This window comes from Podarcis liolepis, assembly GCF_965112155.1.
Source record: "Podarcis liolepis genome assembly, chromosome: 9".
Taxonomy (NCBI): domain Eukaryota; kingdom Metazoa; phylum Chordata; class Lepidosauria; order Squamata; family Lacertidae; genus Podarcis; species Podarcis liolepis.
In genome coordinates this window covers 20590829-20799835 of record NC_139564.1, presented here as the reverse complement: position 1 = coordinate 20799835, position 209007 = coordinate 20590829, and the positions used below count along the sequence as shown (strand labels likewise).

Sequence of the window (209007 nt, the reverse complement as noted above, 5' to 3'; positions counted from 1 at the left end):
ACATAGAGAGAGCAGCAGGGATCATGTAAGTTGACCTTGGAAACATTATAAATCCCAGGATTCTTAATTACACAGTTTAGGGTAATTTTGTCCCAGGGGTGTCATCTTCCTTATGCCCAAATGCTCCCAAGGAGTTTCTCAGACGTGTGTGGCAAATATTTTAACTCGGGAGGAAAAATACTGGTGTCAGTTTAGTGCAGTGTGGGAAACAGTACAAGGGTTATGTGTGGTTGGTAAAGCTGCCTCTCCCCCCCCCCCCCCCGAGCGCACACACACACACAGGAAACCAAAACTGGCTGGACCAAAACTGGAGAAGATAATTTTCAATGTGAGATACTTGATCTCCTTTCAGAGACCGGGGAGAATGTTGTGCAGGCGGCGAGAGAACTGTAACCTCTTGCCTCTTAAGCACCACAAACCTGGCTAAGGAGCATGTGTTTGCTTTTGGAAGCAACACCAAGGGCTGCAACACCCGGAGATCTGTCGTCAGGTCTCCCAGTCTGCTTTTTCAGTTCAAAGCAGGTAGGAGGTGCAGCAGTGGTGCTGGGATGGAGGGTTGGCTTCACGTTGTCCCTTCCATCCCGTTTTCCAGATCTCTTACCACCACTCCCTGATGCAGCTGCTAACCATGCAGCTGGCGGGGCAGTGTAGAGAGAAAAAGCAAAGAGAAAAGTCTACTCTGATTTCTTCTTCATTATTTTTCTGCAGCAGATGGCAGGGAATTGGATTGGGAAAGAAACTGGGAAGGACCTCCAGGACCTCCACTTTTTCTGGAGGATCACCCCAAATAATTCACTACTGTGATTTTTTTAAATGATTTTTTATGCTACTGGTGCATGTGCCATTAAACTGCTTCAACAGAGCATGAGGCTCTTAATTTCAGGTTTGTGGGTTCGAGCCCCACATTGGGCTAAGTGACTCTTCAAACTCTACAATTTTATGGCTCTATGGCAAGTGAAGCAGGGCTCTTTGTGTTTCAGATTGAACGCAGGCTGGTTCTACATTGATCTTTTAAAAAAGCGAAGAAAAGAAATCCCGTTATATATGCAATTTTCCATTAACTGCTCTACAGCGCCACCTGGTCTCACATTTTTATAACGCATTTATAACATTATAACTCACTAGTGTAGATTAGTCCTGAGTGTCCTGCTCATGGTTAGCAATGGTATTTCTTGTCATCTTCTCAGAAGGTGCAGGGGATACCAACTTTCTTCTCAAACCAAAACACAAAGACATCATTGTCTTAAGTTGGGTGAAGAACCTTTTCTGAGACTGGGGGTTGCGTTCCCTTCACTGGCAAAATTCTGGCTGTATAACAGGCACATGTTGGGCAATTCAAAAGTGAGCAGGGCGTTGGATGTGACTTTATACATTAGGGCTGCGGTCGGGGTGGCAGTTTATTCTATTTTCATCACTTCTTCCTAACTGGTAAGTTACACATTTGAGCTTCCACATGACGCAAAAGCAATTTCTGGAATGGGATATAGTGTAAATTTGGTGCTCATTTTCATGTCCTTTGCTTCCCCCCCAAAAAAAATCTGTTTGCAAAGAAGATGAAAATGAATGCTAAACTTGAGCTGCATTCCACTATATTTCTGGAAGTGGCTTTTCCATTGCTCAAATACAGAAATCAACAGTTAGGGAAACGTCATAAAAATGGAATAGACATGAATGCAGGCTGTGTTATAGTCAAGCCATGCAAAGTCAGAGATTCACGTTCAGACAAACAAGGCATTGCAGTTTGAAGACACATTTCAACTCAGTAAAGGCACTCCAGGAGTGTTTTTTTTCTCTCTATGCCCTTGCCAACCATTGGCAGAGAATCATAACATTTAGAGTTTGAAGGTACCCCAAAGGTCACCTGCTCTTTCGTGCTCAATCGGAGCTAACAGGAATTTTGAGTTTTCCCCAGATTGCCATTTGTTCTGATAGATCGCAAAAGAGCAGGTTTTCCCTTGGAAAGAAGTGGGGCAAGGAGAAAACTCCTTGGACCCATGCTTAGAAAGTGTGGGTCAAGCAGGAAACTGCTAGGACTTGTGCTTTCTAAGCACAGTACATGAGCCCTGTATTTTATATATTTATAAATATATAACAGATCAATAACTGCAGTCACCTGTGAATGACAGCTATGTAAATTTTACAATTTTTTATGTGCTCTAAGCTGCCCAGAGTGTTTGGGGAAACCCAGCCAGATGGGCGGGGTATAAATATCATCATAATCTAGTCCAACCGTCTGCAATGCAGGAATCTCAACTAAAGCACGTGGACCCTGTAAGGTTGTGCAGAAGGGAATGAGGCCCTTGAAATCAAAAAAAGTCCCCTGCGCCTGGACAGCATCTGCTCCCCTTCAGCTCTGCGAGACTCTGGATGCTACACCTACAGCTCAGGAGCTGCATTTTTGGATCAGGCTGGCACTACCTCACAATAAAGTGAATGGCTGCAGGCCAAACCTTTTCTGCCCCCATCCAGGTGGCAAATGGAAAAGTGGTGGAACTCTTAAGACAGCAGGGGGAGTGTTTGCCAACAGAAGCTGTATATACTGATAAAATGCAAGCTGACTTGTCCAGATAGCACCGATGCACAGCTGTCTGCAGCTGTCATCTTTCCTGCAAACAGCACCCTCCTTTCTTTCTCTGGCAGCTGTTACTGGGAGGGAGTCCCCCCCCCAGCAGCTGTGGATGAGTTCCTGGAGAATTTTTTTGTTGAAAACAATAGCAAACAAATGGGGTGGAATGATGGGGAATTCATAACTTGTGGGTGATACTATATCCAATCTTGGCCCTACTTAAAGTAGACCCATTTAAATCCATGAACATGGCTAACTTTAGCCCATTAATTTAAGTGGGTTTTCCCTGAGTAGGACTAACAGTGGACACATTAATTAGCTTCCATTTGTTGAGTTAAATAGATTTGTTCATATCCTGATGATGGTATCTAGTGACTTTAGATAAAATATGAAGAATAGTATAGAAGGCACAATGGAACCCTCCATGCAGTTATTTGGTAGTAAGCCTTTCTAAATACAGTGAAACTTACTTGTGTGCAAACATGCAAAGGATTTGATGGTTCAGCTAGAATGCTAAGCATGCTTTTGACCGCAATTTTAAACATACTTTTTCTAGGGGAGAAAGACCCTTTGAACATAGTGCAAATTACTTCTGAGTAAACATGCAAGGTAAGGAGGGAACACTGAACTCAGTGGAACCTATTCTTCAAGTAGAGATGGGGGATTTGATTCAGTTCACATTTAAAAGCAAACCTTGTTTTTTGCCATATGGTTTGATTCTGTTTCTTATACAGTGGTGCCCCGTAAGACGAATGCCTCGCAAGACAGAAAACCCGCTAGACAAAAGGGTTTTCCGTTTTTGAGCTGCTTTGCAAGACGATTTTCCCTATGGGCTTGCTTTGCAAGACGAAAACGTCTTGCAAGTGTTCTGATTTTTTTTCGCTCCCCCCCTTTTTTCTAAGCCGCTAATAGCCTTTTAGCCGCTAATCCGCTAAGCCTTTAATAACCGCTAAGCCTTTAATAGCCGCTAAACCGCTAATAGCGCTAATCCGCTAAGCCACTAATAGGGTTGCTTCGCAAGACGAAAAAACCGCTAGACGAAGAGACTCGCGGAACGGATTAATTTCGTCTTGCGAGGCACCACTGTACAAACATAAAAACCCATGGATGCTCACAGTTTTATTAGTTATGCAAATGTTTTGAAATCCGTAGGTGTTACTCCGAGTTCTTGGTTCTAAAATGCATCTGTGAACAGATAAACAGGTGGTCATTTTCGTCGTTTTATTTTAAGAGACAGTTATCAAGTAGATTCAACACCTAATTTTATTTCCACTTTGCTGTACAATTGCCAGGTCTGACTCTCTATGTATTTATCTGCCTTCACTACTTGTGGCAACAAAAAAGAAGAAACTTTGTATTGTTTTATTTCTGGATATGTTTTGCTAAAGTATTTTTTTCTTACATATCTCTGTCAAAATAACTTTGAAAACTCAATAAAATACTGAGGGGAGGGAGTAAACCCTACTTAATTTGCACTTCCCAAAACAGTACACTTATCAAAATGCAGTGACCTTCAAAATTCACACTTCTCTAAATTTTGTCAATGCAGTTCTCCAGTTATGTGTACAAAAATGCATTATATACGGAGAAAGGTTGTAAAGTGTGCCTAGCAGGCAGGGTTGATAAATTTGCAGTAACATGCGAAAAAGATTTCTACAATGACTTTTCAAAAAGGTTAATCGATATGGAAACGTGGAAAAATGAGACACTGAAATGAGCAGATTCACCCATCCCTATTCCTGAGTCAACTTATGTAGGGGTGTGCAGATCAAGTGGTTAATTTTAGAGGGAACTGATGAGACATGGAGCAATGGTGTTCAGCACATGGCTAGCATAGCAATTACAGTGTTCTATAATTATTCCCGGAAGGGCGGGTGGGATTAGATGCAGCAGAATCTTACCTAAAATCTTCCCGGATGCACATCTTAGTAGTTTAAAAAGTGACAGAAAAACCAGTAGGCCTTGCAAGAACTTGGGCATGCACAAGCATGTCAAAGCAATATGAAACTGCCTCAGCAGACGCCAATCTGCCTCAGTTGCTTACTAGTAGCTGTTCTTAGCTCACGCTCAAGAGCTTTACACAGAAAACAATATTGCTCTTAATTCACAATGCCGTTGAAAAGATAATACATTTGCTGCTGTGCTCCTTATCTCCTGTCTTAGAAGAGAGACGTAATGCAACGCTTTCTTAGTTACGACAGCACCTTCTTCCTTGCGTCTGAGGTGATATTTCTGACAGAACAGGCTGTACTTGGGGACAGAGACTGCTTTGATAAAGCAGGGGAACAGCTGTTTGACAGTAGATACCATGAAAATGTGCTCCCCCCTCTCTAAAGGCTGAACGAGGGTTAATTTGCAAAAAGGTTCCCTTCTCAGGCTCCGGTTGGGGAAGCAAAATGATTCCACCATTTTGGCTAGGTCAGTGTGTTCTTCTCTGTTGAAAAGGTGCACACAGTGGGCTGCTCAGCTGGAGATAAGATCAGGGTGGTGTTTCTGCCAGATTCTACTGGAGGTAAAATTCAGGCAAAAGCTCACTGCTTATGCCTGGGCAGCCCCATCCATGTTGACATCCAAATGACTTCACTGTTACTCAAGCCAGTTCATGTGGCAGCCTATGAACCAGCCATCATGTGTTTTGAGAGGCCTTCTGGTGGGTGTAGCAGCAGCAGAAGCAACTGGTTTAATGGATAGTTAGAGGCACCCACGACGAATCTGCTCCCTCTATGCAGTGCAACTACCCACAGCCATGCTTCTGCTTGCTCCCGCATCCTCTGGCAGTGTCTGGAATTATACATAGAAATGTTCTTCTGAAGCATTACAAGCATGCAGCTAATCCAGAACACAGTGTCTGTGTTATTATGTTTTTATATACGCTGGAAGCCGCCCAGAGGGGCTGGGGCAACCCAGTCAGATGGGCGCGGTACAAATAATAAAATTATTATTATTATAAGCCCACAGGTAGGACATGAGGTCAACAGCTTTCCCCCCAATGTACCTCCCTTCAACAACTGAGGTAGCAGTGCAGTGTACTGTAGTGGTTAGAGTGTTGGACGAGGTCCTGGGAGACCAGGATTCAAAATCCACACATAGTCTAGGAACTGGTTGAGTGACCTTTAGCCAACCATCGTCTCTTAGCCTAACCTAACTCACAGAGTTATTGTGAGGATAAAATGGGGAGGGGAAAGGACCATATATGCTTCCTTGAGTACCGTATTTTTCGCTCTATGAGACGCACCCAACCGTAAGACGCACCTAGTTTTAGAGGGGAAGAACAAGAAAAAAAATATTCTCTCCCTCTCTGTGCAGCGCCTCTCCAGCAAAGCGGGAGGAGAAACGGAAGGGGCTCCATTTCTCCTCCTGCTTTGCTGAAGGGGCGCTGCGCAGAGAGGGAAAGCTGCGCAGCGCCTCTCCAGCGAAGCGAAGTCAGAACAGCAAGAGGGATCGGTGCGCACCAATCCCTCTCACTTTCCTGGCTTCAGCGAAAGCAACGGAAAGCCTCCAGAGGCAGTGGGAGGAGCAATCCCGCTGCGCTCTGGAGGCTTTCCGTGGCTATCCCTGAAGCCAGGAGAGCGAGAGGGATCGGTGCGCACCGATCCCTCTTGCTCTCCTGGCTTCAGGGATAGCTGCGCAGCCTGCATTTGCTCCATAAGACGCACACACATTTCCGCTTACTTTTTAGGAGGGGGAAAGTGCATCTTATAGAGCTAGCGTCTTATAGAGCGAAAAATACGGTATCTTGGAGAAAAGGTGAAATATAAATGTAATAAATAATAACAGATAATAACTGGTATCCAGGGGAATATGGCTTCTGAGCGGGGAGGGCCATGTAGCTAGCCATCATTCCCAATAGCCATGGATGGATCTCAATGCATTTTCTTCATCCCCTTTTAAAGCCTCCTGAACTCGCAGCCTTCAGCCCGCCACGTGAAAGCAGATGCCGTAACTGGTGATTACCGCCAACTTCGATAAGCTTTAATAGGGGATTAGCAGTGGTCTTTCAAAGGGAAGAGTGCTTTGCATCGCAGCCCCTTAGTAATGGCAGAGGATCCGGCAAGCTGCAAGAATCCACATATTAATTTCCTGTAAGGAAATCTGTGCTAATAATCATGTTGCAGCACAGACAGCTGAGTTAATACACTTCCCGAACATCTGGAAATGCTGAGTCTGGACTTGGGAGCGATACAGATTTGACTTGCATTAAACTATCAGTGAACTGGTTCATCTGAGGGCTGTCAACCAATGTTTCCTTCCTCTTCGCTGCTGGCAATATGAGCCATCTCTGATGTAACAGAAATAATCGTACACCTCTTCTCCTCCCCCAGGGGATGCTCACAAGATTTCTGGGTGATTTTTTTTTTAACTTGACGCCTAGCTAGCCTAAAAGATGGTATCACTGTCTATAATTAGCAGCTGGTCCATAATTAGTAGTCTGTGTGTCTCCTTTTTCTTGAGACCTTTGACTAGGTATACTTGTTTCCCACAAGCTTGCAGAAAATGTTGGCAAGTTCTCTAACAGCAGCCTCTTCAACCATGCTACAGGATCACACTTCTCACCCATATAAGCTTCCCATTGCCTCCTTTTTGGGGCCATAAAACCCAGGAACCTAGGATGCCACCTTATAATAATAATAACCATTTTGTATACTGCCCTTCATCTGTAGATCTCAGGGCAGTTGAGAGCATAAAAATACAAGTCCCTCTAGGTCAGCATTGTCTACACTGACTGACTCTTTCTCTCATACCCTCCTACTACATTTCCCATCATCCCTAGCTAGCAGGACCAGTGGTCAGGGTTATGGAAATTGTAGTCCAACAACAGCAAGAGACCCGAGCTTTAGAAACAATGAGTGTAGTGAACTATGCATAGGAATGAGCTGAGGGAAGACAGAGAACCCAGCTCAGAGGGTTATTGTGAGGATGACAGGTGAGGGCAGGGATTATGCCCACTGGAACTCTTTCACAAGTGAGTTGGATGAAAAATGTGATACCCAGTTAAAATGGGTTGGACCTGACATGCCCAATAGTTGTAGAAAACACAATAAGATGGAAACATACGTAAGCCAGCAAACTGTGGCAGCCCGTCTTAATATATGAAGAGCTCTGCAGGATCAGACGGCTGCAGAGCCCTATATGGCCCTATATATGCTAGCCCAATATGACCTAGGACCCTCGTACCTACAGGACCGCCTCTCCTGGTATGTCGCACGGAGGACCTTACGGTCTTCAAACAAAAATATCTTGGAGGTCCCGGGCCACAGGGAGGTTAGGCTGGCCTCAACCAGAGCCAGGTCTTTTTCGGCTGTGGCCCCAATCTGGTGGAACGCTCTGTCACAAGAGACTAGGGCCCTGCAGGACTTGACATCTTTCCGCAGGGCCTGCAAGACAGAGCTGTTCCACCAGGCCTTTGGCCAAGGCACAGTCTGACCCCCTTCTTTGGTAATCCTCATAGAACTCTAGCCCAATGGTTGCCATTAATTTGATTCTAAATTGATTTTAGAATGTATTTCAATTAATTGATTGTGATTTTATGTAAACTGTGTTACTTTCACTGTTGTTAGCCGCTCTGAGCCTGGCTTCGGCTGGGGAGGGCAGGATATAAATAAAATATTATTATTATTATTATTATTATTATTATTATTATTATTAGGCCATAGGCTATCTGATCCACCATCCTCTCCTCACAGCAGCCAACCAGATTCCTACGAAGAGAGCAGAAGCAAGACCTGAACACAACAGGCACAGCAACAGCTCTCCTCCCTCCCTTCCTCTCTCTCAAAAGCAGAACATTGGTTCGCAAAGCTGTATTGATAAGGCTGTGAGTGGTCCAAGAATGACAAAAACAGTCATTGCTGATGGTGGAAGTCCACAGGGAGAGTCGGGCCCCATTATGTCTAGGTGGTAGGATCACACTGTCAAAAGAGATGCAGGCAAACATCTACGCCTCTCAACTCAAGCCATTTTTTGAGTTGCAGCCTCTGCTGGCTCCATGCTGCTGGGGTGGTAATCTCCTTCTACAAACAGCTAGACTTAATGAAGCAGATAAGCTATCAAGCCACACACACAGAGAGAGAGAGCATATGCTTTTAAGCTTTCCCGCAGCCATGCCTCTCTCTGTCTCCTGCTTCTTAGCAGACATAGGATCTTAAGTTGCTGCAGCAGTAAATGAAAGCACCATTGCTACTTCTTTGGGCGGCTAAGTTTTACACAAAGTGTTGGGAATTCACCGGTCTGTTATCTGCTGGCGTTGGGTTCAGCTAAAACAAACACTGGAGCCAAGACAATACCCAAGACAGGACAAACTTAGCATTGGAGCCCATTCAGAAATAGTTAATTCACTCCGTCACCCCGACAAATTGTGGCAAGCTTTACAGCAAGATAACCTAGGCAAGGCTTCCACAGAAGATTCTCAAACCCTTTTCCTTGGGGTTTTAAAAAATGATTCATTAGGAACCTGAAAATTATGCACAAATTGACCCAAGCCAATTTCCTAAAGAGGATGAGGGAGATGACTCCCCGACCAAGACTCCCTGACTTAAGTGACTACTGACCAAGATCCAGAGTGCTGTAGTGGCTAAAGTGAAGAAACAGGACCTGAGAGACAAGGGTTCAAATCTCCACCCAGCCATGAAGCTCACTGAGCGAAGTTGGGGCAGTTGCCATCTCTCAGTCTAACCTACTTTGCAGCGTTGTTGTGAGATTAAAATTGAAAGAAGGGTACACCGCCTTGAACTCCTTTAGAGGAAGGGTGGGATATAAATGTAATAAATATAAATACTGTTGCACACCACACAGTGGCAGAGGAACCCTCTCTGGCACCCGGGGCGGGACACCGAGGCGCGGGGCGAACTGCCTGGCGGCGCATGTGCAACACCTATACAGACTGCACACGCATGGCAGCCCGTATGGTCACCATGCGAGAGGCAGCCCATACGGATGCCACACGAGCAGTGCCCATACTAACTGCGCACGCCCTTGGGTGCTCTACATCTGGGGAGGGCAGTGGGCCATCTTGTCACACCCCCCCCGAGTGGTGCCCATGGCGGACCGCCCCTCCACCCCCCTTCATACGCCCCTGACGCCACCCCAATCTCCGAGCGATGCAAGATTCTGGGTGCTCACCCAAGGTCCCTGTTTCCTTTTGGAAACGAGGCACAGCAGAAACTCTGGTGTCTTTATCATGTATGGTTTATCTACACCTATGTACAACCCGAGCCTACGATGGAGGGGTTCGCAGCATCAACACCCCAAAAGGTTCCTGCTTCTCCCATAGACACAGCCTTGGGTTCAAGCCTGAAGCTTTACTTATAGATCACATTACTTGTAGATCACATTACACAAACTCTTTACTCTAAACTCTGACTTTTGTCCTTCTCACTATGTAAGAGCTGCAGGAGGAGCCCCACCCATTTGTCATCTAGCACAGAACCCCCTTTCATTGGTCCTCTTAATGGTCTACTACCTTTCCTTTGTTCTCTCTTAATGGCCCATCATCACTCAGGCACCTGAAGCTAGTTTGGCTTATATTCTAACACTTGCTGGATCCAGGGATTAAAGAGGTCTGGCAACCACAAATTCATAACAATACCACCCTCAGTTATTTCGGTTTTCATGCTCAGTGTACAGAGGAGGGCATAAACTCAATGGAAGAAGATGCATGGGAAGAGTTGAGGCTACAGTTTCCAGCGCCCTTACCATACTACAGTTAACTCCTTTGGGAAAGCCATGAGTCGCGTCCAAGTGTTTTAAATCTGCGGTGTGAATGGGACCAAAGAGAAACCAAAATTGACAGATTTGCCCATCCCGCGCTAGGAATGAGATGACTTCCAAAACTTCTTAGAGGGGGCAAACCAGCGCCTTAACCAGAGGGGAAGTCTGTTTTCTGCTCTGTTCAGCTTCAAAAGAGATTCAGGGCCATGGAAGCAGTCTAATCCATCTGTTCATCATAGCAAAACAAACACTTCTGCTGCATCTCAGATGTGATGTTTGTGCACTTTCCCCCGATCCAGAGACCATCATGTTGCAGGCTAAACATCACGCATCAAGCGGCTGCAAAAACAGCTTGCTGTGGAAATCACACGTGTTTCAGCTGAGGGGGTGGGGTAGTGCTTCAGCACAACTGAGAAAATAGTGATTGGTTTTTTATTCAGTTTGCAAAAGAGGCCCTTGTAAGCACGGTGTGCAGGAACAGGTCACAGTGTGGTCCAGCTGGTGTCTTAAGGCAGCTCCTAACCTAAGATAGCAGGCTAAGCCATCAGATGCCATTGTTGTTTGCTCTGCACCTCAAGGACCTTATGCCTGCTGGGTCAATAGCCTTAGTACATAGGAGATGGACTGAGGCATGTTCCGCCACTGATCCTATGCATCATGCCATAGATTTCTATTGTGTCATCTCTTACTTGCCTTTTCTCTAAACTAAAAAGTCCCAAATGCTGCAACCTTCCTTCATATGGGAGGTCCTCTGTCCCCTGAATCATTTCGGTTGCCCTTTTCTGAAGCTTTTCCAATTCTTCAATGTCCTTTTTGCAAGGCAACCAGAACTGTACACAGTATCCCCAATGCAATGCAACCACAGATTTGTATAATGACCTTATGATATCGGCATCTGATTGCCATCACCCAGAACCGAGAACAGATCAATCCCATTTGCTGGTTCTCCTTTCTGCCTCCCATAATTCAGCCCTATGGCTTAGTGGGCAAATTAGTGGTAAATTATATAGGTGCCTGGGCGGTCTTTGGACAAGGCCTCTTTTACAAACCCAGAATATTATTCATTTTCCAGGAATCTGCTTAATTTGTTATAATAAATGGATGACAGCCCAGCTGGTGTGACCACAAGAAAAACCATAATATCAGAGGCACTCAGCGGCCAATTTGTTTTATGAAACTATTTCAGATACAAAAACCCAGGCATGCAGAGTTTGCCAGGAGTTCGCGACCGGCTGGGGTCAGGAGTACCACTGCTTCAGAGACCAGCAGACAGATCTGTGCTTAAAACTCTGACTGGGTATGTTAATTGAGGTCACGTCAAAGGAAAAAGAGCGGCATTTCTCTTCTGTTGTCAGTGGGTTTCAGCAACATAGCAATATAGGATAGAAACATGGTGAGGATCAAGTGTCACTGTGAGAGAAAGAAGGGAATTTATTGACAGGCCAGTTTCTCAGACACAGCCAGGACCATATCAGCCACACATGAGTTTATTCACAATCCGTTGTCTCAACATAACAGCTTCCTTAGCTGGTTGCCCTAGGCCTGAGGATCTCAGCATATCCCAGAAATTTTGACATTTTTATTGAATCCTCTTTATACACCACACCAGAGGTTTCAATATTTCCCTTTTGTTATTTTTAATTTACTGTGAACTTCAGTTATTTACTTCTATCAAACAGAAGCACCAATGAATAGACAGAAATCTGAACGAGAGAAAATACGCAACAACTGCAATGGCAAACAGCTGAGTTAATATAATTTTATTTCTCATTATGGGTCTAATTTAGAAGAAGATTGTTGCCATTATCATATTTGTCAGATAGAGGGACTTGCCTCATAAGCAAGACTGGTTGGTTGGCATCTTGTCTGTCTCAGGAAACGATGAAGCAGTGCACCTTTGGGGGTGAAACCGAATTGCTGGAAGGTTAGAGCCTGCTGCAGCTGTAGAGAGACATGTTTTGTTGCATCTGGGGCAGATGAAGGCGCCTGGTTGTAACTCATGATAATTCCCCAGACACATGACTCTTTTTCTTTTTCCATATTGTCACATGTTAGGCTGGATGTGTGTGCACTGTTAGTCTCATTAGTAAAAAAATAAATAAAACGACTCCGTTTTGCAAAAAAGGCATCTTGTTTCACTTGTCCCTTGATGACACAGATCTGATGCATAAGTGTCTCCACACTGGCAATTTCCCAAATCGGTTTTAGTAATATTATCTGGTTGACTTTGACATTGGTCAATCTCCCACCTGTTCTTCTGTGAGTGAATGCCTATTTATTTATTTACTGATTTATTTAGTATGGTTTTTTTATTATTATCTGCCCTTCACAAAATGAAACAACATGAGATGTAGAATACATAGTAGTACAGCATTAGGCCATCCCTGTGTTACCTAAATCTGTACAACATGGGTAGGCAAACTAAGGCCCGGGGGCCAGATCTGGCCCAATCGTCTTCTCAATCCGGCCTACAGACAGTCTGGGAATCAGCATATTTTTACATGAGTAGAATGTGTCCTTTTATTTAAAATGCATCTCTGGGTTATTTGTGGGGCACAGGAATTCATTCATTCCCCCCCTCCAAAATATAGTCCGCCCCGCCCCCACCCACAAGGTCTGAGGGACAGCTCCCTGCTGAAAAAGTTTGCTGACCCCTGCTGTACAATGTAGGCACTCGCCACACATCTGGAGGGAGGGAATTCCACACCTTGTGGGCCACTACCAAGAAGGCTCTTATATGCTATCACCCATGAAGCCTCATCCAGGTGATGGAATTGCTAACAGATAAACCTCCCCAGATAAACACAGCTCCTGTTTTAGTCTGTATGGGAAGAACTGATCTTTCAAATATGTAGGACCCATGCTTTAGGGTGTGCTATGTACTGAGTTGAATAGGATCCAAACTGAAGCAGTCTGATTGGTCCTAGAACAATAGGATCCAAATTGCAGCAGTCTGATTGGTCCTAGAACAATAGGATTCAGAATGCAGCAGTATGATTGGTTGGCAGGAACCACCCAATCATGCTCCAGATATAAGTGAATCCACAACCTGATTGGCTTACAGTAGAAGAACTCTGAGGGGTAGCTCAGTCGGTAGAGCATGAAACTCTTTATCTTAGGGTTGTGGGTTCGAGCCCCACACTGGGTGAAAGATTCTTGCGTTGGACCAGATGATCATCGTGGTCCCTTCCAACTCTACAATTCTATGATTCTATGAAAGACAAGACATTCACTTGTGTCATGAACTGGCAGGACAGCAGAGAGGAGGAAGAGGATCCTGGCGAGGGGTGTAGCCATGACTGGGACACACTGGGGCAAGCTGGAGATGGAGAAGGAGAGATTGGTGTAGAAAGGGTGGTGAGGGGTTGGAGGTCAGTGCGCAGGAACTAGAGCAGTAGGACGCATCACCAGAGCCAGAGTCTCTGGTCCCTGTCTCTCTGAACATGGTGGGCTCTGAGTCTTAAGGAGCAGCAGGATCAATGCTTTAGGAGACTGAGGCAGACAAGGGTGTGCCCTAGCTGGGATATCCTAGCTGGCCAGGTGGGGCTCACTAGTTCTGGGAGGAAGCCTGTGATTCCTCAGCTGGAGTAGGCTCAGGACAGGTGAGGGTCACATGCCTCATCAAGCTCAGATGCTGCAATCAGGGAAGCAGAGCTGAGGTGCTGGGTCTACTCAGTTGGTTGGATCAGGGAACTCATTAGGACTGTGCTTGTGCGGGACTGACCGCTAGGTGCCCTGTTTTCTGGATTGGTTGCAGGGGCAGGAACCTGGCCTGACTGGACTTCAGACTTGTTAGCCTGCCATACTATGGGTGAGCATATGCCGTGGAACTGTGTAGACCAGTGCTACTTGCTGCCAGGTACCCCATTGTTCAGGACAATTTGGGCCCGGAAGAGAACAGGTAAGCAGTGTAGTTCTCTCAGAACAGGTGTTACATGAGGCTTCCTAGTTGTGCTTAGCAGCCACCTTCTGCACTTGTTACAGCTACAAAAGTGCATTGTTATGAGTCTAGAATTCTTCTATGCATTTGGAATGGGCCCCCCTACACAGATATCATTGAATGTCCATTTCTAAATGTGGTGTTTTCAGTGTTTCTCAAACTCGGGTCCCATCATCCCTGACCACTGGTCCTGCTAGCTAGGGATGATGGGAATTGTAGTCCAACAACAGCTGGGGACCTAAGTTTGAGAAACGTTGTTCCTAAGACCTGTTGGGGAGGGCGGGGGTGGTGGTTCTGCCCTGAAACCTCTAGAGGGCCCCAGCTTGGGGGAAGGTTGCCACAGAGTTGTGCTTTGTTTGTTCTGAAACTGGAGGTGTATTTGTTGCCCTGGTCTCCAAACTGATGAATACATTAAATTTCACAGTTGCTAAGGGAACAGGCATTGCATTTTAAGAAATACAAGATGGCTGCTACCTGGCACCCATCTGAGCCACTTGGCTACCTTCTGTAAAGGCTGCTGCCATTGTGGGGGGAGCACTTCTGGGATGAGTCACTACAGTGGCAAAAGCTGGTGGTGGCAGTGAAAATAATGTTAGTTAAAGGCCCACAGGTGATGGAAATGGAGTAGGGGCCTACCAGCCTCCCATAGTTTTTCCAGTAAGGCAGTGCTGATGCCTGCTGATGGTCTTAAGGTTCCTCATGGCTTATTTGTCCTTCTCTGAGACTCTCAATCTATTATCTCTCTGGAAATGTTTGTTTGTTGCTTTCCCTTTTAAACAGGAGTCAAAATCGGGGCAGACCTCACTGGTAAGGAGATAGTCTGCTTCAGCATGGGTGTAGCCAAGTGGGGCAAGGGGCAGCTACACCCCCCCAATCAATACAAGTCTGAGGTTCTGCCCCCACTAACAAAAGCCTGCCCCCCCCCAAAAAAAATCCTGGCTAAGTCCATGTGTTTCAGGTAGTATATTCAGATTCTGGCATACTGTTAAAGGGAAGTAACTGATCAATTTATTTATTTATTTATTCTTACTGTATATTATCACTATATCGTTATATTGCTATCACCAATACAGCTCTGGATAGCATATCACAACCAATACTGGAAATAACCTTTCTTTCTGGTGCAATTTATGGGGAAGTTTTTTCTCCTTTCTCCTCTAAGGAGAAAATCCTAGTCAGCCTTCTATAGCATTTCTGGTGCTGACAATATGGAAAGTTTAAGAAAACCATACCGTCTGCCTTTTTGCCTCTTTTTCTTTCCGCTCTGGGGAAATTTACAGAACGTGTTGCATCTGAGTGAACTCTGCCACTAGATGGCTAGATGTTCTCCTGTTCATCTGTTTCTGGCTTAGCAAAATCTACACATTGTGGAATAAGGAACATGTTCTTGGCCCGTGTGTGTCTACAATTATTGTTCAGATCCCCTTCCCTCCCGCCTGCCCGCTATTTCAAAAATATGTTTTTATTTAACTGATCTTACAGAATTTAGCTTTTTATTGAAACTTGGCATTGTTCACAGGGAGTGCTAGTATCTGGACAAAATTTGGTAGAACTTCGCCAGTGTTTTTCCTTCTTCCAACTCCATAAATGAATCTTTTGCTGGCACCTAGTTCCTTAATCAGCTTTCGCATTAAGAAAAAACACACACACCCATTTGCAACTGGGAAAACAGGATTGTTGTGAAGGTTGACACCAACTTCAGGACTGTTGTCTTGTTATGCAGGCTGATAATAAGCTACAGCAAATATTTAGGGAACCAATTGCGGAGTATAGGGATATGTTTTCATTCTTACACTGGGACAAAGTGTATGTAAATTCTGTTGGGATTTATTACCTACAGTTTAACATACAATGACCATGATTTGGAGCATAAACTAGATCAGAAGAGCCCTTCTAGATCAGACCAAAGGCCCACACAGTCCAGCATCTTATTCTCACAGGTGCCTACTGAAAGTCTACATATACAGGTGAAACTCGGAAAATTAGAATATCGTGGAAAAGTTCATTTATTTCAGTAATTCAACTTAAAAGGTGAGATAGACTCATGACGTGCAAAGCGAGATATGTCAAGCATTTATTTGTTATAATTGTGATGATCATGGCATACAGCTGATGAAAACCCCAAATTAACAATCTCAGAAAATTAGAATATTAAATGAAATCAGCAAAGCAAGGATTGCAAATAGAGCAATAATGGACCTCTGAGAAGTAGAAGCATGCATATGTACTCGGTGCTTGGTTTGGGCCCCTTTTGCATCAATTACTGCCTCAATGCGGCATGGCATGGATGCTATCAGCCTGCGGCACTGCTGAGGTGTTATGGAAGACCAGGATGCTTCCATAGCAGCCTTCAGCTCTTCTGCATTGCTCGGTCTCATGTCTCTCATCTGTCTCTTGGCATTACCTCATAGATTCTCTATGGGGGTTCAGGTCAGGTGAGTTTGCTGGCCAATCAAGCACAATAATCCCATGGGCATTGACCCAGGTTTTGGTACTTTTGGCAGTGTGGGCAGGTGCCAAAGTCCTGCTGGAAAATGAAGTCAGCATCCCCATAAAGCTCATCTGCGGAAGGAAGCATGAAGTGCTCCAAAATCTCCTGGTAGATGGCTGCGTTGACCCTGGACTTAATGAAGCACAGTGGACCAACACCAGCTGATGACATGGCTCCCCAAATCTCTTTTCTGATGAGAGCAGCTTTTGCATCTCATTTGGAAACCAAGGACCCAGAGTCTGGAGGAAGAATGGGGAGGCACACAATGCCAGATGCTTGAAGTCCAGTGTGAAGTTTCCACAGTCTGTGTTGATTTGGGGAGCCATGTCATCAGCTGGTGTTGGTTCACTGTGCTTCATTGAGTCCAGGGTCAATGCAGCCCACAGCAGCCTTTTCCTCACTTGTGTATCCCAGCATTCAGAGGCCTTTTGCCTCAGAAACTAGAGACAGTACATAGTCATCATGTCTAATAGCCAATGACAGCCTTATCCCACATGAATTTGTCTAATCCCCTTTTAAAGTCATCCAAGTTGGTAGCCATCACTACATCTGTAGCAGCAAATTCCAATTATCTATGCACCGTGTGAAGAAAAACCTCCTTTTGCCTCTCCAGTGTTCAGCTTCTTTGGATGGCCTCAAGTTTCTAATACTATGAGGAAGGAATAACTTAATCTCTGTCCATTTTCTTCACCCCGTGAGTAATTTTATACACCTCCCCCCATTGCTAAACTTTTCCCCTGAATGAAGCAAGGCCACCATAGAAAGGGGGGCGGGGACATTTCAACTGACTTTCACAGACCTTGTAAGATGCGTGAAGTGCTATCTTAAATTGGGAAGAGTGATGAGATAGGAAAGGTTATCCTTGCTTAGGCAGCTGGAACAGGAAACTTTTGTAGCACTTTCTGTTGAGGGGGCCAATGGCCAGCCTGGGTGAGTCAATTCACTTCTCCAATTGGGATCCTTTCTAAGAAGATGCTCTACATGTCATTTGCCATATCTGCCTCATTTGATGTATTTATCTAGCTTCCTTTGGAGGGCAGGGGTACACATTTCATCAGGACAATAGTGTATGGGACAGGGTCAGTCCCATTCTACACATTTGACATTCCTAATCCTGATTGGGTCCTTCCTTAGCTGCTCTTCCCATTCCCCCCAACCCCCCCCCTTCAAGAGATATGTGAAATCCAATCACACATTTCTTGTATCATCCAGTTTGGCTCTAAAGGTAAAGGGACCCCTGACCATTAGGTCCAGTTGTGACCAACTCTGGGGTTGCGGCGCTCATCTCGCTTTATTGGCTGAGGGAGCCGGCGTACAGCTGGTCATATGGCCAGCATGACTAAGCCACTTCTGGCGAACCAGAGCAGCGCACGGAAACGCCGTTTACCTTCCTGCCAGAGTGGTACCTATTTATCTACTTGCACTTTGACGTGCTTTCGAACTGCTAGGTTGGCAGGGCCCTGTATGGTGTTAAAAAGTTATATGCAAACCAGTCCAAAGTTCCGTTTCCTCAGACTGTGGCTACTGTACTTGCTGTTGGCAGGCCTCTGTGTCTGTGTGACTGTATACAATGTGGGCAGGAAATTACAGTGAAAAGCTCATGTGTAGAGAGTAAAAAGTGACACAAATAGGACCAGCAAGCTGAACATTCCTGGGAGATCAAGATTTCAGAAGCAATTGTACCAGTGTCACACATAGCAAGAGCACTGGCAACTCTGAGTTTGCTGGCTTGCAGGAGGACGTCTGATGCTGTGCATACAGAAACACAGAGAGGACACAATCGGGAGGACTTGGAAAGGGTCCATAATTTACAGTTTTAAGTGCCGCCTGCCATTTCTGTTATCCTGCTTACTGCAAATCTCAACTAGGCATGTAGGAATAGACCACCATCCACTATACATTTCAGAAAGTGGTTTGTCTGCCTGTCCACCTGTTCTCTGTGGCTTTGATATCAGGTTCCAACACCAGGGTTTGTAGCTTTCTGACATCTAGTTATGAGTTTTTGTAACTACCAATGCTTAGCACCTGTACAGGGGTTTGTATGCTATACCATGGTTGTAGCAAACCATGGAAGGGAAGAGGAATTTCCATGGGAGTTGGAGTAGGTGCTCACAAGCCCATAGCATTCTCCCAATTCTTAAAAGAACAGGATATTGCATGTGCACAGGAACAAAGGGATCATTTAATAAATTGTGCCTTTGTGAGTATAGAAGTTTATTTACGATTTCTGTTTAGGGAATGCGACTTTAAATCACAAGAATGGACTGGGATAGTGGTATTTCTGATCTTGCAACGCAGCCTTGTGATTTCATTTTGCAAAGGTCATCTTTGCACCATGGCGCCGGATATGCTTAAGATGTCCCTGTGGACCATTGGCCAGATCCAGCAGGCTTAATCTTACATCCTTAAGATTTAACTGTGCACCAATTTAAGATACAACTCCAGATTTTAATTATGTTTACAGACTGGAGGTGTGCACTGTAGATCAGTGTCTAAATCTGCTGGCTCCTGTCTCTTCTAACTGGCTGTTGCAACTTTGCTGATATGCACTACGTTTGAAAGTTGTGAATATTTTAGTGTTCTGAAAAATGATATATTGGGAGGCTACAGAAATGTGTGCGTTCATGTCATCTAAAAGTGAAAATGTGCCTTCTGGGATGCAGGAAATACATATTTAAAAGATGAAATCTGGAGGATTGCTTGGCAGAATGCGCCATCGCCTTGTCACACCACACGGAAGCAGGTGGCTCATTTGACTTCATTATTATCGTAGCATAAGCTGCTTATGCACATAAAGGAAAATGAGTGTACCTATTTGCTTCCGTTAAGTATTGATTTTATTGTTCTGTTCTCTGTAATTAATTGCCATAAAAATAGCACAATTGTTTTGCCCTGTTAGAGACCTTCAAGGCATCTGTAAGATTTTTGTACACATGTGACCGTGATGTTCTAGGAATATCTGTACACCAGACTCAAACTTTATCGGGTTGCAATCCTGTACTGCCTTAAAATGGATTCAATGGAATATTTGTCAGAACATATGCCACATGTGCATATATATGCATATACCAAATCTTTCCGTTTATAAGACACCCCCTATTTTTGGGGACTCTGATTTAAGAAAATGGGGGGAGATCTATCCGTGCATAAGATGCCCCCAAATTTTGGACATTATTTTTTAGGGGGGAAACCTAGTCTTATACATGGAAAAATACGGTATTCTGGACATGTCCCAAAATTAGAAAATTTACTTACTTCTGAGTCAACTTATTCTCAGAATTTTTTGGGGGAAAGCATGACAGTTTAAAGCAGTATCACAATACTTTAAATGTATGGTGTGAATGTTGCCTTGAACTCCTAAAGAGGGGCTTCTCTGGGGTCCAATTTTGTCTGTAGCTCAGAAGGAAAGTGGCTACTTTCCTTCTGAGCCACTGCATTGCTGCCAGGGGAGACACATGGCTCGGTTGTGCTGCAGGCTCTGCGATAAGTGCCACCCCCTGGGTGAGTGGCGCCCAGTGCGTCCCCCCGCCCCTCCCTAGTTACGCTGCTGATCTGAGCCTAGATGTAGAGTGCAGAGCATTCACATTTACTCTGCAACAAGGATTGGGAACCTGTGGCTCTCCAAGGTTTCTTGAAATTCAAGCCCCATCAGTCCCAGCCGGCATATCCGGCAGCCAAGGATTCTGGAAGTTGCAGTCCAACATCTGGAAGGTTGCAGATTTCCCATGTAGGACTTTAGTGGGAATAATATTGAGTCCCGTCGTTAACAGGCAGTTTCCGGAGGGGTAACCATGTTAGCATGTTGCAGCAAAGACTAACAAATTTATGATGGCATAAGCTTTGTTGAACTATGAAAGCTTATGCCGTAATAAATTTGTGGGTTTTGAAGGTGCCGCAAGACTCGATGCAGTTGATGGGCAGCAGCCTTAGTGCCTTTGTTGATCCCTATTGGATCTCTTAAGTCAGATCTAGCGAGCACAAGCGTACTGTGACACATCTATCATGCTGTTCATTTTCCAGCATTCTGCAGAAGTCTTCATGGGCAATTTCAACTGTCTGTTCGTGGAAAACACCACCAGATGTTTGGATGTTGCATTTTACAGCTGTTTTATAACACACAAAAAAAAGTTTTGATATTTGTCCATTCCCTCTCTTGATGAGAAAAGAGAAAACCCTTATGTTCAGGAGGGAGATGTTTTTGAAACCAAAGGATTAAGAATCGTTCTTCGTGTACATCTTGTGTGGTTTGAACCACAAGGAATGAAGCCAGTGGAATGTAGTATGATCACCACACTTACCAAACATTACAATACATGGAGGGAGGGAATGCTTGCAAAAAAGAGGGAGAGCAATATATGTTATTCCCATACATTATTGTATAAATTGGTAGTGTTATTGTCCTAGTGCTTATGCAATTATGGCAGTCACTGCTGTTTGTCCTCCTTGTCTTCACCATTGACAGGGGAGCAGACTGCTTCTCTCTCTGTGCCCATTGAGGGGCAACTACTGCTTCTGCTCCTTGTTATTGCTGTGCCCAACCCCAGGGAGAAAGGGGCCCATAGCAGCAGCACTGAGCCGCCTTCTCTGCTGACCAAGCCTTCTGTGCCTGTTGGAGCATGTGTGTGAGGCTAAACAAAATGGCGGCCAATGGTAATTTCATTATCTACTAGCAGAAATTCAAGCCTGTAACGTCCTTGCACTGCTTCCTATGAACTCATTGACAAAGTTGTGTATATCGGGCAACAACATACAAGCTGTTAGTAGATTATATAAATCACAAGTATTATTTAATAGTTCTTTCGAAATCCAGTTTTCTGCAAAACCTTTTCTGAACCAACGTGAGCCTCGGCGTCCCTGTGGCTTTCTGCTGCAGACCTGGCTCTTCAAGCCCTGTTATTTCCCTTTGGTACTGACCCCATTGAAAATTACATTCTAAGACCTCATAGCAGGCAGGAACTGTGTCACTTCTGCGTACGCTGTGCTGAATAAAATGCTAAATAGTACTGATAGTTCCAGCAGCGGATCAAAGAAAACAAAGCGGAGGCTTCTCGTTAGAACAGGTTGTTCCGGTGCAAACCAGCAATTTGCAAAATTGTGGTGTTTTCCCTTGTAAGCTTCAGGAAGTTTAGTATTCTGTCTGATGCAAAAGGTGAGACCGGCTGGATAGCGACAGGAAACCGTATGGGGGTCAGTAAATAAAGTGATCATGCCACTGATACGAATGAACGGATTTATTACGGTCACAGACCTTAGATACAGAAAATATTGCTGGGCCTGAATAAACAAGTACCATTCGCTGAGAAAGGCTACACAATAAGATTGCAGTCAGATAGTAGCTAGGAAAATTGCAAGTGAATAGTTCATGGACTGCAGCACACTTTTTATTAAATGTCACAAGGCAATTGCTAAATGTAGATGCCATGAAACTCTTTTCTCCTGATCATGTTACAATTCTTGGAAAAATTTGCTAGAGAGTAATTGGGGAGGATTTACTTCTAAGAAAGCATATAAAAATGCAGGTCTTGAAAACAGTCCAGGATTATTTTACATGATAGGACTGCTGCATGAAGGGGAGGTATGCAAACATGGCAGGTGTTTCGCCAAGTGAGCAATTCATGTGATTCACTATATGGGTCACTGGGCACCTTTCCTTTTGAATAGGAAGGGTAAGGACCACGGTTCAGGGGCAGAGTATCTGCCTTGCTTGCAGAAGTTCCCAGGTTCAATTCCTGGAGAGCCACAGCCTGTTAGTGTAGGCCAGTGTTTCCCAAACTTGGGTCTCCAGCTGTTTTTGGACTACAACTCCCATCCTAGCTAGGGAGCTAGCAGGACCAGTGGTCAGGGATGATGGGAACTGTGGTCCAAAACAGTGGCGTAGCGTGGGGGGTGCAGGGGGGGCGGCCGCACCGGGCGCAACATCTGGGGGTTAGGGGGCGCAAATCCACGAGTTAGGGGGCGCAAATCCACGGGTTAGGGGGCGCAAATTACTTGCCTTGCCCCGGGTGCTGACAACCCACGCTACGCCACTGGTCCAAAAAAGAGTTGGCGACCCAATTTTGGGAAACACTAGAATACCTCGGTAGATAGACCAATGGTCTTACTCAGTATCGTAGTTTATTAGGATCGTATATTTACTGTGGGGAGCTGGAAAGTGTTGAACCCAAGAGGAAAATTGCTGCTTACCAAAGAAATTTATTTGAAGGGTGTGATATTCCCGTAACAAAAGCATGCACAATCATTTGATGTCTTTGTTTTTATTTTCATTAAGTATTCCATGTATATTGTAATTTTATGTTGTGAACCACTCTGAGATCTACCGGTATAGCTAGGGTGGTATACAAATTTAATAAATAAATGAAAAAAATCGTTTATAAATTTGTTCCCGCTTGTAATCTCCCTTTGGACGGTTGCCAAATGACATGGAACTGTTATTACCGATGGCGATTAGGAAGGCTGTTGCTGGATTTTTACCAGAATTTACCCCGATCTTGTTACTGCTGACGTTCATTTAGTAGAAGCCTCTTTTTGCGTGGGGCGGGGGCCGCTGCGACGCCGGAAGCGGCCCACGTTGGAACCCCGAACAAACCCGCACCTGTGCATTTGATGCAAATCTGCACGCCTCTTTTTCTTGGCGTTGCGCTGGTTGGTGCCCACCCCGCGGTGGGCCAGAGGTGGCGGCGGCGGCGAAGGTTTGCTGAGGCTGCTCATTAAAGCGCGCCTCTTTAAAAGAGAGCGAGAGCGAGCCAGGCCAAGCCTCCTCTCCGCACCCCAATCCTGAAGCCCGGCCTTGGGCAGCTCCCCGGGGTAGACAGGCAGAGAGTGGCTTTGCTGCTGCGAAGCGCTCCTCGGCAAGCGGCCCGCTGTCTCCGGATAGGAGCGCGCGCGCCTCTCTCTCCGTCTCGGCCTGCGAGCGCGCGGCGCCTCCCTTCTTTGCGGAGGGGGCGGGAGGAGGCTGCGCGCTGCTGCCGGAGCGAGGCGGGGGTGGGCCGAGGGAGGAGGAGGAGGAGCGGCAGCGGGGGAGCGAGCGAGCGAGCGAGGCGATCTGGTCGCGCGGCTCCTGCAGCGACCTGCCTGCGCCGGTGGCGGCGGTTGCAGCGGCAGCAGCGGCATCCCCCTCCGGGCAGCGCCGGCAACGTCTGCTCCGCGCTCGACGGCGGCGGCGGCGGCGGCTCGGCCTCCCGCTCCTCGATGTGCCTAAGCAGGAGGTGGCGGAGGAGGCAGCAGCAGCGGCGGCGGGGCTTGCACTCGCCCCACGGGGACTCGCCGCTTGCGCGCTCCGGGCAACCCTGAGCCCAAGCCTGCTGCCTCTCTCTTGCCTGCCGCTCCGGCTTCTGCATCTTTTATCTGCGGCGGCGGCGGCTCGCCCTCGCCCCCTTCTCCCCACCCCCTTTCCAATTTCCCCTCAACATCCCCCCATACCTTTTCTTCTCTCTCTCTCTCTCTCTCCCGCCCTCCTCTCTGTATCCCCAAACCGGGCTGCAAGCGCGAAGTGTCTTCATGAACCCCAAGGATGTCCGGGAAGCATTATAAGGGCCCTGAAGTCAGTTGTTGCATCAAATATTTCATATTCGGCTTCAATGTCATTTTCTGGGTAAGTGGAGTGGTTCGTTTTATGGGCCAAAGCTGTGTGGGGCTCGTGTGCATTTTCTAGCTGGGCGAGGATTTACCACCCTCCCCACCTCTTTCCAGAGAAATTGGAGGTGTGTGTGTGAGAAAGAGAGAGTGAAATAAGCCCAGCAGAAAATAAACACAAGGCACTTCAGCGTGAATGGGGTTTTTCATGAAGTAAATAACCTAGCAGGATACGTGTGTGTGTGTGTGTGTGTCTTCGTGTTGATGTTTTTTAGTGGGGTGATCTTTACAGGGAAACATTTTGGGTAGTATTTGACTTTTTCTGGCCATAGTCTTTCATGTTCCGTGGATAATAAAGGAACGGCTTGGTTTTTCCACCATCCCCACAGCAGATCCCCTTGCAAGGTGTGATTCTGTTTCTCCGCCGCCGCCACCCCCCACCTCCCTTTGCCCCTATTGTTGTGGTTTAAAAGGGACCGATAAGACTTCCATGGACTAGAGAAGGCATAATGCTGTGTTCCAAGTGTTCCTGGAAGGCTAAAGAGCTGTGTTGTTGGGAGAGGAGGGTTACACAACGACTGTAGGTAAGAAATGGGTCCGTTGTGGTGGGCTCCTGTTAATGCAGCAGAAACAAGAGTGTACAATACTTTGCCGCTGCAAAATAGAGCCCCTTTTTAATTAAAAGAAAAAAGAATATACATTGGGATTAGGATAAGCATTTGCTCGAAATTCTGCATGCATACAGATCACCTATTGAGTCACCCCCCCCAACCTTTTTAATTGTTTTGCTGCCCCTGCTTTGGTGGGATTGGAACTGTATGTTGGAATATTACATCACTATGCTCTTTCCACTGCTTCCTCCCAATTTGCTGTAGCTTTGAATGCTCTTCTCCTTTGATAAAAAGCCTTTTGCTGTCTCTGTGTATGTGTGTGTTTAAACACACACACACCACAATGCCATATGAGGTTTTACATTTTTGAATTATTGTTACATAATGTGAACCTTTGGGGATGTAGCAGGCTGTGTTCGTATGGATATTTCAGAAATGGGGATATTGACTGGGATAATGGATTCTGGAAACAATTGAATAAATAGCATTTGGTGTTCATTGCAGCGAAGTTGGGTCAATAGGAGAGCTCTCATGAACTAACCCTACTTGTGAGCAGGACATTACATAAAGGAAATTGATTCCCTGTTAATGGAGAGGGTGTGTGCGCATACACACAACACAGAGTGCAAGAGGAGCTCTGGATTTCAAGTTGAGAGACTGCAAAAGTAGGCTTGGCTGTAAGTCTGTGGCTAGTTTATATGGAAATACATTAAAAGCAATTCTGATCTGTTATTCCATATGGAAAGGAAGGAAGTGTCACCCATCCTCCTCCTCCTGCTTTCCTTGTTGCCAGGATAGAGCTTTGATTATTTCTGGCACTTGGGTTCAAAAGTTAATGGAGATGCGGCCAAAGGCCTGGAACCGAAACCAGGTGTTAATGTTGCTGTTGAACCTGCCAGTGGAGGAGGCTGCTTTGTACATATGGCGAATGGGCCCTGGTCCATGAACGCTTTCCCTGTGATAAATATGTGAAGCTTCAGTATCACAAGACTCTTGGTTGTATCTTGCTGCTAAGAAAGGCCCGTGTAAGGACATAGTTGTAGTGTTGCATTCTTAATAGCAAACTAGAAAATCCAGACTTGGATAAAGTGCTATTCAGGGGCTGTGCAGCCTAAAGAGATCTTTTAGTTGCTGCCTAGAACAACAATAGCTATGCTATTGACATTAAATTAAAATAGTGCTGCAGTTTTGGCATTAGGAGTAAGAGGAAGATATCTGAAGATGTTCTGATGTTCTAGATTGAAAACTGATTTTTAAAAGCTGATGCATATGACTCTCTCTACTCAAGCTTTCCTTTTCTGTTTTTTCACCTCTTGCTAGAGAAGGCAGGTAAAAATAAAACTAATCTTCTGCCTCACCTTTTAGATAACCCCCCCGCCTTCTTGTTCTGCCATGGAGCGCCAAAGCTCTATTGTTCCCTGCTTCTTCCTAATGTCATATTTGAATCCCATCTGTGCTGCTACAAATCTGGTGCAGTGTTTTTTTGCAGTGACTGTTCAGCTGTCCATAGTATTGGTTCTCGAAATGGGGAGGGGGAGGGGTGGACAGTGTGATGAATTCAGATGTTCCCCAGCTGACATAGAAGGCACAGTAGAATGAATCATGCAGCCTTCTTGGAGAGAGCATATTACAGGTTCTAGACTGTATGCTTATGAGAGTTAGGATCAGTACTGAAATGCACAATTTGGCATGCTGACAAAAAAAAAGAAGTTCCTCTCTAATTCATTGTTATGACCCTGTACTATAACTTTGGTGGTTCCCTGGCTCTAGTCTTATAAATGCTTGTATTCCAAGGAGAGTTGTGCAAAAGATGCTTTGGAGAAGATGCTTCTGATGCTTGAATCACCTGTCCAGTTATCACAGGTAGCGGAGTTGTTGAATTTCAACCTTTCTCCTATTAAGAGGTTGGAGATGTGTTAATGGGTGTTGGAATGACGTACTGAATGGTTTTCTAAACATTTCTAAATGTTTTCTAAATGTAGCAGGAATGAATGGAGTGGTGGTGTAATTATTTGCAGACTTCGAACCAGAGTTTTGAAATCCTCATGAATCCAGTTTTCAGTACCATTAGCCTGACTTTAAATTGCTTCTCCATTTTAGCTTTAGGCCTTGAGTACTAGGATGTTTTCAGACTAAATGTATTCTGTAGGGGGCTGGTTGTTGGCTAAAGAGACTTTCTATCTCCCAGACTCTTATACTTGATGAATATGTTGAATGAACATGGGCTGAAGGTGTCCTACATCATACAGTAGTGAGTGCCTGATCTGCTATGAGGTTACTATGAGCACGTATCTTCAACCTTTTCAGACTCAGGACCCGCTTTTAACCCAAATATGCACCTGGGGACCCATTTCTTAATCATTTACCATATATATGCATGGTGGTAATGCTCCTGTTGTGACCCACCTTGGATCAGGCTGTGATCCATTAGTGGGTCCCAACCCACCAGGTTAAAGATTAGTGACTTAGAGGCCAGAGTGTCACTTTGGTTTAGCCGCCATCATGACGACACAGAAGCAGGACAGTTTCAGGCTAGGTAGGTTTATTTTAGAACTGAAGTTGCTGAACACCTTTAGTAAGCATTGCCTACACACTGTGGTCTTCTTAATAGCACTGTGTTTCTGCAAATTGGCTGATTAGTTTGGGCGCCTTTTGACGAAGAGCCAATTGGCTGCCAAGTGGATCTTGTTGCTTAGTTTGGGGAGGTGGCCACAGGTGAGGATGAAGATAAGGTTGAAAAAATGTTTGAAGTGTGAAGTGCCTTCCAAAATGCTAGGCTTACATCTGCTTCCAATTCATGTTCAATGAATGTTCACTGTGAACATTTTAATAGAATGACCAGACCTTAGGCCGAAGACTGCTTCATACTTTACATTAAAGCTTGTTTTATGAGTATTTTCTTGTTCAACACTAGCATGTGAGTGAGCTGGTCACTCATGGATCCAACTCGCTGAGGTGTGAGTTGGCTCCTTGCATATTGCATTGTGTCCACGAAAATGGCATGGCATATCTTTACATGCATGCATATCCTTGTATCCGTAGCAGCATGAGCCAAATTTGAACAAGTACATAATTTAACTCAAAACTATGTTTTTGTGGCATGTACATTTTAGCTTAAAGCCAGTGTGAGCAAGTTCTCCTGAAGTTTTTGGAGATCTGATTCATGGACCACATTAATCTGTTGATATGATTATTCTCTGTTGTGTGGAAGGTATTTATGAATTTGGAGTGTGGTTGTGCACTTCCTGGACCTTGGTTCAGAAATGACTGACTGGCAAGCTGGTCCTGAACAGGCCATGCCACTAATTTTGCGTAGAGGAGCCATAATTGGATTCACACAGGGCACAGCTCTACTTGGGAGACAACAGAAGTGAACGAAGATTAACATGTAACTGTAAACCCGCTGCCTTGTACGGTTCCCAGTGTCATTTAAAAACCAGATTCCTGCACACTCAGAAATGTGTGGGTAATTCAGCTGTGGGTGAAAATTACAGGGAGAGACTTAAAGGTGATGTTAGTGGTATGTGTGAAAACTGAGCCTGTATTGTTTAGATGATTGCATTTATAATGTATACAGTAGTTTTGATTTAAAAGAGATTATGTGGGATGGGTCTAGGCTTGTGTTCAGCGAAGGTCTGCTTGTGCTGGAGGAAAGGGCGAAAGGTGATTTTTTTTTTTACTGATAGCTTCTTTACTTCTTCTTTGCCTCTTAATGTAGAGAGGGTCTTCTTGGTAGCTGCTCTTAGATTGTGGAACTCCCTTACACAAAAGGCATGGCTGTGCCTCTCTCTGCTTTCAAATCACCAACAGGCAAATGCTTTTTTTGTTTAAACAGGTATTTGGCCACTAGCTGGCTGTTGCAGCAAGGTCTTTTGAGCATGGGTGTTGCCTTTTTGTGTGCTTAAGTGTTTCAGTGCTGTTTTTTTTAGTTCGTTGTTTTGTCAAAGCTATATTTATTGTGTGTTTTTAGTTTAATCTGTTTGAATTTATGATGTGTGTCGCCTTGGGCCAGGCACTGGGAGAAAGGCGTGATAACAATATCTATGGTTTTTGTTTGTTATTGTGTTTGTATTTTTATATTGTAAACTACCCTCTGATCTCCGGAGGAGAGGCAGTATAGAACAGTAATAAATAATAACAATATGAATTAACATTTAAAAATACATTTGTTTATTTTTTACACTGCCTTTCTTCCATCATGGAACCCAAAACCCATGTGGTTTCCTAGAGTTCTCCAATCCAGACACCAACCAGACCTGGTGTGCTTTCAGACCATACCTTCTATAGAATGTTCTGGAGAACTGGGGGACCCTCAGGAAGGACATGAGAGTGGGGAAGAAGCCAGGAAGGGGGAATCTCCCCTTCTTCCAGTGAACTTCTGTTGCAACTTCGTTCCTTCCATGAATGGAAGTAGCTCTTCCATGCACGGAGGGCCAAGTTTATATCCAAGTAATAGACTTTGTGGTGTCCTTTCAGACATCTTCCTCTTTTCATCTTGTAAGGTTCAGTGCCTCTTCTGTGATGGTGCCTGCCTTTTCGTTTCTTCAGGAAAGTTCACAATGTGAGTTTATTTAGATCAGGTAGTCCTATGTGGATCACTATGTGTGAACTTGTGACGGAAGATTCCCCCCCCCCATTGTTATATTTGAAAATTACAGTTAATAACATTAAACTGTACAATTATTTGACTAAATTCTTTAAGTGGGCAACATCTCTGTGAAAACATTCTTTGCCTCTGACCTCACTGACAAAGACAAAGGTGGTGTGAATTGTGAAGCGCTAATACTGAGGTAAAAGATTTCACTTTATATCACACGGTGCCTTTAAGAGCTATGTCCCTCGAACACTTAAAACAAGAACTTAAAATCAGGGTACAGTAATTTTGTATTTGGGAACCTTTGGCCCCCAACGAGTTCAGATCTTGTTGAACTACAACTCCCACAATCCCTGGCGGCCGGCCATGCTTGCTGGTGCTGATAGTTGAGGAGTACCTGCAGGGCCACACCTGGTTGAGATGTTTTAATTTAGCATTTTGTCTTAGGCTGCCAATCCTTCCTGCTTCATGTGTTCCGAAATGTCCTTGTTTTGTAGGCTGACTTGTGCTGTACTCCCACAAGTTTATCTTGGCTACTGTGTCATCTAGGATTTTACCTCACAAACCAGGAACCTGTTTGGTCTCAGGATCTGGTCCAATGTATTCTAGGAAGAATATTCAGTAGTACATGAGTTCATAACATTTGCTGTGGGGGTTTTTTTGGGCAGAGCACGTGCTGGGCTTATTTTTGTGGTATTAGCCATATGGGAGGTTTTAAATTGTCTCCTGACTTGGAGATTGGCAGAAAGCAAGCTAAATCTGGTTATATAAGTGTTCTCTGGGGAAAAGCAGAGTGAAAGCCATGCTGTCCTCTGTTGGGCAACAGCTAACTTGACTGAAAATCATTAATAGCATCTTTTGAAAGGGGCGAATACTTTTCCATGGCAATGAGTTGCAGAGGCTTCGGGGGGGGGGGAATGGCCACTCTTCTAAATTACCCTGGGATTTATTTCATCTTCTCATGGTGCAAGAACTTTGTTATTTCTTTATATATATTGGAATTATAACTCTATGCCTTGTGGAAGGCCCAAACTCCATCATTTTGTTGCTGACCTAAAGGGCAAATTGGCTGTGGCAGCTGCACCATTCTGTAGGCTGATGCCCATGCTAACTTTCAGCCCTTTGGTTTCGACATCAAGTGGCAACTGATGTATTTATCTCTAGGTAGTAAAGTACAAGCTGGATTCAGATAGTGACTGGAGGCAATTCATTAGCGCTAAATGGGAATCTATGGTAACAGCAGCTTGCTTGGCAGCCACCCCAGCATGATGCTTGTGTACCCTGGATTAAGAGCTGGGGGAGAGTCATACCTGGTATCCAGAGACTTTCATACGCATGCCCAAATGGGCCTGCCAGTTCCTTTCCCATTGCAGATCCTTCTGCGTAGGACGATACCACCTTGGAGAGGGTCTTGACATTCAGGAGCAATTTTTAAAGCAACATAGGAAGCTGTGGTCTGAAGGGGAGAGCCCATGGAAAATGTTGGGAACATAAATTTATCTTGCCCAAGCCTCATTGAAACTCGCAGGGAGATGTGGATGCACAAGGTGTGTCTTTGCTGTGGGGTCATGCCCACACAATACCTTTGAAGCGCATCCCCCCTGTATCTGGTTAAGGTGCTGGGAGTGGTAGCTCAGCGAGGGGCAAACTATGTTTCCCAGGATTCTTTTGGGGGAAGCAGTGTGCTTTAAATATCTGGTGAGGATGTGAGCTGGCTATTCCTTGTGTGGCCCTTTTGGTTCGTTGCCTGAGGTTTTAGAGATGCTCAGTTTGGGAGACTGTCTTCAGGAACTCTCGCCCAGTAATTTGTAGGGAAAATGCAGGAAAGCCGCAAGTGAATAGTCTCCGCGTGTAGTCATCTCATATAGAGATCTATATGCAGGCTTTGCTTGCTTTCCTACAAATAATTGATCTCCATACAGGAGAAAAACATCTGAAGCATCCTTAGGTCATATGTTCAGTACAGGCATAGCATGTTCACTTCAAAACAGGTTTTTCAATTGGAACCAGATTTGAAAAGCTGCGCTACTCACAGGTGTAAATTCTGTTCTCCCATCCCCCCTCCTCTTTATGGCTTTCACATTGCATTAATTCATGTGGTGAAGATGAGAATCCTGGTTAATGTTAATTATAGTTTTTGAAACTAGGGTTTGAAATGGGCTTGCAAATTCCAGTTATATTTAAGGATGGCTAATGGAATACAGCTTCTGAATATTGTTTGCAGGCTAGACCTTAATCTTGTCTAGGTAGCACAGTAGTTAAGGAAGGGTTTTTCATCTGTAACCAGTGAAAGAGGATGCATAATCAAATTATGTAAAAGCCAATTATTTACCACTTTAGGCCTCATCCTTCAAATAGATTTCTACTGTCCATTCTTAACACCTGTCTATATAATCCAGTTGATTTCAAATGGGATTTCCCTGAAAGTTTGCATAAACATACATGAACCAAGATTTTACGTGCAGGTCCTTGATGAAAAAACTACCTAAATTGTAGCTAGGCACTGGGCCAATAAAGGTCTTTTTAGAAACCTGAAAAGAGCAGCAGGTGTGGAAATAAAATAGTGATATTCGCTGCTCTTATTTGAATGCTTTGCACTACCCTGGCTTTTCCTGCTTTCACAGTCTTCCTTTTAATTCCTCCCACCCCAGTCTAGCTTTGCTTTTGGTTTTCCAAGTAAAACATGTGCAGATTCTTTGAGCTGGGTGGGCCTGGACAAACGATTCGCTTCATTTATTAAATTTCTATCCTGCCCTTCATAGGATGGCAAACAACAAGGCAGCAGGTTTGTTTGTTATTAAGATTTATATACCACTTGATTGTAAAAACAACAACCTCAGAGCTGTTTCAGTATTTTTCAGCCCTCAAATGTGTGGTTTAAGCAACAATTTTTTTAAAAAAGTTTCTCCTGAACATTGACAATGAAGGAGGGAGATTCAATTTGCCAGAGCGGACATTCCACAGAAACGGAGCCACCACAAAGAAGGCCCTGCCAAGCATGATTACTGACTGGGCGGCACTAGCAAAAGGGCTTTAGAGTCTGGGTGGGGAACCTCAGACCCAGGGGCCAAAGACATCCTTTCCCGCCTTTCTGCCTGGCCCCAGGCTACACCCCTTGCTGGCCGTATTTCACACCCCAAGTGCTCCTTCCTATCTGGAATGTGTTCCTTGCGTGTTCCTTGCATTCTGACAAGGGCCCCTCGCTTGACTGGATGGTGGGTAAAGGTGTGTTGGTGTGTGTAGAAACTAGCTTAGTGTACAAATGTAAAATTGACACCAGCTACTTTGCCCCCCTTTTTGCCTCTGGCACCCCCCTGCCACTGACCTGCGACGCTCAGAGGGCAACCCTACATCAGCCCTGTATTTCTCTTTGTTCCCTGCTCCACTTCTCCAGCTGCTACCTGCTGTCTTTCCTAAGCCAGAAGGAAAACTGAGCTAGACAACATAAGTGTTGTCATTTCTGCCTTGGAAGCTACAGGTTGCAGGGATCTATTTTCCCATGTTGGCAGTCTTGGCTTTAAGTCACTGTGGTGGGCTTCTTGAATAGCTCACTGGTATGAGCAGGTAGGCAAAGTTACCTGCTCCCAAGGTCCAGTTGTCGCTTTCCAGTAGAGTTGCAAATTCTACTTTTACCTGACAACCTCCTTGTGCAAGCACAGGATAAGGATATGGTGGTATTAATCTCCTATGGATTCTCTACATCAGGAGCTGCAAACTATGGCTCACCAAGCCACATGTTGCCCTGACCATAGGTTTGGGTCACGCTTCCAAGAAAGCTTAGTATGTGAAATGACTGGAAACAAAGATTGTTGGCGCAGATTTATTTTTCAATGTAAAGCTTAAGAAGGAAGATCTGGCAGACTTCTCCCTCTCTTCCGCTCCAAATAATATTAGCTCTCAAGTAAGCGGTGTGCAGATCTGAAAGTGTGCTCTGTGCTTGGCTCCTGCGGCTTTTGCATGGCACAAAGGGAGTTTTCCAGCCTTCGTAACGTTTGGGGCCTCATTTGCGCAGCCTCTATTTACAAGTGGCTCCCATTGACTTTAATGGGAGCTGGCTTGGTTGCGACAGCTGCGTATTCAGAGCCTTTTGGTTTTCATCCAGTGCGGGGAAAAGATGTGAAAAGACTTCAAAAAGAGCCATGGCCATTATTTGCAATCTGCTTAAATAGCCGAAGAGCAAATGTGCAGGAGCAAAGCAGGTTGGGTGTAGCTGGGATGCAACCTCTGATAACAGGTTTGTGGAGGTTTTGCAAACACACCAGATGGATGTGCCTTTATTTGCTCACTTGTTAGAGAGGGTGATGATCGCTCATCTTCATGGCCTGATGCTTCTGATGTTGGGGGAAGCCTAAGAGACTAAAGTGGCAGTGGAGGAAAACAAATTAAACATGCACAATCCTATGGGCTGGTGGTAGGGGACCATTACCAACTCAGCTAGGAACTTACAGGTAGTCTTGATAAGACATCTTTAAGCCTCAGTTCTCTTTCCATAAAACAACAACTTGCTTTACAGGGTGGAAAGCAAGAAAGAACAAGGCCAGGATTGTGAAATGACTTGTATGCCAAGTAATCTATACATGATACTAATGGAATGCAGCAGTAAATAATGGCTCTTTTGTCTTGATGTGGCTATCAGTTGAGGAGAATGTCAGCATTTTAATCGGCCCTTGCTAGCGTTCTAGTGCTTCTGTGTCCTGTCTCTGTCAGCCACTCATACAAACCCAAGTCAGTAGCATAATGCCTTCTCTGACACTGGTCTTAAGTAATCGCTAGGAGGATTTTCTTGGACCAAATCTCTAGGAGATTTGTTGTATTCTCATTAGCAGACTCCTTTCTGCAACTGGGTCTTGCAGTTTCGTTTGATTTCTTCTAAATATTTATACTCGCACCTTTTGTAGGACTCTGTCCTCACGTGGCTGTTTCCAGAAGTAAGGTAGCCACAATTACAGTAGAAATAGAAAAAAAGAAATTAAAGCTAAGCACCGGGTTATAAACAGAGTGTAAGGCCCTCCTTGAACAGATTAAACCAGAGATCTTTACATGGCTGTGGGTGGGGGGAGAGGAATGTTCACTTTTAATATAGGTCTTGGGAACTGGCAGGCTATAAAGGTGGCTAGCAGCTCATCTGGCTGTGCAGTAGCCTTTTGGTTCAGTGATTGCATGGAGCAGTGGTGGGGAACCTCCAGTCCATGGGCTAAATTTTATAGAATTGTAGAGTTGCAAGGGACCCAAGGGTCATCTAGTCCAACCCCCTGCAATTCAAGAATCTCAGCTAGAGCATCCATGACAGGTGGCCTTCCAGCCTCTGCTTAAAAAAACTCCAAGAAAGGAGAAAAAACATCCAAGGAAATTTGGTCCACCTGACTGCCCATTTTGGCCCGTGAGGCAGTTTTTGGCTGCTAAGGCCCACCTGCCACTTGTCTCTGACATCCTATAACATAAGGTGTGTGGGACAGGTAAAGCTTTGGATGAAAGGAACACAATCGGGAGCCTTAAATCAGGGGGTCCAGAACTCTGATCTGTGGATCACCAGTGGTGCATGGGAGAAAATGTTTGGGGTGCATGCCCAATTGTTCCTTTGCAGCCATGACTTACATGCAGCACTGTTTCAAAGTGCTGCCGAATGCACACCTTTCAGATGGGGTGAGAGCCACCTGATGCCAAACAGCAGGTGATGGACAGGTGGGCAGTCCTGCTCACCCCTCACATGAGGCCTGCAGAGAGTTGGGTGCTTTTTGATCTGGCTTTCCAGATGAAGTGGTTCCTCACCCCAGCATAAAACTGTAAGGTGTGGCCTGCTACCTCCGACTTTTTGGTTGTAGCCTTGCTATGGGGTCAGTTTGGTTGTGGGCAGTTTAGGCTGCCACAAGTTCTAGGCATTTACAGGCTTTTATGAGAGGGCAAGTGTTTTGTGGTCTGGGCAGGTCCTAAATATGTTTAGTTTGCAATCCACATCCCGCTTGGACAGTCTAAGGTTACAGTCCATAACCGGTATTGATAAACTGAACATAATGGGTAATTTATATAAATAGATGTGGCAGAAAAGGCTTTGAGTAAGCAGTGAGGTTTCATTTTCTCTGGTCTGAGCTCCATTTAAGGTTTTTAAAAGTTCATTGCCGCTATCTAGCAGAATCATATGCTGTCAAAGTGGAAAGTGCTTTGCTGTATTTAGTAAAAACATATACATATACTGCCAAGACTATTCTTATCAGCCCTTAACAGGCACAGGAGTTACAGAATCATGGGCACATACCTGAAGTCTGCCCTAAGACAGGCTCCTTGTATACCTTTTCCATGATGGTTCATTCCAATCCTAAACACATTGACCTTGGAGCAAGCCCTCGTTAACACAGTGAGATTTGCTTTTGCGTGAACATGCATAGGATTGTGCCTTCATGTGGTGGTCTTTTTATTTAGAATTCTTGACTCTTCTTTAAAGCATCTAAGATAATTGCTGGGAATGTATTGTTGCCTGACCCCCTAAGAGCAGGAGTGACATCTGGGGGCGGGGGCAAAGGTTCCCCACTGCTGCTTCAGAGGATGTGAGCAAGCAAACCGAAAACCAGCATGATTTTGGCTTCTTTCTTCCCAAACGCCACCAGTTACTTAGTTGTGAAAGGTCACTGAAGTGCATGATATTTGAAAGCATATCTACATGATAGGAACATCTTATACCAAGTTGATCCACCTACCTCTGGCAGTGGCCATCTGGGATTTGGGACGGGTCTTTCACATACTTCCCTAAAGATAGTAGATAGGTAGCCGTGTTGGTCTGCCATAGTCAAAATAAAAAAATTCCTTCCAGTAGCACCTTAAAGACTTAGTTGGTCTTTAAGGTGCTACTGGAAGGAATTTTTTTATTTTCCCTAAAGATGCCAGGGATGGAACTGTTGGGCTTCTGTAGGCAAGGTATACACTATGCCACCACACTTCTTACCAATAGGCTTATTGATTTTGAAATGCTGGTTTGCATTTGGCCAAGTCATTCATGCTGCATAAATTCTTACTTGCGACAGTAATAGACCTTTGATAAGAGCTTTTCAGTAACAAGGCAGTAGTCATACTAAACGTTGACCCAGTTCTAGTTTAAGCCGTGCTACCCATCTTGTGAGCGGTGGTCTCTTGTGCAGAGATGCTCCTTCTTCTGACAAGTATAGTGAGTACATTATCCAGTGTGATACAATTTCACCATTTGCTGTTTGAAATCTCACGCCAAAAGTGAATCTGCTGGTCCAGGAGTTGGGAGTGCTAGCATCAGGCAACTTGGGCCCAAACCTTATCTTGGCCAAGGACTTGTTGGTAGTGTTGGTTAATTTGCCTCCGTTTCCCCATCTGTAGCATGGAGATTAGTGAGTCAGCATTTGGAGATGTAAGGCTTGATGTACTGTGCAAATGCTGTTCTCTTAGCTTTTCCAGAATCAACTGTTGGAACTAGACTGGTGAGACCTCCAGAAGTGAACTCTCTTGCTTCTCAACCAAGCGTGACCATCTTTCCATACTTGTGGGAAGCTGTTAAGCTCATACAAATGACATACCTGTGGCTTTAGCTATGGTACCTTGCTACTAAGCTGGAATAGCTTTTGGTGGTTGCTTGAACTGGGTTTGTGCAGTGATCGCTGAATAGATTTCCTTCGGATTCCACCCAAAGACCACAATGATACCACAAATTGAGAATGCTGCCAAACTCATTCTCCTGGCTGTGTGAACAAGGCGGGGCAGCAAAGGAAGGGAAGTACATGGGTGTGAGTCTTACCAGCTTGTGCATGTCAGATAAAACCATGCGCTATGTGGGCTGTGGTGCAGTTTCGTAACTGTGGTTCAGTTAAGTGCAGGAGGTCAATTTCAGGTTCCTATTCAGTGCAGTCTGCCTCTGCACTTGGTAGCTTGCTGCAGAAGGCTGTTTTCAACCTTGAACAAAAGCAAATGCACTCTGGAAAAAGATGGAATAGATGTAAAGCACAGCACAGGGTCTCAACACAGATGATAGGAACATTGGAGCACAGGAAGCTGCCTATACAGAGTCAGACCATTGGTCCATCAAGCTCAGTATTGTCTTCACTGACTGGTGACATCTCTCCAGGGCTTCAGGCAGGAGTCTCTCCCAGCCAGCCCTACCTGGAGAGATACTGGTGATTGAACCTGGGACCTTCATGCAGAACAGATGTTCTACCCCTGATCTACAGCTCTTCCCCAAAGTCTGTCGCTGTAGCAGTAGGGTAAGAACAGCCAGCATGTCTTGCATTGGTACCTTCCCATATTTTGTAAGCATAGGGTTCCTTTTCTTGGTGAATCTGCCATGGCGCTGTCAGGCAAAGAATGTCCAAAGTGAGCAGTTAACTTTATTGTCAAAAGTACACTTACAGGTTAGAAAATGGCATGTCCATCTGTCTTACACAGGGGTCAGCAAACTTTTTCACCAGGGGGCCGCTCCACTGTCCCTCAGACCTTGTGGGGGGCCGGACTATATTGTGTGTGTGGGGGGGGGGAATGAACAAATTCCTATCCCCCACAAATAACCCAGAGATGCATTTTAAATAAAAGCACACATTCTACTCATGTAAAAACACGTTGATTCCCAGACTGTCCACGGGCTGGATTTAGAAGGCGATTGGGCTGCATCCAGCCCCCGGGCCTTAGTTTGCCTACCCATGGTCTTACATCTCTCGGCTACCCCTAGGTGCCCATCTGATGAGGCAGTTGCCACAACTGTGCCCCTGACCTCAGCGTCAGGGGCGCCGACTTATAAAAAATATTGGGGGAGCCCGCAAAAGCTCATGAATAATAAATAAGCTCATGAATATGAAGATAAAGTGGCGCCGCCTCCTCGTGAGCGAATAGGGGAGAGCGTGCTGCGCCTATTAATCAGCTCCGAAGGAAATTGGGTGGAGCTTTTGCTCGGGAGGGAGGGCAGGAGGCATGCAGCCCGACCCTGTGCATTTTGGGCTGGGGGAGGGGCGGCGGTGGCGCTCTGCTGGAGGGGCGCCCGAGATTATTGGGGGGGCGGAGCCCCCCAAACGAATTTTTGAGGGGGCTCGGGCCCCCTCAGGCCCCATGGAGTCGGCGCCTATGCTCAGCGTATCTCCCCCCCCCCAAGCTGCATGCAAGCAGGCAAAGACTCCACCTGTGTGTAACCTTCTGCCCCTCTTTCAATCCTCTCATAGTCTTGGGAGACAGTGGAGCCGGAGAGATTAGAGGCAGGAGAATGATGTGTGGAAACCCTTTACACCAGCTTGACCTCTTCCTCCTCCTGTACCTGTTCCTCTCTCTCTAGTCCTGCAGCTTCTCCTGCCTCTTGACTCTTGTCTCCTGACTGTTTAAGACTCCCCCTGATCACGGATCCCTTCTTCCAAGTCAGTCTCCACCCCCCCCCCCAGCCGCCACTCCTCAGTGTACAGCCAGTCCCTGACACTATCCCACCCCCAGAACAAAGACGGCAGTATCAGTACGCCATTCTTAAAGAGCCAGAAATACTTTTTACCATTTCTCCATTTTTCCACCTTCTCTCCCCCCCTCCTCTTGTAGCAGGGGCTCTTCAAAGGCAGGTGGTCCCTTGAGAAGGCTGCAACACAGATGCCAGATCATACACGAGATAGCCCTAGGGCAATGGCGCTCTCAGTGTACAGCCATTCGAACAGAATATTTATTTTCTTTGTCACAACCCGCAAACGGTAAACTGAATCCATTCCGAAGGCAAACGGCAACGAAAATGCTCTTACCAGTATCTAATTTAGGTCACGGAAGCCCTTGTTCATATATATTTAAGGTCATGTTTTCTTTGAAAGGACAGAAAGGACAGTGTGCACTGGATTCCAAGAGATATCATTCATAAATAACATTCCTTAAAATTTGCCTTCAGTGTTTCAATACATTAAGAACTTGTGCTGATAATGGCCGCACTGTACTTTTTGGGTAAGAAGCACGTTAGTATTCTGTTTTCCACTGTTTGCGATTGTATCAAGTCTAACCCTCTCTGTCTTACTGTAAGTTGCCGACAGAGAGCTTTCCACAGCATCTTACTGCAACAGTTTGCAGAGAGGCAGCCATCTTGGGTCGCTCACAAAGTAGAGTCTTGTGGCAATTCAAACATGAAGGCTGTGTACACAATCCTGTTCACTCTGCATCCAGTGCTCTCGCACCCTTGTTTTGGGAAGTGGTGCACACCCCACATGGGTCACAGTCAATATCTATCCTGTCATTGTGTTGTCCCCCAAACCAGCATCGATCCGAATTGAGAAAAAGAACAACCTAGCTGCATTTAATCTGTTGCTATGGACCAGTTCAACACTGCAATCCTAAACCCAACTACCTGGGATTAAGTCCCATTGAATTCAATTGGACATATAGATAGTCAGGATTGTGCTGTAATAAGACATTTGTTAAGGTATACGTTTTGTGTACTTCAGTCCAGTACATATAAGTCTTTATGGCTCCACAATACTGTCGTCGTCCCCCCGCCCTCCAGATTCTAATTTTATTTTTGTTTTTCTTCCAAGTGAGGGTCACTTTTTTAAAAAAACAACGGCCCTCCTCTCACTTACCATAGGATTTACTATCCCCACTTGTAGCTGGTACAAAACCTTGGTACTGAAATTCAGCAAAACGGACTGCAAGCAACAAAGCGTCAAGGATAGCTAGATGTTGGGCTGGGTGGGAAACAATGTGGCTGGCTCTATCAAATAAGCTGAACACAAATTGAAATCTAAACAAAACAAATGCTACTTGAAAAGTTGAAACCACTTGATGTTTTTGTCCCATTGTTTGAAACTCCAATGAACTCTGTGCTTTAAATAGGTGCCCATTATTTTCAGGTTGAAAGAGATTGCTAGTCTTGTTTTTCTAAATTCCATGGAGCTATACACACATTTTAAAAAGCAGCAAAGCGACTAAACAAACAAAACCCCAATAGAGAAGTAATGCTCCCCCCCCCCCCCGTCCTGGGTAGGCTTCAAAATGCTGTTTAACTGTTTGTATCCCCACTGCACCTCGTATCTTGTGTTTTGAATTTTAAAAAAGCAACAGCCCTTCTGAGTATTTCAAGTTGCTTGCATTTGTTTGGTCTTAATACAGTAGTGTAGCCCCTATTGCTCTGCTTCTTCTGCAATGGTTGGACTCTTGTCTTGTCCGTGGTATGCATACCAAGGCCTGGCTATGGAAGGTCCAAATGTTTGGAAGATGAAGGTATAAAGCAAGGATATGCAGCCAGTTAGCACAGTGACACTGCCTGGTGCCTCTGCAGACTCTTTGTAGTATTCGCCATCTTCAAGGTGATCTTTCAAGCTAAAGGCAAAGAAGGAACTTTTTTCTTGCATATAGAGGGCTAAGTGTTATGATAGGAAGGGCTGTGGTTTTCAGCAGAACCACTCAAGCAGCAGCATCAAAATTGACGGGGTTGCGTAAGCTCTCAAAACCAGTATTCTGCAGATCTGAGGTGGCGAGTTGACAGCCCGTTGTCTGAATCTGGTCTGTGAGTAACTTTATCTGGCATCCAAAAGCCTTGCCGACGCTTAAGCGGATGTGGCAAAACCAGTAGAACTAAATTGGCTTAAAACCCAAGCACTCTTTTGCTTTTTTGTTTAATGAGATGGCAAGCCGGGTAGTAGATATATTGAGAGGTGGTTCTCCCCCCCCCCCCCAGGTTGTTTAGCCTAGTGCAGGCACGGTCAAACTTGGCCCTCCAGATGTTTTGGGACTACAACTCCCATCATCCCTAGCTAACAGGACCAGTGGTCAGGGATGATGGGAATTGTAGTCCCTAAACATCTGTAGGGCCAAGTTTGGTCGTGCCTGGCCTAGTGAATGCTCTCCTTGCAATATTTGAAGAACGGATGCATAGCACATGCTAAAATAGTCGCATGTGATTGCTGCATGCGCCTGAGCTTACACCTTTCCTCACAGATTCAATGAAACATAGGAGTGCTATTGCCATGTTGCTGCCTGCCTGAAGGTTGCCCATGCTTTTGATGTGGGAGCTCTGAAGATGACAAGCGGTTCCTCTCAGAACAAGGGTACTTTCAGACATGGGGAATATTGCATTAATTTCCTTGATTATAACACTAGCGCTTCTGCCCCTTTTTCTAATGTTACTTTCACACTGCAGTACCCGTTGTGTGGCTTTTTGACCAATATACTGGCATATCATGCTAAATTTCATTCACTACAATGGGCATGGTGTGACACAACAAGAAACAACATTGGACATTGTCACTACTGCCCTTTGCTGTCCACACATGTCTGCTTCTGTTCCCCCCACCCCATGATCCACCCATGAAAATGGCAGGAAACAACTGAATGCTAGTATAGTTCCCCAAATTTGTCATCTTTCTCCCACAATTTTCTGGGTTAATGGGGCTAGAAATCTTTTTTCCCCCCTGAAAGCAGGAAACCTGGAAATGAGCACTAAATTAGATTTTTGGATGTGGCTTTTATGTTGTACGAAAGTTCAAATATAATGCGGAAATTAAAAGAAAAATGTTGGGGAAATGGAATAAACTGTTGTGGGAAAGCAACCTAATGAACAACTTAATGAAGTGCATGGGACTTTCAGCAGAATCCTCTAATCTTTGTTTCTGAAACTTTGATCTGGTTTAAAACCCTGTGTCAAATAATTCCATCCTAGCTTATTGGGGTATTACAGGGATTTTGGAAACTTTTACTCAGCAAGTATAGAGTTTTACTCTGAGTGTAAGAAGGTGGCATGAATGTCCTGAATAGTACCCATCTGTCCTATGCCTCCTGTGCAAGAGATGCATTTGAAACAGTGGACCAATAAATGAGAAGGAGCTGCCTTGACAAGGCTGCAGAGCAGATGCCAGATCAGACCTCAGATAGCCCAAGGGCACTGTTGAATAGCAAATCTAGTAGAATGTATTTCTTTCTTTCCCTGTGCTAGCAGAAAGCTGGAGCCCTTGACTTTATTCCAAATGGCAGCAAAAATGCTGTCACTGGAACTTAACGTATTTGCTCCTAGGTCTTGTTAAAATGTATTGTGACAAAAAAAAGTTGGGGAGAGGCAAGATGTCCTGTTCTACAGCCATCCATGCGCATAGTCAGACTTATGGTTCTGTTCAAGGCCAGGTACCGTATGGCTCTCTCTCTCCCTGTCACCCCTCCCCATAATTGTCATAAAGGCTACCCACACAGTCCTATAAATCAGTCATTCCCAGGCTAGTGCCTCCCAGACTTTGCTGGACAGCCGTGGTCAGTGTCTTAGACCCTTGCTTACCAGGCTCTGGGAAGGCTGGGGGAGCATCCTAGGGCCTCCTGAGACTTTCCCAGAGCCTGGTAAGCAACCTTCCACCTTGGGGTCGGGAAGTTTAGGGGGTTCCTGACTTCACACAATTTTGCCTTTGGACCTCCAGAACCAAATCCTCATGTAAGTGGCGCGCCCACTGTATAAATTTCTTGCCTTAAAGCAATGTATAATCTTAGCTACTTAAGATCCCACCAGAGATGAGAGAAGCACAAACAGGCACAACATCATCGACCCCATGTGCCTTGAAACTTCACGAATCAAGTGCATGTGTGTGCTTGCAAATAGAGGGGCTGGTTAAGAACAATGATGTGCTTTGGTCAAACTTCGTCATGGAGCTGTGAGTGAAAGGGCCATTGTTCCCAACCTTCCAAGCCTTCCCCATAGGTTCAGCAGTGTTTATCTGTGCCTTGGTTGGGGTGGTGGATGTGTAGCTCCTGCTTTTGGGTTTTGATGGGCATCTGGTTTGTTACATAATAGTAATAATAATAATAATAATAATAATAATATGTAGTAATACACTGCCTCAGACACTTTGGGCAGCTTCCGGCAGAATATAAAAAAACACAGAACTTCAAACAGATGTCTCTTAAAGTCATATAATTGTTTATCACCTTGACATCTGATAGGAGGGTTTTCCACAGGGCAGGCGCCACTACTGAGAAGGCCCGGTGCCTGGTTCCCTATAACGTCACTTCACACAGTGAGGGAACCACTAGAAGGCCCTTGGAGCTGGACCTCAGTGGACAGTCCTCTGGGGACAGGATGACTGGACCAGATGGGCCTTTGGTCTGATCCGGCAGGGCACATGTTTTTACGTACACAGTGGTAGCCACACTTATCGTCGCTGGGTGAAATGGCGGGAAATTACTCCAGGCTTAGGAGGCCTGTGTTCGTGAGGCCTAATATTCTCTGATTATCTGGGAAGGTGCTTATGTAGCTTTGTTTCCAGGCAGAATCTGCAAGCCCTAATGAGGGGCCCCTGCTGTGGCAGTTGCCTTCTGCCGCCTTCGTCTTTGCCATGGCCGGGAAGAGGGCATGAGAGGCGCCCGATGACAGCAGTTCATTTTCCAGGTTTCCTGTGGCTGTAGCAGCTGCCGCCCCTTGCCCCCAACTAAAAGGGCATAAATCTAAAAGCATGCTGTTATTCCCCTGACGGCCATGTTTAGCAGACACGGCTTGTATTTTTATAATACTAGGAGTCCCCTTTGGAGGGAGGAGCTGGGGCTTTAAGTTATCAGGCTGTCAAAATGTTTTGATACAGCCAGATGATTTAATGGCTGTATACAAAGGCAATTAGCTTCATGTCACAAGTTGGCATCAATAGGAAATCTGGATTTCTTTTCAGTAATTGCCACGGGAGGAGCTGTATTATTATTATTTTTCGCCCTTGGCGCCTCTGTCTCTATTTAAAGGCTGAATAAATTATTGCTGCTTTTCAGGGATATTTTCCCCTTCGGTTTTGAAGCCCCTGGAGAGAAACTTTTTAAAAGAGCCGTCTTGTTCTGCAGCACGCAACATTTAAATATATCTAGCTAGATTTCTGTTCCTTCCAGCCTTGAGAGTCTTTTGTTTGTGAGGTCATAGACTCTGGTTAAACCAATGTGCTCACTGGGTGACTTTGGGCCTAAGGATATTTCTTGACTAACCTTCTAATAGGGTGGTTCTGAGGATAAAATGGGGGAAGAGGACCCTGCATTGTATGCCACCCTTTGATGCTTGGAATAAATCAATCGGTAGGAAGATAGAAATCAATAAACACAGCTATTTTACAGCATAGATTTCCTTTTAAAAGAATGATAACTGGAAGTCTAGCATGTCTTTGTAATATATTGATTCACAGCTGTATAGGCTGATCGAATATTATAAGGCCAGGAATGAGGAACCTCGGGCCAAGGTCCAGACGTGGCCCTTAGGAGCCCCTCTTTCTGGCCCCCAGCACACTCCCCAGGCACACACCCTCCTGAGCCTCTTGAGTGTTTTTGCCTCACTGGGATATGTCTTTGAACTCTGGCAACGCCTCTTGCTTGCCTGGATGGGAGGATAGAGGGAGTGTGTGGAGAAATGAGCCTGTTGTACAAAGATAAAACTCACATTGCCACTTTTTCCCTCTGTCCCCCCTTGGTGGCATGCGACACCTGGAAGATTGCAAAGAAGGGAATGTAGCCCTTGGGTTTAAAAGGATTCCCCATCCCAGTTGTATGTAATTGTAGAAGCCACCCAAGTGAGCAGCGGGGAATTCCAAGCAGGCCTGTGCAGAGAGGGACAGTCAGCCAGGTAAACCTGCCCTGGGTCTTGGAGGGCAATGTTGGTTGGGGTCCCCCGCTAGGGGCCTCCAAGACGTACACTGTCGTGCCAAGAACAATATTCCCACCCCAGGTCTCGGATGAGCTCTGCATAGGCTTGGTTCCAACACAGCCCCGTTCTTCTTTCCATCCCTGGTGTGGATTGGCTTTCTTACAGCCAGACCTGAAACTACTTAGCCTTCATTGCCCTCTTTGCATATACATGCTCAGGGACAGAACTGGCTTCACTCTCCACCCTGGCAAGAGTGCTTGGGTGGTTCTCTTTCCAAGTTTCTGGAAGAGTTACCTGACCCTTCTTGCCAATTGCTCCCTGTTAACGTAAACATCAGAAGCCCAATGCAGCAGAAACAGTTAAAATACAAAGCTGCAGCACATGCCTGCTTCTTAAAGTTGGCTGGTCTAAACGAAGAGCTATTGTGGCCTTTTCTGAAAAACTGTCCTTTGGGTTTCTTCCTTTACCTTTTTACCTAAAGGAGGCTCTTGGTGCACTGATGCAAGGGAATGAATTTGGTGGTGGTGCCAGTGACTTTGATCTCAGATATGTAGTATTCAAGTCCTTTAGTGCTTTATAAGTTACAACTGGCTGTGAACTGTGCCTAAAACAATGTAGAAAGCCAGTACAGATCCTGGCTAGTTTACAAATTCTAGCTAGTTTACCCTCAGCAGAAGGCATCCTTCCATATCATGGTTGTGTACACATGTGAAGAGATCCATGACTTGGAGCACGGAAGACAGATTGAGTGTCTGTGGGTAAAAATTGTAAGAGAGAAACAACATTGGCCTTACTGTGTGTGTCTGCTATAGATTGCCAGGCCAGACTGAAGACTTGGATGATGCCTTCCTAGAGCAAATTACCAAACATTCAAAAAGGAGAGAGAGTATAGTCACGGGAGACTTAACTACCCTAATATCTGTTGGCACTCAAGTAAGGTCCAACAGATTCCTCAATTGCCTTGCTGACAATTTCATCTCTGAACATCGCTCATTGGGTAGCCCTACATTGTACATCACAAAAGCCTTTCCTAGATCTTGCGAAAGTATGAATTACGACTTTTCAGGTGGGACTGAGTGTTCTGGGCTTTCATGTCAGATGGAATCAGTGGGAAAACTCAAATATATCAGCGGATCTAGGAGTGTTGCAAAGGTGAACAAGAATAAAATATTAGGAGGGGTTAGATCGCCCAACTATGACATTCCTAATGTCACCTGCCACCCTCTTCTCCCCAGTGCATCAATTCAACCAGATTGAGGAGGAAAGAGAGAGCACCTTTTGAGTAGACTTGTTACAGTACCCTGAAACAGGTTTTTCAACCTGGTGCCCTCCAGATGTTGGATTACAGTTTCCATCAGCGCTGATCATAGTCCCTGTTGGGTGGGGTTGTTGGGAGTTGAAGTCCAAAACATGGGGAGGGAACCACTTTGGTGAAAGCTTCTCTAAAAGTAGGACCAAATCTTTATTAAAAAGCTGCAGACTGTTTCTCCAAGCTGTGTGAAACTGCAGTTACATAGTCCTTCAAAAATAACAAGCATATTAGGATCTTGTACCTAAAAACTAGACTTGGCCTCTCTTGATTCTCTTTTCTTAATGAGGCTTGAAAACTGGCCAAAGGAGTCTTAGCTGTTTGGAATTTTTTTGACCTGACAGAAACCCTTAATTAACAGCACACACAGTCAAAAAGGGATTCCTTAACAAGAAATTCAGACCAATGCTAATGAATCCAGAGACACTTGAATCACTTGCAAGGGGGAGAGATCGTTGTTGGTTTGCCAGAAAATGAACTTCTGTCATTTATTTGAAGACCATTGGTCCCCAAAGGTTTCAGAAGCAATGAAGTTCTGCTTTAACAGCATTTCCAAAATTCTTCAGTGTGCTTAACTGTTCCAAGCTCGTCTAGTAAATGCAGTAGCTCACAACTTCTTCATTGTGGGAATGTTAGGACAATGCATTGCATTATGCAGATATCTGAAGAACTCTTCTTTGCTGATTTTGTACATGTGTGCAAATTTCACACAGCATTTCAGTTAATCCATGTTTTGTTCCTTACCTAGTCTTACTGTAAGGTGAATCATTATGACTAAACTTTATGGGTAAAAGGCGTTTGTGCCCTTCCATCCCTAGAAGATATTTAGGTCTAGCAGGTGCCTCTACTATTACTTATGGGGGGTGGGGGGTGGAGTACTTCGGAAAGTTAAGCCTTAGAAGGAGCTAGAGATGGCACAAAGCTTCTTTCATCTTGTTACTCCATTTGGTATTTGATTCTCCATTTGCTTTTGTTTAGCTTATTTTGTTGTTACCTGTGGTAGTGGAGCTGATTTTCATGGCTGCTCTTAGAGCTACCATTTTATTTCCAAGAGTGTCCTGGAACAACTTAACATCCCAGGAAAGTAAAAAGGCAATGTCTGGGAGTGGCCACTGATATTTCACTCTTGCACTACCACTAGAGATCAAGGCACCTTCCCCAAAGCATAGCAAACAGTAGCATTTGTTTTATAATCAGTGGAAGTAGAACCAAACGGGCCCTGTTCAGTTCAAATTTTGTTCTGCACCAAATCAAATTCATATTATATGCCTAGAAGGAGGATAGTAAAGAGACTGGGTTATTTACTGCAAGCAGTGGAGCTGTTTCTGTAATGTTGATAGGCAGAAAACGTTGAGCAAGAATCCTTTCCATTTTAATGCAGTGTTTTAATTGAATGGAGAAGAGTGTCTGGGACTGTTAGAATGGTTTCATCTTAAGAACAATAGCACAACTGGTTTTGACCTGGTTTCATATGCTCAAGGGTTAAACTGAGCTACAAGACAGCTGCAGCTCCAGACAATATCGGGGTCTCTTGAGTTCACTTTGCTGATTGTCAGGACAGATGAGCCTACACACAATAGCAGATTTTCCTCCTTTCATCCATTACACTTGCATCTTTCCCCTTCCAAGGACCTCAGGGTAGCTTATATATGATAGTCAGGCTGCGCTTGGGACCAGAGCTGCTTACAGCACAATGCATCATTCTGGTCTTTTGCCATTTTCATTGACCTCCAGTTTGTTTCCAGGCTGAATTCAAAATGCTTCTATTAACCTTTTAAAGTCCTAAATGGCCTCGGTGTAGGAAAGTTACAACGGCTGCATCCCCCAGTGTGAGCATGCCTGAGCCTAAATTTCATGTCCTTGCTTCCCTCTTAACATGAGGCAGATGGCTAAATGTGAGAGGGCCTTTATGGTGGTTGCCCACAGGCTCTAGAGTATGAATTTGTTAGGAATTCTGCCCACTATTGGAGGGTCAAGTCCCTCTTTCAGACAGCCTCAGTGTCATGGAAATACTAATTACCCAGTGTGTTGATGGTGTCATTATACAGCTTAGTCACTAGGTGGAACTGGACTTGTGGGTACCTGGGGTCAGGTATTTCCTGTTGCTGTTCTCTTGTCTGAGAGACAGTAAAGTTCTTGTCTGGCTTCCTGACTGGTGCATTCTTCCCGCCTTCCATAATGTTCACTTGTGAGTGCTGTTTTCAATTTCCCTTTACATTATGCTATAATTCTTGTTTTGACTGTTTCTGATTTTGATAGCTGCCATGGGAAGTAATATAGGAAGATGCAGTACAAATACACCCCCCCCCAATAATTTCAGTAGCAAAACTAATGTATGCCTTCACACATTCAAAGTTTGCATAAACCGGACCACCCTCAGATACCCTTTTAAATGTACATTAATGGTTATTTCTGCTCATTACGGTGCTGGGATGGATATACACGATCCAGTTTCATGGTGGACAATACTGCTCCATTTCCAGTCAGTGCATGTCCCATAACGTGCTGCAGAAACTCTGTAAATTTGTGTTCCATGAGCTTTCTGGGTCTTTTAAAAGTGCAATTCCAGGACCTGAATGAAACAGCACTCTCGTACCTGTGATTCCAAGTGACTTGTATTTCAATACATATTGTCTCTGGCAGTAGAGGTAGAGCATAGCTGTTGAAGCTAGCAGCCATTGATTGCCTCTTTCTATGTGAATTTGTCTAATTCTCTTTCAAAGCCATTCAGATTGGTGACTTAACACTACCTCTTGTTGGAGCGGATTCTATAAACCTTGCCATTTTAAAAAAGCCTTCCAGCTAGTGATCATCACACCTTTTGTGGCAAATTCTGCAAGTGCTCCCTGGTTGCCATTAGCATGCCGCAGGGCCATCTTGGTAGTGGTTCCCTCAATGAAATGCCCTCTCTGGTGAGATGTGGCTGTCTGCTTTGTTATTAACATTTGGGAAGAATTTAAAAACATTTCTGTTTTCCCAAGTGCTTTATGGTTCTGGCAACCATGAAATTAATTAGCTGTGAGGACATAATAACTTTGTAATTTTCTTAATGCTTTCAAATGTTTTTAATTTTATTTTTAATTGTATTGTTTTGCTGCTTTGGTGTTTGCCACATAGCCTCCTATGAAAGTTAATAAATGAATAATTTCATTGAACTGGAGATGCAAAATGGCATGTTATTGCATTATTATTATTATTATTATTATTATTATTATTATTTTACTTCTAATGCATGCTTTTGTTTGGGAAAGAGTGAAAGAATATAATACCACTAGAGATACGCACCTGTATTCTTTTTCCTTGTTTGTACTAATATGTCAGAATGCAATCAAACTTCTGCTTTGTCCAAAGTTCAAAAGCTTTCTGGAGCTACCAGCGAATATTAAAAATAGGAAGAACTTGGCAGGCACATGCTGTAAGCACCACAAAGCAATAAGAGCAAGATGTTTAAAGATCTGAGTGAAACTGTATTGCAACTTCCCATTGTGGCAGTGGTCTAATAGTCCTGGAAAAATTAATGCTTAACATATCAACCTGGGAGAGAAAGCAAGGAAGCTCATGAGTCATGGTATTGCATATGAAAGCTATACACTGAGCAAAATCTTTGCAAGAGGAGTCTTGCTGGGTCAGACCAAAGACCTGTGTAGTAGAGCACTCTGTTCTCAACCAGAGGCCTGTAGGAAACTGAAAAGCAGCCACATGGACTGATCTAATGTTTTAACTCCGTTAGAATCTCAGCAGTAGCCAATACCAGCTTAATATGTGCTTGCATTTTCTTCTAACAGATTTGCATGGCCATCTATATTGATGATGATGCAGTGTATGCTCTGTTTCTATGCTCTGTTTTCTAATGATACAGGTATCTGGAATGCCCTGGGCGGAAACTAAAAGCCTGGAAGTAGAGTCTTGCTTGAGCCCATAATAAGAGGTTACTTAACTGCAATCAGAGTCAGTTTTATTGCAGTTGTATTTTAGCAACCAGCCATTGTGCAATTTCAGTTAACTAGGTTCTCTGGTCATTCAGGTTCATACTGGACACTAATTTAGAAAATAAATGATACAGAATTATGAGGAGGAGTAAAAAAACAAACCAAATACATTGGCTTGGTTTAATTTATGCTTGATACAGTTAAATATAGTGCAGAAGGAAAAATCTAAGCTGGAAATTTCACAGGTACATCCGTTAGGACACTTTTCTAAAGCTGCTGCAGTAAATTTTGCTGATCTAAATGTGATATGCATGCAAATGCAGGACAGTGGACGCTTGGGTTGCGAACGTGATCCGTGCGGGAGGTACGTTCGCAACCTGCAATGCCGCATCTGCGCACGTGCGGGTCACAATTTGGCGCTTCTGCGCAAAGCACCGAAACCCGGAAGTAACCCATTCTGGTACTTCCGGGTTTTGGCGTGTCCGTAACCTGAAAACGTGTAACCTGAAGCGTCTGTAACCTGAGGTATGACTGTACTTTCCTGAGCCTGGTTCCCCCACCCCCCCGAATTTTCACAACAGTGCTTACATACATTTAGCTTGCAGTTCCATATACATATTGTACTTCAATAAAAAAGTAAGATCTTCTACCATTTGCCAGTTACAGACACCCACTAACACTTGGAATGATGTTTCTTATAGGTCCAGCATATGAGGTGTTGGTTGGGCTTCTAAGACAGTGGTCCAGTTTCCAAGTGACTTTAAACCACAGCTATGCTTAAGTATGGCTTAAAGGTGAATGTGTTGCATGCTGGTACATAGGGAGAAAATGGTGGGCATTTTGCTCTTCCCTTGCTGCTGTGCTATCAGGAGCTAAGCCATGGTTTGGCCTAATGTTATAGCCTGTAGCTGGACAGATGGTTGCCTCTCCTCAAACAAACCATGGGCTGTGAGCAAGTTTTGTTATTGGCAAATCACGAACTTTTTGGATGTAAACCTACCAACGGCTGTGCTCCTGGGAGTGCGGTGGGCGAGGACTGAAGTGGCCACAGTTTTCTCCCTGTGCATCAGCACACTGCATATTCAGCTTTAAAACAAAGCTAACTGGTTTAAAGGGGCATGTGAGCAAAGCCTTCCTCAGTCAAATGAATCAAGAAATAGTGCCAACCCTGGAAGGAAGGATAGTCCAGCAACAGAAAAAAAGCCAGTAACAGTCCCCAGAATACTACAAAACCAACCGCAGTAGCCTCTACTTCAGCACACAATTTAAGAAATGGAGGAACCTTCCCAAATCACCACTTGGCAAGCTGATGGTACGCATCCAGTGATTTAAAGGCAGAGCACAATTCAGCCTTGGCTTTTCCCTAGGTATGTAAATTGTCCATCAAGCCACTTCTTTCTGGTACGTAGAACAGGGTAGCTAATCTGTTGCTGAACTCTACAACTCCTGCCATCCCTGACCTGTGGCTATGTTGGCTGGGAAGTCTCTGGATTAGCCGCCCCTGATGTTGAAAGATCAGTTGTGAGCAACTGCCAATTGCATTGGCAATCGGCCAGGTTTTGAAGACACACCTATTTTACACAGGCATTCCTCTGCTGTCTTGACTGGAGTCTCTCAATTTTAATTTATGATGTAATTGCTGTGTTTTAATGGGATTGTTTTATTGCACATTTTAATAACTGTCATTTTATACTTTTATGTTTTAATAGGTCTGTTTTATTGTGTGTTTTAATTACAGTGCATGTGTGTTTTAACAAAGCTGTGCAGCAACTGGTTTTTATGTTTTGTATGAACTGCCTAGAAGCCACCGGGCATTGAACAATAACTAAATAAGGCATGCATGCTTCTGTGGTCAGTTAATCAACTGCTGGGCTTCAGAAGGAGCAGCTCTGAAGGGCACTGTGTCTATGACCTATATATAGCTATAATACTCAGTTTATAAAAGTGGATTTGAAAGGTTAGGCAAGGTAGACCATAGTGTAGCAACCAAATGAGCCACCTATAGTTGTCTCAAAAGACCAGAAGAGTAGGTTCCCAGTTCCCAAATACCAAAAGCATGATGGTAGCAGCATGCTATATATGTGTAAACTTACTTTATGCTGCTGGCAGCACGTAGGAACAAGAGCCCCAGGGTGAATGAAGAACTTTCTGAGCATGAGAGCCTGGGCCTTATCTTCTGCCAATTGCTATAGGTTTAAAAGAGATGTAAGAAGAGGAGATGGGAGTCTTGTGGTGGAGGAGGTGTCCTGTGGACAGTGATTGAGCCAGGGATGGAGGGCAAACCAGGAAGAACAGGAGGCATTGCAGGTGGGTAGGAGAGGCCAAGGGGGTTTGGTACTTTCCTCCCTCCCCCAATCCCTTGCAGCCCACTGCTTGCAAGACCCTATGTCTGCCAATTCAGAAACTAGATTATTTGTAAGGTTGAGAACATCTGTAGAAGTTGAAGGCAGTTTGACCTGATAAGAGGAACATTTGAAGCTAGGTACGACGGGTGGCGCTGTGGGTAAAACCTCAGCGCCTAGGACTTGCCGATCGCATGGTCGGCGGTTCGAATCCCCGCGGCGCGGTGCGCTCCCGTTGCTCGGTCCCAGCGCCTGCCAACCTAGCAGTTCGAAAGCACCCTCGGGTGCAAGTAGATAAATAGGGACGGCTTACTAGCGGGAAGGTAAACGTCGTTTCCGTGTGTGAGGCTCTGGCTCGCCAGAGCAGCTTCGTCACGCTGGCCACGTGACCCGGAAGTGTCTGCGGACAGCGCTGGCTCCCGGCCTCTAGAGTGAGATGAGCGCACAACCCTAGAGTCTGTCAAGACTGGCCCGTACGGGCAGGGGTACCTTTACCTTTACCTTACTGTGGAATATTAAACAGCTTTAATAATGAATATGTTTTTGCCTCTTACACTGGAATGTGGCTTCTGGGATGAAAAAAAAGTCCCCTACCCCTGCTTTAGAATCTCTGTTTGTGTTTTGCAGCCAGAGCTGCCTACAGAAGGTCAGAGCGAAAACAAGTGTCACCAAGGCTGCATGCAGCATATAACTCGTTGCTCATCTGGCAGTGGAAGTTTCGTTGCATAGCTGTGTCGGGTAAACTGGAGCCACTAAATAAACATTCTGTAGAGTAGTAGATGTCTTGAATTTATGCGTACTTCTTGTATTCAGATCCCAGTGCTTTTCTGTTAAGAGTTTCCCATAATTTTTATTGGTGAGGAAATTCAATACATAGTTTGCTGTGTTAGGCAGGCATATTCCCACTTGTTTGGCTTCCGTCCGTTTTTTAAAAAGGCAGCTGTGAAACAACAGCTGCTTGTGCGTATGATGACCGTGTTGAATCCTGGTAATTGGAGGGGCATCACTCAAGGGCAGTGTCTTTGCTTTACGTTTTCCCTCCTTCTGTTACAAGTTTTATCTTTCTAGCTGGGCTATCTATGCCTTGACTATACTGTGTGTTTTTTATCACCTGAGCCAGAGGGGCCCCTGACTCCATGAACATGGTGGGCTCTGAGGCATAGGGAGCAGCGGGAGTGGCACTCTAGGAGGCTGAGGCAGGTAAGGGCCCACGACCCAGCTCCCTAGCTGGCCAGGTGGGGCTCACTAGCTCTGAGGAAGGTGTGTGATTCCTCAGTTGGAGTAGGCTTGGAGCAGGTGTGGGTCACATGCCTCATCAAGTCCAAATGCTGCAGTCAGCATGCAAAGTATAAAGGGGAAGCAGAGCTGAGGTGCTGTGTCTGCTCAACTTCCCACATTGGTTGGACAATGGTTTGGATAGTCCAGAGAACTCTTCGGGACTTTGTGTGTGACTGATCTCCAGGTGCCTGGACCTCTGGATTGGCTGCAGAGGTGGGAACCTGGCCTGGCCGGACTTTGGACCTGTTAGCCTGCCAAGCTGCACACTAGCATCTGCCGTGGGATCGTGCACTCCAGCGGGGTTTTTGCCAGCAGGCACCCCTTGGCGCTGTGGATTAAACCACAGAGCCTAGGACTTGCCGATCAGAAGGTCGGTGGTTTGAATTCCCGCGACGGGGTGAGCTCCCATTGCTCGGTCCCTGCTCCTGCCAACCTAGCAGTTTGAAAACATGTCAAAAGTGCAAGTAGATAAATAGGTACCGCTCCGGCGGGAAGGTAAACAGCGTTTCCGTGTGCTGTTCTGGTTCACCAGAAGCAGCTTAGTCATGCTGGCCACATGACCCGGAAGCTGTACACTGGCTCCCTCGGCGAATAAAGCGAGATGAGCGCCGCAACCCCAGAGTTGGTCATGACTGGACCTAATGGTCAGGGGTCCCTTTACCTTTATCCCTTGGTTCAGGGCAATTGGGTAGAGAAGTGTGGTCCTATTTCACACCACAAGTGTTCTACACATGGGTAACTTGTGAACAGGTCTCTTGTTGTGAGACTAGAGCTGTTAAAAAGTGTGCCTCAGTTTTCATCAATCATATGTTGCACGATATGATATTGGGCCACAATGGCTATTTTCTTCCTCTGCTACCAGAAGCACTATTTCTCTGAGTTCCAGTTGCTGGGAATCACAAGTGGGAGGAGTGCTGTTGCAGCCGGGTTCTGTTTCTGGGCTTCCCATGGTTTGACACTGTTAAAACAGGATGCTGGACCAGATGGGCTACTGACCAACTCTGGTGGAGCTCATCTTACGTTATTTTGAGTTATCCATATAGTCCAGTCAGTTTTACAATGATCTTAGCGTTACGTGCTGAGGGTGGTGTGTGTGAATACTTTCTCTCTTTCACAAAGTTTTTGTGCATTTTTTTTAATAACTCCCAAATCCAGGATGAAACAGACCTATGAACTGAGCACACGCAAAGCTGAAATGGAGTAGAAATAGGCTGATTTGACCATCTCCGTGTGGTGTACAATTTGCCACTCGAGGCCCAAATCAAAATAATATGCTGCAGTGAAAACAGAGTGTGGACCTTTAATTCCAGCCAGTGAAAAATGTATGACTTGACCTAATTCATTTACATACTAATTGTGCCAGACATTTCTTTCTTTTTTTTTTAAAGCTGGTTTCCTAGGAAACCGGTGCCTTTATGCCAGTGCAGTAATTGTATGGAGGCTGCGGTGTGCCTGACGCATTGTTCATTTGTGGACAAAAGGCAGTGAAAGGGGGGGGGAAGGGGTGGACTCGTAACAAAATGGGCTGACATTTTTATTTTGCTAGCCCATTAGATGTCCTGTTTTCCCATGTGCTGCTAATAAAGATGTGTTTGTAAAGTAAACGGAACTAAAAGTAGAAGCCGTTTTGTTAAATAGACCTGATCGGGGCTACATTTTGGGGCACTACTTGACAAACACTGAATGAATCTTAAGTCAAATTGGACTGCTCCTGCCTGAAGGGAAAGCACAAAAAAAGTTAAAGTAGTGCTAAGATTTTTAATAGCTTGAAATCTCGAACTGAAACAGGTTCGCGTTTCTTTCAGCTGTCATGCCTTTTTTTTTTTTTTGGCGGGTGTATGTATATGTTTTAATTCTTGGCCATGACTGTCTTATAAATTGTGGCATTTATGAGAGTCAGTTTTATGCTGTGAGACCAAAAGGTGAGAGAATATGGCAAGTAGAGTTTGGAACTGGCCTCGGAAGCAAACAGCTTTTTAGTCTCTCTTGCTTACGTGTCATAGTTACCGTTTCAGGCTTTTAGGTGTCTAGAAAATGCATTTAAACTATGCAACCCTCATGGATTTCCACATACATGCAATATAGCCATGTACTATAGATTAATAGGAGGGAAGCAAATGTTACATCTGAAGACATTCATTTCTACCTTTCTCTGTTCCCCATCCCTGCAGAAGTTAAGAGACTCCCTGGAGCAGAATTTTTTTGGGGTAGATTCATGTGGAAGTCCTGTTTGCACAACTAGAAATCCTTTCCTTTCTTGCATAGAAAGCACTGGGTTGTAGCCCAAATGTGTGTGTGTGTGTGTGTGTGTGTGTGTGTGTGTGTGTGTGTTTGTTTTTCCCCAGTCGGGTACTTTAAAATGCTCTTGAGGTGTAATGTGGGAAAAGATACACAATGGTCTTTTTTTTAAAAAGGATTTTTCTCCTTTGTACGCTTAAACTATTTCCCACCTCCAAAACTGTATGCAGTTTAGTGAAAATGCTCTGTGCTTTTTTCTGATGGTACTCACTGATAGAGTATGATCATCTCTCCCCCCCACTTGCTGTCCATGTCAGCCATTTTGTGTTGGTACCCGTGGCATTTATTTTTTTAAAGATGTGAGTACTGGCACTTTACTTGTTTTTTTTAACCAAAAAAGTGTGCATTATACAAGGGCTGACCCAATACATTTTGGCACCTGAGAGAAACCACAAAATGGTGCCTCTCCCTGACCTCTAGCCAGGGGAAAATTAGATTAGCATGGATTAGCCTTAACGTTGGTCTTGTTTGTACATCATCATAAACTAAAGTGACTGGTTTACTTTCAGTGCATTAGCCTTCCCTGTCCTGATCCTTCCTATTGTGTTCAGGAGGAACAAGCAATGATCCCCGACTAAATGTTATGTATACACCAAGGAATTACAAACCATGATATGAAGCCATGGTTTGTTCTTGGCTTCCTGACCGTGGTTGCTTGGAATGAAACTAATAATGGCCCAGGTTTGGCGATACCACTAAGTCAGGGGCTGTGTCTCCGATGCACTGGGAGGTGGGTGATCAAATGGGCATGTTCACAGTAAATCCCTTCGCAATGGTTTACAGTGGTGCCCCGCAAGACGAATGCCTCGCAAGACGGAAAACTCGCTAGACGAAAGAGTTTTCCGTTTTGGAGGTGCTTCGCAAAACAAATTTCCTGTGGGCTTGCTTCGCAAGACAACAATGTCTTGCGAGTTCCTGCTGCTTTTTTCCCCCTCCCCCCCTTTTTCTAAGCCGCTAAGGCGCTTATCAGCTGATCCGATCAGCAGATAAACCGCTAAAAGCCACTAATAGCGCTAATCCGCTAATCCGTCAGTGGGCTTGCTTCGCAAGACGAAAAAACCGCTAGACAAAGAGAATCACAGAACGGATTCTTTTCGTCTTGCGAGGCACCACTGTACTGTGAAATGTGAACACCCTTTTTCTTTTCTTTCTAACTCCTCTTTCCAAAGCTTTGTGTCCAGAAACAACTAGTCATTGTCCCATTTCCTGGTAATTTTCATGAACATCACATTTTCAGTAGTTTGTGCCTCTCTTCTAAATTTTAAGGAACTCCCCGCCCCCAGCAGGATGTTTCTTTGGTGAGATGTTCTCAAGTGAACGGTAATGTTTTTGGAAATGTTTTCACAGGCAGTGTTTTTGGAAACGTTGAGTTTGTGTGTCTACTGACAATGCATTCCATAAGAATGATGGAACTGTTTGAAAGGGCAGGAAACATTACCGAGTTTTGTTTTGTTTTAAATTTATTTATTGATACTTACTCAAAGATACACAAAAATACATACCTATTACGAAGTATCTTTTTATAATATACTGAGATAAAACAGCTACTTAGTCTGTAAGAGAACAAAGTCAGGAGGAAGAAAAGACAAGGAAAGGAGAAACCTAAAGAATGGGAAAGCGAGAAAAAAGGAAAAGAAAGGAAAAACTAAAGAAGAAGAAGAAAAAGGACTTCCGGTTCTCTGTCCTGCAGCTACATATGATATTCATTCCTTAAAACTGAAACGTTGCCAAGTTTTTTTGCCTTACCCCTTTGCTTTCCTGCTGAACATGGAACCTTAGTCCATATGGATGAAACCAATTTTGACTTGGCTCTGTGCAGCTTAAAAAGCACCAGGAAACTTCAGGCGATGTAAAATGTTGGACAGGCTGGTCAGAGCATGTTGCTCTCCTGCTGTTTGATCTACACTGGTTGCTTTTTTGTCTCTTAAGTTCAACTTAGGGTGCTGGTAGTTGCCATCTTAAAGCCCTTGAGAGGCTTGGGAGCAATGAACCTAGTTGCCTTAAGGCCTATATTTTCCTTTGTTCTCTTCAACATGTTTAGCCACTGTTGTGTGTTCCTTCACACTCTGCGATATGCCAAGTGGGTCCAAGGAGCAAGAGCTCTTTAGGGGCACATACCTTCATGCTTCCTAGGTAGGCCTGCAAGACCCCGATGCTGAACGTTTTTTAGATGTCTGGTGAAAAACACAGCTTCTCAGAAAAGTCATTGTCATTGGCTAACAATGAATACTTTCTGTTGCTGTGCAGCTGTGGCCCTTCTACTGATCTGTTTGCTGGTTTTGTGACTTTATTTTTGATGGTTTTATCAACTGAAGAAATCTGTGTTGTGTTTTATTCGTTTATTGTTGTAGCTGCTTTCCTTCTCTGGAATGATAAAGCAGGATAGAGCTTAGAAATACGTTTAATCTCCCAAAAAGGCAAAAAAAAATTGGGATAAGTACAAGAAAATGAACAGTGGCAGTTCGAAAGTGTGCTACAACTGGATTTGTGCGTATGAAAAAATCTCCTCATGAGAGATAAGAGGGAAGAAAAAGCCCTCTGTTGTTCGCATTACAGACAGTACTTGCAAACTTTTGGAAAGCACAGTGTTGAGAACAATGAGTACTTTTGGGAGGGCAAAGAAAAGCAAAATGTCCGGGTCCATCTGTAGCCAGTTAATATCATGTCACTCCCTTTTGTACAGTGGGTGTTTAGTTTGTGAATGAGTGAGTTGTATCTGAAATGCCGGGCAAGGTCATTTCTCATCTTCCTCGCTGTGTCCCCAGCAACCACCTACCCAGAAGGAAGGGAAGAAGCTTCTCATATTTTTCCCTTGAAAGAAAAACATTGCAATATATAGTCAGCACCCACAGTGTTCTGCGTGAATTTAAACAGTACATGTGGCTAGGAACTGTAACATGGCAATTTACTCTAGATTAACTTTAATCAGCGTGAGCAGTGTGTCGAATGCAGAACTCTGTGGCATACCAACAGTAACTGTTATTACCGTACACAGCGCTTGGCATTTTTTGTTCTGCAGAACTTGAACCATTGTTTTCAGAAGGAAAGGGGGGCAGAAAATAAACAGAGGTGGTGGACCATCCCAAGTTTTACTTGGCACCAGAGTCATGGAAAGAACACAATCTGCCTTGGATCCTCATGTTAACTCTTCTTTCTTATATTTTAACACTATAATGCATGTGGTCAGAACGCTACTCCTAAAACTGTGGCATCTGCAAATTAGATAAACCACTAACTAGCCCACATACCAGTCGCATACAGGTATCCATGTAGAAATTTGAAAGTTTTTGTATGCACTTTTTTTCCATAATAAAATATATGGTTCCCCACATTTATTGAGGCTAATTTTTGCCTCTATGGAACAGCTGTTGCCAGCTGTTGTCTAGTATTTCTGCGTAGTGTTCAGTGTATTAACCTAGAGCAGTGGTTTTCAAACTTTCTGCTAGGGAACCCAGAAAAGTCTACCAAGTTCTATTCAGTGAGAAGATTAGTGTAACTCTGCTGAAAAGACTTGCTGATTACTACTACTTTATTTCATTTTTTACTTTGGAAAACTTATTCAGTCGTAGTAAGACCTCTAAGGGATGTACAATAAATGTGAAAATTATCAACAGTATTCCCTTTCCTGCATCATGTACCTACCAATATTCTAAGATCAACACCTGGGGCTTTCTGCAGAGTGAGGCTCAGCTCAAGGGAAAGGGTAATTTCAGTTGTGGGCTTCCACTTGCTCGACACTACTGTCTTTTGGCATCAACTCCCTTACTTCATGGTGGTATGTGAGGACTGATGATTAGTTGATGGTTTTTGATTGGAATTTTGATAATTGGCTATTGCTTCCTCCATGGTCAGAAGCCTGTCTATTCTAAAGAAGATAACCATCATATCCAGGGCTCTGCCTACTTTGCCTCTGGCCTTGCATATCTTTTCCCTCTTGGGCTTAAGAGGTCCCCTACCCTTGCCATAGTGTGTTTGCTTCAAGATCCCCATCTCTTGCCCGAAAGAATTGCCATATGCATTCCTCTTTTATGAAATGACTGTTAAACCAAATTAGACATATTATAAGAGAATGCCTATGGATCTCTTTTTGCACTGCTAGTTTCTTGTACGAGGGCTGTTAGCCAAGTGCAGGAATGCAATTTTAAAATGGGCTGGTTAGCAGCAGTCTATAATCTCATAGGAGACAGACTTGCGGATGTATGTAGAAAAAGCTCTCGCAGTTTAGTCCCAACTTCCTTATTCAGAACTAGGTTTAATCAGGCTCTCCGCTAAGTAAGCCTGCAGTCCTGTGCACACTTGAAAGCGTAGCTGTTGCCCAGACTCCCCCCAACGATTGGACTTTTCTTGTGGTGGAGGTGCAAAATTAAAAGATAGCCTACGTTTATGGGCCTTTGCAGCCTAATTTCCAATTATTCCCGAAAAGCGTTTAAAACTTTTTGCACTCGTGAACAGGCACCATCTCTCTCCTTGGTCTGTGGCATTGTGCTTGGAGGGACAAGGTTCATGAGAAAAATGTCTATAAGTGGCAGGTAGTAGGAATGTGATTTACGGGCCGTGAAAATCCATTCAGCAGTGGCTGAACATGCAGTTGCCTGTGTTGGCATAACAGGCCCATTGTATTGCTGGGTTCAAGGACAAAGTGCATCGATTGTTGGAGGAGATGGTGCTGGCTTGTCATTGTACTAGGCTTGCCCCCCTCCTAAAGACCACGGACAAAGGTGGAGTTGCTATTTTAGATGGCCACATTAAGAGCAGTGTGTGGTGGTGCTCCTTTAAAACACTGTGAATATATATATATATATATGAAATAGGCTTAAACACCTAGAGAATTAGGATTTAAAATAAAAAATAAAAATGGCCAAACAGCCCCAGAACATTTGATCTTGCCCTAGATGGGAATGAATTAAGTAGATTAGCAAAGTAGCAACTGTCTCTCTCTCTCCCCACCCCCCCTTCCTTTACAGATCTTCCATTCTGTAAAGAGAAAAGGGCTTTCAGCCTCAAGGGTAAGGAAGAAGACTATTCATTTGTAGGCGTGGGAGAAGGACGGAGGACATGACAAAATAATTTATGAGGACAGATTGTTAACTCATAGGCTCTCCGGAGTCTAATGGCTGCCCTTGCTCCTCATGAAAGATTTGTTACACTTGCCATCCTGAGACTGCCTTTGTCCATTCTCCTCTTGGCTGAAATGTGCAATTGCACAGGACGCTGTGTCTTTAACTTGCACACGCAAATGCAAACATTACTGGTGCCTTCCATATAGAAGATGAATAGGCGGGCTACCTACCCAACCCTTGTTCTTCGTGGCGGAGCAGTTCGGTGAAGTCATGTTAATGGGAATTTGGAGCTCTCCGCTTCCTATAAATTTCATTCTGGTCTCTGGGGATCTCTCTCCAAAGTACTAGGAAGCAATTCTGTGACCATTACTTCTAAGTAAGGAAGCTCTAACTCTCTTGAGATGAAGGGATCCTGGAAAAGAGGTGAAGAAGGCCCCACTCGAGTCATAGATCTCTGGCCTAATACATGTTAGAATGTCAAATTATTAGTGCAGATTAATTCAAAAGGATGAAGGTGGGCTCCCTCGAAGAACAGATGGTGCTCACTCTGGGTAGTTTCTGGCTTCGACATTTTAAAGATTTATTCTAGCGTTATGTATTCTCAGTGCAGGCACTGGATTCACCTGGAAATGTAACCAGAAACATCTCTAATGTAGGGGAACAAATTGACATAGTTGCCCTTTGCCTTTTGAGTATTGTGCATTGGTTTGCAAATGCAAAACATCAGCATAGGTAGGAAAAATACCTGTCATTTCCCATGAAAACAGAATCCCAGCATAACAGATGGATCCAATGGTTCAACTGTGGAGATTTGGGGGCATGCTAACTGAAACAGATCTTGCATCCGTGGTGCAGCTGTACCAGAGGATTTGTCTTGCTGTGTTCTTGAACATTGTTTGCAGTGTTTTCTAAAAAGAAAAAGAAAACCCCCTGAAATACTGGTGAATGAAATAAAAATTAAGCTTCCTATTATAAGGAACTAATCATTATGTGACTTGAAAGGAACCCTTTCTTGTAAAGGACTCCAGCCTCAGAAAAATAGGTTTTGGATCCTTTTCAGACATCCATGGCGGAGTCCGAAGAAGACTCCCATATCAAATTTTATTTCAGTCACAGATCAGCATATGAAGAAGACTTGAGTGAGGGTGGAGGAAGTCCTGAAGAGAGTGGAGGCACAGTGGGACTTTGTTAAGGCTGCTCAGCCTCCCCGCCTAGCAGCTGATGTGCGGGGTAGTGCAGCCTCCACTTTTCCAAACATCGTCCATCCTGCCTACAAAGCTTTAACTCTAGTTGAAGAGACAGTTATGTGTAGAGACAGCTGGCGAGGAAGAAAAAATGGGCGTTTAGAGGCCTTTTAGAGGGTGCGCCCCACTTATGTGATTTTCGCTTATGCTTTTGGGGACCCAGAACATAGCCCTGTGTTAAGGGAGGGGGTGTGGGATGCTTGTACACAACAAGCTTGCAACTTCTTGGTATGAGGTAGGGATTTGTAAGCAAGTCGTCCCTTTATGTGCTTCGAGGTGATGCAGCCAGTAGAGGACTGTACCACATGTCCCTATAATTCTGAAGTGGATGTTAACTCATTTGAATGGAAATAACCTTATGTATTAAACAATTGCTCTTAAACTGAACTTCGTATGTGAGAAAATTTAAAATTGGTTATGGAGAAAATGGTAGGTGGCAATTTCTGAAAATTATTGTTGACTAGTATTTTCATAGCAGCCTGGACTGAACCAGAAACCAGTAAAGTGGCTCTGTAAATTTATTGTTAGAATGCATTATTTTTAAAACATTGAAAAGGATATGATGATGTTGAATTGCGTTGGATAATAGATTTAATCAAAGAATTGCATTTTGCTTCCCATGTTGCAATCCAAAATGGTTCACAGTGAATGTATTCAGATTCCTGGAAAAAGTGATATATGTGGAAACAGAGCACTTTTTGATTCACATTAATTTTTTATCTGTTTTTTGTAACTGTGGAAGTTCATTGCAAATAGTGTCTGAGTTGCTTAAAGAAGCCTCATTTGTTAAAGGACACTAAATAGACTGGATGCCGTGACGCAGGGCACAGATGTAGGCTCAAGTCAAATAATACTTGGCAATATTATGGTCTATATTATGTTAAGTCAAACTATGACTTAAAGCTACTTGCGTGCTTTCATGTTGTCTACTTAAAACTCTCATCTTCTTTGAACAATGCAGGATGTTAGCCCTAACTTTGTATCTTAATCTACCCATCATGCCAAACCATAATTGGTGCAAATCATGATTTTGCAAATCCACTGAACCATGGTTATTGATTCTGGTTTGGCCATTTGTGATCCATGACTTTTCCATTCTGACAGTCCATTAAACCATAGACCTACTTAATCACGCTAATGAGAGTTGAGCCATATATCAGCTGGCCACAACAGAGGCTGCCCTCATCACCTTTCCTCATTATCCTGCATTCAGTTAGTAGCACTTTTTTTTTTGTTTTGATAAAGGCTAGAAATATCAGAAGCATTGCCTTGTGGCAGGCCTGAGCTGCTGGAGGGAGCACATCCAGAGATAAGATAAGGTTATCGGCTAAATACAGCTTTTTTTCTTCTCAGTTGAATGTGGTTTGAATGGTCAAGGTCACTCATGGTTAACAAAGAGATGCATTAAATGAATGGGATGTGTTCACAGAAGAGCAGTGATAGTCTGCAAAGCATGTAATAATGTATATCTATCAGGTTGTTCCCATCACTTTCTCTAGCTTCTTCTTGTGTTTTACCATCAGCTCTCTTGCTTGAGTTATATTACTATTATTTGCTAATTGAGAAATGCTTGCTTTGTGTAGTTATGTATCCATGTTGAAGGGAGAGGGTTTTTCGTTCAAAAGCCATTGCAACAATCTATATCACTATCAACCCAGCAAAGCACTGGAGGGATGACTTTGCAAATCATGGGTTTGTAAATCCACCGAAACCATGGTTATTGATTCTGTTTTGGCCACTTGTGATACACGGCTTTTCCATTGCGATATCATATTAAACCATCCCACCTACCCCTTTGCGAACAACCCTTCCCCAACACCTGATCCATCCCCCTCACTTTACACTTCCCCCCTCACCATAACTTGCTAATATGCTGTGTGAAGCACCTCGTCCCTCTGTTAAGCAGCTTGCCAGAGCCACCTGCCACCTGTGCTGCTTCTTCACTTGCCTGCCTGCTGTCCCTCATGCTGCAATTGGCATGCCACACCAATAAGCAGTCACACTAACCACAGCGTGATGACAGCATTAGGTTTTTATGTATATAGGAAGATAGTGTGTATCTCCACATAGGAAGATAGTGTGTATCTCCACACATACACATCCACCCACGTCCAAATAAATACACTTCGAAGCAGTGGTGGGCAGAGCCGTAGCTAGGTGATCTTGCGCCCTGGCAAGAACCGTCCAGATTGCACCCCCTAGTGAAAGACAAATTAGCTCTTCTTTCCGCTTCTCCTCCAACCCCTGGCAGGGGCCCACCTCGTCACCCCCTAGCTACGGCCCTGGTGGTGGGGAAGAGCTAAACACTTTGTGTGATTTATATGTCGTACCATCTATTACTTTTCTTTGTTTTTTCATATTTGTATATCATGTTTTTAGTATCCTCTGTCATTATGTTTCAAGCTGATTGATTTGTGACACCAAAACTTTTTTGCAGGTGGGAATACAGACACTACCCCTACCATTGTTCCATATTCCTCTCTGCAAACCACTTTTGTAATCTCCTCTCCAGCCAGGCCTCTTTCCTGTTCTCCCCACCCAATTCTAATTGTGTGTGACTTAGTGAGGAGAGACACAATTCCACTGAGTCATCTGAGGAGATGGGGTGGGACGGGATTTGTTCCCTGGTGTGATTTTTCTTGTCCTCCTTTGCTCTTTGCAAGGGTGGAGAAAGGCGGGGAATTTGCTTTTTCTACCAGGTGGAAAATAAAAGCAACTGGTGAGAGGGGAGTGGAACGCCTTATTGAGCACAAAGTATCTGGCTGGCTAGAACCCCATTAGGAAGTGAAAATATGCGGCAACGTTTTGTGGCAGGGTCTGACATGCCTTGTGTATCACCTACACAGGGTCAATTCATTTTATTCCTATAATAACACTGGGAAATTTGGTGGGGCAAACAGCAGTGAAACTTAATGGCTTGACTGGAATTTGAACCCAAGTCAAAATCCATCATACCATCTGGGACGCCACACCATAAGGTTGCACACTGAATTCTTATGCAGTGACTGGGCTAGGGCAGCAGTCTTCAGTCTTCTCAGACCTGGAACTCACCTTTAGTCCAAGCAAGCATTTTGGGGACCTACTTCTTATTTTTTTCACCATCGAGTTAGTTACACAGTGGTTTTGCTGTGGTAGATTGAGGTTCTTGCAAACCCGAGTTTTGTTTCTGCTTATCTTGTATCCCAAAGCATGCATGCACCTGAGGGGAAATGGTGTGCTTGCAGAAATACAGTGGTACCTCGGGTTAAGTACTTAATTCGTTCTGGAGGTCCGTACTTAACCTGAAACTGTTCTTAACCTGAAGCACCACTTTAGCTAATGGGGCCTCCTGCTGCTGCCGCGCCTCCAGAGCCTGATTTCTGTTCTCATCCTGAAGCAAAGTTCTTAACCCGAGGTAATATTTCTGGGTTAGCAGAGTCTGTAACCTGAAGCATATGTAACCCGAGGTACCACTGTACTCAATGCTGCAGAATCTGTTAACAAGTCCAGTTTTTATTTTTTTAAATAGTTTTATTGCTGTAAACAACTTTGATTTTTTTTTGATACTAGTATTTTTCTAAACAAATTAATGCACTGAGGTCTCTCTTATATCTGCTCATCTCTGTGCTTACAAATTTGCAATGGGTTCAATATACAATAACTTTATTATTATTATTATTAATTGCAATTTTCACTGTGTGCAGGTTAGAAAGTTAGATGCTGGAGTTCTTCGTTTTAGATTGTATATATATTGGTAGATTTTTCCAAGTCTTCATTTCTAAGGTGGAAAATTCCTAGTGTTTCTCTCCCCCCCCCCCCAATGTGTGTGGTTGTGTGTGGTTGAAAGAGAAGACATTTTATCTGTAAAGCAAAACTCTTGGTTGTGGTAGAGAGAATTAACTTACGTGCTGTTGTTGTTGTTGTTGTTGTTGTTGTTGTTGTTGTTGTTGTTGTTGTTGTTATAGCTGGCTTGTGTGGCCTCTCCTGTAAGCAAACCGTATAACCCCAGAGCCTTCTCAATTCAGCATGAGGGAGAAGATTAAGGCCGGCCAACTTCTAGCTTGCAGCCGTGCAGCAGACGGTCCTCAGCAAGGCTGCGTCCTGCTCGCTTTTGTAACTCCTCTTTCATCAAGCCATCTGCACTTACCACAGTGCCCATCTCCTTGTGGCTCAGAGAGATTTCCTAATGCTTTTTTTTCCTGACCAGTGTGTGCCAGCAGAAGGGATTAGCTGCTCATTCATTCATGGGTGGAAAAATACATTGGGAAGTTTTTTTTACTTGATTTTATTTATTTCAGATCTTTGTAAGTCTCTTTTCAAGACTTCCCAACCTAATTCACATTAATAACAAGCATGTCATTGCATTAAAGAACTAACATTAAAACATACAATTCGGATTGCAACAAAACAGCCCGTTTCAATATGCCTGATACAGTAAAGTTCAGTAAACTAATCCAGAATGCGGCAGCTAGACTGGTGACTGGGAGTCGCTGCCAGGACCATATAACAACAATCCTAAAGGATCTTTATTGCCTCCCAATTCATTTTGAAACACAATTCAAAGTGTTGGTGCTGACCTTTAAAGCCCTAAACGACCTTAGCCCAGTATACCTGAAGGAGCATCTATCTTGACCCCTATCGTTCAGCCTGGACACTGAGGTCCTCCTGCGAGGGTCTTCTGCTGGTTCCCTCGGTGCAAGAAGTGAAGTTACAGGGAACCAGGCAGAGGGCCTTCTTGGTAGTGGCACTGAGAACTGAAGGAACCCACTGTGCAGTATTTCTCTCAGAAGGGAATTGCATGGGGTTGGAGCCATTACCAAGAAGGCCCCATCTCTAGTTCTCATCAGCCCAATTGATCTTAAAAGTGGGCGCTTGAGTAAGGCCTGTGAAAAGGATCTTAAAACACAGGCACTTTAGTATAAGGCAAATTAAACAGGGCTGCAACAGTTAAAGAAATTTAAGGTAAATCAGACAGGGCTGCAACATTTAAAGAAATGTTAATCAGTAAATCATGTTTTAGTTGGTTGGTTTATTGACATCTATATGTATAGGTAAGAACAATCTTTCTTGGGCTAGATTCTATAGGATTGTATGTTGTCCTGCTGTTCCGCTTGAGCAACAGATTTCCACATGCACCACAGGAAACTCCCCTTCTCTTACAACCCTCGAAATCTCTCCAAAACATTGGAGGGACTCCTCTGGAGCAGCTTTAGGGGGACACGCAGGGAGAGGAAATTTCACAGAGTGCGGAAACACCACTCTTGCAGTGTTGAGTGCAACCCATACTTGGGTTTTTAGGTGTACATTTGTGGCAGCTAACACATTAATGATGCAACCTTCCTTTCACATGTTTATTCCCTGACACTTTGCTTCCCCACTCAATAGCGCTAATCATTTTGAAATTTATGAAGTTAAAAAAAAATGGAATAGTATCTGGGTTGTGACTAAACTGGATTGCTGTTTTTTTTTTAATTCAAAAAAAAAGTCAAAGTACAGTATCACAATAGAGCTTTTTCTTTTTTCGGTATTTATAGACTGCAATTTTTTCTTTAGCACACTTAATTTCTGTGCCCAGTTTTTAGAATTTACAGCACAAGCAAGCACACATTTTATTTAGAAAGGCTTTTCACACAACTTTAAAATATCTCCATTCTCTCAGTTTCTAATGTTAAGGTGTGTGACTATTGTTTACATAGCCAAAGCAGAAAGGAACCAAACAAGAAAAATGTTGGTAGATTCCCCACTCCCCCCTCATCTCGATACCTTTATCTCCATTGCACCTTGCACAACCATGCTAGTGTCAAGTGAGACCCCAGGTTATGTGCATGAAACTGCTGTTAAGTTAACATCTACACTATGGTCATGATCACACACTAGCTCCTCAGGAAATAAAACACTGAAAACTACTGCAGGGATGTTTTTCAAAAGCAGAAGGAACCACCATTTTGGGTTATGTATATCAAATTTCGACTTTCCATTTGGTTGCATCAAGCAAAAGTGAGACACAGTTCACCTGATAGTCTTTGCAGTTGCCCCATTAGCTAAAGTGGTGCTTCAGGTTAAGAACAGTTTCAGGTTAAGAACAGACCTCCAGAACGAAGAAAGTTCTTAACCTGAGGTGCCACTGTAGAGCTGGAGAAGATCTGCTCTATGCTTTTCAAAAGGGTCCATCAAGCAATAATTGCTATTAAAGTGGATTTGAATACTTGAGCTGTAGTACTGTGTCTAATATGACATCTGGGAATAGACTTAACATCTGGAAACTGCACCTCTAAACGAATGCTTTTTGTGATACGAATTCAGTCAAGTGGCAACCTTAATCGCTCACTGTACCTTAATTCACTAATATTTAGAATGCTTTCCTACTGGAAGCAGTTCGTGGAGAAAGAATCGGATTTCAGGCTAGCCAAATGCTTTATAGGTACATGTGATATTAGTTAGGAAGTATTATGAATTAAACAAATGCCATCATCAGCTTGCTTTTCCATGGTGGCTCCCTGTGATTAACCACCTTAAAAACACATCTAGGATTGTCTTGTGGTAAGGATAGAAAGGCTGTATGAGGGACGACAATCTTCCGGTGTCATGCAGACAAACGCCTGTTGCAGCATTAGCTTTTGTGGGCTAGAGTCCACATTGTCAGATGCGTAAAGTGGCTAGGTATGTATACCCTGTTGAAACAGCAGTAGCAAGTAAGGTCTGGGGAGTGGACATCTTCCACCATCCTCCTTCTCCCAAACCCTTGTAATTCCCTTTTCTTTTTCTTTTCTGATGTATCAATGTTCACTTACAGTCGGCGGCCTTGAAGACCTGTTGTGAGTCAGAAGTATATAAATATTTCAAATTAAATTTACAAACTGCGTTCGAGAGACACATGTATTTACAAAATTAGACCAAAAGGCTAATGACTGCTGTCTATAGCAGTGGATGTGTTACCCTCTCTGGCTTAGTTCAGATGTAACACTAAACATTGGCTTGGGGTTAAGAGAAGTGAGCCATAGTAAGCATCTGGCTTGTGTGCTCCCTCTTTCAGGAGATTGGAAACTTTCTGCTTGTGTCTTAGATTTGTGTTAAAATGTGGTTAACTGTCGTTTGAAAACAGGCCGGCTTCTTAACCTATGGTTTTAGCTTGTTTCAATAAACATTACTTAATAATAATCATAGTTTATCTGGATTCATATGTTATGATGCATGTGGTTAATCCAAAATGGAGCTGAAAGCTTCCAGGCTGCTTGTGGCTGCACAAAAAGAGTGTGTGCACGCATACACAAGTCTAAGACATGTTTGTCTTGTAATTCTGAACCATAGTTTAGTGTTCCACCATCCAAACAAGGCGCCTGTGTAGAGCACAAACAAAAACAAGATTCATTTAACTTTCTGTTCTTTGCCGCTGAGGTTGTGTTTGAAAAGGTTTAAATGCTTCCTCATTGGAAATGTTACACCCATACATTAACAATAAGGTATGATGAACTTTGAAAAATCGTTTTCCATAATCCTAAGTGCAACCTCTATTGCTAAAAACTTACTGTGAAAAAAGCTGGGCATATCCTTATGCTTATATGGGCCGGGAATTCCAAAATGGAGTCTGCATGCAATTTGTGTACTCCCAGTGTTTACAGACCTCCATATACACCAGTCTCCTTCATCATGCCTTCCAAGCCTTTGCACTCTTGTTGAGCAGTGCCAATTTGTCTCCTGAAAGGCTTATGTTGAATGCGGATTAGTTAACAAATGGAGGCTATTCTTTCAGTGCTTGCAGCTAACTGATTTGTACATTGCTGTCCCTTTAGGGGAGCTGCTTCTCCGAGGGGTTGGGTCCTATGCTGCCCTTGACGAAGAACTGGATGGGTTGGTCAAATGTGCCACCAGCCCTCACAGAAAGGGTATATTCTCAAGGCCATTATTTTGCTGAAGCTAAGCAGGTTTGGTTGGTACCAGGATGGGTGGCCACCTGGGAATCACTTGCACGCTCCTCAGGTTCCAAGGCAGAAGAAAGGAGAGACGTGAGCAGACCAAGTGATTTGTACATAACATGGCAAACTTTTATTTCATATGCCAATTAAAGAGACTCTTTCAGGTGGTTCGCAATTTAGCGGAACCACCCGCGACATCGGGGCCCAGTACGGGCCACAGGATCTCCTGCAATGACTTTGCAAAGTTTTTTTGCAGATAAAGTCGCTCAGATTCGGGAAGAGGTAGACTCCACCATGGGAGCAGGGCCGGGGCAGGAGAGTGCTAGAGTCCTGTCTAGTCAAGTTGTGTGGGATCAATTCCAATCTGTTACCCCCGAGGATGTGGACAGGCTGCTTGGACGAGTGAAACCAACCACTTGTCTCCTTGATCCTTGCCCATCCTGGCTTATAAAAGCTAGCAGGGAAGGACTGGGCGATGGGCTTCGTGGGGTGGTGAATGCTTCCCTCCGTGAGGGAGCCTTCCCAGACCCGCTGAAAGAGGCAGTTATTAAACCGCTTCTTAAAAAACCATCTTTAGATGCGGCCACGATAGCCAACTATCGCCCAGTCTCAAATCTTCCATTCTTGGGCAAGGTGATTGAGCGAGTGGTTGCTGAACTACTCCAGGAAGAAGCGGACCATTTGGATCCCTTCCAGTCGGGATTCAGGCCTCATCATGGGACTGAACCTGCCTTGGTCGCACTGGTTGATGATCTCCGGCGGGCTAGGGACAAAGGTGAGAGCTGTTTCCTAGTTCTGCTGGATCTCTCAGCAGCGTTTGATACCATCGACCATAACATCCTTCTGGACCGTCTTGAGGGGCTGGGAGCTGGGGGCACTGTTATACAGTGGTTTCGCTCCTTCCTCCTGGGCCGTGTTCAGAAGGTGGGGGGGGATGAGTGTTCAGACCCCTGGGCCCTCACTTGTGGGGTGCCTCAGGGTTCTGTCCTCTCCCCCATGCTTTTCAACATCTACATGAAGCCGCTGGGAGAGATCATCAGGGGATTTGGGCTGGGTGTTCATCAGTTTGCAGATGATACCCAGCTCTACCTCTCTTTCAAATCAGAACCAGTGAAGGCAGTGAAGGTCCTGTGTGAGTGCCTGGAGGCGGTTGGAGGTTGGATGGCGGCTAACAGATTGAGGTTGAATCCTGACAAGACAGAAGTACTGTTTCTGGGGGACAGGAGGCGGGCAGGTGTGGAGGATTCCCTGGTCCTGAATGGGGTAACTGTGCCCCTGAAGGACCAGGTGCGCAGCCTGGGAGTCATTTTGGACTCACAGCTGTCCATGGAGGCACAGGTCAAATCTGTGTCCAGGGCAGCTATTTACCAGCTCCATCTGGTACGTAGGCTGAGACCCTATCTGCCTGCGGACTGCCTCGCCAGAGTGGTGCATGCTCTGGTTATCTCCCGCTTGGATTACTGCAATGCGCTCTACGTGGGGCTACTTTTGAAGGTGACCCGGAAACTACAATTAATCCAGAACGCGGCAGCTAGACTGGTGACTGGGAGCGGCCGCAGAGACCACATAACACCGGTCTTGAAAGACCTACATTGGCTCCCAGTACGTTTCCGAGCACAATTCAAAGTGTTGGTGCTGACCTTTAAAGCCCTAAACGGCCTTGGTCCAGTATATCTGAAGGAGCGTCTCCACCCCCATCGTTCTACCTGAGGTCCAGCACCAAGGGCCTTCTGGCGGTTCCCTCACTGCGAGAAGCCAAGTTACAGGGAACCAGGCAGAGGGCCTTCTCGGTAGTGGCACCTTCCCTGTGGAACACCCTCCCACCAGATGTCAAAGAGAACAACAACTACCAGGCTTTTAGAAGTCATCTGAAGGCAGCCCTGTTTCGGGAAGCTTTTAATGTTTGATGTATTATAGTATTTTAATATTCTTTTGGAAGCCGCCCAGAGTGGCTGGGGAGGCCCAGCCAGATGGGCGGGGCATAAATAATAAATAATAAATTATTATTATTATTATTATTATTATTATTATTATTATTATTATATTGACTTGCAGCACCACCCATCTTCATCACCTTTGAAAATATGGATGTCATTCAAAAAAACATTCATGGAAGTATTTCTTTTGTCCATCCATGTAATATAAAGCCTTGCTTGACATTTGTTTGGCTTTCTACACAGGATGCCTGGAAATATATATATATATATATATATATATATATATATATATATATATGAATAAGATCAGGTTATTAATACTGTAACAAAGATGGTTTAAAAACGAATTAGAATTATATATATTTGTAAAACACACAGGAACTACAGATATTCGATCTTCATTATTTCTGGGTTTTTTTTTTGGTGTTTTGTATTTTCTTCTTACATATAAACAAAAAGATTCAAAAGAAAAAGAAAGCCATGCTATAAATAGAAGAAAATAAATAAGGGGTGATGCTGGCATGTGAGGTAAATGTATCTTTTGCCCATCTCATGATGTTTCCATATTTTATTTTATTTTATTTTATTTTATTTTATTTTATTTTATTTTATTTTATTTTATTTTATTTTATTTTATTTTTAAATAGCAATGTAGAATCCCATGTCTTGTGTGAGGCAAGGACTTATTTCCTCCCTACTTTTGGGGGCTGGTGGCAGATCTACGACGCATCCTGCTATAGTTTTCATTTCCATTTGTTATGGGACTAAGGACTGCCCGATTCACTTTATTCCTTCTCAGTCTCTGAGGTCTTCGGGGCGAGGGGGCTACTGTTGTCCACAGCTCAGATGCAAAGCTTGTGCGTTCAATATTATGGTCCCCAGATAGGCTCCCTTCTCTGGTTGAACTTCTGCAATCTTTTGATCACAATCTTTTATTGTATTGAGTTACTTGCACACTTCTTAGGGATGATTGTGATTAAGCGATATATACATTGTTGAAAAAATCAATAAATAGGTGGCTGATTTGTAAGCTGCTCAGAGTATATTTTGGAAGGGGTATCATACAACATTTAGAAGAGAACATTTAAAAAAAGAATGGAATATAGATGATGTCTTGTCTTGTCTTTGAAGTCTTGGATATAATTTAATAGATAATTGGCTTGTGTTATTATGTTATTACTGTTTATTTACTGCTTAATGTGGTATGAATTATATTGCTTTTTTAATTCTAGATGGAAAATAAAATTAAAGGAAGGGCTTCTGCACAGAACCTACATTAAAGCAGAAGCATTTTTATCTTGACCTTTTTAAAGTGATTTATCATTTGTACTTTGGAGAAAAAATTACTGAAATGAAGGTGGAGGGAAAAGAATCCAAAACTTTCTAGCTAATGTTGCTTGAAACATTTGAAAGGTTATGCTGAGGGCATTTGACTTTCTCTGTACTTACTGCCAAATACCTTTTATACTGACTACATTTAAAGCTTTTTCCATATATTATGGACAGCCTTTAAAATTATTTTTAAAATAATGTTGGCAGCTGCTGACCTTTTCAGGAGGTTAGTAGAGAATAAAATGTCAAGTGTACACAAAGTATTGATGAAACATCTTCAGAAATTTAGCTGATAGAGACAAAGCTTTAGATCTGACTCTCATTTTTAATTGAGTCATAGAAGAAAAGGACAGGTTTTTCCCTCTTAATTACAATCTCGTACACTTCTCTATACATTCTGTCAGCAATTTCCATCCATATATATTCTGAGCAAAGGCACAGCATGAACCACAAGGATTTATTAAAACCTTACAAAACTTAGCTATGATTACTAGAGATTTTCACAGTTGAACAATATCTTGGCTCTTTTTAATGCAATTTTGCACTATCCTCAGTGCTTTCAAACAGTAGGTGCCATATATTCCTGAAGTTAAGCCTGCCATGCACTGGTTATCATTTACAGCATCTTGTTCAGCCTGAGGGGTGCTTTCTCTTCTGGGGAAATGTAAAAAGGGCCCACTGGCAAGAGGCGAAATGGGCCAGAGGCAAATTGGGCAAGAATGTTCAATTTCACCTTTGGATATTAGGCTAGTTTCTACACACCTGTGTTTGTTAGGGAATCATTCTGCCAGAAACAAGTAGAAGTTTCTGGAAGGTTCCAGAGTTTTCCTTTATATACAGGAGTGGCACTCTGAGCTTAATTAGCATCAGCTGGAAGTGTCAATAAAAAGACCACTCTGCTTCGTTTTTGCAGACTTCTGTCCGAAGGGTACTGCCTGTAAAATCTGCTGCAGGACTGTTCCTGTAATTTACAACATGGGGGAGATAAGGGAGACTTTGATAGTGTGATGTTAATTGCTATTCATTTTAACAGTTGAAAAATACCTTTGCTACTATAATGCTTGTACCTGGACAGGGAATAAAATTTCTTGACCGAGACTTCACAGAGTTTGTGAGTCATCTTTAAAACAACGTCTGTTATTGTCCACTGCTTCTGAGAGAGAGAGAACGAAAACTCTGCTAAATTAGTTGAATGCAGTTTACCGAGGTCTCATCACACAAGTATCTGTGCAGCAAAAATGTGATGGGTGGTGACCTGCTCTAATCGTCTTCACACACTGCCCTCCATCTTGGGAAGCAAGAGACATTATCGGAGTTCAGTGACTTATTCCAACCAATCAAAAACATGTGGTGTGAAGCAGGGCAATTGAGAGTTGTGGCCAGCCCTACAGTGAGGTCTGGAGAACCACATTCGGCTCCATACCTCCACAGCAGAATATCCTGTTTGTGTTTAGTGTTTGCTCACCTGCCCATCAAGTCATCCCAGTTCCTCCAACTTTGGAAGCATCACCAATGTGAGTTATTGTGTCGACCTCTGAGGGAGTATCTTATTTTAATCCCGATGGGTGTGAATACTGTGGTTGGTGAGCAATGTCCCAGTTAGTCATGCAGCACAATCCTCATCCAGTTTCTTCAAAAGTCAGTCTTACTGGTTTAACTAGGACTAAGGGTATTAAGGATTATAGTTATAGATGTGGTTGGAATGACGTGCTAAGCCAAACCTTGGTTTAGTGAGACTGTGCTCTACATTTAAAGCAGTACCATGCCACTTTAAACAGTCAAACTCAGCCAAGGTTTGGCTTAGTGTGTCATCTGAACTAGGACTCATGTTTAAGCTCTTTCCTAAGCACCAGTTGTAACCAATAGTTTGTGGTTAGTGAGGAGAGAGCTTAACTACAAATCTCAGTTTGAACAACATACTGATTCAAACCAGGCAGCAGCAAAGCAGCTGTAAGCTCCTCTCTGGAAGCCTTAGCATCTTAGTTTAGCGTCTTGTCCAAACCAGTACATACTCCCATGAATAACTCTATTGGAGAGAATCCTTTATTAGAAGAAAATAATAATAATAATAATAATAATAATAATAATAATAATAATAATAATGAGTGGTACCTCAGGTTACATACGCTTTAGGTTACACACTCCACTAACCCAGAAATAGTGCTTCAGATTAAGAACTTTGCTTCAGGATAAGAACAGAAATTGGGCTCTGGTGGAGCGGCAGCAGCAGGAGACCCCATTAGCTAAGGTTGCGCTTCAGGTTAAGAACAGTTTCAGGTTAAGAACGGACCTCTGAAACGAATTAAGTACTCAACCTGAGGTACCACTGTAATAATAATTTATTATTTATTATTTATACCCCACCCATCTGGCCGGGCTTCCCCAGCCACTCTGGGCAGCTTCCAACAAAATATTAAAATACCGTAATGCATCAAACATTAAAAGCTTCCCTAAACAGGGCAGATCTTCTGGCAAGAAACCTGGCTTTGATTTATGTGTTGGACCTGTGAAGAGAAAGAGGAAGAGTTGTTGAACCTTTGGAACTTCATAGCTCATCTGATCCATGTTGCAGTATCTTGGGTTCACTCCCTTTACTAATAATCATGCTGTGTCAAACTGTTTTGTGTTGTGTGAGAGCAGGTCCAGCTATAGTTTGGAAGCCTTCTCTATTCTGTTCCTTTGTTCTCTTCCCACATCCTGCTGTGCACCAACTGGGAGAAGTAGTTTGCAGAACTACTTGTGTGTTTACTTGTGTGGACTTTGGAGATTTGATGTCACTCCAGTTTCTTACATCATTCTAACCCATTGCTTGCAATCAGCAGGCAAGCTGGAATTGGAAAAATGAGGTAGACAAGCAGTTTTACTTACCTGTTTTATGTTTTCAGAAGCTATAATCATGGTATAGAATCAAAAGTGTTGACCCAGTTGGAGTGCCTTTATAAGTTCATGCACTTGCCTCCTTTGGGCTCCTTCCCCCTCTTTCCTGAACTAGTGCAGCCACATAGTGGTTGCCAGTGTTTTCAGACCAGGGGGCACATTTTGGAGAGAGGGCTGGAAGCATTGGTTACAAGATGGCTGCCATGGGGATGTGATATAACCCAAGAGAGAGTACAATCATGGTGGAGCTTTTCTCATAATTGCATCTCCATTCGAGTAAACTTTTGAATTTCTGAAACCATGTTGTTGCAGCAGGTGGTACGGAGCTTGATTAACCAGTAGTCTGCATGTCCCAGGTAGAGAAGCATGGGAGTTCTTCTGTAGGTTTTTTAAATTAGAAACCACAGTCCTACTTTCAACCCATACTTTGGCAGCTAGCATCATGGATTTTGAACCAGGCTTGTCATTTCCTAGGCCACAGACGGGACCTAGTGTTTGGCCTTCCTCATGCTTGGTGGTGATGAAGTCTCTGTGAATCCATTTTTTTATTGTTCTTTGTGGTTTGGGTGTGGAGGATCATGTCTCCCATGTTTCATGGGTTTTGTTCTTGGGTTCTCTGTGATGAGAGCCCAATGGTGTTTGTCTCCGGAGTCATGCTACTTGCAGCTAAAGGTGTCCCAGAGGCGAGGTAGGTAGAGGAGAGTGTTAAAAAAGTGCATTTCGCTGTGACTTCTTCTTTTTGCCAACCTGCTTTTCAAACCACGGGGAATTTGGTCATGAACATGAACAGGTCTAGAAAAAAAGCATAAGTGCGGTGGGTATCAGTTGCTCATTTTAAAGAGCAGCTTCTGTTTCTAGTGACATCTGTATCTGTATATATTAATTTTCATGCATTTTTGGCCATTGCTGAACTCCGAAACAATACACTCAGTGTTGGCCTTGTGGAAATGTAGTTTGTTAATGGATATAGTAACTAAAATGAAATATATACTAAACATTACCTCAGAGTTTGAAGACACAGCTTAAGTGCTGTGCGGAAACAAGAGCCTTTGGCAAGGCTCCTGGAAAAGTTCATAACCCTGCGATTTGGCAAGCTTTCAGGATCCTACCTGGGCCAAATGGTTCGAGGAGAGCTACATGGAAAGCAGAAGCGTGTGTGTGTGTGTGTGTGTGTGTGTGTGTGTGTGTGTGTGTCACAAATTGTCTACAAATATTCTGAGTGTAACTCAGATTTGGGATGCTCTCGAAGCGGCTTGATTTTATAAAACTGATGAGGCTATGTTGTTACTAATTCAATAAATTTCTAGGAATGACACTAGGTTTTGGTAAAATGTTTTGTTTTGGGGTGGGAAGGGAGCCCTGACGTTTTCTGAGCAGAATAAATTGTTGCCACAACAATGAACAAGCTCACACAGTAACGTAACTTTGGACTTGGTTGCAGTCATGACCTTAGGATCATGACCTGCTGGGAGCCTGCTTCTCCCCACCTGGCCTGGGGTGGGGCCTGACAGGCCTCATAAGGACTGCTGCTGCTGCTGCTGCCCAGCAAGGACGGGGGTATTTTGGGGAAAAATTTGTCGGGAGTTTTTGCTGTTATTGATATTAATTTTTTGTATCTTTATTTTTATGTGAAAATTGTTCCGTTTGGTTATGTAGTTTTGATGTGTTTTATTTATTTTTATGACTACTTTGCTATGTTTGTAACTATGTAATTTTTTTCATATTGTAAGCTGTCTTGAGCGTTGTTTTAACTGTGGGAAGGCGGCATACAAATAGAATGATGATGATGATAAATTTCTCCAAGAGCAAATAGGGCTTTGAAGGTTGCCACTAAGGTAAATTGCAGCTTTGCTTTTGGTGATAAAACAGAATTTTTGAGGCAGAGGAAGCTGCCTTGTATTAAGTCAGATCATTAGTCCATCTATCTCAGCACTGTTGACGCTGCCTGATGGCGGGTTTCAGGCAGGGGTCTTTAGACATCAGAGGGTGGATGTTGGAGGTTCTACATGCAAAATGTGTAGTGCATGGGTAGGCAAACTAAGGCCTGGGGGCTGGATCTGGCCCAGTCGCCTTCTAAATCTGGCTCACGGACGGTCTGGGAATCAGCGTCTTTTTACATGAGTGTAATGTGTGCTTTTATTTAAAATGCATCTCTGGGTTATTTGTGGGGCATAGGAATTAGTTCATTTTTAAAATTCAAAAAATAGCCTTCCCCCCCACAAGGTCTGAGGGACGGTAGACTGGCCCCCTGCTGAAAATGTTTGCTGGCCCCTGATGTAGTGTATCGCTGAGCTACAACACAACCACACAGTTGTTTGTGAACTACTGTGGATGGAGCTACAGCAAATGGGTAAACTCTTGCAACTCAACACACCATTAATTTTATCTGTTTATCAAGGTGAGCTTGATTTGCTAGCTCCCAAATCTCCAGTTTTCAATAAGTTTGTGTTGATGTTTTCCCATTTCCAGGAACTATTCTGCCCAAGACTATCACTCTTTGATCTGGATGTTGAAAAATAGCAGTAAAAAAGAAATCATTGTTACTTTTTCAAGGCTGAGCAGGGTTTTTAATCTAATATTAAATAATCTGTCCATTTAGAAACCTTTTTTGGATTTTTTATGCTGCTGATTTCTGCCCAAATAGCCCACAAGTTTTCAATCAAATCTTTCATACGTCTGGCTGGAGGCAGGGTTGATTTTCAAATTTGGAGCTATGTAGAAATGTAATATAGAGTGATGCTTCAGTAATGTACTCCAAATATGGCCAACTGATGTGGTCAAGTCATAATTCAAAGCAACCTCTTGAAATGCTCTTACTTATGTATATATATATTTCCTTTTTCAGTTTCTGGGCATAGCATTTCTTGGAATTGGACTTTGGGCATGGAATGAAAAAGTAAGTATCACATAACAAATTGTTGAACCAATTTAAAGCTAAATCTCCTCCAACCCCAATGTTGAATGTACTGTCACCTTGCTTGGAAGGAAGTGTTGCCATCTTGTCTAGCAATAGCACACACATTGAACTATGGTCTGCAACTAGTCACAACCATATTTTCGCATCCTAGTTCAGTGGCCACCCGTAAGCGCCACCAGTCAGATAAGCAGGGCTTTTTTCAGGTGGATGCCATTGCCATTATAAGAGAACAAGGGAGGTGTTCATAGTGAGGTATGGCACCTCTTTTTCTAGAAAAACAGAACTGCAGATAAGGCTGGTTCACACATCATGAGAAACCGTGGTTTGGCATTTTCTTGAACTGTCTCATTGAAATGTTCATCACTAGGCAAAGAAGGCACTTCTGTTTCTGCCAGTGCCTCTATATCAAGTATTTGGGTGTATAAAGGATCGTAAGAAGAACTAAAATACCCAGATCCTATTAGCAAAAGCAAAAAGTCCCGTTACACCTTAAAGTAGCCTTTGCTAGCCTGATGGCTTCCAGACCAGGTACCATGTTGGTGAAGGTTGGCTTAAGACCAAGCAGGAGAAAATTGTACGGTATGGAAGCTGAATGGCAATGAATTGCAAAACATTAAAATAAAAAATAAAAAAATGCAGTCAATAAAGTGATAGAGCTTAGAGGTGTTCCTGTTTAGCATATACAGTTGACCCGTAACTTACACACATTTAACTCATGCACATTCAGCTTTACGTGCTTGGCAAAAATTAAAATTAAAAAGCTGGTGGCCATCGGGGGGGGGCAGGAATTGGCAAGCCCACCCCCCACTGCACCCAGTGTGTTTTGACTAGCCACAGTTTTGGCTTTATGCACTATCCCTGGAACGTAACCCCACTTAAGTTGCAGGTCTACTGTAGGTAACCTTTTAGAACAGCACATTGGTGATAATTGCTGCAATAACTGTGTGAACACCTGTATGGCAGCAGGGAACCATTCACAAGAAAACAACAAAAGCACAAATACCCTAGCCGGCTAATTAATGCACACAGTGTGATTAAAAGTCCTTTGCCCTGCTTTGACCTACAAGTGATGGCACTGAACTTCTTGGTGAGCTATTGTTCAGCTGTTTCATGTTGTAGTCTTCCTTTGAAGTTACTTTCTTCCAGAATGGCCACCTTAAGGTCAGTTACAGTGTGTTCTAGGAAGGCTGAAATGTTCTCCCGCTTGTTTATCTTACTAGATCTTATTAGGTTTGCCTTATATTGCAATTCAAGACACTTCCAAAGAGACTCCGTAGACTTGCTCTAGTGAGTAAAAAGCCTGTAACTTGATTTGTTAGATTAATTTACTATAGGGCAATCCCCAGGTAATCAAGCAACACATTTTTTGTTAACTTGTAAAAATGGCCAGCAGCATCTTAGAAGAGGCATTTCTTGCTGTGAAAAGACCGAAGGGGGAAACGACTGCTGTTGTGTCATCCAAAAAGTAGCATGTTATTTTTATTGTATGCAAATGTGCTTAATTAAAACTCTGTTGATTACCCAGGTTTCTGTAATTTGGTTGTCAGCCCTAGGAAAAATATTGGAAAAAATAAAATCTATGATGTTTCTGGGCCAAGGTGGCACACTAGATACTGGAAATAAGGTCGTATGCCAGCATTCTCCTTGAAGCTCTATATTTCTGTGTGCAAGGAGAGGCATTTTATGGTGGAATATTGAGCAATACAGTCTTGCACCTGCAGTCTGAATTGATTCAGTCTGCAAATATTGTTTTACCATGTGATGAGTTCATTTGCGGTAGACTCTTCAAAGGGTGTGATAAACGTGGCTTTCAGTGACTGATCAGTCTATATTTCTAAGAGTCTTATGTGCTACCCAGCTGTATTTATGCAATAAGCATGGTAAATTAAAGCTATTCTCACTTTTCCTGCTGTTTAAAGGCATTGTGTTGTGCACTGCATGCAGTATGAACAAAAACAGATTCTGCATTTCAGGGATGGGGAACCTGTGACCCCCCAGATACTTTCTGGACTACAACTGCCGTCATCCATGACTATTGCTAGGGTTGATGGGAGTTGGAGTTCACAACATCTGGAGAGCTACATCTCAGCCTCATTGTTGTTGATGTGTTAATTGCTGGTTGTAAACAGGCCAACTAACAAGCCAGCCACTGCAACCTGTTGGACACCTGTTTTCGGAAGCAGGATATTGGATTTTCCCTTATTTTTGCTCTGTGTTTGCTTGCTGATTGTAATTATGAAGAAGCTGCAGTACAGAAAGCTTGATCTCAATTGAAGTCCTTAAGAAAGCTGCATAATTCTACACCCTAAGAAGAACTGAGTGGCGATTTTAATGATGTTGAAGGGGGGAAATACTTGTTCAACCATTTTATTTTGAAGTATTTCCCCTCAAAAAAACTCTCAAAGCTTCCTTAACATCAAAATAAGTTTGAACTTTATTACCATTTTACTGTGCTGTTTTTCCTTTATTTAAGAATGTGGTTGCAAACATGCTGTCTTTTGGGGAGCCGGGGGGGGGAAGGGGGCTGACACTTATAAAGATACCTTTAATCTCTGTTCCAGGCTAAACTGCAAACAAGCATCCTGATGGAAATGCAATCCAATTAATTTTAATGGCTTAGAAAGGGAGGCTTCTCTCTCTTGTCCTGACAACTCAAAATTAAGAGTTTTGAGCATTAAATTATTTGCTGTTAAAAAAAAATCAACATGGAAAGCTAGGTCCAAAAAGGTAAAATAAAATAAACAGCTCGTTAGGATTGTTTTGCTGGACTTAATCTCAGGCAGCCCATCATAAGCTGTTTAGCTGGGGTGAAAGAGAGTTGAGCGAAACAAACGTGTACCCACACAAAATAATGTTTTGTGTGTGTGTGTGTGTAATCTTGTGACTTTTCTTGCAGCTGTTAGGGAGAGCGGTGGAACTCGCTTGTCAGGCAGCTAAAAAGCTGCAGTTTGACAGCCAGTCAGTTGGCCCTAAAGGGGGAAACTGAAGAATTAGCATTCTAAATTGTGAACCTGAAAAGGGGATCTGTGAGGAACATGGAGGCGAGGAACCCAGAAGGCACAATGGACCAGTCAGGCCTCTTTCTCCAGCAATTTACATTGCCTTTTTCATTTTCAATTTTTCTCAGAGCTCTAGGCATGAGGGTTTTGGATTTTTTCTCCTTCTCTACCTCATTGAGTGAAAATAGTCAATAATAGAGCAGCTCCCGGACTTAATATTTAGCAAAGGAAGCCTGTACCCTAAGATTTCTCCGTAAAACTATGCCCATTGATTTTATTCTTAAACGGTAGCAATATTGCAGCGATTAGATTGCCTTGTATTTATCTCTGTTAAAAATACTGTCAAAAGAAATACATTTTATTTTTTAAAAAACCCTCCTTTACTATATGTGCAATTCTGCACACTGTTAATAAATAATGTTCTTCACTGTTCTTCACTACATGACTTTTGCATGTAGAATAAGCTTTTCCTGTTGCTTTCTGGAAAGCAGGGCAAGCAATTCCTCTGTGTTCCTGTTCATAATTTCCCCCAGCCCCTTGCCAGTTTGCAGCTTGAAACTGCAAGGACCCAGCAGCAGACCACCTAGGAGCAGGTTTACTCGTGAGTTGCTTACTCATGAATAATTGGTTCCAGCTTCAGGCAAGCTGGCGAATCTACTGTAGGCCCTGCATACAACATATTCCTCACTGCTGCTGCTTTCAACAGGAGTTACCCTCGAGTAGGCAAGGCTTGCAAGGGCTATAGTGAATGTGCCAGCTGGGAAGGGCCAAGCTGAAATTGGAGCCCTCTTGGCCAACCGGATGTAACTTGACAATTTTTGTTAGAGAGCACACAATGCCATCAGGAAAGGGAGCTTTCATCAACTTGAAAGTGAGTACAGATCATTGTCTTCCCTGGGATCTAATGTTAACGGTGTGATTGACCAGAAAAAGGTATAGGAGCCAGAATAGATGATGTCTTTTGTGGACAAACGGAATGCAATGGATCCCTAGGGTGGTTATATTCCCCCCTCCCCCCAATTTAGCTGTTCTTTGACAGTGGTTATAGCACTCACACTATGATCTCAAGGCACGATAACTCTTGCAAATATGTTGGCTTGAATGATGGATGCATGGCAACTCATTCAATAAAAGACACGTCATAAGTGAAGTTCGTTCCAGTCCCTGAGCAAGTTTATTGTGTGTAGATCTCATTTTCTTTCCTTTTTATGTTATGCCACTGGTATGTATGTGCTATACAGTGTAAAGTTCCTAGCAGTTCAGGACAGCATACATGAAGTTATCCCACTGTTATTTTTTTTTAACATATCTTTGAGGTAGGTGAATGATGTATTGCCCAATACACACTGTGTATTGCCCAAGGCCATCCTGGTACATTTCATGGATGAGCTGGGGCAATGCTGGCTCTAGGTTTTAGAGAGCCCCTTTTCCTCAGTGAGATTACCCCTCAGTGCATCAGGTCGAGGTGGTTTTTGTCAGTGGGTCCCCTGTTGGCATGTGGACCCTTGGAAGATGCCCAGCTATGCTAACCTATATGCTGGCCGTGAGCAGGGTTTAAACATAGGTCCCAATCCCAGCATTCTCTCTATTGGGCTGTTCATTAGCCCTGTTCATGTGGCAGGTTCCACTCTGATCCTGGTCTTCAGATTCAGAATATTTTTTTTCTTGTTTTCCTCCTCCAAAAACTAGGTGTGTCTTGTGGTCTGGTGCGTCTTATAGAGTGAAAAATACGGCATTTCTTTAGATCTGTTTGATGCTGGAATTTTAGTTCGGTTTTCTGGTTGCTGCTGCTCTTTCAATTGTTCGTCTTTAAACTTTAAGCCCTGTGCCAGAAGTATAGGTTGGGAATAAGCAAGCATGGCTCCCAACTGGTGACATGCGTTTCTCAGACCTTCAGACAAAACCTGTGCACCTCCCATGAGATGCAGGAGTGGTTCTTTGTTTTTTGAAAGGGGGTGGGAAGGAGCATTAATACGAACCAATGAATAGGGCCCTTTAAATAACTTCTATTGCCCCGTCTTGCTACCCCTGCAAAAGCTACATTGGTTAGGAGCAGGGTGAAATGTTGCATTGTGAGTGTCAAAGAAGGGAGAGCGAGGAAAGCCCAGGCCCATTAAAAACCAACATGTCATCGTACTTTGATTTCTTTTCAGGCTCTGCATATATTTATTAGTTAGGGTTCACTGGCCCTACAGATGCATGGGAAAAGGCTACCTGCTATTCAGAAGGAAGAAAACCACCATTCCAGCAAACTAGATTTCTGACTGTCTTCTGGAGACTGCCAACGCTCCCTTCTTTCCGCTTTTATTTTTATTCATTTTTCTTAAAAAGAACATTCTTTTTCACTTCGGACTCACCCCAAAACATCCCTTGATTGCAGTAAAAATGGTGGGGAGAAAAGATTTTGTAGCCCCTCGGTGACAACAGCAAGGGAAAGCGCATTGGGGAATGTACGGATAGCCCTTACGCTCTGCTTCACAGGCCTCTGCACTTCAGTTCCTAACGACATTCAGCCAGCCTCTCAATAAAAGGGTTGCTGAATTAGTCTGCACACATTTCTCTTGTCTCTTGGGGAGAGGGAGATGTCTTCAGCTGCAGAACTAATTTTAATGCAAGAGAGAGAAGCCTCCTTTGGTACCTGCAGGGACCGAACACAAGAAGGAGCTCCCCAGAACAGGGATAGCCAATGTGGTACCATCAGCAGGCCATCAGCTGTGCTGGCTGGGACTGATGGGAGTTGAACAACTTCTCCCTCTGACCACGCATCGTCGCTCCAGCACCAGTCTCCAGGCTCTGAGCCTTTGTTCCTTGGTGGTGGGGTTCCCCAGCTGGTGCCTCCCACCATTCCTCTGTGTCCAGCCAGTCTGTGACAAGCAGCTCGCATTGGCAATAAGAAAAGTAAGGTAAAGGTAAAGGGACCCCTGACTGTTAGGTCCAGTTGCGAACGACTCTGGGGTTGCGGCGCTCATCTCGCTTTACTGGCCAAGGGAGCTGGCGTACAGCTTCCGGGTCATGTGGCCAGCATGACTAAGCCCTTTCTGGCAAACCAGAGCAGCACACAGAAATGCCGTTTACCTTCCCGCTGGAGCAGTGCCTATTTATCTACTTGCACTTTGACGTGCTGTTGAACTGCTAGGTTGGCAGGAGCAGGAACTGAGCAACAGGAGCTCACCCCATTGCGGGGATTCGAACCGCCGACTTTCTGATCGGCAAGCCCTAGGCTCTGTGGTTTAGACCACAGTGTCACCCGCGTCCCTCAATAAGAATAGTAATCAATTCTAATTTCAACATTTGTATTGATATAGGCAGTCCATGTGTCCAAATAGATATCCAAATGAGATTGACGATTATAAGATGTACATTGCAATGTAGAAAGGGCAGCACAGACCTCAGACCGTTGAATAATGGATGGTGGGTGTTTATCCTTCTGATTTTGCATTATGAGCCAGATCCTGCCCATGGGTCCTTTGTGGTGCTTCCTACCAGCTCATATCATCATCATCATCATCATCATCATTATTATTATGGCATGAAAGCTATTGCAGCACATAACTACCAAGGTGAATAATGTTCCCACTGAAATTCTGGGCCTCACCTGAGGGCATGCTGAGACTCATTCGTTATCTCCCCTGTCTCCCAAGGGGAAAGAAACCAAACTGGTGGGAATACTTACCAGATCTTGGACTCTTAATTCTGAGGGTGCCCAGGTAATTGGTTAGGGCTGATTTTTGGTGCAATGCAGCTTTTACCCTGCATGCTTAGTCGGTTAGAGGATGGTGCTGGTCATGCCAAGGTTCCGGGTTTGATCCCTAATGGGACAGCTGCATTGCAGGAGGTTGGGCTAGATGATCCTGAGGGTCCCTTCCAGCTCTACAATTCTGTGATCGAATTAGAATAAACTTTACCAAGAACCCTTGTTCAAACCCACTCATTCTCTCCCCTCCTCTCCCCCCCCAACCCAAATAGTTATTGCAATATGTCTCCTGCCTTTGGCTCCCACATACAGAATTCCCCCCTCTTGCTGTTTTTAAATATGAGTCGGGATATATGCTAAGCTCTCTCAGCATTCAGATAATGACCACATCACAGTGGCTTGAAAGGGAGAGCTCCGAGTGTAAACAAGAAGCTCTAAGTCAGTTTATTTGGCTTGCTTCTTCACTTCCTGGAGTTCTTCCTCCCCTTTATTTTTTTTACCTCCTGTAGCAAATCTGGACCGAGACTGTTTCAGGAGTGCAGATGTAGGTCAAATAGCTCCCCTGGAGTTTTGTCCTTTTGCAGCCTTATTAAGAGGGTGAAGGAGCTCAGTGAACAGCTGAGCTGGAGATTAGCCAGGAACTCTGTTCTGCCTCTGTTCTGCCTTTTGGGAAGCACCAATATCCCTAGGCTATAGCTAGCATGCAAGGATAATTTGGGGCGGGGGTGATTAATACATAACTCCAGTGCTTTGCTCCACTTGCTATACACATTTATGCAAACACTGTAGTTCTGCACACAGCGCAATGCAAACATTTGCTTTTGTTTTAAAAATATATTGCTTTCCTTTGCTTTATTCACCTTAAAGGAACGCCAATATTTTTATTATACAACGTCCTGTCAAAATAGAACCTTGGTTGCTTGAAGGTGTGCCCTGCAGCTAAGATGGTTCAAACTTAATAATCATAATAATAATAATAATAATAATAATATATTTTGTTGCTTTTTTCCAAGGATAGTTCAAACTTGGAGTTTCGTAAAAGCTCCTGTACTTGACAGGCACAATAGCAGAATAGTTAAAGATTATTATTTTTTAATTGTTGCTCTTTAAACAGGAAACTGTGGCAAATGGACAGCCCACCATTCCCTTCCCAGCCCTTCTCCAGCTCTCGCTTCTCAAAGTTGAAAACACATTTTTTCCAGGAGTTAACCACCACCAGTATTGAACTGGAATAATGAGCATGTGTAGATTGCCTTCCTTCCGCTGTAGTTTATACCCATGAATTAAGAATTAAGAAACTGGGCTCTGGCGCCCCTCTGTTGTTGTTTAAATAAATTAATACAGCATTAAGTTATTTAGGAGGCCTGTACAGGCATTGTACAGTTACCATTGTGTGAGTGGAGGAGCAAGGATGTGTCCCTTGGTCCTTACCACTAGTTGTGGTGATGGCCTCCCACTTTGAAACAGGGTTATGGACAGATTCACGGGCAATAGGGCATTCCAGACGATGTTAGTAGATTTCTATCAGCCCCAGCCAACATGACCAATGGTCAGGGATGCTGGGAGCTGCAGTGCAGCCAACATCTGGAGGGCACCAGGTTGAGAAAGGCTGGTGTATTGCTATGTATAAACTGGCTCTGCATTAGCTTGCTTGTTAAGACTGTAAGCTGTTTTTCACTTCGCTCAATGTTTTAGAAAAGGCAGCTTCACACAGGTTTTGCAACATGTTTGGACTTGCTAAAATAAGTAATGAATGGACTGAGGGGGCAAATGATTGATCAACAAAATGCCTTAATGGGTTCAACAGTCCTAGTCCTGTGCACTTCAAACTTATCAGTTCACCAGTCTTTCTCCTTCCCTTTTAATGCTTCTCTAACATCTTGGCAAACCTGTTCTCTACAGACATAAGCACTGAGTGACATGTCCTGTCACTCCCTCACACAGGATGCGACTCTGCGCTTGACGGCATTTGTGCGGTGGCATTTGAGCGCAAACAAAGAACTGACAGGAAACATCACTTTTGCACAAACAGTATCAGTCTCTCCTGGAAATAAATGTAAAGTGTTAGTGTCCGTTTTGGTTTCTCTTTCCGTCAGAAGGACAAGTCAAAAAGCTACAGCTTAGGCACTGTATAAACCAGATGCATCTGTCACCTGTTGGTGTGCTTTCTTTCTCTTATCTTCTCTCCAACCTTCCCAGGGAGTGCTGTCCAACATCTCCTCCATCACCGACTTGGGAGGTTTCGATCCAGTCTGGCTCTTCCTCGTGGTAGGAGGAGTGATGTTCATTTTGGGGTTTGCAGGATGCATTGGAGCCCTGCGAGAGAACACCTTCCTTCTCAAGTTTGTAAGTAGCCTGTGCAGCTGGCTGTAGCCACTTCCTGCTTGAAGGACCAATTTCACGCAAAGCTTTGTTTCGATGCTGATTTTATTTACAGGCAATCCTCGTTTTGCACGGGGTGAACATTCCATAAGCCTTCCCTGCCCCATCACATTCCACCCCTTTTTGTGGCACCTCTATGACATTTTGGGGCTACTTCTGGGTTCGGTGCCGTGCGCACGATTGCACGTCATTCAGATGCGCCTAAATCGATAGTTGCCCGTATTTACTCATTGAAATATTTATGAGCTGCTGTCCATTAAAAAAAACAAAAAACAATCAGATCAGTTTACAACAGTTATACATAAAATTATACAGTCAAAGAAACCATACAAAAATGTTAAAAAACAAGAATCAGGTAACTGTTATGGAAAGATATATTCTTAATTGCCCTCATAATTGTCTGATGGAATAGTAACATTTTTAGCAGGCATTTAAAAGTTCAAACAGAAGGTACCTGCTGAATCTTTGTTGGCGGAATATTCCACAATACCAGGTCAATGACACCAAAGGCTTGGTTTCTCATAGAAATGACATGCAATTGAAAAGGCAATTTAAGGAACCAGCGGGGGAGGGAAGTCGCAGGATTAGGAGAATCTGGATTTGATATTGCTGTGTATAATTTTGTTTGTTTGTTTGTTGTGTTTGTTGTTGTTGGTGTGTGTGTGTGTGTGTGTGTGTGTGTGTATAAAACATTTCTCTTCAACCATGCATTGGGCTGATTAACATCCTATATAGCCTTTAAAATGTATTTGTGTGGGGTGGGGGTGTTATATTTTTGTTTTTCTTTCCATTATGTATTTTGTCTTTTTATGCTATGAACTGCCCTGAGATCTTCAGATGAAGGGTGGTATACAAATGTAATTAACAACAACAACAACAACAACAACAACAACAACAACAGGCACTAGGACTTTACCTTTTCCTTCCTTTCAAACGTTTTTTAATAAAAACAAACCCTGCTAATTTTTCTATATGAGTAAAGTATTTTATAAGAGGAAATTATTTTATATTTTTGGCTGCATCCAGTTGCCGGCATATCACGGTTTATAGGGAACTGAGCAGTGCGTTAGTGTACACTACCCGATTGCCCTCACTTGTCGCCTCTTGTGTCTCAGGCTAGGGAAGTAAACGAGGCAAGGGCAGTTAAGCTTGGCTTCCAATTATGTCCAAACTTGGGATAAGTGTTGGTTACTCATCAACAAGCTAATGAGTAACGAACTAATCAGGCTTAAATCATAGGTTGTTGTTGCCTTACAGCTTGCAGTGGTTTATCGATTCCAATAAATGGTCATAGGTCAGCAACTATGGCTTGCAATGATGTAGGAACACAGCCAGTGTCTTTAATAAGCCCAAATATGTTGTGCCAATTGTTGACAGTGTTGAAAGTGAGAGTGCTTTTGCTTCTCACAGGCTGAAAAGGGGAAAGAAGATTACGCCCCTGCTCTAAGGCAGAATCCTCTATATTAGTGACTGGAAATTGTCCCATGTAATCCACAGTTATAGAATCAAACCTATGAAGTCATTTAGCTCCTTTCTACCTCCTCAACCTAATTGTGTGTTTGCGCATATGTTTCTGTTGACTGCCCAATTCCTATGGGCCTATTTCCAGTGAATATTTAAACATGCTTAATACTCATTCCTTCTCTCCGTGGAATCCTGGGAACTGTAATTCTATAAGGGAGCTGTGGTGGTTATAGAATTTCTAACCCCCTTGCCAGATTACAGTTCTCACAAGCCATAAAACTTCCAAGAATACTGTATCTCCTTTGCAGTGTGAGTAGATTTGCACGCTAGTTCGTTGTTTCCTTGGGGAGGCTTGTTGGAAATGTTGGGCTTTAAATCCAAAACACTGCAAGAGTGCTGCTGGATCAGGCCAGAGGCCCACGGAAAGCTTGAAAGCGGAACCTGAGCATAACAGCTCTCTCCACACAGCAACTGATATTATTATTCAGAGGCGTATGGCCTCTGTCAGTTAAGCCACAGCATAACCATTGTATGGCTCAGAAAGGTGAACTTAGTTAAGAAGACCTGATTCATTTGAGGTGGGATTGACTCCTTTGTGGGATTTGGTTTCTAGGTGCCTTTTTCATCTGAGTAAACTCAGATCTGGACTCTGTAGGTTGATCCATGTGTAAAGGCCCAGCCCTGGCTCGGCTTGCCTCCCCACGTCTCCAGAAGGTCACAGGAGCTCAGCTACACCAAGGGAGCCTGTCGTGGGGGCTGCCTGGCTGCACCCCCCTCAGAATTTTGCACCTGGGGCCACTGCCCCTTTGACCCCCTCCCTGCACTACGCCACTGCCCCCTTTGAAATTAGTGGACTTGAAGTGTATTCATTTCAGTGGGCCTACTCACAAGAATGACTAATATGAGATATCACCTTATGATTCATTGGGAAGCTGAATTGCACAACCAACTGCACACAGCTCTCCTAACTTGGTCTGATGCCTGATCCCAGAATAGTGGCCCCCAGCCCTGTGAGTGGTGATTCCGCGTCTGACACGATCAGCACACATGATGTTGTTTAGCAGCAGGGCAGCTGCGGTGCTCTGCTCTCAAAAGTGCTCATTTGGCACGGTGCCGTGTCTTAAAGATTTGTCGCGGAAGCCAAATAATCGAAGGCCTTAAAAAAAAAATGACTTTACTAAAATTACTCCTCTTCTTCATCTTTGCAGTTTTCAGTATTCCTAGGAATCATTTTCTTCCTGGAACTTACGGCTGGTGTTCTGGCATTTGTCTTCAAAGACTGGATCAAGGACCAGCTGTACTTCTTTATCAACAACAACATCCGAGCATACAGAGATGACATTGATTTGCAAAACCTCATAGATTTTACGCAAGAATATGTAAGTGCTTTTGCTTGCTTTATGGCAGGGGTGAGGTCCTCCAGAGGTTCTTGATCATTGGCCATGTTGGCTGGGACTGTTGGGAGTTGGAGGGCCACATGTCCCCAGTCCCTGATTTTGAAGGGAATGGACCTTCCTCCGTCCCTGTTTTCATTTTCATTTCTCAGCTCTTTATTTCTGAAAGGAGCCAAGCAAGCGAAACGTTTTATGGAACAATGCGAAGCTTGTTCCCTGTGAGTAATGCGCTTATGATTGCAACTAAGCAATCGAGTAATTAACTTTATTAGGAAATGCTTTGTATTGCATCCAGGCAGGTTCTCCCGCTTGTGCAAGGATTTCTGCTTGCACGATGGAATTTCTGCTCCTTCTCCTCCTCAAGTGTGCCCACCTAAATCTGCTCTGGAGGGTTGGTGGGGGGGAGTCTGTAGAACAAATTTGTGAGGTGTGCAGAGGGAGGAGAAGGAGGGAATTTCCATTGTGGTCCTTGCATAAAGGAGACTACTTAGTTGGATACAACCTTAGTCTTTATGGCAGTGTACTATTCTTGGCCATGCTTCTTTCAGGTGACTTAATGTTTTCCCCATTTTCATGGCAGAATGAGAAACGCTAGATGTTGCTATGCTTTTGGACATAGAATATTTTTTTGTCCATGGGCAAGGTTAGAAAAGCCTATTGCTGCAGTTGTGAGGAAAGCAAGCCCAAATGAAACCCTGTAATGTGCAGTCCAAAACATCCTGCTCAAGACGGGTAAAGTGAAATAGTTTCCCCCCTGAAGGCTCCGTAGAGTCTAGCTTTTTATTTGTACATCATAAACATCAGAAGCGTATATAGTAAAGATGGGAAGAAGCCAGTACATAGGCTTTGATTTCATATGCCCAGTGCATATAAATTCACCACTGTGGGTTGCATCAAACAATTTGCTTCTCCATGTGGCCAGCTGACTCTGTGTGGCAGCTTCCCATGTGGATTTCCTCTGCATCATCTTAAACCACAGAAAACTGTGGTTTTAAGTAAGATTGCCCTGTCTGTCCAGTCTGTTGCTGCACATACATTTTTTTCAATGAGTTTTGGGGATTTGTGAGGAATGTAGTTATACATGCACGATAACAGGCACCCAATACTTCTGCGTGTTTTTTCAACACGGAAAAAGCTTGACATGCTGTTACCCAGAACAGTAGCTTGCAAATCCACTGGTGGTTCTTGGCTTGTGTCTCAACCCTCTGGTAATACATTTTCTCCTTCTCCAGTAAAACGGCAGAGAGATCTAGCAGTAGTGGTGATTCCGCCTGTAATAATTGTTGGCTTTCCTCCAGTGGCAGTGCTGCGGAGCCTTTGGAGCAGATGACTGGAACCTCAACATTTATTTCAACTGCACAGACACCAACGCTAGCCGAGAGCGCTGCGGGGTGCCCTTTTCCTGCTGCACTAAGGATCCTGCTGTAAGTCAACTGGCAGCGCTGCTGTTCCCTGGGGAAAGCTGCTGCATGCAAACAGGAGGCTGCCTTTTATGCTAAAAGAACTCTGTGTGAATGTGTGCTGGTCCTCTTTAATGGACCTATGTCTTGCTGCCAGCTCAAAGCATGCACAAAAGCTTTGCAGAGTCAGGGTATCCTATGCCTGTCAATACACCTTTCACCTTCTTGAGGTGACTATTGCCAGGCTACCTGCAAGCATCTAGAATGGGCTGCAGCCAGTCACCAAACTAGTTGTCTAATTGTACTGGATGAGTAATAAAGACAGTGGGGGGAAGAGTTGATGCCAGTGCTAATCATAGAGCCACAAACTCGTTAACTTGGCATGCTCGGGTGTCCATGATTAAGCCCTGCTAAGATGCAGCTAGCTTTGTATTAAGATTAGGACTCTAATCTGCAAATAAGAGAGATGGGATGTACTATTTAAGATACACCATCTATCGTCCCTGCTCATTGGCCTTGCTGATGGGAGTCAGCTGCTGGAGGACTGCAGATTCCCTATACCTGCTTTCAGACCATGGACATTTGGCAGGATGAAGGGAGAAATTTACTGGTGCCTTTTTGTGCTTTCTCATTTTTAGGAAGATGTCATCAATACTCAGTGCGGCTACGATGCCAGGCAAAAACCAGTAAGTCCCTGCCCATTTCACTTGGTGTAACTTCTGTGAGAGAGGATGGGAAAGAAGGTGGACTCCAAAGGGAAGGGTTGCATGGTTTGATTTGTGTGTTTTCTTTCCATTTGCTGTTCCCTCCAGGAAGTTGACCAGCAGATTGTTATCTACACGAAAGGTTGCGTTCCCCAGTTTGAGAAATGGCTGCAAGAGAACCTCACTATAGTGGCTGGCATATTCATTGGGATTGCATTACTGCAGGTATTGATTGATTGCATTCATGTTCCGCCTTTCCTCTAAGGAGCTCAAGGTAGTATATGTGGTTCTCTTCCTCTTCCTTGATGTCCTTCATCTCATAGCTTTCAGTCCCACGTGGTTAATCCACGTTGCACGCTTGATGTGAAATAGGAGGAAGTGATTCCTACTTGCTTCTTGTAAAAGCCAAGGCTTGTCCCTCTGGCAAGCAACCTAAACATGACTGGAATTAGTGGTGGACACCAACTTGTTTCCCATCTTGTGGATCTTCTGGCTTCTGTAGCTATGAGAAGCCTCTGTAGGGCTGTGTATTTGGAATGTTCCAGAAGGCCTGTGGAAGTCTGCTCCAATATCCTTCCTGGATACTAGGCAAGGGATGAAAAAGATCACCTGGGTGGGATTCACCTACCTAGTCCTGTCAGTGAAAGGATTCTGCTAGTGCAACAGAGCTCACCTCCCCCAAAATTGGCTCTGGTGGAGTGGGAGAACCCCCAGGACAGCATGCAGGAGGAAGGAGAGCGAGGGGAGGTCATTCTGTCTGGCAAACTGGAATGCTTGTGTAGACAGAATGATTGGAAGAGTACAATGTTGAAGTCCGCCCTTTGGCTGCAATCCGTATCACACAGTGTTTGGGACTTTTTTAAAATGGAAAAAAAAGTAAGAGCGGGTGTATTGGTTGCAAGTCGCTTTGGGTTGCCGTGGGCAACTAACAGATTTAATAAATAATAACCATGGCAGAGGTCTAAAACTGTGCACAGTGTTTTTCCTCCCTCTCTCAAAGTACTAGGGGGCATCCGCTAAAGTGGAATGGTGGGAGATTCAGGGCAGGCAAAAGGAAGCGCTTCTTCACAGAAAGCACACCAAACTTAGATGGCTTTAAAATGGGATTAGACCAATTCATGGAGAGGCTATCCCAGAATTGTAGCATTGGAAGAGACCCTAAGGGTCATCCAGTCCAACCCCCTGCAAGGCAGGAATAAGGTCTACTAATCATGATGGCTATATTACCTCCAGTATCACAAGCAGCATGGTTCTGAGAGCCACTTGCTGGGAATGCCAGGTGGGCGGGATGCTGATGTCCTGCTTCCTTCCTTCCCACAGGCGTTTGGTTGGCCTCTGTGAGAACAGGATGCTGGACTTTGGCCTGATCCGGCAAGGCTATCCTTGTTTTTGTGGTTCTTGACTGCAGGCAGTTAAATCCACTTTAATGAGACAGCTCTATATTAAATGGGGTGCGGACGGCCTGCCTAGAAGCAGGTTACATGGTTTCTTGGGTGCACAGATTTGACCCACTTCCAGACAACACTTGAACCTCATGTCTTCCAGATATTTGGGATCTGCTTGGCTCAGAACCTGGTTAGCGATATAGAAGCTGTCAGAGCCAGCTGGTAAACTCGCCGACACAAGCGGCACGAGACACCGGCCAGCCTCACCTCTCGGAAAGCTCCAGTGTGTCGCGTGGGCGCCAAGTCATATGGAAGTGGGTGACGGTGAAGCCTCGAGTTCTCAAATGGCCGGAAGTGCCTCAGACCGTTGTTTATTCCAGAGGGAACAGCTCCAGCCACCCGTTCGCCGACGAAAGCTTCCGAAAGCCCCAACCCGAACTTGTGTTGAGCTGCGACTCTCTGGCGCACCCTTGACTTGAGTCTCTGGTGGATGCTCTTTTCTTCCTTTTTTTGTGGTAAATGGCCTGTGTCAGTGAGACCTCAATCGCCGCCTGGTTTACTGGGCCCCACTCTTCATTCTCCGTGTCACAAGCCTGTCTGCCGCTGCCAAACGTGAGGCAATTTCTCTCATCAGTGCACACCAAAAGGAGCGGCGTGCCTTTTCAGCAGACGGGAGGCCTGGCGCTCCCTTCTGGAAGAGAACCTGTCAAATAGAAAGCCACTTTCCCAGTCCTTGGCTCCTTCACTTACTGGCAGGAAATGAGGCTCCCTGTGGAAGCTCTGATTAAGATCTGCTCTGTAATGCCCTCTGTTGGGGACCAACTGTGTGTAATTATTTTCCAGTCTCTCGCAACCTTGTCCCACAAGGGAGAAGGGGTGGGATTTGATGTCTTAATCAACAGGTTTGAGGGGGAATCTGCCGCTTTTGTCCTCCTTCACCACTGAGTTGGCAACATGTAAGGGAGTTTGAGGATGAAGTCTCGAACCAGCTTTTTAACTAAGAGAATGGGAGGTGTGGTAAACATAAGGTGGGGGGGGATACCCTACAGCGTACCAAATTTCATGAGTAAAATGGTGGAATTTGTGGAATAGCCTTCAATCTCCTTTTTGTTCTTGTATTTGAGGCAGCTGCGCAGGTGTTCAAGGTAGCCCCTTGGGCCAGCCATCTCCAGCCGGATTGCTCGCTTCCCTCCATTTTTATTTTTGCATGTAGTTGCTATAATGATCCTTAGGAGTCTATTCAGTGTGACTTGTCTGGGTATCTGTGGTTTCTGAGTAGGCTTCCAATTCCAACTTGCATATTTATTAGCGTAGATGTGGATGAGATAAGAGAATTCACAGCCCTTGTTTTGCAGTGAGAGAAATGATTACACCTCTGTTCAAGTACCTCTGCAGACCGCTTGCATCTCTTCTTTAAAATCTCTCCCTCCCTCGTGTCTTTTTCTGTTATTCAAATAGCATTAGTTTATTTAAACAGAATTTCTAAAGGCTTTAAAGAAAAACAAGTAATAATTCACAGCCTCTGTTTTCAGGGCAGACATTAGGATTTTGGAAGAAGCACAATACAAAACTCGCTTTAGGACCACGATCCTAAATAGGTTCTTTTTTGTTCTTTGTTCTTTTTGCATGGGCATTCAGTTCTTTGTGAATGTGTTTAGGGCCTGAGTATAGGTATTTATATTTGATTTAGATTTAAGCATCAATGAAAATCGCAAAAGTTGAAGGTGCCTTCTACAAAAGAATTGACTTTGGCATCTCTTATCAGGGAGATGGCGTTTGACTAAGCCTGTTGCATCTGGGGTGGGAGTGGGGAGGAATCTGTTAAACTCTTTTCATTATCTGGCAGGGATAACGTGCGTCTTAAGGTGGCGTGTGGGAAAAGTTAAGTTCCGGATAACCACTGTAATTGTCGTTTTAGACACCTTAATCGGAATCAAATTCAAAACAACCTGCCTCTTTATACAAACCACCTCTTAGTTTTAGTGGATGATTGACAGCCTAAATTGACCCCTTCCCCCAAAGCTGCCATTAAAGCAGAGAATGGGGGCCCCATGACTTATAAGTCCCTGACCATTAGCCATGCTGACCAGGCCTGGTGGGCGTTAGGATGACAACAACCTCAGACTCACAGTCTCTTTAAAAATAACAATATATTTCCTCAGTATTACCTCATTCTTAAGAGACCCAGCGTGGCTACCTTGACCGAATATGGGACACTGGTGGGTCCCCAGGGGCCATCTTCATCTGCAGTGGCTCTGCCAGGGGCATATATAAAATCTATTCTCATTGTCTCACAGTCCTGTGAGCCTTCATTACCTCCTAAGCTGCTGAAGGGGAAGGAAACGAACCCCTTTTGCCCTGGAGTGGCAGAACAGTGTTATGGGTGTGGACAAAATATGGCAAAGTTGTGGGAGAACTTCTGGGTTTGCAGAGCTGAAGAGGCCGTGCATTCCAGAAATGAGACCAAACGCCCGAGAATGACATGGACGTATTCTGCCTGTTACAGTGAGTATGCAGAGGAAACATTCCTGCTACTGTAGGTTTCTGAATAAGAATTTTTCCATCCTTCTGCTTGAAGATCATCTGCATCCTTCACCAACTAGCTAGGTGTCCTCAAGATATTTTAGAAAACCGCTCCCGTTGTCAGCCCCAGCCGGCATAGTTGGTGAAAGCTGATTTTGTTCCTGGCTCCCTACCCTGACTTCTCTCTGCTCCCCTTCCTTTGCCAAGAGTGAGTTTATGTGACCATTTGTAACTTGGTGGTGGGTTTTTGTGTGTGTGTGTGTGTGTGTTTGGGTGACTCTTCCTTGTCGCAATGCTAAAACTTTCTTGTTAACCTTCTGCCACCATGTGGTGAGGCTTATAATGGCAACCTTTTCATAATTGCCTTGTATTGGAATTTCTGTATGCTTGACCTAAAGAGTCGTTGTCTTCTTGGTCCCAGAAGGGAGTAAGCCTAGAAACTCAGAAATTGTGTTGTGTTGCATGCATGGTTTGCATGTCTCTAGGTCCTGGTGGTGGAAACTGAGGAATTCTAATAACCTCCCCTCTTTAATTCCTAGTGCCCTTTTTGCTGTTGCAAAGAGCTGAACGGTGTAGATTCCATCAGCTGTTTGGTGTGCGTGCTGCAGCTTTTATAACCCTGGTTAATAGCTCCTTCAGATTCCATAGGGACGAGGCATTTGCCTCTGAAATTTGGAATGTTTCGAAGAACTTTCGGACTCACTTTCTTATGGCTCATGCACATTTAAGCAAGCAGTGTGCACACTATCTAATGTGGACCTGTTCTCTCCACCCCACCTGAGTCCATGACTGCAAATCAGATTTAACTGTCAGCAGGCCCCCAGCTGAAACAATAAGATGCTATAAAATGTGCGTAGAGAGAACTTAACCGTTCACTTATTAGGTTGAAAAACAAGTGTCAGAGAGCTGCCGATTGATTTGATTGATTGTATTTCTGTGATGAATGAATTTCAAAGTGGCTTACAACCAATAAATAACCATAACATAATAAAACCTAATAGCACATTGCGAATACAGCATACATCATATACAATAATTAACAGATTATCAATAAAACAATTGCAACAACAACAACAAAAACTTAACTAAACCACAACCAAAAAATAAGCTAAACCTCACAGTTACGGCAAGTCATAGGATTAACAAATCAATGCAATGTTTAGAATCTATAATAAATGATACTAAAAACATTAACAAAATAGCAACTAAAACTATAAGCTAAGCACTAAGTTCATTCGCACAATCTCTGCACCCCCATGACCCCCCTTTAAAACAAAACTATACAGCAAACCAACAAGACAGTAATTACTAATTGAAATAATAATTGCATTTATACTAAAACTAAACTAATCCCCAACAAACGTCCATCCCACCCACAACTGTGTATAAAAACAAAAAGAAAAAATGAGAAAAACATTTAAAACACCATGGATTAACAAGTATTTTAAACATATTAAAACATTTTTGACATTCTCAGAGTAGGTGTGGGCCCCACCCCCTAGGCCAGGTAGAAATGGGCCTTGTAGCAGAGAGCTGTTTTCCTCCACTTTGACCAGCTGTCCCTCTTCATTCAGCTGCTGCTTATCAATGTCAGGTTGCTGGAACATCATCAATCTGCCATTGAATTCTGAAAGTATCTGCACCTGCCGACCTGGCCTTTCCCCCTGAGAGCTGGCTGGATGAAGCTGAGAATCCTGAATCCACCCAGCTGGCCCCAGTCAGGTGTTTAGCTTTGAACCAGCCTATGGAGGAAATCTGGCCAGTACAGAAAAGACGTAGCATTTAGTATTTTCTCTGCTAGACCTCATGGAGCCATGATTCTCTCTGGTAAGTAGTGTTCTGGAAGAAGTGTCTCCTCTGGTTATTGAAGGAGGATCTTCAGGGTCGAAGCTGTCCTTCAGATTTACTTGTTCTTCCAGGTAAGAGGGCTCATGGTTCCGGCACCTCCATAACTCACAGCGGCAGTTCACGATGTATTCCGTTTACGGCATCCACACATTTTATTTGTGCAGGCCCCTTGGCAGGCGCACCCCAGATTTCTCCTACTGGATGTTCTGAGGAATACCTGTGGATCTTTCACTTTGACCTCAGAATATGAGTCTTCCTCATCTGTGACGATCATTCGCCTGTGAGTCTTAGATTGACTGGAGTCGTAGGGGGACTTCAGGCTGTCTGGTGCAGGGGCCCGCCCACTGGCCACTGCGGAGCTTCTGGCCGCTGGCAGTCTGAACAGATGTTAGTTTTTGTTGGAGGGTTTGGAGGTCTTCACGGAGCTCATGGTTCTTCAAAGCCTCTGCTATGGTGTTCCTATCTTCTTCTGCATCTGGGTCATCTGGCCTGCTGTTTTAGTGACGCTGCAGCTTAGTCTCTCCTTTTTTTAAAAAATTAATCTTTATTTATTTTAAATATTGTCCCTTCACAAAAAGAAGAAAAAACAAATCACCTCACATACAAAGAAAATATTACATAAAGAATAAAGTTCTTCCATATATTGAGACTTCTGTCCTACTCAATATGGGCCTTTGTTTCATTGATAACTGCATGTTTGTATATCCCTTAACTTACCATTGTTTAACCATGTTTTTTGTAGCATATAACATTGCAGAAGTTATTCAAAGCATATCAAAGAATTCATCTGAGAACAATGTTCTTTTACATATAATCTGAATATATCCCATTCTATGTTAAACCTTTGGTTTGACTGATTCCTAATTTTTCCTGCCATCTTTACCAATTCTACATATTCACATAATTTCACCAGCCATTCCCGTTTAGTTGGTATTTTATCTCCCTCCCACCATTTAGCTGTTAACATTCTCACAGCAGCAGTTTCCCACATAAATACCTTTCTGAGTTACTTCGGGATATCTGCAGCAATGATACCCAAAAGAAAGGCGTTTGGTTGTTTTTTTAAAATGAAAGTTAATTTGAACATTTTTTTATATAAATATAAATAATTTCCCCAAAGTTTTCTTTTTCTTTTTACATTTTCACCATATGTGGTACATTGTTCCCTCTGCTTCTTTGCATCTCCAGCAAATATTTGAGCTTGTTTTATACATTTTTGTCAGCTTGCTTGGTGCAATATACCATCAATCAAACAGCTTCATGTATTTTTTTTTAAGGTATAGCGAGCTGTAAACTTTTTAGTCATTTCTCCAAAGTTTACCCCAGGATGCCATCTGAATATTATAACCAAAATCTTTAGACCACTGAATCATCACTGATTCAACCTCCTCCTCTATCACTTCCAAATCCAATAGCAGTCTATACATTTTAGAAAGTAGTTTATTCTTATTTTGTAGTAGATCTTTCTCAAGTTTTGATATTTGAATAGCATACCCTTTTATTTTATCTAATTTAAATGTCATTCAGTTGATGGTACTGTGCCCAATTAGTTAGGTGGTTTCTAATTTCCTCAAACTTTTTCAGTTTTAGCTGGTTTTCCTCCTCAAGTAGTTCTTTATAAGTTGTCCAGTTTTTCCTCATATTCTTTTTCTTTGCTGAAATTGCCTCTAGTGGTGATATCCACCAGGGCATTTTTTGCTCTAGCAGGTTTCTGTATTTACCCCATACAATGATCTTATGCGATTCAAAAAACCTTTATGGACTTTGACTTTTTTGTAACACAGATACGCGTGCCACCCAAATCTATTGTCAAAACCCTCCAGATCCAACAAATCTATATTTTGTAATTTTCCATTGAGTTTCCCGATTCACAAGTATGGAGTATTGCGTTTGTAATATTTTAACATTTAGTTTTGCTGTTTCATTTCCTGGATTTTTAGCTAGTTCTTTTTCGTTATCTCCTCCAAAATTTTGAAGTGTAGGAACTCATCATGACAGCTTAGTCATGCTTGGAAGGGGAGCCCAAACTCCGCAAGATGTCTGTGGTGTTACATACAAAGACATCAGACAGTATTACTTGGGATAGTACCCAATTTATAAGGATCAGCGTGACTGCTATCCTATGTTTATGATGGAAGTGAGCTCTGTTGAACTCCATGGGACCTCATTTCGACAGCATAGATTCTGTTTGTAAAACAGATTGAGCTTTAACAAAAGATGGTCAGCCAGCTGAAATGCAGCAAGGTAGCTTTTAAATTCAAGGGGGGGTGTGTGTCTCCCGACGTTGCTGAACTACAACTCCCATCCTCCCCAGCAAGTATGGCCAGTGGGAGTTGTAGTTCAGCAACGTCTGGCGGGCTAAAGGTTTCCCAGAAAAGCAAACCATCTTGAAAAAGTATGCTGATTTAGACGCCTCACGGGGGAGAAAAAAGGTAGAAAGTACCCAGCCTCTGCCTCTTTACTTTTCTAATTATTTGTCCCCTGTGCTCATCGGACAATTACTTGGAAGTTTCATTTAATACCTTGCTAGAAAGTCTCATGCGGCACCAGAGAAAGGAGGGTCCGTCACTTGGGCAGATGTCATGGTTCTTGGTCTGAAGAAGGCCGTGTTGTATCCTATCACTTGGTTTTATTTCCAATCGGAAGTATGCATCCCGGGAAGGCAAGGCAGAGGAGAACTTTACTTCCACCAGGGCCAAAAGCAGAATAGCAAGTGGAAGCTGCGAAGGAAGGAGTGAGCCTGCTGCAACATGCACCCCACTGCAGCCTGCCAGGCAGATTTTCCTTTCTCCCTTCGTGGCTTTCGTATAACCATATGTATTTTTTCTTTGAAAGGGAGGAGAGATTCAAGCAGGGCGAAGGACATTTGGATCTGGCAAAGGGATGAAGGAATTGGGGTGTGTGTGCATGCTAAAATAGTCCAAACCACGTGTCTTCATTGTCCAAATGCTCAGATACAAATCTTGACACCGGCAGTGCCTCAACCTCCCAAATCGATTCTGCAAGTTTTGTGTGTCGGATTTGGGGCTGAGTAGCTTGGCTGTTAGAGGCAAGCGTGTCCATCACCTGCTTTTCATCTCACTTCCCTGCTCATCTCTTCTCACTCCCCCTCCTCCACAATTAGCACCAAATAAATAAATCCCCAGCTACAGAGATGCAAGTTTGAACACCACCTTGTCTTCTAAACACTGAAAGTCTGGGAAGCTTGTTGCTTGAAGGCCAGATCCAAGAGAAGAGGCCTGATTAACAAACCACATATTTATGTGTTGCCTGCCAGCTTCGTCAAGTTAGCTCTTCAGAGACCTACACACCTGCAGTTCCTGGACAGTATTGTTATGGAGTGACGGTGGCTCCGTCCCATGTATGAAGTCCAAAGAGCCACTTTCAGAGGCCCCCAATTATAGATCTGTGTTCTCTCCACTGTACAACCCGCTTTGTTGGAGTTTTGTTACTGCTCTAAACCTTTGGTTAAATAACTGTCACATGTTGAGAATACTGCATTCTGAGGGATACATCTTGATTTGAGCTTTCCTGTTCCAGAAGCTCTCTTCCTGCCAGAAGCTGCGGGAAATGCTTTCCTCTTGGATTCTCCCCTTATTATTCTCTGAGCAGAGTCTTACTTTCTTTCAGCTAAAGTTGTCAAACCAAGACTTGGGACCTGGCCTTTCCAGGTGCCGTGCGGCGTGTAAATAATTTTTGAACTGTAAATAGTAGCATGCAAATGATCTGATCCACACTGAGGATTGCAATTCATCTTAAATGTGTATTTATACTGAGAAGGTTGTATGAGGTGAGTTTGCCTGTGTGTTTGAAAAACTTAAAAAGCTTTACATATCTAGCAGATCATGCCTGGAATGCTTTAATATGCTGCCATCTAGTGTCTCCCTGGTAAAACTGCAGCTTAACAAAACTCGTTAAGACTGGCCCAAAAATATTTTGGGGGGATGTTTGTTCTAGAGCTGCTTTGAATCCCCTCTTTTGCCCACTTTGTGCAGGGATTATATTGTCAGCTGCGCCGCAGGAGCTTTGTGTTCTGATCCACCACCCCCAAAATGAATATTTCTGCTGGTCCCGCTTACCAAAGACGCCGAAGAGAGAACATTTTGATGGGGATGTTGAGGTCTCCTGAAAATGCCTGCCCACTAATGGCCGTAATGTAAAGCACAATTCAGCAGACATGTGGGTGGGCCGGAGCTCTCTGTGTTCTCCCAGCCATCATCTTGAGTGTACATCATCTATGCTTTGGTACCGCACACAGAGTGTTCTCCTGGAAAACGGGGACAGGAGGGGGATATTATACCTTTGGGGTTGCCACTGCTTCTTTTACTGCTCTGGTCCAACATGCCATAAATTCAGCTGCCACATTTTTGCCCCCGTAGAAGCCTGTGTGCCTTGCATGTTCCCAGCTATGGAGATCTTTCTGCAGTGCAGAAGCGCCGGGGACTCAGCAGCCTAATCTATGGGCATGAGTGGTTTTTAAGGATAGGTTGTGCTGCCTCAAGAGAAAAGCTCCATTGCTTGCAAGAAAGCCTCAAGTCTTTTGAGTGCATGAAACTTGCTTTGACGGAACACATGCTGTTAGGTTTCTTAAGGAGCTTAGTGCCAACTCTTTATGCTTTCTGGCACCATAGAGTTATCTGTCTTAATTGTACACAGTGTCATCAGAGCATATATGTATATCACGGAGGGTGGCTTGGTGGGCAGGGTATGTCAATGTGCAGATCCTGAATGTGTTTCAGACACAGCCATTTGCATGGACATCAATGTATTGATGTACAGGTAGAAAATGTTTCACTGGTGTTTTTTTAATTAAAAATATCCAGTGCAACAGGGGATATACTCCAGGCTCCTGCTTTCCTGTACTATCTGATCTGATTTCCAATTGTGATGCCACTTATGTGTGTTGCACCACTGGAGTTGTTCCCACAGTGTTCCCATGGAGAGGAAATTCAGCACTGGATGCTGTTTCTCAGGCTTTAACACAACCAAGAGGGGAAGTGTCAGGGTAGTATCTGCAGCAGGGCTGGAAGGAAGCGCCTTCCGTTTTCCAGTGGATGTTGCATTAAATTGGGAATGGTAACGACAAACATCTCCTGCAGATGGCCTGGGGTTTGTGGTTCAATCTCCTAATCCAGAGAAGCAGAATTGCCAAACCACCTCTCCCCCCCTTTTTTATGGCATCCAAAAAAAGGAATGCTTGCACCCAGATTTCACTCTTATGTGGTGGCCGTGGTGGAGGCACGTGGCATGCAAGATCTTCAGCTTGGGTAAGCACTGAACCTGGCCTCTTTTCTCCTGCAGTTCTGCATCCTTAACGTTCATGCCTCTCATTGCTCGTAGATTATCATGGGCAAGAAGCAGTGCGCTCCCCCCAATTGCCTTGACTTTGTGAGAATGTTAGGATTGGCTTTCTATTGACACCGTGTACTTTGAGCCGAAATTGATGGGAGAGATAGAGTGTGTGTATACTCTTGGTAAGGTGACTGCAAAAAGGCTGCAGTCCTTATGCAATCAAGCACCATTGACCCCAGCAGGGATTGCATCGGACCAGACGTACATAGGATTGCACTGTTATAAAGCTTTGTATCCAAACCAGTGCAGATGCTCCTTACGGTGTGAATGATTAAAATAAGCTGCCCCTGCAAGCGTCTCGCCGCATAGGCTGTGCCTAGGGAAACTGAGTCTCAAAGAAAAGTGTTCTCTCTTTATACTAAAAAAACACGTCGATTGGGCATGGGGGATCTGCGACTTTGTCTGGTTTTCAAACATTATAAAAATGCTTGCATCACTTCCCTAAATCATTGCACGTCGCAACGAAGGGCACTACTGTAATTACCGTTGTGTTTTTTCTTTTTCTATGAATGTATTTTCCTGTATTGAAAGTCTTGTAAGTCGGAAAAAATTGATTGTAAAAAGCCAATTACACTTACTGATGATGGAAAGTATTGTTATAACAGAATTGCATGCTGGTACAGTTTGACTGAGGTTGTGTCGTCTCCTTCCCAGTTGGTCACACTTGGTCTAGAAGTGGATATATTTTTGTTCAATTGACATTTTCCCTTCATAATAGAATATATGGTATATAGTACATAGCCCATGCGAATTTCAGTGGATGTAACTGGACTTTTACATGAAGTTAACACAACCTCTTTGTGTTAGTTTTTAAGGTACTGAAAGTGGTCTTCATCATGCTCTTTGTACCTTTTTTTTAAAATAGATGCGATTTTTAGGAATGTTTTAATACATTTATGATGGACAACATAGTTTTACTAGTTGTGCAGTATTCTGTATTTTACTTGAAGTAAATCATTTTATATGCAATTTGTTAGTATAATTACAGTTTTATAAATAAAATTGAGTGACATTTTGGGTCTACTTTTCACTCGGATGTACAAAAAAATATATGTTCTGCTCAGAGCTCTAAACCCGTTGTGTTAAAAAGGAGGATCAGATCATAGTTGTTACTGGGAAAATAAAAATCTGTTACAATTAAGCATTGTAGAATTGTGCGCCCTTTGGTGAATGTGGCTCTGCTCGGGGTGTTTGTGTGTATGCTGAAATCCCGAGGAAGGGAAGAAGTGCTGCAGAATGTGGCATTCAGCTTCTTGAGGGTCTTTGCTTCCATTTTTTTTAAAAAAAGTAAAGCAAAGTTTCTAGTGCCTATGGTGCAAATAATACTTGAAAGCATGACCATGCCTACTGAAATCTCAGAACGCAGATGACTTGCTGTGGTCAGAGCGCAGGGTTTTCAGCGTGACTAGCAATAGTAGGGTAAATTATGAGAATCAATAATGCAAGCAAATACAATCAAATCTGCATAATTTACACAGGTCAGAGTTCAGCTATTCACAGATTTTTCTTTCCGCAGATGTGATTATGAATGGTGTGCCTAGGAAGTGAGATTGCTCATCTTCCTTGTTTCTGTTTCAGAGGAACAGCCAGCTTAGTGATTGATGCAGGTACGTCCTCAGCTATAACTGCTTAAGACAAGAGAAGCTAAGTTGTGGGGGGGGGGTTTAGACTCATTCCCACCCCCAGATACACGAATTGCTGCACAAAGGAACAACACGCAAGGTAAAGTGTGAGCGCACTGGAGTTTATTTGTTTACCTCTAGGTACCATGGGGTTGACATTAATATGCAAGACCAGTGAGTGAGCAGCAAGACTCCCTTCCCCAAAGAGGCTCCCTCCCCATTTTCTGAAACCCCTGGCAGTCCAGCCCAGCCTTGCTGCCTCCTGTGCTTTGTCCCTAAGTTAGCAGTACACTTGTTACGGAGTTAGGGGTACGAGGGGAGGAGTCGTTGATGTAGTAGTACCACGTCTTTCTCTCTCTCTCTTTTTTTTACATTATTATAGGACTACAACATGCACATTCTACTATGTGGCTCAAGCAACGAGAATACATGTAGAACAATTAACAGGGCTAGGAGACATTTTGTGTTTGTGTGTAAGAGAGACAGGATCCATGTTGATGGCGACTGGCTATGGGTTTATAGAAATCTCGGTTGTGGAGAGAGAGGTACCTACAGCAGTTCGATCCGTGTGGGAATGTTACATGCATGCACAAGTGACACAGTGGGTGGGAGAAACGCAGCAGGACAGGACGAGAGGTGAAATCTGTGACGCGATGCTAGGTGGGAGCGCGGGTACCCCTTTCCTCAGCTTTCCACGGCGAGTCTCTGCTCTGTGAGGGAAGCCTGCTGGGCGACCGTTTTGTTCTCGTGGCTGCGGAGTTTTGATACGACGTCTAGAAAGGCCAGGCTCTGCACTTCCTTGTGAAGGAGTTCTGTCAAACAGAAGCGAGACGGTTACTTTCCTGCTGGGCCTTTATGTCTGCAGCTGCTCTTTTGTTTGCCTTTTCTGGGGAAGCGGCAATGAACAGAGGCCTTGTCAACTTGGCAGAATGCGGTCGCCAGAGAATAAGTGGCGCTGGTGGCTGTAAGCGGTACTTTTCAAGCATCTTAAATTTAGGGAGCCCCTTCACAAACACACTTTCCTCCTTGCTCTGCATATCATCTGCAAGCAAACGGGATCTGTCTTAGTCTTGCAAGGGAGGCCTAGCAAATGTGACATGATGTGTGAAAAAATAGGTGACCGTGTGCAAGTTTCTGCTTCTGCTTGCTGTGCTGTGTGAGCAGGAGATGGACCCCCTTCTGTTTTCTTGCAGGTGTGTGCAGTGTAAAACAACTACGTGGCCCTTGGCTGTATCAATGCATCAAATCTCCTTAAAAGGAAATTGCAGTTGGGGCCTATCAGAGGTTGGATGGGCTCTTAAGCCCAGCACCCTCTCTACTGGCCTGGTGATGCTTCTAGCTCTGGTTGGCCATGACTGAGGCCTACGAGGGCCAATATCTGGTGCAATATTGTCTTGTCTGAGAGGCAGCAGCTCTCCAGCATTTCAGGCAGAGTGTCTCCTATCATTCCCTATTGTCCACAGCTGCCAGGAATTGAATCTAAGGCCTTTTGCACCAACCTATGCTCTACCACTGAGCCTTGGCCCTTCCCTGAATAAGAGTAATTAGATGATGCTGAAATTAAGCCATGCTGCATACAGAGTGAGGCTTGTGTGTAGTGCAGGGCTTCTGTGACTCCTTCCCCTTTGGAGCTGGAGTGTTCTTAAAGGGGCCACCAATGGGAGAAAGCACCTTATGCAATTAAAAGGGTCTGCTCTCTGTCACAGGACATGTCCCCTTCATGAGACTCTACATAAGAGAGCAGCCTCCCCAAGCATTTTGTGCTACATCTCCCCTAAGTCCCACCTCACACAACCTGCTGGGTAGGTCTGCTAAGAGCTGTAGTCCTAAACATCTGGCTGGGGAAGGCTGCAAGAGAGACTCACCTCAGCACCCTTTCTTGTGTATCGTGAACATATAGTGGAGAAGCAGCCTTTCCATGTTTAGTACCTGAATAAAGTATGCCTTTTCAAAAAAAGGGGAAAAAGCATGCAAGGATTCAGGCGGTGATTTTTGCTACAGCTTAAATGGTGGTTGTAATTAAAGCAACTTGCTCTGTTCCTCTCAGCACAGTCCGTGTTGGCATCTTAGTTATGTCAACAAAGAAGAAATGGAACAAACGATGCAAGCGCACAGTACTCAAAATATTTGTTTTTTGAGTAGAGATCTAGAGGTCTGCTCAACACTGCTGGAAGTTGCCTAATTTAGTTGTCATGGTCGGGGGAAGATGAAAAAGCTGCTTTAGGCGCTAGGAGGATACCAGGGTTGAGGTAAACACACGACGCTTATTCTACTGGGGCTTGCTTAGGCAACAGCACAGGCTGCTCACTAACAAAAGAGCTGTTACAAATCAATTCTACAGAGCCTCTTTCCCCCCACGTAGCAAACTGCGACCCTTGTTTTCCTGCCAGGTTTGCTGGTCACCTGCTTTCCAATCTGCCATGGCATCTGAACTCCCCTCTGTGCGACCATGAGCAGAGTGGAAAACACCTAAAAGCAAGCTTAATGCCCCCCAAACATTTTTATTCCCCACACAATCTAATGGAAACAGCGTTTCCTATCCAGGCTATTCTGCTGCGTGAAGAATATGCTTCCTACTTCCAGGATAGCTTGATATCTTCAGCAGGTGTTGCTCTCTGGGTATTAATAGGTTCTAGTGACAAACCAAGTCCTGGGCCTCTCTTCCCACACTCATGCACACAGCAATGACTGTGATGGCAATGAATGCTCTCCTTTCCTTTCATTCTTTTGACGTTACATACACATTTACATTCCCTATTATCTTCCTTCAACATACAGCGTCTGTTGGAACAGCAAAGCTCTCTGATTTGCAGAGGCAGCATCAAACCCAACAGAAAGAATTCTTTGTCAAAACTGAAGGCTCCAATGGCCACAGCACGTATCCCAGCTACCTAGAATGGCGGACTGACTGCAGTCTTTGTGGTGGGGATGGGTGGTTTTCTAAAGGGGTGAAAAGGATTATTTTAAGGTTGATACAAAAAACACCACACGTCGGCAAGAGAGACAGCAGGTTGGGAAGCTGCCCACCCCACCCACCCCCAATTTCATAGGACTATTAAGAAGCAAGCCCACCTTGCGGGAGCTGCTTAGATGACAAGCTAAAATGAGAAACCCAGACTTGTTGGAAAAATAGCGTAAACTCTTTCCCCCGTTTTAATGAGATGCTTTCTAACTGCAAGTCAGTGTTGGGCTGAGAGGGGCGACCCTGGATAGGAAACAGTCTTTAGATCAGTTGGGTGATTGGTACACCAGGAACCTATGGCTCTCCAGATGTTCACGGACTCCAGCCCCCATCATTGCTGACCACTGGCCATGGTTGTTGGTGCTGATGATGGGACTTGGAGCCCAAGGACAGCTGGAGCGCCACAGGTTCCCCATCCCTGGTTCACAGTAGCTCTCCAGGGTTTTAGGCAAGATTTTTTCCCCTCCCAGTCTTACTCAGAGATGTCAGGGATTGGACGTGGATTCTCTTATATGCAAAACACAAGCTTCACCACTAAGCTACAGCCCTTCTCCATGGGTCTGAGCAAATGCACCATTCTTATGCTTTTGTTTTGTAATGAATGCTGTAGATAGAAGAGATACTGAAATCATATGGACTGGTCCTCATATTTCATTGGCATACTACTAGTATGCCAATGAAATGGGTTTGCTGCCGCCTCTGCAAATCAGAGAGCTTTGCTGTTCCTGGTATGCCCCACAGAGAAACCTACGGTCTGCAAATAATAACATCCTCAAGGTCCCAGGCCTCAGAGAGGTTAGGCTGGCCTCAACTAGAGCCAGGGCCTTCTCGGCTGTGGCTCCAATCTGGTGGAATGCTCTGTCACAAGAGACTAGGGCCCTGCGGGACCTGACATCTTTCCGCAGGGCCTGCAAGACAGAGTTGTTCCGCCAGGCCTTTGGTCAGGGCGCAGCCTGACTCCCTCCTCTGGCAACCGGCACAGAATTTTGCTTAATTGGTTGCCATCAATTTGATTTTAATTAATTTTTATAATGAAATATTTTTAGATTGTGTGACTATTTGACTATTTGATTGTTGTTAGCCGCCCTGAGCCCGGCTTCGGCTGGGGAGGGCGGGATATAAATAAAATTTATTATTATTATTTATTAATAGTTTCAGGGATTGGTTTTCTAATACAGAAGCACCAGTCCAGCTAAAGTTAGTCGTAACTATGGAGTGGTCTACACAGAGTCTGATGGTAAGGTCTCATGGAGGTAGAATGTGCTTTTACTTCAGACTAGAGGAGTGGGATCACATTTTGCTGCTGACCTCACATTTGGTGCTGACCTTTAAAGCCCTAAACGGCCTCAGTCCAGTATATCGGAAGGAGCGTCTCCACCCCCATTGTTCTACCCGGACACTGAGGTCCAGCACCGAGGGCCTTCTGGCGGTAGTGGCGCCCTCCATGTGGAACGCCCTCCCACCAGATGTCAAAGAGAGCAACAACTACCAGACTTTTAGAAGACATCTGAAGGCAGCCCTGTTTAGGGAAGCTTTTAATGTTTGATGGATTACAGTATTTTAATATTTTTTTGGAAACCGCCAAGAGTGGCTGGGAAAGCCCAGCCAGATGGGTGGGGTATAAATAATAAATTATTATTATATATTATTATTATTGAATATCCTCTCTCTAAAATCTCCTTGCCTATATTAGATATTAGGAGGTGGGTACCTTTGTCTTCAATGTGCTAGTTTCTACTTGTGGGAAACTTTTGCAGGAAGAGTTAAAAAACTAGCATCTCTTTTGAATGCAAGCCCCCATGAGACCTCTCTCTGAATAAGCATGCATTCACTGCTATGTTCAATGACGATTACTTCTTCGTAAATGCGCATAAAATTGCAGCCTTTGCTGCAAATAGCCTTGATTGGATCTGTCATCTGCATGCCACTCCTGGCTCGACAAGAGGCTTGTGTGTCAGCCTTGGGCACCTAATGCACAACCCTCGTGACTTTTTGAAAGTTGATCTAAAGCAGAGCTGTGGAAAGACTCACCTGATCCCATAAGAGCACAGATCAGCACCATGGAATTGTACTTGATTTCTGGTGCGCTCCTCTCATCCGAAAGCAGCCTGTGTAGAATCTGCACTAACTGAGCACTTTCAAGATCCTTCTCTGCTGTGGCTGTGAATCGAAACAAAATGGGAACTTTAAACTCTGAAGGACTGGGTTCCTTTTGTTTTTTTCTTGGTGGTGGGATTTACTGACATATTCTAGTACAAAGAGTGCTGTGGAACCATAATACATGCCTCGCTTAATTGAACAGAATCTAAATTTATATTGCATCGTTAAGGAAAGCAGGGAGGGAAGCATAATTGTGTTGAAGAAGGCCAATTGTATATATGTCTTGTCTACTGGGATAGCTTCCTCCTTCCAAGAAATTGGGGTAAAGTCCACTTGAAGCACACTTTGATTTGCAGAATTTACACAGAGGAAGGGCTACAATAGCCTCTGTTTGGGACAAATAAAAACAAAAATCCCACAAGTTCCAATTGAATCCTTTTGTGTGTTTACCCCGGTCAATGTAACATGCTGTGGGTAATCTCCCACCACCAATAAAACTGATCGAAGGAAGCACATTTAACCACCAATACATAATTTTATTTTTAAGAATGTCAAAAGAGCCTGGGACAAAATAATATTCCATGAAGTTCCCTACAGATGCCTGAATTTGGGTTACTTTTTTATTTCAGCCAATGAAGAGCTTTGGATGACAGAATAGCCCATGGGGTAGGCCGAAGAAAAAGCGATCCATGGAAATAAGTTTCCTCCTTTTGACACAAGCACACATGGCTTATTGTGAGGGTATTTTACTTGCTCAAGATACAAGGGAATTTGGCTTGGAGTAGTAGAATGTACCGGCTCAAAAAGTCAATGGAAGTTAAAAAAAAAAAAATGTTGAAGGAGGTTTAAACAAGCCCATGTCCTCAAATCTTAATTCTGTCTCTATGGGAAATACAGCAATAAATTCTCTCCCTATATCCTATTCTCTCCCTTAAGGTCGCCTCTCCTCTTGAACCAAAAGAATTGTTTTTTGACCCTGTTATCCCGCTACAGCTTTTCTCTTTTTTCCTGTCATTTACCTAAAGAGAAACTACTTGGCAGAAAAACCCAGAAACTTTGTCATTTCAAATCACTACAGAAAAGATGGGAAATATAACGATGAAACAACAAAAGACATCCAATACCATTCTTATATTGACTACATTTTCTAAAGTTTACTTTGTCTGAAATACTCCATTGGGCATTTATGAAAAAGAGGCACGTTTTATGTATGAAGCGTTGAGTCCTGAGCGATGGTGGCGAGAGGCCAAGGCTTCATTCACACATCCAAGCGGCCTGTCACTGTGCGAGGTTTGACACAGTCATATTGGCTGTCGGCTTCGATACTGCTAGTCACTTAACCTGGAAACAGGTGCCATAGCCCATTTTGCTGCCCATGTCTGCAGTGGTGCCTGAATAATACTTGCTTAAGCTTTCACCCTCACCACGAAGCGGCTCACTATTCATTCATGCCTTAACCCTGACTTACTCCCTCTCCTTCAACAGAGACCTGAGTACAAAGCGTTAACCATAGAGATACTTACCTAGTTCTAGAGCTGCTATTAGCGCCAAGGCGACAAGAGCTTCATTCTGCATTATTACGTGTTCGCTAGTTGCCATGGTAACTAAATGCTTAATACCGCCACTCTGAACAATGGTCCTAATTACATCCTAAAAAAAGAGAACGCAAAGTATTGCAGGACATGAGGAAAAGACGACAGTCTGCTACCGATAAGCAAAACAGAACAATTCAATAACGTACACTATATTGATATATTATGCACATAACAAGAGTGTGTATGTGGTTTACAACTGCTATTAAAAAATAAAATAATACTTGAAATATTTGGCTCCCACCTACTCAGAAGTGAACATATGAAGCAGTCAGAACACTGGCACATTTAGTAGCGTTTTCTCTATGCCATGAGTAGGCAAGGTGGCACCTTCTAGATCAAGGTTTCCCAGCCTTGGGGCTCCAGCTGTTTTTGGACTATAACTCCCATCATCCCTAGCTAGCAGGACCAGTGGTCAGGGATGATGTGCACTGTAGTTCAGAAACAGCTGGAGACCCAAGTTGAACTCTAGATGTTACTCAACTCCCAACTCCCATTGGACCATCCAGCATGGTCAATGGTCATGGGATGATGGGAGTCTTAGTCCAACAACATCTGGGTTATAGAAGGCTGCCCAAGTCTCCTCTGACTGGTGGTGGCTTTCCAGGGTCTTTGGCAAAGCTTTTTTCCCCACAACACCTGAAAACCCATTTAACTGTGACTTCCAGGTCAAATGATGCTGAGTTACACACCAAAAGGCGGATCAGACTTCTCCAGACAGGCAAGTAGCCAAGGAACTTCAACATCCAGTATATAACATGCTGGGCTGGCTCCAGCGCTGCCCACATGTTCCTGCATCACATAGAATCATGGAATTGGAAGGGATCCTAAGGATCCTTTACTCCAACCCCCTGAAATGTAGGAATATACTGGTGGCCCTTAAGGGGATCGGCATCGTGAGTACCACCGGACTCTAACCAACTGACATCAAAGTCAAATCATTGCTGCTGCTTTTCAGAGGCAGTCCCCCTGCCCACATTGTAGTTGTTAAATCCTATAGCAGCCTTTTCATTCAGAACCTTCCAAGTTCCCCGCAGGCCACGAATTGCAGGAGAAAAGTTCTTCCTCTTCTGTAATACTGAAATGAAGCTCTTGGGTTGGACGACTGGGGACAGACAAAAGGAGGGTACTCGCATAGTGCGCAGTTAAGGCAGTGCCCCACCACGTTGCCCCCAAGCTTTTGAGGCGACCAGCAACAAAGCAGAACAGCACTTGAAGCCGCTCGTGTTGTGGCCCATGTGCGCCACTGCTGCAGATGTGAAAACACACACCCGCGACTCCAGGAACAGTAGGCGTCAATTACATTTCTGCACATTTATTTTCCAGCTTCAGCTTAAGTACAGCACAGTTTGATACCGCAGCCTTGGCATTTAAAGTAGATTTGATATTTTGACTGAATGAGATGATTAAGTGAAAGTCAATGGCAAGGAAAATGCAACAGTGATGAAAACGGCACGTGCACACACGCACCCCTTTTGTGCTTCTCCTCCGTGTTCAAGCCACAAGCTGAAAGCCATTGAAACAGAATGTGCTTATGATAGTTTATATTCCTAGTGTTCAAAAGGATTGTGCTGTGACATTTTGCATGCAAAGGAAACAAACAAAGCGAACAGAAGAGTGGGACCTGGTTAACCTCCCTGGGGAAGACAACTATAATTGTTGATGCAACTGAATACACACTGAGAATTTATTCCCAGAATCCAGGTAATTTTACACCTGAACCTTACACCATAAAAGCTGTCTCACGTGCAGAAACAGGTTCTTATATGCTAACACAGAGGGAGCAGCTGTACATCGCACTGGTCCAATGTTGCACATGTAACAAATAAAGCCTAGACCAGCCTTCCCCATCCAGTTGCCCTCCAGATATTTTGGACTACATCTCCCATCATCTTTTACCAGGGGCCGTCTGGAGAGCATCAAACTGGGGAAGGCTAGTGTAGGCTGACAAGGTAACTTCGGGCAAGCCACACCATCTCAGGTGGTTCAGATCCTTACCTCTACAAGGGGAGCAATCTGCCTCGGAGGAGTGAAGCTGCTTTGGCAACACAAAACTTATTGCACAGCCTTGTGGTTTTTGCAGGAGTCACTTACTTTTGATTTGCTGTGTCGTATAAGAGCGGAGAGTAGTCTGTTTGATTCTCCCATCACACCTGCGTGGTCCTTGGCTTCACACCACTCCACCAGCCGTTCAACCAGTTTCACGTTCTTCCCCAGTTGTTCAGCAGCTTCTGCTACATATAACAAAGATGGCATTTTTTTCAGTACGCAGCAGTTGTTCTAAAAACAACAACAACCCAGCACCCCACATTCCTGAAAGGTGAGAAAGAAAACAACAACCTTGATTTTGAACAAATAGGTAAAGGTAAAGGTACCCCTGACCGTTAGGTCCAGTCGCGGACGACTCTGGGGTTGCGCACTCATCTCGCTCTATAGGCCGAGGGAGCCAGCGTTTTCCCACAGACAGCTTCTGGGTCATGCGGCCAGCATGACTAAGCCACTTCTGGAGAACCAGAGCAGTGCACGCTGTTTACCTTCCCGCCGGAGTGGTACCTATTTATCTACAGTACTTGCACTTTGACGTGCTTTCGAACTGCTAGGTTGGCAGGAGCAGGGACCGAAGAACGGGAGCTCACCCCGTCACAGGGGATTCGAACCGCCAACCTTCTGATCGGCAAGCCCTAGGCTCTGTGGTTTAGACCACAGTGCCACCTGCGTCCCTTTTTGAACAAATAGAAGGCAAAAATAGCAATGGGCTGAATCCAGTTGGTGTTGCTCTGTTAGCAGAAGATTAGCAGAATGAGGAAGGAGATTTCTTGGGGGGGGGGGATTTCTCCTTCCCTAAGCAGTCTGGCCCCCACTCCAAAAATCTGCTGAGAAGAAACCTTCTGAAACCAATTGGGGAAGAGGACAGAGGAACAGCCAATAATCAACTCCCAATTCTGCTGATGGATATTTTCCATTAGCAGAGCAACACCAACTGGATTTCGTTTAGGGAAATATTATACCAGTCAAAGGACACTGCTCAAGGTTGTACAGAAGGGCTGGTGAGGGGTGTGGCCTGGGGACAGTCCCAAGGGCCGGACAGAGAGTTTTGACGGGCCACCACTGGCCCCCAGGGTCTGAGGATCCCCACCCCGAGGTAGGTTAAAAAGAACGGAGTGAGCAGGGTCAAAGGTACTAAAAAGTGTGTTTTTCAAAAAGGAAGCTGCCTAACTGGCTATTGAGCAGTCAGTACAAAAACGAGTCTTGAAGATCAGGTGGGGACAGTTAAAGGAAGATGTCTGGAGTCTCCTCTAGCAACCATCACATCATTTTAGAGAAAAACTGCCATCTATGCCTGTCCAAAACAGTGGCAAGCAGTATAATAAAATTCTATTTTGCTGTAAATACAGGATGAAACAAGGGCTGCAGCCCTGCTAACCTGAATATTTTAGTTCCACACGATGTAGCAAATTCCTTGTAATACCTTGTACTAAAATGTAAATAATCTGAAGCTGCTCATTATATCCATGGTGTGCTGACTTCAAAATTGTGATAATTCAAAATCACAGTAAATGTCAATTTCTATAGCTTCCTTTTCCCCTTGACTCTATTTTTTTTTTTTATCTTCCCCAGCCCCCTGCTCTTACTTCCAAAAACTAGCTCTGGAATTTTAAGGCACACAAACTTTTTTCAAACCAACCAACCAACCAACCAACCAACCAACCAACTGCCCTAGAATCTCAGGCAAACACAAACTTAACAGAAGTTGATCAAGAATATTCTGTAAACTCATAAGCTCTTTATTTTTTACTTCTGGCTGAAAGCCTTCCAAATTCTACTCCCTTTTTGCATGGAGGAAATTTGTAATTCTGCTGCTGATAAGGATTTCAAGATACATGAAGTCCTCGGTGTAAGCAATTCAGTTGCCATGAAACTATGGCAATCTGCATTTATTACTTGCAGAAGTTCAATAGATTATTTTGCCTCAAACATCACTTTTTAAAAATAAAAGGTGTTGAGATAATTGTTAACTATTTCACAAAACTGTTCACATGTGTAAGAAAAGAGGATTTTTGGAACACCTGAAGCCGCAATATACTTCAGATATTCATTGCATGCCACACTATGGCTGAGGCAAGCTGTGCTGTGCCAATAAATCAAGAGCTTAAGCTTGCGCTTAGATAACAAAGATAACAACGGACCATCACAGGTTTTTAAGAAGTCCATGCTTTTTTCACTTCACAGATGCATTCAATTTATTTGAAGGATTTTCTTGAAATCCCCTTTTTCTTCTATAAGGAACATAGCAACAGATCAAGGGCAGAATCATTTAATACAGGAGAACAATTTATTTTTACCTTGTGCATCTATTAACATTCTTAATGTCCCCAGCAGCTTGAACTGAACAGGGGGCATCTCGGATCTGAGAAATTTCAAAACGGCTTCTGCCACGCCAGCTGACAGCATCTTCGCCTTATTTACAACTGCATGAATAAAGAACAGATATTATCTGAGAGGCACTGCAGAGATGATACACTTACACCGCGTGAAGAGATTTAGTCCTGAGGCAGCCTTTAAACACCTTTTCCAAAGGCCTCCAAAAGCAACATTAGAGGGTTCAGTTGTGTGAGGGGTGGGGGAGATGATCAGGGGAAGCAAGACTGGGTCCTATTCTACTCCCATTTGAGTAGTAGGATTTTTAAAAAAATGTTTAATATAATACATTGTTAATTATTATTATTATTATTATTACTATTATTTATATGCCATTCATCTGACTGGGTTGCCCCAGCCACTCTGGGCAGCTCCCAACAAAATATTAAAAACACAGTAAAATGTCAACCATTAAAAACTTCCCTAAACGGGTGCCTTCAGATGTCTTCTAAAAGTCAAATAGTTGTTTATAAGGCCCTCAGAGCTGGACCTCAGTGTCCAGGCTGAACGATAGGGGTGGAGACGCTCCTTCAGGTATACTGGGCCGAGGCCATTTAGGGCTTTAAAGGTCAGCACCAACACTTTGAATTGTGCTTGGAAACGTACTGGGAGCCAATGTAGGTCTTTCAGGACCGGTGTTATATACATTATGTACCATATATCAATCAGTTCATCCTATATCAGTCCATTTAATGCCTTATGTTAAATTTGCTTTTCTACCTACCTAAGAAAACTTTATGTAAAACTTCTATTACCTCCTTTCTTATGTTATATTAACTATGGAAGCATATGTAGTTCCCTGTATGTCAAACTGTACAGAAAAGCTGACACGATATGTTTAACCAGTGTATGCTCTATGGATGAACAGATGTCAAACTGTGAAAGACACAATATATCCTGCTCTATTGGCCTCTAGCTTCCTCAACCTCCTGATCTATTTTAAAATTATTTTAGCACCATGCCTCTAGGCTTTAGACTGACCTTTAAAAGTTTAGACTGCCTTTAAAACCTAGAAGTCGTCTGCTTCTGGCTATTCTCTTTAAGGGCCTCTTTAACGCCTCTAGCTGATTTAGTAGCTCTTGGGCCCTTTTATAATAAAATAATATGTCCTGCTTAGGAAGTTTTGGGGGGCCAGGGTGGGGCAGGGCAAGGCAGAGGCCTGAGAAATATTTCAGATCAATAAAGCACTGCTGTATCCTTCCGTTTCGTTGAGACTATTGTTTGTGGTGACTTCCAGTTGCGGAAGTTACATATTTATGAGTAAATTTATGAGTTACATAGGTATATTAGAACCAGGCTGCACCTTTCACCAAATGAGGTGGTAGATTTCTGGGCTGTACTCTACTATAGAGGAAAAGAGGAGGGAGGAAACACCCTATTGGCTTGTGACATATGATGACTGTGTTGTGTTTTTTAAATGGGGCTGATCCACACAGCACTGGTGTGTATGTTCTAGGTGCAGAGGGATGTGGAAATGAGCCCTGCATCTGTACACCCTGCTGTATGTATGGGACACTTAGTACAAGCCAACGTTATACACATGTGTGTGTGTATATAGAGATCCATCCCACTCCTGCGATTCATCCCCTGCAAAAGAAGGGGAAAGGGACTGGGGATAGGTGGGTCACATGAGTAAGGCGTAAGAACCAACCTGAGTTCACACAAATAACTGGATAAACTGAGCAAGTGTCAGGGACTGGTAGTGGGAGGCACTGGCCAGTAAACTCCCAAGGGAAACCCCAGAGGAGGTAGGCTCAGAGCCAGGGGAGTCGTGGTGGGACACTGAGGAGAGGTCAGAGGGAGAAGAAGATTGGGAAAATGAACTGGATGCTGAAGGGGCAACAGGGTTTAGTGAGCAGGAAGAGCTGGTGAAAGAGAGCAATTCAGACCCTGAGGCTGAAGAAGAGGAGAGGGGTCAAGAGGCTGCTTGATCCTTCTCCTGCTGCGACAAGCTCCCCTTCCCTTCATCTAGTCCCCAAGAATGCGCAGGATAACGAGGAGACAAGAACAGAGGCCAGAGGTGTGCAGATGCAATTTGAGAATGCTTGAGAAACATCCGGGAGAGGAAGAGCCTTAGAAAGGGTGGAAAGCAGTCCTGGCAACTGCTCCATAGAGGCAGGGCCTACTGGGAATGGTTGCTAAGCTGTATGTTGTTTCCTTGACTAAAGACTTCACTGACAACAGAGCCCTGCTTCTTTCATGCCGACCTGTGCCTAACTCCAGCCCTGACAGCAAAAATACGTGCCGAAGGCTCAACACACGTAGTGCCTACACAAAGGGATGCAGGATAGTGCGTGTGCGTGTTTGCAACATAAGGAGAGAGAGAGTGCTTTGAAGAGACAAGGAAGGTCTGCTGTGAGCCTAAGACAGGTGCTGTTCTATGAACACAGAATTCAGAAGAATGCAAATCATCTCCCTCCTATCATAATCATTATTATGCGAATGACAAACAATCCACCTTGCAAACAGCTGTCTGTAACACTGCAAGGAGCCTGTGCTTTTCGCTCAGTCTCTTGGGACCTCTCTTCCGTCGTTCTTGGCGACTGCACCTCTTCCACCCCTGTGAGGCTCTCTACCCCCACGTGCGAAGCAGGAGACAGACTTTGCTCCGGAATGCATTTTAATTAAAAGTGAGAAGTTAGATGGCATTTCGAACATGGGCTAACAAGATGTTGCTTGTTCCAGCAGAGATTTCCACCTCAGAAGCTTAGGCTTTATTTTTAACAAGCACTTTTCACTAAGCTGCATTTCCTCCTTGCTGAGGGAATTTCGATAGTAATTTGCACCTCTTCTCAAAATCTTGGTTTGTTTAGGGTGAAATGAGGTGGGAGAATAAGAAGGTTTGTGGGTGCGTATGTGTATCTACACACAGAATGCATCTGCTGCTCTAATAACCCTTAGCTGTACCATAAACATATACAAATAGACCTGGAAAGCAAATAGGTTGCTCACATCTGAGTAACTTCCTAACAGGAGTTCAAAGGGAAATAAAAACAAGAGATGTAATGCTGCACAGAGATGCATGTAGAAGAGAAAAGTAATTGACGGGACTCTGGCTGTTTCCCCCACACTTCATTATATCTGGTCTGCCATCAACCCAACACGGGTCAATTCAATTATATGCAAATCTCATAAACAAAGTCAAAGTGGGTGCTGCCTTATGGATTGGCAGCCAAATTTGCTCCTGATCTTTATAGCAAATCCAGCCACTTGCATCTCCACCTCCTCTTCTTTATACAGTACTGTAGTATTATATTTTATAATACAAACATAATATACATAACATGGTATTTATCTGACATTTGCCCATAAGTGCTCGTGATATGATTGCAGCACTGCAATCCTTACACTACTAAGTAAGGTCGCCCAGTATTTGTCTCCCTGCATTAGAGATAAAGGAGCATAGTTAGTGCCACCCAGTTTATCTCTCATGTATTAATCATTAGGAAAATGAGGTTAAGGCTGCAATACTAAGTGCACTTGGTAGGGAGTAAGCCCAACGAACACAGCAGGACTTACTTCTGAGTAAACCTGTAGAGGATTGTGCTAAACTGTTTCCTAATGATACGCAGCAGGACACACAATTTGGAGGAGCAGAATTTCACCACCCCATACACCGACACCCCCCCTTTCCTCGGAGCTGCTCCTGCGTTTGGAAACACGCTAAATTGCTTACCAGGAATAGCGAGGTTTCGGAGCGCGCTCAGTGCTGCATGCTGCACAGTAACATTGCCATCCTCTACATGCCTGTCCAGGAGGTCCATCAGCTTCTGAACGATGCCATTATCCACCATATGGATACAGTTTCCATCTGCGCAAGACCAGACCATCAGAGCATGCATAAAACACTTCTCTGTTAAAAACAGTGTTTTTCCTCCACCCAAACTGTCAGCAATAAATTTTGCTCTTCTGCGACACTAGTTCATCATTTAAAATAGAACTGGGAAGACAAAACAAGAGTCTGAGACACTGTTTACCTGCTTTCCAAATTTTCTGTCTTCCTTTTTTTACCTAGGCCATATGTATTTAAATGCACAGTCTCCCCTACTCCATGTTATTCAAATCACTTTGAAAACAGAATTCACGAGGGACATGCATGACTGTTTACCTATTCCTTTGCCTTTCAGTGCATTGTGGGGACACCATCGCCTCGTCCCACCTAATGTTTGGCAAGTACTAATGTCCTACAAGGTGGCTATATTTTTAAGGTCTGAAAACAAACAAACAAATTTTTTCCGAGAGTCGGATCTCTGTTCGGCTGCTTATAATCCCCACCATAAAATGCACTATGCCAACAAATATATATTCCCTGCCCCAGTGCTATTTAAACTTTAGTGCTGACAACAAGCTGGAGTGTGAACCTCAATGATTTTTACCGTTTCTAGCAAAATTTGCAATCGCCAGTGCTCCTGCAAGCTGCAGCTGATGGCTATTAGATAGGATCCACAAAAGCACCCTTTGGAAAACACTTCCTTTTCCTCCTTCAAATAGTTTTTGCATTGATTCATCTGGGGGAGGAAAGAAACAAAGTACATTTGGACAAAGTATGAAAAATATGGATCTTTACAGCTGCTTCAGGCCAAGTCAAGCCATTAAATCCATCTGGTACAGTAGCGACTATACTGTTGACACTAGGGTGGTATTCAATTAAAAAACAGCACAAACAAAATGATTCCCACTTCTGCAACAGGACTTCCCCCTTTCTCCTCCCCACACCTGCTCCACAAGGTGGCAAAAACCCTAAAACAGATGGGGGGGGTACAGGGGGAGGAGAACTGGGAGAGACTGAACATTCACCTTACCATTAAGTTAAAATCTCCCTTAGCTCTCTACGGAATCAGATGGGACCTTGGCCTTGTTACATTTAGCTAGAGATGCCACATTTAACTAGAGATAGCATCTAGGATACAGTGCTCTGCCACTGCCACATTCAATAAAACTTCCTTGTACCCATTGGGCTTACAGCACATGTAAAAGTTCAACCTATACAAAGAAAATCAGCATGTCTGGGGACCATGCCTGCCAACTGTCTAGGAAAAGTTGCTGGTTGTGAAAAAGAAAAGCAGTTTTAGCTGAAACTACTAAAACTCAGCCACTCTAGGAGAACACAAGCTAACCCACAGACTGCAATGTGATGGCTAGAACCCGATATGCTAATGACAGCATGAGAATTCCCAGGTTCCACATGCAATACTCACCTCCCAGCAGTAGTAGAACCATAAGATCAGAGGCAGTTTTGAGCTCAGCAATGTCGTCCTCTTTGTCACTGTCCACGGTCTTTTGGACTATCTCAAGTAGACACTCCACCAGGCCTGCTTCAACCAGCTGTAGCTTAATGATATCTGGGTGAAGACAGAAGAACCTAAATATAAAATGCTTTTAAAATACAGTGGTACCTCCAGTTGTGGATGGGATCCCAAGGTTTCCGCGAGCTGAGGACTGCTTCTGCGCATGCGCAGACTGCTTTTGCGCATGCGCGCAGGGCTAAACCCAGTAAAATACTTCTGGGTTTGCTGCGTGCGTATCCCGAAGTTTACATAACCAGAGGGTTACGTAAACAGAGGTTCGACTGTAATAAGACGTAGCAAAAGCAAGAAGACAAGGAGACTACTAGCCATTATGACTATGCCCTGTCTGCAAAGTTGGAGGCATTGATGTTTCTGAATTCTAGTTGCAGGAAGCCAATGAAGGGGAGAGTGGTCTTGTGTTCAAATCCTGATTGCGGGTTTCCCACAGGCATCTGGTTGGCCACCGTGAGAGTGGGAGGCTGTTTACTAAAGATTTACTTGGTTTGCTGCATTTTATGAGTTGTACTGTTGTTGTTTTCCTCACACAGCAAATTCATATGCTTCTGCTCTGCTTTCTTAACCCTCCTTTAATTTTTTTTCCCTTGTTCCATCCAATCACAGTTCTTTAGCCTTGAATGTTACTGGATTTGGATTTGATATCCCGCTTTATCACTACCTGAAGGAGTCTCAAAGCAGCTAACATTCTCCTTTCCCTTCCTCCCCCACAACAAACACTCTGTGAGGTGAGTGGGGCTGAGAGACTTCAAAGAAGTGTGACTGGCCCAAGGTCACCCAGCAGCTGCATGTGGAGGAGTGGAGACGCGAACCCGGTTCCCCAGATTACGAGTCTACCGCTCTTAACCACTACACCACACTGGCTCTCTGCAACTTCTGTCATCCTCAGCTATTAGTCAGGGCTGATGGTAATTGTAGTCCAGCAGCATCTGGGGACCCAAGACTGAAGAACTGTGCATAGTACAAAACACTGAAATAAAGGGGAGGGGCTCAGTCAAGGGTTTCCACACAGACCATTTCAGCTAGACACAGCTTCCTCAGCAAGAGCCGTGACTCAGCCAAATATCAAAATGAATTTCTCTCCCTCAGAAACAAAACTGTCACCAGAGTCTCACCATTTTCTGCCAAAGGAGCCAAAACTTCAAATATCATCTCCTTCTTGTCATGTTCTATTTGCTTTTTGAACAGTTTCACAAGCTCTTCAGCAATGTTTGTGTAGGCGAATTGCTCTTTGCTTGATTCTGTGAAATCAAAAAGGGGAAAGCTAAGTGCACAGAATGGCAGCACTGTTTTCTCTTCAGTTTATTAGGAGGTTACTAGGCGCAGTGATTAACAGAGCTAAACGCTCTTCGCAGACAGGAACAATATACTCCCATACTTAAGCCTGTCACTAAATGAAAAGAAAAACATCCAGGCCTTTTAAGATAAATGTGATGACCTGAATTATTAATTATGTTCAAAGCTGTTAAAAATTTGCACCAGTGGAACGTGAACGTACCCATAGCAACAGCAAAATTACCAACATATAAATTAAGCCTTCAGCTGCCATCAGCTGAACAAGAAAAATTACACAGTGAGTGCACTGGGTTTCTGATTGAAGAGACTAAAGGTCAGACCCAGCACCTTAACATTTACATGGCTGCATGCTGGCAGAATTTGTTCTGGTGTCTCAAAACAGACAAATCCAGATGCTTTGATTCATCCTTCTTTCTGGGTACCCTGAGTCTGATGGCTTTTAAAATGCAGGTGCAATATTAAGTTTATTGACTTGTTTCTGACATCTTAAGCCATCCATCAATCTACACAGTTGCCAATGTTAGCTACTTAATTTTTTTTTATGGCTGTATTATGTGGGAACCAGTGGGCTTGCTTTCAATACAACTCACAAGAGTAAAGAGAAGCAATGGTGGTGTTCACACGTCATGCAAAGCCAAACCATGGCTTAACATGACAGCACTGGCTCCTGAGAAGGAGATCACAGCTGCTTGCTGCTTCCCAGGGTTTTTAGATTGGTGTGGGTTTGGCTTAGCATGTTGTCTGAATCCAGGATGGCTACGATCTCTCCTTCTTCAATGAAACCTATAACCACAGGACAAACATTGGCTACAGACCATGGTTAAAGGCAAGAGCTTAAGAATGACCCTGGCACACGTTGCCAAAAAGAAGAAGACGATGCCACACCTTAGCTTAGCTGCCATTGTCAACTGACCTAAACACCCCAGGGAGCAGCAAATTGGTTGTGATTCCCTCTCAGACAGACAGCACATTTGCGTCATCACAGGGAGCATGTGGCTGTTAGGTGGTTGAGTTAAAGTAGGCCATGGGAACTTGAGGGCTGTGCCAAAGGCTTCACAGAAAAGGTGGGTTGTGAGGAGGGATTTAAAGGAAATGAGAGGGGAAGCAGGTCTTAACATACAGGGCTAATATTGAACATAAGAACTAGCAGAACCAAACTTTATGCACAGTGGCAATATATTTGTTTTAATTATATCATTTTACTGTCACAGAACGCCCTTGCCAAGCCCAACCACTGTGGATGGGTAAGGTGGTCTTGCTGCTTGCTCCCTCTGCAGCATATTAACTTAAGCAATAAAACAATACAAACAGGAGAAATCATCAACGTTGTAGTAAAAACATAAAATTATCATGTGATCTGAAAATTGTTATGGCTCCTCCAGTGTCAAGCAGACATTAAGGACCCATTTCCATAAAAAGAGCTGGCGGAGGAGACACACATCAATGAATACTATGAATACTAAATGAAATTTAATCATTCTAAGCTATCACTGTCAGTTTCTGCTTTCAAATTTGCCATATTTATCACAGACTTCTGAAAACGGAAAGTTTGCCCAGATTGAATGCTATAGTACAAAATTGGTTTGTTTGCTTTTAAAGTTTTTATTCCAAAATTTTCCAGGTGTTTTTTTTCCAGGCCTAGCTGGACCACTGTAAGATGAAGGCAAACACCAATGCTGTTTGCATGAGAGGTCCTTCTAAACTCTTCCCTGATATCAAGTAAAGATATCTAATTTTATAACCGTGCATAGACTTCTTTTTATAAACTGTTATACTTTCTTGAGAGATAGAAAGCAACACTTCTTATAGTTAGGCAGTGAGGAAAAATCTGATAGGAAGTTGTATTTGAACCTTAGAAATAAACTTTATTTATGTCAGGAGTAACCAATATGGCACCCTCTAGATGTAGTTGGGCTCCACCTCCTATCGACACCAATCAGCATGGTCAATGGTTAGTGGGGATGGAAGCTGTAGCCCAAGTGGAAAGATGAACTCGTGTAGACATCAGGCAGGCAGAGAAAAGCTGGAAAGGGGAACTTGGGATACTTGAATAGTGAATACAGATGAAAATATCAGCACTGGTCCTCCTTTTATAAACTTGCCATAAATAGTAAATTAGAACAATGTAACATTTATAAATAAAGAGAACAGGTTTGTGGGTTGCATCCCAGGACTTACCAAGTTCTGCTAAATTGCCAAACGCAACAAGGCACATTTCAGTCAAAGCCGAATTTTGGCAATGAATGCCCAACAATTTCACTAACGTAGGGATAACTCCCATGTTGATGAGCTGAGATTGTAGGGTATCTAAAGACAGACACACACACAAAAAGGACAAACGTGTTTGAGTTAGCACTGCCTTCGCAGTATCACAGTATCCTTAATTATTCTCCAATGTCAATAATTTAAGCAAGGAGGCAACTGTAACCTACAATCAAAACATTGCTCCTCGTTCTTCTGATGTCTGCTTAGTATTCAAACCTATTATGGGAAAGAAATCCCCATACAGTCTACTACATGAGAGAGACTGCCTCTCTCTGGCCACAAACCCATTTAATAATAAACTATTATAGTTTCTCCAAAATAATCTTAGACGTTGTTAAACCAGCTTTCCCAATCAGATGCCCTCTAGATGCTTGTTGGACTACAACTTCCATCATTCCTGGTCATTGGCTGTAGTGGCTGGGGCTGATGTGAGTTGGAGTCTAACAACATTTAGAGAGCACATGGTTGGGGAAGGATGTGCTTGTGTGCATATATCCTCAGCGGGCCATAGATTTATTAACAACAAAGAGAAGGGAATATATATGCTGTGCCATCACTGCCTTCAATGTCTGTGCCAGCAGAGAGTCTCTCCAGAGTGATAGAAAAATCCATGCATGCATTTCTACTTGCCCTCTGCAACCTCACAGAATTATGGATTGTGGCCTTTTACTGCAAATATTGCATGTACATTCTACTGCTTTCCAAAGGGGTTTATACGTTCATAACAGTGTGCAAAGGACACAGGCCTCTCCAACGATAGCTGCAGCCCAAGTAAATGAAAAATGCATTTCTCATTTATACTTCCCAAATTGCCTCTTAAAGCTAGTGACTAAATACATCTCAGTATTTCAGGTAACGGAATGCTTCTGTCAACACAACCAAATAAATCTGAAGACCAGATTAAATCAATAATCATAATCATAATAAGGCAAGGTTACTCCGTTCATCACAAAAAGCCCCCTTGGAAGCCTGCAATTACAAATTATGTACACTAGATTTTCAGTTTCATGAAGAGTAATAATAGGTATATTGATGCAATGTCATAGGCAGTCTCGCTTTCCCCTCACCAATGCATTTTTTTGCTTTTAAATAGTAAGGTTAGCAGGAAAAGGCAGAGTAAGTACTTATGGACACTTAACACGCTAAAAGTGTTATGCAAACAAGTCACAATATAGGTTACAAAAAGCTTGATAAAACAAAGTGGCTTAACAGAGAACAAGGACGAAACATTTCAGAAGAGTCCATTGCCACTATGGCATAATCTTCATAGATAAAAAAATATTATTGCATGTAGATATTTGCAAACAAAAATATGTTTGAAGATTATCCATTAGGAGACACCATTAGTTTACAAAACAAAAACAAAAGCTTCCACAATTTAACAAGTGAAATATGTTTGCTTTGCAACAGAAGGAAACGATGCAAAAATCAATTGTAGTCATACTGCACTCAGATTCCTCCAAGGATGCCCCTGAGCAAAGTAATGGGAGCCTATCGCCTCACTGACTGACTCCTGGATTTTAAAAGCAAAAGCGGTCGTATGTGTGATAGTCTTAAACCTTTGTGCACAGAATATCTGCAAACTGCCTCCCTCCCACCTTCTGAACCAGATCGGAATATATCTTGTTCTGGACATTCAAATGATTATAATTTGATTTTTAATTATTAAAGGCACAGATTCAGTAACTTCCTGCAGCAAAAAGGCACATAACACAACAATGGACAGCCCATGATGCTGGGGCATAAAGGAGCAAGCCTGTGTGTTATCACTGGGTCTCCAAACCTTTCTCCTGTTGCAGGCTTGTGTTGACAACCACTGACAAAAAGGTAACTCAAGCTTTTGACATCTGCATACATCCAGCCATTCGTTCAAAAGCTTGAGTTACCTTTTTGTCAGTGGTTGTCAACACAAGCCTGCAACAGGAGAAAGGTTTGGAGATCCAGTGATAACACATCGGCCCCAAATATTGGCCATGCTGGCTGGGGCTGATGGGAGTTGGAAGTTCAACATCATCTAGATCAGCGGTTCTCAACCTGTGGGTCCCCAGATGTTGTTGGACTACAACTCCCATCACCCCTAGCTAGCAAGGCCAGAGCTCAGGGATGATGGGAGTTGTAGTCCAACAACATCTGGGGACCCACAGGTTGAGAACCGCTGATCTAGAGGGCCACTGGGTAGCCACCATAAGGTATGATCTGGGTCCTTCATCCAATTGCCAAAATGACACCACTCTTTCCTCTCCAAAAAGGATAATATTGCATGATTCACCCATCTGAGGGGCAGGAGGGCCCTCTTGTTCCACCACCACCACCACCACCACAGGAAGAGGATTTTGTGCGCAAGTAGGAGTCTGAACAGAGGCCAGCAAGCTTGGAAAAATGGGAAGAAAATGCAAATTGTCAGCATTAATGTAGCAGTCAGTATTCTCCTCTGAGCTAATTTATTGAAATTTAGTATATTTTTAAGCCAAGAGCTCTTTCTTACAAAGCTTATTAAGAAACCATTACAATCAGAGAATGTTGCTTGAGGATGAGTGTTGAAGCTGGTCCTGTAACATGGTGTACCAACTAAAGGTTACAATCCTGTTCCTCTAAAATTAGTTGAACTTTTATTCTGATAGCAGAAGGATAGCACTGCAAAGAGTAGAGGCTAAAAATAAAGTTTAACTGCTGATTGGTAGAATGTCATATGTTTAAATGAATGTCTTTGATTACCTAAGGCGTCTTTTATATTTTATTTTTGGGAAAATATTCCTTATTCTGTTTTTCAGGCACTGTACTTTTTATGTATTCCACCCTCTCTCTGCAAATATTAGATGGCTAAATCTCCAAGATTTCATATTCATATTGGTTTAAGGACATGCATCTTTTACTTAATAAATCAGTTTGTAATTTCAGCTTTTACAGACAATGGAAAATTATAATCGAAAATCGCTGACGCATTTGAGTTCAGCTTCTGAAGCTGCAGAAAACAAACTGTACAATTTACCACTAACTGGTTGTATTTATGTGTAAGCCTTCTAAAGACTACAAGATGCTGGAAAGCCCCCACTGTTACAAAGCTGCTGACATTTATTTTTCAGCAAGTGCATGAAAGTGCCCCATGTATACAGGAATGGGTAAATAATAATTCATTCTCCTTTAATGCCATTCCAAGTTGTTCAGAATCTTGAGGCTCCTCTAGACATTAGTTTGGCTGTTGCTTGGTAATGCCAGACATTTGAGATTCCATGGAGGTCCATCAGCTTTGTCTTCTTCTAGTGAGTGCACAGGAAGAAGCCGCAATGCAGGTAGCAAACACATCACCACGGATCATGTCAGAAGGAGCATGTGGATTATTTAGGAAACTTGGAAAAACAGAAGAGCCAACTGGCTCAACACAAGAATTAGGACACAGCATTGTTTCCCACTTTTAAATTCCATTTGTTTCCTCATATGCTCTTGGAATAGGGGTAGCCGATATACTATCCTTCAGATGTTACTGGATTCCCTATCCCATTAACTCCAGCCATGATGGCTAATGACCAGGGATGATGGGAACTAGAGTCAAACAACATCTGGACACTGGGCATTTGGTACATTATGATTTACTGATAGATACTGGGATGATCTGCCATACATTGGCAAGAGTGCCTGACCCCCAGTTGTTTAACAGTAGCAAAAACAAAGCTATTTATTCAATCTGATACTGAAATCAAATTCCTACTCAGAATCTGCCTAGAGGCACTCTGTTCTTTAACTCTAACGGTGTGTATTTTGCACCTGGCGCTGGTTGGTAAATCGCTGAGCGAAAGATAGAAGTGGATCTTGCAAGCCTGAAATCTGCCCAGAGGCTCCCAGTAAGAGAAGGCAGGAGCTGAAGACTCAGAAGAAACACAGAAAAAAGGACAGAAAAGCACACCGTATGGCAAATAATGTGGATAGAAAGTTCATGCTGCTTCAAGAGATGTTAAGAAGCGATCATGGAATGTATACATTTGAAAATGCTTTGGAAACCAAAATCCCCCCCATTCACAGTCAAACATCACTCCAGAAATTTTATTTTCTCAACCCAACTCTGGTTTCAATCTACTGAAAGGCTGTTGTTGCAGAACGTTTAGCCTGAAGTTTGGGCAACCAGACAAGTGGAACAATGTTTTAAGACACATTAACAGTTATATGACGAAACAAGCAATCTCATCCACTATGGTTTGTAAACCAACTCAACCAAGCCTGTGGCTCATTAACACTGCAGGGAGACACAATGTATTTGACGCAGATATAAATTCAGATGCTAAGTAAGGCAACCTTGTGTACTGCTTTAGTCAAGAGTTCATCAATTTAAGTGGTGAGTTTGAAGCTTATATTTTTAAGAGGAAGTGTGCTGACAGCCCAAGACTGGATGGCGTGCAGAGTCAACTCTCTTTTGCAGTATTTCATTCTACACTTATTTAAGCCCTCTTTAGAATACCCAAAGAGAGCTGGTTTCCAAGAATTTTTTAGCTCATGCCTATGAAATGTAAATATTTACCATTACGTAACTGTAACCTACCGCTATACCTTTGGAAATGCAACTTTCAAGCAATATGCAAATAAACACACAAGCCAATATAGACACAAGCATTAGCAAAGGAGAAATGCGTGGCTTGAATATTGATCCGCTTTCCATTTTTGCCTACATAAGATTTTCAAGTGGAGAAAAAGAAATGCAAAGCAGCAGAACATTAATCAACGAAAGCAATATATTCCAGTCACATACTTCCAGAGCGCTTGCAAGATTAAGACAAGCTCAGTGGTTTTACATTACACTATTAAGAATTTTTCTTCAAAGGTAATGGAGGAAAAGTCAAATCTGGCAGATTGAATTTTAACACAAAATGAAATGAGAAAGTATAATGTAAAGAAAAATGATTTTTAGATACAAACAATGTGTGTGTGTGAGTGTGTGTGTGTGTACACAGGAAATAAGATAACAGTTCTACATACCTCTTGTGTTTCTATTTTTATATCTCAAATCAATAAATTAATAAATACCATGTGGTGCAGTGGACTGAGTGTTGGGTTGGGTCAGGGGTAGCCAGGGAGTGGCTCAGCTAACATGGCTAATGGCCAGGTATGGTGGGAGTTTAGTCCAACAACATATGGAGGACACCAAATTGGCCATGCATAGGCGAGGTTGAAAGACTGTAGCTTGCACAAGGCACAGAGTGAGCTTCTGAAATCCCCAGATCCAAACCTGTCTTCTAGTTTTGTTGTTAAGCTCTGAGCTACCTGGATGAAGGACGGGATAAATACACTAAACAAAATGTTGAAGTGTGGACCACTCTCCTTCAGCATTTCAGAAAGCCAGCCACACCTCCTTCCAGGCACTCAATTTAATTTGCCTTCCCCAACAGACGCTCAACGTTTTGGGACTGCTGAGCATGCTCAGTCCTCATTGGGCCTTGTTGTTGTTGCTGCCCTGTTAGGTTTCGTTTTCTAAAGGACGGGTTGCTAAAATTTTACCCTCCAGATGTTGTTGGACTAAAACTATCACCCCTGATTTCTGGCCATGTTGGCTGGGGCTCCTAGGAGGTAGAGTCCAACCATGTCCAAAGGATCCCAGGTTAGCCACTTTGTACTTCTGTAAACCTTGGAGTTCCCCCAAGAATGATAATAAATCCCTGTTGCTCACCAGTGGCGCCATTTTGCCTAACGTCCTGTCAACACTCACCACCTGAGTTTGTTATCAGGAGGAGTGGAAATTCCAGGCTATGATTTGATCTTACAAATTCTCACTTACACCCATAGTTATGACTCAGCAAAACAAATGGCATATGGACCAACAACCACAAGACTTCCTTCATCAGTAAATATATTCTTGGGATGGAACAAACATCGCACCAACGTGACAGGCATACACACCCAGTCTGGGAATGCTTAAGGGTGTTTGAACCATCCTTTGCTGGCAATGCTATCATTCCGTAAAGTGGAATTTGTATCTTACAAGATCCCCTTTACAGAAAAATACATCTGTATCTACACATACCTTGCAAGATGGGAGGAAAAAGGAGAGAAGAAGTTGCATATACCCATTTGAAAAGCTGTTCATCTGACTGCTGCAGTCAACACTGCTGCAGTCCCCACCCACCACCACTGCAATGCTTCAGAGGCAATAAATCAGGGGGTGGCCAAACTCTGGCTGCTGCACAGATCAAGTGCAGCTCATGGGAGGACTTAGAAAGTAAAATTTAAAAGCCTCTTACTTTGTTAGCAGGCTGGTGGCCACAATTAAAATTATTCATCCTCCTCGCTTACAGGATTAAAGTACCATGTGAAGCAGCAAGGTAAATGGCAAAACTGAATAAACAATAACACAGCAGGGTGGCGGATGAAGAAGAGATTTGGGGAGCAAAGGATAAACCATGGCAATGACAGCTTTTAGTAAGCGAGGAAGAAAAGCTTATGAAAACAGAACTCTGGTGTGATTATCAAGCCATTGTGGGTGAGGCGGGGATGGAGAATCTGGGTGCACCCCGTGATTTGACCATATGAAGATCTGGCTCCTCAGCTCTTAAGAGTACATTCCTAACCCCATTTACCTGGGAGTAGGACCCACTGAATTTCATAGGACTTACTTCTGAGGAGACATAGTTAGGACTTGCAATGTTAGTCTATTTACTTTGGGCACCACAGCTGTAAAAGGAGGAAAGGGCAGCTTGTTAACTTGGAAAAGGTATGGAAATGAAAGGAAAAAGCAGCAGCGTTTTAGAAGGAGGATAAAAATCAGTGTGCATTTAATGTATTATTCACAGAACTATCATCAGATCACAGGAACTGTCATTGATGCAATCCACAGCCCTGGATGCAGTTTGAATGAGACGGAGGTGCCGCGGAGCCCAGCCTTTGAGAATCACCTCCTCAAATGGTGGGCGGCAGCTACCACTGGCCCCTTCTGGCAGTAGTCGGTGGAAATGCACAGAACAGGGCATTTTGGGTCAGGGGCTGGACCAACACAGTATCCATTGGTTCCTAATTTAGCCCAACTGCTGTCACATGACAGCAATGGGCCCAATAAAGGTCTCTTCACAGCACCAGCTTGGGAGCCGCCTTAGCAGAGGGCCTTTTTTTCTCTTCCACACACAACCCAGTCACCTTTCGCTGTGACCGGTGAGAGTAGCAGAACTGTGGCTATGCCTATACTGCTCCACTATGCTCCCCACTGCCAGCTAGGGGTTTAAGAGCAAAAGAAGAGTTTCCTGGATAGGGCCAATGGCTCATTGAGTCCAGAATCCTTTTCTCACAGTGGCCACCCCAATGCCTGTGGGAAAACCTCCACAGCACCCTCCTCTTCTGTGGCTTCCAGAAAATGGCATTCAGAACCTTTAATGCCTCTGACAGCAGAGGCCAAACCAGAAACCATTGATAGCCTTATCTTCCTTTTTCTGTTTTTTATTTTTTCTTTCAAAAGAAACAATTTGTTTAAGGTAGATAAGGACAAGATGAAATTATACAATTGAATGTAAATATAGATGGGAAATGGCTATGTATTGTAAGTGCTTATCTACTTTAAAAAAAAATTCATATATGATCTGTTTTTTTACCTTTTTATTTTCTTTTTGTTCCCTTTTTCTTTACTCTGATATCTTACATTTCATTTCACTGTGTTATCATGAATAGCATTTTATAGAGGTATAAATAACTGTAAATATGAAAAGAGACAAAATATTCTCTAATTCTTTTTCCTTGGATAGATGTATTTGTTTTCCTCTTTCGTATTTTCTTTTGTTGTGATTATGTATTTTAATTTGTATTGAATAAAAATTTATTTAATCATAAAAAAATTAATTTTTTAAAAAAGATAGCCTTATCTTCCATGACTTTGCCCATCTTTTATTTATTTTTTAAGCAAACCAAGTTTGTGGCCTCCTGTGGGAATGAGCTCCATAGTTTAACTATGTGTTGGGTTTGGATTACATCCCAATACTCAGGGCTTTTTTCCCCAGCTGGGACTCACTCTGTTAAAATCTTCATACATTTGTAATAGAATTTTTTTTTCCTGAAAGAGGGGAACTTTTTCTTTCTTTGGCTTTAAATTATGCACCTATGTGTTACAGCAGGCGGTACTGTAGAATAATTATTTTCTCTTGTGAGTGTGAAGAGCAAACAGAGGTTTGTCTCATTGATTGATTGATTGAATTTATATACCGCCCTATACCCGGAGGTCTCAGGGTGGTTAATGGAAAAGATCACACTATATAAAATAAAAATAAAAACAATAACCCAGTAACAGCCCCCTCCCCCCAAAAACAGCCACATTTTAAAAGGGTATAGGATATTGATTAGGTAAACCAAAGGCCTGTTTAAAAAGGAATGTTTTTGCCTGGCGCCTAAAGGTGCACAGTATAATGAAGGCGGCAGGCGAACTTCCCTGGGGAGAGCATTCCACAGACAGGGAGCCACTACAAAGAAGGCCCATTCTCATGTTGCCACCCTCCTGACCTCTCGAGAAGGAGGCATCTTCTGGCATGGGTCCTGCTAGCCAGAGTTTCTGCAGGTAATTGTATAAAAAATCCTTCAAAACTTTTTTTTAAAAAAACATTTTAATCTACAACTTTCTAATCTATCATGGGATGCCAGTGTGCCTTTAAATACTGGAGGCCAATGAGAGTTCCAAGTAGGAAGAAGTTAGGACAGCTGGAATTAGACCAGCTGGGGTCAGAGTGACCCAAAAGGCATGGAAATTATATAAATTGCAATCAGTTCCTCTAATAGCGAACCACACAGATGAGTGCCTATGTGGCTTCAGCCTGGAGCCACAGAGAAATGAGATGGAATTATTTGCTTGACGGAATCATTGTGGGTTGCAGGGGCAAAAAATTTTAAACCTCAAATGATGCCCAATGGAAAAGAAAATGGAAACATAAGAAGAGCATGCTGGACCAAGTCAATGGGAAACCTGTGAGCAGGACCCTTTCTCCCTTCCAGCAAATGCCATTCAGAAGCACACTGCCTCCAACCGTCTGGTTTTATTGATTATACCGACAGGAAAGAGCACAGAAGGTCTCCACCGTTAGCTTGCGAAAGATTATGGTCCTTGTGATTTCAGACTTCTTCCATTCTCCGACATTTCTGTTTTGCTACTTTGGTTGTTACATTTTTTTGAAGTACAGAAAAGTTAATCCAGAAAATTTCAGGATCCTCTCACAAAACCGCTATCGACTGTGATGTAACACCCCCCAAAATATAAAGCTTCATGTGGTCTATTTTCAAAATTTCATCCCTGAGGTGGGAATAAGTGTCCTGGATTTCGCTTTTTGCAGTCCAGCTCTAAAAGGGGGGGAAACATTACTTTTCTTCCCGTCAGAGAGATGAACCAATGAAAATGGACCACATGAAGCTTTCTAATTCGGGATGCAAATATTCGAAGTGTGTCTTGCCACAGACACATTGTCAAAACAGTCCCTCCAACACAAACACACACTCCCCTTAATTATACTCCTTGAAATATGTCAAGGCCCTATAGAGTTTTTTTATGTTAAAAAAAAAAGAGGGCATCAGTAATGCAGATTTTTTCTCCTGGATGGAATAAGTAGCTCATTTAATATTTATACATTGTTTGGACTGCTCAAAAACTGTTTACCTGGGAGCTTATATTATAATTAGTTTATTTAGAAAAGTGCTCACAGGTGATTAGGAAGAACTGCCAGTTTAATAATGAACCTCAGAGATTGGGCAGGGGGGCAATCCTCTTGGGCTGCCCAATCGCCCTGTCTCTTAGAAATAATAGCTCTCCCTCTTCCTCAGATTAATTCAAGGGAGTCGGTGGAACCACTTCAAAGACGGGAGAAATCTTTTAAGCTAAAACCATTTTGCAGACAGAAAAAAGTTAATGAGAAGACTTCATAGAATGGGACACAACAGCAGCAGAGCTGGGTGCCATACATAAAATGCACTGAACAGCAAAAGAAGCATTTTTGTTATTAAGAAAAGTGATGAAAGGACTATTTATGAAGGTTCACACAATCCTTTTAGACAAAAACCAGTTGCCCACATTCTGCCGCCAGACGGGGTCTGGCTTGATTGTTACTGGCTCACTTCAGAATGTCTTCTGAAACTTCATGCACCCTAGTTGTAGCATGAAGCTCCTGGCTTGCATTAAGCCTTAAACTCCCATTATGTCAAAACTTGGAAATTCTGGCTTAATGTCAGTTAGCAAACAAACAAACAAACAAACAGACAAACAAAGCATGATGCAATACAAGCCAGGATCTTGATAGTGAAGCCAGTGTGCAATTGGAGGGGAGCAAGATGGAGGGGGAAAGGGGAGGAGTTTGGCCCCAAGGCTAATTCTTAGCATCATAAACTCAATGGCCCAGTTCAGATAGTCTTTCCCAGTTTCATAAATCCATGTTTATGAAGCCTTGAATGACTGCCCTAACTGGCTCACAAAGGCTCAACCCAGATGTTAATTCCTGACATTATAAACCAATGTTTCCCAAACTTGGGTCTCCAGCTGTTTTTGGACTACAATTCCCATCATCCATGGCAACTGGTCTTGCTAGTTAGGGATGGTGGGAGTTGTAGTCCAAAACAGCTGGAGACCCAAGTTTGGAAAGCACCGTTAAACCATGGTTTATGAAGGCAGGCATGTGAAGCCCAAGCTGGGCCACTGAGTTCTCTACAGGGCTGTGCAACAGTTCCTTCCCATGGGGAACAGGAAAATGTCTTCACAACACCCCTCTGGCAAATAAAGAGCTCCCCTGCGTATGAGGTGTTGCCCCATACATTTCAACACAGGAAACAAAGCTGCATGAGTTTTCCTTTTCACATGCAAAATTGCTCCCTCCATTGAAATGAGGGGAGAAGCTCTCATTTGCTTCCAGAAGCCCTGTGCGCTTGTACATATACTGCACATGAGGATTTGAACAGGGACAAACATATATTTACTACTCTGATATTTACAATCATTTTGCTAATACAATGGGAAACACTGTTTTTACCTGTAATTAAAACAGCAACTTGTCTTGCGTACTGGTTTTAACATTATATAGATATATATTAAAAAAAGAAAATCCTAGGTGTATAATGTATTTAGAGAAAAGGGTTTCTTAGGATTTTTGTTTACCATTCTCATTGCTATAGTTCATCAGCATGCCACAAAAGACAGTCATGAGCTTCTCACTGGCTGGATCTGTTTTACTGCACAGTGACCTTAAATGGTCTATTACAATCTCTGCCCCACCTGCATGGTCAACTGCGCTTCTGCCCTCATCTGTAAAAAAAAGAGTCAAGTTAAAAATAAAATTAAAAAGGCACTTAAGAGTTCCAAACATAACAATAGTCATAAAAAAGTAGATGGGTCTCGGATAATTAGTGCTTCTGTAATCACAGCATGAACTGGGCAAAGTATTTACACAAGTGCTTAAGGGATAGGCTGCTACAGGCACCTTATTTTAAGGGCAATTTCTTGCAAGACATAAACCTGGGGAGAATCCCAAGGCCCACCCTCTCCAGGAGGTCCACTCAACCCTTCCCTCATGCCACCAGCTCTTGCGTTTTCTCTCCACGCAAGTGTGCTGAAGGACAGGGAAATCATTCCTTCACTGGGAAGGCAGAAGATAAAGAGCAGCAATGCAGTACAATTTCACTTGGAAGTAAATGCCACTGAACTCAATGAAACTTGCTTCTGAGTAAGACACAGGATTGCACTGGTGTTTCCTCAGAGCCAAACACAGATAGATGCTGCTTCATAGCAAAAGTTGGTATGGCAACTACGCTTGAGGACCATAAATCAGGTAGACAGGGCCATCTTTTTAAAAAGTTAGTCAATTAGGGGGTAATGGAAATCCACAAAAAGCAGCCTTTCCCTTCTGTCCACAGGAGACAAAAGTATTCTGTTCCATGAATGGAATTCCACTCATTCATCTCTGGATCCAACCTGATAAAACTAAATTTGGGGAGAGGAAATTGTTAGAGAGAGTTTGACTGCAAGCTCCATGTTCAGACCAGTAGTGTGTGTCTCTCTTTGAAGGGAAAAAAAGCATACTGTAAATTGAGAATGCCACATGATGCTAATTACAGGCTATCTGCCCTCCCTTTCTGATCCCAAAGTCCCAGAGTATTCCACAAAACATGCTCAGTGATCCCTAGTCAAAACAAGTTCAGAATGTGCTTATTCTTTCCTTGACTGTTACCCTGTCAACTTTAGCAGCCAAGCGAACTCCCACACAAAACATGTTTCTCTAGCAGCTTGCAAGGTGGTGGTGGTTGTTTAAAAAAAAAGTGCAATAGGTTTTTTTTTAGAAAGCAAACAACAATATGTACCGCTCGCTTGTAAACACAACAAACTGCTTTCGCAGCTTCAGTTTGCATCACTGCAGTTCCCAATAAAATTCGTCTTGAGAATATTTAAATGTGCATGTTGTTCTTAAGGTTTGTGGTTAAACTGAAGTGATGAGAAATACCATACAGTGATGAGAAAGGTATGCACTTAATATTGGAAATATGGGGAGCAGGGCTTGAGGGGTGAGACAGCAGCAAGGTCAACATGACACAAAGAGCCAATTCTGCTGGTGCACTGCAAAGGTCTCATTGCCCTTCCACCACTGCAAAGTATATAATGGAGTATCAGTTTACATTCATTTGTTGGGAACAGAGTCTATTCATAACTGAATGTTTCAGCTAATAGCCATTTAGTTTTCCAGTCTCCTGAACTCTTCTCCCCATCTCATCTTCTCACAGGTCTGACTACTTAAGACATACACCAAAATGGTTGCTATTTGTTAACAATTCCATATACTCTCAGGAACAGTCAAAGATTTCTAACTCCACTCTCTCAGCTCCACTGTTTGTAGAAGGACTTGATAGAATCAAAGAAAACACTTTCTACAACCATATTCTTCCTGAGATGGCCAAAGAGATCATTTAACTCTGAAAAGACAAGGGTGAGGTTTAAATAAAGTTTTTCAAAATGTATATACTTTAGGCATATATAAAATAACACAGTTTCCTTTAGACACAATAAACTTCTAATTCCTTTAAAAAGCGGACAATGGTTGTGTTTTTGTTGTCTCATCTCTTCAATTTTACTGAACTACTGGAGCAAATCTTTCAAAATTCTGTTATTCTTGCTCCTTTCAATTTTTGTTAAGGAATAGGTTATGCTATTTAAAAAAAAAAAATCTGTTAATGTGCTAAATGTTATGCAATGCATTTCTCAGGAGTGAACCAATTAGCTAAACAAACATTTGTGAAACCAATAAATATGAGCATATTTCCCCACCACCCCCAGAGATGAAATTAAAAACAAAGCGAGGCTCATCGTTCCATTATTTTTACTGAGCAATTTGGACTTTTTTGCATCACTGTGGTGGATCACTTTTAAATTATATTTCTCAGCAGGATACATTTAATAGGACTGGGGAGCAGCAGAAGGAACAAAAATGGTTCTTTAAAAGTATAGTTTTCTCCATAATATTCCATATACCTCAAGAATATTTTACTCTTCAAAAGTCTCCCAAAGGAGCCCTTTAGAAGAATTTTAAAGCCCCAGAAAAATATTTCCAGTCCTAAAGAAGAGTGCCCTGAAAACCTTTACTTGATGATGATTTAGTTATTCTGTTCCAGTTCCACACATTAATGGTGAACTATCAGGGTTGTTCCCTCAGCTTTAATTCTAAGTCAATGCTTGCTTTTGCAAGTTTCTAGCATATATCTAAAATCAGAAGATGGGGGGAAAATTCACATGTTTGCCAACCGAGGGTGTCTCCAGAGTTTCAGATTTGGGGCATGTCAATAAAACCTTTTCATGCTGCAAGACTAGACTTGGGAGTGGCTTTTCAAAGCAATGAAACCATAAAATCTTGTTAAGATGCGGTTCTCAGATATCAATGCCCAATAACACAAACTGAAAATCAAACACGATGAGCCCGCAGTGCAAATATAATCATAGTACCACAAGGACAAGGAACCTTAGGCGTCGAGGTCAAATGCACCCCCCCCAACCTCTTTGTCTGGCGCTTTGGACTCTCCCACAGCCAGCCCCTCTCCTCAACTGCCCCATCTCTCCAAAGGTCACTCCCTGCGGCCTCCTTCTTGCTTGCCTGGAATGTGTCTTCGATTTCTGATAATGATTCTTGCTGGTCTGGATGGAGGATAGAGAGGGGTGCATGTAGAAACTATCCTGTACAAAGGTGAAATGTTTTCTTCATGCCATGACTGGCCTGAAGAAGGAAGACGAAGATGAAGACGAAGACGAAGAAGAAGAAGAAGAAGAAGAAGAAGAAAGCCTTTTGTTCCCTCTCCTCAGGAAAAAGAGAGAAAGAGGCAAAACTTGTTCCCATGTTTTCCGCCAATGAGTTATGTTTTGGGCATTTCCAAAAGTCAGAAATATCCCCGGATTCTAAAGAACTGGTGTCCACAGTTTTCTATCCTGCTTCATGTTTGCTCTGTTCATAGCAACCAAGATACATCTGAGACAGGCGCGGTGCAGAAGTTATTCTGTATAAATAGTGGGTGGGTGGGTGTTAAGCCCCTAACCCCAATGCAAAGTGTTAGGCTAAAGCCGATGCACTCATTAAAAATTCACTGTATAGTTAACTCACAGTGCAATGTATACATGTCTACTCAAAGCCTCCTTGTGTTTAATGGGGCTACTCCCAGGCAAATAAATAAATAAATAAATAATTTTTATTTATACCCCGCCCTTCCCGGTTCACAAAACTGGGCTCAGTGCGGCTAACAACAAATTTAAAACCCTTAACTGTAATATAAACATAGAAGCAGCATAAAATACAGTAGAAAAAACATGAATAGCAATAAAATTCAAAGTTCAAAAATCAATTTGGGGGAAATCCATCCAATAAGCATTAGATAGTCAGCAGGGCTAGCTGGCTGAATTAGTCCTACTTGGGCCAGCAAGGAGACCGGGGGAGAATTAGCTGTGGGGTCTCAGAGTGGGTAATCTTCATAAAAGGGGAGGGGGAGGGAAGAGAAGGGAAATAAAAGATCAGGCTGAATTCAAATTAAAGGCCAGGCAGAATAGCTCTGTCTTACAGGCTGGACAGAAGGAGGTTAAATCCTGAAGGGCCCTAGTCTCATGGGACAGAGCATTCCACCAGGTCGGAGCCATCACTGAAAAGGCCCTGGTGGAGGATAGTTTGACTTCCTTAGGGCCTGGGACCTCTAAACTATGGTTATTCATGTCCTCTGCGGGCCATACCAGGAGAGGCGGTCCCGTAAATACGAGGGCCCTAAGCCACAAAGGGCTTTAAAGGTCAAAACCAGCACCTTGAACCTGACCCTATACTCCACTGGGAGCCAGTGCAACTGGTAAAGCACTGGGTGAATATGCTCCCATGGCAGGGACCCTGTGAGGAGCTTCGCTGCAGCATTCTGCACCTGCTGGAGTTTGTGGGACAGTTTCAAGGGCAGTCCCGCGTAGAGCGAATTACAGTAGTCAAGCCTGGAGGTGATGGTCGCATGGATCTCTGTGGCCAGGTCGGGGTGGGAAAGGTAAGGGACCAACTGCTTAACCACTTAATGTAAAACAAATTGGGTATAGGATTACAGTAAGCAGGCTAGATGAAAAGCAACTGAAGCCTTGAAGCTGTGCCTAATTACAATGTGGTGTGATAACTTTTCTCTCCATTATGGTAATGCATGCAAATGCATAATAATGAATTGCTGAGGCCACTGTTGCCCTGCTTCCATTCACCGGGGTGTGGGGGGGGAAATCAGTCATGCTTTTATCCAAAGATAATCAAACTGCTAATTATAATCTTACTTGTCTACAATATATTGTGATAGGGCTAAGTAATTTTAACTACAGCTTTATAAATAAAAGTTTCAAGAAGGAGGATGTACAAATCAAAATTAATTTGCAAGAGAGAGAATAATCTGCTTCATCCACAGGCACTAGGTAACAAGCTCTATATGCATCGAGCGCATATCTCATTAATGTATGCACTGACACATTTTGTATCTGCTGTCCTCTTTAAATAGTCTTCAAGGGTGGTCTTTGTAGAGCATGCCATCTACATGTACATGGTCTCTACATTCAATTAAAAATATCACACTTTTCTCAACAAGGAAGAGCACAGAGTGCCATCACTGTAATGTGATACTGTTCAGTATACATTCGCCAGTGACCAGGAGAGGCTCAAACTGATGATCAGTACACAACTTCCATGATCTTTTTAGAGTTTAATGTGGAAGGTGAAGTGAAAGGGAGGTACGTATTGTTATAAGTTTCAGGGGCCAGAGTCTGTGGGTGCAAGTTACCCATAAATCCTGGAATTAGTAAACGTCAGAATTAATGAACCTTTAAAACCCTAAATGGCTTGGGCCCAGTATACCTGAAGGAGCGTCTCTACCCCCATCGTTCAGCCCAGACACTGAGGTCCAGCTTTGAGGCCCTTCTGGGGGTTCTCTCACAGTGAGAAGTGAAGCTACAGGGAACCAGGCAGAGAGCCTTCTCGGTAGTGGTGGCCGCTCTGTGGAATGTCCTTGCATCAGATGTCAAGGAAATAAACAACTATCTGACTTTTAGAAGACATCAGAAGGCAGCCCTGTATCGGGAAGTTTTAAATGTTTGATCACATTATTATTATTATTATTATTATTATTATTATTATTATTATTATTATTATTATTATTATTACTATGGGAGCCGCCCAGATGGATGGGGTATAAAAAATAAATTAATTATTATTGTTATTATTAACCCCATCCTTTATCCTGCAATGTGACTTGAAAAGCCCCCAAATGAAACTCAGATGGGCCTGAAATTGGCAACCACCTCAACTAAGCTAAGTTACTCAAGAATATTAGAAGGCATCCCTGTATATTTAAATATTCTAAAACTGTGCTAGGCTAGGAATTCTAATTCTATTCAGAGTGGGGTCAGAGAAGATTTCTTGAAGAAAAAAATGTTAAAAGTATATTCCACACAACCCCAAGCATCAAGATAGTTGAATACCAACAGCTAAATACTAAGAATAGCTTCTTCCTCCTTTTGTCAAGATGCCAAATGCTAGGGCAATTTAAAAGATCTCTGCTTTCAAGAAATGCTCATATTTCAGTTGTGGTGAGCCTTGAAGCAAAAAGGCATTTCATAAGAATTAAGTGATTACCAGGAATGTAAGAAGAGTCCTACTGGTTCCATCAAGTCCAGCTTCTCTTTCCCCCAGTGGATAACCACCAGCTGCTGGGAAACCAGCACCAGGGCATGAAGACAACAGACATCATTTAATGTTGTTCCCCGGCAGATGATTATCAGTAGCATGATGCTTTATGAATCTGGAGTGTCCACATGCCCATGGTAGACCTCCCCCTTTGCGAATCTGACCTTTAGAGCCTTCCTGTGACAGTGAATTTCATTAATTATGAATTCTGTGAAGTAGTGCTTTCTTTTGTCTGTACAGAGAACATATCTACGTACATCCACTAGTTGAAATAGTGTCCAGATGACAGGAAAATAGCACATGTTCTGTTGTGCTTTTTGGGTACATGGATGCCATTCTAATCATATGTGATTTGTGGCTGACAGTATCAAAATTTGACAAGAATTGTCAAATATATACAAAATTTGCCACCATTGCTAATGGAAAATGTCCAGAAACAAACAAGAATCATTTTCTGATTTTAAACAAGAGAATGATTTCTGTAAATATGGTTAATTTCTGTAATAGACTTGGAATTTGAATTGGTAATGTTGATGGAAGTTTTATAAATGTATATGTGACCACAAACAGGGGGCCTCCGCGATGCTGTAGCTACATCTCTTACAAATACTTTGCATTGTGACTAGTCGCACTGCCTACTTGCCACTCTCTGAACAGAGCATAATATTTCTGAAGCAGCACATATTGTGCTGGGCGTCCATTGTCATTTCCATGACAATGAAGCTGAAAACTGAGTCAGCAGTTGGACATCTAAACTGAGAATTGTCATTCTGATGCGTCACAATTCCCAAGACTGACCAAGACTGCTCCCTTAGGTTGGAAGGGTGCAAGCAAGCAGATACTATGTTAAGGCCTGATTCAATTCCCTCATAAACCATCCCATTGCTTCAAAGATTCTGTTGGACTCTTCAAGTCTCCTTCCTTCTCCCCTTGTTATTTGTCCTTCACCGTCATCAACATTTATAAGGGGGAAGAGGCTACCACATCACAACACACGTAATGCAGGGACTGACTGTCACGTCAAAGCATACAGAAACATAAGCAAATTAGGATCCCACATGGAAAATCTGAGTCACCATGCAAGAATAATTCCAGACTTGACATGGTAAGCCAGTGGTAACAGCAGTCATCGTCAATGCTGCTGTTGATGCTAAAATAAAAATTACTGTTAATGACATGTACTGAGAAATGGGTGTAGAAGTTGAATCACTACACTTCATGTCAGAAATCAAGCAAAGTAAAAAATAAAATTACAAAAATAACATGCCCAATAAGGGAAAACCGATCAATTCAGAGGGGGAAAGATAAAAACTTTTGACAGCAAAATGATGATGATCCCATCAGCAATATTCCATTAGCAAGTATACTTTTATTCTTCTCATAATCCTCGTCCAGTGAAACTCTCAGTCACTCTCTCTTTTTTGGCCAGGATACTTTGATATTGCTTACTGTGTGCTAGTGAAAAGCAGCATGTTTAGAAAAGGGGGCAATTACCATATAGTAACATATAACAGTTTTCTGTTTGTGTTTTGATTCCAATTTTCTTTTTGCAGACATCAATATATACAACTAAATAATAATAATAATAATAATAAAATGCATCCTTACCTTTAATATGGGGAAACTAAATCTCTTATATGGGAAAGCTGGTACTATTAAAGAGTGGCATTTACAGCAGGCAGGAGTGGCAAACCTATGGGTATCCAGATATGGTTGTTCTATCAAGTCCCATCAGCCCCAGCAAGCATGGCTAATGATCATGGATGGAGGGAGCAGAAGTGACTTGCTGTTTGGGGTGGAACCGCTATGCTAGCTTCCCAGCAGGTGGGTTGCTGTGCTTACTGGCAGGGAAAGAGACAAGACAGTGCAAATACACCAGCAGGGAACCCCCCCTCTGCCTGCCTTACCCCTCTTCTTCCCAGCAAGCAACAGCAAGTCACTTGCTGGGAAGCTAGCACAGCTGCTCTACCACACCTGATGAGTTACCTGAATTTTCAGGCTTCTAAACAGAAGGGTTTACTTCAAAATGTAGCACCCAGGATAGCTGTGCAGGTTGCACATCTACAATTTATAACATACGTCGGAACAATAGCGTCATCTGAACAGTAGAAATCTATTCTGCCGGCGAAAATTGTGAGGCGATTATCGAAATGTGTTGCCTACATGCAACTGGTGTGTTGGGGGCTGCAACATGATGGATACTGAGAACAGCCAAGCGTCAACTATATAGGGTTGTGATTTATAGACCTGACTGTTTCAGGCCTTCCATTTCCTCTAACCTTCTGCTACCAAGCAGGACTGTCTATATGCCAGACACTGTTAATTCATACTACCAGTATGCAGGTGCACTATACAATGGTGCCAGCAATTCACTTGTGATGCCAAATGTAGTAATCAGTGAGAACCCAAATGTGAATCTAAATGTGAGCTTTCTTATCAGTGTTGGGAGGGGGTGGGGAGAACGGCACATCTTCCCCATTAGCATTAGCTACAGAAACAAAATTAGGATTTTGCAGTTTTTTATTTATTTAAAAAAGAAGCAGCGGGGGGAAAGAAAAAGAAAAGAAAAAGAAGAAGCGATTTTACCTATGTCCACAAAACCCCACTATATTTGCCAATGATTTGGCTGCTTCTATTAAAAAATGGGACTTTTGACAGCCTGTCATTCAAGCAAGGCTTAATTGTGACAGCACCCGCAGATGTCTTGCAGAAATCAGCACTGCTGACAACAAAACAAGAAAAAAATGAACAACAAGAACCAGTCTTTTTTTAATAACCAAAAATAAAAAAATAAAAACAAAACACTGATATTTGAACACTTACGGCTGTCGTAGCATATGTTGCCCAAGGCACGTCCTGTTTGAAGAAGCACGTCCTGGTCTTTGCAGTTTAAGAGCTGCACCAGAGGTGGAATCAAGCCAGCATCCACACACGGGTTCCTCATAAATTCTACAAGCCACAGAGAGAGGTTTAATTAAAGGCTAGTTGATGAGGATTGATTATTTCTTGTTAAAGAGAGCCATTTTTCCTTCAGCGAATGTTTTCCTTTCCAAATTCACACATACCAGAAGCACTGCAGCTGCTTCTCTGTATGAGAACTAATTTATGTACAGACGAAAAAGCAGTCTAGTTCCAACAGCAGCAACAAAAGCACCCCAGGAATTATGGGCATGTTCCAAATTCTACATATTGACTGCCCGCTGTAGATTCCTTCGGTGAGAATAAAAAGTGTTTTAAATATCCTTCATTATATTAAAAAACAACAACCTAAACATTAAAACACCAAGCATATACTGGTAGCAATAAACACAGGCAAGAAAGCACCAGCAACTTTTCTTCTGCCCACATATATTCACTAAAGAGGATCTAAATAACCCAGTTAAAGGAAACCTGATAGAAAGGCTACTGCATCCCTGTGTCCAAAGGAAACCTCTTGCTTCTGTACAGGATCTTGATTAAACCACAGAGGAAAGTTAAAGCAATTTTCAAAGCTATAGCTGAAAGCAGAGAGTGGGCTGCACATTATACTTCATCAGGGGTCTAGGTAGTAATAAGAGTCAATTTCATCCAAGAGATTAGATGGAGGGACTCAGACAAAGACCCTGGGGTCTCCCCACCTAACCATGGCAGGCTTCTAGAAAGTCATTCGGTGTTCCTTTTACAAAACAAAAAGCAATGGGAGAAATAATATTAATACTTAGCATTTGTACAGTACCTTCAAGTGTTCAATGCACTTCACATGTATTATCTAATTGTAATCCTTGCAGCAACGCTGTAATGATTATTATTTTTTTGGTTACGTAATCAATGTGCTTTACAAGTACTGTATGTATGTATGTGACCACATAAAAGTGTGGAGAGCAACCTTCACAGGAATGAAGTCACCACACATTGTTTCTGGCAACTGGGAGCCCTACTTCTAGTAGCTGGTCCTTCTGCAAGAAAAGAGCAGGCAGTCGGCAGCAGCAGTGACACTGTTGTGGCCCAGGTGGTCCACGCTTCAGCAGTTCTGCATATCCACACTACATTTACAGCACATGGTTCTCGCTTTCCACCCCAAAGAATTATGGGAATTGAGGTTTGCTATGGTGTTTTTTTTTTGGGGGGGGGAGAAGCCATGTGCTGTAAATATATGGTATGGATGTGACAGTTCTGGGCACCACAATTTAAGAAGCTGGAACATGTGCAGAGGAGGGCAACCAAGATTGTAAAGTCTGGGTATGTTTAGCCTGGAAAAGAGGAGACTGAGAGGGAGAGATGATAGCCATCTTCAGATATCTAAAGGGCTGCCACATGGAAGATGGAGCAAGGTTGTTTCTCCTGCTCCAGAGGGTAGGACCTGAACCAACGGCTTCAAGTTAAAAGAAGAGATTCTGTCTGAACATCAGGAAGAACTCTCTGATGGTAAGAGCTGTTCAACAATGGAATGGACTCCCATGAGAGGTGGTGGAGTCCTTCCATGGAAGGTTTTTAAGCAGAGGTTGGATGGCCATCTGTAATGGATGATTTAGTTGAGATCCCTGCATTGCAGGAGGTTGGACTAGATGACCCTCAGTGTGCCTTCCAACTCTACAGTTCTATTGTCCAGACTTGTGCCATGAAGAGGGCACTTTGGCGCTGCAAACAAAATGGCAGGACGTGCTTCTTCACTTTAATGCTCACCTGGAGGCAATGGCCATCCACTCTGAATAAGTAGCTAATTTTGAGGCTGGGCTTGTGCTTTGGAATATATGGATGTTTGCTATCATACAACTTTTGTCTCTGTAAAAAAAAGGTCTGAATAATTTAGAACTGGGGGGGGGGGGGATGTGCATGTGCCAATGTGCAGCACCTGCTAAAATGAGTCACAGGAGCTGAATGTGGCCTTTGGCAGCTTTGAATACATAGTTAATAAATTGCTGTCTCCTTGCAGGGCAATTTGTTCTGGGAAGCTGTGGCAATTTAGACATGATGCAGTCAGTTAAAAAGGAGGACTGGAATTTCAGAACCACGGTCTTGAGTACAGGGTGGAAACTGACTGGTTTGGTTTCCAAACAAGAATCTTCAAAACAACAACAACAAACCACGAGTAATGATTTCCCTTCCATCACATCTCCTCAAGAGCAGTATTTCAAACTGCCTCTGCTGCCCAGTCCATTACAACCTGCTAATTCATGGGAAAGGAAGAGAGGCATCACTTTGTGGAACCTCAAGCAATGATAAGGCATCCTGAAATGAGCTGTACATTCAAATCTCTGCAAGTTACCAGAGCAACGTTAGACTTGTTTCATTTCCAACCATCTCCTATGAGATTTGTGCTAGTGCTCAGCGCAAAAGTCAGAGCAGCCTAGGGAGAATAACAGGAGCTTGCAGCAGCTTAAGAGACAGCATCATGAGATGTTTGGGATCAGCATGCTAGGCCCTTCTGAAAATCCCAGCAGCGACAGCTTCACTCATGTCTTCTTTTACAGTATACACTTGTGATATTGGAATGACCCTAGCAGACCTTTTGGGGAAAATTAAAGGCTTGGCAAAACAGCAATAGGCTTTTATGACAAGTGGCTTCTTGGAGTGGAGATAAATGTATATATGAATAAGTTGAAAATGAATGCCAAATTAGTGTATTAATACAACATATGGTGTTAAAATAAAGTTCACCAGACATGCACAAATGTGCCTGCAGTCACACCTGCAACTGTGAAAGTCTTGTCATTTAGCTTTGCCTAATAAAAAAAAACACATCGCGGGTTTTTCACAACAGTTAGCATTATAAAATAATTGCAACTCTGAAGTGCTTTGATGTATCTGGCAAATGGATGACTAAGAACTAATATATTATCAAGGCAGAACAGAACAAAAAAAAAAGAGTGCAGTGGAAGGGAAAGAAGAGAGAAATGAAAAGCATCTATTCTATAAAATGAAAACATAAATGAAGTAAAACATACTGACAAGTGAGCTGCAAAACTGAAGATGTTCCAGGAGAAAAGGCCTTGTGGAAAACCTCACCATTTTTGGCTACTTCTGCTATGACGTTAGCTATTTTTGCATTGCAGGAGGACTGCGGAGTCAACAGACTTGCAAACACTTGGAGGATCCCACTTTTCTGGATTTTTTCACTTGTCTCTGTATCTGAAAAGAGAGGAATATACGCAAAACAGAATTGAGTGGTAAGTAGTGGGTTAATGGAAATGTATTGAAAGCTTCACACCTAAAACAAAATTCCAAATCTTGACACCAAAACCAAAGAATGACCCTTTGTGCCTTTGGTTTGGAGAGAAGGCTAGGTGGCATTACAGAGCTGTATAAAATTCTGCAAGGCGTGGAGAAAGCTTTTTCTCCTACTCTCATAACACTAGAAAACTTGAGGATGTCCAAGGAAGCTGGATAATTCAGGGAAGACAAAAGGATAGACTTCTTCACACAGTGTGTAGCTGAACTATGGAATTTGCTTCTGCAAACTGGGATGGCCTCCAACTTAGATGGCTTGAAAATTGGGCAAATTAATAGAGGATGAGGCTATCAATGGCTACTAACCCCGGTGGCTATGTTCCACCTCCACTGTCCAAGGCAGTATGGGCCTGAGTATCAGCTGCTGGAAACCAGAGGAAGAGACAGTGTTGCTGCACTTATGTAGGTCCTGCTTGCAGGCATCACATGGGCATCTAAGTCAACCATTCTGAGAACAAGATCCTGGAACAGATGGGCCACTGGCCTGGTCCAGCAGGTTCTTCTTGTGATACCCAAAGACGCAGATGTTTCAATGATGCACTGCTATTTGAGAACTGCCTTTTTGTTTACATAAGGAAGCTGTCCTACATACCAAGTCATCGGACTATTCAGCCCTGCATTGTCTACAAGGGCGGCTGCTTCTCCAGGGTCTTAGGCAGAGGTCTCTCCCATCACCTACTACCTGGTGTTTTTTTACCTGGAAGTGCCAAGGACTGAACCTGGAACTTGTGGCACACAAATAATGTGCTTTACCATAGATCTATGGTTGCTACCCTATAAGGAGCACCATGACATCCAGCAGGGCCTAGCGAGCAGAGGAAGCTTTTAAATCATTTATAGTTATTATTGCAGGACAAATGTGGTGGTGTTAAATCACCTTCCACATATATATGCACAAAATATAACTAAATAACAGTTAAAAACAGCACCAAAGAATAGCAAGCGATGAATTGGATGCCCACGGAAGAGACCTGTTCCTCAACCTGGGAAGCTCTGATGGAACAAAACAGTCTTCAATTTTTCCCAGAAAATGCAGATAGTGGACACTCATCGTATCTGGACAAAAATGCTGGTCAATCAAACAGGGGCAGCCACGCTGAAAGCGCTGTGCTGAGTTACCGTGGAACAGACCTCTGGTATCACTGGAACTCAAAGAAGCAGCACTCCTGTGGATTTCAGTGACCTACTGGTAACCAAATAACCTGGTATAAGTAGTAGAAAAATAGATGGGTATTCCTATTGTGCATATAAAAGGAGAAAGACAGGACAAAACTAGAAGCTAGGGAAAAGTCCTGACAGAGCCATCAGGGGAGTTGTGGTTCAATGGGTAACAGTAACTGCGGGTTCAAGTTGTCTTAGATTGGTTTTACTCAGGTATAGTAACTTCCTGCACTTCCTGCTAGATTCTCAAAGGGGTGCTTTACTTACACAAAACCTCTGTGAGGTAAGGTACATGATGAATCTCCCCAAGGCTATTGAGTGAGATTCAGAACTGAGTAGTAATGCAAATGTTCTGCTTTTAAATCCACCATTCCAGCCACTGAGATGAGGTAGGTCAGATTCCCATCTTCAGAATTCTGAAGATGCAGGTAAAGAGCAAAGCTCAAAGGCTACCTGTGGTGTCTTATTTCATCTACTTTCAGAATAACATAGCCCCAATATGTTAAATAGCCTTAGGCTCAGAAATATGCTGAATATTCTGATTTTTAAAAAAATAAGACACAGACATTTTGTAATCATGATAGAGGTAAAAAGCAGCTTCTCTCTCCACTCAGCAGTCCAACTACATTCAGCAAGGCTTACTTACAGGAGAGAATGCAGCCTTAGTTGTGTTTTGCTCCTGGGGCACCCCCCCGTCCCCCCCGCCACAGCAAGCCCAGCACACAGGGTATTGTTTTTGCATAAACAGGGTCACAGCAGATTCTACCATAGCTCTCCATCTCTCTTCTCACACCTTGGCCTCTTCTGCACAGCACACACCTTGTTCTCTGTGTTAGGGGGTAATGTAACTTAAACATAGTAAGCAGTTATTGTGCACATTCACCAGGAATCATAGAGAATGTGCACATAATCTGTCAATTAAGAGCAATTGTGTACATTTCCCAGTAAGTATACATAATATTCAGCAGGCCTTGGGGAACGTGCGAAGACAATGAATTTTATATATTCTCTGGTCATTATGCATAATCTCAAACAATTCCCTCTTCACAGACAGATTAGGTGCACATTCTGTGTGATGCCTAGTAAATGTGCACAATGGCCAGTTATTATGCACATTGACCACATATATACCCACATTCACTGAACTGATGCCAACTTCACTACAGTGGTACCTCGGGTTACAGACGCTTAAGGTTACAGTCTCCGCTAACACAGAAATAGTACCTCAGGTTAAGAACTTTGCTTCAGGATGGGAACAGAAATCATGTGGCAGTAGCGGGAGGCCCCATTAGCTAAAGTGGTACCTCAGGTTAAGAACAGACCTCCAGAATGAATTGAGTTCTTAACCCGAGGTACCACTGTACTTCAGAAATAATGGGCTTTTTCAAAGAAGGTCTAGAAATATGAAATTTCCGGTAATAAACAAGAGAGAAAACACATGCAAATATTTGCCACAATGAGTTCTTACATATCAGAGAGAAATGGGTGCTTTAAATTTCAGTGTCTGAACTACAAGAAGTTACAGGGTTTTGTGTCTTGTATTGCCCCCCCATTTCTTTAAGAGGAATTTACTGGACACAATCTACTGGGAGTTTCTCTGCAGACAGTTGCCTTGTGCAACTCCCATTCTTTTCAATATGAGGAACAGATGAGTGATTCCCATACTGTAGGGATTGTCTGTACAATCTGGTCCCTACCCTATTATTTACAATTAGCATGCAAGATGCAATAATATGATCCCACCCACTGCACCACTGAGAACCTTAACACAGTATTGACTTGCTTTTATCACCCACGGTTTGACGGACTTGTTAACTGTGCAAATTAAATCAATGGTATAAAATGTATCCTGAAAAGCAGCGAAGAAAATAAAATTAAACTGTTGCCTCAGGTTAGTTTTGTGCAGCAGGGATGCTCTGATTTATTTGACTGAGATCAGCAAACACCAGTAAGACAGAATGACTCAGACTCAAAAGGACTTCTAACAGAAAATGGAATGCCAGATCTCCTCCTCTTAGAATAAGAGGGCAGGCAAAGAAAACCAACATTTTGGCAGACTTATTTCTTCCAGTAAAGATCATCTGACAGCTGCTGAAGTGGGAAGCTATGTGGGTCCTGCACAGCTTTTTACACTCACACACTAAATCTGAAGCATGGCAAACCTTCATGAAAAACACACATAGACATAACAGTATGGGACAAACTCGTCAGTATCATTATTTTGGTCTGTGTAGACCCACAAGGCGGTAGAGAACCTTTTTGAACTTCTGAAGAAGGAAGCCTGTTGCTGTTGTTGTTGCTGCTGTGTAGGCTTCCTGAGGGATTTAGAACCCAGATCTTCCTGCATAAAACCTCCTTGAGTGCAGCAGGCTCCTTGCCAGTCGTGTAGTAGCAAATTAGGAAGTGCAGGGTCTCATCATGACTATCACAGGCACGCCCCTCTAAGATTATACAATAATATACTAATGATTAGAGATACTATGCAAGGATCATTGCAGATCTCCAGGTGTTGCCCTTTAGCTAGTGCACATACATGGGCAAATGATTTTGAGTGCTTCAATATCTCTTTTTAGAGTGATGTAAGTTCTGTTTTCCTGCCAACCTAGCAGTTCGAAAGCATGTCAAAGTGCAAGTAGATAAATAGGTACCGCTCCAGCGGGAAGGTAAACGGCATTTCCATGCGCTGCTCTGATTCGCCAGAAGCGGTTTAGTCATGCTGGCCACATGACCCGGAAGCTGTATGCTGGCTCCCTTGGCCAATAAAGTGAGATGAGCGCCGCAACCCCAAAGTCGGCCATGACTGGACCTAATGGTCAGGGGTCCCTTTACCTTTACGTTCTGTTTTATGTAACGGAACTTGCACACCATTCTCTTGAAACTGAAGCACCTTGTGTTTTCAGTGTTCCTATATGTTTAGCTCTGGGTAAAGGACTCCAGGACGGTTAAGTCCAGTCAAAGGAGACTATGGGGTGTGGTGCTCATCTTGCTTCAGGCTGAGGGAGCCGGCGTTTGTCCACAGCTTTCATGTGGTCATGTGGCGAGGATGACTAAACTGCTTCTGGCGCAATGGGACACCATGCCAGAGTGCACGGAAATGCCGTTTACCTTCCCATTGCACCAGTGTGGTGTAGTGGTTAAGAGCAGTAGACTTGTAATCTGGTGAACTGGGTTTGCGTCTTCGCTCCTCCACATGCAGCTGCTGGGTGACCTTGGGCTAGTTATACTTCATTGAAGTCTCTCAGCCCCACTCACCTCACAGAGTGTTTGTTGTGGGGGAGGAAGGGAAAGGAGAATGTCAGCCGCTTTGAGACTCCTTTGGGTAGTGATAAAGTGGGATATCAAATCCAAACTCTTCTTCATCATCATCATCTACTTGCACTGGTATGCTTTCGAACTGCTAGGTTGGCAGAAGCTGGGACAGAGCAATGGGAGCATACAGTAGCTAAAAAACTCCCCTTTCATGCAGGTTGAGTGGTTCTAGGACACTGTAGACAGGGACCCTTCTGCAGAAATGCAGATCCCAGACAACCCCAAGCCACTACACCACTGCAATGTGGACCTACATGAGGAGGGAGGATCAATGGGTTCATCCTCACCTCTATCTCTCACACAGAAAGGAAAATACATAGCAGGGAGAATGAATGAATAAAGATTCTCCAGGCATGAGTATTCTCACAGCAGAAGCAACTGGAGATGGAAATGGGAACAATGCTGGCGGGTGGAGAGAGGAGAAGGACAGGGAAAGAGAAACATGACAGGATCAGCTGCGTTTTAGAGGCAGTGCCCTCAGGCGCTTAAATAGTCCTTATTTAACCGCTGAAATATTTAAAAACATTCCTTCTTATTCTTCACTTGCAGATTTGAAAAACACACGGGCCAAGGTCATGCCGCAATGGAGGTCTGAAGCCATAAGGAACAGGCTTTAACAAATAAAAATATATGAACCATAGTGACGTTTTGTGTGGCAGAGCAGAAGGCAGACTGGAACCAAATCTCGTAGGGACCTGGGTGAGGTGAGGTGGGTTGGGAATGTGAAGTGAAACAGGAGCACCGCCTGACAAAATGAGCTCTGTGTTACAGAGGCTGAGTCACACAGTATAGGGGCACGAAGACCAAGGAACCAAGAGTAGTAACAAAACAAAACAAGACCTGGGAAGAAATGCGGCCTTCCCCAACTTTGGGCCTTCCAGATGTTCTGGATTACAATTGTTATTTGCTTGCTTGCTTGCTTGCTTGCTTGTTTGTTTAATTTGTATACTGCCCTTCATCCATAGATTTCAGGGCAGTGCACAACATAACATTACAATATTAAAAACACGCAATACAGAATAATAATAAGCTGAAAACAAACCAATTATCCTGCCTCCCACAACACATTTAGAAGGTTGTAGAGGAACACTTCTGCATGGCGCCTAAATGCATTCCACAAACAGGAAGCCACTGCAGAAAAGGCCCTGTTCTCATGTTGCCACCCTCCGCACCTCTCATGGAGGCAGCACATGAAAAAGTGCCTCAGAGGATGATCTCACAGTCCAGATCAATTCACACGGAGAGAGGTGCTCCTTGAGGTATTGTGGTCCCAAGCTGATCTGAGGCTTTATAGGTCAAAACAAACACTTTACAACAGACTGGTGCTGGTGCGTGCTGTAGCGCAGACCTTTGGGTTCTCCACTTTACCACCATTGTAAAGGCCTCCAGAGTTGTGCCTAGTTGGACCTTGATGCATCCTGTGCGACAGATGAACTAGTGGTGTAGCAGAATCCAGTCCAAGAACTGGCTGAAGCTCCCAGTTCTAATCTATTTGCCACAAATTCAACCCATGATCTCACAACCTCAGACCCCCTTGCTCCACCAGCAATATGGGGGAGCAGATAGCCCTGCCTTAGAAACTTGCTGTAAGGCTATACATGCAACACTTCAAAATATTAGTTATTTGTGTTTATGAACTGGGAATATCATCATATGGTATGGACACCTGTCTACGGAGATTATGTTGGGACACAGTAAGAACGGTGCTAGAAATAGTCTGAAAATAATCACGGTGCTATTCTCTGCAAACATCTATCTGCTGACAAATGACTGATAAATGCTGGAGGCTAAGACTCCAGCCAGAATGTCTTCCAACAGCTTACAAATGCTCTGTGTGGAGTGTGTGTGTGCGCGCTATTAAATATGTTTTTACTAATGTGAAGAGTGGCCTTTTTCTATTTCGCCTTTGACAGGCAATGAAGACCAGTTTAGCAGCCCTTTGCTATAGATTAATATTGTTGCTGCCCCTGCTAATGCAACGCCCAATTTGTAAGTGTCTGACAACTTTTAAGCAACTTCTTGCTAGGATTATCAGCACTGCTTTTTTATTAAGTTCATACTGAGTGCAGTAGCCTAATCCTTACCATATCTCATCCCTGCAGCAACCGGCTGAAACATTTCCAGTTTAGCTAGAACCAGAGGAGAGACAAGAGGGCATTCAAGACCCATTATTCTTCCTCTAAAATCTGATGGGGCAAGTCAACGAGGGAAATCTGGAATAATGATGGACATTTCTGCCTTCTAGCCACTGCTGTAAACATTGACTCAGACTGCTAGTCCAGAGGGGTTCATCAGCATAATGCAATCTGACCTGATGGGCAACACTGCCTGCTGATTTTCACCCATGTGCCTGCTTTTATGTAACCAAACTTGTGAACCCAAAATACCAACAATGGAGAACTGTTGCTCAAAGTCTCTCTGCGTTTTTCTCCTTTGTGAAGCCTTGAGTGATTGGGTGCTTTCTTATTAACAAGTGTCCTTTGGCTTTCCACCCATGCAAAGGCTGATTTGAAACTTGGCAAGCCTATGGAAAGGACTACAGATGCCTATTCAGATGAAGGAGTTGTTTAAAATAAACGCATACATGTGCTTGTACACACACACTAACAAAGAGAATTCCAGAACTACTTCTTTGACAATGTGGAGCATGATATTTGGCCTCAAAAACTCTTGAGTCTTCATTTCTAGAATATTTGGTTTGGCTGCAAAGAATCTAGGTACAATGGCAATGTAGGAAATGACACTTACTCCAAACTTTCAAACATGCATTATTTAGAATAACCACTAAATACATTTTTACATCTAAGCCAAGATGGCAAAATACTAAATCTAGTTGTCTACTGTCATTTGATTCTCTCTCAGGAGTCTCCTTATCCCTACTACTTATAGGTTATGATTACTTTCTTGAAAATCTAATTTCCGAAGAATGCTTTAATGCAGGTATGGGGGAACTTTTGGCACTCTAGATAGATATTGCACATTTTTTACCATCCCTGGCTACTGGCCATGCTTGCTAGGGCAACATCTGGTGGGCCAAAGGTTTCCCACTCCTGCTCTGAAGGTTAAATATGTAGTGCCATCTCTGAAGCTAAGCACATCTGGGCATTGCAAGTACCTAGACAGGAAACTGGTGAAGACAATTGGATTATAATCAACCTTATACACATAGCCAAAAAAATTACTACCTGTTTTGTTTCGCTTTTTAAATTAACTAGCCTACCATTCCTCATCAGCCAACACGTTTCCTTGGTGGCCACAGAAAAGATGCTTCCTTTCACTTGCAGTCAGCATGGAACACAGTAGACTGAGATATGGGGGCGCAGGGAAATTTGGCCTTTCTCCACCTGCCTGCTCACTCAGTTGCATGGAATTCTAGTGAGTAGTTATATGCAAGGCTGTATACCGGGGGTGCCTAACCTGGTGTCCTCCAGATCTTCCTGGACCCTCATCAGCTGCAGCCAGATTGGCCAATGGTCAGGGATGATGATGGTCATAGATTAGTCGGAGGGGGCAGTCACAGATTAGTCACCCCTGTACACCATGTGAGGAAACTGCTTTTATTCCAGTTCCATCCTCAACAAATGCTTTGTAAACAGCAGCAACATTGTGACATGCCAGTGTTAAGTGTCGTTTCTACCACTGCTCTGGCTGTGCTATGCCTATTGTAAAAATGCTAGCACTGATGTAGCCAGAGGATACAGCATCCACCTTAAAATTGAGTCATTCATACCCAAGTTCCCTCCCCCGCCCAGCCCAATTTTATTAACCCAGCAATATGTGTGATTTATCCCTTTAAAGGGGAAAGTAAGTATGCACCATAATTGCAAAGGTGTTCCAAATCTATAGCAAACGCTGCAGAAAATTATCTTGGCTTCATCACGTCCCTCCCACATGCACTTATCAAAGGAGAAGAGGACGAATGTATAAAAAAGTTATGATCAGCCGCATGCAACACGATGTAACACATTCATCTTGCTCTTTTAGCAACTGGGGCGGGGCGGGGGGGCTGTGCAGAAAAAGGAGACCTGTGACCTAGCATAAAAATGAGGGACGACAACGTGATAAGATAACTGACCCACCCACATTTTATCCTTTTGAATTCCCCCCCCAGCCTATAAAGAACATGAAGGAAACGCATCTGTGTAAGATTGCATCTGAAAATGTAAGTTGCTTGAAAGAGCCAGCTATTCTATTTCCTATTTACTGTTTCCATTTGTACACTACTGGCTAAAAGAAGGTTCTGTTAAACCTCTGCTATAATCCAGTGAGTCATAGGGGCATAGGGGGCCTCAGATGTGGGTGCATAGCATTGCTCACTGAAAGTAGGGACTATTCTCCAACTTGGAAGAGGGCAACTCACAAAACATACAGACCTTTCTTCAGACCATGCTCGTTTTCTTTAACACACTGTATTCTAGCAGCAATGTTTAACTACACGCATAATTATCACTAAAACCGTATTAAATATAATTGAGGAAAAAAGAGTAATAATGCCATTCAGTGTATTGGCATTTCAGATAGGCAGCCATGCCTATTTAGTGGTTGTCAATTAGGAGGAGTAGCATCAGTTGTTACTCCAATGTACTACCCCTTCCCAATAGGTACTGTTGAAGTTTTATACGAAACACCAAGTCTTGGGGTGCAATAAATATCCCTCAAGAGCTGGATGCAAGACTCATTTTAATGGAGAAATTAATACTGCATTTCATTTCATTACTGCAACATAAACTCCTTAATACTATGTAAAATGGCAGACTTCAGAAGTGTCTGTGTGGGCAGGGGTGGAAGGAAGGAAGAGGAACACCCCATATTGAATGTTGAGGATATGGGCACATTTGAACCTGGAACTTCAGGTTGAAGAATTCACAAAGGCACTTCCCCATCAAAGGACTATACAGTGGTACCTCGGGTTAAGAACTTAATTCGTTCTGGAGGTCCGTTCTTAACCTGAAACTGTTCTTAACCTGAGGTACCACTTTAGCTAATGGGGCCTCTCGCTGCCGCCGGAGCACAATTTCTGTTCTCATCCTGAAGCAAAGTTCTTAACCTGAGGTACTATTTCTGGGTTAGCGGAATCTGTTACCTGAAGTGTCTGTAACCTGAAGTGTCTGTAAACCGAGGTACCACTGTATGTGCTTTGCCTACTTTTCTTTCTAACTCAAAACTCAATCTAAAAATAAAAATAAAAAATTAATCTGAACACTTACCCTGCCGCAACCCATTCTGACATTATAGGAAGGTTTCAGGGTCTGAAACTCAAGGGTGGAGTCTTTACCATAGCATGACCAAAAGTGAAATAAGAACAAGCACAGAGAACAAAGGTTTAAATTGCTCTTCCGTGGCTTTTTATTGGATGCCCACTATGTAAAGAGACCCAACTCCACTCCCCAGGTAACTTAATACGAAGTGAAGGAGCATTTGTACCCAGAATGGATTTCATGGAAGGGATCTTCTTCCCTCCACTGTAGTAAAAGACAAATGTAGTAAAGTGACCATGACAGATGGTAAGGAAGGTGCCTGAAAGCTATGACCCAGGGGACAGCAACAATGGATCATGCTGGAAGCCTCTTCCCTTGCAATGGGTGCAGGTCCTGCTATCTGCCTTTCTCTGACCCACGGCCTCATGTACCTGCTACTTAGGAGAACAATAATCAGAGTAGTGTGTGAGAACAGGAAACTGGAGTCAGAAACTGCTCTGTACTGGATTCTAAAGCTGTGATGAATGGAGGAGTAAGAGCTTTTGGAGTGTTAATGCTGTGAGCCCTTCCATCCTGTGCTCAGGTTGTGTATATATGTAAATAAAACCATATACAGTGGTACCTCGCAAGACGAATGCCTCGCAAGACAAAAAACTCGCTAGACGAAAGGTTTTTCCGTTTTCGATTTGCCTCGCAAGACGAATTTCCCCTATGGGCTTGCTTCGCAAGACGAAAATGTCTCGCGACTTTGTTTCCTTTGTCTAAAAACAAAGACATGTTTTGTTTATAAAGTTAATTTATTTTCCCTTCAATTTTTGAACTGCTCTTTACAGTATGTGTGACTTTAAAGAGCAGTTAATAAACTGTTGTTGTACCAAATTTGGCTTTGTTTGGACTTTTTTTGACCATAGGAACGCATTAATTGATTTTCAATGCATTCCTATGGGATTTCGTGATTCGCAAGACGAAAAATTCGCTAGACAACAAAACTTGCGGAACGAATTAATTTCGTCTTGCGGGGCACCACTGTATCCTAAAGACACCACAGTCTTCCTTCATTCTAAGAAAGCTGAACCCTGGAGAACCCTGTCTCTCAAAGCTCAGAGATTCAGATGCCGTGTAATATTGCTTCATTTTGTTTTGTTTATTTTTGCTGTTGTTTCAACCAACATGGTAATATCAACCACCCAAAAAGAATATACATCATATACAATATATACCTAAATACAACATTAAAACACAATAGCAACCAACAGATGATGATGATAGCTACAAACTAATTTCAGATAACACAACAAAACATAACAATGTTTGGTAAAAAACATGACTGCAAGACTTCTTGTAACACACCCAGAAACATTGAACATAAGATAGCTAAACTGGGGATGTGGAGAGAATAGTCCAAAGCACAAAAAGATGAAACACACATCTACTGTCAATGTCACAAATTTGTACTCAATCTTCTTTCTTTGTTAAAAAAGACACATAACCTTACAAGTTTAAACACAAAGGGAACTCATTCTTCAAAACTAAACTGTAATCTGCATTACAAATGCAAGATCACAAGATGGCACTTAGGAAGGTTTTCACAAGCACGTAATAGCTCTGTATTTCACTTCTTCCAGAGAGTTCTATGCCAATGCTTCGTTTGCTTTCTCTCAGAGGCTGCTTGGATTCCTCACTGATCAATATAAGTACACCTGACCCTGTACTGTGGGTTTTTACATCTTAAGTTCACACAAATCTTCTGTTTCAGAGTCAATAATGGTGGGGAAAGAGGAAACTAATGGGAGCTGGGCAGAGGAGAGAACACTACACACTTACCTGCTTATGGCAGGGGTAGGCAACCTAAGGCCCAGGGGCCGGATGCGGCCCAATCACCTTCTCAATCCGGCCTGCAGACGGTCCGGGAATCAGCATGTTTTTTACATGAGTAGAATGTGTCCTTTTATTTAAAATAAATCTCTGGGTTATTTGTGGTGCCTGCCTGGTGTACACTGAAGCAAAAAACAACAACCTTAATGTGGCTCAATCATCACTTGTTTTCTGGTGAGTGGTAAAATCTTGATTGTTTAAAAACGGATTCCGGTACAGATGTTTAAGGATCAGTTGCTGGTCTCTCCTCCCCCCCCCCCCCCCGGTGCTGTGCTGTCTTTTAAAACCACAGTTTATGCCATTTTTATTTCTGCATTTTACTTTACAGTGTATTCTTCTTTACTGCTTTGCTATTTTAAACCTTCAGAATAAAAAACATGGGGTATTAAATGCAGTAAATACAATAATAAAACCAAGCAGAGCCTTTTTGAATAGTTAGAAAGATCTAGCACCCATTTCAACTAAATCTGTTAATTCCCCGCACCCGGCATGTCATATTTTGCAGGCTCTGCCAATGCAAGCTCTCTTTCTCACCCTGTTAAGACACGCACGCGCGTGCGCGCGCACACACACACACACACATCCTAGTTCATTTGAAGTTGAGCATATGCGTTTGAGAGTGAGAGACAGACGCCTGCCCACAGCTGTCACAGTCAGCCCTACCGCAGGAAGCACAAAGTAATGCAGCAATTGGAACCACTGGAAAGAGAACACCCATCTGTTGTTCCCTGGAAAATTCCTGGAGGCTAGATGTGTGTGAAACGCCCTCGTTATAAGCCTTTTGTTTGGTACAGATAGCACTACAGAATATGGAAGGTAATGAGCCACAGGGGAGACCAGCTAGGAAAAGGGCAGATGAGAATCCATCAAACCAGACCTTCTTTTGCTTTCCTTGCTCAGGAAGGGGGATTAACAACATGTAAGGGAACTTTTGGGACCCAGCAAGATTGTTAAACTACTGGAAATGCCAGACATTTTCTTTTTAGGCTAGTCAGAGGATTTCATTAAAAGAATTTTTTTTGTCTCTGTTGGAGCGTTGGTGACTTATGAAAGTCACACCAAGGCCAAAGGTTGGAATAATCTTCTAATCCGGAATCTCTATAGTTATTAGGGTGAGCAGCCTATCACCTCAGGTCTGAAAACCAGCATCTTGAATTAAGTGCAGATACTCCAGCAGTTAGTATCCAATTCCAGGTGCCAACTCTATGATGTAACATTGACAAGAATAAGGAACAGAGTTTTTACAAGGTCTGGTTCAGTTCCCTTTAAATATTTCAGTGTAGTTCAGTATCATATCTTATCAAAACAATTTCTTTAATTTTCAGAATATGGATAGATATCTTCTCAAAATGAGAGCAAGCACATCAAGTGATAATGAGGACAATCCTAGATGCGATCTAGAATCGCCGTTCAAAGTCAGTGCTGGAGAAGACTCGTTTATGATTATATTTTGGGAATGATACATTATCTTATGTAGCTGGATTGTTTTATACTTTCTGTGTGTCCCATGCTCATATTATAAAGTAGTTGTGCTCTATGTTACAATTCAAGCACTGCTAGGAGTTGTTTCTTTTTGTTTTCCAATGTGTTTCTTACCAATAAAAAATTCAGTGTAGGGCGAGCAAATTTTATTCTGAAAGTGCAGCCCAGAGGAAAAAAGTTTAACAACCACTGCTTTAAAATCTTATAAGGCAGAAAGCAATTACAGTGGTGCCTTGGGTTACAGACGCTTCAGGTTACAGACTCTGCTAACCCATAAATAGTACCTCGGGGTAAGAACTTTGCTTCTGGATGAGAACAGAAATCGTGCTCTGGCGGCGCGGCAGAGTGGTACCTTAGCTAAAGTGGTACCTCAGGTTAAGAACAGACCTCCAGAATGAATTAAGTTCTTAACCTGAGGTACCACTGTAATAAAAATAAAATAAAATGGAGACAGAAGCAACAACAATAACACAAAATAAAGTACCGTAGACTCGGAGATACGGCAACAGAATAAATTCACAAAGCTCTTGGGAGAACAACAGTTTTAACCAATGCTAGTCCAATCAGAGTAGACTCATTGGAGTTAACAGACATGACTAACTTAGGTTCATTAATTTAAATGGGTCTTGTCTGAGTAGAATGTAGCTGGATACAACCCAGTGTTTTTATCTAGCACCCAAAAGGCTGAAAAGAGTAGGTACCAGCTGTGGGCCCCTGGTAGAGTGTTTCACAAGCAGTCCACCACCACCAAGGAGACTCTGCGCTTGGTCACTACCAACTTCAACTCAGAACAAGGAATGTTCAAACAGAGACAGCTAGTTTTGACTGCTAGAAGCTACCATAGTGTGAAGGGCAGGATAAAAATGGTTTAAATAAAAGGAAAAAATAAGTTTTTGTTAACAGGAGACTTTATTTTTGTTTCTTTGTAAATGAGCCAGAATTTAAGATTTAACTCTCCATTCAAGACTCATCTGGTGTCTTTAAAAAAAAAATACCTTCATTGACACAATATTAAACCTCACTAGACAATCTATGGGAAACAGGGCAAACTTGGCTGGCTTGGCCAATTATAAGTTTTCAGGTCGATGGTTCAGTTGATGGCTGACCATCTTGGGACCATGAGCTGATGGCTGTTGAGAGTTTGGTCCCAGTAGGAGATGTTTCCATAACTGAGATTAATATGTTAGCAGCCTCATTAAGAGGCCAAGCTGAAAAACTGAGGACAAAAATGATCCAACAAATAATTCAGTATCTCCCAAGACTGATAAGGCCAAGGTCTGAATTTTCAGGAGCATCTGTTGTCCAGATAAGATGGGGTGGAATTGCATGGGGCGATCAAACTGTATAATAAATGACCATTTTTAGCACCTTCTAACAAGAAGGAGCATTACATGTCGAATTCAAGAAAGGTATTTGGGAAGGGACTCTGGTTCAGCGGCACAGCAAATGCTCTGCATGTAAAAAGGCCTCCAATTCAATCACTGTCAACTGCCTGAGATGACAGAGAGCTGTTGCCAGTCACCAAGCTGAATTTATTTATTTTGTTATTGTTACATTTATACCCCATCCTTCCTCCAAGGAGCTCAAGGTGGCGTACATGGTTCCCGCCCCCTATTTTTATCCTTAAAACAACTTTGCACGGTAGGCTATTCTGAGAGATAGTTACTAACCCAAGGTTCACCCAGTGAACTTCATGACCAAGTGGGTATTGGAACCCTGGTATAACGTAGTTTCCTGTAAGACATCACTAGAAGAAATATCCCCATTTTGAACTATGTAAACCAGGCGTAGGCAAACTCAGCCCTCCAGATGTTTTGGGACTACAACTCCCACCATCTCCAGCTAACAGGACCAGTGCTCCGGGATGGTGGGAGCTGTAGTCCCAAAACATCTGAAGGGCCGAGTTTGTCTATGCCTGACATAAACAAAATAATTTCTCTTTTCCTGCAAAGTTAATTGCGGACATTTTTTAAACCATCCGTTGATTAAATTTAGTAATAGCCAGTATTGACAAGGTATTGCTCTTATCCTGCCAGTGTTTTCAGTAAATGAGTGAAGTCAAGAAATGATTTGTTGGACACCAGGAGAAGGGAATCCCCGATGTCCTCCAAAGCATGGAAATATGGTTATGGAAAGATCAGCAGGATCCACCCATTTGCTGCTTGGTTTGTTTTATTTTGCTGCCTGCCAACCACGTCGAGCCATCAGTGAGCAGGCACTTGAGAGGCTTCAAAAAATATTTTGTGCTGAGGTGGTGGTGGTGGGGAAGTGGGGGAATTTCCTATTACTCATTTTGCTGCCTGCTCTCATATGTCCCAAAGCTCAGGAGTGGAGTGGAAGGATGATGATGATGATTATGAAAATAATGTGAGGTGGGGGAGGCTGAAACTGGAGAACTGGGGCTAAAAAAGGTGGGCATACTTTTACCTCCTCCAGATCTGGTTGCCCCAGTAGGGGAAGCCAGACTCTCTTCCCTTCTGGAGAAAGGAACGTAGCAACAGAAGCCAGAGAGGGCATCAGTCAACCGTTAGGGGTGGAGGAGCCAAGTCAGATGATGAGCCCACAGTCTGGTCACTCAGGACCTGGCCACAGACTCATATGAACAGATGCATCTTTGCCGACTCAGTGAGTGTCTGCACTCTTGGCAGTCTTGCAAGGCACAAGAGCCTCACAAGTGAGCACGCCTTGCCACATCTTCAGAAGAGTAGCAGATGGACATGCCGCCTTGTGAGGACAACTCTGCTGCTTCCTTGCAGTTCCGACCTCCTTCCCTTGATCCTGAACTCCTTGAACTCAGGCTGCTGCTTCAAGCTGGCCGGGAGCCAGGACAGTTGCACAGAAGAGCTAGTACACAGCTGCTCGAGGAACGTATTGAAAATGTGGGGGTGGGCGAAGAAATGCAGGAATCCCCCTGTTGCGGCTGTATTTGTCTTGCTGCCTACAGTAGGCAGCTGCTGGAGATGGTTCTCAGCTGAGTATGTGGGTGTGTTGAGAAGGATATGGCTTCTGTTGCTGCTGAATGCCCTACAGCGGGAACTACTTCTAAATGGCTGGAATGGGGAAGCCCAGTACAGAGGCACCTCCGTTATTATCACCATCATCATTAACACTCTTTTCCTGATTGTTCCAAAATTCTTGGGGGAGAGAGACCCAGCACAAAGGCCTCATTATTATCACTATCATCTTCACCTTTCTGCTGCTTCTGCCCAAGGGGCAGTGCAGTTCAAAGGCCTCATCGTCGTCATTATTATCAGCTTTTCTTTGTTCCCAAGTTGTTGGGTTTTTGTTGGGGTGCATCATTATTATTATCACCACCTTTTTCTCCTGTCTACCCCACAAGAGGGATCACCCCCAAATTGTTTGGGGAGGCGACAATACACTCCAGAGACAGAAACATTATTATGTCTCCTAACATCCCCCTTCTTTTGAGATGCATATAGATGACAGTCTGCCTCAAACATCACACTAGTCTAGGCCAGTAGTGTTCAGTTACTGCTCTGGTGAGTTGTCTTTCATGTACCTTCTGTTTATTTTCCATGTATTTCTATTCTTTTCTGTTCCACAAAGATAATAATAATAATGATGATGATGATGATGATGATGCAGCCAGCATTATTTGTGACTGTGACTCCACAATTGCATTTTCTCATACAGAATTCTACGGCTTGGTGTCACAAAATTATTCTGATAGCTTTTCAACTTAATAATAAAGCACAGATCTTAAAAGGGGGGCAGACTTTTCTCAGTGGAGACTTGGGGTGCAGGTTTATCTGCAGGTCCATAGTCTGGCTGTTGTTAATATCCGGGTTTTAGTTTTCTTGTTTCTAAAGTCTCCCTCACCCTCTGCTATTTCTGTTCAACGTAAACAGCTATTGCGCCAGTTCCACTTACAGATTTATTCCATTTGATACACTTATTACCTCCATAATCATTTATTGATTGAATCATATGGTATGAAATTGGAGGGAACAATAAAACTTACTGTTTTGAGCCAGATCTTGAAGCAGGCAGTCCAAGCACCCCTCCAAGCTATCAGCTGTGCTGTCAACAGCTGTTATCTTCAGCTTCTTCAAGGCATCGCTTAGATTATCTGCTTGGATAACATGAAGGAGAAAGCAAAATCAGTGTCCTGGTCTGTCAATTGTAGCTTATGGGCTTAAAGTGCAAATCAACATAGATAAGGTGATGCCAACAAGTGCGCCGACAAAAGACATTGACTATTTTATCTCTCCCATTCCCTGATGCCAACAGGGCAAAGACTCTCCTGGGGGGGGGGGGAGACAACAGACCCACAGCAGCCAGTTGGCTACAGGCCACACACTCACTTCCACCGCTACTACCAAGTCACACAACAAGCAAAAGGCATTCTAAACTCAGTATTAGGGCAATACCTTTATTAGGCCAACAAAAATGCCACAAAACACTGGGCATTTTGAGTTCTTCAGAACTCTGCATCAGGCTAGATCAGGAGCAGCGACTCCAACCCTGGTTTGAAGAGCCATTTGGCGCCTATCTTAATATAACCGAGTTTCTAACACTGGAGATAACTGACAGTAGAACCATGAAGTCTCAGTCACTGTTCCTTCTTCCCAGCAGCTTTTGGTGCAACCAGAAACCTGCCTAGTACCCAACAACTCATTTTAATGTGCTACCTTCTCCCACACTGCATCTTAAGGACTATGACCAGATGCAGGCTCCATGGTTTCACCATCAGCCTATTTTCTTTCCTCCTCTCCTTTGTTTTATTTCTAGCCTGGTGAAGAACTCAAAAGTTTGCACACTATAGTTATTCTATTCTGATATGACATGGATTCTAGAATACATTGATATCATCACTTTCATCCAAAGACTTAAAGTTAGCTTATATTGTGCTCTCTCACACAATAATTGATTATACAGGACTAAAGCTGGAATCAGAAAATATTATTTGTAGTTATTTATTTTTTAAAAAAATCTTCACCATCATAGAAGTCATCTCATACCTTGACCCTGTACAAGGGTAGCTATATTGAGGTTAACCCTAACCCTATAACATAACCAATTATTACAGAATCAATTGCCAAACACAACTGTATAGTTGCTGTGTTCTGGATACAGAAGCAATTGAGCTACTTTACTCTTTTCCATTTTGTGAGAGAATGAGGAAACTTTCAGGAATGAAAAAGAAAGAGGCCAAGAAGTTCCAATGATGAAACGAATACTCTGCCCCCTGATCATATTTTAAAATAGGTTTTCTGTGGATGCACATTTATGTTCCCATAAAGCATGCCTGGTACTAGCACCTTAAATATTCTGTTTATTCAAGAGGCATAGTAAGTGCTAACAGCTGCAGCTTAGTTGTTGTTTTGCCTTCTCTTTGCCAGATGATGACTAACCTTACATGTGAATGGCTTAGCCTTTAAAAAAACCACAAGGAATAATTCAGATTCCATGCCCACTAAGACTGTAATTCTAACTGTCCTTATTTGGAAGAAAGTCCTATTGAAACTGAAGGGGAATGAAATGCACACCGCAGTGCTAAGTCAGCAAAGCAGAGATATGTCTCCCCTCAAACAATGATAAATACCTCCTATTTCTGCTAAGTAACACAATTATTATCCTAATCCAAATCCTGCCATATGACAACTTTGTGGTATGTCTATCTCTTGCAAATGCCAAGGCATGTGAACAACAGAAGTGTAAAGCATTTATTTGTTTATATTTAAAGTATTTTATGCAGTATTCAGGGTAAAAACCATCCCAAGGTAGTTTACAGTGCATACATTCATAGAAAATTATCTATAAGAAAACAACCAGCAAAATAGTAAATAAGACAGCAGAGGACATCTGTCATTGTAACTCAACTCAAAAAATATTTTAAACCATTTCAAAATCAGCATCATAATAAAGCAATCAAGAAAAACAATCAGTTCTTAAACCTTGATTAAGGGGACATTTGCACCTCAGCATTCCACAGCCAATAGATTAAAATATGTATCTATTTGGATAATAGTAATGCCTATACACATTAGGTAAGTATATAAAGAATTGGAATTGTTAGCTTGAATAATGATATAGCACACCTTTTATTTTTATTTTATTCAATTAAGCTGTTCCTGAAGAAGATGGAGAACTCCATAGCTACAGGATTGCTAAGCAATGGGGCATCCACATGAGGCAATCTAAAATATAGTTGCTTCAATTCCCCTTCTTCCTTGCTATAGATAATGGAACAGTCTCATTTCCTTTGGTGTCTCATATATTTTGAGAGATTTGTAATGGGAGTCCAGTTCAGAAGTGATGCACTAGATCAAACAAGTCAGAAGCTCATGGCTTCTTCGGTTCCATTGCACCCCCACCCCTCAGTATTAAACTCTTTCCCCAAAGCTTCCTTCCACTTCTCCTTGTGGCTGATAAGCAACCATCCTGTGTTCTGCTGAGTGCTTGCTAAAAGACAGGGATGATTGGCTGATGTATTTCCTCAAAGTGACTAGAAATGTTTTCCTGAATTGGTAATTTACCTGCTGGTAGAGTCTGGAATCAGTGATTTATAGGGGGGGGTGTCCGTCTCAAGAAAAAAAATAGTATGGAGCAGTCTGAATTTAGGATGAGGCAGAGAATGGCAGAGGAAGCAGATGTTTACAGCTGGAGTTAGCTAAAACTGGGTATAGCTTTTGCTGCAACAATTGTTCTTTCAGAATCTGATGCAAGATTAGAAGTTGGGCTACCAGCTTTAGAAGCCATAAATTCTCTTTTAGAGGAAATTACACACTGTACACTGGCTCCCTCAGCCAATAAAGCGACATGAGCGCCGCAACCCCAGAGTCATCTGCGACTGGACCTAATGGTCAGGGGTCCCATTACCTTTACCTAAAACCAACAAGGATACATATCAAACTTTGCCTTGTTTCCGCAACTTGGTCTCAGATACATTACAATCAAACAACAACACCCAAAAACTCTTTGCTTTGATGTCCAATATGGGTCCCCTGTATAATACTTTAAAAATTTATTTTGATGTTGCAGAAACGAATTGCTCCAACAAGAAGGCAAGCAGGTAGATTTCTACCTAACAGAAAGATAGAACTGCCAAAATCAAAACAAAGCACAACAATGAAAGAGGCTTGTTTTATAGTATTCCCTCATGCAGAAAGGATCTGGGTTGCATTTTGAGAAAGAGCATATGCCATGAGGGGCATCCTTGTAATTATTCAAATATTATTCCAGTTCTCTAAAGGTACTGAAAGAAGATTCCAAGCACATCTTAATGCAGCAATGTATCTCCTCCAGCTCCCCAAAGTGTTAGTTATGAAAAGCATTTTCACTCCTGTTTTAAGCATCACAAAGGAGTGATATAACAGACCATTAGAGGTGTCTGAGGAAGCAAAAAATTCACTGGCCAGTTCCTTTGCAGCGGAAGTCTGAAAGCATCAATTTGTAAGAGGTAGGGGAGGGTGGAGTAGAAATAAATTGTTGTTGTTGTTGTTGTTGTTGTTGTTGTTGTTGTTGTTGTTGTTGTTGTTGTTGTTGTTGTTGTTGTTGTTGTCAGCAGCTAGGGTGCCCACCCCCAAAGCCCACTCTGCCAGGGAAAATCGAATACTTATCAAGACATATGAAAATCAATCTGCTCCCCACCCCAGAACTACTATACATCTTCTAGTCCTTGAAGTGCCTCTCTGCAACCCACCTAAAATCTGAGTTGAAATGTCATCAAATCCTCAGAAGTCCTGATCCAGACTGGGCCACCTGCAATTTGCATTTTCGGAAAAAAAATTGTTTTGGGGTTTTTGGCAATGCAAATTGCAGGCATGTGGAACAGTTTAGATTAGGACTACTGGGTGGAAGCAAACATCAGACCTCCTCTACTTCCCCATTTCAAAGCCCTTTTGCAAACAGTCTTTTGCTGCTCTTTAAACTTTCAAAAACTGTCACATTTGGCCCAATAGGAGATAAGGTATGCTGGCCAGAAAAGGTATTTTCCACTCTGGTGAACACAATACAGAGTTAGAATAGGAAGGTCAGTCCAGAAACATCCAATATTACTGGATATATTTCTCCTTTTAAATTGATGTGAGCAACTTTGGAAGACAATTAGCTGAAAATTGGAATACACAGAGAACATATAATAGTATATTTACCTATAATAGTAAATAAATATAAGTCTGTCAATCCAAGTAGTAAGTGACCCATCTTGACTACTCCAGAACTGCTACAAGAAATGACATGCCTTCTTATCATGCCTCTACTACAGAGAAGTTTTTTATGTTCCTAGAGGTGTCAAGATAATGTTCCCGTCTGCTTTCTGAATTCAGAGGCAATGTATCTGACTTGGCTTATCTGCCAATTTGGCTGCAATGAATTCTTGCTTAAGAAAGCTGCAGGGCTTGGAAACTTTGTGGCACTGTCAGAAATATACTGGCATTTCCAACTACAAAAACCATTTCCCCAGGAAAATAATATTGAGAGAAGTTGAGTATCCGTTCTAGATAAGGATGCTCTCTGTCCGTTAATTTTCTGAGCAGAGTAAAATTGGGAGTTTTTTTATATATACTTCATACATGCTACCCCAGAAAACAGTCTTGTATAGTTACAGTATTTCCTGTCTAATTTATCTTCATGAAAAACTATCTTCATGAAAAACTATCCGCGAGGTGGGTTAGGCTAACAGACAGTGACACGCAAAAGAACACCCAGTGAATTTCATGGCTGAATCAGAATTTAAATGAGGCGGCTGAGAAGGCATAGCCTCATTAGTACGTGCAACTCTACAGATGAATATCAGGGTTAATAAAACTACAGTTAATGATCGTATTTTATTTTAATAATGATCTCCCCTCTGCTTCATGAGATAAAAAGTGGTTAGAGGACGAAAGTGTTAGGTAGCAAGAACATGTCAAGAGTAGAGCGGTAACAAGGCAGGTGCAATGAAAACAATGGGAAAAAACACACAAATTCTTATCCATGGAAATGAAATGCATTCTGTTGCAATTTATAAATAATAATTATAGGTCACAAAACAACAATATAAAGGACTGGATCTAAAGCTGTCCAATCAGAACTTTGCTTGTACAGCAGTTGCTTTACTTCCTAGTTCTGCTGTGATGTCTTACCCTCTTCAGGATCATAAAACAAGAATAACATGAGGTATAATGCAGGAGAGGGCTAGACTTGGAAGACCGAATCAGAAGAAATTGTGGGACAGCAACCCTATGCCAGCAGCAGTGCCGTCCACTCATGCAAAGGATGTTCTATATCCCAGCCAAGGAATTCGCTGATACTATCAACATGCAGCACTGATCACACTTTAATGGCCTTGCTCAGACACATTAACAGCCTTGTGAACAAGTGTCTGGCTCATGCACTCCCTCATCCAATCTTCGCTTCTGGCATGGCCACAAGAAGATCAGAAACCTCTGCTTCTGCTTTCAGTTACCCAAAGCTTGGTGTTACATCCAAACACTAAACTGTGGTTAGCTTTAACTATGGTTTACTGAAACATGCCAGCTTCATAAACCACACATGGCTTGTTCCAGTATGCCATAATTTCAGACTATCCACAGTTTGCTGAGCTTAAGACATACATAATGCTAAACTGTGGTTAGTTAAAAACTGAAGCAAAACATTCTGATCTTCTTGTGGCCAAGGACAAGGGGTTACAAGCCCTTCAAATAAGCACACTTTGGGATTATGTCCAGACAGGGCTATTTATTTATTTATTGCTTCACTAATATAACAAGCTTGAAATCAGAAGCAGAAATAGTCATCAAAAGGTTTATAGATAATTTATGCCACTTAGAATATGTTGTTCTCTCTATAAAAGACATACAAGGTGTAATGCAACAAACATGACAATAAAAGCTGAAGGGTCTGTGTAGCTTTTCTGGTAAACAAAAAGAGAATGAAGAATTTTACTTTGCCTAATGTCTTATAGCTTGCTTATTGAAGAACAGCAAACATCAGCAACCTTGCAAATGAGCTTAGAAAAGTTACAACCAAAGTGGTTGCTAGCTCTACCAAAAAATGTTCCAGGCAATATTTATTGGGCTAATCCCCATTTCTGAGTCAGAGATTAGCCAATATTATTATTATTCCTCCTATATTTCATCTACTGGATTTTAACTGGATATTTTATGTTTGTTTTCAATCAAACATTACCATCTAGTCAAGCTTTCATTTTTCAGAGTCTTGGGGATTTTCATTTATTTAAGTAAATAAAATTGGCACAGCCATGTTTATTTGCTTTGCAAGATATATACATCTTAAATCGAGCAACAACAACAAAGCTCTGGAGAAACAGGGGGCATGGGCAGATTGCTAATTGGGGTTTGGGGAATGCTTTTTAAACTGGCATTAGGAACAAAAGGCGTCCGCAATGGGTAAAGACGATCTAAAATCCTTTGTAATCATAGCTAAATCTAAATCAGAATAAATTGCTCACAACAAAAGACTCTTCAGCAGGTAGTAATCAATCAGCCATGGTAAGCAAAGAAGGAGGGATGCAGTCTACAGATCTTAGGTACAGAATTAGTTTCATTAAATAGCGTGGGCATGAGCAATGCACTGCTTGTTGTCATTTGGACGGAAAAACAAACCTATTCTGATGTATCCCAATGGATAGACCTTTCATTGCTAGAATAATAATCTATAGAACTATAGCAAAGAATCTGTATCTCTATGCCAGACTCTTCACCGAAGGAATTATGCAAATACAGGCACAGCAAAAAGAGATCCATTTTCAGGCATTCACAAATGTGGACATGCTGGTGGAAACATGCCAGAATTAGTGAAACCAACAACATGTAAATTCTCTCTGGCTTCATTCTTTCCTTAGGGGACAGCCCAGCTAATTATCATCTTCTGCAGAAGAAACATGTTTTAAGGTACAGTGCTGTGATTCATTTCACCACATAAGAACTGCGAAGTTGCCAGCTAAGGAATCATCTTAGCTTTTAAGGAATCGTCTTAGCAAAGAAAATGATAGCTGCAGACAAGGGCTGTTATCACAACCCATTCCCCTCCATTATGGGAAAATGCAAAACCAGGGTGCAACTTCAACAATGTCTCATACCTCACAAAAAACAAAACAAAACATTATTTCAGATTTGAGCTAGCCAAGCACCAAAGTAAGCTGGATTTTGGGTAGTTAGCTTCTTCCTGCTGAGACTACTAAAGAATATAAATGAATGTGGGCGGAATTGCCAACTTCCACTAAAAATTAAAACAAAAAAATAGCATATACTCATTTAGCATCACAAAGTCTGCCACCACACATACACACACACACACTTACTTATTTCTTCAATCTATCATTGATTCTGAAGCTCTAATGCCACAGGTGAGCTTACAGGCTACTCCTCAATGCTATAGCTTTAGTAAATTATGCACACCATCAGTTACACTAAGGATGGGGAACCTGTGGCCCTTCAGATGTGGTTCCCTCTTATTAACCTATCAAAGATCCGGAGCAGCTACCAACTGGGCAGACAGGTGCTTGTATTCTTTCCCAAAGCAGTGGCACATGGGACAAACTTGGCCATGCACAGCTTTCCAATTTGGTTCACGAGGCCATTTCCATCCAAACAGGGCCACCCGCCCCACACCTGATGTGACATTAGATGTGGGGCTGGTTAAGAAGTGGATGGATTGGCTGCATGACCAAGTTCCCTGCAGAAAGGAGTCATGCCAGCCTTATGCTCATCACTCTGCCCGGTCTATGTGCAAAGGTTGCCAAGCGCCAATTGTCTGTTAAGTGTTTGGGAACTGCTGCATAAGGGAATTTGATAGGTGGGTAGAACCAACCCACTTATCAATCGTCTGACAGGCAAGTGACTGACAGGCAGGGTTGCCCACCTATCTGTCATACCAAGGACTTGTCTACTACATGGAGCAACTTAAAATGGCCTTCATGTGTAAGCTCCACTCACTTTGCACCTTAAATTTTTTGGCAATGGTTGTCGCTCAGTGACAGAGCATCTGTCTAGCCTGCCTGGCCTACATAAGGTCCAGGTTCAATACCAGTCTTCTCCAGGTAAGGTTGTAAGAGACCCCTGACTGAACCCCTGCTGCCGATTAGTGTAGACAAAACTGAGGTGGATGGACCATTGGTCTAGCTCAGTTTAAGGAAGATTCTGATGTTGTTAGGTTAGACCTCTGGTAGTTCTATACTGTCTACACTGCCTGTAGTTTCAGGCAGCGGTCTCTCTCAGCCCCAACAGGGTGTTTGTTCACCCTGGTGTATGGAAACATTATGGCCCATCACACAAAGCCTTCATTACTATACAACACCGCAGTCTGTTTTCCATTGCAGGAGCATACTGCATCTATATGAAAATGCCCAACTGATAGGATCAACCCAAGGATTTCCTGGGAATAAAGCTTCTATTAAACTTTCAAACAAGAGTGGCTCAAAGCTTCACTCCAATCAAATGATGAAATTAAAGTGATCCTTTAAAATCCCGAGTATTAACCCTATTTCATTCTTTCCCCTTAACTTTACTGATATCCTATCAAATCTCTGCAGTTCTAAGTGGCCATTAACCTTCCGGATACATCTGCAGTTTCATTTCAAGAGAGCTGTATGATGCCAAAAGCAAGTGATAGTGATTATTTTCAGAAAACACGTTCCAGCCCACATGCGCAGCTGGGTGAATCACCACACTTCAATATTCGAGATTTTATTTTTTAAAAGCTGGCTGATAAATGTTTGAGATGACGAGCTATTGTTACAATTTCAAAACCTACTTAGCAGAAAACAAAGCAAGCAATGAAGTTCGGCTGCAGAAGTGAATCTGTACCTATGTGGGCTGCAGAACTATAAAATGTGCATTTTCCCATTTAGAACCGGGATGAGGAACCTGTGGCCTGCCAGATGTTTTGAAACCCCGTCAACCCAATCTGCATGAGCAAAACAGGCTGAAAGGCAAACTGGACTGACCAGTTCCTAAACTGGAAATACGTCTAAGACCCCTCTTAGACTGAATGGTATCTGATTACTAAAGTATAGATTTAATCATGACGTGATCATCCAACCATTGTTCAAAAGCCTCCAGTAAAGGATAATCCACCACCTTCTGAGATTATTCATCCCACTGATAAACAGCTCTTGTTGTCAGAAAGTTCTTCCTAATGTTTAGTTGGAATCTCCTTTCTTGTCATTTGAATCCATTGGTTCGGTTCCTACCCTCAGGAGCAAGAGAAAATAAGCTTGTTCCCATTTGAATATGGCTATCATATCTTCTCTCAGTCTTCTCTTCTACCAGGCTAAACATACCAAACAGGTGTGTGGCAAAGTAAATGGCTCATCACACCCAGAAAATGGTTTGGAGGGAAATGATGGTACTTCAGTGGTGGTACTACTGAAGCTAACCAGGTCTCACTCTGTATTCAGATGGCCTAGGGAATTATATTAAGAGTGTAGTAAACCTAAGTGTAGTAAACAAACAAATATGGGCAGTTGCAAGGGTATTATCACGGTGGATTCACAAAACTGTTTGGCTAACGCCAGGCAGTGTTTTTTTTTAACCACCCCATGGTGAGATAAATGTCAAAAATGTGCTTTAGTAAATACTCCCTGACAATCACATGAGGCCTCAGGGAAGACAATAAGAATAGATCCTTCTCCATAAGCCATACTGATCCTTCTGCCAGTAAATTTCTATAGCCTCTGAGGCCCAGTCTGGCAGAGAAGCTTTTCATCCACTTCTGTTGAAAATTTCAGTAGCTGAGGAAAGTGCAAAAGCTTTCCAATGTGTGGTGGGAAATGGGGCCCTTGGAAATCTCCTCCACACCCCCGCCACAAAGACAAAAGCCCTCCCTTATTCCTACTATCTCACCATGCAATGATGGACCTGAGCTTAGAAGTCAGATTTTACCACCCCCAAAAAACTAACTGGCCAAAGGAAAGAGTATGACCGAAGGGTTGTACTATTTATATATAATGCTGCAAGGGTAGACAGAAATGCTTCCTCTCATTCTTTCCGAAATTTCACCCCAATTGAAATGTATTTCATTCTTTATGTGTGGAGTACAGAGAACAGGAGTCAAAATGACTTTAAAAGCTGTTCATCAGGAATGTTGAAACATCTGGAAACCCAGCCAGATGGGCGGGTTATAAATAATAAAGTATTATTCTATATTTATTATTATTATATTTCCTATATATGTTATCTATGGTGCTCAGAACAATGCGTCCAGGCAAGTGCTGGTTAAATCCAGTCTTATTTAACTCTCTGTAGGAATAGAACTATACTTGACACTTTCCAACTTTGCATGTACCTTATTTTACCACATGAATCTTCATACATATGAAGATAAAAGCACTGATGGATTAATCTGATTGATTAATTCTTAAGGCATTTGCTGCAGATTTTAAGCAAGAGCTATTCCCTGTGAAAGGAAACTCAGCGGTGGGCAATTTAAAATTGTGTGTGCGGACACAATGGAAAGTGTGTACACACATACCATTGGTAGATTTTTAGTGTTGGGATTAAGATATTTCCACAAATTCTCCCTCTGTGGTGTTAATTCTAGACAAACAGTTATCTTCACGTTTTCAAAATACCATCTGTGCCAAGATGCTATAAAATTAATTAACCAATTTAAAAAGTGGATTGATTAAGAGCAAGGCCATTAATTAAACTATAGCCTTTAAAACTGGAACAACAGCTCCACCTAAGACAAAATTATATGGGCTAAATGAAGGATGTGCCTCCAGATGTTGTTTGACTTCAACTCCAATCTGGGTATGGTCTGGAGCAGGCATCCCCAAACTCGGCCTTCCAAATGCTTTGGGACTACAATTACCATCATCCCTGACCACTGGTCCTGTTAGCTAGGGATGGTGGGAGTTGTAGTCCCAAAACATCTGGAGGGCCGAGTTCGGGGGTGCCTGGTCTGGAGGCTACTGCCTAGTTGAAACCAGGCAGGTCTCGGTTTAGTCAGTGTCTGGATGGATGGCTGCTTGTGTGCTGTGATGGGATACAGAAGCATAGAACTGTAGAGTTGGAAGGGACTCCAGGGGTCATCCAGTCCAACCCCCTGCAATGCAGAAATCCTGCCCACAGCCATCTCTGGGTGGGCTCAAATCACCAACCTTCTGGTTAACAAGCAGCAAGAAGCACTAACCCTTTTAAATTAAATGATCGTAAAATAAAATCAGTCCCAGTCAGAATGGCCAAAGGTAGTAGCTAAAGTCCAACAATATATGAAGGGACACATGTTCATCATTCCTGAGCCAAATGACCATTTCTGATTTCTCCTCTTGAAACACAAATCATCTGATGTTAGCAGAAAAAGACCTTCCATATCAAAAGGAGCATGAGAAGGTCACATCAATACCAACAACATGCCATTCAATCTATTCCAGAATAAATATGCAAGAACTCTTAGGAGACTATGGAACGGTCAAGCGATAGCATTGATCTCTGAGATGTCATTTAATAATAGTCTCCCTGCTGAAGTTTGTTAAGGAAATCCTAATTGGTGCAGTTGGCAATGGACCATATAAAGTAAAACGCAACCAGAATGACTTCAATTCTGTCTAACTCCGAGTTCTCAAATACTTTAAGTCCCGTCAAAATTTCTTGTTTGCCACAATGTAGATCACAAATAGTTGAGTTTATGAATGCCAGGTGGCGCGGTTAAAGGGAAATATGAAACCTCATTATAATGAAGCTGTCACATTAGTAACATCATTAATTCAAATACTTGGCATTTACATTATATATCTAACATGCAAACATAGCCTAGTACCTAATAGTGTTCATCTGCTGATGGAAGGAATCCATCAGTGAAAGATGGATGGAGGTATTTTTTTTTCTCCTCCTGCAGCCTGCGTGCTCCCCCCACCCATAAATCTGGTCCCTACAAATGTCTGTGCACAATACTGCTGCAAAGTTTTCTGATTTGCATTATCTGGTTGCAGAAGTTCATCTGCTCTGTTATAAGAGCAGGGAGCTGGCGACAAGACCACATGTTCCCTTCCATGAAAGCTCTGCTTCTTTCCATTTATTGTGATTGAGGCACCTGTCTCAACAACAGCTAATGCTAACCAGGGTTCCCATTCAACCAGGATTTTAAGGAATGCTGTTAATGAGAACACTGGCTGAACTTGTGATTTAAGTTGGTGTCAGTCTAATGCATTGGTAGGCAAACTAAGGCCTGGGGGCCGGATCCGGCCCAGTCGCCTTCTAGATCCAGCCCGTGGGTGGTCTGGGAATCAGCGTTTTTACATGAGTAGAATGTGTCCTTTTATTTAAAATGCATCTCTGGGTTATTTGTGGGGCATAGGAATTAGTTCATTCCCCCCCAATATAGTCCGGCCCCCCTACAAGGTCTGAGGGACAGTGTACCGGCCCCTGTTTGCTGACCCCTGGTCTAACACAAAATAGCCGACTAGTGTAGCTTTCTCAGTTCAAAGCAGTCACATTTGAAAACTGACATGCATGGCTTCCAAATGGCTATTAACATTCACTTGTGAAAATATGCCCTGGTTTACACCAAAGAAAGTGTAAACAATGTCACAAAACAAGATGAGACACATCTGCTAACGTCTACCAACTGTAGCAATCAAAAATATATATCCTCTATTTGCTCACATATCTAATAGATTTTCCTGCTTTCCTTATGTGCCCAACTTCCCTCTGCAATTTCTGCTGTGAACGCTGATGTTATCACCCACTAGACAGGTGCTAAATACAGTATTCAACACAGAATTATCATATTCGCTGTTCATCTCTTGAATGTGTTGAACAGATGCACAGAAACATACAGCAAAGTCATACCTCGGGTTACAGCCGCTTCAGGTTGGGATTTTTTGGGTTGTGGACCGCCGAAACCCGGAAGTACCAGAACGGGTTACTTCCGGGTTTTGGCGGTCACGCATGTGCAGAAGCGCTGAATCGCAACCCGCGTGTGCGCAGACGTGGGTTGTGAACGTGCATCCCGCACGGATCACGTTCGCAACCCGAGCGTCCACTGTACTTCTAAAAAACTTAAGCCTCATATTTACACAGTACTTCTAGTACCAGAATACTAGTTGCTAGTAGTGGAAGAAACCCTGCTGTGCTCATGTCCTGCTTCTCACAGGCATCTGGCTGGCTACTGTGAGAACAGGACGCTGGACTAGATGTGTTGGATGGCTCAGTCAGTACACGACTTTTGATCTCAGGGTCATGGGTTTGAGCCCCGTGTTAGGCAAAAGATTCCTGCATCACAGGGGGTTGGATTAGATGACCCTTATGGTCCCTCCCAACTCAACGATTCTATAATTCTATAATTCTATAATTCTAGATGGCGCTTTGTCCTGATCTAGGTTCAAAGTAGAAATCAAGCTCAAGCTCTAAGAAGGCAAAATGACAGGAACAAGAGAGGAAGTAGATTCTTTGAGTCGCTTACAGTATCAAATCCAGATCACTTTCAAATGAGTCATTTCCACACACACTCCTCAAAAATATATATGCAATCTAACAAGATACACAATTCAGGAGATTCGGCACTTCTGTGCATGCGTGATTTAGCGCTTCTGTGTATGTGCTGAAACCCGGAAGTAACCTGTTCCGGTACTTCCGGGTTCAGCGAGGTGCACAACCCGAAATCGCGCAACCCAAAGCGTCTGTAACCCAAGGTATGACTGTAATTAGTTTTCAGATGTGGGTGAAAATACATACAGTGGTACCTCGGGTTACATATGCTTCAGGTTACAGATGCTTCAGGTTACAGACTCCGCTAACCCAGAAATAGTACCTCGGGTTAAGAACCTTGCTTCAGGATGAGAACAGAAATTGTGCTCCGGTGGCAGCGGGAGGCCCCATTAGCTAAAGTGATACCTCAGGTTAAGAACAGTTTCAGGTTAAGAACGGACTTCCAGAACGAATTAAGTACTTAACCCGAGGTACCACTGTATACACCTTTTGTGGATGCGGTACTTGCATGCAGTACCTCTCTAGGTGCCCAAAGAAAAAAAGGGAGCATGTCGTCTTTCTAACCACATGTTTCAAACAGACTCTTGAGCTCAGTTGTGTCTTCAATGCAAGGACACACAAGACTGACCCATGTTCGTCAAGGACAGATTTCCCTACCCGGTGTCAGATACAACGCTGGTGGAACTTCTACTGTACAGCCTTGTGGCATGCCCTTAAATGTGGATATAAATTCATGCTATTACAGATATAATAGTCCATTGGCATTATAAATTCCTTCTGTAAATTATCAGGATCCAACAGAACCCTTTAATTAATCAGTAAGTCATAAATTTACAATTATACTATCATATAATCCAAGACTTGGTAAGACTACATATAAAATAATTCAAAACTCAAGACCTGCTTATATGAGCTGGCTCACAATTCTATAATTTACTGGGGGGAGGGCCACTTTTTCACTGCAAAATTCCTGGATTTTCAATGCTCTTTAAGACTAGTCAACTGTGAAAAATTTTTCCCTGTGCAGATCTCAAGTAAGAAGTCTTCAGCCTTCCCTAATGTCTATTCAGGGAAGTAGAAAGCTTATTATGTCTGATGAACATCTTATGTGTCCTTTTTCATAAGATGTCTACACTAGAGGATTTGTGTCACCTCAGTGCAGGGAACTACATTTTCTCTCTTTCCCATATTGCCCTACATTAATTTGATTTTGAAACTGAAATGCAACTAAACAATTTGAATCCCATACTTCTTTTAACTGCAGTTCAAACAGTCCATTAATTTATACTAGAAACTTTAGTGCCTATCTCCACAGGTAAACAAATCTTCTCTTAACATCTTGGGAGAATGGAGAAGCTTCCTCATTAAGTGTCTTACCCTTTCTATTCCCCCCCCCCAATACCTTATGTCAGAACAATTAAGTATAGCCGCAAAGAAATCTCAATGCATTGCCGCAATATTTGCTCTGCAAACAAGATTAGAATTAATGCTGACAGTTCTGATAAAGTATGGTGATTTCATTTTTATTAACATTTCATCTTGGATTTTATATGGTACAGTATTAATCTACCCTCAGCTGAGTGCCTTTTATTGGATATTGATGGTTTTAATTATGAAAATCTCAAATATAAAGAAGTTAAAGAGTACTGTGTTGAAAATTTCCATGCAGCCAGCTGAAATTGTCAAAGTTACCAAGGATGTAAATATCTGAATCTGACTATTCATCAGAAAGGACAAATACTCAGATAGGATAACTATACCGTTTTCAGTACCAATTCTGATTTTGCTAGTTGAATTCTTTACTCTTTTCCACCTCAATTCTTTCCAACTCTAAACAGCTACATTCCTCAGAAATGTGTCATTCAATAGACTTTGTTCAGTGAACCTGGTGGGCTCCTTCAGCCCTCTGGGAATACACGACTTTATCATCATCTGAAGGCTGGAAAAGCCATTATCTCAAGATCTTCATGCTGCTGTTTACTTCCCCACTCTATGAGGGCTTTCCTTCTTTGTATCACACACACACGCCATTCTCGGCTGTCTTCCTAAAATCCTCTGGCCTAATGTAATCAGCTGATTTAAGCCTAAAAATCTCCGAATATCTTAGGTCCAAGGCCGGTTCTGCTTTGTAGGCAAGACCAAGCAGCTGCTGAGGGCGACACAGTTGATGCCAGAGATAATGCGTAACTTAAAAGTTCTTAAGCTGGCTGCCTACATGAACAGAGTAGAGCTAAAAAAATAACCTCCAACAATGTGGTGTTAGGCCAGCCTTCCCTAACCTGGTGCCCTCAGTCTAGATGTTTTGGCCTACAAGTCCCATCAACCCAGTAGCACAGCTGTGAGCTAGGCCTAAAGAGCCTCTTTGACTAAACTCTCTTGTTATAAGGGAAATTATGAAGACACATATAAATCAATTTGTATCAATTGCTACACATTTGGAAAGCTTACCTTTTCCTGGAAATTCAACAAAGTCTAAGACTCATCTGGAGGGAACATAATAGCTTAGAAACAACTGCATATGCCCAATGTTAGACATAGAGTAGTCGTACCTATACACACTGAAATTAATGGACATGACTAATTTAGAGCTACTCATTTCAGTGGATCTACTCTAAGTATAACGCATGGTTGCAAAGACTGAACAAGTAGAAGGCTTCTCTCTCTCTCTATATATATATAAATATAATGCTTCTTATTCTGTTTTCTCAGAACAGAAACATATCATCAGCACTTTTAAGATGACACACCGAAATAAATGCATGCATCTATGCTATTGTACTGTTTAGCCAGCCGGTCAAAGGCATTTCCGGGGTGTGGCTGCTGCCAAGTTCTAGGAGCCACAGGTGAGAGGTGAGAGTGGGGACCAAAGGTGGTCATACCACCCCAGAAGAAGCATCACATGTCCCCCAGCAGTCAATACTGCCCCTTCCCTAACGCCCCATCTGTAGCTCTCCAATGGTTTCACTACACTCCCAAATGCGCACTCTGTAAACCTGAAGGAGCATCTCCACCTCCATCGTTCATCCTGGACACTGAGATCCAGCTCTGAGAGCCTTCTAGCGCTTGCCTCACTGTGAGAAGAAAAATTACAGGGAACCAGACAGAAGGCCTTTTCAGAAGTCACATCCACCCTGTGGGACACCCTCCTGGCAGATGTCAAGGAGATGTCAGTTAATAAGTAACTACAGAACTTTTAGAAGCCATCTGTAAACAGCCCTGTATAGGGAAGTTTTTAATGTTTGATTCCCCCCCCCCCTTCTTCCTCACTCTTTTTCTTTCCCTCTGTATTTTTGCTGGAAGCCACCCAGAGAAGCTAGGGCAAGCCAAGCATATGGGCAGGGTATATTAATTATTATTATTATTATTATTATTTCATTGTCTCCTGAGACAGGCAGATATCAACCGACTATTGTACTGTATATTTCTTTCCATTACGGTCTGTAGAAATATTTCTAAGGTGTTCTTTGTGCTAAATTTGTGGCATTTTTTTTCAGAGAAAAATTACCAAAGGTCCATACAACACCACTGATTTTTAAGCAAGTTCTCTGTTAAAATCAATAAGGAGTTCTGACTAAATCAGATAGCATGGCTGAGTCTTGTATTATTAATCTGACAATATACTCCTTCTATGCATTCTGATTTTGAAGGGTTCTTACCTGTGCATGAGAGAACTAATTAAAATTGCATAAGGCTTCTGTACACCATAAAGTAAACCCAGAGATGTCTTCATTGTTAAATACGCTGTAAGATGTATTGGAAGTCTCTAGGTTTTAATATGAGTTCTTCAAAATAGAGTAATAATTTACCAGGGAGTTTACACACTTTCATTCTAAAACCTCCAGAGTCATCCCATCCCATCTCCAAACATATACATGCTTATTTATTTTATTTCCTACCTGACCTTTACCGTTAGGCCCCAGGCTGGGTTACAGTTGTAAAATATACAATTATAAAACAAACAGAATGAGAAAAGTACACAAACAATTCCTTATATACACCAATAAAAACATTTCAACCTATAAAAACAATACAAATATTTAAAAACAATTTCATATATACACAGTTTAAGTTACGTAGTTCCAATACAGTTATCTGCGAGTGGCCCCACTGAGCACAACAGAAATAATTTCTAAGTAAACATGCACAAAATTGGCCTGCAATATATTAATTTATTGCAAAGCTGAAAATTAGGAGTTTGTGACCTTGGAAAAGAAAAATTCTATTTTCATTATTTATGTTTTGGGTTTTAAAAACTCAGTTCCCTGGCCTCAACTGCAGCACTTTTACCCTATTTCGAACAAAAGTGAGCAGTTATCTCTTATACTGCATATAAAAAACCCAACACAGTTCAGAGTTCTGCAAGTGATCCTCACTAACCACACATAACTCCTTTTCATATTAAAGATTTCCCTTTCCACTCACATGCATCAGAGGCAGCTAATGCACACAACTAATAAGGAGCTGGAAATGCAGTTGCCTTGCCATTGATGTGAATGGGAGAGCTCTATGTGCACAGAAAATGGTGGTTTGAGGCCTTTTAAAAGAGGATAAATTGCCACCAAAAGACTAGAATTGCATTTGCAAATACTAATGGAATTCTACCTGTGTAGGCATTTTTGCTAAGGCATCTTCTCTTAAAGAGGCAGCAGTAGTGCTTCTCCAACTGGGTAGATTTCACAAGCATCTGCCACCCCCACCTCCCATTTCTTAGAGTCTTTTTCTTTCTTTTACCGCTTTGAGACTCCCTAGGGTAGTGATAAAGTGGGATATCAAATCCAAACTCCTCTTCTTCTTTTTCTTTTGCCAGGCTGCTAGCACACCATTGCTGCTTTCCAGCCCCTGTACAATAAAAGACTCTTATGCTTCTACTCAAATATATACAAGATTAGTAGCTCAGTGGCAGACTCCTAGCTTCACAGGCAGAAGATCCCAGGTAAAGTCTCGCAATCTACAGGTAGAACAGTGGGCACGATGTAGAGAGAAGTCTATTGCTATTTCCTTTTCTGAAGTGTGCATCCCAACTGGAAGAACCTACAATGCCCCCCGCCAGGTATAAAATTGCTAAAACTGTTTTTATTTATAGTTACAATGGTGTTTTTTTAAAAGAGAGACACACTGAAAAATACACAGAAATAACCTGCAGCACCTGTAGGACATATGGTCCCACCATCATCCTTCACGCAAGAGTTTTTCTATTTTTAAACAAGGATTAATACAATGCCAGAAAAATCTCTAATGTATACTAAGGCATTACTTACAGGTAACTTCTACAATAGCACAGTATTGGGCTAGGATTCTATATCCACTTACCTGCGGATAAGCCTCACTGAGCTCAATAAGACTTACTTCTAAGCAGATATTTAAATTATTGTATAAATATAAATAATAAATAATTATTGTTATTATTGGTTAAATATCATTACTACTGATTATTAGGGTTAGTCCGTATATTCTTGTATTGGACAATCACTGTCCCTACTTTTTGAATTTAGGAGGTGTTAATAGTTTGGGGAGTGATACAAACAGCCACCTGGGGGGATTTCTGTAGCGGCACAGCTGCAACCTGGCTTCACATGGTGGTCACAGGAGAAACGGGGAGGCGAATTTGACCCAACCCCTGCAAACAACCATTCTCAACCTATTTAAGAAGTTAATTTCCAGGAACTATTGGCTATTGTAATATACACGGGTACACAAAAATGGCTTTCCCTTTCTTGAATGTTGCCACATGCTCTTATGTATGAAAACAACTTACCATTTCATTTGGCATTACCAAGGTATTTTTTATGAGGGACACAGGAAGGAACTGCTATAAAAATGAATCTACTGAACTACTGCTCCATAGGTCTATGTGTTACACGGTTACCTCTCTACCAAGGTGTCCTAATTTTACTCAAGAGGCAGAGAGAGTACGTGTTCTAGCTAGTGTACCAGAATCCTCCATAACTTTAATTTATCTTTCAGCTTTTATTTAAGCGTACTGTGTTCTTTCATTGCTCCACTAAACCATTTGCCCATTAGATTTCTTTCCCTTACACTGTTGTTTCTCGTCTCCTTTCTATATCACCACAACTTTGCTCTCTTATTCCATTTGTTCTCTCTTGCTTCTTCCCCAATGGAGACCAAACCGATTCCATTATTTTATTTATTCATATAGCATCATCCACAGACACAGCACTTTATAAATTACGAGAGGCAGCTTTTAAAAAAACAAGAAATCAACACAAAAGAAGACAACAGGAGAGGGGAAGGAGTACACAAAGCAAAAATACGCCAAAAAATGGCAAGAATTTCAGTTATACACAGCCTTGGTTACAGTAGAGTTTGAAGGGTAAGCACTTCTGCCAAAAGCATCAAAGAAAAGGTGGATTTTGAGGAAGGATTTGATGAAATTAGGTGAAGGAGAATTGAGGGGGGTTTGTGAGAAGCAGCTCCAGGCATCAGGGTCAATAAGAGAGAGTCATCCATTGGACACACCTATTGCACTGAGAAGATGAAGCTGCGGGGAGTTTGCTTCCCACCTCCTTGCTAAAAAAACCCCACACCTGGCCCCCACTCCTAGCTGACCTGGGACTGAAGAACTGAAAGGAAGTGTGAATTGGGTCCATCTACCAGCCAAAGGACTACTGCAGGGGATGTGTGAGTTTCGGGAAGGGGTTGTGTTATTAACAATTAGTCATAGATTGCCTTGAGAATCATGTGATTGAAAGGTGGAGTATAAATCTTCAGATTAGTAAATCAGAGGATATAGCAAACATTTGGGTGGCTGACTGCAGCACCGCTGGAGGAAGAAAAGTCACGGGGGAAACAGGGCCATAGAGGGTTTTGAAGGAAAATAACAAAAAACAAAACAAAACTTGGGCAAGACAGGAAGCCAACATTGGGATTTAAGCAGGAATATCACATGGTCATATAGTTCATGTGGTATTTAAAATGTTTCTAGTAATTGGTGCCCTCCAGATGTTGTTGGGACTACAACTCCCACTATCCCTCTCCATTGCCCCTGCTGGCTGGGGGTGATGGGAATTGGGAACCCAACTTCATCTGAAGGACACCATGCTGGACACTCCTGTACTAAGCCATGTCTATTCTTGCTATGGGTTCACCACAGAAAACGCTGGGATAGAACTGTAGGGATTTTGCAGAATCCAAAATCTGTGTTACAAAACATAAAAGTACAAGAGTATGTACCAGACAGTACCGAAAAGCATTCATTTAATAACATCTAAATAAAGACCATTGCTCATGTGAAGGTAACCCAATTTAAACCATTTAAACCAATACACTGCAGAACTAAAAGCTACCACAAGGCCTTTTCAGGTGATTCAGAGAGTATCAGTGTTTCTACTTTCAAAAGTACACCCCTCCCCACCTTCTCACTATATAGAAGGATCTGGCAACTTCTGTTTCAGTGTATCTGAAGAAGTGTGCATGCACACGAAAGCTCATACCAAGAACTAACTTAGTTGGTCTTTAAGGTGCTACTGGAAGGAATTTTTTTATTTCTACTTTCAAAAAATATATACCGTATTTTCCATGTATAAGACTAGGTTTCCCCCCTAAAAAATAATGTCCAAAAATTGGGGGCGTCTTATACATGGGGGCATCTTATAGATGGAAAAATAAATGTGGAAAACGATCAGACCTCCCCGTTTGTGGAATGCTCTCCCCAGAGAGGTTAAGCTGGCACCTACATTATACACCTTTAGGCGCCAGGCGGAAATGTTCCTTGTTAACCATGCTTTTCGTTGATTGACATCTGATGCCCTTTTAAATGTGCAACAGAAGGGGTGATTTATTGGGTTGTCTTTGTCTTTATTAGCACAGTATTTCCTTTAAAATAATACTGTGATTTTAAGTTGTGAACCACCCTGATCTTAGGTTGGTATACAAAATAAATAAATAAACGAATTCAAAAATTTGTGGTGGGTTTTTGTTTTTTAGAGAGTGCAATCACTATTTTTGATTAAGAAAAACGAAACCCTGAATGGAATCTGTGCAAGATCTGAAAGTGGACAGGAAGCCAGCCTAGGGTTTATGATGGAATGTCATGAGGTCCATGAAATGAGAATGGAAGGGGAGATGTTTGGAGGAAGGTGGCACCATCACGTCTCCAGCTAAAATGGACACTTTCCTATAAGAACTACCCTATGTTGTCAATGGTGTGTGGCAACCATCATGTCAAGCATCTTGCTAGATTCTCAGACAAACCTCCCTTCCATGACCCTTCTTCTAGTTCCTTCTAATTATCCCTATGACAAAGAAAGACAACAGACAGTGCAGCGCATTTCTTCGTGTTGTTCAGAGAAATTTCCACAGATCTTTCTTCTCAGTGGATCTTGGGCTGAGAGCTAGACAATATTCACCTAACTTATTTACTGTTATTTATATTCCACCCTGAGGGGGGGGGGAATCAAAGCAGCTTACCTAAAACATTAAAATATAATAAAAATGTTTATCTGGGAAGAAGTATGGGAACTTTTTACAGGTATGGTTTGATTTTGGTACCCTCATTTTCAACATTGCTTGCTATGGTTCTTTTTTCCCATTGTGCTATCACGGTGTTATTTTTGAGATGTTAATGAATTCACAGTGTTTCTTGGACTGTGGTTTGTTTTTAATTCTAAGCCACCTTGAGATTTTTTTTAATGCTGTGCTGTTTATCAAATACCTTTGGCTGTGATGCTAAATTGCACCTGCCTGAAAGTAATGCACTTCCTTCCAACAAAACACATTTAGAATGGAGGTGTTGAATAACATTGGAAATGGCCCTCAGCATCTCTTGTAACTTTTCCATTTTAGAATGGAAGACAAGCTCTGCAGTAGCAATCAATTACTTCTGACTATGTGGAAGGAAATTCCTGGTTCAACCACTTGCGTTTATCTTACAACCTGGGAGCAAACAATCTACAATAGGGTGTGAAGGAAGAAACAGCATAGTTCAGGAGAAAAGCAGAACAAATTATTATTTAAGGAATCACAGCATGCAAAAAGCAGTGAAAAAATGAAGTCAGTATAGATGCTAATATGCAGCTACATATAGAACTAGCTGGCCATGCTACAAGGTCAACTGGACAGCAACTTTTAAAAACAAGCAGGGTCATATTTTGATTCGAATAAATGCTTAAAGTACATATCTAAGTTAAATCTCCTAAAGTCATGGACAAAATACATTTGCAGAGGTGCAAGTCACATGTTTACATTTATACCACCTTTGTCAGAAGTATTAAAAGTGGGCACTGAAGGCAAGGTCTTCCTTAAGGTAGCACCTAGATCAGGGTTTCCCAAACTTCGGTCTCCAGCTGTTTTTGGACTACAATTCCCATCATTCCTGACCACTGGTCCTGCTAGCTAGGGATACTGGGAGTTGTAGTCCAAAACCAACTAGAGACCCAAGTTTCGGAAATCTTGACCCAACGCTTTCCTCCTGGGAAAATCTATAAGGTTTCTTCTCTGCTTGCACTTAGGTGGGCAGTTAAACCTTTTGGGTTCTTTTTATTCCAGAAAGTTATTTTTTAAATCTTTTTTATTATTAAAAGTATAGAATAATTATATAAGAATGTTAACAAAGAGCTACAGTTCAACTCAGCCAGAGTTTATGCAGAGTCATTCTATTCCTTTTAAAACCCATGCAGTTCAAACACGTAATACAAGTTTCTACTACATCTGCACTTTCATGAATAAGTTCTTAATATACCTGCATTATACTGTTGGTGTTACTGTGTTTTGTTAGGTATTCAGGTTTTAAGTCTATTTGAATACAGAGAAAGTTTGACAAAATTATAGTGAAATAAGCCTTAAGAGTGCTAAATGAGTGTTAAAGAATGAAATGTAGAGATATAAGTAATGTAAGTGAGTTAGAGGTTGAAGTGATCTATCTATGGAAGCATTTCCCTGTCAGGACTAATAATTTTGCATTGCAGTAGGTGAAAAGAGCAAGCCAGTAACTTGTTTAAAACATTTGTGCAATAAAGTTGATATCAGCAATGTGGGCAGAAAAAATTCCAGTGCTTTATTTTTCCTCGGAAAGAAATTACAAATTATTACTTGCAAATACAGCATTAGACAAGTATGGCAGTTTTGAAGTGTCTAGCTTTCTTTACTAAGCAAAAGTGAAATAAATATACTAGATTAGATCACTTTCCAGGGCATCAGAACATTTCTGGAATCTTTTTCATTAAACCCACATCACTGCTTGATGTCTGTTTATTGCTGAACCTAGAGTGTCTGATGCTACATGCTGAAAGAATAATAATGAAAGATTTAGGTGAAGAGTTATACTTTCAACTACAAGATCATCTAAGCCACAAAGATTATCCTACCAAAATCAATATGGTATACAAATAAAAAGCACCTTGCATACAGAGGAAGATACAATATTTTTAAGGATTCCCCTGCTGCTACTTGTACATAAATCACTGATAAATCATTTCAAATGGGGCTTGCAAAGGAGAAATTCCTTGTTGAGTTGCCCCTAAACATGAGCTATGAAGCCCATTTAAACCATGAACTCACTAGGTGCCCTTAAGCAAGTTTCCTTTTTTGCTTCAGTCTCCACCCCCCCCCCCCAGCAATCATGGGAGAACAGAAACATTTATCATTATCGTCTGCAACACCATGTTACTAAGAATCCTGCTGGATCATGCCAACTGGCAATTTAGTCCAGGATCCAGTTATCACAGTGGCCAACTAGATGTTTGTGTGAAGTCCTCAAGCAGGGTTGGACAACAACAGCACAACCCCCATCCCCTATGCACCCTGCCTCCAACAGTGGAAGCAGAACATAGCCACCATGTCCACTAGCTCTTGATAGCCTTATCCTCCATAAATTGGCCTCTTTTTAAGCCACGCTGATGGGCCTCACTATGTCCTGACAGAGCAGGACGTTTGCACACCGGGCGAAGAAGTTGTCTACCCTGATTCTCTCAACATAGCCCCGAGTTCTAGTATTATGATGAAGGTTCTAAAATTTATCCCTTTCCATATTCTCTACTACACTGTGTATCATTATGCACCCTTATCAGCTGTTATTTATACGCCCCTCACTCACGGTTTTTCTAAACTACAATTATTTATTATCCTATTTTCAGCCCCAAAGCCTCCAAAACCAAGAACACAGCAATACAACAAAAGATGCACTTCTATTGCATCTTCAATCATATCAAAACAGAAAAATAACAATATACTCTGTAGCCCCAAATGCCTTTGTTGCATAGATTTTTTTGATGCCTCACAAGTCTGATCATTTGACAGGGACCTTGGCACTCCATGGAGACACCAATTTGGTTTCTCAATGGACAAGGTCCTATTTTTTTATTAACACATTTTTAGACTAGAAGTATTTAACACATAAAAAAGGAACTCCAAGCTATTAACAGATTTGAAAACTCAACGATCCTAAATCCATATAAAGCCAAGCAACCCGAGAACTGAAATCTCAGTATATTGCACGCTATTATTCCTGAAATATGCTTTCCCCTACCTGCACTTCCCCCCATAAACAATATATTTTATCATTGTTACCACCATATAGGCCAGTGCTTATGCATGTCATGAACTGGCAGTACAATGGGGAGAAGGAAGAGGATCCCAGCGATGGCAGTAGCTGCGACTGGGACACTTCGGGGCAAGCAGGGGATGAGGAAGAAAGTACTCACAGAGTGATGGAAGATGGTGAGGGGATGGAGGTCAATGCACAGTAACCAGAGCAGCAGGACCCATCATCAGAGGGGCCCCTGTCTCCATAGTGGGCACTGAGGTGTAGAGAGCAGTGGCAGGGGTGCTCTAGGAGGCTGAGGCAGGCAAGGGCCCACAGTCCAGCTCCCTAGTTGGCCAGGTGGGGCTCGCTAGCTCTGGGAGGAGAGGTGTGATTCTTCAGCTGGAGTAGGCTCAGGACAGGTGAGGGCTACATGCCTCATCAAGCCCAGCTGCTGCAATCAGCAAACAAAGTAGAAAAAGGAACCAGAGCTGAGGTGCTGTGTCTGCTGAAGTGGCCATGTTGGTGGACTTTATGGGACTGTGGTTCGGATTTGACTGGATCCTGACTGCTGGACTTCAGACTTGGCCTACTTGGATTGACCCTGGACTGTGTTTCCTGACCTTTGACTTTGCTTGTGCGGATTGACCCTGGTCTTGTTGGACTTGACATACTGACTTGCTGCCAGGTAGACCAGGGGTTCAGAACAATACATGATCCATTGGGGGGGGGGGAGAGAGTGAGTCTACTGAAGTCTAGTTTGTAATGAAATTTCCACCAACATCAATAAAAAAATTAATAAAATGTCCAGCAAACCAGCAGCAAATGTTAAAGACCAGATGCAGACACTTTGCAACATAGCCTAATCCATGAGGGCAACATTCTGCTTCCTCTCCACCCCACAGCTGGGTGCAGCGGAAGCCCTGTTCCATCAGCTAATTTGATGCTGGATACCATGCTATATGATACAGGCATGAAAACACATCCATAAAAGCTGCTAGCCCATTTACACATAAAACCATTAAGTATTTGAGTACTACTAATGGCCTGAATGGAAACTTCTGTTGTGACACCTGAATTCACCAAAGGTAACGGAGTGGTTTTTGTTTTTGAAAATCTGTCCTAAGTCCAACTGCAAGATATTCAACCTTTGTCACATTGTATAATAATTGCAAATGAATTCAATGAATCATACAAATTGGCATATTGAAATACAGTTCTGAATATATATATATCTATAGATAATATTTTTCAGGCCAAAAATTTCAAGAGAAACAAAATCTCAGTTCCTCAGAAAGTCACTTCCAGAAAAATTGCTTTAAGTAAGTGACAGGCAACCCATTACAATTGCAGAGCTCCCACACACTGCTATGTACATATATTAATGGCATACATCTTATAACATTAATGTTTACAAGGTCTATATGAAACCCAACTGCATACATGACCCTCTTAGGGGTAGAAGATTCAAAACATTTAATCATGAAACTGACTTAGCAATTTAGTGCTCAGAGAAGCAAATGTTTGATTCTTTGACATGATTTACCAAGTGGGTAGGAGCTCACAAAGAACATCTAGTACTGGAGGGAAAAAACACCCTCAATATATTATTTCTCAGGCTTTCCAACTGTTATAAAGTGCAGAAAATAAACCTTGTAAAGAGCAGAGAGGAAGATTAACATGAAAGCTGCTACATAGACCTCAAAAGCTTCATACTACAATTATCGAGCACAGAAAAGTCATTACAATTTGCTAGGTGTTTTTTTTTTAAAAAATAGTTCTTATGAAAGGCTTGTCTTCAAAGAGAGATGGTTCTGCAAAGTTTGGTGAGTGCCCTGCTGACAGAAAATGAGGCCAACTGTACAGGCACTCAAGCTTTGATTATGGTGACTTCCTCAGTAACAGCAGGGATGCTTGCAGAACCACCTACAGCCAACTAAGAAGTGGCCTTTTCTGTCCTCTTTACCCCTCCTCTCACTCAACCCTTCCCTCCTCTCCTCCCCTCCCAATGAAATGCATAATAGCAACACTTCAGAAAATAAGCCTTCTGGAAGTGGTGCAATGGCTGTGGAACCAGAGTGAAATATAACGGGACCGACGGGGTTACATTGGCTTTGCTAATAAAACCAAGAGTTTGTGTGTGCTGGGAATAGGGCTGGACAATATATCGTTCAAAACCAGCCTGAAGTCCATATTGTGATATCGGTTTCATGATTTTTGACCTGGCCGTAGACCGCAAATCACGATGTGTGTACGTTATGCAAAAACCAGGATGCGGCGGGGGGGGGGGGACGGACGGACAAGGATGGGGGACCGCTTCTAAGCAGTCATTTCTCTACAGCCAACCTTTACGTGGGCTCTCCGTTCCACGGCACCACTGCTTCCTTGATGCAGCCTTCATGATTACAGTGGTCTTCCAACAGTGCACAACCCCTTCTGTTCATAGCTGTATGAAGTTCTTCTCCCAACTTCTTCTCAGTGCCAGAGCAGATGCTTCAAATGCAGAAGGCCCAGAGTTCAATTCTGGCTTCTCTATGTAGGGCTAGGAAGCCCAGCTGAAATTCAGGAGAGGCAATATTTGACAGCCCCTGCCCCCTGCAGCCATCTGGCCTTCCCAAAGCCAAGTAAGTGAGGATCTGGGATTTGGGAAGGAGGCATGGAATTCTGACAGGGTCCTAGAGTCATCCAGTCTCCTTCCCAAAGCCTAGTTAATGCTTTCCCAGCTTTGGAAAGGAGGAAGAGGGACTCTAGGACCCTGCCAGAGCCTCACATCTCCTTCCCAAAGCCAGCACCTCACTTAACCAGCTTTGGGGAGGAAGAAGGGCCAGGTGTGTGTGTGTGTTAAATTTTGGGCTCACTCCTCGTCCCCCCTTCACATGGCATGGCAGTGTGCGGCCCATGGGTTCTGTGTCAGAGTACTCTTGTGGCCCACTTGGTATGAAAAGTTGGACCACCCTGATGTAGAGAAAGACAGACATGAAAGGCAGCTTCCTGTGTTCCTATGACAAGGTAATGTTTATTCTGCCACTACTTCTGTGCTACATGCAATGTCCTTAGAATAACTCTCATAATAATAGAACTGTTACCATGATTTTGTGTGCAGCAACTTTACAGGTTTCCCAAAAAAACTTACAGTGCTGCAGAAAGGGAGGTAGAAGGGAAGAAGGGCAGGTAACCTGATGTAATGCTGCAACCCAAGCCTGCCATTCTAAACACACCTAGGTGGAAGCATGTCCCATTGTAATCAAAGGCCCCAACTTCCAAGTAAGCATACCTAAGACTGCAATTCAAAGTAGGTAAACGTGATGAGGAGGGGGGGAAAGAGAAAGACAAGAGACTCCACAATTTTGACAGATACAAGTTACCGAACCACTTAAACAGGAGGCATTGTTAAATATACGCATTCGTGTAGATATACAGCTTACAGGAAGGTCTTACTCAACAAGAATGATGTAATCGTGAAAGTATGGGCAGTAAAAGATCCAACAGCCAGCCAAAAGAACCTTAGTCGTGTGCCCACATGGAAAGAAAGCCTCGGGAACACTGTATTGTTACCAATGATGTTATAGCAGCATCCAGACTCGCTCTCAAATCCTACGTTAAGGATGAGCAGCAGAAAAATGATTCCACTCTGTGAAATTTTGGCAGGGAACAGCAGATGAATCCACTGTACTCCTGTCGAAAATCTCGTGAGTGGATCTCAGATACCAGAATAGCTTTTTTGCAGTTCACTACTAGCTTGCACCAAGAAGCCAGTCTGGCGCCTTAATTCATACCCAGTTCAAAGCCTCCCAAGTACAGTCACTCTGGCTATGTCACCGCATAGGTTCCAACACCCTCTGGAACAGTTTTCACTACTTGCTGCTAGCCATGCCAGACACAGATCATTAGCATGCATACCTCTAGTTGTCAAGACCCCAGCATGGCAAGTGACTGGCATTTCACTTCCCTTATAGGGTACGTTATGTATACATGTAATTCTAGAGTACCCCAAGAATGCCCTGTTTCCATTTTGGCCAGCAGGCAGTAAAAAAATCAGAACTTGCTTGCAACACCAGACACATTCATTTTGTAGAACCAAGTGAAGATCTTTTATTTACCCAGGATTTTAAATTATTCTTAACTTACCCATGCTGCTAACTTTCTTAGGTTGTTGATGCAAACCTCCCTTTGGGTTTTATTAGAAACTGAAGGGTAAGATCACTATACTATATTGTTATTTATTTATACAAAATTATAATATGGATAAGTAATCACAAGATTTACAGAAGCTAGAATCTGCCGCGATGTGTTGTCCTATTCTGAAAATGCTTCTGTCTCAAAAAAAGGGGGGGGGGAGAGCCAGAGTTCCTTCACAGGTTCTGTCTTTGGTGAAATTCAAGAGCACCCTGGACTCCAGCTGTTGCACCCATTGAAACCAGTTTATAGTTTCCATGACCTCACTGTTCCGTCAAGCAGTCCCCCAAAAGGGGAGAGGGTACTGGTGTACTGCCCTACTGTGTTTTATACCAAATTCTACCCTATTATATCTGCCTGGTTCCTGTGTACTCTGTACTCTTTTTGCTTTGCTTAAATTGCTGCTTGCTGCCTTACTTGGATTCCTCCCCAATCCTCTTTGCTGGCATGTTCAAGTATCCCATACCTCATCACACCAAGACCACCTCTGTAGGCTCAAGCTCTGGAAAATATCCCAAGAATTCCCCTGAGCTATGGTTAATACAGACTTGCAGATAGCCAGTCGCCTGGTAGCTTGCTGTAAGTAGTAACCATCTCTACACATTACCTGGCAAGAAATATTCTATTTTAAAAATAGAAGAGGTAGGCCTTTCCTACATGCTTTCCACCTTTGAAACAGTCTATGTGCCAGCAATGACCAACACAAATATGCCAGTGTTTTATTTATTAAAAAATAAGGTAACAAATCTTGACCTGTTCTTTCAATTTGAACACTATCTCTGCCATAGATCAATGACACTAGTATTTCCCCATTGTAACTAGCTAGTTAATTCCTTTTCCCCTTCTATATATTTAAATTAATAATGGATATATAATACCCTACATAATGGTTTTCTTTTAGTCTGAAAACAAGGTAGGGCCATAGGCAGCAGTAGGTTCATTTGGTATATTTATATCCTGTTTTTCTTTCCTCATGGAACTCAAGGGAATATACACAGAATTCCCAGGTAGACTCCCATCCATGCATAGGCCAGACCTAGTCCTGCTTAGCTTCAGCAAGGTGGCTGCATCATATGACCTCATATCATGTTTTTAGACAAATGTCTCAGCTGGTAAAACCATCCAAGGAAATCTTCAATGCAATCAGCAGTTTGGAGAGCCAGGCCTTAGAAAAGCTGAGTGAGCAAGTTAACACCCACTACTTTCAAGACCAACACAGTTTTCTGAAGATTTCTATGCTAATACTACTTTCCCAAATGACAGTGCAATCCTGTGTGTGCCTCCTTAGAAGTAGGTTCATGCAAGATTGCAGCCTTAAGTCCACAGCTTGCCTTACATCACAAGAAAGCCATGATTTACAAGAGACAGAAGAGAGCATCAAGTAACATATATTAAATATGAATATATTTAAAAGGATACGGCAAAGTCTGGCTTTATCACAGTGACAAAACACACACCGTAGATAATTTACCTGATTCTGAGGAAACTAAGCCAGCCTATGGATATACCAAGCCAAATTATCTGAGGTTAAGTTTATTAGACTGATATTCAGCTTAATTAAGCTGCTTGATTTACTGGTAACATCACAAGAGCTGCATCAACTTAATATTTAAGAAAGGCCGCTGGTGCATTTTAAGTTAAGAATGGGGTCCTTATTGCGAGGCACACAGATTTGGTGTGACCAAGAAATGCACTGAAGGCAACATCCATTTCAACCCACCCTAAATCAAGCCAGCATCTACTTTTATTTTAACAATCCCGGCAGCCACGACTTCGATCAGAACCGAGTCTGTGTCGTCATGGGCTTCCTATACATCTGCTATCCCTGCTGTACCCTAAGACAGCAACATCCCTGGGAGGCTGAAGGTGGAAAGCATCAATTAGAAAAGGCGGGGGGGGGGGGAGAGAGAGAGAAGAGAAGAGAAGCACATTGCACCCAGCCCAAGCTCCATCCCCGGGTTGTGTGCGGATGAGGAAGTTGCCTGAAGTCCGCTTCCTTCTCCCGCTTGTAGGACACGGAGCGAGAAAGAGGGAAGCCAACTGGGGAGATGGGGTGGTGGCCCATAATGGTGGTGGAGGACAACGGGGAAAGGATGCACCTTAAGAAGCCACACAGCGTGCGCTGGGGAGAGCCTGGGAGGGGGTGGCGTTGGGAGAACGCCCCACTTCCTCCAACCTCCCGGCCCCATTTCCCCGGCCACCCCTCAAAGACTGAGGGACCCTCCTCTCGCCAACGGGCCCCTTTAACTCTCCGACCTCCTCGGACCTCCCTCCCCCCCAAAGAGATGCTTCCTTTGGCGAGCCCTGCGAGGGGACCCGCCGGGGAGGTTTGAGGTGACTTACCCATGTTTCCGCCTAGAGAAATGGGGCGCGGAGGAGGCGCTCCTGGGAGAAGAGAGAGTCTTTCTCCCCACCCGGCTGCTGCGGGGCTGCTTCGCTCTCGCCGCCTCCCCAGTGGCCAGGGAGGGACAGGCGGGGCCCGAGGCCGGTGCAGCTGCTCTGCGGCCAAGAGGCGCACGGACAGGCGGCGGCGGCGGCCAGAAGAGAGCAGAGGGGCGGGTGGCTAGGAAGGAGGCAGGGGCAGCCGGGGCGCTCGCTGCCTTTCCTGCCGTGCCTGGGTGTGCGTGTGTGTGTATGTGTGTGTGTGCACGCCAGTGCGTGCGCGCGCCGCCGGGCTGGAGGAGGCAGAGGGAGGCTTGCCCGCGCCCGCGCCCTGACTCGCAAGCAGCGAAAGGAGGCGGAGGCACAGGGGACGGTTCCGGGGTGCGTGCGCCCAGGGCGCGCGCGCGCCGGCCGAGACCAATAGTCCGCCCTGCTGCTGCTGCTGCTGCTTCCTCCCTTTGCCCGGAGGGGAGTGAAACGGGGTTTCTCTCTGCTACCGTGTATGCCGGCTGGATTATGAGTCAGTGCCTTTCCGTACATCCGGGCAAGGCCCTCCTTTAGGAAACACAAAGGCCGGCAGCGCAGCGGGAGGAGCGGGGAGGCGGGTGCAGAGCGCCACCCGGGAGGAGCCCCGCGTGGCCTGCGATCCGCGAGCAGGGAGGGTCTCCGCCCTGCTGCCGCCGCCGCCGCCGCACCTGCCCTTGGCTGGGACGCTGCTGGGCCCCTCTGCGAGACCCAAACATGGGGGGCTGTGCTTACGGGTTTTGTAGTATACAGTTCTTCAGAAGATCAGGGCTTGGCTTGGGGTGTGTGCGTTTCCTTTTTCCGTGTGTGTAACAATGGTGAATGCACGTTGAGCCCAGCCAGGCGGAGGGTTGTCCTATGCATAGCGGTCCTTTGCGCGCCTTATGCAGAGGCTGGAATTGGTAGGGCCACCTGTGAAGAGCTCTGTTGCTGCCCACAAATTCCTAACATGGACTGAAACCAATTCCCGCTGGAAATAAGCTGCAGACAACCAAAGCTAGAGTTTTTAGTGTTCTGATTAAGAGCAATATGAAAGGAGTTGGAATGGCTCAGTTGGTAGAGAGTCAGGCTCGTGGGTTGGGCAAAAGCCTGCATTGCAGTGGGTTAGACTAGATGAGCCTTGGGGTGCCTTCAAACTGTACAATTTTATGAACACAGACCTTAGCCAAACAGGTAGGTGGTGATGATTCGCCACCCACCCACTGAACGTTAGGGCAGAGAGTTTCCAGTGCAACCCCGGCCCTAAGAAAGGAGCCTTTGAACATTACCACTGCTATTTAACAAAAAGCACTGAGGGAGCCTTTACATTGGGATGGGGTGCTGATCTTTGTTCTGGGATTCTCCAGATTTTTTGGGGGGGGGCATATCAGTGGTTCTTCAGTGAGAGGTTTTAGTAAAGGTACACAAGCTTCCCTGAAAGAGCTTGCCCACCACTACCAATATTTCCCTACAAAGTGCACCAAAGGAAGAACATATACATGCTAAGCTGGGGCTGATGGGAGTTAAAAAGGTAAATGTACCCCTGACCGTTGGGTCCACTCTGGGGTTGTGAGTTCATCTCACTCTATGGGCCGAGGGAGCCGGCGTTTGTCCACAGACAGCTTCCTGGTCATGTGGCCAGCATGACTAAGCTGCTTCTGGTGAACCAGAGCAGTGCATGGAAATGCCATTTACCTTCCCGCCGGAGCAGTACCTATTTATCTACTTGCACTTGGCGTGCTTTAGAACTGCTAGGTGGGGGCAGGAGCTGGGACGGAACAACAGGCTGACCTTCCAATCAGCAAGCCCTAGGCTCTGTGGTTTAGACCCAACAGCTGGAGTTTACAATGTTGGCTACCCATAACGTTGCTCATGCCTGAGAGCACCTGTTTTGCACCTAGAAAGTCCCAGGTTCAAGGTTCCTGGCATCTTTTAAAAGCATCCCAGGTAGCAGGATCTGGAAAGAAATCTGCCTGAGGCCCTGGAGAGCTGTTGCCAGTCACAGTAAACAGTACTGTACTGAGTTATATCAGGCTTCCCAAGCTTGGTACCCTTCAGATGATTTTGGACTTCAGAACCCATCAGCCATAACCATTGGTCAGTGGTCAGGGATGATGGGATCTGCAGTCCAGCACCAGGATGGGGGAAAGCTGCGTTAGATAATGATCTGACTCAGTGTAAGGCAGTTTCACATGTGCCATTGTTTCCTATGTTCATAGGAAGTGCTGAATGTGCTTTTTTAGCTTCATGTGAGGCCTAGTGGGATTGGTTAGCACTCTGCATATACTCATTGTGTGGCATATAGCAGGGGTGTGCATTGAATGAACTACTTTTCTTTTTTCATAGAACCCAAAGAAGATCCACCAGCTAAAGCCAAGGACAATATGGTGGTTTACAAATGGTGGTTGACATACTTTACTTACAATTAAGGAACAGGGCAGCTCTCGGGATGTATCTCAACTCAGGAATTTGTTTTCAGTACCAGATCTGAGATCACCATCTCAGTTCAGATCAAAGTTTTTCCTTCTAGGATAACTAGTAATAACTAGTAATTTTTACAATGTCACAAACGAGAAACAACATTATTTAATGTAATATCCGTGGGAGAAAACTAGGAATAAACCTATGCTCCTTATTTCTGCCTAAGTAAAATTCCTTTGCAAGATCTGAGCGTTTGAGACAGCTTGTTAATGATGAGCTTTGCTATTGTGAAGGAGCTGAAGTGAAGACTAAAAATAAGTTTCTTAGGACTGAGAGTGGAAAAGGTGAGATTGGAACCTTTGAATGTGTTCTTTCCCTATTAACAGCTGATACAAAAGCTCATGGGAATGTAAAAGGTCACAGTGAATCGCCATGTTCTTCATCAAACTGGATTTGGGCATGAGTTGACATCTAACAGAATCACTTTGGAGAGGAAGTTAAATGCCTTCTCACCCCCTTTAATAAAAACTATATACAAGACAAGTACAGATACCATAAAACTTAGAAACAACACAACCCAGAACACATTTCAGTTCCGTTCTCATATGCATGCGCATATCCAAACACCCATATAATAATTATTTTTATTTTTATTATTTATACCCTGGCCAAGCATTACCCCTCCCCCATTTTTGGTTAATGTAGTATTCTGAATATGAGCAACCTTGCCCAAGGGCCTCTTGTGGTCCTTGCAGCCAGGGCGATGGTAGTGGTTCTCACGGTGAGGGACATAAATAACCCCACTGAAGTTCTATCCATCTGTTAAAATTGTCAGAAGAAGCCTGAATAGAGAGCAGTGTTCCTGTCTATTTGATCCTTGAGCTGAGCCCGGAACTCAGACTTAAAACATGGCTAGGTCACAGTGACTTGTGATTGCTTTTTACCTTTTGACATTTCCTTTTCACATACTTTGTGAGTTCCCAAGCTTCACCAGTTCTCACCCGTGACTTAGTTTTGTATTTTTTTCCTCTCTTACTCTAAAGAGCTTCTGAAAGCATTTTGTCTGTGTAGCACAGTTTCCAAGAAGCTGTCAGGAGGGAGGGAGCAAATTATTAATACTTTAGTGGCAAACACACATACAGAGAGAGATTTAATTTTCTTAACAGAGAGATGATTTCATAACATTTACGGTGGATAAAGTGGAAGAATGTTAGCATTGCCAGAACAGCTTTGTATATGTAGGTCGACAGCTAGGATGTTACGGTTTATTTTGTTTGAAATAAAAAAGGGGCTACATTAACTATCAGTTTCTGCAACATTGTTACCTCGCAAGGTTTGGGTGGTTCCTTCTTTGACTGCCTTTTGATGGCTTGCTAAATCAGTATTGGTATCTGTTTACGGCGCAGTAATGGAGCATCCATGAAATATGTGTAACAGCTAAAATGTCTCCCATCACTAAGGATGTGGCAAATTGGTCCATTTCAGTTTGTTGTTTTCCCAGTCTTGAATCTGTTTCTCTACATTTCCACATCAGTTTGTGATTTATTTATTTTTTTAATCATAATGAGAATTCATCAGCATTTTAGTGTGAATTTATCCTGATGTTTATAGGTTGGTGTTCAGTTTTTACCTAAAATATATATTTTTTTGCAAAGCAGTGTTCCCTAAAAATGCCTTTTTGCATGTCTCTTTCACTAATATATACACTTTATGTGCGCTTTATGTGCACATTACTTGGCTGGAGAACTGCATGTAAAATTTGGAGAAGCGTGAATTGTGAAGGATGGTTGTGTTTTGGTTCTTGTGTTGTTTTAGAAAATGCAAATAGGTTAGTTTGCCTTTAATTGCAAACTGAACCACATTTCTCTCCCATCCGTACCCATCCCCCAATGAGCAGCAGAAAGTCATCTGAACATGGTCCTACAGTTAAGATGAAAAAGAATTCAATTTTTTTTGTGTGCCTCAACATTTAGTAGAAAGGAAAGAAGGAATCATGCAGTCCCAAGATAGTTGATCATAGATCTAGATTTAGTGGCATCTGCCTTCTGCTTGAGTCAAGCTGTTCCAGCAGCCTGATACAAGACATTTATTGTGGAGGAAGTACTGAGAGGGCAAAGCGGCTTTGGAAGAAATTATTCAAGGCAAGAAATGTTGATGAAACTGCTGATAATGCTAAGGGACTAAAAGAAAAAAAGACTCTGAATCAGCAGAACTTGAATAAAATTACCTCAGCATTCTTTCTTTTCGTGCTTGCTTAAAATATTATTGGAAGTGTTTTGTTTATCTATCAGCTTTTTGCTTCCAAAGAGTGTAAGGAGTCAAAGAGGATGCCCAGGCTCTCTGGTTATTAAGGATTTACAGATAGCCTGTGACGCAGAGGAGAGTTTTGATAACCAAACAAACCATGACACACTTCCTTCTATTGTTTCCCCACAGCTACACTCTCTCGCCACAGTTTATTAACTGTTCTATTTTTCTAGAAAAAGAGGTGCTGGAACTCTACAGGGATGCCTCCCTTGTTCCCTTTATAATGGCAATGGCGCCCACCTGAGAGGTGCTGGAACTGAGTTCCGGGTGAAAAAAAAGCCTTCTCTTATTTGTCATGAAAGCCTAGTTTGGCCAGAGACAGCTATAAGGGGGGGGGGGGAGAGTGTCTGGCAGGTGAGGGACCCCAGAAAACTAAAGGGACCCTAAAAGGAATGAGTTTCCCCAAGTTGACTAAGGGTGTGTGTACACATTAGCTGCTTAAAACACAGCTAGGTTCCCCCTCCCCACTCAATTCAGATCGAATCTGGGATAAGGCAGCTCTGTACAGTATGTCTCTCCCAACCCATGTCCACATAGCTCATGGGAGAAGAACCCTAGGCCCAGGGCTAAATGTGGTCCTCCAAGCTTTTCTATCTGCCTTCGGAAGTCCTTGTACATCATTTTTGCTTCTGTGGCCCCTGGAAGTTTGCCAAAGACAAAAAGTACCACTCCTAGTATAATTAAACTCGCCCAAATTGCTTTGGGGGTGGAGGAAAGGAAGGAGAGAAAACCTGCTCCATTGTTTCCAGGAAATTGTGCTTTATTTGTTCAATTTGTTATTTATTCAATTTATATACCACCCTTTATCTGAATAAATTACCAGATGCCATTCCTCTGTGATGTGGCTTATCTTCTTTTTGCATGAATTAATTATATAAGAGGAGCAATTGTTTATTGTCAGTGTGAAACTTTGCCGTTCTCAGAGAAGTACAGTTAAAAGAGTGAGTGTTTGAGTGTTATTATGGATAATCTCTGTGTATCTGTGCAGTTTTGCCTAAGGGGCAGAAATGAACGGGTAACTACACCAGTGGGAGAGGATGACTTTGAAAATCCACACTTCTCTCTTGATAACTTATGGTGTGGGTGGTGGCAAGAGGATCACAGCTTGTATCAGCAGGTTTTCATATGCTTATCTTCAGGCAACGGAAATTGCTGGTAGGAGCGATGTTCCCCCCTCCCTCCTCCCAGGGAAGAATCAAAAGTGTCAGGATCAAAGCCCACACTGCTGACTCTGTGCTTGCTGAGCTGCATTGATATAACAATGGTTCTGGGCATTAATAGCACAAAAGGTTGCAGGACACAAATGCTGGAGGATGACAGTGAGCAGAAAGGATCTTGCTTTAACACATTTTTTAAAACCAATAGGTATAAATTTAAGCTAAACATATGATGGGAAGTACCGGTAAGTCCAATTCACTACCGGAGAATTCAGCTTTCTTTTTCTTTTCTTTTTCAAAAAATTGCATCTGATTTCTGTGCCAGTAAGGACAATGTTGTATGGCCCGGGGGATGGCTAATTTATGTGACCCTCCAAATGTTGTGTAACTACAATGGAGGCTGCTGGCTGAGGGTACCGGGCACTGGGAGTCCCAACAACTAGTGAAAGGTTACTGGTTATCCACCCTGGCATAGACAGCAAGAGCAGGTCATACCAATTGAGGAAGCCCAACTTATGAGTGACCTGCCCTGGCCTTTTGGCAAAAGGAAACTTCCTTGGTGCTTAAGCTTGTTCCCTGCACTTCCCTAGGAAGGATGTTAGCTTAGTGGTGGAGAGCATGCTGTGCATGCAGAAGCTCTCAGTTCATTCCTCAGCATCTCCAGGTGAGGCTGAGAAAGGCTCCTTCCTGAAACCCTGTAGGGTGAATGCCAGGGTTGACTACACTAAGCTTCTGGCTTTGTATAAGACAACTTCTGATGTCCCTCTCCTTTTGCTAAACCTGTAGGCTAGCACACAGGTTAAATCCCAGTTTGTATTGTACTGATACTGTTTCCAACCTGACACAAACTCTGGTAACCACTAGACTAGACTGCTGCAATGCATTGCATGTGGGGCTGCCTTTGAAGGTGGTTCAAAAACTGCCATCAGTGTGGCAGATGGCAGCCAGACCGCTGATGGGGAACAGGTGGTCAGAACATATATCTCTAGTTCTTGTGTGCTGCATTGACTTCCACTTTGTTTTCAAGCCCAATTCAAAGTACTAGAAAACCTTGACCTAGAACACCTTGCACAGGTCGGAACCTCAGTACCTCCCAGATCACCTTTCCTTGTGAATCTCCTCAGAACCTGAGATCAACATCTGAGGTGCTTCTCTTTGTATCCTCTCCAAGACATATCCAGAGGGTTGCAACAAGAGAACAGGCCTTTTCTGTGGTAGCCCCCCAACTATGGAATGCTTTCCCCAGTGAAGCTTCCTAGCAACAACTTGTCATTCTGCCAGTGCTAGGTGAAGATGCTTTTATTGTCTCAGACACTTTGGTCAGCACTAACAATCTGGCGTTGGGTGGCTCTTTTTTGATGCTCATTCTTGTGTGTGGCTGTGGATATTTTGTGTTGTGTGATTTTTGTGTGTGGATAATCGCTTTTAGTGTATTCACATTGCTTTAAGGGATAGTATATTATATTTTATGTGTTATTGCTTCTGTAAATCATTCTGAGGCTTCTTTTGATTGTGAAGCGATCTATAAATTGAATGAACCAACTAAACTAAATTTGAGGCTTGACAGACGACTCTTCTGAAGCAGACTGAATGATGAAGAAATAAGAAAATATATGTGGTCAAATGACTATTTTCTTGGTGCAGGTATTTTTTTTTTTTTGTAAACAGTTTTTACTGTACTTTTAGTAAGAACAGAACAAGGTAAAGCAATGGCAAAATTATAGCAAAGAAGTGAAGGGCAACACAAAAAAGATAAAATACCAAGCAGTGTTTTTAAGGCATATATGGTACAGAAAAGTTGCAGTGGACGAAGATGAAACTTTAGTTATGTAAGAGGAACAGCAGCTTCAGAGCTAGCTTGGCACAGAATGTTAATTACTCACCACCACCCCTTGTTGTTGTTTAGTCATTTAGTCATGTCCGACTCTTCGTGACCCCATGGACCAGAGCACGCCAGGCACTCCCCTTCATGGATCACTGCCTTGCCGTGGCGAAGGGGCTTAAATAACTCAGAGAAGCTATGAGCTATGCCGTGCAGGGCCACCCAAGATGGACAGGTCATAGTGGAGAGTTTTGACCAAACGTGATCCACCTGGAGCAGGAACCGGCAAGCCACTCCAGTATCCCTGCCAAGAAAACTCCATGGACAAAGACCACCACCCCTTAGCAGAGTGTATACATTGTTCTGAAAAAGAGTATATTCAAATTCATGGAGACTAAGGCTACCAGTGACTACTAGCTATCATTGCTCTAGACCAGGGGTTAGCAACCTTTTTCAGCTGTGGGCCGGTCCACCGTCCCTCAGACCATGTGGTGGGCCGGACTATATTTTGGGGAAAGAAATGAACGAATTCCTTTGCCCCACAAATAACTCAGAGACGCATTTTAAATAAAAGGACACATTCTACTCATGTAAAAACACGCTGATTCCCGGACCGTCCGCAGGCCGGATTTAGAAGGCAATTGGGCCTCATCCGGCCCCCGGGCCTTAGGTTGCTTACTCCTGCTCTAGACAGTCTGCTGTCGAAGGCAGTATTCCTTTGAATGCCACCTCCTGGGAATCACAAGTGAGGAAAGTGCTGTTGCTCTCAGGTCCTGCTATCGGGCTTTTCATAGGAATCTGGTTGAGCACTGTGAGAACAGGATGCTGAATTGCATGTGTTGGTTTTTGGATTTGGTTCAAGATAAAAGAATATTGGTAAAATAAAAAGGAGAATTCACTGATTCCTAGATCCAGGTTTGGGGCAAGTACTCTTTGGTAAGAGAGTCCCAGAAGAGATTTAAAATCACAAACCATGCAACTAAATAAAGCCTGGAAACCTTTAAAATATCCCCCTCTGAGTTGCTTCTAGAGTTCCCCACTTTCTTTAACATAGAAAGCTCCCACATGTTTGGTAAGTTAAAAATGCTTTACTTACAAATGCTTTCCCATACAGCCACAAGACAAGAAAGGCAGTATAACTTAGGTTCCATAAAAAGGTTTCTAAATTATTTGTATAGTAACACAAAGATGGCTTGCTAAAGCCATGTGGTCTAAGCTTGGAGCATCCAGCTTAGACCTCCTTACTGGTAGGGTTCACATGGTAGAAGAAGAAGAACCAGAAAGAGTTGGTAACCTTTCAAGGTGTAAGGGTATGGCGTAACTAAGCCTGGCAGGACAGCTTACTCTTGTCTTAGCCCCTTCACATATTAATTAGAGTTAAGTATGCTAGTTATATGAGGGTGATTTATCCCACCAGATGGGCCTTTGGTATGATCCTGCAGGACTATTCTTATTTTCTCATCTCTCTATGCTAAAACTGTACCAAGTTTCAGGATTTTCTGGGAAGTGGCTACTGATCCATGTTAAGTTGGTGGCAGACATATGCCTCAATTTCAGTTGTAATCAGTGAGACTTCATGTATCATATTTAGCTATATGTGCCACTGTATAACAGACTACTGTTCCCAAATTGTGGGTCATGTCCCGCTTTCGCTGCTGAACATAGCCGTTATGCATATCCTTCCCCTGAAGATGTATTTTCCTAAATTGTGCTGATATGTATATATGCGATTACCACCGGAATTTCGGGGGGGAAATAATCAGCTTGGAATATTTTTGTACAACAGAAAAAATATTTTGTGCTGTCACAGCAAGTCTCTGCAAAGCTTGATTCAGTAATAACATGTGTTAAAATTGTAAAGTTGGTGAACTGTGATTCAGTGAAGTGGAGTTAAGAGGATAGGCATGTCTGGGTGCTTTGAATTGCTGAGTTTTCAATGTCCCCAAAGCCACAATTTGTTGAATTTGGCCGCATCTCTCCCCTTCCTCCCCCCACCAATATATATATGGGCATAAATAAGACATGGGTAACAATGCATTAAAGAGCTATGAGTTGACTGCATCCTATTGAGAGGGTTGTGTGTGTGTGTGTAAACCTCTCGGTTTTGTGGAGCCGGAATGTTGCCTACTATATAAAGCTAATAAATATATCACTCTACTCTTTTTTTGCCTCTGGTCCTGCCTGCCAGTGGGTCCCAGTTGGAACCCCATGAGGAAAGATAACCTCAGACTGAAAAAGGTTCCCCAACCCATACCCTCCAAGTGTCCCTATTTTCCAGGGAAAGTTCCAGAATTACAAAGCCACCCCATCTTCTGATTTGACCCCAGAATACCCTTATTGCCCCCACCAGTGCCAAACTTGGGGAGGAGGATGAGCTGGCACTTGCCCTGAGTGGCAGCAGCAGTGGCAGCCTCCATGGCCTCTTCATGGCTGCCGCTGCCAGCCTCCTCTCTTGGAAGACTGGATTAGGAGGAGAGGCTGCCCCTGGCAAGGCCCAGCCTCATGTGAGGTGCTGGCTCTGAGGTTTAGGCAAAAGGCAGGGCTGCCTTGGGTGGGAGCAGAGCAGAGCTCAAGGAGACATATTTTTTAAAAAATGCTTTTGTGTCTACATCTAATCTTGCCCCGTTTTTCTTTTTGTAGATCTACCAAAGAAAATAAAATCAGGTTTAAGGGGTTTTCTCAGTGGAGGGTGTGTGTGCTGGGTCCTGTTGGGGTAGCGGTGGCGGAAATGTTCTGCAGGGCGAGTGAGAAATGTCCCTATTTTCACCTGAGGAATTTTGGAGGGTACGCCAACCCAGGTTTACAGGAATAAGAAACTACTGTAGATAGCTGTTACCTACTCTATTACCCAACTTTGGAGCAACATCCTTGTCTCTTCGAATCTGGCTGGTTCTCTTTTTTTGCCCTTAGAATGGCAGCAAAATTTCCTACCTCAGGTACAGTATCTACCGCACATTGCCCTGGGGTTCCCAGTGAGTTTTATTAATGGAGAAATTAGACAATATGCACTGTTTGCACTATATATGCAATATGTTTCTGCACCCTGTTTGTATTGGATTTTCAATATCCTGGGCCTGCCTCATGGCGCCTCAGGTTGTTACAGAGCTCTGATGAAGCAGTTGTAGTCCATCGTAAGATTTTATCTGCCATATGTATACATATTAGAGTATTTTGTTTTGTTTGAACCAGAACAGCATATTGGTACATTACTTGATAGAAGCTGCTCTCTGAAGCTGAACTGTCCTGATTTGTGCCATTAGTTGCTGGCTTCAAAAGAAATTCTCCTTTCTTGTCTCCCTATGTTTGTCTAAAGTCACATTCATCTGCTCATCCCAGTGGGT

The 209007-nt window shown here is 43.1% G+C and overlaps 2 protein-coding genes and 1 long non-coding RNA gene across 13 annotated transcripts; 1 reads left to right on the top strand and 2 right to left on the bottom strand.

Moving 5' to 3' along the window:
- The first annotated feature begins 23523 nt into the window (after positions 1-23523).
- TSPAN5 (tetraspanin 5) lies at positions 23524-112410 on the top strand. Of its 4 annotated transcripts, none has more exons than XR_014515610.1 (9): positions 23724-24295; positions 79372-79422; positions 88336-88482; positions 91191-91361; positions 92675-92800; positions 93415-93462; positions 93589-93705; positions 106105-106195; positions 111902-112410. XR_014515610.1 is itself a non-coding variant. In XM_083459076.1 (8 exons), the coding sequence occupies exons 1-8, from the start codon at positions 24215-24217 to the stop codon at positions 95089-95091; spliced, it is 807 nt and encodes a 268-aa protein (XP_083315202.1). In that variant the 5' UTR covers positions 23524-24214; the 3' UTR covers positions 95092-100296. The 4 variants fall into 4 exon arrangements, 2 of the variants coding, with proteins under 2 accessions (XP_083315202.1, XP_083315203.1); XR_014515611.1 differs by lacking the exon at positions 111902-112410 and adding an exon at positions 108258-108701; XM_083459076.1 differs by lacking the exons at positions 106105-106195; positions 111902-112410 and adding an exon at positions 95026-100296 and having other exon boundaries at positions 23524-24295.
- Positions 103178-106098, bottom strand: LOC310686005. The gene is made up of 2 exons (XR_014515630.1): positions 103491-106098; positions 103178-103441 (listed from the first exon to the last, which is right to left on the bottom strand). It is a non-coding gene; the product is annotated as an uncharacterized lncRNA (long non-coding RNA).
- Positions 106312-198627, bottom strand: RAP1GDS1 (Rap1 GTPase-GDP dissociation stimulator 1). Of its 8 annotated transcripts, none has more exons than XM_083458775.1 (15): positions 197918-198627; positions 166506-166613; positions 149277-149399; positions 146115-146240; positions 137234-137380; positions 126061-126189; positions 123702-123827; positions 122482-122625; positions 121660-121791; positions 120960-121094; positions 117208-117333; positions 114959-115098; positions 112796-112922; positions 111204-111332; positions 106312-107022 (listed from the first exon to the last, which is right to left on the bottom strand). In XM_083458775.1, the coding sequence occupies exons 1-15, from the start codon at positions 197919-197921 to the stop codon at positions 106895-106897; spliced, it is 1824 nt and encodes a 607-aa protein (XP_083314901.1). In that variant the 5' UTR covers positions 197922-198627; the 3' UTR covers positions 106312-106894. The 8 variants fall into 8 exon arrangements, with proteins under 8 accessions (XP_083314901.1, XP_083314903.1, XP_083314900.1 ...); XM_083458777.1 differs by having other exon boundaries at positions 114959-115095; XM_083458774.1 differs by having other exon boundaries at positions 166506-166616; positions 197918-198425.
- Between the last annotated feature and the right edge of the window lie 10380 nt (positions 198628-209007).

Excerpts from the sequence above, each read along its gene's own strand:
- RAP1GDS1 (XM_083458774.1), bottom strand. Across the intron at positions 117,334-120,959 it reads CCGAAACCTCGCTATTCCTG|TTGTAAATAAGGCGAAGATG; the intron begins GTAAGCAATTTA and ends TTATTCATGCAG. Across the intron at positions 115,099-117,207 it reads AATGTTAATAGATGCACAAG|CAGAAGCTGCTGAACAACTG; the intron begins GTAAAAATAAAT and ends TGTTATATGTAG.
- TSPAN5 (XM_083459076.1), top strand. The coding sequence starts at position 24,215 with ATGTCCGGGAAGCATTATAAGGGCCCTGAAGTCAGTTGTTGCATCAAA. Across the intron at positions 24,296-79,371 it reads GCTTCAATGTCATTTTCTGG|TTTCTGGGCATAGCATTTCT; the intron begins GTAAGTGGAGTG and ends TTCCTTTTTCAG. Across the intron at positions 79,423-88,335 it reads TTTGGGCATGGAATGAAAAA|GGAGTGCTGTCCAACATCTC; the intron begins GTAAGTATCACA and ends CAACCTTCCCAG.